Genomic DNA, 288,358 nt, shown 5'->3' with positions numbered 1-288,358 from the left:
ATAATTCAAATGAAATTTTTGTATCAACAGGAACATAGAACAATATCACTAGAAAATTCAGAACACAGTGTTTACAGTAAGAATTTAAATGAAAAAATTAATTCTAGTATCTCTGCTATGATTACAGCAAACTAGAAATTACATATACATATGAAAATATCTTCTAAAGAATGTAGAAGAATTAAAACAGCTAATTTGATATAGTTTTCAATTGTGTAACCATTTTTTTCAAAAACAATTGTTTTTTCTTTAAAAAATAAAACATAAACTTCACTGAGAGAGACTGTGATGACAGGTCAAGCAATAGAAGAGGAAATTATATAGATCCAGTATAATCTGTGTTCAAATATAGTTTCTCACTGCATATATCTAGTTGTGTCTGTCAGATACAAACTGTTATTGCTATCATTAGCCAACAAGTAAATCCCTGATAAATGAGCATGTCAGAGGGTGCCCCTTCAGTCATCTTTGGCACAGCCCTGCCATTAATCTAAGGGAAAATTTTTCTGTGATCTTGGAGCCTTACTCATATTTTGTGATCTTGAGCTACAGGCTTTGACATTGCACTGAGACCAAGGATTTGGGGGTTTCCTCGCTGACTTTGACTTCAGGCTGACACACTGTTGCAAATCATTTCACCTGCCACTATGTAAGCTCCTTTTCTGTCATAAGGACACTGGTCTATACACACAAATGTAAACACACCCAAATTATTCTCAGAAGTAAAAATATATATAGAGAGAAAGAAAATAGACAGAAAAAATTCTTTGGGAAATAGATGTCACATGAAATAATCTTCTTCTGTTACTTTTGTGCTTTTGCTCATTGGTATGAGAGATGGTGGTGTGGAGGTAGACTACTTCTAACATTCTGATTCGAGATCTGCTTGTTAAAATAATAATTAAAAAAAGAGCTTATTCATGGATTTCTTGTTTATCCTCAGAATTACCAGTTCATTATTTAAAAGAAGTACATCCTAATTTTTTTGTAGAAATTGACTGAGAAAAAATGTTGTCCGTCAGTGGACATTATATCTATACATTACTTATCTGACAAAAAAAAAGGAGGCTGGGAAGATGACGTCCCTGCAGCCCTGACCTCAGCAACTCCTCTTTCCCATGTCCCCTCTCTTCCCTAACAGTGAATCACCACCTATTTCTTTGGTAATTGTACCATGGAAGATGGCAAACTGGCCCAAGACTTTCTGGACTCACAGAACCTCAGTGCGTGTACAACACCTGGCTCTTCAAAGAGGTCGATGGAGAAGGGAAGCCCCACTACGAGGTGCAGCTGGCTTCTGTGCTCGGCACAGAGCCTTCCCTGGACTCCGAGGTGATTCCAAGCTGAAGAGCTAGGAATTCCGGGGAAGCCCTTTCCAGGTGACTTGGGGGAACTACATGCCCATCCTCCAGAAGGTGGTGGAGCAGCTGGAGAAAGCCAAGACGTATGCAGCCAACAGCCACCAGGAGCAAATGCTGGCCCAGTACATAGAGAGCTTCACCCAGGGCTCCACAGAGGCCCACAAGAAGGGGTCCCGCTTCTGGATCTAGGACAAAGGCCCCATCGTGGAGAGTTACATCGAGTTCATCCAGAGCTACCGTGACTCCTTTGGTTCCCGAGGAGTATGTGAAGGCTTCGTAGCCGTGGTGAACAAGGCCATGAGTGCCAAGTTTGAGTGGCTGGTGGTGAGCGCAGAGCAGCTGCTGAAGGAGTTGCCCTGGTCCCCAGCCTTTGAGAAAGACAAGTTCCTCACCCCTGACTTCACCTCCGTGGATGTTCTTACCTTCGCTGGCTCTGGCATCGCTGCCGGCATCAACATCTCCAACTACAATGACCTGAAGCAGACGGAAGGCTTTAAGAACGTGTCACTGGGGAACGTCCTGGCTGTGGTCTAAGCCACGCAGTGGGAGAAGCTCACCGTTCTGGAGGAGAGTGACAAGGACTTGTACATCGTCCTGATGGGGCCCTCCTTCGATGTACAGGTGGGCCTGCACGAACTGCTGGGCTATGGCAGCGGCAAGCTCATCGAGCAGGATGAAAAAGGAGCATTCAACTTTGACCAGGAGACCCATCAATCCAGAGATGAGAGAGCAGATTCAGAGCTGGTATCGGAGCATGAAGACCTGGGACAGCAAGTTCAGCACCATTGTCTCCAGCTACGAAGAGTGCCGGGCTGAGAGCGTGGGCCTCTACCTCTGTCTCCACCCGCAAGTGCTGGAGACCTTTGGCTTTGAGGGGGCTGATGCAGAGGAGGTGATCTCCGTGAACTGGCTCAACATGGTTGGGGCTGGGCTGCTCGCTCTGGAGTTCTACACACCTGAGGCCTCCAACTGGCAGCAGGCCCATATACGGGCCCGGATTGTGATCCTGAGAGTCTTACCAGAGGCTGGCGAGGGACTCGGTACCATCACTCCCACCGCAGGCTCCGATGGGCGCCCGGAAGCCCAGGTCCGTCTCGACCGCAGCAAGATCCAGTCTGTGGGCAACCCTGCCCTAGAGCGCTTCCTGCGGAGGTGCTGGTCCACAGGGGATGTGGCCGGAGGGTGGACCCTGTACGAGAGGTATGCAGCAGTCGCTGATGCGCCCCCTGAGGGCTTTCTCACCCTCAGGGACAGGGTGCTGCTGCGTAAGGAATCTTGGAAGCTCATCGTTCAGCCCAACATTCGCCTTGAAGGCTCAGACGTGCAGCTTCTGGAATACGAGGTCTCAGCTGCTGGCCTCATCAGATCCTTCTCTGAGCATTTCCCAGAGGATGGACTCGAGTTGGAGGACATCCTAACACAGCTGGCAACAGCCGATGCCCAATTCTGAAAGGGCCCCAGTGAGGCCCCATCTGGCCAGGCTTGTGGAAGAAGTGTGTGGCCTCTCCCCCAACTGCATCAAACCAAGGCTGCAAGTGGCCCTCCATTCGTGTTGTATTTAGGGGCTGGGGAGGGGGAGGGGGAGGGGCAGGAGCTTGGACCTTGGTACTACCTCAGCTGAGGGTGGTGACACTAACCCCTTCCATTTGTCAGCACCTTCCAGCGTGCCAAGTGCTTCCCCTCTGTGAACTCATTTCATATGCACTGCCATATGTGGAGTGAGCAAGACCGTGCTCACCATCCCGTCTACCAGATGAGGAAATGGCAGTTCTGAGAAATCACGGTCTAGATCCTGTAGATGACATGTGACAGCTAGGGTTCAAAACGTTCTCACCAAATCCAATGCTCTTCACGTATTAATTTTATAACCTGGCAAATAAATATTAGAGACAACCACCAAAAAAAATTAAAAATAAATTAAATAAAAAAACTAAATACCTTCCATGGTGGGAAAGCTCCAAGGAGATCCCAGTGATCTCCTTGTCCTAGTGTTCACTGCTTCTTGTAATTCCCTCCCTGTGAATGATTAAATATATGTGTCTAGGATATAGTGCCCCATTACTTAACCAAACATCAATCTAGATATGCCATAAACGTATTTTGTAGATGTGATTAATGTTTATAATAAGTTGCCTTTGAGTAAAGGAGATTACTGTGGACAGCATGGGTTGGTTTTGTTCAATCAGCTGAATGTGTTGAGAACAAAAAGCTGAGATGTCTCAGAGAAGAAAAAAATTCTACTTCAAAACTGAAGCTTCAACTTCTGCCTGAGTTTCCAGCTCACCAAACTACCTATGGGTTTCAGGTTTAGAAACCCACACCATTTTTTGAGCTAATCCTTAAGGTAAATCTCGTGTCTGTTTTATTGGTTCTATTTCTCTGGAGAGCATTGACTAATAAACTCCCCTTGGGCATGGGAGAGACTTGTATCTTAATTCTGACTGAGAGAACATGGGAAAGGTGATAACATGTCACTCCTGTGATTACACTGTATTTTATAAGATCCTGTCTTAGCAGACTAGAAACAAAGTCTTCCCTTGTGGGCTTAATGAATTTATGGTTATGTTGAAGAAGCCCACATAACAAGTAATTTCAGTGGAGTCTACTAATCATGGGCAATTCTTGGACCTGAGAGTGGTCCCCATATGGCAACCAGTAAAGACAGGGCCCTAAATTGCATCATGCTACCTTCTACTAATAACCCAAATGAGGGAGGAAGTTCATTCTTCCTCAGTTGAGCCTTCAGATGAGCATACATGTTGGCTTTCATTTTTATTGCAACCTTGTGAGACTCTGAGAAGAAGGCCAAGCTAAGCTGTGCCTCTACTCCTGACCCATGGAAATGAGGAGATAATGCTATAAGCTGCTAAGTTTGAGACAATTTGTTATGCAGCAATAAAAAAAAACATGAATCTGCCTTCCAACACATAAGGGATATTTTTATGAATAGAATCTATTAGTGTTAATCAGTTTTGATACTTTTTTAACAAAGAAAACTCTTTTTATAATATATAATAATATTAACATAGGACTTTAACTTAGTTTTCAAATGCCATAAAAATATGTGTGTATGTTGTGCTATAAAAGAGGGTGATAAGAGAGACACAGGGATAGGAAGATGTAGCAAGAAAGATGCAGATGGAGGATGCAGAAAGAGGAAAGGATAATTAGTAAATGTGAAATTAATCATGTCAGACTATAAAAATGATTTTATATACTACAACTCAGACCAAAATGGCATTTAATTGACATAGATTCTGTAAAATATTCTGTTGAGAAATTATTATACTTTAGCAAATGAGCCAAAATATGTTGTCCAGAAAAGTAAAATTTTCAAAAATTAACAACAAAAAACATTTAAATGTGCTGGGTACAGTGGCTCACGTCTGTAATCCCAGCACTTAAGGAGGCCAAGAAGGGTGGATTGCTTGAGCCCAGGAGTCTGAGACCAGTCTGGGCAACAAGGTGAAATTCCACCTCTACAAAAAAAAAAAAAAAAAAAAAAAAAAAAAAACCTCCAAAAATTATTACACTTTTGTAACCCCAGATACCAGGAAGGTTGAGGATCACCTGAGCTTGGGACATCAAGGCTGCAGTGAGCTGTGATCTTGCCACTGTTATCTAGCCTGGGTGATGGAGTAAAACTCTGCCTCAAAAAAAAAAAAAAAAAAAAGGAAGGAAAGTATACACCTTAGCTTTTTGGAAAAGACTTATGTGTACTTTAAAAAATATACATCGAATTTTGTTTTTTATTTAGAACTATATATACGTATAAGTAAGCAAAACAATCCAGTGTCAAATAGCCTTTTTAAAGAATCTTATTTTATTTTATTTTTATTTAAGACATTTTTCGTAGAGATAGGGTGATATAGTTTGGATATGTGTTCTCACTCAAATCTCATTGTAATCTCCAGTATTGGAGGTTGGGCCTGGTGGGAAATGATCAAATCATGGGTGTGGATTTCTCATGAATAGTTTACCACCATCCTTTTGGTGCTGTTCTTGCGATAGTGTTAACTTATCATGAGGTCTGACTGTTTTAAAGTCTATGGCATCTTGCTATCTCTCTTTCTCCCCATGTGACATGCCTGCTCCCACTCTGCCTTCCACCATGATTGGAAGCTTCCTGAAACTTCCCCAGAAGCAGATGCCGCTACGCTTCCTGTACAGCATGCAGAACTGTGAGCCAACTAAACCTCTTTTCTTTATAAATTATCTGATACCAGGTATTTCTTTCTAGGAGTGCAAGAATGGCCACTAGAACCTTCTCTGGAAAAATGGTGGATAGGAAATAGGACTAACTTGCTCTCCCACTGGGATGGACAGAGCAGCATATGGGGATTCACATCATGAACTTTTGCTCCAAGAACTACCACAGGATCATGCCAGAAAAGCCAAGAGAATCACAGACCTTTCAAAGGAAGCAGCTTGCCACTGCAGGCTCTGTGAGACCTCTGAAAAACTGTGAGTGTGCAAAGTGTGAGGGGGAATGTCCACCCCCCAGCACACATCCTCACTGGGGAACCTGAATATCCAGATCACAGGAGAAGTATTTGGCCTTGCCTGAAGCTGAGATAAATTTAGAGAGCCAAGTGAAATATGGGGGTAGAGGAAGCACAGGAAGAGCCCTGTGGGCACTTTCAATCCCAAGGGAAGCCATTCCTGACTTTGTCTCACAGGGTTCCTTAGAGAGGGCTTCCAGCCAGTGAAATTGAGGAAAGACCACAGGGAGAAGAAAACTTCCAGCTAAAGTTTGTAACAACTTCGACCAAACATAAAGTTTTCTAGACAGAATCCAGGGGAGGAAGTAAACAGGGAGTGCAGACACAAGCACAGAAACTGCAGCAGGCAGGGAGGCATGAAACCTGAAAGCCCTGCTTGCTTTCTCAGAGGGGAGGCTTGTATCCTGGGGCAAGTTTTCAGTCCTGCTCACTGGCTGCCTGGAAATAAACTAGGTGCTGCTGTGGGGACACGATGGCAGTGAAACTAGCCTTTTGGGCTGCATGGTAGACGGGTGAGGCCTATAATTGGTGGCTTTCCCCCATTTCCCTGGTGACCTGCATGAAGCAGCAGAAGCAGCCATGGGTCCCTGGGAACATAACTCCCTTGGCCTCAGAACCACACCCCCATCCCTCACAGCATCCACAGCAAGCCCCACCAAAGGAGAGTCTGAGCTCAAACATGCCTAACTCTGCCCCCATCTGATGGTCTTTCTCTACTCATCCTGGTAGCTGGAAATAAAGGACATAATCTCTTGGGAGCTCTATGGCACTGTCCACTGCCTGAGAAACCAGAATACTTATCCAGGTGATCTTAGGGCAAGCTTGTGTCCTCTCTACATTACCATAGCTGATGCTCTCTTGAAAGCACCACCTCCTGGCTGGAGGCCAACCAACACAAAACTAGCTCACTAAGTAAACATAAAACCAAGGACCTCCACAGAGTCCACTTCACTCCCCTGCTACCTCAACTGCAGCAGGTACTGGTATCCATGGCTGAGAGACCTGAAGAAGCATCACATCGCAGGACTCTGCAGGCACTCCCCAGTACCCACAAGAAGTCCTTTAGCCTGCCTGAGTGGCTAGACCCAGAAGAGAAATAACGATCACTGCAGTTCAGATTTTAGGAAACCCCATCCTTAGGGGAAGGGGGAGAGCATTACATCAAGGGAGCACCCCATGTGACAAAGGAATCTGAACAATAGCCCTTGAGCCCCAGATCTTCCCTCTGACATACTCTATCCAAATGAGAAGGAACCAGAAAAGCAATTATGGTAATATGACAAAGCAAGGTTCTGTAACACATAGAAAATATTACACTAGCTCACCAGCAATGGATTCAAACCAAGAAGAACTCCCTGAATTTTCAGAAAAAGAATTCAGAAAATCTATTAAACTACTCAAAAAGCACCAGAGAAAGGTGAATACCAACTTAAAGAAATAAAAAAATACAAGATATGGACAAAAAAACACTCCAGACAAATAGCATGAATATAAAACAATCACAACTTCTGGAAATGAAGGACACACATTGGAGAATTGCAAAATACACTGGAATGTCTCAGCAATAGAAACGAATAAGTAGGAGAAAGAACTTCAGAGCTTGAAGACAAAGCTTTTGGATTAACTGAATCCAACAGAGACAAAATAAAAAGAACCCGATCTGAAAAAGACAAAGACAAAGAAAAAATGAACAAAATCTCCAACAAGTTTGGGATTATGTTAAATGACCAAACCTAAGAATATTGGTGATCCTGAGGAAAAAGAGAAATCTGAAAGTTTGGAAAACATCCTTGAGGGAATAATTGAGGAAAACTTCCTTGGCTTTGCTAGAGATGTAGACATCCAAATACAAAAAGCTCAAAGAACACCCAGGAAATTCATTGCAAAATGATTATCACCTAGGCACATAATCATCAGGTTATCTAAAGGCAAGATGAAGGAAAAAAATCGTAAGAGCTGTGAGGCAAAAGCATCAAGTAACCTTTAAAAGAAAACCTATCATATTAACAGTAGATTTCTCAGAAGAAACTCTGCAAGCTAGAAGGGATTGGGGTCCTATCTTTAGCCTCCTTAAAAAAAGAATTATCAGTCAAGAGTTTTGTATCCAATCAAACTAAGCTTCATAATGAAAGAAAAATAGTCTTTTTCAAATAAACAAATGCTGAGAAAATTTGCTACTAGCAACACAGCACTACCAAAACTGCTAAAAGAAGCTCTAAATATTGAAACAGATCCTAAAAATACATCAAAATACAACCTCCTTAAGGCATAAATTTCACAGAACTTATAAAACAATAACACAATGAAAAAAACACAAGGTATTCCGGCAACAACTAGCACAATGAATAGAATAGTACTTCAATTCTCAATACTAATGCTGAATGTAAATGACCTAAATGCTCCACCTAAAAAATACAGAATGGCAGAATGAATAGTGATTCACTAGCCAAATATCTGCTGCATTTATGAGACTCATCTAACACATAAGTATTCACATAAACTTAGAGTAAAGGGGTGGAAAAAGGTATTCCATGCAAATGGACACCAAAAGAGAGCAGGAGTAGCCACTCTTACATCAAACAAAAGAGACTTTAAGGCAACAACAGTTAAAAAAAAGACAAAGACATTATATAATGAATAAAGAACTAGTCCAACAGCAAAACATCTAATCCTACACATACATGCACCTAACACTGGAGCCCCCAAATTTATAAAACAGTTACTACTAGATCTAAGAAATAAGATAGCCAGCAACAAAGTAATAGCAGGGAATTTGAATACTCCATTGACAGCACTAGACAGGTTATCAAGACAGAAAGTCAACAAAGAAACAATAGTTTTAAAGTATATACTAGAACAAATGGACTTAACAACTATTTACAGAACATTCTACCCAACAACTGCAGAATATACATTTTATTTATCAGCACATGAAACATCATCCAAGATAGACCATACGGTAGGCCACAGAACAAGTCTCAAGAAATTTAAGAAAATCAAAATTATATCAAGTACTCTCTCAGACCACAGTGGAATAAAATTGTAAATCAACTCCAAAAGGAACCATCAAACCCAGGCACATACATGGAAATTAAATAACCTGCTCTTAAATGATTGTTGGGTCAACAATGAAATCAAGGTGGAAATTTAAAAATTCTTTGAACTGGATGATAATAGTGACACAACCTATCAAATCCTCTGCGATACAGCAAAAGCAGTGCTAAGAGAAAAGTTTATAGCATTGACTGCCTACATCAAAAAGTCGGAAAAAGTGCAAATAGACAATGAAGGTCACACCTCAAGAAACCAGAGAAACAAGAAAAAATCAAACCTAAACCCAACAGAAGAAAATGAGTAACAAAGATCAGAGAAGAACTAAATGGAATTGAAGCAAACAAAAAAATACAGAAGATAAATGAAACAAAAAGCTGGTTCTTTGAAAAGATAAACAAAATTGATAGATCATTAGCAAGATTAACCAAGGAAAAAAGATCCAAGCAACCTCAATCAGAAATGAAATGGGAGTTATCACAACTGATACCACAGAAATACAGAGGACCATTCAAGGCTACTATGAACATCTTTACACGCCCAAGCTAGAAAACCTAGAGGAGATGGCTAAATTCCTGGAACTATACAACCCTCCTGGATTAAACCAGGAAGAAATAGAAACTGAACAGATTAATAACAAGCAGCAAAATTAAAATGGTAATTTAAAAATTGCCAATAAAAAAAGTCAGCACCGGACAGATTCACAGCTGAATTCTATCAGACATTCAAAGAAGAATTGGTACCAATCCTATTGACACTATTCAAAAGATAGAGAAAGAGGAAATCCTCCCTAAACCATTCTATGAAGCTAGTATCACCGTAATACCACAACCAGGAAAGGACAAAACAAAAAAGAAAAGAGAAGAAAACTACAGACCAGTATCTCTGATGAACACAGGTGCAAAAATCCTCAACAAAATACTAGTGAACCAAATTCAACAACATATAAAAAAAAATCCACCATGATCAAGTGAGTTTCATACCAGGAATGCAGGGAGGGTTTAACATATGCAAGTCAATAAATGTGATACAGCTCATAAACAGAATTAAAAACAAAAATCACATGATCATCTCAATAGATGCAGAAAAAGCATTTCACAAACTCCAGGAACCTTTGATGATTAAAACCCACAGAAAAATTGGCACAAAAGAAACATTCCTTAAGGTAATAAAAGCCATCTATGACAAACCCATAGCTAACATTATACTGAACAGGGAAAAGTTCAAAGTGTTCCCCCTGAAAAGTGGAAAGAGAAAAGGATGCCCACTTCTACTCAACATAGTACTGGAAGTCCTAGCTAGTACTATCTGACAAGGGAAAGAAATTAAGGCATCTAAATCAGTAAAGAGGAAATCAAACTGTTGCTGTTTGCTGATGATATGATTATATACCTAGAAAACACTAAAGACTACTCCAAAAAGCTCCTAGAACTGATAAATGAATTAAGCAAAGTTTCAGATAAAAAATTAATGTACACAAATCAGTAGCTTTCCTGTAAACCAACAGTGACAAAGCTGAAAGTCGAACTCAACCCCACTTTATAATAGTTGCAAAAAAATAAAATACTTAGGAATATACCTAACCAATGAGCTGAAAGACCTCTACAAGTAAAACTACAAAACACTGCTGAAAGAAATCATAGACGACACAAAAAAATGGAAACACATCTCATGCTCATGGATGCATAGGATCAATATTGTGAAAATGACCATACTGCCAAAAGTGATCTACAAATTCAATGCAATTCCCATCAAAATACCATCATCATTCTTCACAGAACTAGAAAAAACAATCCTAAAATTCGTATGGAACCAAACATATAGCCTGCATAGCCAAAGCAAGACTAAACAAAAATAACAAATCTGGAGGCATCTCATTACCTGATTTCAAAGTATTCTATAAGGTCACAGTCACCAGAACAGCATGATACTGGTATAAAAATGGGCACATAGACCAATGGAACAGAATAAAGAACCCAGAAATAAACCCAAATGCTTACAGCCAACTGATCTTTGACAAAGCAAACAAAAACATAAAGTGGGGAAAAGACACCTTCTTCAACAAATGGTGATGGAATAATTGGCAAGCCACGTGTAGGAGAATGAAACTAGATCCTCATCTCTCACCTTATACAAAAATCAACTCAAGATGAATCAGGGACTTAAATTTAAGAAATGAAACTATAAAAATTCTAGAAGATAACATTGGAAAAACCCTTCTAGACATTGTCTTAGGCAAGGATTTTATGACAAAGAACCCTAAAGCAAATGCAGTGAAAACAAAGATAAATAGGTGGGACTTAATTACACCAAAGAGTTTTCGCAGGGCAAAAGGAACAGTCAGCAGAGTAAACAGACATCCCACAGAGTGGGAGATAATCTTCACAATCTATACATCTGACAAAGACTAATATCCAGAATCTACAACAAACTTAGGCTGAGGCAAAGTCTTCATGCCCAAGAACCTAAAAGCAAATTCAACAAAACAAAGATAAATAGATAGGACTTAATTAAATTAAAAAGCTTCTGTACAACTAAAGAAATAATTAGCAAACAGACAACCCACAAAGTAGAAGAAAATCTTTATGAACTACACATCTGACAAAGGTCTAATATCCAGAATCTACAGGGAACTCAAACAAATCAGCAAGAAAAAAAAAACAATTCCATAACAAATTGGACTAAGGACATGAATAGACAATTCTCAAAAGAAGATGTACAAATTGCCAACAAACATATGAAAAAATGCTCAACATCACTAATTATCAGGGAAATGCAAATCAAAACCACAATGTGATACCACCCTACTCCCGCAAGAATGGCCACAATAAAAAAATAATAGATGTTAGCGTGGATGTGGTGAAATGGAATACTTTTACATTGCTGGTGGGAATGTAAACTAGTACAAACACTATGGAAAACAGTGTGGAAATTCCTTAAAGAATTATTAAATAAAAGTAGATATACCTTTTGATACAGCAGTCCCTCTCTTGAGTATCTACCCAGAGGAAAAGAAGTCATACAAAAAAGACACTTGTATATGCATGTTTATAGCAGCACAATTCACAATTATGAAAATATGAAATCAACCCAAATGCCCATCAATCAATGTGTGGATAGAGAAAAAAATGTGATATATATATGTATGTATGTATATATATATGTATATACATATATGTATGTATGTATATATATATGTATATACATATATGTATGTATGTATATACATATATGTATATACATACGTATATATATACACACACACACCATGGAATACTACACAGACATTAAAAAAATGAAATAATGCAACCTGCATGGAATTGGAGACCATTATTCTAAGTGAAATAACTCAGGAATGGAAAACCAAACATTGTATGTTCTCACTCATAAGTAGGAGCTAAGCTATGTGGATGCAAAGGCATTAGTATGATAATTTGGACTTTGGGGACTTGTGGGAAAAGGTAGAAGGGGGTTCAGGGATAAAAGACTACACATTGGGTACAGTACACTGCGTGGGTGAAGGGTGCACCAAATTTTCAGAAATTACCACTAAAGAACCTATCCAGGAAACCAAACACCACCTGTTTCCCAAAAACCTATTGAAGTAAAAAATGAAAATAAAAAGAGGAATGAGAAATCGAGCCAACAAAACAAAAATAGAGAGTGTGAAACTTAAAATATAAAAAAAGAATGGTCTAATACAAGGAGGTCTCACTATATTGCCCAGGCTGGTCTTGAACTCCTGGTCTTAAGCAATCTCCTCCTGCAGTGGCCTCCCAAAATGCTAGGATTACAGGTACAAGCCACTACTCCTGGTCAAGAATTCTATTTTGAATCATCATAAAACAGTAAATGCCCTTGGTAATTTCTGACATGCACTTGGATAGGAAATTAAAAAATATATAGAAAGTGACAGAATTGAAAGAAAAGACCTCCTTCTCCCAAAATCTTTCCCCAAAGTTCAGGCCAGGGCAATAAACAATCTTTTTTAAACATCTAAATAGTGATCCAGGGCCATAGGGAATAACACCACAGGAGAAAGAAAATGTATTCCAGAGTATAGCATAGAGCAAATATATGCTTATGTATATATATTGTGATGATTAATTATATGGATTTTCGGCTCTGTGGATTTTTGATGTGACAGACCCCATAATTGTGACTCAACTTCTTAAAATCTCTTTATCTCACCTTCTTTCTGTAGAGAGAGAGTGGGAGAGAGAGATTTTGTGTATACATCTCTCTCACACACACACACACACACAAACACAAACAATATTGGCTCTGTTCCTTTGGATAGTGTTGACTAATACAATGTGTATAAAATTACATCTATTTACATAAATGACATTGTAATATATAACACATTAACAGTATTGCATGTCTTCTTATTTACTAATGATAGTGTCAACATTTTTATGTTCATAATGTACAAATACCCCTTATTCTCTTGACAGACATTCAATGACTGTCATGTATACAAACCATGACTATCCAGGTGCATGAATTAAAATTATTTGTTTGCTTCTGAAGTATATGTAGACTCTATTCATCAGCTATTTCCACCACACTGCTGTTGACAAAATATCTCATAATTCAGTAGGTTACATCAGCATTATTCCCATGTTCATGGAAACTGGTGGCTGTGCCTCAGGCTTTATGTTGTCTAGACTTAAATCCAGATTGTAGGAATGGTTCAGGTCTCTCTCCATTTATGTCTGTTTCGGAACACTGGCTGAAAAGGCCAAAGTTATGTTTGAGCATGCTCTTCTCCTAGAGGATCACAAGCTTGAAGGACACAATGTTTAAGCACATTTAAGACCTCTGTTCTTCACATCTAATCTACTGATCAATACAAATCAGATGTCTAAGGGCAACATCAAGAGAACAAACATATACGCTCTTCCCATAATAGTATACACGTCGAGTGTCCCTTATCTGAAAGCTTGGAACCAAAAGTGTTTCAGATTTCAGCTTTTTTTTCCTCAGATTTTGAAATCTTTGTATATACATAGTGAAATATCTTGGAAATGGGACCCAAGTCTAAATAAAAACATATATTTATGTTTCACATACACCTTATATACATAGACTAAAGATTATTTTATACAATGTTTCAAATAATTTTGTGCAGGAAAAAAGTTTGTGTGCATTGAACCATCAGGAAGCAAAGGTGTCACTATTTTAGACAACCCTGTGGACAATCTGGTTGCTTGACATCAACGTCATTCCTGACTCTGAATTTATATCCTACCAATAAGCAATCATTTTCTTATACTTAGTTACATATAAGTACTTAACATTACAAAATATGAAATTCCATTGATACAGTGAAAAATTAATGTGTTCAGAGTAACTAAGCAGCAGAGTAGCATTATCAGAATACCTGTATCAATTGTTATTTTTAAATGTTTCTTCCAGATTCATCTGCCTCATTAACAATAGCTTTTGTCTTAGAACTCTCAGTTTGATTTTATAAACTATAATGATTTCTTTTTCTGTTATGAATACATGCTGTTCTAGTCCTTCAATATGTGCATCACATTTTCACCATGTCATCTATAGGCACTTTTTCTGCAGTGTTAACAATGTCATCTTCATCATCATTATTTTCAACATCACCTTGATTCAGAACCATTTTAACTATTTTACCATTGGCCAATGAAAGAACAACTGGAGCATCATTATCGATGTTAAAAATGTCTTCCATATCCACTTCTTTCAGCTTACAGATGGACTCTGACGGTACATATATATTTTTTCTCACGTGACATACCCAATCTTTCAAAGTCACCACTCTGTGCATCATCACTATGGAACATGCTCGCGGGCCATAGGTTGTGCCAGGCATGGGCAACTTTAGTCACTGTGTTCCAAGTGTTGACAACAGCATACATACAGCATCCTTCATGCTAAAGTACTTTTGAAAACTTTCCACACCCACATCTCTGTTCATTCCTGTTAGCAAGCTTTTCAACAAAGTTTTTTTATAGTTATTCTTCATTAATTTAAGGATACCCTGATCACATGGCTAAATTAATGAAGTAATATTTGGGAGAAAGTGTGTGGCATAAACATTATTTTGATGAGAATTTCAGCTGGAAGAAGGAAGACTTGAAAACTGAGAACAAGTATTTAAGCCTCCACATCTATGGTCACAACTGCTGGAATTAAGAAGAGTCATAGATTAATTTTGAACTAGGAAAGAAGATCATATGTTTTTTTTGAATTTTTAAATTAATTTTAGAAAAAAATAAAAGTTAATATTTCTATATGAAAGCTAGTTGAAAGTAACATTGAATTTGAAGCAAAAATAACTAATTTCAAATGTCATGTGCACCTCATACTCATATTGACCCTCACAGGTCAATTAATGTCCGTAGTCATTTTTTTAATTATTAAAAAAGAAGAATATAAAGTACTTGTAACGGTTGTTGAAAATAATGCCTGTTAGGTCATTTTAATAACTGTTGATGATATAGGGTTATGCTTTGTTATATTAACATTGGTTTTATTCACTCTGAATTGGATTTTTACTTATCTTCTAATTTCCCAGAAGTAATCAAGCTTTGTATTCTTTTTCACGTGCTTGATTTTAGCTCCATGGCTAAATCCAGGAATTGACTTCAGAAACTTATGACTATTTTTTTTTCTTGGAAAAGTGGCTAGTGCCAAGAAAAAGGGTAGTATAAACATAAAAAATTATGAATCCTTTTAAATTCCTATGCCCTGACAAAATTAAAGGGAGACCACAGTAACTTAGAGCCTGAAATCAGTACATGACACTTCTAGGGAGATTGAGTCCAGGCACTCGGGGCTCTCAGCCTTAACAAAAACCTCATGGCTAAGTGAGGCACAGAAGCAATGGAATTATTCACCTTTAGAGACCACTCAGGTTTAGACAACAGTCATAATAGTAGAGATCTGAGAGCTTCACCAAATGGTCTACTCTGCTTAAAGCCCTTGGATCTTTGCACAACCACAGGCGTGGGAGTGAATCCTAATAAAGGCTGAGATTAAAATCTTGGTCAGCTCAGTAAGATGTAAGCTCAAACTTGGATGCTGTTTGATTTTTGGAAGATAACATTTATTTTACAATGGAGTTTAGGTAAAAAATTTATACTTGTTTTATGAGGAAATATTATTGCATATTACAGGAATTTAAAGAACATTTACTTAAAACCCGCTGTGCCCAGCTTCACCAGGGTCAACAAGAGATTACCTTGGCTATCACCAAGAACATAGCCTTAACATTTGTATAGGTTCAGAAGGTTGATCTAATCATTGCTCAGAACTGGTATCAGCAATTTTTAAATTTTCAATGAAACCTATAATGTTTGACATAACCAGTGACTTATCTCTTTAGAAAAACTCTAAAGCTAAACAGAACCATAGGTAGAATTTGCTTCATAACTACAGAATGAAGCAGGAAAAGTTACAATAGGAATCTGATGTTTAATGGCATCAGTCTTGTTAGCAATAACATCCCTAATAACAGATTTGTCTTCCAGTATCTGGATTTTTTTTTTCCTATTTAAACGTATCCTTTACCCTGCGAAGCTCCTGGTGGGACCCTGGCCTTAAGCTCTTTTTTTTTTTTTTCTAACGTCCACTTTTGATCCTCATCCTCGTGTTTCTTTCTGGCCCTATTCTTTTCAAACATTCTTATTGATTCATATTAATCAATCATTTTACAACCAATACTAATTACTTTGCAGGCATTCTGTCTCTTCAAAATGATTTTGCACATCTCTGCTCCAAAATACTGGTTTCAAGGCTTAATTTTAAGGAGACTACTTTACTTCCTCTATGTCCAGGGTTTTCATGAATGCCTCACTGTAGCCACTAAGTTAACAAATACACATGTCATCTCAAAATTAGTTTATAAAATCCTTTTTATCATTTGTGTAGTCTCATTTTGCCAAATACGTAGTATATTAGTATGGTCAAGGATTATGTATCTAAAAGCCCCAAATACGGAATTAAACATCATTATACAATGTTTCTTTCTTTGAGTATTAGACAGAATAACACAATTTCTAATGAGTTTATTAGGTTTTTCAGCTTTTCATTGTCAATTTTAAATCTTCATTATGATTTAACTAATCCAATGTACAGTTTAAAGTTTGGATATGGTATGTTTAAAGTTTCAAAATGGCTAACATGGAATAATTCAATTTCAGTAATGCTTTCTGTGTTTCAACTCTCCCAGAGCAAAGTAGAAGCCAGATGTTTTTCTGGGAGGACTCAAGATTTTCCCCCTTTTGTGACCATCTACCAAGGAATGTCTAGTCCAGAAGATCTTTGCATTGCAAACATTTGCTTTGGCTTGCAAAAAGTTATAGTTTCTTTTTCACCAAGATCTGTATTCTTATGCTGTTAAGACTCAGTATGAGGTTTTATGGATATCACTTATGTCATCTCTTTCTCCAAATATTATTGTGTAAAAGATGAAAATAATTTTCAAAAAACATGATTTTAAAATTAGAGAAGTATATTATAGCTAGGATTTAAAAAAACTAAAATAATCTTAGATAATTAGGAATTGCATAGCTCAAAGAATGCAGTTTAAGATGGTGACATTTCAAAGTAAAATAAAAATTGAGTTAAAAAAATAGAATAAGTTTCAAATTTGTAAATGAACATCTTCCAAGATATAAATTTACTACAAATTGAAACTAGAACTATCATATCATGGATAAAGTTCTACATGCAGAACTCTTATCACCATATTATCTTTCTTTTCTTTTTTTCTTTGTTTTTTTGTTTTGTTTTGTTTTTTGAGACGGAGTCTTGCTCTGTCGCCAGGCTGGAGTGCAGTGGCACGATCTTGGCTCACTGCAACCCCCCACCTCCTGCGTTCAAGCGATTCTTGTGCTTCAGCCTCCCGAGTAGCTGGGATTACAGGCACGTGCCACCACACCCAGCTGATTTTTGTATTTTTAGTAGAGATGGGGTTTCACCATGTTGGCCAGGATAGTCTCAATCTCCTGACCTTGTGATCTGCCCACCTCGGCTTCCCGAAGTGCTGGGATTACAGGTGTGAGCCACTGCGTTTGGCCAGTATTATCTTTCTTACCAACAGATTTCATTTTTATATTTGAATTTCGGAGTCGAAAGGCCTGTCGTGTATGAAATCCAGTTTCTCGAGTGTTCTGAAATCTATTTGTTATAAAAGGCAATATAATACTGAGAACTGTAATATAAATGCCATAGTCTCCTTATCTTGGGTACGAGATGGTGCCCTTGAGTTCCCTATGGTACAGCTTTGTGATGATGGCAAAGTGAGGCAGACCAAGTCACCTTCCCTGAAAATTCTAAACCTAGCCACCCCAGGATCCCAGTTCTGTAGCTTTCTATAGGCAGTGTCAATGGTACCTGTGTATTCAGAGTAGAGAAGAGGTTTAGTAAGTCTAAGTTTTCAAATGTAAGGTTAGACGTAGAAGGGTTTTTTTCCAAGTGATGTGGGGAGGTGCTGCCTATCAGGTAGCAAAATTAGTCAATAAAAAGTCAAAGTCATAAGTGGGAAGTTAATGATGTGCATCAAATTAGAAAAACAAAACATAGATTTAAAAAGAATAAATGGTAATAGAGTTTGTGGATAGGATGTGAGAGAATAGCCGACTTGCAGAATGGAGTTTGTTTTGATGGTTTAGAAATTCATTGGCAAAGTTTACCTGCTGATCAACAGTTGTGAAAGGTGGACAGTACTGCTTACAAGATCTGTATAAAAAAACCCTGCTCTTTATCCTGTTTTCTCATTTTTGATATCTATCTCAAACCTAAATAGCTTTAAAAAAATGAAGACTTTAAGAAATCTATTTCCAAGATACCATTTGTGTCACATGGTGCCTGGTATGTAAGAGTTATCCATTAAATGCTTACTGAGTAAATTTTTACTAAAGTGTTAATGACTCATAACTAAATTCCTTAGAGATTTGTATAATTAAAAGAACACAGAATATGAAAGAGATCTGAAGTTTTCAAGTTCTATGAGTATGCATTGCTCTTACGGTAAAATCTCAGATATTCAAAAGCAGATAGTCAGTATATATTTTGAGCTGGAAGATCATGGATTTACCTCTTTAGCTAAGACATAAGTGGTAAGTCACTGCACTGACTTCATCAAGCCAGGATCATTTTCTGTCGGAAGATAATACATGTTGCAAATAGGAATTCTGGATCGATCAGATTGCTTGTGATCTCAGACAGGTATTATAATTTCCATCTATACAGACAGATAAATAATAAATTGATATTCAAATTTAAAGGTATATATATATATATATATTTCATGCTCCTTCCATTACACCATGTTACTCCCTTAATCTCAAGGGAAAGAAAAGGGAAAGGATATAGAATATTTTTATTGAAGTAGCAGATTCTTTTTAACATTCTGAGAGCAGTCTTTGCATTAGATGCCTTTTACATACACCAGAGAGCCCAGTAATGTGCCCTCAAAGGTATAACTCAGGGAAAGAGAGGTGCACATTTAGCTATTCATGCCAAAAAATGATAGAAGACTAGCAGGCAAAGACAGTCAAATGATAAAAATCTATGCAAGTTCAATATCTCCATGGCTCTGCAAGATGACAAGATGAAGTCACTAGGCTTTATATTATTAGTCATGAATGATCAGTGTAGTTTTAAGAATACATTTCAACAAAGCAACTTTACTTTTTTTTTTTAGACACTTTTTTGACACTACATTAACAAGTGGAAGTCTCTGGACATGTACACATATAAGTTGCATCCCTCTCTATATATATCTTTCCACATAGTACATGTAGATATACATTTGAATGACTCATGTATTCATTAATGTTGCCTGAACTAGCTTTATCACTCTTTGAACCATGAATCTTAAATGGTAAGGTGCATATGATTTAGCTAAAATGCATTTTTGAAAACAAATATTACTAAGTACATTATATTCCACTCAGAAAAATAATCTTTGTTTCCTAGACTATTCATAAAATTGATGAAAAGCCATTTCCCAAATTACAAACAAACAAACAGCTCATTGGAGATAAGACAGAAATTTCTCCAAACTAAAGAAACACCAAGAAAAATTCAACTAAAACAATATATAGGTACTGATTAATTTTAATATGTTGAAATAAAATGGAAACCTCTAGTAACATAGAAAATTGCTACTTCTCCTTCCAGTTGCCCTGTAAAAAGTCAGCACTGTACAGTCTGCATTGTACTTATTCTTTGTATGGATATTGCCATGAATTTGAAAATTTAGCACTCGGTTTAATTATATCAACTCTTGAAAGTGTTAGAGTACTCTTTAGCATTGAAGTTCTTAATTTTAAGATGTACATTTTTCAAAGTGGAAATGCCCATCTTGCATGAATCTTAGAACGACCTTGTGAAGATGGCAGATAAGAAGCAATATCAGTATTTTAAAGAGGCAAATTAAAAACTCAAGGCACAAATCTGTGAAGTGACTTGAAAAAAATGAAGTTAAGAATTTGCTTCATATGTTAGTGGATCTATTTTTTTTCCCAAACAGATTGTGCAAATTTGCTTTCCTCAAAATCTTGGGCATTTGTAGATGTCAAAATAATACCTGAGCAATAAAAATAACCTTCAAGCACAGACAGTAAAACCATACCAATCTTCAAATTAATATAAAATAGCACTAAGCTCATACAGGTGTCTTTTAGGGACCAAAACTATAGCAAATTGTCACACTTTCAAAAACAAATGCTAAAGATGTATGCTTTCTCAGTTCATTTAATGTTCTTTACAGAAAGCCTAAGTTTAGGATATTATTTGGCCCTAAACTGGTAATTATCCACAAAAATATTGATTTATTCTGAGTAATAACAAAATAAAGATCTTAGCTTTCTGCATGTATGCTTGATGCCATAACCATTGGGTTTTTGCCCACCTAATAGCCTGAACAATTATTTAAATTATTCATTTACTCTTCTTAATTTGTATCCAGCAGGTAACACTGGAGTAGTTATTTATACAGTTTTAATTAATTTGAGACTTTTACTATTTTTGTATTTCCACTTAGGATTCTGAGAGAACATTAAAAGTGTATTTCTGTACATTTCAGATCGATCCCTTGAAAACGTACATTCACCAGAGGTCCTAACTAAAATAAGTAGATAGGTGAGTTTGAAAATGAATGTTGATATCTTCAGAGATACAGAAACCTTGGTAACATACACAATAAAGGTCTTAGACAATAGGAACAAGTCAAATGGTAATAAAACCAATACATGAATGAGTAAAGATATGTGAGAAAAATTAGCCTACGTAATACACTATAAGGCTAAAAGAATTATATTATCTCGTATAAAAATTTCTCGAGTATGCACTTTAACATGAACACCTCCCCATCCGTGCACACATATCAATATCTAATGAACAGAATAATTTCTAAAAATAATAAGAAAATAGTAGGATCTAAATACATCAGAAAAATAGGAAAACAACAAAAATATCTGTTAAATTATAATGGACACAAACAGGACCTCAAGGCTTAACAATAGAAACAGTTAATATGAATTAAGGTATTTATTTAATTATTTATGTATTCATTGAGCAGTATTTACTAGCCACTATATTTCATGCACTCTTCCTACCTGGTACAGGAATATTAAAATGAATTAGTTATGGCCCTTGACTTGAGGAACCAAGATTCTAGCCAGGACCCAGTTAAAACAAAACCAAAAAGACCTAGTTACAATAAAAGGTGTTTTCCTGTTAAAAGTACATAGAACCCCTAAGGTGGGAGAAAACACGTATAAGATGGACACAGGAACATGGGAACAATTGGCATTAGTAACTTTCCCTAAGAAACACATCAGGGGCTTGCATAAGAAAAAAAAAGAGAGGGGGAGGGAGGGAGGAAGGGACGGAAAGATGAAAGAAAGAGAGAGAGAAAGAGAAAGAGAGGAAGCAAAAAAAAAGAGAAAGAGAGAAAAGAAAGAAAGGGAAGGCAAAGGAAGGGAGGGGAAGGGAGAGTAGGGGAGGGAGGGAAGGGAAGGGAAGGGAAGGCAAGGGAAAGGAAGGGAAGGGAAAAAGACCATTTTTCTGGTATTAAAAAAGAATAGGAAGGACTGGATGGACTCACTTTCGACTTTCTCTACTGTACTGTACTGTTTAATAACCCCATTTTGTGTTAACATGAGGCTGTATTAGTTTGCTCAGATTACCATAACAAAATGCCACAAATTGTACAGCTGAAAAATTAGAAGTTTATTGATTCACAATTTTGAAAGCTAGAAGTCTGAAATCACTGTGTCATCAGGATTGATTTCTTCTGAAGGCCGTGAGTAAATAATCTATTCCAGGTCTCTTTTATGGGTTTATAGATAGTCGTCTACTTTCTATGTTTGTCTAGTCGTCACATCATGTTTCTTCTATGTGCGTCTGTATCTGTCTAAGTTGCCCCTTTACATAAAGACAGTAGTTATATTGGATTAGGGACCACTCTAATGATCTCATTTTAATTTGATTACCTCTATAAAGACCCAGTCTCCAAATAATGTCACAATCTGAGGGTACTAGGAATTATACAATCATATTTTGAGGGATAGTATGCAACCCATAACAAAAAGTATAGAATAATTTAATTAGACACTGCCCTGAAACATACACATACACACACACACACACACAAAGTCTATGGATATTGTCATAAAAAACTGATACTACTCTTGAGTCAGTTGAGCCAATCATTTTCCTCACCCCCAGGCCAAAAATGTAATCTGTATTAAGATTTACAGATAGGCTAGGGAAGTATTTTCCTGGTTAACAGCCATTTAAAAATACAAAAATTATATAATAACCAAATTTACTTGATGTTATGCACCCAGTGGTTTTGTGCTCAAGATATTAGATGAAGAGTTGGAGGCCCCAGCAGTAGAAGGGCAGAAGATATTCTCAATTAAGATTAATCCTCAACCTTTTAGCTTGATAGTATTGCTACTTTCTGATTCTGATGTTATAATTTATGTTCCCAAGGCTTATTCTATCCCTTTTCATAAATTGAAGAAATATAGCCTAGGCCTTCATTGGCAGAAATATATGTGTATAAAAGTACAAAATATAGCTTGGTACCTGGGATGTTTCTTTTGTGTTTCTCTGATTATTTGATATTTGAATAGATAGCTTTAGAAGCTAAATCTGAAGCAAACTCCATTGCATATATCATTAGAGAGAACTGAAGAGCTTAGCCAGTTAACTTCCACCTCCTTTGGACTAAATAAGGAAGTCTTCCTGACACTCCAATCTATACTGAAGAGCAATTCTTTTTATGGCAAAGCTTTTGAACTTTGTTTGATGCCTGCTTGCCTTTCACATGCTTAATATGTATTCATCAGTCACATCAGCAGGATAGGGAAGCATGCCCCAAGGAATGGTTGAGAATCACTGTTTGATATAGTGATAGTAATATATCATGTGGATGCAATTATTAACTATCATCTGAATGAGACAAGCACAATGATCAGTATTTCTCTTCTGTTTATATTTCAGTGCTGAAAGTATATGATTATTTACACCCCACCTGATTCTGAAAAAATGATTTGAGGTGGCCTCTACAATAAATTCAGTCCAGCAATATAAAGGTAGTCTGAAGAAACTGGACTAAAGTAAAGGTAAAATTAGTAAAATAGTATAAATTTTATAGTGTACTTGCTATGTAAAATACATGACAATACATTACACTACATAAATATTTAATCCAAATATTCAAGGATGAATTATCATTAGAATATCAGGCAATGCATCACTACACTAAAGAAAAAATTATGGCTGGGCAGAGAGATCACGCCTGTAATCCCAGCACTTTGGGAGGCCAAGGTGAGTGATCACTTGAGGTCAGGAGTTTGAGACCAGCCAGTCCAACATGGAAAAACCCTGTCTCTACTAAAAATACAAAAATTATCGAGGAGTGGTAGCACATGCCTGTAATCCCAGCTACTTGGGAGGCTGAGGCATGAGAATTGCTTGAACCCAGGAAGTGAAGGTTGCAGTGAGCCAAGATCATGTCACTGCATTCCAGCCTGGGTGATAGAGCAAGACTCTGTGTCAAATAAATAAATAAATATTTTTTAATGTTAAAAAAGGAAAAAATATGTCAGTACAGTATGTTGATAGATGTCCTAAATGTATTTATGAAGTTCAATACCTTTTATGATCACAAAATTTCAACACTAGGCATAGAAGCAATTTCCTTAACACAATAGAGCCTTCATACTTACAGCCATCATATGTGATGGAGAAACTTTTGGACATTCCATCCCTTCCCAGTTGTTCTTTTGTCTTGTTTGTTTCCTGTATTAGTACATTCTCACACTGTTATAAAGAACTATCTGAGATTGGGTAATTTTTTTTTTTAAAAGAGGTTTAATTGACTCACAGTTATGCAGGCTGTACAGGAAGCATGGCTGGGGAGGCCTCAGGAAACATAATCATGGCAGAAGGCAAAGGGGAAGCAGGCATGTCGTACATGGCTGGAGAAGGAAGAAGCGAGAGCAGGGCGAGGTGCTGCACCCTGTTAAACAATCAGATCTCATGAGAACTCACTCTCTATCGTGAGAACAGTAGGGGAGAAATCCACCCCCATGATCCAGTCACCTCCCACCAGACCCTCCTCCAACACTGGGGATTACAATTCCACATGAGATTGGGTTGGAGACCCAAATATAAACCATATTGTTTCCCTGGGTTGTCAGGAATTCCAAATCTGGAACATTTTCTCTAGTTTGTTATTCAAGATTTGAACTCAGGACTCATTGACATCACCCAACTAATAATATTCTGTCTGTTGATAATGTCTTTCTCTTTTTGAGGCTAGCCTTTATATGCCTTATAAGAAGATTGGCAATAAAAGAAACTCCAATTTGTTAATGGATCAACTAAATATTCATGAAAATTTTAACTTTTAAAAGATTCAAACAAATCCTCATTTATAAACTGTCTTCATGGTTTGTTTCTCAGTTTGCATAAGGATTTTATGTTCCTGTTTTTACAAGAATATGAATATTTGATGTATGTGTATGCACTTATTGTGTGCACAAGAAAATATCTAGACATTTCTCAACAATAAATGTATATGATTCTAAAATTATGCTTATGAGCACTTTGTTTTACTTTTATTGTCAGAACATCACTGGAGGTGTTAAGAATATACATTTTATATTTCCAACATAAAGTATTGATCTCTGACCATGATCAGATATATATCTATAGAGTAATTTAGAGAAGAGAAAGATACAAATGGAAAAAAAACAGCAGAATTTGGGGTCCTTGAGATTACAAAATAACAGTAACAATTCTTTATGTAGTTTCCCATAACTCAGGTGTGATAAACAGACCAGTGGTTCTCAGCCAGGGCTATGCATCATAGTTACTATTAGAAGCCTTTTTTTAAATTTATTTTTGGGGTTTTCTTTTAATGATTTTTGTTTAATTTTGTTTGTTTTAGTGTTTGAATGCCTTCCTTTGATTTTTCTTTTTCTTTTTCTGTTGGGTGTTCCTACCTCACGCTGTAATAACTGAATGAGAATCTCACAATCTCAGAATTACTTTTGATCCTAAGTCATGAAAATTGTTAAGAATTTCTAGTATTCTGTTAAGATATATATAACCACAGAAATAGGTGTAAAAATATAAATTGTTAAGCAAAATAAAATCTTAGGCACAGCATGAACTATTTATTCTAAAGTATAAATATCTACATAAACAACTCTGAATTTTTAAATAAAGTTCATATCAAGATAAATATAACAGTAGGTGATTGTGATGATGGGTTGAGAATGGGCCTGGGAATTAGAGATAAAGACTGATATAAAATAAAACATAGAGAAATCTTGCATGAATTTAAATTTGTGGTAAAGACTGACTAGTTCACCAAAACCATATTCTTTTATTGGACACAAATGAAGATTATAGACTCTGTGCAAGTATGCTGGAGTCACGTGAGTGAGTTTTGGACAATGGAGAGTGGTAGAAGTGAAACACAATACTTTTGGGCCTGATGAGTACACCTTATGTGTGATCACTCTGTCATTCTTTCTTTCTTTTCTTGTCCATTCAGCCGCATCACAAGATGAAAAGATCCTGGATACCTGAGTCATCAGTCAGAGAAAAGTCACCAAGTAGAGCCTACTTGGCTTACAATGGTCTGTGACATGGGTGAAAATTAATCATTTAGGTTGTTAAGCTAATGAGATGTTTTGTTAGAGTAGCTCATGCTAATCACTCTGACTAACAGAGTGATGATGGTGTGACATGAAATAAAGAATATGATTAAATATAATTTGTTTCTATGAGAAAAATGTTTTAGAAACAGAGCAAATGAGAAAAATGCTCTGCAGATAAGTCTTGTACAAAGCCACCATGGAAACCAATGTTTGTATGTGTTATTGTAAGGGTAAAAAGCAGAGAAGAAAATTCTGTTTAAAAAGATTTTCAGGTTAAAATTCTGGCTATATTGGAGAAACTGGTACCAGGCAGTTCCTCAAGCTATAAACAAGTTGAAAACTGGACAACATAAGTGAAACAGTCATTTTCAGAAATTAGAAAAGAGGCAGCATGGGATGGTGATACCTGAATCCAGAAAACTAGAGGTTACAGCTATGGGGATCTCCATCTTTTGTCTGAAAGCACTTTCTGGATTATGGCACTGGGAAGATAAATCGAAGGAGAATAGAGTTGTCTCACTGGATTGAGAAAACCGAAATCGTGTTGGGAATTCCCTAAACCGGCTAGTATATGGACAGCAGAGTACTACAGAGAATGGAGTCAGGCAGTGAATGAGCAACAATAATCTGCATAGGGATACCTTTGAATCTTTGGCTACATATTAAACTGTGCACATATAAGATTAAAAAAAAAAAATTCTGGGGCACTCTAAACTGAGTAAATTCAGAGATCACAGCGGCATGGGAGTCATTTGAGTTCCAAACACTCAAAGTGAAAGAATCTTGTCAGATAACTGAGGTATTCAGGAGAGGCACAAAAAGGTTTTAGAAGCAGGGCTGAACTAACCTAGAGTAAAGGCTACTCTACATCTGCCCTAACAAGGCTTAAAAAGAAGTGTCAAATGGATTACAGCATTCAAGGTTAAAATGTACTTTATCCCACAAACTCTACTGATTAAATCAATCTCAGTCAAATTCCCAGAAGATATTTGCAGAAACTGAAAAGTACATTCTAAATACATGTGGAAATGCAAAGAACTTAGAATAGCAAAAATAACTTTGAAAAAAAAAGAGTGAATTTGGAGGATTTGCACCACTTAATGTCAAAATGTATTATAAAGGTCAATAATCACGGCAGTGTAGCATTGGCATAAAAGTAGACATATTAGTGAATGAAATAGACTAGGGAGTCTAGAAATAGAAACACATACATATAGCCAGCTGACTTTTGACACAATTACCAAGGCAATTCAATGATGGTAAAGAGAATCTTTTCAACAAACTGTGCTGGAAATATGGGATAGGCACATGCATACAATTTAAAATGAATATCAACCTTTACCTCAGATCATACACAAATCTTACTGAAAATGTGTCTTAGATCTAAATACAAAGGCGAAAACTATAAACTTTTAGAATAAAACAAGTGAATCTTATTTGCTTTCTGTTGGGTAAATATTTTGTAAATTGGATTTAAAAACCCACAAATACAAAAAAAATGACAACATTAGAAATCGTTATCCTGAAAAATACACTGATAAAAAAATTAAGTCTGGGCAACATATTGAGACCTCACGTCTACAAAAAATGAACAAAATTAGCCGGGTGTGGTGGTGCACACCTGTAGTTTCCTCAGGAGGCTGAGGCAGGAGGATTGCTTGAGCCTGGGAGGTCAAGGCTGCAAGGAGCTGAGATCGTGCCATGGCATTCCAGCCTGGGCAACAGAGCAAGACCTTTTCTTAAAAAAAAAAAAGAAATAAAAATTAAAAACAGTGCATAGTCTGGGAGAAAATATTTACAAAACATACAACCCAAAAAGAACATGTAACCAGAACATATAAAGAATCTTTCCAATACAATATTAAGATATGCAAACTTAAAATAGTCAAAAGATTTTAATGACACGTCAACAGAAAGATATACAGATGATAAATAGGTACATAAAAATATGTTCACCAGCATTAGTCATTAGGGAAATGCAAATTGAAATCACAATGTAATAATACTATATAATCGTTAGAATGACTAAGGTTAAAAAGACTGATAGTACCAAGTATCTGCGAGAATGTGGGTCTACAGGAACTCACAAACATTGTAGGTCAGAGTGTAAAGTGGTTCTACCACTTTGAAAACTATTATGACAGCTTAAGTTATATATAAAACTACAAATTCCAAGAAATATGACCAAACAAGTCCAAGAAATATAAAAGCTTATCTACCCAACATCTTGTACCTGAATTTTTAAGAACTTCATTTGTAATAGTCAAAAACTGGAAATAAGTCAAATGTTACATCAATTGGTTAATGGATAAACAAATGTGGCATATCCATACAATAAATAATAGTCCATTATTAACTCAGTTAAAAAAAAGTAAAGGTATAAAGGAATGACATATACAATATAGCAAATAAATTTCAAAGCATTATGTTAAGTAAAGAAATCCAAGTACAAAAGACTAGATATTATATTATTCCATTTATATGACAAACTAGGAAAGATAAAATTTGAGTGATGAAAAGAAGATTAATTGTTGCCGGGGAAAGCAGACGGGAAGAGAGTATTGACTACAAAGGAGCACAAAAGAACTTTTTCAGTGACGGGAATATGGTCTATGACATTTGTGGTGGTGGTTATGCAACTGTAGACACTTGTCAAAACTCATCAAACTATGCAATTAAAATTGGTGAATTTTATTGCATATAAATTATACTTCAATAAAGCTAGCTCCCCCAATAGAAAATACAGATGTTTTAAAATAAATAAAAGCTGAGCTAATTCTCTTCTGGAGAACTGCACTGCAAGAAATGTTGTGGAAAGTTTTTCAGGCAAAATAAAAATGATAATAAATGGACATCCGGGCTTACACAGAAGAATGAAAAGCATTTAATGTTTATTCATGGTAAATGTAAGTGGTAAGTATAAACGGTAAATATATATATAAATATAAATTATTTTATTCGCTTCTTCCAAAGATACTTATTTGTTTAAAGCAAAGGTAATAGCTATTTACTTGATGATTATAATACATGAAGAAGTAAAATATATGACAACAGTAACACAATGAATGGAATAGAAAAAAAGTATACTGTACCAAAAGTCTTATATTTTTCATTAAGTTTTATAATATTATTTAAAGGTAGACTGTGATGAGTCAAAGATAAATTTTGTAAGTCCTTACAGCTTCCACTAGTGCCAATAGTGGAGATAAAATGGAAAACTAAAAAATTTCTCAGCCCAAATGAAGCTGAGAAAGACAAAAAAAGGAGCACATAGAGATAGGGAAAATAGAAAAACCAACAACAAAATGAAATGCTTAAATCTAAACTTATTGATAAATTACATGTGAATTATCTAAATTTGTCCTTTAAAAGGCAGAGATTATCATTAAATAAAAAAAAAAAAACAACCCAACTACAACCATCCCTTGGTATATGTGGGGATTGGTTCCAGGATTTTTGCATATACCAAAATCCACCCATACTTAAGTCCTACAGTAGGCCCTGTGGAACCATGTATACAAAAAGTCTGCCCTACCTATGTATGGATTTCTTGTCCCATAAATACTGTGTTTTAGACCCGCATTTGGTTGAAAAAATATTCACTTACAAGCGGACCTCCACAGTTCAATCTCATGTTGTTTAGGGGTCAACTGTTAATGCTGTTTATAGCTATACACTCTCTAGGGAGAGGTATAGATAAGTTAAAATCTAAAGGATGGAAAAAGATACCCTGTAAACAATATTAAAAAACAACAAAAACTGAGGTGGTTATGATAATATCAAAGTACTTCAGTACAAAGAATATTATCAGAAACATTTCAAAATAAAAAAGGGAAAAATAATACTGAAATATATGCATTTTATATGAGAGGTTCAAAAGATATTCATTTAAAAAAATTGAAGGACTTGAAAAATAGATAAATTCATAATTATGAGATTTTAACACACCTCTTAATTTTTTGAAATATTAGGAATATTGAAGACTTGAGCAACACTACTAACTAAATTGGTATTTTAGAGTATTATGCCTAAGAACAACAATTTATGCATTCTATTAACTGAACATAGGAACATAGAATATTTATTAAGAAGGGCCATACTGGGAATAAATTTAAATATATTAAAATCAGAGAGGGTTACCTGACTCCAGTGAAATTAAATTTGAAAAAAAAAATGAAGATATTTGGAAAATCTCCAAATATTTGAAAATTAAACAAAATACTTCTAAATAACTTACAAAGATGTGTCAAGAAGCAATAACAAGACATATTAGAAAATATTTTGAATGGAATGAATATAAAAACCTGCCAAAACAGAACATGTGTGATGTAATTAAAGCTTGAAATTCTCACAGGACAAAATAAGAAGCATCTAATATCGATGTTCTTGGATTCCTCCTTTGCTAATGGCTGATTAGCTCTTATTGAACCAATTTTTACACAGATAATTGTAAACAACAGGAGATACTCTAAAACAAACAAACAAACAAACAAAAAACTATTTGAAGTTATCAGAGACTGACCAAAAGCAGGTAGATGTTGAAGGTGACAACACTTTCTAGAAAGGAACAGTACTGAGTAGGCACCCTGGTTTCACCACTTTTAGCCTGAAGGTAGATCCTGATGCAGCTAAAATATGGAAGTGAGGAAACTTTCTTATTGGAGTGATGAACCAGAGGGCAGAGGCAGAATATTTTACAATCAGAAGAAGGGTAGGGTTGTGAGGCTATCTCCAAAATGAGAGATAAGGTAGAAACACTATGTTATACCTAAATATCTGGCTTAAGTCTAACCAAAATACATGGATAAGACTACAAACAAAAGAATATAATAGAATCCAGAATCTCTGCAATATGTAATTCACAATATCTAGAATATAAATCCAAAGTACTCAGATTTCTAAGAAACTAGAAATTTCTAAAAATGCCACACTCAAGAGAAAAACAATCAATGGAGGCAAAACTGAAGGTGTTGAAGATGTTGGAATTACAGCACCGATTTTAAACCAGCTGTTGTAATTATCTTCAAAGACCTATGGAAATATATTGATAATGAATGAAAAGATAGTGAACTTCAGCAAAGAAATAGAAACTATAAAAGAACAAACGAGAATTAAAAACTAAAAAATACAATATCTGAAATAAAAATTAACAACATATTGGAGATGACCAAAGATACAGTGAACAAAATTAAAAATAGATCAATAGGAATAACCTACACTGAATAACAGAGATAATAAATTGGGTGTAAGAGTTAAAGAAAGAGGAAAAAAACATGAAAAGTCACTCAACAGTCAAAAACAGGTTTATTTTGGAGAATAAACCAGAGAGGGACTTCTAGCTGATTTTGGTCAGGAGCATTCTCTCTTACAGACTAAGAGTATTTAAAGGTTCAGGGCAAGAGAACTTACCACAGGCTTGGAATGTTTCTGTGTGGAGGAGAAGTTTATTGCGGGGGTTGGAATGTCTCTGGCCAGAGGGGAGGTTATCTCAGGGCTGGCATGTCTCTGGTCAGGGAGGGGTTTATCTTAGGGTTGGAATGTTTCTTGTCAGAGATGTTATTTGTGGTTTATGGTCATGCTGACATTAGCCATTAGGCTGATGCCCTTTGGGGCTATTTTTGATCAAGAGGAACTTTAAGATAGCAGTGCTTGTCCAAGATGGTGATGCTCCTACTCTGTCAATGGGGAAAATGAACAGAGACTCAAGGACTTGTGCAACAATATAAAAGTATGTAATTAAGAATAATTGAAGTCACAACAGGAAAATATAAAGGGACAAAATATATAAAGAAATTTAGCTTAAAATTTATTTAATTTGGTAAAAAACATGCATTTATAGATTTAAAAGGCTCACTGAAACTCAAGGATGACAAACACAAAGAAAACCACGTCTAATTACTAAACTGCTGAAAATCAATAATAGTCTTGAAAGCAGCCAGAGAAAAACAACACATAACCTATAGAAGACCAAAATATGGTTAGGTTCAGTGAAGGTAACTGTTATATTTCCACTATGTAACACGGAGCTTAAGCCATATTAGGTACTTAGTAAATATTTACTGAGTATATAAAAGATTTCTTGAGATGTGCAAATAAAGCAAAACTTATATGTTGAGTCAGCATAGGTAGTGTAAACAGCACTAGAGTTGGGGTAAAAGAGCTTCATTTGAAGTTCACATCTACCTTCAACTAGCTAAGTGATTCTGAGTAAATTCCTTAGTTTCTGTAAGTCTCATCTCCTCATCTTTAAAACTGAATAATTACTCCATAAAGTTATTGTGAACATTGCATAAGACAGCCCATGCAAAAATGCCTGGGTTTTAACACAAAGAAGATATATTGTACAATTTAGTTGATTCTAAATATTTCTTAGTGAGATTTTATGTTGTTAAGTATTTCTTCATGGAGGTTTACTACACTGCTTAATTTCTGTGAGAGAAGGCCATATTTGACGTGCTGTTTTGCATGCAAATGTCATGTGAACTATAAAGAGTTTCCTGTTGTAAAGACAAATAACTTATTGGCATCTGCAAAATGATGAAAATTTTGTCCATACACCTTCTCAATCCCCAGCAAGGTGATGAAAATTTTAGTTTAATGCTTCTACTTCTTAAGTTTTTACAACTGACCATCTGCTAGACTTTCTTTAAATGGACCAACTTATAAAAAATCTGTTGTATTAAGGTTTCTAATAAATGAATTGAAATTAAAAAATTTTTTTCACACATGATAATTTTATTTTGTATTTACCATTTCAACTCTTAAAACATTACTATCTAATATGTAACTTCAAATTGCTACTAGTAGGCCGGACATGGTGGCTCATGTCTGTAATCCCAGCACTTTGGGAGGCCAAGGCAGGCGGATCACTTGAGGTCAGAAGTTCAAGACCAGCCTGGCCAACATGGAGAAACCCTGTCTCTACTAAATTATCTTCAAAAAAGAAAAAAAATAAAAAAAGAAATTATTGCTAGAGTTTTTAACATTTGCACCACAATAAATTTTGGTAACTTAATAGTTTTAAAGATAGGTTACAATGTTTAGCTCTACTACCATTACATATATTAACAGAATTTACAAATACACACAAATGTGTACTTTTTTGTCTAGTCAAATTAAACTTAGTAGAGGTAGACTGATAACAATTTTTTTGGTTATATTTTGACATAAAAAATGAAAAACAAAAAAATGTTTTCTGTAACATTAAAGGCAAATATATGGAAAAATGCTGTTTTTTTTTTTCTATGGATTCACATTACCAAAACAGATTTCTTATTCGACAATGTATCCTTCCTCAAAAGTGAGGAGGTGGTCAAAATGACAAAATGTTACTAAATCATTAATGGTGCTGTTTTTTCTTTCCCAGAGATTTGAAAAAATACACTATACTTTAAGGTATGTTAGGTTGGGATTATTATCCTAACACTGTGAAGACAAATTTTCATTAAGTCACACATTTTTATGTGTGAAGTACAAACAGTGAATTATCTTTATAAAATGGAAGAAAATTGCAACTACTTTTCAAATGTAACCTTGACATTTTGAAAAGTGCAGTAATGGATCTGTCCCCATGGAGACAAATATTTTACCCCTTATTTCTGCAACCAAAATTCAGCACATTATATCCCGATCTGATCCAGTCTTTATATCTGTCTTGGGGGTTTATATGATTACAGAAATGTGTCCAAGATAATGCTAAAGATTTGCAATGAATTTTTCATTCTCCACCCTTCCTATTGATACTGTATGTTATCTCTTTTTTTTTTTTCTTTAACCTCAGGTTTTTCAAGATAAAATGTGTTTTTATTCAATAAAAAATAAGATTCAGTACAAAGGAAAAGTGTGTGAGAACTTAAAAGCGGTCGCAAGCCCTAGGACTAGGAATTGTATCCCATGGTTCTCTCCGCCAGCAGGATACATTTCTGGAGATAAAGATCACTTACAAATATTCAGAGTTTGCCTGCATTTTATTATTGAAAACCACAAAATGGAAGAAATGTTTAGATTCATAAAAATGCACATTTGTCACTATGTACCTTTTTTTTGTTATTTACATTAACTGAGATAATATATAAAAACATGCTTTACTCAGTGTCTAAAATAAATTAGTTGTTCAATAGGTGTTCATTCAGTTTTGTACGGTTTTATTTTTTCATTAGTTTATGTTTGACCTTTACATTTTGAAAATATATTAACTTAAAAATTCTAATTAATAAAGTTAAAAACCAGATCTCCTATTTATCATGCATAGTACTTTGTAAATCTCTAGAAGAAATCTCAATGAATCTAACCACTGGTATGTATATTGTTATTGGTAACTTTATACATGTGATTCATAAAAATTTTTTTAAAAATGTGTGTGTGTATGTGTGTGTGTGTGTGTGTGTGTGTGTTTTGAGGGATGGGAGAACTTAGACTTTTTTCATCACTATGACAATATACTTGACGTAAGCACTTTTTTTCCTTATGTTTCAATGTCCTCTGTCTTAGGACCTGGCTTTTTAGGCCACTATAGAACTCTCTAAGATATTACTGCAAACCCTGAGTAATTTCACCTCAACCCCTCATAAGAAGACATCTAAGCAGCAAAACCACATAGTTAACACAATTTATTTCATGTCTCATTTTTTTTACCTAACTTATTTTTCCTCATTGAAATTTGTGGTATAATAAGAAATATATTTGGTTTTTGTCTCCAGTTTCAGGCATTAAGGTTCTGAAACCCTTGGAATTTCCTGAGTCACAGGATTGTCTTTTGTTATTCATCATGAAGCCCTCTGGATCACACATGACGTTTTGCTAATGAGGTGGCTTAGGATGGGGCCCATAGAGAGCATCAGATTGGGGCTGCTCACCAGAAAGACAAGTGAAGTGATCAGAATCCTATACTTTTTATCCCTATTCACTTACTTCCCAGAAAGCTGCTGGTGGTAAAGCTGTAAAATTCTTGAACAAAGAGATTTGATGAGCTTTTGGATTGGTGAAGGTATCCACATTCTTGGAGAGTGGCGCTCCCCACCTCCACAGGGACTCATACCCCTGTGCTGGGGACCCCTCCAGACCTTACCCTATGTACCCCTTCATCGAGCTGTTCCTCTGGATTCTTTAAAATATCTGTTATAATAAGCTGACAAACATGAGTAAAGTGTTTTCCTGAGTTCTGTAAGCCATTCTAGCAGATTATTAAACCCGAAGTATGGTTGTGGGAACCCCCAATTTGTAGCCAGTTGGTCAGAAGCATAGGAGACCCTGACTTGTGACTGGCATCTAAAGTGGGTCCAGTCTTGTGGGACTGAGCCCTTTTACTTGTAAGATCTGATGGTAATTCCAGGAAGATAGTGTTAGAATTGAATTGAATTGTAGGACCACCAACTGGTGTTAGAGAATTGACTGGTGTGGGGGAAAATACATCACACATTTTGGTGATCTAAGGTGAAGCATAGAAGTGTGTGAGTATAGAAGAAAAAACAGTTTGTTTTTTCAGAAAATTATCAGCACTTGATAAAAATAATTTATGGGAAGCATTTGTTTTAGACTGAGCTCCTGAACTAGACCCTAACAGATCATACTAAACCAAAATGGAGGCACTCATGCTAAGTGACACATAATCAAATTGAAACATTAAATTACCAGGTAGATTCCCAAACTCACCAATTTTTCTTGAAAATAGAAGATTCCCAACAACCCATCAGAGTGCCCACTGTACCTGAGTCAGCATAATAAAGAAGTTCCCTCTGCTTTAATGCCTATAAGTAAGCTAAAGTAAGCTGATGCTAACCAATCAGCTTTTTTTTCTATTTTGCTTCCTTGTTACCTCTTAACAAAAAAAACCACGCTTCAGCCATTTCCCAGTGGATGCTCTCATTCTATTTAGCAAAATGGAGGCTACTTCAATTCATGAATTGTGAATAAAAGGCAACTCAATCTTTAACTAAATTTGTTGTAATTTTGTTTCTTGACACACCTAAAGTTATATAATTCATTTGCCTGTTTACTTATGTCCTTCTCCACTAGAATATAAGTTTTATGAAATCAGTAACAGTGTCTCTTTGCTGCTATATTCTCTGCACCGAAACTACACCTGACACAGGTTGAGTAGATGCTCAACAAGTACTTGTTGAATTAATGAGTAAATAAGCTAATGAATAATAAATGTCTTCCTGCACTTTATTAATCTTATAGGTGCTAAAAAAGTTTACACTATCAGGGAGGAATACACACATATACATATGCAATACTTATACATCAATGTATTCATTTCCATTTTGTATTTCATTAAAGTCCTGCTATAAAAATCTTTGCTTAGTTTCTTACACAGAAAACTCTGACATCCTGTGTAGCTTATCAAACATATAAAGCCACTAGTAGAAAAAAGGTATTTGAATGAATATTTTGTGACTCATACAAGATAAATTAACTAATACACTGAATTTTCATCAGGTTTTCTGGTACTTTTAACAGGAAAATTACTCTGCTATATTATGTGTATACATCTAGCAAAGAAATTTACACATATTCCCTTTAAAATCTGTAATAAAAGATGCTTCTATTACAAATAATTATTAACCTCGTATGAGAGATCTTACTACAGGATAAGAAAATACAAAAAGAAGGGTTCTGTGCATCGGTGACTGCTCAAAATGCTTCCAAGTGTCTAAGTAAGAAATAGCTCTTCCACTTGTCAAGAGTAAACTTAGCACCTGATGTTGACCCTTCAGATCTAGCTTAAGATGATGACAATGATGGTGATCACTATCATCATCATCACCTTTTTTTTTTTTTTTTGAGATAGAGTCTCATTCTGTCATCAGGCTGGAGTGCGGTGGTGCCATCTCGGCTCACTGCAACCTCCGCCTCCTGGGTTCAAGCGATTCTCCTGCCTCAGCCTCCTGAGTAGCTGGGACTACAGGCGCACGCCACCACACCCGGCTAATTTTTGTATTTTTAGTGGAGATGGGGTTTCACCATGTTGGCCAGGATGGTCTCGATCTCTTGACCTCGTGATCTGCCCTCCTTGCCCTCCTAAAGTGCTGGGATTACAAGCATGAGCCACCACGCCCAGCCCATCATCATCTTTTATGGACAAATAGTCATCATTATCATTACCATCATCATCATCATCATCATCATCATCATCACCCCTTTCATAGACAAATCATGTGCCAAAAATTTCTGAAGACTGAAATTGTGTGTATATGTGTGTGGAATTTCAGTTGGTAGTAAAATCCTCTCCTGACCAGATCTTTTTTGTCACTAACACCTGAAATGAAACTCATATGAAGCTATTTATATTCTTTATTCTATTTTGTATGAAAGCTAATCTAATTTGCCTCATATTTATGTGGGCTTCCCAGAAATCATGAGAGATATTATGTAATATATCATATATGATTCTGTTACCCAAATTTTTAATTCCATGGGACATATTACCCTGAGGGTATCATGTATATGACCTGTTAACACAAACACTTATTGATAATATGTTTTATCATATAATCTTTACAATGGTACTGATATAGATACTATTATTATTCCCAGTTTTTGTCCTTACATAGAGACTTTATTTGAATTTTGAATTTTGTCAATTTTTCCTTTGACATCCTTCTACGGAAAAACAAAACTTCTTTTCTTGTCCAGGGATTCAAACCTTTATTACAAGTTGCATTTATTTGTCATGTCACTTTAGTCACTTTTAATCTGGAACAATTCCTATTCCTCAGTTTTTCCTTGTCCTTGATGACATTTTTGAAGGTACTGATATGTTATTTTGTAGAATGTCGCTTGGTTAGGGTTTGCCTGTTGTTTCCTCATCATTACACTTATGGAGTTTGGCAGGAGCATCACAGAAGGGATTTTGTGTCCTCAGTGCATCACATCATGGGGTCTGTTTATCCCATTGCTGTTAATATCAATTGTACTCCCTTGAATGAAGCAGCGTATACAAAGATTTCCACTACAATAATTAGTTATGATATCTTGTGAGGGAAGATCTGTGTAAATATCCTTTTTCTCATTATATTTTCACCAATTAGTTTTAGCATCCATTGATGATTCTTCCTGAAACAATTATCATTCATATGGTTGTCAAGTGGCAGTTTTCTAATTCCATCATTTTTCCTACATTTATAAGTTGAAATTCTACCATAAAAAATTCAGTTTTATAAAAAGCATTTTCTTTTCTTGCTATGGTATCTATTAAAAGACTTTTAAACATCTCACTACTTCTGCTTTATACATATACATATTTTACACCCTCCAAACACCTGATGCATTATTTCCTTTTGCAAAACCCTTGTAGACTTTCCTTAATTGGCTGATTGCTTAGATGAGTGTTCAGTAGGCCCATCTGGAAGAGTCCTGTTCAGTCTCAGAGGGTTGTGGGAGTTCTGGAAAAAACTTTGGAACCAGAGAATTCTGTCCCCAAATCAATTCAGCCTCTTACTCTCTGAAAAACCTTAAACAAATGAGAGACCTTCTCAGGGTCTCACTCTTATTCCTGTCTCTTTGAAGACAGAAACCATGTCTTTATTGTACTGTGGGTACACAAGTTCACCCGCAGTTACAGTCTATTGAACTCAACCACAGTAGTTCTCCCTTATGATCAGGGAATACATGCTAAGACTCCCACAGATGCCTGAAGCCACTAGTAGAACCACCCTAATTGCCCTCAATCAGAATATGATTCCGTTTATGTCTTCCACCCACAAATCTAATGACTTTGTTTTTTTTATCTTAAGCAAGCACTCATTACGCACTGTAGTCGCAACTTTTGCAATTTGGGGCAGGACTGCAAAACTAGCATGAATTTCCTTTTTCTTCACAATTTCATAGATAGATTAGTTCTTCCTGCAGATTTTAGCATTTTTTTTCCTTTTTGAGAACTTTCTCCTTTTCATTTAAAGGAAGCACTTTATGGCTTTTCTTTGGCATAGCCAAACTACTCTTGTGCTTTGGGGTCCTTACTGAGTAAAATAAGAGTGACTTGAACCCAAGCACAGAGATACCATGACAGGCAATCTGATAACTGAGTTGGCTACTACGTGACTAAAGGGCAGGAGAGCATCACAGTGTGGCTATGTTGGACAAAAGGATGATTCACAGGACAAAGTGGCTGGCATGAGATTTCATCAGACTACTCTGAATGGCAAGCAATTTAAAACCTATGAATTGTTTACTTCTGGAATTTTCCATTTAGTATTTTTGGCCCATGGTTGACTATGGGTAACTAAAACCACTGAAACCAAAACCATGGACAAGGGAAACTACTGCATGTATCCTCTGCACCACTACTAGTCCATTTCCTCTTTTTGATTCATTTAAAGAATGGCTGTTTTTAAAATCTTTTTAAAGGATCTTAGAAATTTTGTTGGAGGCCACTTAGTTTTTGGTTTATACCTATCTTTCTACACTTTATGATTTCTTCTTTTTACATAGGTATGTTTCTACTTTAAATCCTACATAGTTCTACTTTGATATTTTTATGATTCTCAAGTAAGAAATGAGAAGACTGAATGGCAGAGAAGCTTAATAACCTAATCCTAAGATCACACAGCTTGTGGATGTTTAACTCAGGCAGCATGGATTCAAAGTTTGTATCTCTAACCAATACTGCCTCTCCATTCTAATGTTTCTCATATTTTTTTACTGTGAAAAAAAAAATACATTTGACCATATTCACCCTAAGATAACTGCACTTTCAACCCTTTCATTTAATTGGAAAAAAAACCCTCTATACTCTCATTTAAGATTTGGAATATATACCAACTCAGTAAAATGTAGAGGCCCTTTTTAATACTTCATTATTTTCTATTCCAACCCTTCTGCTCTATTTGCCATACTAAATATTGTTTTCTAATTAGTATTTTTTCTTTCTTGACACCTTTGAGCTGGTTTTGTCCTCTTTCTACCCCTCTGTGAATATGCCTTCTGTTTTTGTTGTTGTTGTTGTATTATACCTCATAAAATATAAGTATTTGATCAAGCTAAATGCTCGTTTTTTTAAATTTTCTCTTTACACTAAGTTTAAGTATGAGTTCCTAGCTTGGAAGAAAAGAAATCCCATCTTGAAAGGCTCTAGATGGCTGTTTACTCATCATTTAGTGAGTTCTGTGACTGGTCTATGTCTATGTCTGAGAGCCAGGGTGAATGAAACCAGAGTGATCCGTGGCATCTAGAAATAGATAGGCTCCCCTTCATAGTGAAAAGAATGCAAATTTCACCAACTCTTAACTGCCAAAGAATACAGTGTCTTCAGTCCATTGAAAGGAATCTCGCAGTACTCTAGGCAATTTGTGCATTCAGTAAATCATCAACAGGTCTGATTAAAGTCTTGGCTATTGTAAGCTTGGTTCTCTTGAAGACTAAGCTCTTGGCAGCCAAGGACTGGTAATTATTCTATCCTGAGCCTTTATTTATTAGGCTGATGCAAAAGTTATTGCAGTTTTTCTCATTAAAAGTAATGGCAAAAATTAGGCCTGGCGCAGTGGCTCACACCTGTAATCCCAGCATTTTGGGAGGCCAAGGCAGGCGGATCACGAGGTCAAGAGGTCGAGATCATCCTGGCCAACATGGTGAAGCTCTGTTTTTACTAAAAATACAAAAATTAACTGGGCGTGGTGGCCGGCGCCTGTAGTCCCAGCTACTTGGGAGGCTGAGGCAAGAGAATCGCTTGAACCGAGGAGGCAGAGGTTGCAGTGAGCCGAGATGGTGCCACTGTACTCCAGCCTAGCAACAGAGTGAGACTCCGTCTAAAAAAAAAAAAAAAAAGTAATGGCAAAAATTTATCTCGGTACATAAAAGGATTCTGGATGTGGCAAATGCTAACAAAAATTATTTCCTTCCAAATTAAATACTTTAGTCTATGCCAGAAGGTCATAGGTATATCTGAGAGGAGGATACTTTTCAAGGTACATGTCACTTCGTCCCTGTGAAGAAGAAAGCTGCAGAAAAGTCTGTTATTGAATGTTTACATTCTAATTCTAGCTCTCAACCAATCCAATGGGTAAATGGGAAACTAAGCACTTCCTTTATGCCTAGCATTGTTTATTTACATTTCTTATTTGTAAAACCAGAGACTCTGCAAGTTATAGGATCAACTATGAAGTTGTATGCATAATACATTTTATTAAAAGATATGCATATATTACATATACATAAAAACATAAGTTTTACATATGAAATATGTAGAATATATAAAAGATAAAGGATAATTTTAGAATGGCTAAAATGTATCATGAGAAAAAAATATATTTTATGTGTATAAAGATTATACAAACATACCTATGAACTGGTTTCAATAAAAGCATCCACATGTGTGTAGGAATGTATATAAGGAGAATAAATTTCTAGAAGGAAAGAAAAGTTGTTATAAATAAAAACAAAGTCCAATGAAATAATCTTTGAAGTAATAAAAATGGAAAAATAGACAACAATGTATATGGCCAGATACATAAGAGCACTACCAAAGGTAGGAAGGCTATTAGTGCATAACTATGTCATAAATAAAAATGAAGTTTTAGTACAGAAGTGCAGCTTAATTCAAATTTTGAAAGCAAAGGGCATCATTAAATTCCATTAGCACTCGGAAACAATTGTATTGCTGCATCCCTTTTAATCTGAATGTGCACTCTTCCAATTATTTATTATTTTTATTTTTAGAAAAAGGAAGGTTTTTAGAGTTTAAGTTTAATCATGGAAATTTTAGTATTAGCTTTTCCCATATAGTTAAACAAAAAGGTACATATATTAACAACCTATCAAGAACTATTTTTACTATGCCTCTTTGAACAGAACACTTCTCACATGCAAAAGTTTTAGTAGATACCATTTTGCTCTATATTTCTTTCTTTTTAAAATTTATGAGTAAGAAATACATTTATATGGTTCAAAATTCACAGTGATATGGAAAGGTAAACACAAAACGGCAAGTTCACAACTTTTCTAGAACTCAAAGTTGGAGTGCTGAAGCAATAGCACAGACATTTGGTCTAAACATCTAAGAAAAATCTAGAGCCTGCAGGGAAACACATGGCACAAGCAGGGGCTTTACTAGGGCAAAATACAGCTGGAAAACAAGAAGGGTTCAGCCAGGGCTATAGCAAATTTATGGATGGTGAATGTGTACCCTGGCAAGAGAAAGCAAAGTCCCTGGGGACCCAAACCTGGGGAGTCTGCCAACTGAGGATGATTGGAAAATTTTGGTAGACTCCTAGGAATTTTCTTTGTGTCGCAAAACTGGCAGAAAAAACAGAAGCCATTATGGGGAAGGGGCCATCTCAAATCTCATCTGAGACATTTCTTCTCTATCTTCCCTAACCAAGCTGAAATCTTAACCTATTAGAAGAATGTCAGCATACATTGGGGCTCTTAGAGCACTGGTGAAAACTCACTGCAGCCAGGGGAAGAAAACTGGAGAAACAAAATCTCAACTCTGGAAAGGGTTAACATAAATATGTACTGGACTCAGAATTGCTGTGCAACCTACATCATTGGCAAAAAGGAAAATAATGCCTAATACACAGACTTAATTAGAACAATAGCAACCCATAGCAACCCTACTCCTTCCCACCAAACACACACAACTCTCTCTTTCTTTTTTCTCTCTCTCTTTTTTCTCTCTCTCTTTCTCTCTCTCTCTCCTCTCTCTCTCTCTCTTCTCTCTCTCTCTCTTCCCAAAATAAGAAGCATCAAGTGGGGCCAGCAGGTGGATCACCTGAGGTCAGGAGTTCGAGACCAGCCTGGCCAACATGTTGAAACCCTGTCCCTCTCTACTAAAAATACAAAAAATTAGCCATGTATGGTGGTGGGCACCTGAAATCTCAGCTACTCGGGAGGCTGAGGCAGAAGAGTCGCTTGAACTTGGGAGGAAGTTGTAGTGAGCCAAGATCGTGCCATTGCACTCCAGCCTGGGCAACAAGAGCAAAACTCCATCTCAAGGAAGAAGAAGAAGGAGAAGGAGAAGAAGAAGGAGAGGGAGAGGGAGAGGGAGAGGGGGAGGAGGAGGAGGAAGAAAAGCAGAAGCAGCATCAGGTAATAAGTAATTTGCAAAATACAAATCCTCCCTGAGGCCAAGCAAAGAGGGAAGACCAAAAGACAAGGAAGGAGCAGATATGAAAATAAAAAGCCTAGTGAAGGATCTGGATTTAAAAAAAAAAAAAGCAAAGTAAATAAATAAAATGCCTTCTGAGAACCCCTACCCTAAACATAAAGTATCACTAGAATTTTGAAGCTGTAGGACACCAAAGTTAACTAAAGCAACAACAAACCCCAAACCAGGTTTAACAGATTAATTTTTCTCAATCCCCACACACTAGGGTCTTAGCAGGAAGAAAGGCATGCCCATTCCCAGGCATATAAACTATTTACTTCACTCTCTCATGTTCTATACAAGATGTTCACCTTTTAAGAATACATTAGGAAGCATTAAAAAAAGTCAAGAAAAATAAGACAGTACTAAGAAACTGAGCAATTATCAGAACTAAACTCAGTTATGACAGCGTTGAGACTATATGAGAGGGATCTGAAACTACTATAATTAATATGTTAAAGGCTCTAAAGGAAAAAATAAACAACATGCATGACAGGTAGTTACATTTAATAAAGATACAGAAATTATAGGAAAAATATAGAAACACTAAAAATACAAAACACAGTGACAGAGAGGAAGAATGACTTCAAAGGACTTAGTGGTGAGCTAGACAGAGTCAAGGAAAGACTCCATATACTTGAAAATAGGCCTACAGAAATCACTGGAAATCACACTGAAGTGAGTGGAGAAGAGTTAACCTAAATAACTCTGGAAAACTGTGTTTCGCCTGGTAATGTAAGACTTGAGAAAGACACAAAGAGCCATACAGAAACACTGTAGTCTAGCTGGTAAATTTGTTTCACATATATGTGGGACAGATATTCTCAAACTGCTTTATATGTATACTAGACTTGAACAAATATATAAATAAATTGTAGATAATGAGAGTCAGATCTCTCACTGTTGAAGAAAAAAGGGAGGCATGTTAAAACAAAACAAGGGCTAGATTTAAGAAGAGCTCACAATGACCAAAACTAAAACAATTTGAGCATCAAAATAAATAGTGTAACCCAAAGAATAAAATTAATATCTGTGAGTCTGAGGACCTCAGGTTTCAGCTTCAACATGTGACGTGGTTGAAAGTCATTACTATAGACAAAAGCTAATCAAACTGAAAACTGGGGACTTCTCTTGGTCTGTCAGAGAACTGAGGTCTCAGGGCAAACTGCGTTCCCAAAATCTGGAGTCAGGCACATTCAGAGATATGAAGCACCTGAGACCTGTTTACCTGGAGCAGAAATAGCCAGTCAATCATCACTTAGCTAGTAAGGATGAAGAATTGCTGGTGCTGCCTATGAACTGCAGAGGGAAAGAAGCTCCTAAAGGCAGCCATCAAATGCCGTCCCTACATTCTCACAAGCTTTTCCTAAAGGAACACCACCAACATTATATTGGAGGATCTGAAAAAGCTCCTGCATGGCCCTGATAGGGGGAAGGGATGAGTAGCTATCAGGAAGACTTCCAGACCCTTCTCTCTAACACAGACTAATTTCCAGGATGAAGGGCATCACTAGGGGGCAATTCTGAAACTTCAGCCCAGTTTAGTGAAAGGAAATCCACTACACCTATAGTCTGCTTCTGTCTTTCTGTCTCACCTAAGCCGAAAAAAGTCATAATCAATCAACAAGAAAGAGGGCTTCAAGGAACTATGTGGTCATTTTCCTTTATCCGCAATTTTGCTTTCTGATTTTCAGTTACCTGCGGACAACTGCACTAAACTGCAGTTCAAAAATATTAAACAAAAAATTCCAGAAATAAACAATTCGTAAGTTAAATTGCAAGTCATTCTGAGTAGCGTAATGAAATCTTTACTGTTCCACTAGTTCCTGCTCAATACATGATCATCCCTTTAACCAGCATACCCACGCTGTGTAGGTTATCGGCCCGTTAGTCACTTAGTAGTAGCCATCTCAGTTATCAGATGGACTGTCATGGTATTGCAGTGTTTATATCCAAGTAACCCTTATTTTACTTCATGATGGCCCCCTCACGCAATAATGATGCTGACGTATTGTTATAATTGTTCTAGTTTATTATTGTTATTAATATCTTACTATAATTAATATATGAATTAAATTTTATCATAGATATGTATATATAGCAAAGCACATAGTATATATAGGATTTGGTATTACCTATGGTTTCAGGAATCTAATGGGGGTCTTGGAATATACCCCTTTTGGATAAGGTGGTGAGGAGGGGGACTACCGTACTGGAAACACTAGTGCTGGAGAAGGACTAGAAAACAAGAAGGGCAAAAGCTCTATCCCTGGAGGAGAAGCAGAAACACTACATTAACCAGATTCCCAAGACATATGACCATTAAAACACTGAGATTTATTCAGAAGATTCCAGCAGACTCCCTCTCCTCCACAACCCATCATAGCTCTAACAAGCTTTCAGGAATAATAGCAGTGGATTACAACTTAAAGAGCTACAAGACACAGGCTCTCTCTAAAGAGCAGTACAAAGGGAAACAAAGCCAAGTATGGAGAAAAAAAACTAAGCTTACTACAATAATTGGAAGCCTCTGGTGTCTGTAGCTAAAATAAACATTAAATGCACTCCAACTCCTAGCTAGATTAACATAAATCCTCATACTAAAGGCCTATTTACTTCAGTAACTATTTCCCTATACAACATATCTGATTTCAACAAAATTTACAAGGTATGTCAAAAGACAAGAATAAGCGTCTGAAGAAACAAAGCGAGCATCAGAATCCAACTCAGATATTAAAAAGATATTGGAATTATCTAATAGGAAATTTAAAATAACTGTGATTACAATGGTAAAGGCTCTCCTGGAAAAAGTAGACAACATGCAAGACCAGATGAAATGTTGGTAGAGAGATGGAAACTATAGGAATCAAAAGGAAATGCTAGAAGTGAAAAAACATAGTGTCAGAAATAAAGACCACCTTTGATGAGTTAATCCATAGACTGAGGCTGAGGGGAGAATCTGTAAATTTCAGCATAGGTAAATAGAAATATTTGAAATGAAATACAAAGAAGAAAAAAAGGAGGAGGAGATAATAGAATAGAATAGAATAGAATAGAATAGAATAGAATAGAATAGAATAGAATAGAATAGAATAGAATAGAATAGAATAGACTGTAACAGAACAGACAAGAACTGTGGAGTTATATCAAAAGTTGCAACATGTATATAATTGGAATATCAAAAAGAGAAGAAGAAGAAAATGGAGCAGAAGAAACATTTGCAGAAATAATGACTGAGAAGTTCTCAAATTAAGAACAGATATCAAGCCACAGAACCAGGAAGCTTAGACAATATCAGCAGAATAAACACCAAAGACTCCACACGGAGACACACCACATTCAAACTGCAAAAAACAAAAATAAAGAAAAAAAAATTTAATGAATCTAGGATTGGAGAACACTTTCCATACTGAGGTAAAAGAATACAAATTACCAGAGACTTCTCATGAAAAATAATGCAAACAAGAAGAGAATGAAATGAAATCATTAAAATGCTCAAAGAAAAAGACTACAACCATGAGTTCTATATCCATTTAAATTATTATTTCTTCAAAAAGAAGAAATAAAAACTTTCTTAGACAAACAAAAACTAAAAATTCCCACCCAGTGGACTTGCTCTGCAAGACATGTTAAAAGAAGGTCTTTAGGCGGAAGGAAAATCATGTGTAGATCAGATGCTTGAATCTACATAAAGAATCTATGGCCATACCACCCTGAACGTGCCCAATCTCGTCTGAATCTACATAAAGAAAAAAGAAAGCATCAGAGAAGTAGTTCATGAAGGTAATGTAAATTCTTTTATTTTCCTTATTCTTAATTGATCTAAAAAAACCTACTGATTGGAGCAGTAATAGTAACACTTTAGATGTAAAATACATAGCAGCAATGCCACAAGAGAAAGAATTGGGTAGTAGGTTAAAAGACACTTGTGCTACACATAAAGCACTATATTATTATTTGAAAATGTGCTTCGGTAATTTTCTTTTTTAAATAGAGACAGAGTCTCTCTATGTTGCTCAAGCTAGCTTTGAACTCCTGGGCTCAAGCAATCCTCCTGCCTTGGCCTCCCAAAGTGTTGGGATTACAGGCAGGAGACATCAGGCCTGGCCTGCTTGGTTAATTTTTAAATGGATATTAGAAAAACCACTTTTAGTAACTTAATCAGAAGGAAGAGGAAGAAAGAGGAAGAGGAGGAAGAAGAGGAGGAGGAGCAGGAGGAAAAAAGACAGGAAGAAGAAGCAGAAGCAGGAGAAGAGGAAAAAGAAGGAGACAAGGAGGAAGAGGAAGAGCAAGAGGGAAGGAGAAGGGGAAGGAAAGAAGGAAAAAAGAAGAGGAGGTAAAGATGAAGAAGAAATGATATTACCAGAGAAGATCTAAAATAAAATCTTATAAAATAACCATTCATCCATACTGATATAAACAAGTGATTTTATAAACAAATTAAACATTGAGAAAGATTTTTCCTAACAAAATAATTTAAATTAATAAATTTAGAATGAGTGAGGGAATAGGAAAATCACCATTAGAATACAGTGGTAATAATTGCTGTAGTCAAAATCCACTGGTGAATGCCAAAATTGGTTGACAAAGTATAAGAGGAAACAGAGTTTTACACAGTTTTTTTCTCAAATTATATTCATTAAAATACTTAGTATTTACAAAGGAAAAATAGTAACTTCACAATGGACAACCTGCAGTTAGTACCTTAACTTAGTGTTTAAGATTAATATCCCTAGAAATAAGACCCATCGTCATGTGCCCCTAATATGATGCCCTAAGATGCCCTAAGAAGGGCACACCATCTTGGGATATTTTTCCCCAAAATGCATACCCTTAAGCTTGATTGTGAGAAAATATAGGACAAATCCAAACTGCAGTACATACCTGACAAGCACCTTCCAAAGTGTTGTAGTCCTTGTATCAGGGAGAAAATGAGTAACTGTCACAGACTGGAGAGACTAAGAAGTCATAACAAGTAAGTGCAAGGAAATACTTGATTGAATTCTAAAACAGAAAACAAACATTATTGGAAAAACTGGTGCAGTATCAATAAAATCTGCAGTTTAATTAATAGTATTTGCCCATATTAATTTTTTAGTTACGTAAGATGTTAAGACTAGTGGAAACTTGATGAAAGATACATAGGATTCTGTATACTACTGTTGCAAAAATAACAATAATAAAAAATTATTTTTGAAAAGTACACCCTGAAATTTTATCTTAGCTTCATTTCCATCACATCTATTCTCCCATCATTCTGCATGTTTATTAGCTTTATGTTTATCCTTTCAGTGTTTCTTTATGCAAATACAAAAATGTGAATATGTACTTTATCTCCTTCCTTACATGTCAGAAGCATACTCATTATCCTAGCCTCTCCTGCACACTGATCGGTTCACTCAAAATATACCCCAGCAAATTTTCTATTGAGGTCGCATCATTTATTCTCACAATTGCATAGAATTCTACTGTGTAGATATACCATAGTTTATTCAAACAGTCCTCTATATTTGCACTCTTAAGTGCTTCTAATCCTTAATAAAAAGAGTATTCTGTGAATAATTTTGTATACTATATATAAGTTATTGCATTCATGGGCAAGTGTTTCTGTAGGATAGATTTCCAGAATTAACACTGGTAGGTCAAAGAGAAAATATAGCTATATTTATGGTTGCTTTTTCCACCTTCTCTTTCACAGTGAAGGGATCATTTTTTGTTCCCTCCAGTAATATAATAGAGTCTCTATTTACTCATGGTCTCACTTTGGGGCTCTTAAAGCTTCCAAAGTGCTTTCATGACATGTGTTATTTTACTAATTTTCTAATAGCATCATGATGGTTATCATTATTTCCATGACTAAAGGAATTGAGTCCTGAAGAGTCTGTGTCTTCCTCAAATAAATAACTAACATCATTAAAAGATGGATCCATTTAGAGTCTGTCTCGCCCTTGTGGAACTGAGTGAACCAGGCCATTGCTTTAAATTTTAAGTAATGAAATTCAGTCTCAGTTAGCTCTAGGATGGTATACAAATATGGGCTACAAATTTGGTGAAGGAAAATGATGTAGTGTTCTGTGGCCTTCCATTCATCTTGGTAACTACAGACATCCTCGTGGTTCATGCTAGTACAGCTCTTTGAAAACAGGCTCCCAAGATGAACTCCGAGGAAAGAACTCTGTGCAGACCGAAAGCCTGAGTTCCAAACTCCCTAAGTGCACTATGTAGCTGATCTTCTCTGTGTTTGGAAATATTTTCCGTGTATTGCCCAGGACAGTGGTCTGGACTCTTTATTTGTGCAGGGCTCACAGCCCTTTGTTCCTTTCCAGTCTTAGAAAATACCATTAGCTCCCTTGCTACTTTGGTCTCCAACTTATAATTCTCTCCCTCCATTGCCCATTCCCCCGACCCGCAAAAGACTCTTATTGACACAGGTTTTAAAAAATAAAGACAGGAATACCAGGAAGGGAAGAAGTCTTTAAGAGACACTACAAAGCAATCCAGCTACCTATACAGTTACACATGAAGTGTAGAGAAAGTAGAAAAGGAAAATACAGTTAGAGGGAAAAAAACACATATAAATATTTTATTAAACTACCCTGCCATGTAGTTTTTAAAGAATCAAACTGTTTATTTCAAGTATTACACAAGACCCCTAAATAGGCATCAAACTTGGTCACTTTTGTGGTTCATAAACTATCAAGATAGAGAATATTGTATTTATCAGGACATCTCTAAAAATGGGTTCTTTCTGTGATTGGAAAGAATATTTTAATAAGCTACACTTTGGTAGGAAGGTGGAAGGCAATGATTAAGACCTCATATACCATTGTATAGTAACAAAAAACTATCCTTCAAAGTATAGATGCAGTTACCTATGGGAAATATGTTTTATTAGGGGTCAAAGTAGAGATTTTCTTTAGCCTGACTAAATATTGATCAATGACACTTCAGAATGCAAGGTAAAAATCAAACTTAAGAAATATTTATAAACTGTTTTCTAGGAACTTAAGTCAAATTTAAAGTCTCCTTTTCTCTCAGGACTTTACTAAAATTTCATTTAACATTTTAGGCATTAAGTGTTGCAATTTAATTTTTTTCCAAATACATTTTAAATCATTAAAATGAGTTAAGCTATATCTGTAAATACTTGGATGAAATTGCTGTAATTATCTAATAGCATTAAAAGTAACAATTTCAGGCTGTTTTTCCCCATTTGTATTTAAGTATTGAAAACAAGAAAATATTCATAATCAGTTTCATAAATGCTGAAATAGAGCTATTAGATTTTCTGATAGGAAATACAGATTCTCAAGGTCCTTCTTTATGTTTCCTCGTTCTCCCTGTTTTGTTTGTTTTTCTCCAGGTTGTGTTTTTTAATAGTTGGAGGAGCGGAGAGAACAGGCGTAGTGGAGAGAGTAAAGAAGTGTGTATGAAGGGGGAGACTTCATTGTACAGAATGGTCATTAACTGTGATGCAAACGCCAATGTTTCCATGGAAACCTCTGTCCACTACAGAATATACTAGAGCAATTTTTGAACCATTTGTCCATTTGATTAATTATGTCTTTGTGCTGAAGGCAGCTTGGCTTGATTGTCTCATCATGTATTAGAGAAGCTACTGCTCTAACAAATGGGCCTATTGTTTTGGGTCTATTCATCTTGGTGCATCCCTGCGAGCTGATAGACATTTCAACAAAATGACTGTCCCTTAATGAGCTGCAGCCTGTCAGAATTGTTTAGGGCTTCATGCGAAGCAGAGTCCATGGTCATGACAGCCTCAGTTATTATGACAATGAGTAGGATGTCTATAAAAGAGTCCATGTAAATACAATGACCCTCATTTTGATATCACAGTTACTTTTTAATTATCAAACCTATGTATATTATGTTCCTAAAACACTCCTTATTTTTGTTCCAACATAAACTATAGAGTTTTTTGACAAACAGAACATGCCTACCAAATCAAAAGAGTAAAACATTTTTCATAATTTGGTATGATTGTTCTTGGTTTCCAGTTATCTGAAAAATATTATTAATGCAATTATGGGGACTGGCTAATAGAAGTGAAACCAACATTTTTTAAATATCTTGATGATATTAATGGTGAGTTTTTTAACACTTTAAAGTGGATACAAGCTAATTTTACTTGAACAAACATTCCTCAAAAAGGCAAAAACAAATCAAACATAATATTGGGGACACCCATAATATTTACAAAAAAATATATTTTTAGTAAATGGGACAAATACAACATTATTCTAGCACTCTCAGCCCATATGAGGTGGTAGGATAATAACCTACTGTGGTTTGAGAGTATGCACCTGTTGATTTGTTCTGAAGACTTGGGACTGTTGTTATCCCGAAACCCAAGTATCTTTCACAGGAACTGGTATTCAACATCCATGTGTTTTCCTGTCCACAATAAATTGTAATAATTGTGCCTGAAAAGAGAGAATATATTGGCAATTTTGATTTCATGTTTCCTCAAAGCAAGAGCAAGTTCTTCTTCTGAACAGATGAATGCACTTTCTAAGAAGGATGCTGTGCCAGTCACAGCCAAAGTCAACGTGCCTGAAACATCCCTTTTGCCAAAAGTTAATTATGACACTTAAGAAGAGCTTCCTATATGTTTTTAAATTGTATATTTCAGTTTTGCTTCTCTAGCTCTTCTGTGCAGAGAGCAGACATGGAGAATCACTGTATATGGTATGTGTTTTAACTATGTCTCCACACAGATTCAATGATTAAGTTGTGTCTTTAAAAATCACAGATGGAAATCACCACTCTGCAGCTACCAACAGCCACACTTAATCAGTTAGTAACTGGGGATTAAACTTAATTCAGATTAATTTGTATTAGTACAGTGTTTGTAAATCAATTGCTTTCATATTAATTTACATGTTGTCTAGACATGACATCATGTTGATTCTTTGTGTGGTTCAACTACTAATTATAGACTTTAAGGGTAACAGATGCAAACTTTTGTTTAAAGCTCTGAAAATAAATCAAGGCTGGAGTGGTGGTCCAGTTTGTTTTAGGTTAGGAAATTTTTAAAGCTTGGTACAAAACTACATATTAGAGTTAAAGTCTAAAATAAAAATGACTTAACACGTTTAAAAGGGAAATGGCTTCTGATAAAGATAAAGGCAGATTTAGTAGCCAGTGAGAGAAATTCTAGAAAAAGAGGAAAATTGTTAAAAATCTAACCAAAGTCCCCAAAACTCAATCCATAAATAAGACACTGAAACACTATGAAAATGATTCTTACTTACAGATTTTAGTTTGCATTTTTATCTGTTCCATTCAATGTCTAAACTTTACATAATGGAGTAACTGCTCTGTGGAAAGCATTTATTTAATTCTAACAATTCATTTGTTTCTAATAACTTTTAGACTTCTCAAAGTTCAATGGTTTTCATATCCAGAATACAGTAAGAAATTGTGGTAAAAACTAAAATAAAAAAATAAAATAAATAACATTCTTTTTTTTTTTTAATTATCACTCTTCATGGTCCAAAGACAAAGTTAGTGCCTTTATGTTCAGTTGGGAAAGCAGCATCTAAATCTGTTCATTTGCTAGTTCATAAACTTTCCTTAAAAACTAGAAGCTACAAAGCAGACCCAATTCTTAAATCTTAGTTTTCCTTATTTGGCTTATATTTGAATTTTAGGATGGACAAAAATCCAGCAGAATTAGTCATTTCTTTAACTTTCAAATTTGCCTTATTTGTTTTAGGAAATGAGCCTTCTCATTATCAGAATTTATGTCACAGAAACCTGGTTACTTTAAATCAATGTCAGTTATATATTACACATTTCATAACCTTGTTGTTATTTACCAGGATATCCATTTTCTCCCTTCAAAAATAGTATTCCTTATGTGCACATGAGAAAGTCACCACAGAAAAGAAAGCAACCTGATGCTGTCAGAGTGACTCACGTATCCTCTATTCTTGGAAGGAGGAGAAAAGATGGAAGGCCAATGCAATACTTTGTTACATGGATCTTATGTTACATGTTAAGTATGAAATTGTTTCCACTTGGCTAAGTAATTCTATTGCTTTCTGATATGAAAGAACTGCTTCTACCATTAAAATGCTGAAAATTCTAATCATAAAGCTATTTCTGAATTTTAATAAGCATTAATAAGATAAGCGTTATTCTGCTTATGTATCTGCACACCACTGATGATACCAACTGTCACCTTTGCCCCTGAAAAAAATCTTAATTTGGAAGGCCTTTCATGAAGTTTCATTTTCAAAATAGCTCTTCTTAAAAATTTGGAAATCATTTCAATCTTAAAACTTAAAGTTGCAAATGTAGTGCAAGGGAATTTCCAAACCCTTCCCGAAGATTTCACTAAGATTTCTTAAATGTTAACATTTTACATTTAAAATGCTCTCTCTCTCTGTCTCTCTCTCTCTCCATGTATAAATGTGTTTGTATCATTCAAAATAGCTCTTTAATAAGGGGATTTTTTAAGACTCCAAGGGGACTTCAGTTAACAAGTAATCATTTAGCTATTACTTTGAACATTATCTAACACAAACATATGTTTTTACTTGCCTTGGATAATTGATATAACTATAATTTTGTTCTCTAGCTTGGGCTTTCACTAAGTTAACTGGCATATAAATTTCATTGAAGATTTATAATATTATTTGTAAATATATCCAAATCATACTAAAGATCTAAGTTGCTGTCAGGATGCAAATGTACAATAAAAGGAAATAGACATTTCAGAAATAGCAGAACAGTTTTGTTTAAAACCCTCTTTACATGTTAACAGCAAAAACTTGTTTTATTTACACAGTATGTCTGTGGCCCAGCATGCTTATGTGAAAGAAAGAATACCAGTCTCATTTTTCAGGTATACAACTTCAAGAGAACACCATGGCTTTAGTCAAAAGGAAAGAAGCTGCGTCATGTTGTCGGTGTTTGAAGGTATGGCATAACAGATTTCTTTGAAATGAAAGGGTAGGAAGCAGCAAAATTTAACCCTCCATTTCAACATTTCTTAAAGCTCTATTTTTATAACCTTTCATTATTCTCACCAGCATCTAGAAAGTTATGGAAAGATAATCCATAACAGATAAATTTTATAGCTGATCATAAACAGGGTTGGATTCTAAAAGTTGCTCAGATTCCAGAAGACATACAACTTTTTCTTATGCTTCTCATTAAATGACTTTTCCATTTCTAAGAATTTGGCCCCTGACATGTATCTGTGAAATTCCCTCAGATGCCATCTCCCCTGCCTCCTCCCCTCCCTCTACCAGTCACTCCTAGTTGGCTACCCTTAGGCCAGAGAACTCACCTTGAGGCTTGACTGTGGCCCTATCATAAACAGCAACAGTGGAGGGGTCTAAGTAATCTCTGATTATAACTTCAAAACATTATAATGCTATATATCCTGTCTCAAATAGAGTTAAATATGCTAAACAGATGCAGATAAACAAAACAGATGCAGATAATTGAAAACTCTGAAGTGTCACATCTTGTATTTACTCTCACACCGTGTTCTCATGAACTCTGTGGAAACAAGACCAATAAAATAACAATAAAGGGTTCAATGTGGGGCCAATGTTAGATTCCTTAAGATTTCCATGTAGACAATCGTGTCATCTGCACAGAGTCAATTGAATTTCTTTCTTTTTGGTTTTCATTCCTTTTATTTTCATTTCTTGCCTTATTGCATTTGTTAGAACTTCTAGCTCTATGTCAGATAAGAGTGATGACAGCACAAATCCTTCTTTCTACCCAATCTTAGCAGAAAGATGTTTTGTCTGTCATTATTAAGTATAATGATAGTTGAATTATTTTTTAGATCAACTGAGAAATGTTTTCCTTTATTTCTACTTTTCTGAGAGCTTTTATCATGAATGGGTATTGAATTTTGTCATTTTTTTTCCTAGATCGAATGGATGATCATGTGATTTTTCTTCTTTAGCCTATGAATATGGTGATTAGCATTGATTTTCAAATATTAAATTAAGTTTGCATCCTAGAAATAAACCACATTTGGTCATGACATAATTTTTTTTGTGTTGCTTAAGTCTATTTGTTAATATTTTCTAAAGGCTTTTGTGTCTATATTCATGAAAGCTATTGATCTTTAGTTTTGTTTTTTGTTGATATTGTTGTTCTTGGTGGTGGTAGTGCTCTCCTTGTCTAGTTTACTATCAGGTTATGACTATCTTCATAGAATCAATAGGAGAATGTTTCCTCCTCTTCTGTTTTCTAGAAGAGATTGTGTAGAATTGAATTGGCATTAACTGTTTCTTAAACGTGCGGTAAACTTTTCCAAGTTAAACCATCTGGGTCTTGAGATTTCTTTTCTGGGAGTTGCTAAGTGATACATTCAATTTTCTTAATAGCTATTAGGCTATTCAATTTATCTGATACACATATTGGGTGAGTTGTAGTAGTTTGTTATTTGAGGAACCGGTCCATTTTGCATAAGTTGTCATATTTATGTCGATAGAGTTCTTTGTAGTATGTTCTGATTATTCTGCAGGACCCATAGTAATATCTCACTTTGTTTCTGATATTATAATTTGTGTCATCTCTCTTTTCTTCTTTGTCAGTGTTGCTAAAGATTTCTCAATTTTACTGGACTTCACAAAGAACCAGCTCTTAGATTCATTGATTATTGTTTTTCTATTTTCAATTTAATTGATTTCTTCCCTTATCTTTGTTATTTCCTTCTTTGTTTTCATCATATCTATTTTGTTCTTCCTTTTCTAGATTCTTGAAGTGGCTACTTAGATTATTGTAATGAGACTTTTGTTCTTTTCTAATGTAGGTATTTAGTGTTACAAATTTCCCTCTCATTGTTGCTTTAGCTATGACCCACAAAATTTGATATATTTTTTATTCAATTTAATGTACTTTTATTTACTTAAGATTTTCTTTTTTGATATATGGATTATTTAGAAATATGTGCTTTAATTTTTAAGAGTTTGAAAATTTTTTTTTATTTTTCTGTTACTGATTATTATTTTAATTTCATTGTGGTTAGATAACACTGCATAATTTCAAATTTTAAAAATCTGTTGATTTTATGATCCAAGATATTATTTATCTTGGTATATGTTTTTTGAGTACTTAAAAACAATGTGTTTTTTGGTGCCGTTGGGTGGAATGTTGTATAAATATCAATTAGATGTTGTTAATTAATGGTGTCATTGAGTTCTTCTAAACCATCGCTGATTTTCTTGTTAGTTATAGATGAGAAAGTGGTGTTGAAGTCTGAAACTACAATGTGGATTTGTTTATTTTTTTATTTCAGTTGTCTCAATTTGCAGCTCTGTTGCTCAGTGCTGCAATCAGAACTGCTATTCCTTCTAGGTGATGTGGATTGACTTAGCATTAAATAATCTCTCTCTCTCTCTCTCTCTCTCTGTCTCTTTCTTCTCTCTCTCCCTCTCTGGTAATTTTCTTTGCCCTGTAGTCTACTTTATCTGATGGTATTATAGCCACTACTACTTTTCTTTGATAAATGTTTGCATGGCATATCATTTTCTTATCATTTTATTTTCAATTAGCCTATACATTTTCAGCCTTGCTCTCTTTCTCTTCTTTTTCTGAGACTCCAGTGATATGAAAGTTAAAGTCCCATAGGTTCCTAAGGTTGCATTCCTCCCCCTACCATTGTATCTTTTCTCTGATGTTCAGATTGAATAATTTCTATTATACTATTTTTCAGTTTACTCATCCTTTCCATTGTCCACTCTATTCTGTTGTGAATATTCTGTCCACTCTATTCTAGCAGGGAAAAGGGGGAACAGAAACATTGACCCGTTATTGACAAAAAGTGGTAGAAATCTAGCTTCTATTGACACCCAAAGGTAAGGAAAGTTCACCTTTATTGCCAGGAATATTGGAAGCTCCTGGTCCTCATGTGGTCTCCACTGACATGGTGGCAAGAGTGGCCTCATTACAACTGGGCAGTAGTAAATGTTATGACTCTCCACTAGGTTGCCTTTGACACCATTCTAGTGGGGAAAGGGGAAAGCCTCCTTGTTTCTATCTAGCAGGGATGAAATTCCCACTCCTACTTGGCCTTCTCCTACATAAACCCAGTGGAGACATTGAATTCCCTCATTACAACCTTACAAGAGTGAAGTCTAAATTCTTCACTCGGCCTTGGCTAGTGTGGTAGGGGTGGGGTGACATTTTTCTTCTATGATATTTGGCTAGACTAGAGTAGTGATTGTCTAAAAGTTTTTTGTTCTGCCTGGTTACCCCTTTCATTTTACTTTGGCTAGAGAGAGCAGGCTTTTGTCTATGTTCATTGGTATTTCTGTGTTGCCAGTTTCTTTAGCTTCAAGTCTCAGATATAGGAGACAAAATAAAAACCCAGAGTAGTTATCACTGTTACTTCTGTTTCCCAGGTCTCTGGACAGTCTGCCTTCTTCTCTATATCTTTCATAGTCTTCTGATGCTTGTTTTACATAAAATGTCCTGGTTTGTAGTTGTACGTAATAGAAAGAGTTAAGTACATCTACTCTATTTACCTAGAAATGGAAGCCTCTAGGGTCACATTTTAAAGGATAGTAGCCTAAAAACATAATTTGTTGAATTTTTAAATATTCTAAACAGATAAATTCATTAATTTAAGCTAGATTTAGAAGTCTCTTGAATCCCAGTCAACAGCCAGGTCTTAAATAGTAGACTATGTTTATTAGACATTTAATTATAGGAAATAGAATATCTAAATTCTCTGTGTTAGTCAAATAATTCCAAATCTCAGAGGCTTAGAACAGTAAACTTCTGTCTCTCTTAGTAGATGGTCTTCAAGTCAGCTACAATTCCACTTAAGGCTGTGTGTCAGACTTGGGTTTTCTGATTGAGAGTGTAGGCCCACTCCACATGTTTTCTCATTGTGGAGCAAAGGCTAAAGGGGCAGCCTCTCTCAGTATATGCCATTCTTCACAGTAATAGTCAAAATAGAAACTGGCAGATATGTGCAGTGGTTAGTAAAGCTTTTCCGCAGAACTGGTGCACTATCCCTTTTGCTCATATTTTATTGACCAGGCAAAGTCACATAGCCAAGCCCAAAGTCAGTTGGGTGTAGGGATATACTTATTTTATGGAAAGCAGACAAATTGCATAGTAAAGGGTATATAGATGTATAATCTTCCTTCAGAAGAGAGAGAATAAATGTGAAATCTTTACATAATGATTAGAATGTTACAATAATCATAAAATTCTCAAACTAGATTAATTGGGAAGAAACTGAATTTAATTTAGTAAACATTGTATTAAAATATGTTTTCTGTTAAAGATGCAAAACTCATCCAAGTAATGGCTCTATGATCCATTGTATCATTTTTCACACATGCTATGAAAGATTAGAATAACTAGTAATTAACTTAAAATGATGTGTCAAGTAGGTCACTTGAAACTTACATTAGTTATCAGCTTAATTTTTTAATATAAATATCATAAAAGTTATCTTCAGGCCAGTTCTTTTCAGCCTACTAATATTTTCCTTTGCATTCCTAAATCTCCATTAAAATGTAGGTACATCTATAGAGACAGAGATATCCCTAAAGATATCTATATATCCCATTGTTTCATGAAATTTTATATTAAGGCCAGACACAGAATAATTCATAGAATGATAGCAAGGGAAAAAAAGGATTTTTAGGCAGCTGGAGTGAGAAGAAAAATTAGAAAGAAAATGTTCTCTACTGGGAACTATTTTAAGTAAAGAATCTGGGGCAAAATTTTACATAGCTTCTTCTTTCTAAATGAGAGAATTGATTCTTATCCCCGCAAATTCATTAGTGAGCTCACGTGAGTTCCACATAAAGGATCCAGCATAAAGAAAGTCATACGGTGTAGTCAGATATAAATTAGTGTGTGTTGTTTACCTTTGTTTAGTTACACATCTTGCAATTTGCTGATAATTGCATGTGGATTATACTAGTTAGCTACCCTGCTACTCAACCAACTCAAGTAAGTAGAACAAAATATTACTGAATATTTTCTTTAAAAGCAGTGTATACAATAACTGAAAAGAAACATGGAGGTAATCAGATCTCATTGTTCTTCATAAGAGACTGACTGCCATCTCTGACATCTTGTCTGAAAACCTCCAGTGATGGAGAAATACTATTGATTACTTTTTGGCACTTTTGGCTGCAAGAAAGAACTTCCTCACATTGACTTGAGATTTGCCTTTCTCTAATTTCTACCTAATGGTAATAATAACATTTTTTTCTAACTTCCACCTAACCATAGCAACAAAGACACCCAGCAGGTAATCATAAGTTGGCATATGGTAGGCCTGCAGAAAGAATTCACTAATATAATGTATTTTTAACAAATCTAATAGAGATGATAAGATAAATGACAAATAGCTAAAATGTGAGTTGATATATTGTAACAAATATCAAAAGTGTTAAGGGGTTCCAAGTAGGAAAGATTACATACTATTGGGGGAGGAGAATACATGGGAAAGAGGAAGTAAATCTATTTAAAGGTGGATCTAACATAGGCTTTAAAGCCTAGGTAGAATTCTAGCAGGTAAATATGAGAGACAAATAAGAAGCAGCAAGGTCGTAAGTGAAAGATACTAAAATGAATGTAATTACAAGAGAGGGAGATGAGACTCAAAAGTGAGACTAAGTGCATGCATACGTCAGTTCAGGCTGCCATAATAAAATCACACAGATAGGGTGGCTTAAACAACAGAAATGTATTTGCTCACAATTCTGGAGGCTAGAAGTCTGAAAGTCCAAGCTCAAGGTGCTAGTAGTCTTGGTAATTATGAGGCCTTTCTCCTCGACTTGCAGACAGTACCTTCTTGCTCTGCCCACCCAAGACTTTCTCGATGCACAAGTGTTCAGAAAAAGCTTCTTCATGTCTCTTCCTCTTCTTTTGAGAACACCAGTTTTAAGGGATTAGGGCCCAATCCTTACAGCCTCATTTAACCTTAATTACCTCTTTTAAGGCTCTGTCTCCCAAAACAGTCACATGGTGGGTAACGGCTTCAACATGTGAATTCTCGGGGACTCTGGGAAAGGGTGGGTGTGATACAATTCAGTTCACAGTAGTCTTCAAAGTAGAAAAAGTTCAATGCAGGCGTCATAGCCTGTTAAGATTAAAATGTAATGCTTATACCAACATCTATGAAGCTTCATTTAAGACCAAGCAATAAATAAATCCCAAAGAAATATTCATTTGTGATGGAATGTAAATAAGCCACTATTATTTAAACTCAAGCACTCACCCCAATCGAAACATTTGGTATAATATGATTTTTCCCAATGTAAATATGAACTTTAGTTCTACCTGTCTGCACAAAGTCAGAGTCGCTGTAAAATACTTAAAGCTAAATAAATCACGTGAACTAGACATATGTTTTTATAATTACCATAAAAATGCTGGTATAAATTAAAAGAAGAAATCATAGAATTTCTGCTTTGTTTGCTGAATATAATTTTAGGTTGTTTCTTTTGCCGCTTTATGAATTATTAAAAGCTTTTGTCATTTCATTCATTTTGGCTAGAAAAGAATTAGATATGATTTATGGATATTTAAAGTAAGACAACATGAAGGGGAAAGCATAAAATCCAATCTCATTAATTTACAACTTAAAAATTCTGCTGCCAAAAGGGGAAAAATATTTTGGGATTTCTCTCTCATAATTTCCTATATTGCCTACATAATCTGAATTCATTGCATAATTGAGTATTCTCTGTCTTTAGTTACTAATGTCAACTCAGTGCTTATGCTTCTTAATCCGTATTTAATTCAGTATATGTTCCTATTACAACTGACAGGCTATTAAGACATTTTTTGTTAGTCTTTCCTATCAACATTTATAAAAGAAAATGGAAAGTAATTCATACTAGGTTAAAATCTTCTTAAAAATGTTTCTATAATTTGTAAGCTCATACTGAATGTTGAGGTGTAGCAAAAGACATTTTGTTACGTGCGATAATAATGCATCTGATTTCTGAGTAAAACACATTCAAATATATTTATTATATCAGCAATGATGCAGAAGATTCATTTGACTCTCAGGTTAAGGGACAATATAACGTGCACTAACCTTGATTTATTGCTCTTGGTTGGCTTCTAAAAGTCAATACTACATTGAGTTGCAAGGAAGTCTCATTTGAATGAAAACGGATAAAAAGTTTATTGTGAAAATATATAGTTGTAGTGCCTTATAATCTTCCAAATAATAAACAAGAATATTTAGTGAGAAGGCATGTATTAAAAATCTAGGAGAGAATTTTTTTTTAAAGTAAGCCATCTCTTTATGTTCTCTGTTTTTATACCTTTAATTTGTTTGCATAGGAAGAAAAGGCTGAAGATAATTCTTTATCAGGTGGAACAGAACCTCTTATATGAAAACGTAAGTATGTCTAGGCTGAACTATTTTGGAAAAGTGAGGGGAATTTGCCTAGAGACCTGGGAAATAGTCTTTTCGTTTTGTTTTGTTTTCTAGCCATGACATGAAAGGTGGAGGACTACTCATGGGGAGGAAACAGGAGGCTGAGAAAGAGAATGGGGAAATGTTGACATACCAAGGAATTGAAGAAAGGGTGGAAGGGATCAGGCACAGTTTTTTCATATAGTCTTTATATCTAGTAGCCTCATTTTATTGTAATTTTTCCACTTTTCTCTTTTTTATCCCAAACTTGCAAATGAGAACACTGAAGTTCAGAAAGGATAAGTGATTTTACTAAGGTCATGTAGCTGCAATGTGGTAGAGCTGTGTTTTTGACTACATCTTTGCAGCCAATATTTAATTGAACATGACAGTTAACACATGATATAAAATATTTATTTTCATGAAAAAGATACTTCTATCATGAAATATTTAAGTTTTGAAATATATTGCTTACTTTACACTATGATTTTACAATTTCTAATTTTAATTGAATATAAGCATAGATTCCTAGTACATCATAGCTCACAAAATTGGAATACCCACTGACCCTTACAATAATCCTGAAGAGAGGACATCTATTAACATGAGGACCAAATGTTACCTTATAGATTTTATGTAATTTGTCCATGATGATACTGCAAGTATCTGAAATAGTCAAATTTAAATACTATTTTCAGACTCAAACAACAAAAGTTTTTCTACTATACTGTTGCATATCTTCACTGAACAATCTAGTATATTTTAATATGGTCTTTTGACATTTAAATTCTGACAAAAATCTAATGCTCCCACATACGGAATTATTCTATATTTTATTGTAAGTATTATTCTATATTTTATTTTAAATCTTCCTAAATTTTGTGTTCCTAAGATAATTTGAAAATGCATGTTTGGAGTCTTTTGAGGATAACCTGGTTAGTTGTTGATAGTAGCTACAGTAGCATTGTAGCTTTTGTAGATCTTCCACACTCCCTCTTAGCATGACCATTTAATAAATAATTCAAATTTTTCCTAATGCAGCATTTTAGGGTATATTGGTGCAATAAATAGCCTAGGAAATAGTATGCATTCAAATAAAACAAATATATATAGTCATGCACCACATTTACAACAGTGACCCTATAAGAATATAACGGGGCTGAAAAATACCTATTGCCTGGTGATGTCACAGCCATTATAGCTGTCACAGTTGTCCTAATGCATTATTGTCTACACTATTCAGAACAGTAACATGCTGTACAGGTTTGTAGCCTGGGAGCAATAGGCTATGCCACATAGCTTAGGTGTGCAGTAGGCTATACCATCCAGGTTTGTATAAGTACATTCCATGATGTTCACAAAACAATAAAATCACCTAATGACACATTTCTTAGAATGTATCCCCATCGTTAAGGAATACCTGATTGTATTACCATACATTTATATTGCTTGTGAATTTCACTTATCTATGGAAGCTCATGAAAAACAGAAAAATAAAAATAATTATTTAAATTGACCTATCAAATTATAACATGTGTATGTACAATGTGTAATATTTGGTGCATCATTTTATATATATTTTGGTTCATAAATATATCATAACTATATTTGGCACATAATTTATTATTTTAAATATGTATATCTACCCAAAACAATATATACTATTTTAAATTAAGAATTCAGGATAATTTTTCTAGAGCTTTGTGATTACAGTCTGACCTCTCTATCTGGGTTCTGCGTCTGTGGATTCAACCAATTCTGGACCAAAAATGTTGAAAAAAAAAGCTTCTACATTGACATATATAGTCTTTATTTTTGTCATTCTGCCTTAAACAGTGCAGTACAACACCAATTTACATAGCATTTACATTGTACTAAGTATTATAAATAATCTAGAGATGATCTAAAGTATATGGAGGGTGTCCATAGATTACATGTAAATACTGTGCCATTTTATATCAGGGATTTGAGGATCTGCAGATTTTGAGATCCACAGGAGGTCCTGGGACTAATCTTCCATGGATACTAAGGGACAACTGTACTACAATTTTTGCCATATGTGCAGAATTCAGAAACTAATATCCTTGAAGATGTTCCCCCGTTAAGTGACATAATTAATAGTCTTCAAAATGAAAATAAACAAATAAAGGCCGAAATGGAAAGACAGAAATCAGATTTGAAAAAAACCGTAGTTTCTTTGGTAGGATAAGATCTAAGAGTTAATGGAGGGTGTCTTTCTCGAAAAGAATCCAAAAATTATACATTTTCTAATTCTCGATTTGGACAGTCTCTGTTCCCATCATTCAAAGACTACCAGGAACACATCTGTGATCAACAAAGGTAAGTTATTGCTTCTTACAGCAAAAACAAAAAACAAATCACAAAAAAACACAGCATGAGAGATCATGGGATGCATCAAAAGGGGTAGGATAAAACTGAAGAAAAGTTGCTTACAGAGTTTTGGGTGCTGGAGTCATTGGATGATTCTGGAGAAATGGGTCAGATTGTGTAAACCAGTGTATTGCTGGAACTGTCAGAGGTCCTTACCTTTAAAATTTATGAGACCATGTGGAACCACTGTTAATCAGTTTGTGTGTGGTCTTATCAAAACCACATGGATCTAAACAAACCACTGGTGCTAAAATCATGAGTTTAGAAATGTCTGTGATAAACATAATGATTTTTTTTTCTGATACCATTTATCTCTGTGATTCAGTAAGTGTGGTTTCTGTTTCAATTCTCAATTATTCTTTCACAACCTCTCTGCCAACAAATTTTCCCTTTATCAACACTAGCAAAAGTATAACTGAGGTTAAGTCATTTAAATTTCCTTGAGCCAAAGTTTCTGTTTGTAAAATTAAAATTTTTGGAATTGATGTTCAAAAAGCTCCTTATTCATCTAAGATTAAAATACTGAATCCCAGAAATTAACCTTTAATTATCCACCTTCAATCATACATGAAGGATGAATTTTGCATCAACAAAGCTTTAAACATCATTATTTCATTTCAAATTCCACATTACATAAATGGTATGAATGTGATTTTTAAGTAGAAACAGTAGAAAATGCCAAATTCTTATTTTCCTAATACTCAATACAAATAAAAAATAAATTGCAATATAAAATCGTAGGAGATTTCGAACAGAATGTATTTGAAATTAAACACACTTATTAAATTAGAAATAATGGTAATGATGGAACTGCTAACTCAAATGAGCATTCATAACCCCTGTTAGATATCAAAAGAATAGAGGCCAATACAAATGAAATAGAAAGCACATTGACACATTGTTTTACAAGTTGTCTTAGTAGGTTCTAGGCTGCCATACTAAAATAACATAGACTAGGTGACTTAAACATCAAGAGATTTATCTTCTCACAGTTCTGAAGGCCAGTAAGTTCAAGATAAAAATTCTAGTAGGGTTTGGTTTCTGGGGAGGACTCTCTTCCTTGATTGCAGATGGATCACTTTCTTACTGTGTCCTCACACTGCCTAAAGAAAGCTCTTGGATATCTTCCTCTTCTTTAAGGGTACCAGCCCTATTGGATTAGAGTCCAACCCTTATAAATGCATTTAGCCTTTATTACATCCTTAAGGACCTATTTCCAAGTATGGTCACATTAGGGGTTAGGGTTTGAGCATGTGAAGTTTGGAGAGGGGATACAATTTAGTCCACAGCACTAGTAAACCCAAAATAAATAGCCTACCTTCAACAAAACATTATATCTTCCCTTAAAACACTGAGAAAATAAATGCTTTATTCCTTTTTCTCATGAAAAAAAATAAATCTACATAAAATGGAAGGAATTCCATTGTCTTTTTACTGGCAACCTTTCCTTTTCTATTGAAAAGAGTTCCCTTATAAGAAAGAGTGAGAAATTCCTTGAACTGGACTGGTAAAATCTGCCTCTTCTCTGTGTCATTCTCACCTCTGACCTCTTCAGAGATTATCTTGGTAGGATGCCTGCTGATGTTGGCTTTGAGTGACGTGACCTTCAACGCTTCCTTAAACATGGACATGAAAAGGATCAGCTTCCAGCAGATTAAGTGAAGTCAAGAAAACTACCAAGAAAAAAAAATAATAAAGGCAGTTTAACTTTGAAAGCAATTTTACTCAATATTTCTAATTTGCCTTTAAGACTTGTAAGAGCCTAGCTTAAATAAACAGATTTCTAGATCATTTCCTATCAATTAGCTAATACTTGGCCTGAAACAGTCTCCTGGCTTTTGTCGTATTTTAAATAATGTAAAGACTATATTAGAGGTATGACCAACTTAATCTCCAAAACTTTATTTTATTTATTTTATTCAGTATTGTTACATTTATTTTCAATGAGCTTTTTTTAAAAAAGGTTATTGCCTCTACATGTAGGTACATTTAAAAAAAAATTATAATGTGGTTTCACTAATTCAATGTTTAGTTAGTTTGTACATCATGCATAGGAATTTTCTAAATACTGATTTATTGCCTTTCTTCTTCCTGATTACGGTAGCCTGTCCCGATCCCCATGCCCTCAAATATCCCAATATTAACAACTTAGCTTTGTCCATATGTATTTTTCTCCATATTTTAAATAACATTTTATAAGTTTTCTCTCTTTACATATACATATATATGTACGTGCATATATGTACACACACTATGTATGCACATATGCAATCATACATATATAGAATCGTTTTATTTTTTATTAATCTAAACAATTATGCGATAGATACCTTTATATACAGACTCTTACAAATTGGCACATTTGCTTCTATAGAATAGCTTTCTACGAAAAGGAATTGCTTTTTTAAAAAAAATTTGCTTTCTAGGAAAGATACCGCCAGATTCTCATTTTAAAGATTAATTCACTGAGCCCTCTGGAACAGAGGCTAAACAAGGTTAAATTGCTTTACAGTTCAACCAGCCATCTAAGAGAGTATCCTTTTATTTCATAACCACACTAGCATTAGGTTTTAGAACATTATATAGTTTTTCAGATTAAATCATTGTTATATACATTTCCATTTTCCTAGTAACTAGTGAATTTTCCTTTTCTAAGTGTTAGGTATTTAAATTGGCTTTTTGTACATTGAGTATGTATAGCTTTTTTCCATTTTTATACTGCATATTTTGTCATTTTCCTTGTCAGTTTATAAGAACTTTTTGTGTATTACTAAAACAAACTCATTGCCTGCTATTTTCATTGTCATTTTTTCCAGATACACCATGTGTTTATTAATTTTGCTCATTTTTTTGCTCTAAAAATGGTTTAAATTTTATTTAGCTACCTCTGAGTTTTTAAATACTGTAGGTTTCTAGTATTACACACCAGCTACCTAGATTTTTTGGCATTGTTGCAAGAAAATAATCAATTATTTAACTCAACTGGTATTAACTTTTATAAATAGTGTAAGATGGGTATCCATTTTTAATTGCTTCCACGTAGATACACTGCTTATTAAAATGTCACCCTTTTCTCATTGAATACATCTACTAAAGTTATTGGATTAACTTCATTATTTTGATGAAGTGTTCAATATAATATAGCATCCAAAAACACATTGTTGGAAAATTTTAAAACTTAAAAAAAATTATCTTTTCATTTAAAATTGCCCATCTCGTAATGTACTAATGCAAATTGTTAGCATGAAGATGGGATTCATAAGTAAAGAGATAACAATTGCCATATCTTCTTAAGTATTAAGTGTGTTGATGTGAAAATTTTAATGAAATAATTCACTCCCAGTTGTTCAATATATGGTATTTTCTTCTTCTCTGTTCCAGAGTATATTCTGTGTATTAACATTAATCTGTATAATGAGATAATGGAAATAATCGGGAATCTCTCCTATACTCTAACTGCTGCCTTCTCTTTTCTAATTTCTCTACTCCAAACAGCTGATTCTATTTCTCTGTTAATTTCTCATATCCGAAGTGAGAAAGACCCAGAAATACATAGAAAGTTTGTGATTTGTCTTGTTACTTTAATAGTTTTCAACTTTTCTTTTTTTTTTTTTTTTTTTTTTGAAACAGTGTCACTCTGTCACCTGGTCTGGAGTGTGGTGGTGTGATTATAGCTGACTATAACCTCCAACTCCAGGGCTCAAGCAATCCTGCTGCCTCAGCCTCCCAAAGTGCTGGGATTACCGGCATGAGCCACTGTGTCTGCCTCTTTTCTCTTTTTTTGTCTGTTTCTCTTTTTCACTTCCTGAGTACTCTAACTCAATTTCTTCCCTCCCCACAAGGGCAGCACTTCAGACTCTAATTAATCCCATTCTCATTTACACCTCTGAAAGCCCTCATAAACTAATAGCTTTCTACATATTTTTGTATATGAAACAAGTTGATATATAATTTTTATATCCATTTTCAATTTTCACAATAATCCTGAGTAGTAGGTATTATTATTATGATGCCAATGTTACTAAAGAGGCTATATGACTTGTCCATGATCACCAGACCAATAAAATAGCAAAGACTTTCTGATTATAAGTTACATGTGCTTTCCACTGTCACCTTTTTGGTACTTGACTATTTTGTTTGATTGACTAATTTAAGGTGACAATGATTAGTTGTCAATTAAACACACTTTTTAAAAATTTGACTCAATATTTAATAGATTTATTTTATCCCAGAAATAAAGGCGTGTGTGTGTGTTTGTGAATGTCTGTATGTGTGTGTAAACAATTATCTTACATCCGAAGAAATGCTTTTAAGATATTATCCCCAACAAAAAATCACATTTGAAAAAGAGGTAGGAGAGGTTTAAATATAGAAATATTTGAAGTGCCAAAGGAGAGTAAGTAAGATACTAGAGTTAAAACTGGAAAGAGATATTTGTGGAAGGTACTTTTTTACTAGGGTCACCTATGGCATTCAAATGTGGCTGGCACTGGGAAATTTGACATTCCAGATATCCTTCCCTTTATAATTCCAAATACTCAAATATAAGATACTATATCTCTTTTACATCGAATAAGATGAGCTTTCCTCTGGTAAAGTATCATGAAAAATATAATATATAAATATAAAATACACATTTCTTTGTGTTAAGTTTGCCACATTTAGCAAATAAAAACACAGAATACTCAAACATAAATTTTGGATAAATAACAAATTTTATCTTAGTATAGTTATGTGCCACATAACATTTGACACACACTGATACTAACAATTATTCATTGTTTATCTGAAATTCAAATTTAGCTGGATATCCTTTAGCTAACTGGTAACTCCAATTTTGATAATTAATGGTACAGCCAAATCAATACTCATATTGATGTTAAAAGCATGCAGCCACTAACAGCTACAGGACCATCACATTGCATAAACTTGTTTTTCATTTATTTGGATTTTGATTTTTGCTGTTTTTTATTGTTATATCATGGTTGTGTATATTTTGAAAGTACACGTGTTATGTTTATACATGTTTACAATGTGTAATGATCAAGTCAGGACAACTGGGATAGTTATCATCTCAAACATTTTTCTTTGTGTTGGGAACATTACAATTCTTCTTTTCCAGATATATTTTGACATATATAATAAATCATTGTTAACTATAATTTCTCCATTTTACTATCAAATACTATTAGGTTGGTACAAAAATAATTGTGGATTTTGCCATTACTTTTATGGTGAAAATTGCAATGACTTTTTCACCAATCTTAAATGAACGTATTCCTTCTAACTGTATTTTAAACATATTTTTTCAATTGTGGAAAAATACACACAACACACATTTTGCCATCTTAACCAATTTTAAGTGTACCTTTTCAGTAGTGATAAGTATATTCACATTGTTGTATATACCCATCAAATAACAACTCCCCATTTCTCCCTCCCCTCAGTCCCTGGCAACCACAATTCTACTTTCTGCCTCTATGAATATGACTACTCTAGGTACCTTATATATGTGGAATAATATAGTATTTGTCTTTTTGTGATGGGTTTACTTAGCTTAGCATAATGTCCTCCAGGTTAATCCATTTTTGTAGCATGTGGTAGAATCTCCTTCCTTTTTAAGGCTGAATAATATTCCATTGCATGTATATACCATATTTTGTTTATCCAATCGTTTGTTGATGGACACTTTGTTGATACTTATTGTGAGGTTATTATGAATAATGCTGTTGTGAACATTGGTGTACACATATTTATTACAAAGCCTGTTTTCAATCCTTTGGGGTATTGTATTAGTCTTCTAGGGCTTTTATGACAAAGACCCCAAACTGGGTGAGTTAACCAACATAAATTTATTTTCTCACAATTCTGGAGGCTAGAAGTCCAAGATTAAGGTAATGGCAGAATTGGTGTCTTCTGAGGCCTCTTTACTTGGCTTATAGATAGCTATCTTCTCCCTGTGTCTTCACATAGTCTTCCCTCTATGTAGATCTTTGTCCTAATTTCATCTTGTTAAAAGGACACCAGTCATATTGGATTAGGGCTCAACATAATGACCTCATTGTAACTTAATTACCTCTTTAAATTCCCTATCTCCAAATACAATCATATTCTGAGGTATTAGGGCTAACACTTCAACATACGAATTTTGTGGAGACACATCAGCCCATAATAGGTATATACCCAGAAGTGAAATTGCTGGATTATTTGGTAATTATATTTTTATTTTTTAGACTAACACACTGTTTTTTTAAAACAGCTGAATCACTTTTCATTACCACCAATAGTACACAAAGGTTCTAATTTCCCCACATCGTCAACATTTTTTACTTTCTTTTTTATGGTAGCCATCCTAAAGGTGTGATGCTGTTTCTGCCTGTGGTTTGGATTTTCATTCCTCTAACAATTGATGATGCTGAGTATCTCTTTACCTATCTGTTGGCCATTTGTGTAACCTTGCAGAAAAGTCTATTTAAGTGTTTTGCCCATTTTTTAAAACTGGGTTGTTTGTTGTTGTTGTTGAATTGTAGAAGTTCTCTCTAGATATTCACCCCTTATCATATATATGATATGAAATTTTTTTTTCTCATTCTGCCTTTTTACTCTGTTGATTGTGTCCTTTGATGCACAATTTTTTAAAAAAGTTATACGGTTCAATTTATCTATTTTAACTTTTGTTGCCAGTGTTTTTGGTATCATATCCAAAAATATATTGCCAAATATAAGGTTATAAAGCTTTTCACCTATGTTTTCTTCTAAGACTTTTATAGTTTTAATTCTTATATTTAGATCTTTGATCTATTTTGAGTTAATTTTCATATGTGGTATAAGATATGGATCCAACTTTATTCTTTTGCATGTGGATATTCAGTTTTCCCAGCATCATTTGTTAAAAAGACTGCCCTTTCCCCATTGAATAACCTTGGCATCCTTGTTGAAAATATTTCGACCATATATGTAAGGGTGTATTTCTGAACTCTCTATTACACTTCACTGCCTATATTTCTTCTTTATTCTAGTAACACACTGTTTTGATTACTTCAACTTTATAAGTTTTGAAATAAGGAAATGTGAGACCTCTAACTTTGTTCTCCTTTTTAAATATTTTTAAATATTGTTTTGGCTGTTCAGGGTTCCTTGAGATTTCATATACATTTTAGGATGGCTTTTTCTCTTTCTTAAAAAAAAAAAGACAGATTTGATATGGACTGCATAAATCTATTATTTAATGAATAGTTATTGTATTTTTTATTTTCTAACAATGTTTCTTGAACTTAGAGTCATTTCTAATTTTTTAAATTTGGATGACATCTTTCTGTGGGAGGTAAAATGCTAAAGACACTGCCAAGCAGCAAGAAGTAGCACTTCTGAGAAGGATGGCATAAAGAGAAAAACAAAGGCTTAGTCTATGTCACGAAAGGTATGAAAAGTTGGATAGACATGTGGATTCGTCTGCTTAAAGTGCCATAACTAAATACCACAGAGTGGGTGGCTTAAAAAAAACAGAAGTTTATTTTCTCATAGTTCTAGAGGCTGTAAGTCCAAGATTAAAGTGCCCTCAGGGTTGGTTTCTCAGGAGGTCTCTCTTCCTGGTTTGCCAGTGGTCATCTCCTCACTGTGTCCTCACAGGTCCTGTCCTGTGTGATTGAAGAGAGTTCGTTTGTTCTCCGGTGTCTTTTCCTCTTCCTAAAATAACACTAGTCTTGTGTGATTAGAGTCGTATGTGTCCTTATTACCTTATTTAAGATTAATTACCTCTTTAAAGGCTCTATTTCCAAAGACAGTTACGTTGGGATTTAGGGTTTCAACATATGAATTTTGGAGGAACACAACTGAGTTCATGGCAATGTAGTTTGGAAAACTGAGAATAAGAGAAACACATCACTATAAGATAGTCATAGTGACAGCTTCTCACTGAAGTGGCCACCTCTGCTATTCTAGACAGAACTGGCAAAGCATGTAAATAATGGATTGCCAGAGTCTGGGAAGTGTTCAAGTTTGTAAAAAACCAAGTTTTGTGAAGGAAAATACTAGCTTCACTCAATTAATGGCATTTTTAAGGTGATACACCATGTGTTCTTTGTGTTTCTAAAGCAAACAAGTAGAAGGAGAACTGTTACAGATTCAGATATTCAGTTTACATTTGGAAGAAGAGTAAATTCAAGGGCACTGAGCGTCAATACAGCAATAATTGCTCCTTCAATTTAGAATAAAATATTTTCAAAGCTTCTCAAAAACACAAATCACTACATTTTTATTGATATTGCGGTGAAAAAATCTGAGCCAGTATATAAATCACTTGGAAGATAGAGTAATAATTTATTTTTGAAATAAATATTATTGTAGCCTCCACAGTATTTCTTAACTTCCAAGAAACTAAAGCTAAGTTGAAAATAATTAGAAAATCTACTTGGTATTTTGGAGTGACACCACATGTGAGTGAAATTTCAAAATTATTAGTTAAAAGCAAAATTGGCATTTTAACCTTTATAAAATGTCAGAAGATAACATACTAGAAACACAACTGTCCTAAAATTATACCAAATAGCTATGCTATTTTAAGTAACATCATATAGATCAAAACTCTCTAGACATTTTCCACACCATTTAAACCCACCATTTTCTTCACCAAGATTGTGAATTAATTGTAGTATTTACCAATTCTTTCTTAATGTTGAGTGCACTGCATCACTATTTTTATATATTTATGCATTTACTTGTTTTGCTTATTTATTCTTTTTTATTTTTGTTTTTAATTAATGCAGCCTGAATATAAATGATTACAATTACTTGAGAATTATATGTGCTTGAGTTCAGGTGGCTCAAATACTACACAGTGACAGTATTTTTGTAAACTCACTGTTACTAAGTTTCAGCATCAATGTTTTTGAGGGAAGTTTATTTCTCTCTATTTTACTGCTACAGGTAGTGAGGCTTAATCATGAATAGCTGACTTATGAGCAGGCCATAGTATAACAAGGGTCTTAGTGTAAGAATATGGTGGATCATTAACATAATTTGAGTTAAGACCTGGAAGGAGTTCCAAATCTATCACTTCTAATGCAACTTTTGGGAAGTGATTTAAGTTAAATTGTCCTCTATTTTTCTTTTCACCATTCAAGTGGGAGTGATGGTAATACCTGTCCTACCTATTCAAAGGGATGTTTATAAGGACCAAATGGCTGTAAAGATGCCTAACAGAAAACTTAAAATTGAATTTTTAAAGCATCGTATAAAAACCTTTTATATGCTTTACAGACACATGAAATTATGATTACAATGTTTAGTTAAGATCATTTTTATCCCTAGAAAGACATTTTGATATAGATGGGGATCCAGTTGTTTCATCTAGCATACATGGCATACAGAAATGATGTCTTTTCTTGGTTTGTCAAATGTTCATTATTTGAAAATATAATATTTAGATACATATTATAACATCATACTAACCATCTGGTGTTCAACAATTCAGTCTCAAAATTAAATATGTAGTATGCACTATTTGCTGATAGGCTTAAAATAATGTGGAAATAGCCACAGTTATTCCTCCCTTCCTTTAGTCTTAAATAGAAATACTACGGCCAGATAACTGGGACTAATGATAATCTGATTTTTTAAAAATAACAAATTAATATACCAGAATATGGAAAACCTGTATTCTTCCCTCTTCTCAGTCACTAACACTTCTTGTACATCTTTGGAGTAGTCATCTAACTTTTATGATTCTTGATTATCCCAATAAAAAATGAGGACAAAGATTATAATTCATATTCCACAGAGACCTGGATTCTTGTGAGGTGCCCTTTGCAGAGTTAAGATGTTTTGTTTTATTTGTTTTTCAAGACGGTGCATAGGAGACAGTGTTAGCATGTCTCTCCTACTTGGAAGGACAAAATAGTGAGTAGAGAATCACATTGTGATTTTTTTTCAAGAACCACCACAGGAACTTACTAAGAAAACCTTAAAAATCCACAGATCCTTTGTAAGAAGCAGCAGGCCACAGCCTACTCTGTGTGGTAGGTGAAAAACTGTAATTTTCCAGAGTGTGAGGTGGGAGGGCTGGCCTCCAAACACACAACCCCACCGGGAAATATGAAAATCCAGACCACGGGAGAAGGCCTTATCCCTACCCAGAGCTGGAATGAACATAGGGAGTGCTGTGAAATGTAGAAGTAGAAGCAGCAATGGGATGTGCCTCGCAGACATTGCCAGTCTCTCTCATGAACTATGAGAAGCCCTTCCCAACTGTATCTCACAGAGGTCCTTGGGGGAAGTCAGCCAACAGACTCAGGGAGGAGTCGCAAGGTTAAAGGAGTTCCCAATTAAATGCTGTGATATAATTTCAAGTGGGAACAAATTCCCTTGGACAGAACACTGGGGTGAGTGGGAAGTGTGCCACAGACAAGAGGGTAGAAACTGGGTGCCTGGCCTTGCAGGCGGACTGGGAGGGGCATAGCCTGAAAGCCAGGCTTGCTATCTCTGTGGTGATGCTTATGGCCTGGGACAGGTCTGAGTTTTGTGCACAGGCTGCCTGAATCTAAACGCAGTGCTGTTAGTGGGAAAATGCAGGAACAAGACTGGCCTTGTCAACTGCATGGGAGTTGGGTGAGGCTTACTGCTGCCCACTCCTCCCCATTCCTTTTGGGAACTCATCTACACAACAGAGGCAGTCATACTCCCCTCTGGAACATTACTCCAGTGGCTACCTCTACTGGGTTCCCCACAGTGGCCAGGGCCGGCCCCACCCAAGGAGAGACTGAGCTCAGATCCTCCTAACCCTGCCCCTACCTGGTGGCATTTCTTCACCCACACAGGTAGCTTAACACAAAAGACATAAACTTTTGAGAACTTTATGGCCCTGCCCATTCATGTGAGGAACCAGAATACTTTCCCTGGACAACTTAGGGCAAGCTCAAATCCCACTGCTAGTATGGCAGCTGGGGCTGTCTTGCAAGTGCCACATCCTGGCTGGAGGCCAACCAACTCAGAGTATTACAATTCCTCTTGGCAGAATAATACTGTTCCCAAGAAGAAGAAAATGGCTGGTCATCTCAGCTAACACCACTGCCTGCCACACCCTAGCTAAACAGAAGTCCTGAGTCTGTCCACATGACAAGTTCACTACTAGTATAACCAACACTTGAGAAACCCAGCACACTAAGCCTATCTACAACCAAGGAATCTCACAGATTATACCTCACTCCCCTGCCACTTCCACCAGAGCAGGTGCTGGTATCCACTGCTGGGAGACTTGAAGACAGGTCACATCACTGGATTCTTTGCCGACATTCCCCAGCACCAGCCCAGACCCTCATAGCCCCATTGTGGGGCTAGACCCAGAATGAGCAATAATAACCACTGCAGTATAGGACTTCTTGGGAAGTCCCATTCCTAGGGAAGTCGGGGAGCACCACATCAAGGGTACGCTCTGCGGGGAAAAAAAAATCTGAATGGCAGGTCTTAAGTCCCAGATCTCTCTGCTGGTGGGAAGAGACACAATTGTGGTGCTGGGCACAATAGGGAAAGTCTGCACCTCTACCCCAACAGGCAGGCAGCCTCTGTGGTTGTGAAAGGCCTTGGAGAAGGGGTCCTTGTTCCCCTGATACACCACTGCAGACACAGTTGGGGTTTCTCCCAAGGGAATGCAGTGCAGAGGAACCTATAGACAGCCCTCTTGGAACAATTCAGGGTGATTGCAGCCCCACGGGAGAAGCATTCCCCCGATCTAGGCCTGCATGACAGGCAGAGTCCCAATTCCTCCCTACTTGGAACATCAACATTCCTACAGATGAAATGAATCTGTCTGATCTGAATAGCTGGAAGGGTGTGACAGGTGTGAGGCTGTGAGGTGGATAGCTTTCCTGCTGGCCTGGAAGAGGAGCTGAGGTAGCTCCCACTTTTTACCCTGATAAAACCTCAGCATATCTAATTGAGAGCTCCCCCAGCCACCTTCATCAAGGCTGGGGCCTCTGCCCATCTATTCACCTGCCTTAGCTATAAATGGTGCTTATCCAGGGATACCTCCCCTGTTGGCTTGAAACCTGAATCCTCAACTCAGTAAATAAAATGCTGAGAAAAATAAATAAAGTATACACCACAAGAGAATGAAATAAGCTCCAAGAGATCCCTGCCAATCTAACCCCACAGGAGACAGTGAACTAGCCTATCCATCAATTACATAACTACTACAGCCAGCATCTGGGAAAGCCAGCATACAAAAAATTTATATATAAGGAACTCATACAGAGTGTTCACCACTAAAGGCACCAAGAATCAAATTAGGCTAAAATAAACTATAAACATTAAATTTAAATTCTTAAGAGGAAAAAAATACAGTCCAGTCAAAAATAAATTTTAAAACAATTTGAAAAAATAGTCTACTCAAATGAGAAGGAACCAGAAAAGCAATTCTAGTACTATGACAAAACAGCCTTCTGTAACATCCACAAAAGATAGCTCTCCAGTATGGATTCAAACCAAGAAGAAGTCTCTGAAATGCCAGATAAAGAACTCAGAATGTTGATTATTAATCTACTGAAGGAGATACCAGAGGAAGGTGAAAGCCATTAAAAAAATTCAGGATATGAATAAAAATTTTCCAGAGAATAGACATCATAAAGGAAAAAAAGTATGAGAACATCTGGATATGAAAGACACACTCAGGGAAATATGAAATGCAGTGAAAAGTTTCAATAGACTAGAATAAGTAGAAGACAGAACTTCAGAGCCCAAAGACCAGACTTCTAAATTAACCTAATCAGACATAAACAAAAAAGAATTTTAAATAATGAACAAAGTCTCCAAGAAATATGGTATTATGTAAAATGGCCAAACATAAGAATAATTGGTGTTCCTAAGGGAGAAGAGAAGTCTAAAAGTAGTTTGGAAAATTTATTTGTGAGAATAATCAAGGAAAATTTCCCTGGACTTGCTAGATATCTATACATCCAAATACAAGAAACTCAAAGAAAACCTGGGAAATTAACTGCAAAAAGATCATCACGAAGACACATATTCATCAGGTTATTATCTAAAGTCAAGATGAAGGAAAGAATCTTAAGTGCTGTGAGACAGAAGCATCAGGTAACCTGTAAAGGAAATCCTATCAGATTAACAGCAGATTTCTCAGCAGAAACCTTACAAGCCAAAGGGATTGGGGTCCTATCTTTAGCATCCTTAAATAAAATAATTTTGGTCAAAAATTTTATATCCAGCAAAACTAAGCTTCACAAGTTATGGAGAGATAAAGTCTTTCAGACAAATGAATCATGAGGGAATTTGTCACTACCATACCAGCAGAACGAGAAATGCTAAAAGGAGTTCTAAATCTTGAAACAGAAGAGCTTGAAATACATCAAAACAGAACCTCCTTAAACCATAAATCTCACAGTCTTTAAAACAGTAACACAATGAAAAAAAAGTATCTAGGCAACAACTGACATGATGAATAGGACAGTACCTCACATCTCAATATTAACATTGAATGTAAATGGCCTAAATACTCCACTTAAAGATACAGAATGGAAGAATGAATAAAAAAAACCACTAACCAAATATCTGCTGTCTTCAAGAGACTCACTTAACACATAAGGACTCATGTAAACTTAGGGTAAAGTTTATGTGAAAAACGTTAACCTAAATTTATGTGAGTCCTTATGTGGAAAAGGATATTTCACACAAATGGAAACTAAAAACAAGCAGGAGTAGCTAATCTTATATCAGACAAAACAGGCTTTAAAGCAACAACAGCAAAAAAAAAAAGACAAAGACAAACATTATATAATGATAAGAGGATTCATCCTACAGGAACATAACACAATCCTAAATTTATACACACCTAACACTGGAGTACCTAGGTTTATAAAAACATTATTACTAGACCTAAGAAATGAGACAGACAGTAACACAATGATAGTGGGGAACTTCAATGCTCCACTGAAAGCACTAGAGAGGTCATCAGGATAGAAAGTCAATGAAAAAATGGATATAAACTATTCTGTAGGATAAATGGAATTAGCATATATACACAGAACATTATTCCCAACAACTGCACAATATACATTCTTCTCATCAGCACATGAAACATTCTCCAAAATAGGACATATGACAAAACAAGTCTCAATAAATTTAAAAAATAAAAATTAAATCAAGTATCTTCTGAAGCCATAGTGAAATAAAGCTAGAAATCAACTTCAAAAGGAATGCTCAAAATAATACAAATACATGGAAATTAAATAATCTGCTCTTGATTTTGGGGTTAACAATGAAATCAAGATAGAAGTTAAAAAAATTGTAATGAATGACAATAGTGACACAACTTATCAAAACCTCCGGAATACAGCAAAAGCAGTGCTAAGAGGAAAGTTCATAGCATTAGATGGCTACATCAAAAAGTCTGAAAGAGCACTAATAGACAACCTAATGTCACACCTCAATAAACTAGAGAAACAAGAACAAACTAAACTCAAACCCAGCAGAAGAATATAAATAACAAAGAACAAAACAGAACTAAATAAAATTAAAACAAAAAAATTACAAAAGATAACTGAAACTAAAAGCTGGTTCTTTGAAAAGATAAATAAAATTGATAGACCATTGCAACATTAACTGAGAAAAGAAGAGAGAAGATCCAATTAAGCACAATTAGAAATAAAACCGGAGATATTACAACTGATACCATGTAAATACAAAACATCACTCAAGGCTACTATGAACATCTTTACATGCACAAACCAGGAAATCTGGAGGGTATGGATAAATTTCTGATAGTATACAACCCTCCTAGATTAAATCAGGAAAAATAGAAACCAACAGACCAATAATAAGCAATGAAATTTGATCCATAATTTTAAAAATTGCCAACAACAAAGGAGGAAGTCCAGGACCAGACGGATTCACAGCTGAATGCTATCAGACATTCAAAGAAGAACTGGTACCAATCCGACTGAAACTATTCCAAAACATAGATTAAAAAAAAAGGAATCCTCCCTAAATCACTCTATGAAGCCAGTATCACTCTAACACCAAAACCAGGAAAGGACATAACAAAAAAGAAAAATGCAGACCAATATCTCTAATGAACATAGATGCAAAAATCCACAACAAAATACTAGCTAACGGAATCCAACAGCATGTCAAAAATATAATACATTATAATCAAGTGTGTTTCATACCAGGAATGCAGGGATGGTTTATCATACACAAGTCAATACATGTGATACATCATATAAACAGAATTTAAAACAAAAACCATATGACCATCTCAATAGGTGCAGAAAAAGCATTTGATAAAATCCAGAATCCCTTTATGATAAAAACCCTCAACAAAATAGGTATAGAAAGGTCTTACCTCAAATTAATAAAAGTGATATATGAGAAACCCACAGCCAACATCATAGTGAATGGTGGAAAGCTAAAAGCATTCCCCCTGAGAAATGGAACAAAACAAGGATGCCCACTTTTACCACTTCAATTCCACACAGTACTGGAAGTTCTGGCCAGAGCAATCAGACAAGAGAAAGAAATAAATAGCATCCAAATTGAAATAGAGGAAGTCAAACTGTCACTGTTAGCCAATGATGGGATTGTATACCAAGAAAACCCTAAGGATTCATCCAAAATGCTCCTACATCTGATATGTGAATTCTGTAAAGACTCAGGATATAAAATCAATGTACACAAATCAGTAGCACTGCTATACAACAACAATGACCAAGCTGAAAATCAAATCAAGAATTCGATGCCTTTACAACAGCTGCAAAAATAAATAAATAAAATAAATTTTTTAGGAATATACTTAACCAAGCGGTGAAAGAAATCTATAAGTAAAACTACAAAACACTTCTGGAAGAAATCATAGATGACACAAACAAATGGAAACACATCCCATGTCATGGATGGGTAGAAACAATATTGTGAAAATAACCATACTGCCAAAAGCAATCTACAGATTCAATGCAATTCCCACCAAAATACCACCATCATTCTTCATAGGACTAGAAAAAAACCATCCTAAAATTCATACAGAACCAAAAAAGAGCCCACATAACCATAGCAATACTAAGCAAAAGAAACAAATTTGGAGGCATCATGTTACCTGACTTCAAATTATACTGCAAGGCTATAGTCACCAAAACAGCATGGTATTGGTATAAAAATAGGCATGTAGACCAAAGGAACAGAATAGAGAACCCCAAAAATAAAGCCAAATACTTCAAGCCAACTGATCTTCAATGAAGCATACAAAAACATAAATTGGGGAAAGGACACCCTATTCAATAAGTGGTGCTGGGAAAACTAACAAGCCACATGTAGAAGAATGGACCTGGATCCTCATCGCTCGGCTTATAAAAAAATCAACTCAAGATGGATCAAGGACTTAAATATAAGAACTGAAACCATAAAAATTCTAGATGACAGCTTTGGAAAAAGTCTTCTAGACATAGACTTAGGCAAAAAATTCATGACTAGGATCCCAAAAGCAAATGCAACAACACCAAAAATAAATACATGGGACCTAATTAAACTACAAAGCTTCTGACCAGCAAATAATAATAATCAGCAGATTAAACAGACAATCCACAGCATGAGAGAATATATTCACAAACTATGCATCCAAGAAAGGACTGATATCCAGAATCTACAAGAAACTCAAACAAATCAGCAAGGAAAAACAAACAATCTCATCAAAAGCGGGCAAAGGGCATGAATAGACAGTTCTCAAAGGAAGATATACAAACAGCTAACAAAGATGAAGAGATGCTCAACATCACTAATTATCAGGGAAATGTAAATTAAAACCACAATGAGATACCACCTTACTGCTGCAAGAATGGCCATAATTAAAAAGTAAAAAAAAAAAAACAAAAAAACAAAATAGATGTTGGCATGAATGTGGTGAAAAGGGAACACCACTAATCTGCTGGTGGGAATGTAAATTAGTACAACCACTATGGAAAGCAGTATAGACATTCCTTAAAAAATTAAAAGTTGAACTACCATCTGATCCAGCAATCACACTACTGGGTATCTACCCAAAGGAAAAGAAGCCATTATATGAAAAAGACACATGCACACTCCTGTTTTTAACTATGCAATTTGCAATTGCAAAGATATGGAACAAATCTAAGTGCCCATCAACCAGTGAGCAGGTAAAGAAAATGAGGTATATATACACCATGGAATATTACTCAGCCATAAAAAGGAATGAAATCATGTCTTTCATGACAACTTGGTTGGAGCTGGAGCCCATTAATCTAAGTGAAGTAACTCAGGAATGGAAAACCAAATATCATTATGTTCTCACTTATAAGTGGGAGCTAAACGATGAGGATGCAAAGGCATAAGAATGATATAATGGACTTTGGGGACTCAGCAGGAAGGATGAAGGGCGTAAGGGATGAAAGACCACATATTGGGTAATATGTACATTGCTTGGGTGATGGGTGCACCAAAATCTTAGAAATCACCACTAAAGAACTTATCCATGTAACCAAAAACCACCAGTGCCCCAAAAAATATTGAAATAAAAATAAAAATTAATTATTATAAAAGGAATTAAGATGTTTAAAATTGATAAGAAACATCTCTCTCAAACTTTACATGTCAAAAGAAAACTTTCTACAAATTTAATTCCTTACTTGTTGTATTAAAAAGAGACTCCATTTTCCAAGAAGAGATATTCTGTTAAACATTCACTGACACTAGTAGTTTCTACATTCCCTGTAGTACATTAGCCATAGGAAATATGGCATTAAGAAGAAAATTAAAATAAGCAGAAAATGCATTTTAAAATGTAAATTAGTTTGATTGCACAATGTACATTCAGCATAGATCGAACCTAACCTGCAAAATATCTGACAAGTGAGTTTATAAAGCAGGGTTAACTCTGTACCAGTGACATGCAGTTTTGATAAAGTAAGCAATTAATTTTCACATACTTAGTGAATGGAAAGCGGTTCTGAAAATAATGAATACAATTATTGTAATCATCACAAAAAATTGTTTTGTTTACATGAAAATGCATTTGAAGCAAGGCTGAATTTGTTACCAGATATATTATTGTTTCTCTTGGACAGTCGTTTCAGAGGGTGATTAGCAATTTGGAATATTTTCATTTGAATTGGCCAAGTATCTAAAATTGGAAAATGAACTTATGTCGTCAAGGGATGAGAAAGCCCCATGAGAATCAGGAATCATGTATCATGTATTCTAATTCTACTTTAGCTAGTGTCTTAGCAAAGTTACAAAATCCATCATAGATTCCATTTTCTGGAAGAATTATCAAAATTATGACACAAGGGAGAATATATTTACAATATCAATATTCTGACATTAGCAATGTAAGATAAATAAGTTATGAAGAAAAGCAATAAATTGAAAGACATGATATTTTGCCAGATTTTGCCATTTCTAGCTGTGTGAATAATTTGCTGTCTAACTCTCATAAGTTCAAGGATTAGACAATCTTTTTTGAGCCCTTCAACTCCTCATTTTATGAGCCTTGATCTCATCAACTCTAAATCTAGGAAACTCGTTTTTGAATTATTGTGGAAAGCAAATGAGATAATAAATGTAACTTGCTTAGCATAGTACCTAATATATAGTAATTTCTGAAAAAAAGTTTAGAAGTTGTTAGTATTAATAGGCACTCAGTAGATGTCAATTCTCTTCACAATTCCTATTAAATAATTCCAAAAAAATTTTAGTCCTCTTTACATATTATATTAAAAAGTATATCGGTATTCCCTAAACTTATCAGTGATCAGTGCATACTTTATTTTCAGCTGTGATCCTATTATTTTAAAGAAACCCAAGAATGTCTGGAGAAGAGCAAAATTCTATTAATGAAATCAGCAATGAACCATAAACTAAAAAGGAAGGATCTATAAGATTAAATGAATAAATGTCATTACACCCCCAAAATAGTGTGTGTGTATGTGTGTGTGTATCTTACAGAATGAATTAAACTGTTTCTCAGTCTATATGATACCAGTGGGCTAGGGGATGTCCCCAAATGCCAGTGGGATCTTGACACATCTGGTGTCTAGGCTCTTGACACTGTTGCAAGAAGGAATTCAAGGATGAGTTGGAAAATAGTAAAAGTATGGAAATATATTGCAAAGTGAAAAGTACACTCAAGAAAGGGGAGCATGGGCACACTTAAGAGAAAGTCACACACACGGAGCTGTGGGACTTCTACCTTTATGGGTTTCTTTAGCCAAGGAGTGAAATATTCATGAAGATTCCTGGAAAATAGTAGCAATTGCTTAGAACTGTTGTGCTACCCATTTTACACCAAATGTGGGTGCTTGTAGAACTGTTACAGCACTGGTGGGCTGTGATTTAGTATGTTAATGAGCATATAAGAGGTCCTGGGTGAAACCTAGGTCAAATCCAGTGCCATGTTGGGTCCAATTGGTCTTAGCTAACTTAGCCCACACGTTGGTTTTTCAGGGTCTTATCAGTCCCAAGTTTATGTAGCTATTTCAGCAGTTTCCTTATTCTAGTCATGTGAAACTGCTGCCTGGAATTTTCTATTCTCCTGCAGCCACTTGTATTATTCCTTTCTCACATAAGGTGGTTATTCTTAAAAATCAAACAGTTGTTGGCTAAGTATTTTGCCCTATAGAATGTTAAGCATTTTTATACTTGAGGAAATACAGGTCTGAGAACCTGAAATTAGACAAATAAGAAAACAAGTAAGATAAGCCCTGGGATTGATTTGACTTTTCACTCAAAGGAACATTCTGAACAAAGCTAGTACGAGGGAAGTTCCCAAAGGGGAGGATGAGGATCTCACTGATTTGAGGAAATAGAGATCAGAATTTAGGGAGGCTGAAGTGACTGAAGGTTGTGGATTCTAGAAAGAAAGAAGCCATTTAGAAAATCAGCTCCAGAAATATACATTGGGTACCCTGATTCTTTGCTGAATATTGAGCAGTGTGTGTGTAAGACAAAACACCACAGGGCCTAACAAAGAGTTACTAAAAATCCAAGATGATTGATTCCAAAAGCTTACACAGGGCTAGGAGGCATTTGAGTTCCAACCAGCCAGAATGAAGAGTTCTCTTTGATGAGCTGGAGTATTCAATAGAGACCCAAGAAGTGTGCCATGACTTAATAATGCTACTAAAATATCACTAGAAGAAAGGTTATTATACAACTGTCATAAATAAGCTTAAAAGTGACAAAGAAAAAATGAAAATTCTCTGTAACTGTCTCGCTGCTTATGCTATAGTCAATAATAGAAATAAAATGGCATCCTATAAGTTATGCAGTTAATCCAAAGGAAGAAGATTTAAAAGAAAAGAAGGAAGAGATAGAACATATAGAAAATAACTAGCAAGATAGTAGACTAAACCTCAAACATTTCAATAAGTGCATTAACTCTAAACTGTAGAACACCTTATTTAAAAGATTTGAGCATATTGTCTATGAAAGCAAGCTTTAAATATAAAGGCACAGACTACATTAACAGTAAAAGTATAGAAAATATCATACCATGCAAACACTAAAGGAGCCAAATTAAATTTATATTAATAATAAACAAAGTACACCTCAGAATAACAATGATTACCAAAATGAAAGGACAACTCATAACGATAAAAAGATCAATTTATAAAAAAGACATGATAATTCTAAAGGTGTCTGTATCTGATTAAAGAATTTTACCTACAAAAAGAGAAAGAGAAATAGATAAATCCACAATTATACTTGGAGAATTCAACACTTATCTTGCAGTAATTGATGGAACAAATAGAAAGAAATCTAGAAGTAAACAGACATAAAAGCCCATTCAACCCACCTGACCTATTTGGCATCATTGAACACAATGCCCCAAAACAGCAGAATACACATTCTTTTCAAATGCATAGGAAATATTCACTGAGATAAACCATAAGTAAGGCCATAAAACAAGTCCCAATAAATTTAAAACAATGACTAATACAGAGTATTTTTTACCAAAATACAATTAAACAGTAATTAGTAGTATAAAGAATGTGGATAAAGTATTTGAAATGTAAACAGCACAATTCTAAATAAGCCACAAGTCAAAAAAAGTAATCATAAGAAAAATTAGAAAAATATTTTTAATGAATAAAAAAGAAAATACAGTGCCAAAATTCGTAATTCAGGAGGGATGATATCATAAGAATGCTGGAGCAGGATGCTCCAGTAATTATTTCCTCCTTGGAAACAACAATTAAATGGCAAAAACTGACAAAATCAACTATTTTGAAACTTTAAAATCTAGTCAGAAACTTATATCAACCAAATGAGTACTTACTGAAGAAAAAGGCTGCGAATTTTTGGTAAGAAAACATTGTGGCATTTTTGCTTAGCTGCTTACCAACCCCCAGTCTCCAGTGCTGTGGTGGCCATTGGAAAGGTGATCATCATTCAGGGTGTGCCTTACTGGTGCTGGGGGTAGGCGGTGGGGGGTAGAATATAAACTTTGCTCCCAATAAATTGTGGTTGTGTGTTTTGGCCTTTTGAATTATTCACTAATGGACAAGTACAAAAGTTGACCTTGCTTTCACTCCTATCAGGAGCAACTTTCTCAGTGACATCTGTTAAAAGCATTTAAAGAAGTATACTATCTATATCCATGCAGGAAAAGAAAAGGTGGGCAAGACAAGCAGCATACAGACCCAAAGCCTGGAAAGGTAGAGGGTGAGGAGGAATACTTTTTGGAGGAAACAGAGCATGGAAGATTCACTACATATACTGTGGAATCTAGAATGCAATGTGCCCCAACAGTAGATTTGAGCAGAAAAATAAAGAATCAGGAAACTTAAAAATACAACAATTGAAATTACCCAGTCTGAAAAACAGATAGAAAAAATAATAAAGGAATGTGAACAGAACCTAAATGACTTCTGTGACTCCATCAAGTGAACCAACATACACACTGTGGGAGTCTTAGAAGGAGAAGAAAGAGGTAAACAGAATAATGGCTTCAGAATAATGGCTGAAAATTTCCCAAATTTGATGAAACTCATGAATCCACAAGTCTGAGACATTCAGTTGTCTCCAAGTAATACAAATGAAAAGAGATCCACACTCAAAAACACATGGGATATTCCCCAGGATAGATTATACATCAGGTCATGTTACCAGTCTCAATAAATCTTAAAAGGTTGAAATCATAAAACATAGTTTTCAAATTTATTCAACCACAATACAAAGAAGCTAGAAATTAATAAAAGAAGAAAAAGTGGAAAGTTCATGAATATGTGAAAATTAAACAACACACTCTTAACAAACCTGTAAGTCAAAAAATATATAAAATACTTTGAGATCAATAAAAAAGAAAACACATCATTATACCAACACTTATAGGATGTAACAAAAGTATTCTTCAAAGAAAAATGTACAGCTATAAATACCTATATTGGAAAAAATAAAGATTTAAAATAAACAAACTAAATCTATGCTTTCAGAAATAGAAAAGAATAAACTAAACCTAAAGCTAGTAGAAACAAGTAAATAATAAAAATTAGTAGATACTAATGAAATGGATCAAATAAAATTAATAGATAATTAACAAAATTTATTATTTAAAGGATCAACAAAATTCACAAACTTTTATCTAGGCTGACCAAAAAAGGATCCAAAGGCTGAAATTATCAAAGTCAGAAATGAAAGTGGTGACACTACTACAGATCTTACCGGAATAAAAGTAGTGTAAAGTAATACTATCGATAATTGTACACCAACAAATTAGATGACTTAGATGATATGAACAAATCTCCATAAATGCATAAACTACCTAAACTGACTGAAGAAAAAAGTAGATTCTCTAACAATATCTGTAGCAACTAAAAAGATTAATCAACAATCAAAAACCTCCCAACAGAAAAAATACCTGGAGCAGATAGCTTCAATGGTAAATTCTGCAAACTTTTAAAGAACATGTATTATTCTCAAACTCTTACAAAACATAGAAGGGAAGGCAAAACTTTCTAACTCCTTCTATAAGGTAACCACTATTTTGATACCAAAGCCAGACAAAGACACACAAGAAAAACAAAAACTATATACCAACAATTCTTATTAATACAAATATAAAAACCTTCAACAAAATGCTAGTTAACCAAATCCAAGAGCATACCATTACCAAATGATAACAAAATCAATATGACATAGTTTATTAATAGAGTTTTAAAAATATGATCATATCAATAGAAGCATAAAAAATGACAAAATTGGACACTTAAAAAAACAAACACTCAGAAAAACAAGAAGTAGAAGGGAACTTTTCAACATGTTAAAATGTATTTATGAAATGCCCATAGTAATATTACATTTAATGGTGAAAGACCAAAAGTTTTACACCTAAGATCAGGAACAAGTCAAATATATCTGCTTTCACCACTTCTATGCAATCTTATATAACAAATTCTAGCTAGAAAAATTAGGTATAAAAACAAAAAGCATTCAAATTGGAAAGTAAGAAGTAAAAATACATCAATTTACAATATGATTATATATATACCCAAAGAACACACACACACAACACACATACACACACACACTTACTACAACATATCAATGAATTCAGCAAATTTGCAGAGTGCAAGACCAATAAAAAAATTAGTTTTTTCCTACACAGCAGTAATAAAAAATCTGAATCAAAAATTACAAAAAACAGTTATATTCACAATAACACCCCAAAGAGTAAAATGCATAGGCATACATTTAAACAAGGATGTGCAAGATTTGTATTTTGATTACTGAAAAACAAAATAAAAAAAAATTGCTGAAAGAAGTTGAAGAAGACTAAATAAATAGAAAGACATCATATGTTCATGGCTTGGAAGACTTGTTATCATCAAGATTTTAAGGTTACCCAAAGAAACAGAGCAAGATAGTGGAATAGAAGCCTACACTGTTTGTCTCTCCTCAATTGAACACCAAATATTAACAATTATCCTTACACAGGAAAGCACCATCACAAGAACCAAAAATTGGGAGGGAAGAGTGAAGAGTAAGACTTTTTCTTGCATCTTGGATACCAGCTCAGTCCCAGTAGGATAGGGCAGCAGGCAGAGCTGGGAGGGCCCCTTTCCAGGTCCTAGCTTCTGGAAAACATTTCTAGATACATCTTGGGCCAAAAGGGAACCCACTGCCTTAAAGCGAAGTAACCAGTCCTGGCAAGATTCATCACCTGTGAGTCCTTGGGCCATGAATGCCCAGCAGTGGTCCCCAGAGAGTATGCCACATGCCTTGGGCTCGGAGAAATGCTGGCTTCAGGTGTGACCCAGCACCTTCACAGCTGTGGTGGCTATGATGAAATACTTCTTCTGTTTGAGAAAAGCAGAGGGAAAAGTAAAGGGGATTTTGTCTTGCACCTTAAGTATCAACTTGGCCACAGTGGGGTAGAGCAATAAGCAGGCTCTTGGGATCCCCAAGTCCAAGACTAGACTCTTGGGCAGCATTCCTGGACCTGCCCTGGGACAGAAGGGAGCCCACTGTTCTGAAGGTTGAGTCCCAGGCCTGGCAACATTCACCAGTGGAAGAGCCCTTAGGTTTTAAGTGAACATTGGCAGTGGCCTGACAGAACCCCTCTGGGGACTGATGGTGGTGGTGGCCACATAGAAAGTCTCCTCTACCTGTAGAAATTGGGGGGAAGAGTGGGAAGAACTTTGTATTGTAGTTTGAGTACCAGCTTAGCCTCAGTATAAGAGAATATCAGGTAAATTACCAAGGATTTTGATCACAATACCTCACTTCCAAACAGAATTTCTGGACATGACTGGGACCTGGGAAAACTCGTTACCCTGAAGGGAATGGCATGGGGCGACACCCAGTGATATGCTGGCTTCAGGTCTGACCCAGTGCAGTCCCAGTGATGGTGGCCCCAGGATGCTTACATCACCACATCCCCAGTTCCAGATGGCTCAGCACAGAAAGAGAGAGGCCCTTATGTTCAGGAAAAAGTAAGAGAAAAGACCAAGAGCATCTCTCTGGTAATCCAGAGAATTCTTCTTAAACTTATCCAAGACCACTAAAGTAGTCCCTCTATGAGTCTGCAAAAACCACAGCCTCATTGAGCTTAGGGCCCAAGTCCCTTTGAATACCTGGAAAACCTTTCCAGGAAGGATAGGCACAAACAAGTTCAAACTGTAAAGACCACAATAAATACCCCACTCTTCCATGCCAAGACATTGATGAATATCTGTAAGTATCAACACCATCCAGGAAAACATGACCTCACCAAATGAATTAAATAAGTCACCAGTGACCAATTCTGGAGAAACAGAGATATATAATCTGTCAGATAGAGAATTCAAAATAGCCGTGTTGGTGAAATTCAAAGATATTTAAGATAATACAGAGAAGGAATTTAGAACTCTATCAGGTAAATTTAACAGAGATGAAAATAATTAAAAAGAATCAAGCAGAAATTCTGGAGTTGAAAAATGCAGTTGACATGCTGAAGAATGCATCACTCTCTTAATAGCAGAATTGATCAAGCAGAAGAAAGAATTAGTGAACTTGAAGAATTAGTGAGTTTGAAGAATTAGTGAGCTTGAAAGTAAACAGAGGAGACAGGAAAAAAAGAATAAAAATAGTAAAGCATGCTTACAAGATCTAGCATATAGCCTCAAAAGGTCAAATCTAAGAGATATTGACCTTAAAGAGGAGGTAGAGAAGGAGACAGAGGTGGAAAGTTTAATAAAGAAAAAAATAACATCAGAGAACTTCTCAAACCTAAAGAAAGATATTAACATTCAAGTACAGGAAGGTTATAGGACACCAAGTAAATTTAACCAGAAGAAAACTACCTCAAAGCATTTAATAATCAAACTCCCAAAGGTCAAGGATAAAGAAAGGATCCTAAAAACAGCAAGAGAAAATAAACAAATAACATACAATGAAGCACCAATATGTCTGGCAGCAGACTTTTCAGTGAAAACCTTACAGGCCAGGAGAGAGTGGCATGACCTATTTAAAGTGCTAAAGGGAAAAAATATCTTTCTCCTTACAATAGTATATCTGGCAAAAATATACTTCAAGCATGAAAGAAAAATAAAGACCTTCCCAGACAAACAAAAACTTGAAGAATTTCATCAACACAAGGCTTGTCCTACAAGAAATGATAAAGAGAGTTCTTCAGTCTGGAAGAAAAGGATGTCAATGATCAATAAAAAATCATCTGAAGGTACAAACCTCACTGGTAATAGTAAGCACACAGAAAAACACAGAATAGTATAACATTGTAATTGTGGTCTGTAAACTACTCTTAGGATATGTAGAAAGACTAAACTATGAACCTATCAAAAATAATAACGACCACCACTTTTCAGGGTTTTGACAGTACAATTAGACATGATGAGAAATTTAAAATGGTTAAACAAGCAGGCGGACAAAGTTAAACTGTAGAGTTATTGTTAGTTGTATTTTTGCATGTTTGTTGTGTTTGTCTATGAAATCAGTGTTAAGTTGTCATCTGTTTAAAATAATGGGGTAAAAGATATTATTTGAAAACACCATGCTAACCTCAAATCAAAAAACAAAGGATACACAAAAAATGAGAAGCAAGAAGTTAAAGCATACTATCAGAGAAAATCACCTTCACTAAAAGAAATACAGGAAGGGAAAAAAGAGGGATGAGAAGACCACAAAACAACCAGGAAACAACTATCAAAATTACAGGAGTAAGTCCCTACTTATCAATAATAACATTTAGGCTGGGCGCGGTGGCTCACGCCTGTAATCCCAGCACTTTGGGAGGCCGAGGCGGGCGGATCACGAGGTCAAGAGATCGAGACCATCCCGGCTAAAACGGTGAAACCCCGTCTCTACTAAAAATACAAAAAAATTAGCCGGGCGTAGTGGCGGGCGCCTGTAGTCCCAGCTACTTGGGAGGCTGAGGCAGGAGAATGGCGTGAACCCGGGAGGCGGAGCTTGCAGTGAGCCGAGATCCCGCCACTGCACTCCAGCCTGGGCGACAGAGCGAGACTCCGTCTCAAAAAAAAAAAAAAAAAAAAAAAAAAAATAATAATAATAATAATAATAACATTTAATGTAAATCGACTAAACGCTCTGATCAGAAGACACAGAGTGGCTGAATGGATGGAAAAAACAAGACCCAATGGTCTGTAGCCTACAGGAAATATACTTCATCTATAAAGATACACATAGACAGAAAATAAAGAGATGAGAAAAGATATGCCATACCAATGGAAACCAAAAAAGAGTAGGAGTAGCTGTATTTATATCAGAAAAAATAGATTTCAAGACAAAAACTGTTAGAAGAGACAAAGAAGTTCGTTCTATAATAATAAAGGTTATCAATTCAGCAAGAGGCTATAACAATTATATATGTATATATGCCCAATGCTGGAGCACCCAGATATATAAAACAAACATTATTAGAGCTAAAGAGAGAGATAGACCTCAATGCAATAATAGCAATAACAGCTAGAGACTTCATTACCCCACTTTCAGCATTGGACAGATCTCCCAGACAGAAAATCAACAAGGAAACACTGGGCCTAATCTGTAGTATGGAACAAATGGGCCTAATAGATATTTACAGAATATTTCATCCAACAGCTGCAGAATATACATTCTTCTCCTTAGTACATGGATCCTTCTCAAAGATAGACCATATGTTAAGTCACAAAACAAGTGTTAAAATATTCAAAAATACTGAAATAACATCAAGCATCTTCACTTACCATAATGGAATAAAACTAGAAATCAATAATATGAGAAATTTGGGAAAGTATACAAACACATGGAAGTTAAACAATATGCTTCTGGATGACTACTGGGTCAATGAAAAAATCAGATAAATTGAAACATTTATTCATTAATAAATGTCATTAATAAATGACAATGAAAATACAACATACCAAAACCTATGGGGTATAATGAAAGCTATACCAAGAGAGAAACTTATAGCTAGAAGTGCCCACATCAAAAACGAAGAAAAACTTCAAATAATAACCTAATGATGCATCCTAAAGAACCAGAAAAGTAAGAGAAAAAACAAACCCAAAGTTAGTAGAAAAAATAATAATAAATATGAGAGCATAAATAAATGACTTTGAAATGAAGAGAACAATAAAAAGGTCAATGAAACAAAAAGCTGATTTTTTGAAAAGATCAAATTGACAAACCTTCAGCCAGAATAATGAAGGAAAAAAGAGAGAAGACTCAAATAAAATCAAAGATGAAACAGAAGATATTACAACTGACACTGCAGAAATGTAAAGGATCATTAGTGGCTGTGATGAGCAACTATATGCCAATAAATTGGAAAATCTAGAAGAAATAGATAAATTGCTAGACACATGCTACCTACCAATATTGAACCATGAAGAAATCCAAAACTTAAACAGGCCAATAACAAGCAACGAGATCAAAGCTTTAATAAAAAGTCTCCTAGTAAAGAAAAGCTCAGGATTCAATGCCTTCACTGCTGAATCCTATCAAATATTTAAAGAACTAACACCAATCCTACTCAAACTGTTCTAAAAAAGATGAGGAGGAAATAATCTCAAACTGGTTTTATGATGCCAGTATTACCCTGAAACCAAAACCAAAGACAAATCATAAAAATAAAACTATAGGTCAATATCTCTAATGAACATTGATGCAAAAATCTTCAACAAAATACTAGCAAACTGAATAAATACATTGGAAAGATCATTCCTCATGATCAAGTGGAATTTATCCAGGGGATGCAAGGATGGTTCACCATACATAAATCAATCAATTTGCTACATCATATCAACAGAATGAAGGACAAAAACCATATAATCATTTCAGTTGATGCTGAAAAAACATTTGTTAAAATTCAACATCCTTTCATGATTAAAACCCTCAAAAAAATGGGGTACAGAACAAACATACCTCAACATATAACAGCCATATATAAAACGCCCACAGCTAGTATCATACTGAATGGGAAAAAAACAAAATACCATTCTCTAAGATCTGGAACACGACAACGAAGCCCACTTTCAGCACTGTTATTCAACATAGTACTGGAAGTCCTAGCTAGAGCAATCAGACAAGAGAAAGAAAGAAAGGATATCCAAACTGGAAAGGAAGAAGTCAAATTTATCCTTGTTTGTAAATGATAGGATCTTATATTTAGAAAAACCTAAAGAATCCACCAAAAAAGCTATTAGGACTAAAAAAAGTTCAATAAAGTTGCAGGATGCAAAATCAATATACAAAAATTAGTAGCATTTCTATATGCCAAAAGTGAACAATCTGAAAATGAAATGTAAAAACTTTCATAAAAATTTATCATAGCCACAAATGAAATTTAAAACACAAAAATAAACCAAAAAAGTGAAAGATCTTTACAATAAAAACTATAAAATGCTGATGAAAGAAATGGAAGAGGAATAAAAGAGGGAAAGATATCCCACACTCATGGATTGGAAGAATCAATATTGTTGAAATGCCCATACTACCCAGAGTACATTCAATGCAATCTCTATCAAAATACCAATGATATTTTTCACAGAAAAAGAAAAAATAATTGTAAAATTTACATAGAACCACAAAAGACCCAGAATAGCCATAGCTATCTTAAGCAAACAGAACAAAACTGGAGGAATCACATTACCTGACTTCAAATTATACTACAGAGCTATAGCAACCAAAAGAGCATGGTACAGGTATAAAAACAGATACATAAGCTAGTGAAACATAATAGAGAACTGAGAATTAACTCCACACATGTACAGTGAAGTCATTTTTGACAAAGGTGCCAAGAACACACATTGGAGAAAAGACAGTCTCTTCAATAAATGGTGATGAGAAAACTGAATATCCATATGCAGAAATACCACTATCTCTTGTCACATGCAAAAATCAAATCAAAGTGGATTAAAGACTTAAATCTAAGACCTCAAACTATGAAACAACTACAAGAAAACATTAGGGAAACTCTCCAGGACATTGATCTGGGGAAATATTTCTTGAGTAATACACAGTAAGCACAGGCAAGCAAAGCAAACATGGACAAGTGGGATAACATCAAGTAAAAAACATCTGCACAGCAAATAAAACAATCAGCAAAGTGAAGAGACAACCCATAGAATAAGAAAAAAATATTTGCAAACTACCCATCTGACAATGGATTAATAACTATAATATATAAGGAGCTCAAACAACTCTAGAGGAAAAAAATCTAATAATTCAATTTAAAAATAGGGAGAAGATTTGAATAGACATTTCTCAAAACAAGACATACAAATGGCAAACAGGAATATGAAAAGGTGCTCAACATCATTGATCATCAGAGAAATGCAAATCAAAACTACAATGAGATATCACCTCACCCCAGTTAAAATGTTTATTATAAAAAAGATAAAAATAACAAATGCTGATGAGGATGCGGAGAAAAGGGAGCCCTTGTACACTGTTGGTGGGAATGTAAATTAGTAGGACCACTATAGAGAAAAGTTTGGAGGTTCCTCAAAAAGCTAAAATTAGAGCTATCACAGGATCCAGCAATCCCACTGCTGGGTATATACCCAAAAGAAAGAAAGTCAGTATATCAAAGAGACATTGGCATTGCCATGTTTGCTGCAGCACCATTCCCAATAGCCAAGGTTTAGAAGGAACCTAAGTGTCCATCAGCAGATGAATGGATAAAGAAAATGTGGTACATATAAACAGTGTTGTACTCTTCAGCCATAAAGAAAAAAAAATGAGATTCTGTCATTTGCAACAACCTGGATGGAACTGGAAGTCCTTATGTTAAGTGAAATAAGCCAGGCACAAAAAGATGAACTTCACATATTCTCACTTATTCATGGGGTCCAAAAATCAAAAAAATTGAACTCATGAAGATAGAGAGATAGAGAGTAGAAAGATGGTTACCAGAGGCTGGGAAGGTTAGTGGAAACATGGGATGGCAGTAGGGGTGGTTAATGGGAAAAAGACAAAAACAAAACATGGAAAGAATGAATAAGAACCAGTATTTGATAGCCTAACAGGGTGACTATAGTCAATAATAATTTAATAGCATATTTAAAGATAACTAAAAATATATAACTGAATTGTTTGTAACACAAAGGATAAATGCCTGAGGAAATGTATACCCAATTTTCCATGATATGCATATCTATACCAAAATATTTCAGGTACTCCATGAATGTATACACCACTGTGTACCCACAAAGGTTAAAAAAATAATTTAATAGACTATTACTCAAAGCAATTCAACACAATATTTATCAAAATTGAAACAATCGTTTTTTTTATAGAAATAGAAAAGCCTATCCTTGATTTCACACGGAATTTTAAAGGGCCACATATAGTCAAAGCAAACTTGAAGAAAAGTTTAGAGTACTCACTTTCCTATTTCAAGGTTTTACCAAGCTACAGTGTGATATCAAAATAGTATAGTACTAGAATAAGTATAGTTACATAAAGGAATGGAATATAATCAAAACTACAGAAATGAATCTAGATATCTATGACCAATTGATTATCATTAAGGACACTGGGTTAGTCTATTTGGTCTTGCTACAAAGAAATACCTGAGACTGGATAACTATAATCCCCATGTGTTGAGGGAGGGTCTGGGTGGGAGGCAATTGGATCATGGGGAAGGATTCCCCCTGGCTCTTCGGATAGTGAGGGAGTTCTTCAGAGAGCTCATTGTTTAAAAGTGACAATTTTCCCCATCTTCTCTGTTTCTTCTCCTGCCATAAGATATGTCTTGCTTCCCCTTTGCCTTCCACCATGATTGTAAGTTTCCTGAGGCCTCCTCAGCCATGTGGAACTATGAGTCAATTAAACTTTTTTCCTTTATAAATTACCCAGTCTCAAGTAGTATCTTTATAGCAGTGTGAAAATGGACTAATACAGAGAATTAGTACCAGCAGAGTGGGGTACAGCTATAAAATAACCTGAAAATGTGAAAGCAACTTTGGAACTGGGTAACAGGCAGTGGTTGTAACAGTTTTGAGGGCTCAGAAGAAGACAGGAAGATGTGGGAAAGTTTGGAAATTCCTAGAGACTTGTTGAATGGTTTTGACCAAAACGCTAATAGTGATGTGGACAATGAAGTACAGGCTGAGGTGGTCTCAGATGGAGATGAGGAACTTATTGGGAACTGGAGTAAAGGTCACTCTTAACTGTGCTTTAGCAAAGAGACTTGTGGCATTTTGCCCCTGCCCTAGAGATCTGTGGAACTTTGAACTCGAGAGAGATGAACTTGAGAAATGGTGGAGGAAATGTCTTAAGCAGCAAAAAATTCAAGATGTCACCTGGCTTATTCTGAAAGCATTCAGTTATATGTGTTCACAAAGAAATGTTTTGAAATTGGAATTTATGTTTAAAAGAGAAGCAGGGCATGAAGGCTTAGAAATTTTGTAGCCTGACCATGCAGTAGAAAAGAGAAACCCATTTTCTGGGGAGGAATTCAAGCTGGCTGCAGAAATCTGCAGAAGTAATAAGTAGCCTAATTTTAATGGCCAGGACAATGGGAAAATGTCTTCAGGGCATGTCAGAGATCTTGATGGCAGCCCCTCCCATCACAGGCTCGGGGGCCCAGAAGGGAAAAATGATTCTGTGGGCTGGGCCCAGGGCCCGGCTGCTCTGTGCAGCCTTAGGACTTGGTTCCCTGCATTTCAGGTGTTCCAGCTCCAGCAGTGGCTAAAAGGGGCCAAGGTGCAGCTAGGGGCCATTGCTTCAGAGGGTGAAATCCCCAAGTCTTGGCAGCTTCCACATGGTGTTGGTCCTGGATGTGTGCAGAAGACAATAGTTGAGCTTTGAGAACCTCTGCCTAGATTTCACAGGATGTATGGGTGGAAGCCCTCATGGAGAACATCTGCCAGGGCAGTGCAGAACGGAAATGTGGGGTTGGAGCCTCCACACAGAGTCCCCACTGGGGCACTGCCTAATGGAGCTATGAGATGAGGGCCACCATCCTCCAGACCCCACAAAGATAGGTCTACCAATAGCTTGCACCATGTGACTAGAAAAGCCACAGGCACTTAATGCCAGCCTGTGAAAGAAGCCATAGGGGCTGTACCCCACAGAGCCACCAAAGTGGAGCTGCCCAAAGCTGTGGGAACCCATTCCTTGCATGAACGTGCCCTGGATGTGAGACATGGAGTGGAGATTTTGAAGCTTTAAGATTCAATCACTGCCTGGCCAGGTTTCAGACTTGCGTTAGGCCTATGGCCCCTTTGTTTTGGCCAATTTCTCCAATTTGGAATTGGAACAGTTACTCAATGCCTGTAACCCCATTGTATCTAGGAAGTAACTAACTTGCTTTTGATTTTACAGGCTCATAGGCAGAAGGGACTTCCCTTGTCTTAGATGAGTCTTTGGACTTGGACTTTTGAGTTAATGCTGAAATGCATTAAGACTGGGGGACTGTTGGGAAGGCATGATTGGTTTTGAAATGTGAAAAGGACATGAGCTCTGGGAGAGGCCAGAGACAGAATGATATGGTTTGGCTCTGTGTCTTCACCCAAATCTCATCTGGAATTGTAATCCCCAAATATCGAGGTAGGGACCTAGTGGGAGGTAATCAGATCATGGGGATGGTTTCCCTAATGCTGTTCTCATGATAGTGAAGGAGTTCTCATAGGATCTGATGGTTTTAAAGTGGCAGTTTCCTCTCGGTTCTCTATCTATCTCCTGCCTCCATGAGAAAATGTGCCTTGTTTTCCTTCACCTTCTGCCATGATTGTAAGTTCCCTGAGACCTCCTGAGCCATGTAGAACTGTGAGTCAATTAAACCTCTTTCCTTTATAAATTACCCAATCTCAGGTAGTATCTTTACAGCAATGTGCAAATAGACTAATATAGTAACATGAAGAAAGGAGTCTTATTTGCTCATGGTTCTGCAGGCTGTCCAACCATGGCACAAACATCTGCTTGGCTTCCAGTGAGGTCTCAAGAAGATTTTACTCATGGCAGAAGGCACAGGGGGAGCAGGCATGCTCTGCAGAGAGACGGGAACAAGAAAGAGAGAGGAGGAGGTATCAGGATCTTTTAAAAAATAAACTCTCATGTGAACTATGGAGAGAGAAGTCACTCATTACCATGGGAAGGACACTAAGCCATTCATGAGGGATCCACTCCCAACACCCAACCTCCCACCAGGCTATACCTCCAACAGTGGGGATCAAGTTTCAATATAAGATTTGAAGGCCAGACACAGTGGCTTATGTCTGTAATCCCAGCACTTTGGGAGGCAGAGGCGGGCGGATCACAAGGTCAGGAGTTTGAGAGCAGCCTGGCCAACATAGTGAAACCCTGTCTCTACTAAAAATACAAAAAAATTAGCCACGTGTGGTGGTGGGTGCCTGTAATCCCAGCTACTCAGGAGGCTGAGGCAGGAGAATTGTTTGAATCTGGGAGGCAGAGGTGGCAGTGAGCCGAGATTGTGCTACTGCACTCCAGCCTGGGCGACAGTGTGAGACTCTGTCTCAAAAAAAAAAAAAAAAAGATTTGAAGGGGACAAATATCCAAACCATATCAGGTGCCAAAATCATTTAATGGAGAAAAATCATTTCTCCATAAAACTGGTACTGTCACAACTGAATATCCACATACAAAAGAATGAAGTTGGATCCGTACCTCATACCATATACAGAAATGAACTCAAAATGGATCAAAGGCCTAAATCAAAGAGTTAAAACTATAAAATTTAGAAGAAAATATAGCGATAAAATTTTATGGCCTTGGCATTGGCAGTGGATTATTTGAAATGTCATAAAAAATACATGCAACAAAATAAATAGTTAAATTGAACTTCATCAAAATTTAAAACTTTTGTGCAGAAAAGAACACTATCAAGAAAGTGAAAAAGACAAACTACAGAATGGGAGAAAATATTTGCAAGCCATATATTTGATAAGAGTTTAGTATCTAGAATGTATGAAGAATTCTTACAACTCGACAACTAAAAGACAAACTTCCCACTTAAAAAATAGTCAAAGACTTCAATAGACATATCTCCAAGGGAGATGCAAAGGGTCATAGCTAATACAAAGATGCTCAGCATCTTCATCAGGAAAATGCAAACATAAATCATAAGAAGATACCACTTTATATCCACTAGGATGGCTATAATTAAAAAACAATAAAAGAAAGTTTCGGCAAGAATGTGGAACAATGAGAAACATCCTATGTTGTTGGAAATTATGCAAAATGATGCAGCTGCTATGGAAAACAGTTTGGCATTTCCTCAAATTGTTAAACAAATGATCTTCTCCCACTGGAAGATGGCAGAATAAAAACCTCTAATGATCATCTCCCCACAGAAACATCAATTTGAAACAACCACTGAAGAAAATACCTTCACGAGAACTAAATAAACAGGACCTTGTTTTAGCATAATGGTAAAAGACACATCAAAGAGGACAGAAAAAACAGTCTTGCATTGACTGCATCACCCCTCCTCAAACTCTAGGCAGCACACTGTAATAACAGACTTCTTTCCCTTGGGGAAAGGGGAGGAAAGTGAATGAGAGACTTTGCCTTGGAACCCAGAAAACCCTCCCTCATCTCCCCCAGGCCCATTCAGGTCAGGAACTTCAGAGTCTGCCAGAGTCACCATGAACTCGGCCTTAGGATGTCCTCTTGTGCTGGAATGGCTGCAGTTACTACAGGCGCCCAACAGTCAGTCTCCTTTGAATTCCTGGAAGGCCCTCTGAATAAAGACTGTTACAAAGATTGGAATAAATATATAATTTTTTATTGTCCAACCATCAACATATGTCCACAAACATCAAGAAAATTCAGGGAAATATGAACTCATCAAATCTGCGTAAGTACTGCATAAGGCAGTACTTAGAATGAAATTTACAGTTTTAAATGGTTGTATTAGAAAAGATTAAATATTTAAGATAATTTGTCTAAGTACCAACCTTGAGAAACTAGATAAAGAAGAGAAAATTCAACTAAAAATAATTAGAATGTAGAAAACAAGAAACAGCAGAAATTAATGCAATAAAATGGATATTTACAAATACATAACAAAATTAATGAAAATTAAACAATAAAATTTAGAGCTTGCTTCTTTAATTCAATAAAATTGATAAACCTCAAACTAGAGTAATCAAAAAAAAAAGAGGGAGAGAAGACAGAAATTACCAACATTAGTGAATAAAGCATATACCACATGACAGATCCTACAGATGAAGGAATCACAAACTATGGCCCGTGGGCAAAATCTTGTCCTATCTACCACTTCACAGATACAGTTTCATTAAGACTTCTTCCATGCTACAGTAGCAGATTTAAGAAGCTGTAAGAGACCATATGTCCTCCAATGTCTAAGGTATATACTAATTGGCTTTTAATAGAAAAAGTTTGCTGAGCCCTGTTACATATAGTAAAATAGTAAGAATTTATATAAATAAATGGCTTCCGGTGAGGCCTCAAGAAGCTTTCACTCGTGGCAAAAGGCACAGGGGGAGCAGGGACAAAGAGACGGGGACATTATATTTGTATATTGCCAGTAAACACAGCAATTTAGAGGAAATGAGAAAATTCATTGAAAGACAAAAATTACAAAAACTGATTTATGAAGAAGTAGAATGTGCATATTTCTACTTCAGTTAAACATATTCCTAATGAAACACTTTCCCACAAAGAAAAATGACTTCACAATAAATTCTATAAATTCAAAAAAGATAATAACTCTCTTACAAAAATACTTTTAAAAATTAGAGGAGGGAAGCACATATACCAACTGTTTTATGAAACCAACATTACCCTGATACTAAAACCAGGCAAAAATTCCAAAAATTCCAAAAACACCTAAACAGCAAAAAATTAACAAAGCTAAATTATAAGCTACAGACTATGCTTCCTGAACACAGAAAAGAATCTTACCAAAATATTAGCAAATTGAATCCATCAATACTATCAGTGTATGCAAAGAGTAGCATGCCATGAACAAATGAAGTTTATTCTAAGAATACAAATTTGGTTTAATATTCAAAATTAATCAGCATAATTAATCATAGTAAATGAAATAAGGAGAGACACGTATTTTTTCAATAGATGCAGAAAAAGCATTTGAAAAATTCAGCACTCTTGACAGAAAAATCTGAACAGACTATGAAAAAAGGGAATAGTCTCAAGCTAATAAAGGACATCTATGAAATATGTTCTACAGTTAATATCATACTTAATGGTAAAATACGAATATCCTACCTGAAAAGTCAAGGAAACATTAAAGATGTTCCCTTTCACTACTTCCTTTAAATATTTTATGCAACTTCCTAGCTACTACACTAAAGCAAGAAAAATAAATAGAAAGCAGATAGAAACAAATGAAATATACTTATTCATAGATGACTTGATTCTATATGTAAAAAGTACAAAAAAGTATAAACCAAAAGTTACTAGACTTAGTACCTGAGTTTAGCAAAGCAAAGTTACAGGATAATAAATCAGTATACAAAAATCAAATGTTATTTCTATACACTAGTATCAAACAATTAAAAATGGACATGGACCTTTAATACTATTTACAATAGCATTTAAAAAATAAGCAATACTGAGGAATAGATTTAATAAAACATTTGAAAGACCTATACACTGCAAGCTATAAAACAATCCTGGTAGAAACTTCAAGACCTGAGTACATGGTGAAATATATGCTCTCCATGAATTGGAGGACTATTGTCGGTCAGATGTCAATTCTATTCACATTTATCTATGGATTCAATAGAAGTTCATTCAATTCCATGAATTCAACAAAAGTCCACATTCATCTATGGATTCAATAAAATTCCAATGGAAACTCTAAAAAGCATTTTTTATAAAGTAATGAGTTAATTCTAAAGTTCATACAGAAATTCAAATAATTTTGAAAAAGAACATAGTTCAGGAATGTACTACCAGACTTTAAAATTTACTATCAAGATAAGAGTATACTAAAATGTATAATATTTATGTAAGTTTAAGCAAACAGATTAATGGCAGACAATCAAGGGTCTGCCAGTATAGATCCATGAATATTTTGTCAATTGACTTCTGCTAAAGGAGTAAAGTCAACTCAATGGGGAAATGACTGTCTTTTCAACAAATTGATCTGGAACATTTGGATATCTATAAGATGAAAAATGAACTTCAAACCTTAACTTACCTCTCTCTCTTCTTGTCTCTCTGTCTATCTCTCTCAAAGGGGGAAATCTGTCTGACCTTGAGTTAGCTAAAATTTATTGGAAGCACATAAAATGCATGTAAAATAAAGAAAAATAGTAATATTTAGACTAATTTATGAATTGATAAAATAAAATGAAAAACTGCTCTTCAAAATTTATCATTGGCGATATGAAAAGGCAAGTCTCAAATTGGAATAAAATTTTATATAGATAGATACAGATAGATATAGATAGATATAGATATAGATATCTCCCAAGGATCCTTTCCCAGAATAAAGAACTCTAAAATCTCAAAAATAAGACACACAATCCAATTTTAAAATGAATAAAATATTTGAACAGACTCTTCATGAAAAATAAATATTCAAATGGCCAATAAGCACATAAAAAGACATTCAACATCATTAGCCATCAAGGAAATACAAAGTTAAACTACAATGAGATGCAGTATATGTCCCCTTTCGTTTTTAATTTTGGCCATTAGAATTTTACAGACCGGCAATAGCAAGTATTGGCATGGATGTGAAGTAACTGGAATTATCATACATTGCTGGTGGGAATGTAAAATGGCACAGCCACTATGGAAAACATTTTGGCAGTTTCTCCTAAAGTTAAATCTACTTTTATCATATGACCTAACAATTGTAATCCTGGATCTTTACCCAAGAAAATGAGGACATCTGTTTACACAAAAACTTACACACAAATGTTCATAGCAGGTTTGTTCGTTATAGCCCAAAATTGAAAGTAACACAATTATCCATCAATAGTATATCCATACATTGGACTACTATCAACAAAAAGAGCAAACTACTGTTATATACAACAACATGGATGAATCTCAAAAACATTATGTTGAGCAAAAGAAGCTGACAGAGAAGAGTACAAACTGTATGAATTCATTTATATGAAACTCTAGACAAAGCCAAATCTAATTAACAAGAACAGAAGGTAGGTCTTGGGTTATCTAGGGCTGGTGGTGGGGTGGAAATTGCTTGCAAAGGGGAATGAAGAAAGTTTTTGGAGTGATGAAGATGTCCAAGATCATGTTTGTGGTGGCAGTTTAATAGCTGTATACATTTATCAAAACTCAAGTAAGTACTATCTTCCCGAACCACTTTGTGGGGGAGCAGGGGGGACAGATTTTGCCTACATTAGTCATCAGTAACAACTATATATTGTATGCTTTCTCTGTGTAGTTGAGGTTTTTAACTTATGCCTCTGGATGAGTGCTAAAGAATCTATGAGCCCTCTGAAATTACACGCTAAATTTTGTGTGTATCCATATATAGATACTTATTTTTGCCAGACCTCCAGACCCCCCAAAACGTTAAAAAATAAATTCTTTGTATTTAAAAAATCCCGGCTACTTTATATTTTATGTTTAACCACATATTATTAGGAAGTCTCTCACCCTATTAAAAGCCTCACAGAGTAGTAGTAAATAACCTATTTTTCCTTCTTACTTAACCTAAAAAATGTCTACCATCAACACTCTTGATATATTTTTGTGCATAAATAAGAATACTAAACAAGATAAAGTCATAACTTTTTTGCTTCAGAATAGTTGTGTAATATTTTGCCACATATTTTTCCTCTCAATACCTCATTTTTTTTTCATTTGTATATTTCCAAATCATCTTCAAATACTGGCGAATCTATTTTTTTCTTTTTGTTTTATAACACAACATAAAATAAAACATTAACATAAACACATATACACATTGGCTTCTATACTGATTAACATTTAGCAACTGTTATTCTTTCATCTTGTAAGAAACCATCTTTGATCTCCACAGTCACAAAATGTTTTCATTTTGTGTTTTCATCTGCTGTTACCTTATCACTAATAACTGTGTAGTGGGTGCTGCCAACATATATACCTGTAAAGTGATTAGACACTTTTCCAAGTAGGAGTTACAGCAAAATTTATATTTCAAATAATAAAAAAGAAAAAAGTTTTGAGTTTCTATTTTGATTTTCTTTTTCTTCTGTTTCCCCGATGGATTACTTAGTGCTTTATTATCACAAAAACAATACAAAACAAAACATTTGGAGCATATGCTTATGTGTTAAGAAAAGTAAGACAGGATTCAACATTTTAACTTTTTAAGAAAAATCATGAAATTCACTTGCATTTATTGATCTCGGATGCAACAATGTGAGATGGTCTGATTACATATGAGGAGAACCATTTTCATTTTGTGTGAGGAAAAGTGGACACATACTTTTACTATCCAGAGATATTTTAGTTTTGTTTATAAGAAAATGTGATATTTGTATTTTGTTCTAAGTTCTATAAAACATTACACAGGGTTTTTTTGAAGAAAAAAATATAGATTAAGACAGGACTGATATAAAAAGTAATAGTCTGGCAAAGATGGTCTCTGTTGGAGGGTCAGGTGTTCATCAACTCTGTGGCATTTAATGAAGAAATTGCAGCACCTCTTGAAAGAAAAAGATGACTAAGAAACTTAAAAAAATAAACTGAAAGGATGAGTGAGGAATTAAGGAATTAGTAATAACTTATTTTCTTTTAATTTCTTGGGAGATTTCAATCCAAGTCATATGTTTTTCAAATGCATACATTGAGTCACATTGGCTGTAGCATAACAAAATTGAAGGTCAAATTCTGGAAATTCTAGTGACTGCTCGGTAACAGAAGAGGGGTATCCCCCAGTGCAAAAAACAAGAGGATTTAGCTCTCAGCACAATCTGTATGAAATACCACTCAACATTCTCATTTTATTTGATCTGATTCCATACTTACAGCAAAACATTTTATTAGCATCTCAAAAATGCTGTTGTTGGGATGGTGTTACTATGGATGAATTACAGCTACCAGGGTAAATATACCTCTTATATTAGTGCGTTAGTTGAGTAGTTTATAATCTTGGGGCTCTTGTGAATTGACCTGCCTGAGTCTGCCTCTTCTAGGCTTTGAGACATTCATCAGTCTGAGGCACCTGGTCATATACAACTACACAGTGTTTGGGCTACATTTTGTTTCCCATTATCTAGTTTTGTGCTCTTTACTCAATCCTCTAGATAATTAACAGTATATGAGCTAAGAAAATACTTGGCTGAGGTTTGGAACTTACATATACAGTCATGCATCACTTAACAATGGGATTATGTTCTGAGAAATGCATCATTAAGCAATTCTGTCATTGTGCCAATATCATAGAGTGTATTTACAAAACCTAGATGGTCTAGCCTACTACAAACGTAGGCTATATGGTATAGTCTATTGCTCCTAGGCTATAAACCTATACAGCATGTTACTGTTTTGAATACTGCAGGCAATTGTAACACAACGGTAAATATTTGTGTATCTAAACATATCTAAACATAGAAAATGATAGTAAAAAAATACTGTATAAAAGATAAAAATGGTACACCTATATAAGGCACTGAAAATGAAGTGAAGCTTGAAGGAATGGAAGTTGCTCTAGGTTAATCAGTGAGTAGTGAATGAACATGAAGGTCTAGGCCATTACTGTGCACTACTGTAGACTTTATAAGCACTGTACACTTAGGCTACACTAAATTTATAAATTTTCCTTTCTTCAATAATAAATTAATCTTAGCTTACTATAATTTTTTATGCTATAAACTTTCAAAATTTTTAACTCTTTGACTCTTTTATAGTTACTCTGCTTAAAACACACATTGTATAACTGTACAAAAATATTTTTTCTTTATATCCTTATTTTATAAGCTTTTTTTCTAATTTTAAAATTTAATTTTTTAAAACTTTTTAAACTGTTTTTGTTAAAAACTAAGACACAAACACACACATTACCTTGGCCTACGCAGGGTCAGGATCATCAATATCACTGTCTTTCACCTCCATATCTTGACCCACTGGAAGGTCTTCAGGGGCAATAACACGCATGGAACCGTCATCTCCTATGATAACAATGCCTTCTTCTGGAATATGTCCTGAAGGACCTGCTAGAGGCTGTTTTACAATTAACTTTTTTTTATATATAAGTAGAAAGAGTACACTCTAAAATAATGATGAAAGGTATAGTACAGTGAATACATAAACCGGTAACAAAATTGTTTATTGTCATTATAAAATATTATGTGTTGTACATAATTGTGTGTGCATAATTGTATGTACATAATTGTATGTGCTACACTTTTATACAACTGGCAGTGCAGATGCTTGTTTACATCAGCATCACCACAAACACATGAGGAATACATTGTACTACAATGTTCAGATGGCCATGACGGCCATGACAGTTATGACAGCCATGATGTCATTAGACAACAGGAATTTTTCAGCTGCGTTATAATCTTATGTGACCACTGCCACATGCTGTCCACTGACTGAAATATTATGTAGTACATGATTGCATATGACAATGTTCTCTAACTATGGTTTAGCTCATTCTACTTATATAATATTTTATAAATATGTGTAAGTGTATTTCCAAAAAACTGGAAATTGTATGAGCCATTCTTGTTATATTTAAAAAATAATATTTATGTCTTTAGGATTTACATTATTTACCCAGCCATACAGAAAAATATATAATTTAGAGACATTTAATTAGCATTTATTTCTTTGGTGAACTAACTATGAGAATCAGGACCCAATTTTTAAGATACAATTAACCTATTACAGAAATGTTTCCTGGAATAAGACTCTTACTGCAGTGCTTCAATGGACCATAGGTTTTTTTTTTTTTTTTTTTTATGGCTGAGTTATAGACTCTTGAAAAAGGAATTTATAGTGGAAATGCTGACACAACATGAGTTCCTGTATGGTGGTGTGAACTTGCAGCTATAATAATTAAGCAATTAGGCATGACAGAAAGTGTGAGTTGCCTGAGATAATCACACCCCTGGGGCATTGCAAGTCATGATCCAAAGATAAGTGTTTTTAACCTCCCAAGGGTGTGATTACCAGATGATAACCACAACCCCCGGAGAAGACTTTGATGACTCATAATATGTCTTTACTATAAGGAAAAAAGTGATTATGCTGCTGTATGCAGATGAAGCTGGCTGTGGAGACTGGTATATGTATGCCACAAATTAATTAAGAATTGTAAGATGTATACCACTTTAATGGTATTGGGCACTGATCCCAGAGATCAATTTGTTTTCTAATCATTGTTGAAATATAAAGATGGGAGAAGGAATCTCCTCTTCTCATCTTCAGAAAGAAATGAATGATTGTTTAAAGAAATCATAAAGGTTATATTGCCAAGCCATTTTATTGACTAGATTTTATCAAGTAATTCTATGACAGTCTCTCATTATCTGAACTACTCATGTTCGAATAATTTTATCACTTAAGAATAATTACATCTTTATCTAAGAGCATTTAGTACTATAGTCGCATTCACTCATTCATCCATTTTACTCCATTACCTAAAAGCACACATGAAACAATTATGCTGGAGGTATAAAGAAGCTTAAGTCCCATATTCTGGTTATGGAACACAGGCACATAAATAATTATAATGCGGTGAGACAAGTGCCAGCATGGTGGTGACTAAAGTGTGGTGTAGAAAGCAAGGAAGAAAATAAGTAATTCCAGCTGGGGAAGAATAAGAAAGCTTCATAGAGGAGAAAATATTTGATCTGGATAATAATTATAGTAGCTCCTACTTGCTGAGCATTTATTTTCGTTTAGACATTGTGCTGAGCATTTTACTTTCATAATCTTATTTTAATCTTCATAAGATCTATGTTGAGGTGGGTGGTATTTTTCTTGTGTCACAGATGCAAAAGTAAGATGGAGTGATTATGTGCCAAGCTCAAGGTGAGATAACTAGTTGGAGACATGTTAGAACTAGAAAAATAGAGTTGCTTTCAGAACAAGTACTTTTAACCACTAGGTACTATTTTGAAATATAAGTGAGTTGCATCCTTGTTTATCTTAGTGTCTTATGTGAAGTGAAGTATTAAAGGAAGATAAATTTGGCAATATAAAATGGAGAGACTCAAAAGGCACAGCAGATTCCTTGACCATCCATTGCAACTGGAGTCTATGATGCATGGGTTGCTACAGAGATAGAAGGGAGCCTGGAATAGTCAAGTCTGAATTACTTTTGGTCAAGTCACAGAGATTCAGTACTTTGCTTAACAGTTTGCAAGTTTGTTTTAAATGAATCTGCCTCTCTGATTTCAAGGTTAGTCACATGGGTCAGCAAGCAGTAAAGATTTCTTCTTTCACTTTTATTTACAAGGATCAGAAACACTTCCTAAGAACCTACATGATAATGGCAGCCATTGTAAAAGTTATGTATATAAAAGATATGTAAAAATAATTGCTAATTATAATTTTGGAAATCCCAAGTTCAATATTTTCAAAGACAAAGACAGTGGAAAAACAAAACTAATTTTGATTTGAAAACTAAACGTAAGTTGCATTGCACATTAGGGAAGTAATGCTCTAGAACCTAATTTTAATGAAAATCCTGTGAAAATCAGGGTTGTAGCTATGCTGAGAACTTTGGGACATGCCTAGAAAAAAATATTCATCTCAATAAGCAAGGCCTAATACTTTCAAAGTGCTGGAGTCTCTGAGAGACATAACAGTGTAACACGTGGCATCTGCTTCAGATGAGTTTGTGATCTGTTTGGGAGACAAAACATAAACAGTGTTTTCACAATCACTAAGAGAAATGACAGAGTTATATATTATTAACAATTTCCTGAAGTTTAGATGGCAAACTACTGGTCTACTGGTCTTTGGAATAGTAAAAATTTAACAGTAAATACAGTAGAAAGCATTTATTTGATGTCTAAAACAGGATTTTACTTATCATAACGTGGATAGTACAGACCTCTGAGTCAGTGAAGCTTGATTTTTAATTCTGTTTCAGATTACCTATATGACCTTCTACCTATTAGTTGGTTCTTGTGTTTTATTGTTCATCTTATATAAAATATAGTCAATAGTTCTCAATTCACAAAGTGGCTAAGAACATTTGAAATGGTATATGTAGAGTTTAGCTTAGTGGCCAGGATATGGGAAGCATTTATTAAATGATAGCAATTATAATGATGATCACAATAGCAATCATGTGATGGTAACTGTGCTAGACACTAATGTAAAGATGAGTGAGAAATAATCCCTCTGAATTTGGCAATGACTTCCCTACTGTTGACAGTTCCTGGGTGTTTCACCATCCTTTGTTGTTCTATACCCATTTCTGTAAACAGTCTCTTCACTAATTTTTTAATTAAATACTTCAGAGTATGATATAATTTGGCTGTGTCCCCACCCAAATCTCACCTTGAGTTGTAAAAATCCCCACATGTCCATCTCCACATGAGGTCATGTGGAGATAATTGAATCATGAGGGCAGTTTCCCCTATACTTTTCTTTGTTAGTGAATAAGTCTCATAAGACCTGATGGTTTTATAAATGGGAGTTCCCTTGCACAAGCTCTCTTTTGACTGCTGCCATGTAAGACGTGACTTTGCTCCTCCTTTGCCTTGTGCCATGATTGTGAGGCTTCCCCAGCCATGTGGAACTGTGAGTCAATTAAACCTCTTTCCTTTAGAAATTACCAAGTCTCAGATGTAGCTTTATTAGCAACATGAGAACGGACTAATACAAGGTATAATAGCTCTTTCCAACGGGGACCCTGATGTTATATTTTTTAAAATTATTCAATATATGTGCTCCTTTAAGACTTTAATAGATTTTAATATAAAGACTGTTCTAAATTGCTTACAGTTCGTAAAATTGCTACTTTAGGATGATGTGTGATGCTTATCCTGGGGAGTTTATTACCTGGCACACAAATTTGGATCTCAACAGGTTCTCTGTTCCCTGGTTATCAGGCTCCACAGGTGGTCCAAAGTGAGCTGAATGGATATGGTTCTCCTGTGGGAGTTGCAAATAATGATTTTCACCGTGGTGAGCACAACCTGCAGGATCTGTTTTGCTTCTCTTTCATTCTTCACTATCTTCTCCATTTTTAGAAATAAATATAGAATTAAAATTTTGAATGAGATACCTTTAGTTTAGACCTTAAGAACCCTAACACTGGCTGTGTGACAGATTTTTAAAAACATAGGTTCTTGCTTCCTGAAATGAATTTTATATGATTGTTTTTCTGGTTTTTATATGCTTTCTACACGTGGTCCTACAGTGCTCTCCTACTTAAACTTTGCTAAAAAGAAGATATGACAAGACCAAATGATAGGACCAAAATCTGAGATCACATTAAGAATGAGACTTTAAAAACACCAGAAAGTTTATTTATTTGGGCTTTTGGAATTCTCGCAGTCATTAGGAATCACTTCAACAGGGGAATTTTTGGAAAGAAAGTAATGTAAAGAATATCCAAGCCATGAGCAGGTTACTTAGCCACTCGGAAAGATGGCTTATTCACTGGTAAAATGAAAATACTACCCAACTTACAGGGTTGTCAGGAAATGGAAAGAAAGCAAGGAAAGAACATATCAACATGCTCATCACTTAACAGTTGTTCAACTAAATTGTTGAACAACTAATTTTTGGTGTGGGGTCGGTTTAGATGTATTTTAATTAAACTGTTGCTGTCTCAATAATTGAGTTGATGAGATAAGAAAGGATAGCTCTAATTCACAATTGATAGTATAAATTGAGCCCTTGGAATATATTGCTCACAATTTTAATAACTTTACTCTTATTAATTCATATACTGATAACAAATTTTCTAGGTAAGTTATATTATTCCCATTTTATATATAAGAAAAGTGAGACACAAAGAAGTTAAATGACTTGCCTGTGTTCATATGACTAGTAAGAATAGAGATGGGATTTGAATTCAGGCTGTCTGAGTCCAGAGAGAGTTCTTAGTCTGAGGCTTTCTTCTTCCCAAGACCCAGGAAGTTTGTCTGGAAAGCAGGAGCTGATATGCTGTCTGAGAACAGTGGAGATTCAAGTTAAAAATTACTAAATTTAAAAACACAGCTACTTAAAATCTTTTCTAGAATAGGCAGGGGAAAACAATAATTATTACTTGATAACTATACATGGGTAAATGGACATAATTATGTCATACTTCTTAACTGCATATTTATCCAAAGCTTGCAATAAAATATTTTTATTTCAGAAGTGGCCTTAAAAAGATCATGAGAAATAGTGTATATTCAAAAAAATCCAAATTACTTCAAGTTGTTTAATTAAAGATGAGACTTTCCTTATCTATTTTAGGTCAAGGAAGTGTGGGATTGGAAGCTGAAAAAAACCCAAATGACTATATGGAAGGTTATTGAATCTGACTTTTCATATCTTTTCAATCTGTTGTCATTTTTTATTTGTCCAGAATCAGATAAAATTCAATCATAATGTTATACAATTTCCCAAGCTCATAAATAAATTAATAATTTTAAAAGGAGAATTAAGGAGGTCTGAAAAAAAATATGGGATTAAATGTTTTGCAGTTATTTTATCTCTTTCAATTGCTATTAGGAAAACATGTCTTGATTTTTTTGTCAGTGGATAAAAGTAGAGAATGCCTAAGCATTTAATATAAGTTGAAGAAATAAAAGAACAATTGTCTTATAAAAGGAAAAATGTTAAGATATTTAAACAGTGTAACTGGATTGAAAATAAATTAGTGATTTGTAGAGGTTGGGGGAAAAAAGAATGGAAAGTGATTGTCAATGGGAATAGGGTTTTTTTGAAGTTATAAAAATATTCTGGAATTAGACAGTTATGATGGTTGCAGAACATTGTGAATATACTATACTAAAAAACAATGAATTGTACATTTTAAAAATAATAAAAATTATGCAAAGGTATGTGAATTGCATCTCAATTTAAAAATCTTATGGAAAAATATCCAATGATTGCAGAATCTTTGCATATAAAGGGAAAGACTGCAGTACAGGTCACAGGAACAGAAGTTGAAATCATTAAAGGAAATGTACCAAATAAATGAATAAATAAGTAAAGGTCACAAAGCCCAATAAGTTGGAAGAACATAATTAATCTCCAGCTACTCATGATTCAAAGGCAATGTACTCAAAGTGACCACATTTTCCAACATAATAATTCAAAGCCTGCAAGTAGGCTACCAAAGTACAGTGATCGCCTGGTACTTTATGTATAACATGATATGGGAATTACAATTTTAAGATCTCGTTGTTGAAACTGGAATATCCAGATTTCAAGTACTTAGGGATACAGCAGGATGTAATGTTTAGATCATAACTATTCTGGAATATGCAAAATTACAGATTCATGCTTCTCAATAGAATTCTTCATTGGCTGAAAGAAATTCTAACTAAGTGAAGCAAAAAAAAGAGAGAGAATAAAATATTAGAGCACACAATATTAAAGAGAAAACTGGAAAATTAGGCATAAATAAAGCATATCCAAGAAACCTTTTGGAGGATATGGACTGGGAACTCATGGAAGGCTTTCTTCAAAGTCCACCATGGAATTACCTCAGATTCAACCACTTCCCTTCCTTATGTAAGCCTGCTTAAGATTTATGTTCCTGAAAGAAAGAACATTTGACCATCATTTATTCTTGTAGAAGGCAGAAAAGTATATGGCTTGATAGTTTTAACTTGATTGCATTCAGTGGAGGAGTCGTTTCCCAAGGAACTCCTGCCAAATCATGGGGAACAGGAAGGAAAGCATTCAAAACAACATATGTCAACAAAAGCCACCATTTTTAAGGACTTTAGTTTCCTCATTTGTTAAATCACATAATAATGTTACTCACCTCACAGGCTCAATACTTACTCCAATATCAGGTACATCATAAGAAATATATATTTATTAGTTATTATTAATATATATGAATAACATATAATATACAATATTAATATGTTTATTACAAAATATTTAAACATTAAGAAGATTGTGGAATAGCTATTTCTTATAAATAGATGACAATAAGTCAAAGCAATATGATTATATTCACTTAAAAATTCAATAATTTTTGCTGCTCTGCCTATGGAGTAGCCATTCTTTTATTCCTTTACTTTCTTAATAAACTTGCATTCACTTAAAAATAATAAATAATTTTGCTCTATTTCCAATTGTGCTCCTCAGTTTATGCAAATTAGTTAGCTTTTCTCATAGTTCTACAAAAAAATTTAAATTATTATTCTTTTTTGGAGAAGGGCCTTAAATAAATTCAAAATATTCACCTTATTTATATGTATTTTTAGCACTGATGTTGATTTAGGCAGAAGGTAAACCCCATAGCGTCAGCATTTACACAATCATTTCTATACCAAAGAATGCCACACGTAAATGTATCATACATTATAAGATTTAGCTGGTTCTTACAATATTAGCTTAGCAACAATAGGAATCCATAATTTCACTATAGTCATTAATCATTCCTGCTCTTTTAACAATAAACTCAACAGAATGGGTTGTCATATAGGGGTCAATTTTCAAATAAACATGATCAAATAACCTCCACAAAAAAAATAAGAAAAACACAGTAGACAACCTGTATTCTTCAGTAAGTTTTCTTTGCTGACTTATCTTTGGTGAGCAAATTCAGTGGAATCCTTACTTCTGCTCTTGAAAAAGTAACCTCCTTCAGTAACCTCCAAATTCTTAGCTGCAGCTGAAGGTTTTATTTCCTGGCAGAGACAAAATCAATGATGTATCACTAGATTTAGAGCTCTAACAAAAATATGTCCATGTTTCCACTTTCTGACTCCTCCCCACCACATCCACAGACAGGGACAACACCTCCAGCTATCCTCTCTCTCCAATTCAGAAAGCGAACTGGGGGAGTGGCAATGGGTGATTTTCATTCAACTACCTGCATCAATTAGGAACTTACACTAAGAATTGGGCCTTAAATAATTGTAAGAGGAGCTGAGAGAAATAAATGTCCAAAAAGGTCAAAGAAAAGTTTCTTAACCAGGCCCAGCACTGGAGAACAAATGGAACAAAATAAACCCACAGGGAGAAATGAATTTTCCCAAATATTGTATAGGAAAATAAAGTTTCAATTGTTGAAAAGAAATAAGTTATCCAAAAGTAATGTTTTATTTTAAAATAGCAGCTAGTAGCTCAAAAAAAAAACCTAATGATAATTGAAAATTATTGTTTGAAAGAAAACAGAAGGTAGTGATTAAAATTCAAATCTCAATATTCCTTCTTACTTTGACCACTGAAGAGTAAATCTGGGGACTCTAATTTTTTTCCAAGTTTCCCTAGCTTATAGGTACCTATGGAGTGACATAATGGCAATAGGAATTTGGCTCTTCATACTATCTTCCCAAATTGTTTCTGCAGCTCACCATGAAGTTTGAAGTTTTCTGTGGGCTCTCATGTGTATGCACAAAGTCAGCTTCCACCAGGCATTGCTGCTATTTTGCCAGTGCCCTAAAGATAACTTTAGGATATCTGATTACCATTGTTCATCTTCCTCTAGGCATCTGAGGGGACCATCACATTCAATAGCCTCCCCTAGTTGCAGTGTAGATTATCTGAAAGAAGCCACAGAACGTGTGCAGGATGTTTAATAGCCTAATGTGCAGCAAGAAAAATGCAAACCTCTTCATGTTCATTTCTTTTGTATTCTGTGGCAGTGGCTCCCAAGCAGAGATGATTGTATCCTCAAAGTTCCTCGTGAAAACGGTTTTTTTGTTTTATTTTTGTTGTTGTTGTTGTTTTTGTTTGTTTTTTTTGCTCCTATTGGTAGCTCTCTCTATATATTGTTCAGATACCAGAATAAAGAGATGCATTTGGACACAAACCCATATTGTCCTCTTCATTCTTTTCTCTTCTTTCTCCTGGGATCTTTGCTGTCAACAATGTTTAATTCTCCAAAGCAGAATAATTTAATAGAAATATAATGAGTTAGATATACATTTAAAATTTTAATTTTTCCTTGAGAATATGAAGAGAAACACATGAAATTATAATACATTTTATTTAACCCATTGTATCCAAATAATTATTTTAAGATGAAATCAATATAGAAATTATTAATAAGATATTTTACATTTCTTTGGTATTAAGTCTTCGAAATCCAGTGTCTATTTTACACTGACATCAAATTGCCATTCAGACTGGTCACATTTCAAGTGCTTAACGGTCAAGTACAGCTACTGGTACTATACTGGACAATGCAGCTCTAAAGAGCCAAAAACCCCATTTGACCTAAGTAGTTGCTGAAACAATCTTCCATCAAGACTATAACTTACATAAATTGAAAATAGCTGAACAATTTCTTGGAAAATAACAGTAAATTACTACCACTTAATGTAACTTTCATTCTTCAGATAAATGGATATTTCACTTTTTTACCTTTGTATAATTACCTTTGATATCTATAATTAACATAAACATATTAAAGACAAGGCTTCCAGAACCATCAAACAGAGAAAGCTTTAGCTACAAGAAGTAGCTTGATCGTTCTGAAATTTCCTTTAAAGGGTAGAATCCTTTAACAGATTTTATACCCCAAATTTCTCATCAAGTGTTTCAAAAATGATAATATTTACCAATGCCAAAATGTGATTTCATGGTAAGTGGTTCCACTAACGCATCTCAAAATGTGGATACCTAAGCTTTATTTTTAGTCATTTATATCTTCCTCTTTAAGGGGCTAAATCATGTGTCTAAATTCCTAATCATGTGACTAGCTGAAAACTAACTTTCTTTTGGGGAGAATTTGAAGATGAGAAAGATATGATAAAATGAAATAAGGTTATGAGGGCTCACTTATATATGATTAAAAATCACACTTTTGGGGCTGCTTTACCTGGAGTCAATAGGTCATGCTGAAAGTTAGTGATTTGTTGGCTCCAAAAGTAATGACTGTCTTCTTTTGTACATTTTGCAAATGGTAGAATGAAGAGAAGGTGTCAATTAAAAAACAGAACTCCAGACTCTACTTTAAATGATTATTAAAGTGACACGTATCAGGGTTTTATTTCCTCTCATACTTTTTTAAGAAACATGAAATTTCTTCCTTTAGCAATTTAGCACTTGTTTGGAAAATTATTTAGAACCATTTGTGGTAAGCTGCAGAGGTGCCTTCCCTGGCCATACGATCTAAACCTTTAAATACAATCTTGAGAAACAAATATCCAGAAAAATCTAATTCATTTGCTCCTCATATGTAAGTTTTACTTGCATCATGCAAAAATAGATGACTTATACTGTCATCTCTTTTTGCACTAAGGAGCCAGGTATTTGCATCTTTGTGGGGTGATTTAATGGTCACTAAGCAGCAGGAAAGAGTGCTCACCTCAGCAGAAGATGGCATTGCTAAAACTAGGTAACATTGTCAGAGCACAGCTGGGTGGTCAGGACATTGGACAGTAATTACTAGCCAGTGAAAAAGAATGAGCTCTAAATGAGGAGACGAAAAGAACAAGACCTTGGGGATTGGGTTTTTAGTTATAATTAACATAAATCGAGAGATAGATTTGGTTTGGCCAAAATACAAGAGGAGATCTATTTCTAAGCTTCTGCTGTGTGAACCTTAAAATGTCTGCAAAAGCCCTTGGATGCACTTCCTCCCATTTCTTTCACAGCTGTGGTGTGCTATTATCGCTATTGTTAATAATAACTACAGTAATATTTTCCATAATACCTTTCTCCTGAAGTCTATAGGGTATCAGGCAAAAGCTTCCAAATTCTGTGAATAACGTTTGTCTAATAAGCGTTGCAAAATGTCAAGTTAGTGAAAAAAAAATAGATGTTAGGAAACAAGGGAGGAAAAGATGATTTAGAACAAAATAGAATGGAAAAAATCAAAGGAAGAAATTATCTGTTAACAGCTAGTGAACACAGCAGACAAATCCATGCTCCTTGGCCAAACTTTTCTAGAAAAATCTTGACACAATATGGAGTATTCATATTTGAAAGCCATCACCCAGGACCTTTTAAAATTACAAGTAAAAGATGTAACTGACTTTATTTTTTCTTATTTCAAGTTCTGAACTTAGGCCAAGTGTCGAAGGCATCAAAACCATAAGGTAAACTAGGAGACAACTGAGTACTACAAATTTCACATGAAGAGGAAACAGATACCTGAAAGAAGGTAGAACAGAAAGAAAGAAGAGTTATTTGAAGTTGTTCCCATTTGTGTCAGGAATGCCCTGGCCATCTGAGACTGACTACTGAGGTGCTACCTGCCTTTGTCTTTGTATTAATATTTAGCTGTATGAGTCTGTGCTGGATAGTAATAGATGGCATTTATTGAATGGCTGCTCATTAGCAGGCAATGTTATAAGCATTTTACATGGGTCATTAATTCAATATCACAATCTTATGAGATCAGTAGCATTATTACCACCACAATTTTCAGATGAGAAAACCTAGGCACAGAGAAGTTAAATGACTTACCCAACACCACACGGTTAGCAAGTGGTACAGTTGGAATTTGAGTATAAGCAGCCTGCCTCCAAAGCCCACCCTTTTTACACACACTATATTGATGAAAGTTGTAAATGCACTTGCCAACTGAGGAAGAAATAGATGGCTTACAGGAGCTTAGTAGAAATGCTATGTTAGAGGAAGCAAAACAAAATATCTCTACTAGTCTCTATTTCAAAGAGGTAAAATCCTATATACTTATTGGAACCAGGTGACATCCCATTTCTATTCCTGTGTATGCTCCTTTTTACCAGTGCCTACTTATTCCTTCCCATTTACCTTAGGTCCTGCTTCACATCACTTTATGTCTATGTTTGTGCAAACTCTAGGTATCCCTCTGAACTCTACTGAGTTACATTAAGTTCTTATAGCAATTGAACATATCATACTTTAAAGAAATTAAAGCAATGGTTTCCATGACTAACTAAAAGTTAAGAATGCAAAAGTCTTACAGAAATATCTATATTGGGAAGATTTCATGCTCTGATATCAAAGGAGAAAGAGAACTCAGATAAGGCTTGCCCAAGTATTGGGCAGTTTAACCCAGTCTGCATAGCCTCCGTCCATTTATTTTCACAACTCTAAATCATCTTATTGTTGGGCTGAAATAATTACCAACTAAGTGACAGTAGAATCTAATAGAAGTTTGAAACTCTCACAATCAATACTGGTTGGCATAAAGTCCCACTGGGGAACAATGAAAAATGTACTTGCTAAATTTCTAACAATAGGTCAGGTTACTGCTATGGCATTTCTAACTAATGCAGGTGCTTCTGAATTGTACATTGAAATATATGCTGTCCTTTCTGTAGGGCAGTTGTTTTTGTTTCTCTGTTTTCTCAACATAATTTGGAAAGGAGAATAGGAATTAAAATTTACAGCTTACAGACCTTGTTTTGATTTCCTTCTTTTAGGTAAGCTTCTTTATTAACAATACTGAAAATGAATGTGTTTCCTTCTTATTGAACTGTAGTCTTCTGTCTAGTCCAGCTATACAGAAATATAATACAAGAAATCAAGGAAAGAAAGACTTGGGGTAATTAAATATATTTCTAAATTTAGTCAAAGCTACCTAGAAGTTATGGTTAAACATTAGCGTTAAGAATGTAAGAATGTTTGTTAGGATGTCTGTACCATGTATTGTATTAAATACAAAGATTTCAGAGTTAACTCTTGTCTTTTTGAGTAACATTCACAAGTCAAAAGAAAATGGATCAGTGAGGCAATAAATGGCTTAAGGACATTTGGGCAATGGCTTTAGGCCATGTGGAGTCACTGACAGGTTTTAAACAGGGGAGTTAATTTTGAAAAATTAACTTTTGTGGAAGATGGACTGGAAAAAATGCAGGAACAAGTTAATAAGCAATTGTATTATAATATTTTAGTTATTCTCAGTAAAGGGTGATTTTGCCCCTCAGGGGTCAATTATCAACATCTAGAGATATTTTTATTTTCACAACTGAAAAAGATGGGAGTGCTACTGACATCTATTGAGTAGAGGTCCGTAATACTATAAACATACTACAATGCACAGGACAGCCTGACACCACAGGGAATTATCCAGCCCAAAACGTCAATATTGTCGAGGTCAAGAAATCCTATATTAATGTTCACACACACACAAATAAGGGACTGACCCAAAGACATAAAAAGTAGAAACAGAAACATTTTGGGATATGTAATTTATCAAAACTTAGTGACTAATTAAATGTGGTCAGTAACAGACATTAAAGGGTCTTATCGTGTCTATTAAATAGGGTTTTGTATGATCGTACTTACGTGCAAAAGAACAAGGAAGGGAGTACAGACAGCAGAGACAGTTTCAATAGAAAGTGAGAGGGTGGGAACAGGACGTTGAGCTTGAGGTGTCTGTGAGACATCTGCTTCCCATTAAATTATACAAGTCTGAAATAGAAGTCTATTTTGAAGATACAGATTAGGAAGATATCAACAGATGGCGGTTGGAACTGTAAGAATAGATAAGATGCCAATGAGAAAGGGTGTGGGAGTGGAAAGATAAATAATATTGGGGGAGGGTGAATGGACAGGAGTGGTTAGAGACACAGAGACACATTTGAAAATGTGGAAAGAGAACTTGTTCAGTTAGTACAAGTGTGTTAGCCGAGCTGTGAATAACCTCAGCTTTGAGAATTCATTGCTCTCTTAAGTCTTTGTACTCTTAGAAATTATTGATTACACAGGAATCCACTTTATGCAAAAAAGGGAAGCAGAGAGGTGTTGAATTGCTGTTAGATGAACATTATAAGATAAATAAATATTCAAGAGAAATGAAAGTGTACATCCTTTAATAAATGGAAATACTTGCCATAAAACTTTAGCAACAACTGCCAGTTAGTGGCAAAGTGGTTTGATTAATTGTAACTTGTAAAACTATGATAAAATTTCAAGAGTGAATGTTAGGTGTTAATAACAAAAGAAAAGCTAGCCCTTGTTTTTAGGAATGCTAATTTGCTCTCTCGAAAGGAAATCTCCATAAATTATTGCATAAAAGATATAAAGTCTGATAGAGTATTTCAATACTATTCTGTAACTCTGACCCAAAATTATTTCCCAGTTACTTTAACAAAATAGGAAGTAATTAAGGCTATGACAACATATTTTGAATGAGTATATTTTGAAATAATATATTTCATAGTAAAAGATTGATCTCAACCATTAAGAAATAAATACAAGTTGTATTTTTCTTCTATCATAGATATTACTCTCTACTTCTTGGTAAAATTTATCTTACCTAAATTTATTATCTAATTAGTCTTACAGTGATACTTAACCACAAATAGGTTAAGCATTGTTATATATAACTTAGAAAAAAAAATTAGCCTCAAAATTTGTTATTTTGGACATCACATTCTATCACATATTTTGCATGCCTGCTCTTGCTTCCAAATGCTCAAATGTGAGTTTAAACAAGTCAGATGTTTAGTGGTAGAAGCAGAAAATAATCAATGTCAAAGTATATTTATAAATATATCAAGTAAGAAATGAGTATGGCCTGTGAGTATTGTTTCAAAGTTTTAAATAATCATGAGTATTTTGACCCAGCTCGGTTTTTATGAAAACCATGCCTTGATCTTTATGAAATGGATGGGGTTGGAGAAGCTCTGTAAGGATAACAATTTAATAGACAAAAGGTGCCCTCGAAGGTCAGAAGAGTCTTGCTCTATTATTACTTCACATTGTCCTCAAATTGTGTTTTCCAAATACTCTAAGATTATTGTGTTAGGAATATGTTAAGGCACAGATACTAACTGGTTCCTTGGGCTTAGATTTTCATTACTAGTTCTTGCCACTTACTGGAGAAACTAGAAATAGCCACTTTTCATGTTTCTGTTTCACTTACCTCCAGTGGCTAGGTAGCTCACATCACCTACCTTATTGGTAAGCTTGGAGGATTAATGGGAATAATTGTAAATCAATTTTAGAAATTTGACAGGCATGCTATACACTATCATTATTAAAGAAAAGCCATTCTTGTGAATTACTACAGAGATAAGAAAAATCTGTATGGTCAGTGTACTCAAGTTTACATAATAAATCATGTGATGTAAAGAGAAAGTTGTAATTTCAAGAGGAGCAGTGTTAACATACAGTCTACTGTTTAAACATACTTAACAGGATACATTATTATTGCTATTGGATGATATCCCTCAACATTCTACAAAATCAGAATCTACTACTTCTATATTCTTTTCCCAAAATAGAATTAGGTTTTTTTCACTTTAAAGGAAAAAGTAACCCACAAAAGCAGCTTTTTGTAAATCAAGGTTTTAATAAAATTGAGGTGTATCATTTAACAGAGAATATATTATGTAAGCTAAGCAATCTATTCATTGAACAGCACTGAAAATAGTAATGAAATAGTATCTTATATCAAATAGAAAACTAGTTAGCTTTAAAGCTAAATGAAGACAAGCTCCACTGGAAAGGTAAAAAGAGTATTTCCTAATAGAAAGAAAAATAATACAATATCTCAAAATAAAGTTAAAAATACCATTCCTTAGAATACACCATAATTCAAAAAAATCTGGATTTTTCCTCCTTGGTTGAATAGGTTAGTTACTGAAATCTGCATTCGTTATTTCCAACGTCACATTGCTTTTAGGAACTGAAACTCTGTAACCTTGATGCTTAATAATTGGCTGGAACTTTATTATGTCCATGTCTCACATACTGAGTCTAGGTGTACACACTTATTTCCAAATATGTATTCCACACTGTTTTTCTCCCCCAGAAAAGGTAGGAATGAAGAAGCCAACAATTAAAAAAAAATCTGTGTGCATGATTTTTTTTCAAAATTTCTTCAGTAAGCCCACGCTAAGCATATTGAAATAAAGCAAGAAAGTCAATGTTAAAAACAAACAAACAAACAAACAAAACAAACAACAATGCAAAAAAACACAGAACAAAACAAGAACCAGTTTGAATACTGTGGTGCCACTGCAGTCCACCTCCAAACTCACTAGTTTAATTTCTGTCAAACTGTCTACCTCTTTTCCTTTAGATGGCTGTTAAATATTAATATCTTATTTGGAAACAACCACAGCAGAAATTTAAAGAAATCAATACTCTAACAAACTGAAGAATCAGTTTGTGTCCTGTGACATTAAAATGATAGATAACTGGGATGTTGAGCAAAAAAAAAAAGCAATTTTCCATCACAAGTGTAGATCAGTTGCCTGTTCTTCTTTTCTTCCTTTCTTATTTCCTTTATTCCTGTTTTTCACCCTCCCTCCCTTATTTTCTTGGAATTAAGAACTATCAAAACAATCATAAAGCCTGAAAAGTATAGTAGCAGTGAACATAAATTCTGGAGTCAGGGCTCAATGAATTCAATTTCTGGCTCTACCAGTTAGAGATGTGGAATCTTAAGTAAGTTACTTAGATTTTCTAGCTAAATTTCCTTCTTTGTTAAAGTAAAATATCAGTACACATCCCATAGTAATGTTTAAAGGTAAAATTAGTTAATATTCATAAAACCATTACATCACTAACTTTCACGTGAGCTTTTGCTTTTATAATTCTCTGTTTTAAAAAACAAAATTTGGCCAAAGAGTGTAGCCCAGCAATATACAAAAGCCATAAAGTAGGAAATAAAGAGGAAACTAGGAAGGAAGAACAGCACTTCAGGAAATACGATGAGTGACCTTAATAACATCACGAAAGGCAGCTTCCAAGGAAATTCCTGAAATTATTTTAAAATGAAGATAATAAATCTACTTCTATCTGCTTTCTCTTTCAGAATATTTTACCAAGGGTTTTAATAAGAGAAATGCTCAGTATTTCTCCTCCACAACAACTTCTAGGAGCATTTAATATCCTCTGGTGTGGCATTCTCTATTAGTTCACTTCCTTGAGCCACTTACCTGGAAATATAAAACAGGAGTGATATTATTTTTTCACTGGGCAGTTAAGAAGTCAACAAATTTTGGTATGGTGAAGAAATACATATAAAATAAAAATCAATCTATTTATCTTTCAATACCCAAACTAGCCTTCTTTGGATGACATTCTTTAGAAGATTATCTCTTATCAATCACTTTCTGCAGTGTTATAAATTTTGTAGATCATATTTAGAAAGATTTAGCAATGAAGTCACCTTCATAAGGGAATTTTTCTAATGTATGAGTAACTTGCACAGAAGTGAACTACAAGGTCAACGGCAAAGACAGGTAATGCTATTTGTACAAAGGGAAACTACACTTAAGATAGCTACTAGCATTCATTGAAGAAGTGACATTCTGTAGACAGAACAGTGAAACAAACATGTGCTCACTGGGGTCCAGTCCATACATTTTGAAAAGCCACTTTATAACATGTGAAAAGCAGATGAAAAACTGTCTTAAAACTGAATCCAGTAAGTTCTACTTAAGAAATACAAAAAGGGCATAACCTAAATTGCAAATAATGATTCAATAAGCATTTACAATAACACATTTTTTAATAATTACTAATGAAGGGAGAATGGCAGGTAAATTACGGATGGTCATCATATTTTCCTAAAATGTGCATGTTCCAAATAAATTGTATGTAATATGATTTATATATTATATAATTTGCCTATAATTCTTTTAAAAAGAAAAAATGAATTAATATGATTAAAGTAGATTCTCACAGGGATAAACATTGTGAAGCATTTTTAGAAATAAACAATAAAGACAAATAAAAATTGGCCCCAAACTAGTTGATTCTGACACAGTATCCAAAACAATGAAGTGCTTGAAAGCATTCTAACATTTTTTCACAACAGTGATGATTTCTGTGAATCAGGGAATCGTTTTAGAACAATCCAACCACTTGCATGGCATATGTGACATTTTTAGTATATTTTTCATGTTTATTTCCACCTTCAGCCTTCTTTGCTTTATTTGATTCTAAATTCATAATTACAAATAACTATTCAGCTTCTTGCTTTCAGTGGAATATATAAAATATATTTTCTAAAAATTCAGTTTTTTAATGCTATTTAACATACCAAGTTTTGTATACATCAGAATAATTTTAACTGGATTTTTTGTTAATGTAGAATACAATTTTCTAAGAAATTTTGGTTTTTAATCTGCTTTGATTCTTTAAAAATCCTTTTTTGGCTTCAATGTCTATATTTTAGTATAGACTTTTTGTGTAATAAGGCACCAATTAGACATTTTATTGTCTGTTTTTAATTAATTATTTTGTGTGGTGACTAGGAATATTTATGTTTGACCAAGCTGTATTTTGAAAAGATGTTATAAACCAATTTATCAAGAAACATTTTTAAAATTTATTTTTAATTTCTTTCTGTATTATCTATATTTTATCATAAGGACCCATTAGTATATTAGCCTAACAAAACTCTGTTTTAGAATAAAATGAAGTGAATGAATAGAAAACTCATGTCAATAGTTAACAATAGACAATAAGAGTCTTTGAAAAAGTCTCCCTGTTGAAGCTACATTTTTATAATGTGTTACTCTCAAATTGAGAAAAGAAGATGTAAAGTTAATGATAGAAGATAAGTTACAGAAAAAGGAGTGGGATTTTTTTTCTTTAATCTGATTTTTTTTAGAGCGGAAGGAATTTCCACTTTCAGCCTAAGGAAACTAGAGGAACTGGATATACACTTCCACCCAAAACTATTACAAAAAAAAAAAGAGAGAGAGAGAGAGAAAAACAAAAAATATAAAACAACAGTGTTTAAGACAATGCCTATCAGGCAACAAAGTATGGCAATCTCAGAGATGAGAAATAAAGGAGGTGAGCCTGCAGTTGCCCCAGCATACCACCTTAACTCTTTGCCATAGGGTTTACAGCCTTTGGCAAAGGAAGGAAATTCCCAAAAGGAGCCTAGCCTTCTCTATGAGTTGAGAAGATGACGTTGGGAGTTCAGAAAGGCAGAGACAGCTAAACTTTGCAGAGCATATACCTGACAGGAGACAGTTGTGCAGAGGGAGTGTCTCAGAGATCTGCAAAGGGTTCCTCTAGAGTCTTCAGCTGAATGCACAAATGTGAGGGAACTATCCAAGCCTGGGGATAGAACCACCCGAAGGGTTAAAGAGATCAAGCCCTGAAACTCACACTTGAAATAGTTCCCATTCTCATCAACCACACCAGATAACCTGATAACTCAAAAGGCATCGGAGAGCGTTCCCAAAAGACATTTACCTCATTAATGGGGCAAAATTAGCTCCCGATTGAACAGGTCCATTTCCACCTAACAGTTGAAAAGTAAACTGTTTCTAAGCTATTCAGGAACAGAGTTAAATGATATTTAACTAATACCAAGGCACCAATAATACATAATGAGGAAAGGAAAGTCTCTTCAATAAATGGTTTTGAGGAAACTGGATATCCACAGGCAAAAGAAAAGAATTGGAACTTTGTCCTGTACCATATAAAAGAAACGTAAGGTCTGAAACTACAAAACTCTTAGACGACAACATAGGGAAAAAGCCCTTTGCCTTTGGCCTTGGCAATGATGTTTTGGATATGACAAAAAAGAAGCACAGGCGACAGAAGCCAAAACAAACAAGTGGGACTACATCAAACTAAAACAGTTTCCACATAGCAAAGGAAACTATCAACAAAATAAAAAGGCATCAATTAAATCGGAGAAAATATTTTCAAATCATATGTCCTAGTAGGATTTAATATCCAAAATACAGGAAGAACTCATACAACTCAATAACAACAACAACAAAAAAAACCAAAACCCAAAATTCAATTACAATGTGGGCAAATAACTTCAGTAGATATATTTCCAAAGACCTACAAATGGAAAAAATGTATGTGAAAAGTTTCTCAATATCACTAATCATGAGAGGAATGCAAATCAAAATCACAGTGAGATATCACCCCACACCTATTAGGCTGGCTATTATGAAAAAGGCAAGTTTTGATTAGGTTGTGGAACAAAGGGAACTTTTCTATTCTGTGGGTAGGAAGGTAAATTGGTACAACCATTTTGGAAAACAGTGTGGCGCTTCCTCAAAAAAATAAAAATAGTGCTACAACATGGTCTAGAAACCTCACTTCTGGGTATGTATCCACAGGAAATGAAATCAGGATCTCAAAGAGATGTATGCATCCTGGTGTTTATTGCAGCATTATTCATAATAGCCAAAATATAGAAACAACCTAATTTTCCATCCAGAGATAAAGATTGATGGTACAGTGGATAAAGAAATTGTGGTACATATTCATAATGGAATATTATTCAATAATAAAAAAGAAGGATATCCTAACCATTTGCAACACACGTCTGAACCTGGAAGACATTATAGGAAGTGAAAGAACCCAGACATAGAAAGATAAATCCTGTATGATATTACTTATATGTGACTCTGAAAATGTTGAACTCATAGAAGCAGACAGTAGAAGGGTGGTTTTCAGTGGATGGGAGGAAAAGGATATGGGGAGATGTTGGTCAAAAAGTACAAACTTTCAGGTATAAGATGAACAAGTTCTGGGGAATTTAAAGTAAGGCATAAGTGGTGGTTAATGTATTAATTAATTTGATTGTAGTAATCCTTACACATATATATGTATACCTTATCATCACATTGTACACCTTGAATATATTTAATCCTTGTCAACTAAATATTTTAAAATAAAAAAATACAAAAGCATCCAACAACCAATAGGGTAAAATTCACAATGTCTGTCATCCAATCAAGATATGATAAGAAACAAAATAATACGACCTATAACGAGGAGAAAAAAATACTCAATTGAAACTAACCAAGAAATGATACATGATAGAATTAGTATATCAGAACATTAAAAAGGTAATTATAACTGCATTCCATATATTCAAGGAAAGATTGGAAAGTTAAGTAGATACATGGAAAATACTTAAAAGACTCAAATCAAACATCAATATATGAAAATTACAATGTTTGAAATGACAAGTACACTGGATGAGATGAACAGAAGATTAAGCATTACAGAAGAAAAAGTAGTGGACTTACATAGCATTAGAAACTACCAAAATCAAAAGCAGAAAGAAAAAATGATGAAAGTAATGGATAACGTCATCAGTGAGCTGAGGGACCATTTCAAACATTCAGTTGAAGTCTCCAAGGTGGGATGGTGAGAGGATGTAAAGAATATTGGAAATAATTTGAATTTTGTTTAAAAAATGAGATACTGCATTTGTAAGCTCTAGAATTTTCATTTTGCTTTCTATATCTTTTACTTATCTATACATTATTTTTTATATTTTTAAATTATTGAGCATATTTATAATAACTAGGGTAAAATTGTCTGCTAATATTATTACTGTTGTTGATAAGTCTCTTTTTATTGTTGAATTTTTCTCCCGGTAAATAGGGCACATTCTTCTTGCCTCTTTGGATCTTAATTAATAATTTATTGGATGCCAGATATTGTAAAATTACATATTTGCATGTTGCCTTCTTTTAAATAATATTGCAATTTATTTTGCAGTCGGTTAAGTAATTTGTGGATCAGTCTCATATTTTTGAGGCCATTTATTTATTTATTTTTGCTTTGTGGTGGTTGTTCTAGAGATGTCTTTCGTCTAGTGTTACTTTGTTCCAATACTAAAGTATTATCCTTCAGGAATCTCTGTTGAATGCCCTGAGGCATGCTTACAAAGTGTCTCCAATCTGGCTTGTTGTAACTTGTATATCTCCCAGTCCTATGTAATCTCTGATAAGTGTTCAGCTTATATATGTTTGGTAATTCCTTACCAGCCTGATAAAATTTTGTGCTAGCCTGTGCAGATTAATATTCAGCAGTAGACCCAAGGTGACTCCTATACAGATCCATGAAGCTCCTTTTCTGTATTTCTCTCTCTTCTTGTCATATTCTGTCCTACAAATACCAGCTACCTTAGCCTCTCCAAGCTCTTGACTGCTGTCATCCCATTTTAGCAAGACTGATGTGCTCTGCTTGGGAGCCCCCTTTCCGGGTCATGGTCCAGACTATGTCTCCAGGGAGAAATCTGGGAATATCATATTGCCCATCATGTTCCTTTTTTTTTTTAAATCATGGATAACAGCCCTAAACTGTTTCCAATGTTTGAGAATGGTTCTTTCTTCTATTTTACAGTTTTCTAGTGGTTTGTGGTAGGAGGGCATGTTCAGGACTCCCATGTCCAAAAATAGAATTCTGAATTTCGTTTTAAGAACTTGCTTTTGAATAGAAAAAAAAGTAAAACTGCAATTTTCTGATAAATAGTGGCAGCTATAAAAATATCTGTTAATAGCTTATGAATAATCTTATGAATAATCTTATGAAAAATAAAATATGCAATGACATGTTCAAGCTTACCTATGTCACTATAAATTTCCACATAATGAAATGCTCTGCTGACAGGGAGAAATGGTAGTACTATTTTGCTTTTACTCTAAAGAACCCTTCGTGATATCCTGATATTTCTAGCTCTCTTTCCCTCTCTTTTGGTACTTTTAAGAATATATACAATATAATATTCTCTTATTTCATACATAGATAAGAAAGGGGCATGGAGAAAGAGCCAATAAGGTAAAAAATAAATAAATAAATAAAAGTCTTTGACAACCTGTTAACAACTATATTTGAGGAAAACAAGTGGGTCACAGCACCAGGACCATGGACAGCAATTCAAGTCTTTGTAATTCACTAGCACAGAGTATTTGTAGTCACACAAAATAAATATTAAGGCTCTGCCCCTAGACATCTGCCCTATTACTCACCTACCAATGATATGTAAAAGAGGATTATGATAACTATAGTTGATTGTAGTTTTACACACACACACACACACACACACACACACACAAAGGCAGATGCCTGAATCCTGGACTCTGAACTTAAAGTAGAGAAGAACTCACAGAAATTTTTACTTGGCATAAAAAATATGCATTTAGGCAGCCTAAGTTTTCTTTGCCTACCACTGGAGTTTAAGTGGCATGAGTTTTAAAAGTCTGATAACTAAAAAAGGGAAATTTTAGTTTTCTTTCTCACTTGCATTTTCATTTAGGACATTGGTTTTGAACCCTGGTTACACATGCAATCACCTGTGAATTTAGAATCACCTGAGAATCGTTTTAAATAAACTTATGCCCTAACTTCTCCCTCTTAAAGATCCTGATTTAATTGAACTACATATATATATATATATATGTCTCAAGGTTATTCTAAAAGCCATATAGGCAAGAGGCACTCAAATTGTGTTCCACAGATGAACAACACTGGCATCAACTGGGAGCTTTTCTGAAGTGCAGACTCCCAGTCCCTGCCCTAGACCTACAGAATGAGAATCTACATTTTAACACCATTCCCAGATGACTCATATGCACAATTAAGTATTAGGACATTCTTTAGTTGACAAAGATATATTTCCCACCTTCAAGGAATTCTGAAAGTAAACAGTAGAGCATTTAGACCTGTGACAACTCCAAATTGGCCCTGGCATCAGAATCACATGCTCTTTGTTATAAATACAGACTCCCAGAATCCATTCCAACTGTGGCCAGTCAACTCCTCCAAGCATGAAGCGTGGGCATTTGTATGTTTATGACATCTTCCAGGTGGACATATAGTAGACAATTAGAGAAGTTTAAGAAATAAAGTGAAATACAGACTACATTTTTCAACATTTGCCTCTACCAAAGTCCTAACCAAGCAAAAGAATAAGTGATGTCATGAAGTCAATAAATAATGGTAGCTATATCATTCCCTTATGCAGAACTAAATGGGATTTATGATTTTTAAAATGATGTAAATTTTATAGCCTTTTGTTAAAATAATCTTTATGCTTTGGATATTTTCGCTGTAAATGCAATAAAGAAAAATATATGTGCCTGAGCATTTAAAGGTTCCGTCAGTTTAGAATTTTAGGCCATTTCTGTGCAGTGCAGGCGTGGGGTGTGGAGAGTCTAATAGAGGCTGTTGAGGAAAATGGCAGTTTGACAAGAAACTGTAGAAGAAAATTGACAGATGTAGCAAGCGTGAGGATGGTGTAGTGCTGAGTAGGCTGTTTTGTAACAGAACAAAGAAAACATCTCAAAACTAGTTAAGTTAGTTATAAGGCTTAACTAGGCCAAAAACTTATGAGTATTTATGAATACTTTTAACACTGTAGAGAGTGTCAAAAATTTATCACATGAGTAAATTTTAGGTGTCTGAGTCATGGAGTCTGAGAACATTCCTGGCTAAGTAAATAGAGGTAGATGAAAATACACCAAAATGGATGACTTTTCTCTATACAAATATAACTTTATATAAAAGTTTTTAATGTTTCTTATTAAGCTATAAATTTTTACATGGCCAGAAATTATAAAAATCCTATTTAGTTATGTCTCCATATTCACTGTATACAGACACAAAACATCAGATTTGGAATTAAGGACTCATAAGATTCAATTCCAGCAAAGTCACTTAATATGTCACATTTTCAGCTTGCTTACCAATTCTGAGGTCCAGTCTTCATCTCTAAAACTGAAATAACACTACTTCTCTAGTTAGGACAACCATATGTCTGATATCTTCTCTCACTTGTGGGCGACGATCTGCGGTTTATGGTTAAAACTTTAGCTAGAATCTCAAAACAAATGTAAAGGCCTCACAGCTTACTGGAGTTACACATCACAGATAAATGTTATTGCTTTGATCCCTAAAACAATAAAAAATTTAGATCCTACAGTCTGGTATGACAACACTCAAGTGAGGTCGCAAAACATTAATTCCATGACACGTGGCATACTGGGAAAGACATACAATTTTGGGTACATTACAGAAGTACACAAAAAGAGCTAGGTTGTTCAATTTTAAGCTGCTAAGGCTTTATAGGTATTTTTTCATTTGTAGCATATTTTACGTTTGATATTATTAATTGATTCAATCATTAGTTCAACAAATGCTTTTTGAGCCCATACTATATAGTGTCAGACACTATACAGCATGTGAAAGATTCAATAGTCAGAAAGACATTTAGGCGAGGAGGACAAACATCAAATGAACAAATAATCTAACACAATAGGATGTTATAGAGTAATAACAATGTGATCTGTCATATGCTGCTACAGATTGTGGTACGTGTTGTGAAAAAAATAAATAGGTGACTAGCTTGAATAACTAGTAGTGTCACTTAAGGTAGGGCTGTTCCAGAAGAGATTTCTGAGCCAGTAGCATTTGAATTCCCCTAATGTGAAGGGTGTAATATGTCAGTCATGAAAATAGGTGCTGAGAAAGTATTAGCTGGGACTAGCAAACGCAAAACTCTAAAAGATGGATAAATCTTGGAGTGTATTTGACAAATGGAAAGAAGTCTAGAGAAGTTGGAATATAATTAGACAGACAGAAAATGGTGTGAGTTGAGGTTGGAGAATTCAGAGAAACCCAATATGCAGGGCCATGTAAGCTATGGAAAGTTGTTCAAATTTTTATTTAAAACAATGGGAAGCCATAGAAAGGTTTCAAGTGGGAAGAGAGCAATATTTATAAAGCAAAAGACTAGAAACATCCCAAAGATCCATAAATAGGTGACTGGTTTAATTAATTATGACATATACATAAAATAGAGTGTTATGTAGCTATAAAAAGGAATGAGAAACAGTTCTGTAACTGCTATTGAGTGATACATAGTATATATCATTAAGTAAAAAAGGAAGGTGGCAAAAAGTGTATACTGTATGCTATCTTTAAAAAGGGCATAAATCACAAAAGCACACCCCTGCATACGAATATTCTTATATTGAAAATAGAGAATAAACCAAAAACTAATTTGAAGATTAGGTTACCTAGAGGGGAAGAGAAGACTAGAATGAAGGGGATTGGCTTAGAAGGGAGACTTCTCTGACTGCCCCTGATTTTATAGTTTTGATTTTGGAATCATGTAAATGCTCTTATAATCATACAAAAAAACTATATGAAATATAAGCAGAAATAAATCTTTATGAAATAAAAGCCAAAGAAAACAAATGAAATAAACTACATATCAGGGGGCTAAACCGCACAAACAGGCATTATATCAAATGATTTTAAAATATAGTAATTTTTACATATCCAATGGGATACAAGGTAAGGACAAAAAACGCTGTAAAGATCTCAAACTGTTTTTTCTAATAGTGTTGTTATTCTGTAGCTAGTGTATATGTATGTGTGTCTGTAATTGGCAAGCAAACCATTTGTACACACACACATTGGATGAGTAAAAAGTACTTATATACTGTTATTAGGATCCAAGGTTTTCACCCTAGAATATACAGAAATGTAGTATTTATGAAGTCAAATTAATATTGGAATCAAATCTCAATATCAACTCATGGTATATTTTTATCTTCACTTTTTTTCCAAACTCTTCCAGTGAAAAAGTCTGGAAACACTGACCAATACAATATAGTAGACATGAGCATCTCTAGCCTTAAATTAAGGTCTTTAAAAATCACATTCTTCTTAAAGAAGCCAGAGTTTTTGGAAAACTGGCTGCTTCCAGGTGTTGGACAAGAAATACATAAGAAGAGCACAGATCTTAACAGAGAGAGTTGGAAGGCTTTGAGTTACATCAACAAAGCCATGTTGAAGTAGCTCAGTGGCTAAAAAAAAAAAGGAGAAAGAAAGAAAAAATATTTTGAACAGCTATAATAATAGTTGCAATGAATAAGTGTTTAAAATACTTTACATATCTTAAAATCTAGGATTTCATAGATTTAAATCTATGAAATAATAAGAAAAAATACAATCTCCATGAAAGATGTTAAAAAACCAATTCGTTCTTCTAAAATCTGTAAATAAGGAGAAAAATTTCTCATTTATCCTGTATTCCCTGTACAAACTCATCTCAGTATTAACAACTAGATGATGAAAGTGTTTTCCTTTAGACATTTTCAAGAAAATAGGTGAAGAAAGAATGTAGAGTTAGAATATAAGCATTTGCAACCTTCAACAACAACAACAAAAAACAGATTCAGGCTACAAATATGAACAGTACCTACAATTCCTAATTGAGTTATGGACGGAAACATTATTATGAATGCATCAGGCTGATAACAATACCTTAACCTACTAATTGGTTTTAATGTCTCAAAAAGAATGATGCAATCAAAAATTACGTGCCTTTTGATGTGTTACGCTAGGAAATACAAACATCACCTATGAACTATTATTGCCACAGTATAAGTGTGAATGTTATCTAGTCCCTAATGTAACCACTAGGTTTCAGAAAATCACTAGGTCAGAGGAAAATGTTAAAAGGCACCATGTTGGAAGGCATGCAATTAGGAAAATTCAGAAAGAGGTCTGCAGATTGGACAGAAGTAAACTGAATGACAGATTGCAGATTGAATGGCAGATCTCTTCAACAGATAAGTTGGAAGATAAAAGAAGAGAGAGGAAAGGGGAATATATAAATTAAAAAGAGATTTAAGAAATAAGCAGCCAAATACCTGTATGAAACTTGCTTGAAACTATAAAATAATATTTTAAGGTTTTCACGGAAATTGGAACATAATAGTTATTTATAGTTATAAACTTGTTAAGGATTTTTTATCTTTCATCAATATATACTGAAGTATTCACCGATAAAGTAATATGATATCTGGAATTCATCTGAGAGTATTTAAGAGTGTGTCTGGGGAGAAAGGCACATGAAGATAGAGTAAATGATAATTATTCAATCCAAATGATGGGTACATAGGGATTCATTGTACTAGTCTCTCTTTAAACTTTTGAATGTTTAAACATGTTTACAATTACATTGTGAAAGACAAAAAGATATAAGGAACCTGGGAAGACCTTGCTTACCTTTGGAAAATTTTGAAGAGAGGCACAGGTGAAAGCAGGAAGACTGGTTAGGTTACTGCAGTGATGCAGGAGAGAGAGAACGGAGGTTTAGACTACTGGGTGTCTGGCGGTGAAGAGTTAAACTGAAGGGATTCGATCTATTTAGACATGGTAGAATCAACTGTACCTCTAATTGATTGGATTGGGGTTGAAGAAAAAAGAGTCACCCAGAATACCTCCCAGAATTTCTGATATCTAGGTAGATAGTGATGTCTTCTACTGAGATTGAGAAGACTGGGAAGTGAGGGATAGTCACATGAAAATTTGGGGTTAGAGGTAATCAGGAGTTCTGTTTGATCTTCCTTTTTATTTCCCCTGTTATTTTCAGTTTGAGACATTTATTACACATCCAGATGAAGATAGAACACAAGGGAGAGATCAGTCCAAGATATACACATTAAGGAACCCCATCAACCTATAGATAGTGTTTAAAGGTATAGAACTAGATAAGGACATCTAACAGAGAAGATAGAGACAAAGACACCGCAGGCAGAGCCCTGGAGGAACAGCAACTTTAGATGTCACCTGGAGCAGAAGGAATAAAAAATCCCAGTCACCTGGGGTATGAAATGAAAGGCAGAGATGCAGCCCAGTTTTCTTGTTTTTAATTGTGTTGTATTTTACAACTCATTTACTGAAGGTATTCTAATAACTAACTAAATGAGCCCTGCCCTTTCACAACCCACCTGCAAAGGCAGTCCACCACAAAAGGTATCTACTTAATGATGCAAACAGAAAACTCCAGATTACAAATGAAAACAAACTAAATCAAAACAAAGGAGCTTCCTGGAAAATGACCAAGCAATACTCATGCTTTGATAACTTGATAGAAAGGCTGAAGATGACAGAACTAGTTCCCATTGGGGTATGTATTTATTTATATCCAGCTTACTTAAAGCCTAAGCCAACAAATCTAAACACATTGAGCATTGAATTTCCCTTATATTTCCCTGAATTCAGTGAGAACTGATTAACCCATTTAGAAAGAGCTAAACCTATCTTTACATGTAGCTAATTATGTTCTAATGCATACATTCAGTAATGCCATGAGGCTGTCCATCTGCAAACTGCCAGAAATAAGCTGCCCAAATTCAGAGAACAATTTATTTTAAGGCTAAAAAATGACACTGATTTAAAGCTTGCATTTGCTGATTTGATAAACTGTAAGTTGAAACAATTACATTAATGTAGCACATCTTAATGCCTAAGATTTTTCTAAAAAGAAAACAAAAAGAAATAGAAAAAGTAATTGCCTTTAACTTTATGTGTTAACAGAATAACGATGATTTAAAAGTCAGTTGTGTTTCTTTTTTCTTTTTTTTAACTACCTGAAAGTGCTGCCCTAGAATAAAGTGGGTGGAAAAGGATGTGTTAACCGTTAATCTCACCTAAGTGAATGACAGTTTCCATAACACTGTTTAAGGGTAAGAGGTTTCGAGGATTGGGAACCAAAAGCCATTTTTTAAGTGGTCTTCTTCAGGTATCCTTTTACCAAAAGCTGGTAAAAATAGCAAATGAATAGGGTGATAGTTCAAAAGTTAGGATAGTCAATTGGTACAAATCATCCTAGCAGGAGGAAAGACTGCACTGAATTTAGGAGAGAATCATCAACACAGAGTCTAGAAAACAAAAAGAGGCAAAAGACCATGAAGCAAGGCAGAGGAGAACTAACTTTGAGAATTCTGAGCCTTTTCCACAGGAATTCTTTGTCAGGAGGCCTACCTTGGTCCCTCAAGGGGCTGTGGAGAATCAGGCACTAATGGTAAATCCGTTGCCTCACAGCCAGGTTGGATCAATACAGTTTCCTAAAGCTCTTCCTTTTTATTCCCCCTGTTATCTCCTTCAGTACCAACCCTTTAGTATTTCCCTAATGTTTCCAAAGTGAAACAATATATAGATGGTTTCATTTTATCTCAATCTATACCACAATTTCGATCTTGACTTCATCAGAGCATTCTTCTATTTGATACCACCACAATCAGCAGAAATGAGAGACACACTGTCTGTCCATAATTCATACAATAGCAAATCCTTGCTTAAAGTATTGGTCTTTGAAAACATGCTTGATTTTTTAAAAATAAATTTTAAATGAAAGTTGTTTGACAATAGGTTAAATCTAATCTGAATCTGTTGGGTTCTATATTTTTAAAGAATTCTGATTATTTTCTTTCTTTCTTTTCACAGAACTGCTGAGTGAGAATGAATCTGGGCCAGTCCTAAAATACAGGAGAGGGCAACCCTCAAAATTTCAAAAGCAGCACGTTTGTGCCGTTTCAGTTGGAGCAATGTTTCTAATAGGACGAATACAAAGCAGAAAGGCTATTTTTAACAAATAAATAAAAATAAGACAAGTTTCTGGCTTCAATTTAAGACAACAAAAATTTATCAACATATAAAAAAATTCATCAACATATAAAACAATTCCACCCTAAAATTCCCAAAAGAGAACACAATAATCAACAATAATTGTTCTTTGAAAAAAACCCTCATGAGTTATAATAGTTCACAGTAAAAAATAAACGACAGGTCCAAGATACAAAATTACTTCACTTTGAATTTTCTGGCTCTAGTCAAGTTATTCTTGATATTTAATTCTATCTTAATTACTGTAGCCTAGAATATTTTTAGATGCTGAAATAAATAATAATCCAAGTCCATGAGTGATATCTGGCAAGAAGATATATCAGATATTCATAAATCAGAGCCACTGTAGAGTTTCAAAAAAAAATAGGAAGGGAAAATTTTTGCTATTTTTAAGTATATTAATATTGTTAGGAGCTTCTTTGATGATTGCCAAAGGGGTGCTGTATTTCCAGAACTTTCAGCCTTGAATGGAAGACCATTGGGTTACCTGGACTGATAGACTAAAGCTAAAACAATTCTTTTTAAAAAGCCATCACGAACCTCATATGGAAGCTAAAAGCCCCTCAGAGAGCAGCTCCACAAACAGCCTGGTATTGTCAAATTGCAGGTAACCTGGCAAGGTTTTTAGTCCTCTAATGCGCTCTTTCCATACAAGGAACTGTGAAAGCAGAAGTTCTTGGATGCATTAGAGGAGACCTTTCTCCTCTCACTGAGTAACAATTTATTTTGCTTCATACAGTGGTCCAAGCATTGCCACTTTACTCCCATTGCAGCTTTTTCTATGCAGCACTATTGCTTTTCAGATGAATCAATCTAAACAGTCCGAATCTGTACATTTCCAAGCAACAACTCTGGGAGGATTTTCCCTCTGACCTTTCCTTTCTCTGACACAATCTCCATTACAGTTTCAATGTATATATATTTGAGATGGAGTCTCACTCTGTCATCTAGGCTGGAGTGCAGTGGCACAATCTCAGCTCATTGCAACCTCCACCTCCCACGTTCAAGTGATTCTCTTGCCTCAGCCTCCCGAAAAGCTGGAATTATAGGCACCTACCACCACGGTCCAGCTAATTTTTGTATTTTTAGTAAAGACGGGGTTTCACCATGTAGGCCAGGCTGGTCTCGAACTCCTGATCTCAAGTGATCCGCCCGCTTCAGCATCTCAAAATGCTGGGATTACAGGCGTGAGCCACTGCCGCCAGCCTTGAATAGACTTAATATAGACTTTAACATTTTTAAATTAATATATTTTAAAATTGTAGTTAATAGATACATGATATTGGAATAAGTTCACTCCTCATAAATTTTTCCACCTACCTACCTACTATAATGATAATAAAATTTGTCTTCTACTAAACACAAAGCATGGTCCAGGAACTGAATGGTGCTTTGTTTGCTACTTATTTCTCACAATCGTATTTTAGGTAATTATTACTAGAATCATTGTTTGAGTAAATATAAGGAAGCTAAAAGATGTTTATTTTTTTTTCTTTTTTTTAGAAGTTTATATTTTATTTTTTTTAATTATTATACTTTAAGTTCTAGGGTACATGTGCACAACGTGCAGGTTTGTTACATATGTATACATGTGCCATGTTGGTGTGCTGCACCCATTAACTCCTCATTTACATTAGGTAGATCTCCTAATGCTTTCCCTCCCCCCTCCCCCCGTTCCCCACCCCACAACAGGCCCCGATGTGTGATGTTCCCCTTCCTGTGTCCAAGTGTTCTCATTGTTCTATTCCTACCTATGAGTGAGAACATGCGGTGTTTGGTTTTTTGTCCTTGTGATAGTTTGCTGAGAATGATGGTTTGCAGCTTCATTCATGTCCCTACAAAGGACATGAATTCATCATTTTCTATGGCTGCATAGTATTCCATGGTGTATATGTGCCACGTTTTCTTAATCCAGTCTATCATTGATGGACATTTGGGTTGGTTCCAAGTCTTTGCTATTGTGAATAGTGCTGCAATAAACATACGTGTGCATGTGTCTTTATAGCAGCATGATTTATAATCCTTTGGGTATGTACCCAGTAATGGGATGGCTGGGTAAAATGGTATTTCTAGTTCTAGATCCCTGAGGAATCGCCACACTGTCTTCCACAACGGTTGTTTATTTTCTTATCTTGAGTTACACAGTCAATAACTGAAGTCTGATTATAGTTCAAGTCTTTCTAAATGCCAAAGCTAATCAATCGTTTTTACCCTACACTATCAGCCACTGTTTTTAGCTTAAACCAAAACTCTATCCACTATGATCTGTTAAGCAACATCACCTACTATAACGTTTACTCTAACATCACTGATCTACACACTACAAATTGCTGTCATCTTTATGGAATCAGTTTGGAAATCTTTCTCAGAAATATTATTTGTAATTTTTGAATCAGATTCCTATGACTTTACCACATATTCATACCAAACATTTAAAGATGGGGACTTTATACTCAGAGATGCATATTGTTCCATCATGTACTATAGCATGTAGAAAGGAAAAAAAGCCAGAAGCAACTCATATGTCCAACATGTACCAAAGTGCAAAATACAATTTGGTGTTGAAATATATATTGAAAAATAAGCAGCTCTTAAAATTATGCATTTGTAAAACATTTAATGATATTGGAAAAAGGTCATGATGATGCAGTCAATGTTAAGTGAAAAAGTATAAAAATGTATCTGTGATATGAGACATAATTACACACACTGTGTATATAAAATAGAAGAAAAAAGAGGGCTGCTAGGAAAATCGCCAAATTATAAGCTTACAAGGCTGTTTCTGTTTTCTTCTTAATATAATGTGCATTTGATATTTAAAATAAAACCATGTTATTATTTTAAAGATTTTTTGAAAAACAATATCTAATTATATCAAAGCCTTTATCATTCTTGTTTTGCTTCATGCACTTTATGCTTGAGACTAAGCATACAACTATGCCATGATCTCTAACAGACAAAATGAGCCTCAAACCAAGTTTAATGTGTAAAATCTTTATCTTATGTTGCTTAACCGTTGATACCTTTGGTTCTTGCAGACTAGAAATTTCTGCTGCTACATTTCTTTCATAAATATTTCTAAGACACTTAATTCTAAGCATATACTGGAATAACATCTCTAAGTGCCTAAGGCAGCTTCCATTTTTTAAAACCAAACTACATTAGTTCACTTTGTTAAACTTGAGTTTATTTTCAGACTTTTGCTATATTGCAATAAACTCACATTTCTGTCTTTATGCACATATGCAGATAAATTTTAAAAATGTAAATATCTTGACCTGCCATTGTTGTGCCAAAAGCTATGGGTCACTTTAATTTTCAAAGCCACAGCTTAGGTGTCATCTAAAAATATCGCACCAGTTTATTCTCTCATCAGTAATGCATGAAGGTTTCCTCACACCTTGTTAGTATTTGGTATCAACTTTGTTGATGTTTCTCAATATAATGGAATAAAAAACTCTATCTCTATTTTATTTTTTTATTTTTTATTTGGCTATAAATTCTGGGATACAGGTGCAGAACGTGCAGGATTGTTACATAGGTATACATGTGCTAGGAGGTTTGCTGCACCCATCAACCCATCATCTAGGTTTTAAGCCCTGAATGCATTAGGTATTTGTCCTAATGCTCTCCCTCCACTTGCCCTCCACCCCCCAACAGGCCCTGGTATGTGATGTTCCCTTCCCTGTGTCTATGTGTTCTCATTGTTCAGCTCCCATTTCTGAGTGAGAACATGCGGTGTTTGTTCTCAGCAAACAAAATTGTTCTCAGCAAACATCATTCTCAGCAAACTAACACAGGAACTGAGAATGATGGTTTACTGAGACTGATGGTTTCCAGCTTCATCCATGTCCCCACAAAGAACATGAGCTCATTCTTTTTTATGGCCACATAGTATTCCATGGTGTATATGTGCCACATTTTCTTTATCCAGTAAATCACCGATGGGCATTTGGATTGGTTCCAAGTCCCTGTCATTGAAAATAGTGCTGCAATAAACATACACATGCATGTGTCTTTATAGTAGAATGATTTATAATCCTTTGGGTATATGCCCAGTAATTGGATTGCTGGGTCAAATGGTATTTGTGGTTCTAGATCCTTGCGGTATCGCCACACTGTCTCCCACAATGGTTGAACTAATTTACACTCCCATCAACAGTGTAAAAGCATTCCTATTTCTCCACAAACTCTCCAGCATCTGTTGTTTCCTGACTTTTTAATGATTGTCATTCTAACTGGCATGAGATGGTATCTCATTTGTATTTATTTATTAATGGATATGGTTTATTATTGTTTTACTGGTTTTTATATGAATAGTGCCTTTATCCTTTTGCTCTTTTCCTACTAGATTGTTGGTCTAGAAATAATTATAATAATTTGTGAAGTAGCTGAAGACAATGGTGGATGTGGAGTGTGAAGTAAGTAACCTTCTATGTCTTCTCCACAAATGATAGGAAATAACTTCAGTTATGGAGTTTCTTGGCAGACCCACAACCTTGGCATCCCTAGGCCTCAAGCAATGCCCAGACCAAGAAATAACTGTGAGTCCCTCGCAGTCCCACTGTCCTGTCCTGCTGGGAACTGAGGCAGATGGAAAATCTGCAGGGTAGACCGGGGAGGATGGCTGGCCAGGGGTCCTGGGGAAGAGATGGAGCGACCGCCAGAAAGGTTAATCCACCCTGAATCTGAACCACTTAAGAAGTAACCAGGCAAATGGAGCAGCCGACTGAAAAGGATTTAAAAGTCTGAGCCACTTGAAGGGCCAAGTTCAGCACTGGAAAAGATAGACTTTGTTTAAAGGCAGAAGCATGATCTTAAAGGGACAGTCGTTTATACAAACATGCAGCTTCTGGCAGAGAAAAAGGGGGAAAAGGAAGGAAGATGGCTCCATGAGCAACCGGGTGGTAAAAAGAATAAAAGACGATGGGGTTTTCTAGATATACAATCATGTCATCTGCAAACAGGGACAGTTTGACTTCCTGTTTTCCTAACTGAATACCCTGAAGCTGGAAACCATCATTCTCAGCAAACTATCGCAAGGACAAAAAACCAAACTCCGCATGTTCTCACTCATAGGTGGGAATTGAACAACGAGAACACTTGGACACAGGAAGGGGAACATCACACATCGGGGCCTGTTGTGGGGTGGGGGGAGGGGGGAGGGATACCATTAGGAGATCTACCTAATGTAAATGACGAGTTAATGGGTGCAGCGCACCAACATGGCACATGTATACATATGTAACAAACCTGCATGTTGTGCACATGTACCCTAGAACTTGAAGTATAATAAAAAATAAATAAATAAATAAATAAATAAATAAATAAATAAATAAATAAATAAAATTAAAAAAAGAATAAAAGAAAAGAGAGAATGTTTTAAGGTCCTGACACGCCAAAGAAAATTTTATAAATGGCCATGTGCCTCTCCCAAATCAAGCAAACCTGCTAAAAGTACTGGATTTTATTAGGCTGACAGAAAAGCATGTCATTAAACTAGGAATCTTGGAAAACACCACACTACCATAATGATGAACAAGCAGAAATTAAATCTACACAGAACAATGGCAGAAAAAGAGTAAATGAACTTTCACACAAATTGACTGAGGAATACCCTGCTCCCACAAAATAAACAGCTATGAAGCACAAGAAATCTATAAATCTACACCCCTAATAGAATTAGATATTCTCAAACATCTGAGACTATAACAAGAACACTTTAAATCAGAAGCTCGAAAACCAATAACTGAAATGGACAAAAAACAGGAAGAAATGAAAATAGTTTATTGAAATCAGAAAATAAATGGAAGAAAAGAAAATCATTTCAAAAATGAAGAGTAAGTTATAAGGGGGAATAAACTCAAGTAAAAATTTAGTAAGTAGCATCTAAGGCAGGTAAAAACCAAGAGAATGAAAACAACATTAACAAAAAATAAAATAGGTCAGCGAGAAAGTACTGGAGATGGAAGACAGGCTGTACGATAGTTAGCAAAGTGTTTCTCACAAGAAAACGGCCCAACAACTTTGAAATTATTTTACGTGTTTACTAGGTTTGAGAAAATCAGTAACTCAATTGTAGATAATGGGAGAAGGGATTGTCGCAGTTGGAGAAAAACTATATAAATCAGAGAAAGTTAGCAGGCTAAAATGAATTCCGTGGTATCAGTTTGGACTCAGAAGTATCAGTATAAACTCACAGTTTTTCATGTGTTGTGTGTGTGTATGTGTACAGATAAATAGGAAATAATTAATTAATAGGCCTGGTGCTGTGGCTCGTGCTAGTAATCCCAGCACTTTGGAAGGCCCAGGTGGGTGGATCACTTGACCTCAGTAGTTCAAGACCAGCCTGGGCAACATGACGAAACCCCATCTCTACAAAAAATACAAAAATTAGCCGGGCGTGGTGGCTCACGCCTGAAGTCTCAGCTACTTGAGGGGGCTGAGGCAAGAGGATTGCTTGAGCCTAGGAGGAGGAGGTTGTGGTGAGCCTAGATAGCACCACTGCACTCCAGCCTGGGCGACACAGTGATACCCTGTCTCAAAATAATAATAATAATAATAAATTTAGACTTTGTGAGTTATGTATTATTTCTGATGTATATATGTGTATATACACATACGTATATACATATTGATATGTATATTTAATATATTATGTATAAGAAATTTTTTCAACCCTTTGAAAAGGTTAAAAAAAATTCTCAGCCTGGCACGGTGGCTCACTCCTGTAATACCACCACTTTGGGAGGCCGAGGTGGGCAGATTACTGAGGTCAGGAGTTCAAGACCAGCCTGGCCAACATGGTGAAACCCCGTCTCTACTAAAAATACAAAAATTAGCCAAGTGTGGTGGCACACGCCTGTAATCCCAGCTACTTGGGAGGCTGAGGCAGGAGAATTGCTTGAGCCTGGGAGACAGAGGTTGCAGTGAGCCAAGATTGTGCCACTGCACTCCAGCCTGGGCGACAGAGCGAGACTCTGTCTCAAAAAAAAAAAAAAGTCTCAGCTCACTGACCACACACAATAGAAAACATTCTTAGCTTACTAATCAACACAATAGACTTTGGGCAGACCCCTGCTCTAGGCCCAGAAGTAACACTTCACTTCTCTCAATTAGTGAGAACTTGTCTCATTACTTCTACTAAATGCAGGAAGACTGGGACAGTGGCTGACTTGTGTGCTCACTGACAGAACAGAGTTGGCCCATATCTCATCAGTCCTGCTATCCACCCATTTCTCTGTTCTGGAAGAGATTTTTCTTCAGCTTTAATTCTTTTTGGCCTTGTTTTAGGATAGAATCCCTGGTTAGTGGCATGGTATCTGAGGACTCTGACGTCCATGATACATTTTTTCTATCGTTAGTGAGTAAGAAAAATGATTTACTGGCAACCTAGAAGGAATTACTACAATCCAAAAAGTTAACTAAAACTCATGTTTAATTTCTTGGTTATTTGAGTGATTGAAAAAAATGAGTAAACAAATGAATAATTTAAATAATTCACAGTTCTTAACTCATGTCTAAGAGGGCAATAGCAATATATTCTCCTAGAAGGGAGGGACACAAGTCTAAGTGCTAGGGAATTAAGCTGATTAGGTGACTTTGAACTTTTATTCTGTTTTTGCATCTAAGAACTTGAAGGAAATAATCTAACTGTGTATTATTATGTCAAACAAATCCTTACCTACTTCTGAGTTCAGCAAATGTCAAAGTTAAGTAAAAAATAGAAAAATTCTAAACAACCATTTCAATATATATGAAGGAATAGATTTGTGTAATAAAAAATTAGTTAAGCAGCACATTTTAATAAATAAATATATAATTATTTTAAATTAATCAGTAAAAAAGTAAATGCCTAATTATTTCTCTATTGTTCACATTTTAGTAGTTTCGAAGATGAGAGCAATTTTATAGAACAGTATTGAAAGAGTTGCCAGAGAAGAAAATATTTGGGGAAACTGACAATCACTATGTGCTTGTTCTTTTTTTTTTTTTTTTAGTGTCATTTTTCTCCCAGGGGAAAAAAATTTTTCTATTTCTTTTTCTGGGCCATTACAAGGTACTTTGTACTCAGCCTGCAATCCCCAATTAATGCCAACAATATGATCTCCAAGGGAGATGACTTTAATTCCACCTCTATTTCTAATTTCCTCACCAGCCAATTCTTCATAGATAGAAAGTCTGAGCTTTAATAATACAGGGCAATAGAGACAGGAACATTACACAGACTTCAGCTGAGAACTTAGAAGGGGAGAAAAAAAAAACTTTAAAAAACCTGTGTAGTTTCTTAGGCATGGATCTTTCCCTCTCTTTGACTGCTCTCAAACTTTGAGACTGTAAGCTTAAATCAACTTTACTTTCTGAGAAGGTCTTAGATCCCTAAATCCATATTTCTCCATACAGCTTGTCTTCTGTCATTCTTCAATCCTTTTTGTTTTCAATTTGACTGTATCCTCTGAGAACCTTAAGAATTAAAAACAATATATTTGAAATGAAACATTTATTGGTGTCAAAAGTTACAATAAAAGATGCTGTTTGAGGGCATGAATTGAGTCTTGCATGTATTTATAGTGCTTACATTTTCTAGTGCAATAGTTTGCACACAATATTAAGATGTAATAAAATGAAGATAATTTCTTTCCTTGTACAAGATGATTTAAATGGAATCAGTGCACATAGTCATTGTGCTATAATAAATTTCCTTCCCATTCAAACATTCTTATCTTTGCTGTTACCATTCACTTCACTGGGAATATAGCACAGGTTCACTTACCCATTCAGTCAAATGAAAACCATACTTCTCTTCTGAGTAAAGTATTTAAATGTATAAATTAAAATTTCTAAGAGTTTTCTATTTCTCTGAATTCACATTGTCTCAAATTATATATTATTTTGTGAACTTTTATATTGTATGTTGGATTGTTGTGGCCCTGTCTTCTTCCAATTGAAATTAAACTACTAAGAGAGTAAGCATTATTCACAATGTACCTTCCCCAGAGTACCCAGCAGGAAACTTTGCACATCATAAATATTCAATGAGTGTGTTAAATAAATTCATTCTTTAAAAAACATGACAAACATTTCTCCTTTATTTCTCAAACTAGAGATTCAAATATTTGGATGACTAGGAATGTTCAAAGGAATCATAAAAAATAGTAAACAGTCTTCTTTTTTGTTTGTTTGTTTGCTTTTTGCTTGCATATGGCCACATTGGGTATGACCACTGTGATTAAAAATTAAAGAACTAAAGACTAGATAATATATTGTTTTTTATTCTAATATCTGAGGCCTTGATAGAATACTTTTTATGAAAATAGTCTGCTATCGACAGACTATTTGTGTCCCCCAAAATTCGTATGTGGAAGTCTAAATACCCAATGTGATGGTATTTGGAGGTGGGGCTTTTGGGAAGTAACTAGGTCATAAGGGCAGAGGTCTCATAAATGGAATCAGTGCTCTTATAAGAAGAGACACAAGATTAATGGATTAATCTCATAAATTGATTATATTATCCAATATAAAAACATACAGTGGCTGACTGCTTAAAAAAACAAGACCCAACTAAGTCCTGCTTTAAAAAGACTCACTTCAGCTTTAAGGACACATAGTGAAGACTGACTGTGAAGGGATGGAAAAAGATATGCCATGAAATTGGTAATCAAAAGAGATCAGAAGTGGCTAAATATATTAAACAAAATACATTTTAAGTCAAAACTTGTAAACATAGACAATGAATCTCATGATATAACAGGGTCAATTCATCAAGGGAATATAACAATTGAAAATATATATGAACCTAACATCAAAGCATTTAAATATATAAAGCATATATGAACAGATCTGAAGGGAGAAACACACAATAATAATAGGAAACTTCAATAACCCACTTCAATACTATTATTGTAGCAATACAATAATAGTAGAGGACTTAATACCCCCAATTTCAGCAATGGATAGATCATCCAGGCAGAAAATCAAGAAGAAAATATAGGTCTTAAAATACACTTTATGTCAAATGAACTTAACAGACATACACAGAACATTCCATCCAAAAGCAGCAAAATGTACATTATTTACAAGTGCACATGGCATATTCTTCAGATTAGATAATATGTTAGGCCACAAAATAGCCTTAACAAACTTAAGAAAATTAAAATGGTATCAGGTATATTTTTCAACCACAATGGTATGAAACCAGAAATAAGTGAATTTTGGAAAAATTACGTGGAAATTAAATAACACACTCCTGGGACAACCAATGGGTCAAAGAAGAAATTGAAAGGGAAACAAAACTATCTTGAAACAAATGAAAATGTAAATACACATACCAAAATTTCGAGATGCAGCAAAGGCAGTTCTAGGAGGGAAGTTTATAGTAATAAATACATACTTCTTTAAAAAAATTAAAAAGATCTCAAATAAACAACCTCACTTTACATATTGAAGAATTTGGAAAAAAAAAAGAGGGAGAGAGAAAGCCAAGCCTAAAGTTAGTAGAAGAAAAGAAAATAACAAAGATCAGAGCAGAAATAAATGACATACACACTGGAAACACAATTAGAAGATCAATGAAACTAAGAGTTCATTTTGAAAAGATAAACAAAGTTAACAAACCTTTGATTAGACAAAGAAGAAAAGAATAAAATTCAAGTAAATAAAATTATAAATGAAACAGAAGACCTGACAACGGATATCAGATAAATATAAAGGATCATAAGAGACAACTATGAACAACTATATTCTAACAAATTGAATAGCCTAGAAGAAATGTATTCTTAAAAACAAAACAACAACAAAAAAACACCTTCCAAAACTGAGTCGTGAAGAAATGGATAATCTGAACAGATTAATAAAGAGTAAGGAGATTGAATCACTAATAAAAAGTCTCTCATTAAAGAAAAGCTGAGGGATGGGTGCACTGCTGAATTCTACCAAACATTTAAATAACAAACATCAATTCTTAAACTCTTCCAAAAAGTAGAAAAACATGGAGCAATTTCAAACTGATTTTGCAAGGTCAACATTACCCTGATGCCGATACCAAACAAGACACTACAAGAAAAGAAAATTACAGCTCATCTATGATAAACATAGATGCAAATATCCTCGACACAACACTCGCAAATCAAATTCAACAGCAATTAAAAAATTGTACACCATGCTCAAATGAGATTTATGATTCAACATGTGCAAATAAATAAATGTGATAAATCACATTAACAGAATGAAGGACAAAAAGTGTATGATCATCTCATTAGATGTAGAAAATCATTTGATGAAATTCAACATCCTTTCATAATTAAAACTCTCAACAAATTAAGTATAGAAGGGTACCTCAGCACAATAAAGGCCATATATGACAAGCCCACAGCTAACATCATATACAACAATGAAAACCTGAAATATTGCCTCTAAGATTAGAAACAAAACAAAGATGCCCACTCTCACCACTTCTATTCAACATAGTACTAGAAGTTATAGGCAGAAAAATCAGGTAAGAAAAAGAAACAAAAGGCATACAAATTGAGAAAGAAGTAAAACTGTCTCTTTTGCAGATGACACAATCTAGAAAACCATTAAGAACTTCACCAAAAATCTTTTCAGACTAATAGTTGAATTAAGCAAAGTTCAGGATACAAGATCAACATATCAGGGGCATTTCCATACGCTAACAACCAATTATACAAAAAATAAATTAGGAAAATGATTTCATTTACAAATAACATCAAAATGAATAAAATCCTTAGTAATCAATTTAACCAAGGAGGTGAAAGATGTGTACATGGAAAACTATAAAACACTGATGAAAAAAATTGAAGGAGACACTAATAAATGGAAAGACATCCTCTGTTCATGGACTGGTAAAATTAACATTGTTAAAATGTCCACACTACCTAAACCTATCTACAGATTCAATGCAAGCCCTATCAAAATGTCAAAAATATTTTTCACAGAAATAGAAAAACAATCCTAAAATTTATATGGCACCATAGAAGACTCCAAAAAGCTAAAATAATTTTGAGCAAGAAGAACAAAACTGGAGGCATCATACTTCCTGATATCAAATTATATCAGAAGACTATAATAATTAAAACAGTATGCTACTAGCATAAAAACAGACATGAAGACCAAGGAAACGGAATAGAAATTACTGAAATAAACTCACACATATACAATTGACACTTTTTTGACAAAACTGTCAAGAACACACAATTAGGAAAAAAATCCTCTCTTCAATAAATTGTGTTAGGAAAACTGGATATCCAAATGCAAAAAAGAAAACAGAGAAATTCTATCTTTATCTTAAACCATATAGAAAAATCAACTCGAAGTGGATTAAAGACTTACACGTAGACCTGAAACCAATAAAACTCCCAAAAGAAAACATAGGAGAAAAACTCCTTGCTATTGGTCTATGGTTTTTGGATACCACACCAAAGCACAGGCAACAAAATCATAAATAAACAGATAGGATTATATCAAGCTGAACGGTTTCAGCATAGCAAGGTAAACAATATCTTGAAACCATATATCCAATAAGGGGTTAATATCCGAAATACCTAAGAAACTCAATATCAAATAAAGAAACACACATACAAATAACCCAATTAAAAAATAAGAAAAGAACCTAAAGAAACATTTTTCCCAAGGAGACTTACAAATAGCCAACTAGTATATGAAAAAATGCTCAACATTACTAATCGTCAGGGAAATACAAATCAAAACAATGGGCTATCACCCTACAACAGTTAGATGACGTTAACAAAAAGTCTAATAATAGAAAGTGTTGGCAAAGATGTGGAAAAAAGGGAATCTTTGAAAACTGTTAGTGGGAATGTCAGTTGGTTACAACTATTATGGAAAACAATATGGAGCTTCCTCAAAAAATTAAAAATAGAACTACCATATGACCCAGAAATCCCACTTCTGGGTGTATATCCAAAGAAATCACTATCTCTAGGAGATATCTGCACTCCCATGTTCACTGCAGCATTATTCACAATAGACAAATTGTAGAAACAATCTAAGGGTCCTTCAATGGATCAATGGATAAAGAAAATGTCATATATACACAGTGGAATATTGTTCAGCCTTAGAAGAAAAACCTGCCATTTGCAACAACATGGGTGAACCTCAGTGACATTGTGTTATGTATAATAAGCCAGACACACAAAAGCAAATATTGCATGATCTCACTTATGCTTGGAATCTAAAGAAATTGAACTCATAGAAGCAGAGAGTAGAAGGGTGGTTACCAGGTGTTAAAGTGTGGGGGAAATAGGAAGATGCTGGCAAAAGAGTACAGATTTTCAGTTATAAGATGAATTAAAAGTAAATAAAGTTGATACATGAGAGAGGTGATGGCTCTCTACTCTCTGCCATAAGAGGATATAATAAGCAGATGGCTGACTTCAATCCAGGGGGTATGCCCTTCCCTGACATCAGATCTGTAGGCACCTTGATCTTGGACTTCCCAGCCTCCAGAGCTGTGAGAAAAAATGTTCATGATTTAAACCAGTCTGTCTAAGGTTATTTGTTATAGCAACCTGAGCTAACTAAAAAAAAATACTCTACCCCCTGTGACTGGTAACTTTTCACCCCATATTTTCCACAAACATTTATAGAATTTTAAAAAAATAGATAAATGTCATTTTAAAAATATCTTCTAGTCACTCTTCACCTCAGGGAGCTTGATCATTAACTGTAATGCCAGTTCTGCTTTCATGTGTACAGACGCCTGGCTGATTAGATGGCTGAGAAAGCACATTGAGTTCCTTGTCCTCAGAAGGTACACTTGTCAAAACCCCTATGTAAACAGAACACGAAGTCACTAAAAGATGAGGATGTCATCATAGGAGAATACAGTAAAACTTTCTCTTTTCAGTTCAATAGTCCATTGTCAAATAGCCTCAAAAGGTTTCACAACTCACTGCTTGGGAGGCACTGGGAACTCAAAGACACCAAAAATGTGACAAAGTATAAAAAGAAAAAAAATAATAACATCTGAAATAAAAACAGAACTGAATTAGTTCTGAACTGAAATGTCCTGGATGGGTCAGTGAGTTTCAAACTTTCTCTGCATTTATTTGCTGAAGAATGTAGAGAAATGTTTATTTAGGTCCTTTGCTTAGTTTTTAACCAAATTGTTGACACCAGATATTTTTGTTTTTTGTTTTTGCTTTAGATTTTCAGGCACGAGAAATACAAGCAAAACACCTTTGCTAATTATTATCACTGAAATTAAAGCATATTACGCTTCTTGATTTTAAACGGACTAGAATTGAATTCTAAGAACACCTTGGTTCCTTAAAATATAGCATTTATAGTTTTTGTTTAAAACATGTATTTAAAAGATTTGTGGCAAAACAAAGGAGTTGCAAAAAGGTTAATTAGGACTAAGACTTAATAAGTATTACCATTATATTTACATTCTGTGACAAATTAGTTTGAAAACTTTCTGCAGATATTGTAATTATACTTTTTGTGAATTAATTTATATCTATATAATGCATAGTACTTGTTGATACATATTTGTATTTTCAGATTTTTTTCAAAAAATTCTTAGTTTCTGAAATGCCTAAAGAATAGAGTGTTACAGGTCTTAAGCAGACAATTCTACCCATAGACAAATGTAAAAATACTGAAGGAAGATGCAGAAAATAGTTTCTAAATGGTCAGGGTTTGACTGCATATATTTTCAAGTGAGTAGTTATTCTTATGAATCTTGTAATTCCTATATCTATATAGAATAAAGACCTTCATCGTATTATCAGAGGTACAAACTCCTTCCACCTTTTTAAACTCCTGTAGCATATGAAGTTTTCTGTTCAAGGCTTCTATTTAAAGTCTTTTCTTTATTATGTTCCTACAGGGATTTCAAGGGCTGCTTCTAGATCTCTTGCTTTCTACTTCAGTTTCAAAAAACCCTACTGGGGTTTCTATTTTTGTATTACTTCACCAGATGTCCAAACCATTTAAGACATGGCCTCTAAATCCTTGACAGCTATTTGAGGGTGTCAGTATGCTCTCAATTCATTTCATTTTTGCCTGATCTTGTCTTGCATTTTCCTATGCAAAGAATAAAACAAACATCTAAGAAGTGCCAACTGGGTGCAAGTCACTATGCTAAGCATCAGGGGGACAATATAATACTTGTTTTCTCCTCTTAAAGAACTCAGACAAATAAAGGAGAATAGAATTTGTCAACATTTCTTATAGAGTCTAAGAAACTGACCGCTACAATTTAGATTAACTCTCTTGTATCCTTTTTGAATTTCTGCTCCTCCACTTAGTACTAATTATTTAATTCTATAATTATAAATTCACTATTTTTATGTTAGGATGAATAAGTCTGTGTGACTCCTTTTAACCTACTTCCCTCTTACCAGGCTTACTGGCATATTTGGTGCCCTGTCTTCTACCCAGCATTCTAACTAAGCAAAGCCATCAATCCCATCTACTCTAATACTTAGCAAAGAGGCTGGTGAGCTCTTCCCACCAAATTTAATGTCATTTTCCTAACAAATTTAATGTCATCAGTAACTCTTCTAATCTTGGTCTACATGAGGTAATTTGTTCAAACTGATGAGAATAGAACTGTAAAAACATTTTTATTGTGAAAATAGTTTTTGGTCACAAGGATTCAAAACAAATGATTTTGTTTTTGCCTTGAGATTTAGGCTAAATCTCATGAAAAAGCAATGCAGTTGTTTTGAATTGGATTTTCCCAGTCAACCTAACTATATTCAAGAAGTAAGTTTATCCATATGGAACTTTGGTGCATCATTTGAGTATGCAATTAAAATAGCTGACAACACTAAAATAGTTATAAACAAAGGGTATTCATGAGAAAGAGAATGTTTTATAAATAGGAATAATTAATACCACTACTGTTAATAATAACTACAACTGTTATTGAGTCTTTATTAAGTGTCATAATCTAAGGTGGGTGCTTTGTCTACCTAAAACCTTTTAGCTCTGTTTGACAGAAGACCTCAAATAAGAGAGCTTTAAACAGAGTCTGAAATGTAAAGGTCTGAGAGAGCAGACTAGAATCAGTGCCAGCCAGCTTGATAAGTGTGTGGCCTGGGCAGTCACACAAGGTCCTGCTTAGTTTCATACTATTCAGGAGCCATAATAAAATTCTTATTTTATGTACCAAACATAAATTCAAGGATTCAAGGAATTTATGTTTGGTACGTGAAGTCCAAGGGGAAAACGGCAGACGTGGATAAGCCGAGGAGATCCATGCACTGCCTGCCATTCCTTGTCTCATTTGTATATAATCTTTATGATATCTAATAAGGACAGAATCCAAGCAAATCCACTGTATGTTTACGTTCAGTGAAACTCAAAGCAAGTACAACATAAGAGTGTTATCTCTAAGACTTGGTGGAGGTACTCACGCATCAGAGGTCATGCTTTCTGCTCAAAGCAGAACTTGCTTCAAATGTGAAAAAAAAAAAGGCAATGACTTTCTAAAATATGCGAACTACCAAGGAACCCTACTGAATTCTTTCTTACACAGGTCACTTACCTGTATTAGCTATCACTTACACTGATAAGGATGGTATAGAAGAAAAGGAAAGATATGGCAAGCAAGAGTTCCTCTTCCTTTGAGTCCCTTCTTACTCATCAATAAGCCAATGTGGATAGTGTTGGCACAGTGTGAACTTACCCGGAAGTGAAATAAAAATAATTGTGTTAGTTTTATTTGGCATTTTCACTCTTTTGGCATGAGGATGCATAAGATATTAAATAAAAATTGTGTCATTTCGGTAATTATGCATATAAGTTAAATTCTCTTATATTTTCATTTAAAACCGGCATTCCAAACAATACAAAAGTAGACACTAAAATTTATGCAAATAATTTACTAGGTTTTTTTTTTTTTTTTACTTACAATCACATTAAATAGTAAGTAAAAACAGCATAACAAGTCTAGAGAGAGAGGAAGGAAGAAAGGAAAAAGTTTCGTATTTATGTACTTCTAATGACATTTTCCCTTGCTTTTTTTTTTTTTTTTTTTTTGAGATGGAGTCTCTCTCTGTCGCCCAGGCTGGAGTGCAGTGGCGCAATCTCTCCTCACTGCAAGCTCCGTCTCCCGGGTTCACCCCATTCTCTTGCCTCAGCCTCCCGAGTAGCTGGGACTACAGGGGCCCGCCACCACGCCCGGCTAATTTTTTTTGTGTTTTAAGTAGAGACGGGGTTTCCCTGTGTTCGCCAGGATGGTCTTTATCTCCTGACCTCGTGATGCGCCGGCCTCGGCCTTCCAAAGTGCTGGGATTACAGGCATGAGCCACCGAGCCTGGCCCTTTCCCTTTCTTTTTAACAAGACGATCCCACGTTTTCATTTTGCACAGGGCCCCACAAGTTGCAAAGCCAGCCTTGCCAGTACTGATATGGTGCCCCACAGTGTCGGGAACCCAACTTTCTTCTATCCTTTTGCTGCATTATCTGTGGCCTTACCGTAATGGTGCGGTATCAACTTCACATGAAACACAATGCCAAAACAGATGAAGGTAAAGAACACACAATGCTTTCTCTTTTGGTGAGTTTAAGATGAATGTGACAAGATTCTTCTGCCTTCTATGGTAAATCAGAATTTAGTTATATAAATACAACCAATGCAAGCGAAGCTGGGATACAACATCTTTAACGACCAGCTAAATTTTATAGGTTCCCTTATCAAAGAAAAAAGTGGATACTGGGACATAACTTGCTACATCTACCATGCAAATTAAAAATAAAAGACTGGGAGGAATCAATGAGTGGCAAGGTGGCACAAAACTGGACATACTGGGAAAGATTTCTCCCTGAGGAAAGATGTATATCAAAAAGAGAGAAAGAGAAACAAGTGGAGAGGATATCTGCATTAGTGAGGAGATATGTTAGGTAAAAAATAGAAGAAAAAGTGAGGTCAATTACATGAAGAATATTTTAAAGAATGAGCCTAGGCTGGATTCACAAAGATCAAAAAAGCTGGCTTGTATCACTGGCTATGTGACTTGGGGCAAATTACTTTATTTAAATTATAAATTCCTACTTCACAGCATTTTTTTCAAAGAATTACAAGTAATATGTTTAAACTGCCTAACATAGTGTCTGACATATAATAGATACTAGTTCAATCATCATTTTAATTTTCATTTTAAAGATGAAAAACACCATTACTTTTATTAATTCTATTGTGTTTTGTATCTATGGCAGACATTTTATTTCTTCAAGATAGTATTTTAAAGTGAAACATAAATATAAACATCAAGGCATCATTATTAGTTATTAATACATTAGTTTTAATAAATATTGTAATATATGAAAACTATATCAATATTCATGTAAAACATGTAAATGTTAAAACAAAGCATTTTATTTTTATTTTAGCTAAACTTAAACTATATCAAGGAAAAGATAACAATCTTGAAGTTTTTTCATATTTAAATGCTCATATCTAGCAACTTGGAATAATCTATTATGTACTATGTTAAAAAAAAAAACCTATAACTCCATTGCTAGCCTGCAGTAGACACCCATCTTAAACTCATTTTATCTTTGTTCTCTGTGTTCAATTTAGTGTCTATAATTGGTAGGTCATACTGCACAAAACCATATAAATATATTTAATAATAGACTGAACTTGAAGTACCTTCTATTTAATTAACTTGAATAAAGTGTATCAGCAGTTTGGAGAACTGAATAATTAAATAGGTCTGTATTATTATCCCCATTTTATAGATGGAATCATAGGTACAGAGATATTAAATAATTTGCTGAAGAACATAGATTCAGTCAATAGCAGGGGTAAATTGGAAGTAATACTCAAAATTTGCATTAGGAGAAAAAGTTCAGCAGAAATTTCTGCTACATCTGTACTCTACATAGAACACTAAAGTGAAATTATTGTAGTTCTCATTATTAATATTCATTATCAAAAATATGCTAGGTACTATAATATACACAGAATGAGATAAAATCCCCTAATCCCAGCTCAACTATATATCTAATCCTCCCAACTTATTACTAGTACATCCAAATGGGTGTTTTATCACCTTAATTATTTTCAAAGAATGGTGCCAATAGCAAAGAATCTTGTGAATCTAATTGCTGAAGATAATACATCTCATGTTCACCCAAGTAATACTAACCTTTTCTATTATAAAACTGAAGGCAGTGTTTGAAAATGCATGCTATGCCTAAAAAAAGAACCAAGGGCACCCTCCATAAATTGGACAGCCCTATTAGTGAACTTACTAATTTGGGTTGTGTTCATATACCAATAGTAAATTTTAGTCATAATTTTATAGAGATATTCTTATTCTAGTAACATATAAATGAGACACTGTGCTAGCTACATTTCATTCTCTGTAAATAATCATCCCAAATACCTGTGAAGTATATATTATGCCTAGTGTACATGTAGGAAGAGAAGGCTCTAAAAAGTGATGGATTGTGCCTAAGGACACATAGTAAGATGACAAATGTATAGCTGGTCTTTAAGTAACTCTAGTTCTTTCCATTCCAACACAATTACTCTCTATTGTTGTATAACTTTTGGCTAGTCTTAAAACATACCACTAGGTTCAAACCTTAAAACATACCACTAGGTATGTTTTAAGACTAGCCAAGGCCGGGCGCGGTGGCTCACGCCTGTAATCCCAGCACTTTGGGAGGCCGAGGCGGGTGGATCATGAGGTCAGGAGATCGAGACCATCCTGGCTAACAAGGTGAAACCCCGTCTCTACTAAAAATACAAAAAATTAGCCGGGCGCGGTGGCGGGCGCCTGTAGTCCCAGCTACTCGGGAGGCTGAGGCAGGAGAATGGCGTGAACCCGGGAAGCGGAGCTTGCAGTGAGCCGAGATTGCGCCACTGCAGTCCGCAGTCCGGCCTGGGCGACAGAGCGAGACTCCGACTCAAAAAAAAAAAAAAAAAAAAAAAAAAAAAAAAGACTAGCCAAAAGTTATACAACAATAGAGAGTAATTGTGTTGGAATGGAAAGAACTAGGAGCAAACTATCGCAAGGACAGAAAAACAAACACCGTATGTTCTCACTCATGGGTGGGAGTTGAACAATGAGAACACGTGGACGCAGGGTGGGGAACATCACACACCAGGGCCTGTCGTGGGGTGGGGGGAGCAGGGAGGGCTAGCATTGGGAGAAATACCTAATGTAAATGACGAGTTAATGGGTGCAGCACACCAACATGGTACATGTATACATATGTAACAAACCTGCACGTTGTGCACATGTACCCTACAACTTAAAGTATAATAATAAAAATAAACAAAACATGAGAAATTGTAAAAAAAAAAATACCTAAAATACAAATATGTTTGTATACTGTCCCATTTTTATTTTGATTAATGTTTATTAAAATTACCGATATATTTGAATTTATTTTAACAATATTATTTTGTATTTTTAACTGAAAAACTTCCTCTTTTTCTTGACTCTTGTGGAATGATTTCTTTTCTTCCTTTTTTTTGCTACTGATTTGGAAATCTTACATTCTTTTTCTGTTTTTCGTGGTTATCCCTAAAATGTTTAGATACACATATTTGGGTTAAGTTAAAAGCTAATCAATTTATCTCAGTATTCTACTATGTGAACATACCAACGTTTACTTCATAGTCCTCTATTAACTTTAGATTATTTCAGTATTCAGTAAGTTTTCAGTATTAAAAGAATTCTGTAACGAGTATCTCTCTCTCTGAATATTTATCTGCATATTTGCATACCTGTGTGACTATTTCTATAGTACAGACCCTTAACAATGTAATGATTATGTCAGAAGTTATATACATTTAAAATTTTGATAGATACTTCTAAATACTATCCAAAAAAGGTATATACAATTGTACTGACACTATGAGTGTGTGGGCATACCCATTACCCTTTACCATCACCACTTCTTGTCCTCGTGTTTCTCCTTCTCCATTTTTTCTCCTTAATTTTTAATCTAATGGGTAAATAGAAAGTATCTCTTTGTTGGATACCTTGCTTGGAACTTTTTTATTATGGTAAAATATATACAATACTTCTTTTGACCACTCCTAAGTGTGCTTTAACCATTTGTTAGCGGCATTAGATATAGCCACAGTGTTGTGTTACCGTCACTACCATTTGTATCTAAAACTTATCTCCAACAGTAACTCCCTACCCATTAAGCAATAACCTCACTCCTCCCCACTCCCCCTAGTAACTTCTCTTGTACTTTCTGTCTCTATGATTTTGCCTAGTCTATGTACCTTATTTGAGTAGAATTATACAATATTTTTCCTTTAGTGTCTGGCTTATTTGCGTAAGCATATGTTTTCTAGGGCCATCCCTCTTACTGTATATTTTAAAATTTCATTCCTTTTTTTAAGGCTCAGTCATATTCTACTTTAGGTATATACCTTTCATCTGTTAATTGATACTTGATTGCTTCCATGTTTTAGCTACTGTTAGTAAGACTTCTGTGAGCATGAATGTAAAAATATCTGTTTGAATCTCTACTTTCATTTTGGGGGGTATATATCCGGATGTATAATTGCTTATCTTATGGTAATTCTATTATTATTTTTTTCCAAGAACTGTATTACTGCTTCTATAGTGGCTGTACCATTTTATGCTCCTACCAGCAAGACACAATTCTAATTTCACCACATCCTCTCAAAAAGTTATTTCCCTTTCGTTTTCTTAATAATAGCTATCTTACTTGATGAAAAAAAGTAAATGTAATTTTCACTTTTCTTTCCTTTTTTTTTTCTTTTTTTATGGAAATGGAGTCTCACTCTGTCGCCTGGGCTGGAGTGCAGCAGTGCAATCTCGGCTCACTGAAACCTCCGCCTCCTGGGTTCAAGAGATTCTCCTGCCTCAGCCTCCCAAGTAGCTACGATTACAGGCATGTGCCACAAAGTCTGGCTAATTTTTTGTATTTTTAGTAGAGATGGGGTTTCATCATGTTAGCCAGGCTGGTCTTGAACTCCTGACCCCAGGTGATCCACCCGTTTCCACTTTTCTGATGATTAGTGATGTTGAGCATCTTTCCATGTACTTACTAGCCATTTATATATTTTCTTTAGAGAAATGGTGTGAAGTGGTATACACTGTCCATTTTCAGAAGGGGCCTTTCAACTTAAGTCAGTATCTTCATAAAAATACGTTTTGGCTGGGCACAGTGGCTCACGCCTGTAATACCAGCACTTTGGGAGGCCGAGGTGGGCGGATCACGAGGTCAGGAGATCGAGACCATCCTGGCTAACATGGTGAAACCCCGTCTCTACTAAAAATACAAAAAATTAGCCGGGCCTGGTGGCGGGTGCCAGTAGTCCCAGCTACTCGGGAGGCTGAGGCAGGAGAATAGCGTGAACCCGGGAGGCGGCGCTTGCAGTGAGCCGAGATCGTGCCACTGCACTCCAGCCTGGGCGACAGAGCGAGACTCCGTCTCAAGAAAAATAAAAAATAAAACACCTTTTTAAGCAAATATAAAATATTCTTACAATTGAGAAAGTTTTCACAAAGAATAATATTAAATATTATTAAATATAATAATATTAAATCTGAGATAACAATTACTATTTTTCTTCATCCGATATTTTACCATACTGGATATAAACTTATACACATATACACAGACACAGATACACAGACACACACACACACACACACACACACATATATGCATTTGTATGTATAATGCTGGGCTCAAAAAACACCCCAAAATATGACATTTTGGCATACCGAACGAAAGAAGCAGCTTCAAGGTCTCCCTCTGACCCTCTCCCACCTCCCTGTTTCTGAGACATTCTTTCTTTCCTGAAGCTCTGGGAGTGACTCTTTCTGAAATTTCCTTATTTAACTAAGACAATCCTTCCTTCCTTCCCTCCCTCCCTCCTTCCTTCCTTCCTCTTTCCTTCCTTCCTTTCTCTTTCCTTCCTTCTTTTTCCTTCCTTCCTTCCTTCCTTTCTTCCTTCCTTCCTTTCTCTTTCTCTCTCTTTCTTCCTTTTTCTTTCCTTCTCTCTTTCTTTCTCTTTCTTCTTTTTTTTCTTTCTTTCTTCTTCTTCTTTTTTTTTGACAGGCAGGGTCTTGTGCTGTTGCCCAGACTGGAGTGCAGTGTTGTAATCATAGCTCAATGCAGCCCCAAATTCCTGGGTTCAAGCAATCATACCACCTCAGTCTTCCAAGAAGCTGGGACTACAGGGGCACCCCACTACACCATGCTATTTTTTTATCTTTAATTTTTGTAGTGAAGGGGTGTAGCTATGTTACCTAAGCTGGTTTCAAACTCCTGGACTTAAGCAGTCCTGTGGCTTTCCAAACTGCTGGGATTACAGTCATGAGCCACCATGCATGGCAGAAAATTTCTTTTCAGAACGAATGCAAATGTCTTAACCCCTCATCCCTGGAATCTCATCAAATAAACAGGAAAGATTAGCTGCTCAAGAAGAGACTGGAGGACTTCACCAAGCCCCAACAAATTTTTATCTATTCTTTTGAGAACAGCTCCAGGAGGTTACCTGGGGCATTTTATCTGGATGATAAAATAATCTTTGTTCACAGTAAACTTCCACCCCTCACCTTACCACCATCTCCCCAGAGCTCAGAGAAATTTCATCCCAGACCATCGTTCCCTGGGATCATCCATTTCCACTAAAAATAATTTACTTCCACATCCCTACTTCCTTCCCCCATTAAGAGGGTTTTTAAACCTCAACCATCTGGTCTTTCTTTGACTATTTGTATTTTTTGAATGGATCCCAGGCTCACGCACATTAATAAATTTGTTGGCTTTTCCCTTGTTAACCTGTCTTCTGTTATAGTAGTATTGCCTGGGACCCTTAAGATGGGGAAGAAAAAAATCACCACCTTTCCACTTCTGCAATATATATAAACCATTAAAACGTTTATTTAAAAGTGATAAAAGATCTGCAGGGCAGGGTGGCTCATGCCTGTAATACCAGCACTTTGGGAGAATGAGGCGGGTGGATTACCTGAGGTCAGAAGTTAGAAACCAGCCTGGCCAACATGGAGAAACCCCATCTCTACTAAAAATACAAAATTAGCCAGGCGTGGTGGTGCATGCCGGTAATCCCAGCTACTCAGGAAGCTGAGGCAGGAGAATTGCTTGAACCTGGGAGGCAGAGTTTGCAGTGAGCCAAGATCGTGCCATTGAACTCCAGCCTGGGCAACAAGAGCTAAACTCTGTTTCAAAAAAGTATATATATATATATATATATATATAATTTAAAAAATTAAAAGTGATAAAAGATCTTTGTCAAAAGTAAAGTATTTTGCTCTCTGAGAGGCACTGTTAAAGAAACTCAAAATGATACCAATTGGGAGAAAATATTTGTAAAACATATACCTGATAACTTGTATCCAGAATATATAAAAGGTTCTCAGAAATGTATAATTAAAAAGTAATAAACCCAAATATTAACAAATAAGTGAAAGATTGAAACAGACACTTAACTCAAGAAGAGATATTTATGGCAAATAAGAACAAGAAAAGGTGTTCATTATCACTAAACATTAAGGAAATGAAAACTAAAAGCACAGTGGAATTGCACTTTACACCACTGAAATGGCTAAAGTTAAAAAGACAGATAAAATCAAGTATTGATGAGGATGTGGAGCAACTCAAACTCTCATACATTTCAGACAGGAATGCAAAATTGTATATTTATGTTAAAAACTATTCCATTTCCTTATACAGTTAAACATTCAATCAAGTGACCAATAGCTTAGCAATTTCATTCCTAGATATTTACCGAAGAGAAATGAACATATTTCCACAAAAAGACCTATGTGCAGTGTTTTGCAGTTGTTTTATTCTTAATAGCCAAAAACCAGAAGCAACCCAAATGCTCATTATCTGATGAATTAATTAACAAATTATCATGTAATCATACAATGGCATATAGTCTTCAATCATACTATTGAAATACAGTATAAACATGGATGATGCTCAAAATAATAATAAGGGAAAGAATGTAGACAGATGAACACATAGTTCATGATTCCATTTATATAATCAAAATAAGGCAAAACAATAGTAACAGAATGCAAATCAGTGATTGTTAGAGTTAGGGGCTGCAAGAGAAGATTAACTGTAAAAGGACAGGAAGGAACTTTCAGGGTGATGGAAATGTTATGCATACTTTTTTGTGACACAAGAATACATATATTTTTTAAAATTTGGAGTATACATTTTAAAAGAGTGAATTTTATTGTTTGCAAAATATATTTCAATACAGCTGATAAAAACAATACCAGTACATCTTTGTATTTTTCTCCTGAAAAGTAACTATATATTGTGTAGACATTGGAATAGTAAGAAATTTAATTACTTTTATTATTTACCAAAATTCTACTCATTCACCATGTCAAATGTTGTAATCTCAAACTTTGCAGAAAATTCTACTAATGGAAGAACAATTCCATTGTACTATTTAATAGTGGTCTCAAGAAAGTAAATCATGAGAAGTAACTGTCATCCTCACAAAGTATGCCATCCCAAACTCTGCAGAGCTTGTTCGGTGCTGCCTAGAAGACATCCTTAGATGTCTGATAAAGGAGCTAGTCATCCTTAAATTTTTTCAATCATGCTTACAAAGTCATGGCCCAGAGAGTTGCCTTTTCTTTAATTTTTTTTGGCCAACATTTTTTTTGTAATTTAGTCAATATTTTAAAAACAAGAAGCTTTACACAAAATTTTATCTTTTCTTGAAAGAAACTGGTGGTAAGAATATTTTATTTAAATAATGCCATATGAGACCACACATATTATTGTATGACTTCTTTTACTTTTCTAAATTGATTATTGATATTTTTATTCAATTAAATTTGCTCTTTTCTTATTGATGGCTAAGAGTTCTTATTGTAAGAAATATTAGCCTTCTAGTATTTTGATTCATGAATATTTTTCCAATTTGGGCTTTAAATTTTGTCTTCTTTCATTGTTTAATTAAGGTTTTAATTTATTATATGGTTTGGCTCTGTGTCCCCATACAAATCTTATCTTGTAGCTTCCATAATTCCCACCTGTTCTGGGAGAGAATTGGTGGGAGATAATTGAATCATGGGAGCAGGTCTTTCCTGTGCTGTTCTTGTGATAGTGAATAAGTCTCAAGAGAACTGGTAATTTTATGAGAAGGAGTTTTCATGCACAAGCTCTCTCTTTGCCTGCCGCCATCCATGTAAGATGTGACTTGCTCCTCCTTGCCTTCTACCAGGATTGTGAAACCTCCCCCAGCCACGTGGAACTTTAAGTCCATTAAACTTCTTTTTCTTCCCGGTCTTGGGTATGTCTTTACCAGCAGTGTGAAAACAGACTAATGCAGTAAATTGGTACCAGTAGAGTGGGACACTGCTGAAAAGATACCCAAAAATGTGGAAGCAACTTTGGAATTGGGTAACAGGAAAGGCTGGAATAGTTTGGAGGGCTCAGAAGAAGATAGGAAAATGTGGGAAAGTTTGGAACTTCCTAGAGAATTGTTGAATGGCTTTGCCCAAAATGCTGATAATTATATGGACATAAAGTCCAGGCTGAGGTGGTCTCAGATGGAAATGAGGAACTTGTTGGGAACTGGAGCAAAGGTAACTCTTGTTATATTTTAGCAAAGAGACTGATGGCATTTTCCCCCTGCCCTAGAGATTTGTAGAACTTTGAACTTGAGAGAGATGATTTAGTGTAACTGGAAGAAGAAATTTCTAAGTAACAAAGCATTCAAGAGGTGACTTGGGTGTTGTTAAAGGCATTCAGTTTTATAAGGGAAGCAGTGCACAAAAGTTCAGAAAATTTACAGCCTCACAATGCAATAGAAAAGAAAATCCCATTCTCTGAGGAGAAATTCAAGCTGGCTGCACAAATGTGCAAAGTAACAAGGAGCAGAATGTTAATCCCCAAGACAATGAGGAAAATGTCTCCAGGGCATGTCAGTGGTCTTCTCAGTAGACCCTCCCATCACAGTCCCAAAGGCCTAGGAGAAAAAAAGTGGCTTTGTGGGCCAGGCTCAGGGTCCCCATGCTGTGTGCAGCCTAGGGACTTGATGCCCTGCATCCCAGCTACTCCAGCCATGCCTGAAAGGGGCCAATGTAGAGCTCAGGCCATGGCTTTAGAGGGTACAAGCACCAAGCCTGGGCAGCTTCCACGTAGTGTTGAGCCTGTGAGTGCACAGAAGTCGAGAACTGGGGGTTGAGAACCTCTGCCTAGATTTCAGAGGATGTATGAAATGCCCAGATGCCCAGGCCAAAGTTTGCTGCAGGGGCAGGGCCCTCATGAAGGACCTCTGCTAGGGCAATGTGGAAGGAAAATGTGGGGTGGAGCCCCCACACAGAGCCCCTACTGGGACACTGCCTAGTGGGGTTGTGAGAAGAGGGCCACTGTCCTGCAGACCCCAGAGTGGTAGATCCACTAACAGCTTACACTGTACACCTGGAAAAGCCACAGACGCTCAATACCAGCTCATGCAGGCAGCTGAGAGGGAGGCTGTACCCTCCAAAGCCACAGGAGCAGAGCTGCCCAAGACCATGGGAACCCACCTCCTGCATCAGCATGACCTGGATGTGAGACATGAAGTCAAAGGAGATCATTTTGGAGCTTTAAAATTTGACTGCCCTGCTGGATATAGGACTTGCATGGGGCCTGGAGTTCCTTTGTTTTGGCCAATGTCTCCCATTTGGAACAGCTGTACTTACCCATTGCCTGTGCCCTCATTGTATCTAGGAAGCAACTAACTTGCTTTTGATTTTACAGGCTCACAGGCAGAAGGGACTTGCCTTGTCTCAGATGAGATGTTGGACTGTGGACTTTTGAGTTAATGTTGAAATTAGTGTTGAGTTAGTGTTGAATGTCACACTTTGGAGGATTGTTGGGAAGGCATGATTGGTTTTGAAACGTGAGGACATGAGATTTTGGAGGGGCCTGGGGCAGAATGATATGGTTTGGCTCTGTGTCCCCACCCAAATCTCATCTTGTAGCTCCCATAATTCCACCATGTTATGGGAGGTACCCAGTGGAAGATAACTGAATCATGGGGGCAGGTCTTTCCTGTGCTGTTCTCATGATAGTGAGTATGTCTCACAAGACCTGATGGTTTATAAGAAGGAGTTTTCCTGCCCAAGCTCTCTCTTTGCCTGCTGCCATCCATATAAGACATGACTTGCTCCTCCTTGCCTTCCACCGTGAATGTGAGGTCTCCCCAGCCATGTGGAACTGTTAAGTCCATTAAGCCTCTTTTTCCTTCTGGTTTCAGGTATGTCTTTATCAGCAGTGTTAAAACGAACTGATATAATTTATATGTTATCAAATACTTTTAAAGTTTAGACTGTGAATTATATACCATTGTTGTCTCATCCTGGACTCAGGACTAAACACAGCCATTTACGCTCTCTTCTTGTGTTTTTCTGATTTTATTTTTGGAGTTAACCTTCATTTAATATTGAAATTTTGGAGGTAAAGAAGAAGGTAAAGAGCTGAATTTCCCCCAGCCCCCTATTAGTCAGTTTTGGTTTTCTCTTTTCTTTTCCCTCTAGTGGTTATGGGGCCATTTGTCTCAATAATATTTATTGAATAATTCATTTTCCCCTTGATTTGAATTATCACCTCTATTATATAATAAATTCACAAATATGCTTGGTTTTATTTACTCTCTTCTTACTATCATCTACTGACTATATAATAGTACCATATTATTTTAATTCTTATATCTTTAAATTATGTTAAATATCTAGTAGGGGAAATACATGATTCTGTCTCAAGATTTTCCGTGTGTTCTTTTACTGTAAATATTGTGTCATTTTTTTCAAGTGTCCCAGTAAAAACAAACAAACAACAATAACAACAGCAATAAAACTAGTTGTATCTTAATTGGGATCACAGTAAATGCATCAAACAGATTAGGACATGTTAATATATTTAACCTCTGCAATCCTATTGATACTTAAAGCATCTTATTTCTAAGGGAATCTAGTGTTTTGAGAAGACTGCAGCTTAAATCAGGCCTTGTTATTAGAAGACAACTAAGGTCTACCACAAATATAGTTCTAGGTCCTTTTTATTATTATTGTTATTATTATTATTATTATACTTAAAGTTCTGGGATACAGGTGCAGAACGTGCAGGGTTGTTACAAAGGCATACACATGCCATGGTAGTTTGCTGCACCCATCAACTTGTCATCTACATTAGGTATTTCTCCTAATGCTATCCCTCCCCTAGCCCCCTACCTTCCTACAGGCCCCGCTGTGTGACGTTCCCCTCCCTGTGTCCATGTGTTCTAATTGTTCAACTCCCACTTACAAGTGAGAACATGTAGTGTTTGGTTTTCTGTTCCTGTGTTAGTGTGCTGAGAATGATGGTTTCCAGCTTCATCCATGTCCCTAAAAAGGACATGAACTCATCCTTTTTTATGGCTGCATAGTATTCCATGGTGTATATGTGCCACATTTTTTTTATCCAGTCTATCATTGATGGGCATTTGGATTGGTTCCAAGTCTTTGCTATTGTGAATAGTGCTGCAATAAACATACGTGTGAATGTGTCTTTATAGTAGAATGATTTATAATCCTTTGATTTGCATATATTGAACCAGACTTGCATCCCAGGGATGAAGCTGACTTGATTGTGGTGGATGAGCTTTTTGATGTGCTGTTGGATTCAGTTTGCCATTATTTTACTGAGGATTTTCGCATCAATGTTCATCCGGGATATTGGCCTGAAATTTTCTTTTTTTGTTGTTTCTCTGCCAGGTTTTGGTATCAGGAAGATGTTGGCCTCATAAAATGAGTTAGGGAGGATTCCCTCTTTTTCTATTGTTTGGAATAGTTTCAGAAGGAATGGTATCAGCTCCTCTTTGTACCTCTGGTAGAATTTGGCTATGAATCCATCTTGTCCTGGACTTTTTTTGGTTGGTAGGCTATTAATTACTGACTCAATCTCAGAAGTTGTTATTGGTCTGCTCAGGGATTCGACTTCTTCCTGGTTTAGTCTTGGGAGGGTGTATGTGTCCAGGAATTTATCCATTCCTCCTGAATACAGTACACTGATGGGTGTTGACTCTATCCAATTTACAAGTCTGTGTCTTTTAATCGGGGCATTTAGCCCATTTACATTTAAGGTTAATATTGCTATGTGTGGATTTGATCCTGTCATTACGATACTAGCTGATAATTTTGCTTGTTAGTTGATGCAGTTTCTTCATAGTGTCAATGGTCTTTACAATTTGGTTTGTTTTTGCAGTGGCTGGTACCATTTTTTCCTTTCCATATTTAGTGCTTCCTTCAGGAGCTCTTATAAGTTAGGCCTGGTGGTGACAAAATCTCCCAGCATTTGCTTGTCTGTAAAGGATTTTATTTCTCCTTCGCTTATGAAACTTAGTTTGGCTGGATATGAAATTCTGGGTTGAAAATTCTTTTCTTTAAGAATGTCGAGTATTGGCCCTCATTCTCTTCTTGCTTATAGGGTTTCTGCTGAGATATCTGCTGTTAGTCTGATGGGCTTCCCTTTGTGGATAACCTGACCTTTCTCTCTGGCTGCCCTTAACATTTTTTCCTTCATTTCAACATTGATGAATATGATGATTATGTGTCTTGGGATTGCTCTTCTCGAGAAGTGTCTTTGTGGTGTTCTCTGTATTTCCTGAATTTGAATGTTGGCCTGCCTTGCTAGGTTGGGGAAGTTCTCCTGGATGATATCCTAAAGAGTGTTTTCCAACTTGGTTCCATTCTCCCTATCACTTTCAGGTACAGCAATCAAATGTAGGTTTGGTCTTTGTTAATAGTATGTTTGCTTATAAAATTTATCATTTTTCAATATGAAAGACTTTATCTTTTTTCAATAGGATCAACTGAGTTTATATCTGTGAGTCCAGTAAATTTACCCTAAAGTTGTGGTTCCCTTCAGAGAGTACCTCTGTCTCAGAATTTAGCAAGGGCTGCCTTTTCAGACATCCTATTGCTTGGTTTTCTTTCTCTGTAATCCTCCTACTCTCTTTTGGGATGGACTGTAGATTCTGGTTTGAGTGATGATAGTTTTGACTCCTAGTAGAGGCAGATGAACACTGGAATCACATGTCATTCCAGTGAAAAAGTCATGTAGGAATTATCCATGTTTTGAATAAATGTCCTATAACTAGACATACATGGTACCTTCTTCTTAAAACAATGCTTTAAAAAAACACCATAAAGACACTTACAGATATATAACAAATATTAGAAATTTTTATTATGATATATTGTATAAAGTTAGAAAAATAGCAGCTTTTTTGTTATAAAATGTAATCTCATTAGCAAAACTATAACTTTATGTTCCATCCTATTTTCAATATAGAGTCAAATATTTAATTGCTACTATGATTATTCATTTTTGCTCAATATCACTCTATGTATTCTAGTCAAATTTCCTGATTTAAAATAATTACTGAAAGAGATCTCCTAAAGAGATGTGTCTCATTGTGAAAAAGTTTGATTCTATTTTTAGCACTTTAAAATATTCAGTTTGACACTGACTCATAGTTTTACTTGACCATGAAATATTTTCATTGCACATTATACTATAAAGAATGTCCCTTTATATCTATCAAGATATGTTCTGTGAAAGAAAATATACATTATATGCCTTAAACACATCACTATAACTTTATAAGATTAAAATGAACATTTGTACATGAAAGTTCACTTCCCAAACCTGGTGACACTGAGGTGGTATTAAAAGCAATCATAAATGCCTGATTTAGAAAGGAAATAAACATTATTTTCTTGAGGAAGTGATGACTCAAGGGACTGATACTCAACTCTAGGTCTCAGGTTGAATCCAATAGAGGTAGAAATTGATTGGAAGTTGCTGTTATTTGACATGTATATAGTGATCTATGTATATTAAATTGCTGGTTATAATCCTAATAAAGAAGAGTCAACATCCTAAAAGTTGCCACTGCAATAAGAATTAATTGGTACCCTTCTTAGCAGCACTGGCAGCTATTATGCTAAAATGGCAACCTTTCAGTCTCTCAAACTAACTAGTTAGAGAAAAATGGGGAAGGTGGCAAGTGCCATTTTCTATTCTTCAAGCAATAGAAAGCCTAAAACTGAAGGAAACCATCTCCATTAATTCATCAAATCTTGGGCCAAATGCCATAGCTATGAGAAAAATAAGTAATAGAAACATGAAGCTCTGTTCATTTTAGAAAAGTTGCAGGCTCCGTTTGTTGATGGCTTATATTTTTGTAGGGGAGATAAAACAAGCACACAGACAACTATAGAATAAGGAAGAAAGATATACGTGCCTTTGGAGAGAATAAATAATTTCCTCTTCCCAGCACTCAGAGATGTGACATGGCGGGGATCTGGGTAGATGGAGAAGTAAAGAGGCAACACAAAAATGAACCAAGAAAATCCATTTTTATTCAGTCTTCTACTAAGCCATCAATTTATTCAACTCATTAATCTTATTCTTCGGATTGTTAAATTTGTCATCAAAAATGAATCTGACATACTATTTTGAATGTACACCTCATATTAATTATAGATTTCATAACAATAAAAGTTTAAATATTACTGAGTCACACTTTCATTCTACGTGGCCTTTGAAAACAGAAAGAAACCAGTTCAGATGAAAGCCAGATCCTAGCAAATATAAAATAATAATCTTTTAAGACACTATGCCTAAAACACACGTTCACCAAAATACACACAATTCTAAAAAATATAACTAAAAATTATTTTCATTCAGCACCACTTAATTTTATCAATGGAATTTTTATAAATACTAGTGTGTAGTAAAAATATCCAAATGATTGTTCATTTACTTAATGTACTGTTCAAAACATTTTCATTAACTGGGTGACTTTCTTTTGATAAGTAAAACCAATTTTGCACCATAGTGAATCATAAAATATATTTCAGTTTAGAATAAGTACTGAATCTTAGTAATCAAAAGACTATATACTATAAGGTGAATAGTTTTTTATAGTCAAAATGTATAGACATAATACAGTTAATGAAGAATTAATATAAGACCTAAATAGAGCTAGCAACATACCTTAGAGCAAATCTGAACTTTCTTTATTAGGGAATTAATTTGTCCACTGGATAAGAAAAAGTTGAAATCTACTTCCATTTGTACAACGAAATTAATATGTAACCAGAGTAAGAGAGCTAACTTCTCAGAGACAGGTTGTCATCTATAAAATTGAATGGAAGAGAATTATAACAGAAGAGCAGTTTTCAGAATTTGTTTAAAAAGTAGAACTCACTTTTTCTCACAAAAATTCTTACTTGAATCCCATAAATATAATTCAGATAAACAAGTAGTGTCTGTAGTTTAAAGGAGGAAGAATCCTTGCTGATGCTGTACTAACTAAGGTACACTAGCAGATAAAATCACTACTATTGATGATGCAAAGAAATTTCAAAAAGAAAAAATAGTATTTAGCGAATATTAACAGAGACAGGAATTTTAAGAGAAAATGGATAATTTGTGGCAAGCTGAGCAGAATAGTGTTATTTGCTTTGTAGGATTTTTAGGAGAGTCAATAAAATAATGTATGCAAAACACATGGCATGAAGTTCAGCAAACTTGTGGATGGTGAATAAACAATTGCTCCTTCTCTCCCTTCTTCCACATGTTTAAATTCCATCATTCTTCTGTAGCATTGTAACTTAAGCAAGATTTTCTGCTTGCAAATGCTAACTGCTTTCAGTGAAAAAACTAAACCTTACATTCTCAAAGAAAGCAGTATTGCTTCTAAAAGGTCAAATGTTGGTTATTGATAGATGAAAACAATGCTGCTTTTTATGCCTAAAACACAGGTATACATAAACATAAATACAATATTTGTGTGATATTATTTCATTAATTGACAACTAGGAAAAAAAATCCAAAAAGATTCCTTAGAAAAGTGACCAAGGAGAAAAGGATAAAAGCACTGGATTAAATAAACAATTAAAGTTGCATTCGTAGAAACACAAAACTGATCTTAAATCAGATGAATGTTAATTCATACTTTTAACCTTATCTACTAAATGCATACTATGTTTAGAACAATGTATTAGACATTGTAAGGAATAAAAAGATATGTAGCATAGTCCATGAACTCAAGACACTCAAAATTCATCACTAAATGTTAATAGCATCAAATAGTACAAAGGTTCAGGAGTTCAGAGAAAGAAGTTATTTTCTTGCTAGAGTGATCAGAAAGCTTTCAGAGGAGGTGTTTCAAAAGAGGTGTTTCAAAAGAGGAGGACTTTTGAAAAAGTATACCTTAAATGGTGAGATATAGGGCTGGAACATTTCAGAGCATAGGCCTAAACATGGGAACAATGAGGAAAAATAATAGTGCAAGATTACTGGGAATGATCTAGAATAAGGCCAAATTAGAGAGCTGGGATTTTATATGATAGAGAATGGGAAACCAGGATGAGCTTGAAAAGAACACGCCTGGAGCTGGCAGGCCATTAAGAGGGTACTCCTACCATGACTATGTAAGAATGAAACAAAAACTTGGGCCCAAAGATGATAGCAATGGAAATGCTGAAGATTCCAGAGACCTTAGTATCCTATTAGATGTAGGGATGAGGAGAAGGACAGTGAATGGTAGAAGTGAACAAACCTTAAGGCCTCAACTCTGCATAACTGAGATAATATAAAGGTTGGTGCAAATGTAATTGCAGTTTTCTCAATTAAAAGTAATTGTAAACATTACAATTACGTTTGCACCAACCTATATCATTTCCTTTATGATTCGCCATGGTTTCTCATTGTATCCTTGTCCCTAACAACCAGCTTCATTTACAAGATGAGAAAAAAGAATCTTTCTTTGCTAGCTCAGGCTGGACAAACTCTACAAATCATACCAGTAGTCATTAACAATGACTATTTTTACATACATGAATCCATGTTTGAGACCTGAAGAAAAATATCAGTATATCCCAAAGGAATATAATATTTTCCTTTTCTATTATTTTTGAATAGGTTGCCATAGAAATTTATCTTGTGGGGATAAACTCCAAAGACAGTGTTCACAGTTTTTTTAAGTCACCTGATGGATTAAAAAAATTTCTAATAATCTAATTTAAATAATTAAATACATGATCAAACTTCATACTATGTACCCATATTATAAATGCCCCCATGTATAATGGGACACATGCAATAATGAATCCCCCTTGGGTAGTATTTAGAAAATGCATACTATATTAGTCTGTTATGCTGCTGATAAAGATAAATCCAAGACTGGGTAATTTATAAAGAAAGAGAGGTTTACTGGACTCAAAGTTCCACGTGGCTGGGGAGGCCTCACAATCATGGCGGAAGGTGAAAGGTACATCTTACATGGCAGCAGGCCAGAGAGAATGAGAGCAAAAGGGGAAGCCCCTTATAAAAACTATCAGATCTCATGACACTTATTCACTACCATGAGAACAGTATGGGGGAACCTCCCCCATGATTCAATTATCTCCACTGGGTCCCTCCCACAACACATGGGAATTATGGGAGTACAATTCAAGATGAGATTTGGGTGGGGACACAGCCAAACCATATCACATACCTTATCTCAAATTACAGTAGCCACTCCTCATCCACAGTTTTTCTTTCTGTAGTTTCAGTTACTTGCGGTAAATAGGTCTGAAAATGCCCGTAGGTCAATACAGTACAAGAAGATATTTTGAAAGAGATTACATTCACATAACTTTTATTACAGTATATTACAACTGTCCTATTTTATTCATTATTATTGTTCATCTTTAACTGTGTCAAATTTCTAAATTAGACCTTAATCATAGGTATGTTTGTATAGGAAAAAGCATAATGTCTGTATGTGTGTGTGTGTGTGTGCGTGTATACATGGTTTAGTATTATACATGGTTTCAGGCATCTACTAATGGTCTTGGAACATTTCCCCGCAGATAAGGGGGGAATATAGTATTCAGGTCATTTTAAATTGAAGAACTAGTGAATGATGACAACAATGTAATCTACTAAATTACTTTATGTAGGTCCCTTGAGCTATATGCAATAGTAAAATAGATATCTTACTTGTTTCCAGATACAATAATTAGTTGAAGGAGATAAATGCACTGGACAATAAGTATGGACTATAAAATGGAACGCATAAAAAGATAGAAAATATTTTCTGGGCCCCAAATTGCTTGAACCCATCTAAAAGATAGCTCTTCTACAGTATAGATAGTGAAATAAGGCTCATAGGAGTAGATGACTGAGTTTATTGCCTCTCAAAATATAAAATGAAGCAGCAACCTGAAATGAAAAAGTGGCAGCAGATGGTTTCCGATACAGAAAAAAAAAAATCTCAAACTACTGGGAAATAAATCTCTTAAAGATGACAAAGAAAAGGACAGGAATAAGTCTCATTTGCTTTTTCATCTCATAATATTATTCTGTTCATTTTCTCTACTAATCTAAAATATGATGATATTTGAATAAAGCAACATACAGTATATTAAATGTATTCTTCCAACATTTTTTCAATTTGCATTACTGGAAAGGTAGCAAGCATCACTGGAAAAAAATATAGAGAAAAATTACTTCTGTACCAGCTATCACTACCTAATAGTGGATACATCTTCTGTCTAGATATACAATTTATTGGATGTACAGAAAAATGAAATAGGTTTACTCACAGGTGTAATCATGAATATTGACACTGATCTATGGTGTGCACCTGGCACGATTCTTACAGGCTTCTCCTTCTAGAATGACAAATCATAAGCTTGTCCTGTAATTTATAACAGGCCAATTACTTCTAGCCCAACCAGTACCATTAGCTCAGTGTGTGACACACTGCACACATTGTACATTGACAATTGGCTCTAGATGGTCCCCTTCTGAGCACAAGGGGACTGTGAAACAGGCCAAGCAAATAAAGTTGATTTGAGACTTTATCAACCTTTAACCCACGGCTTGTACTCAATTCTCAATTCCTTTTTCATTAAATATTTAACTTTTTTACAAGAAATTCCCAGCCTGCATTCTTGGCTAAAGCCAAAGCTATCCTACTCTCATTATTCTGTTCACTGTGATGAACAAAATAGAGACAACCAGTGTGAGTTTATCTCCCTCTCCAACCCTAGTCTTTGCTGGTGGAAGAGTTGCAACTACCTGCTTTACTTGAAAGGAATGAAGGTGTTTTTCCTTCAGGAATTTGCTTCACAACAATTCAACTTCTAATTGCTCTCTCCATGGTTCTCTGACCTTTCCACTTATGTCCAACAAGCGAGTAGCAACTACCTTACGACCTTGTATTTATTTTTTTCTTTTTGCATGGATGTTTGTAAGAAGACACTTAAGGATCATTTAATTTCTGACTCTATTTGTTAGTACTTCTTAATTTACTTGAAACTACGAGCTTGGAAAAAGTATTCAATCATTTCTAACTCTCAATTTCTTAATCAATGAACTGATAAACTGGAAAGTGATTAAAAAGTTACTCAGCTTTAAATGTAAGCATAAATGAGAACTTTAAGAACAATAGAGGGAACATTGGAAAACAGTGGGGAAAAAAAGAATTATTAAGCAAATAAGAATGACACAATTGGCATTTGATAAGAAAAAAATGCCATACAACAGTAATAATTAGGATAATAAAAATCAGGCAGATACTTTTAGAGCTGAATAAGCATTCAATAAACATTTGAAGCTTAGTGTTATGATTTCCACATATATAAAATTAATAGTAACTTGGCATTAACAATTATCCAAAGAATGATTATGAAGGAAAACGAAGACAGCAGAGAGTGGGATAGAATTAAGATTACTTATATTTCTTTATATTTCTTCTTACTAACTTTGGCATAATTAATTTCATTTTCATTGAAGCAAAATAGCATCTGAGCAAAACAAAGTATCTCTCTCTTTTTCTTTCTTTCTTTTTTTGAGATGGTGTTTCGCTCTTGTTGCCCAGGTTGGAGTGCAATTGCACAATCTCAGCTCACTGCAACCTCCACCTCCTGGGTTCAAGCGATTCTCCTGCCTCAGCCTCCCGAGTAGTTGGGATTACAGGCATGCGCCACTATGCCTGGCTAATCTTATATTTTTTTTTTTAGTAGAGATGGGGTTTCTCCATGTTGGTCAGGCTGGTCTCAAACTACCAACCTCAGGTGATCCACCTGCCTCGGCCTTCCAAAATGCTGGAATTACAGGTGTGAACCACCATGCCCAGCCAAAACAAAGTAACTTATTATGAAAGATTTGTACTTCTGGAATTTTCATATATATTCTGAATTTATTTGACTACATTTTTTGGAGAGAAGCATCGAGATGTATAGTCCACAAATACCTCAAAAAAGAAAAGAAAAAAAAATTTTCATATTGCAAAAAATATGAAATAGATCAATATACTTAAACATTGATATTTCCCACTTTTTGTCAGGAAGATTTCAGCTCAAAAACTGTAAACATGAACACCTTATTGCAAAAATGAAATATATGTCATATTTTAAAAATCCATGGATCAAAGTGTAGTGCTTTTAAACATAAGATTAAAACCTCAATAAGTGTTCAAATATCCTCCAAGAATAATTTAATAACACAATAACAGCCTGAATTAAATCATATTCTTCCAAATCTATTTTGAATGAAATATGACCAGGCCTGAAAAGCTGGCAACCCTGAACTATTGATGGGCAATATAGCAGACACCTGACATTTCATTTCCACCATGGAGCTAATGACCGTCTCCATTCCATATTATATCCATCTTTCATAAGGCCAAAACCAAATCCATTGCTGCAAATTAATGCTGTCATTATGAATTTACATGTCAAGAATTATTCAAGCATGACTTAATCCCAAAGACCATACTAAATTTGTTGAACACTGCTTACCCATTTTAAGTTTGTTCTAAGTCAAGTAACTATTTGCTAGAGAAAAAAAATATACATCAGATTGTAAAATAATTTCAAGATATAAAGCCTACTGGTACACCTTAAAGATACTGCATATGCATACCATTAGAAAATTTATAGTATATGTGAGCTATTTCTGAAGAATTCCAAACTCTATCTCTAATAACATGTGTTTGACATACAGTATAAGCGTTTTAAGTCAATAGTCTTCCTTACTGATTTTGTTGAAGTTTCAGACAAGCATATTTTATCATGGTTCACAAATTCATAGGAGGGAAAGATGCTCTAGGAATCATCTACATCAATAAGAATAGTGTAGGTAATGCTGTGGCAACAAAGTACAGAAGCACTTCATTGCTTAACACAGTGAAAATTTATCATTCAAGCAAAGTCTAGATGACCCTCCAGGGCAGCTGTCCTCCATGAGATGATTTAGCATTTCAGATGCCTTCAGTTTCATGGCACCTCTACCTCAATATGCGCTTCCACAATCCCTGTGGAGGGGGAAAATACCATGGGCTAAAGCAGCTAATACTGATCAATTCAGCTTTTGTGTCATTACTCAAATAAATCAGTACCACTCCTAACTTAAAGGAGACATCACTGCATTGCAGAATGGGGCAAAAGCAGAAACATTCGTAAGAACTAAGAATTTTTACTACATTATCAAATTCAATACTTTCATTTTCTGACTCACCAAAATGAGACTCAGACCAAGGTAATAATATTAACAAACAACAGAGATGAAATCATAACATTGTTCACTAATAGATTATCAAATGAGAGTATCATGAAAATTATTGCTCTTAACCTGGATTGATAATAACTGAGAACATTGTTACACTTTCTTTGACTGAGGTACTAAAGCAGGAATTCAAAGTGAATGTTTCAGAAGTGAGTATCATCCAAGATTATGATATCTTCCAAGTAATCCCAGTAGAGCAACCACAAGCACAGGTAATGGTAATTACACTGGAGTATATTAGTAAATCCCTAACAGGTTATATCAAGACTGTGCTTCTGTTTCTGTTATAAAATAACTTCACTCTATCCTAGGGCCAGACATGGTCCTAAATGATTAATTGAGTTGCTTCCACCCAAACATTCTTAATACTTACTATACAGTCTCTTGAGAATAGTAAATAAAACTACAGTTTACAGGCATAATCCAGGCTTTTAGATGTTTAGAAGATTCTAGACATGTTGTTTAACCTGTAAGCAAAATGCGGTGATTATGATGGTGTTATATTTTCTTTGCATAACCATCACAAAACTAGTTAGACTTAAAATTAACCTGCATAAAATAGGATAACTAACCTAAACTGAAAATATTTGACAGAAAACCAAATATTGTTAATATGGTTTGGCTGCGTCCCCACCCAAATCTCATTAATGAATGCCAATGTGTTATAGGAGGGACCCAGTGGGAGGTAATTGAATCATGAGAGCAGGTCTTTCCCATACTGTTCTCATGAATATAGTGAAGAAGTCTCATGAGATTTGATGGTTTTATAAGGGGGAATGTCCCTGCACAATCTCTCCTTTGGCCTGCTGCCATCCATGTAACATGTGACTTGTTCCTCCTTGCCTTCCACCATGATTGTGAGGTCTCCCTAGCCATGTGGAACTGTAAGTCCATTAAACCTCTTTCTTTTGTAAATTTCCAAGTCTCAGGTATTTCTTTATCAGCAGCATGAAAACAGAATAATACAGTAAATTGGTACCAGTATAGTGGGGTGCTGCTGAAAAGAGACCCAAAAATGTGGAAGTGACTTTGGAACTGGGTAACAGGCAGAAGTTGGAACAGATTGGAGAGCTCAGAAGACAGAAAAATGTGGGAAAGTTTGGAACTCCCTAGAGATTTGCTGAATGGCTTTGCCCAAAATGCTGATAATGATACGGGCAATGAAATCCAGGCTGAGGTGGTCTCAAATGGAAATAAGGAACTTGTTGGGAACTGGAGCAAAGGTGACTCCTGTTACGTTTTATCAAAGAGACTGGTGGCATTTTGCTTTGCCCCAGAGATTTGTGGAACTTTGAACTTGAGAGACATGATTTAGGGTGTCTTATGGAAGAAATTTCTAAGCAGCAAAGTATTCAAGAGGTGACTTGGATGCTGTTAAATGCATTCAGTTTTAGAAGGGAAACAGTGCATAAATGTTTGAAAATTTTGCAGCCTGTCAATGCGATAGAAAATAAAATCCCATTATCTGAGGAGAAATTCAAACCAGCTGCATAAATTTGCATAAGTAAAAAGGAGCCAAATGTTAATCTCCAAGACAATGGGGAAAATGTCTCCAAGGCATGTCAGAGAACTTTGTGGCAGCCCCTCCCATCACAGGCCTGGAGGTTTAGGAGGAAAAACTGGTTTTGTGAGCTGGGTCCAGTGTCTCTCTGCTGTGCGCAGTCTAGGGACTTGGTGCCCTGCATCCCAGCCACTCCAGCCATGACTAAAAGGGGCAAAGGTACAGCTCAGGTTGTTGTTTCAGAGGGTGGGGGCCCCAAGTCTTGGCAGCTTCCACATGGTGTTAAGCTTGCAGGTGCACAGAAGTAAAAAACTGAGGTTTGGGAACCTCTGCCCAGATTCCAGAGGATGTATGGAAATAACATAGAGCTTAGGACCTGGCTTCAGAGGGTACAGCACCAAGCCTTGGCAGCTTCCATGTGGTGTTGAGCCTGTGAGTGCACAGAAGTCAAGAACTGGGGTTTGGGAACTTCTGCCTAGATTTCAGAGGATGTAAGGAAATGCCTGGATGCCCAGGCAGAAGTTTGCTGCAGGGGTACAGTCCTCATGGAGAATTTCTGCTAGGGCAGTGTTAGGCCTCTGAGCCCAAGCCTGCACATATACATCCAGATGGCCTGAAGTAACTGAAGAATCACAAAAGAAGTGAAAATGGCTGGTTCCTGCCTTAACTGATGACATTACCTTGTGAAATTCCTTCTCCTGGCTCAGAAGCTCTCCCACTGAGCACCTTGTGACCACTGCCCCTGCCCACCAGAGACCATCCCCCTTTGACTGGAATTTTCCTTTACCTACCCAAATCCTATAAAATGGCCCCACCCCATCTCCCTTCACTGACTCTCTTTTTGGACTCAGCCCACCTGCACCCAGGTGATTAGAAAGCTTAATTGCTCACACAAAGCCTGTTTGGTGGTCTCTTCATATGGACGCATGTAACAGGCAGTGCAGAAGGGAAATGTGGGGTTGGAGCCTCGATCCAGAGTCCCTACTGGAGCACTGCCTAGTGGAGCTGTGAGAAGAGAACCACTGTCCTCCAGAACCCAGAATGGTAGATCCACCAACAGTCTGCACCATGAGCCTGGAAAAGCTCCAGACACTCAACACTAGTCCATGAACGCAGCCAGGAGGGGGGCTATACCCAGCAAAGTTACAGGGGTAGAGCTGCCCAAGGCCATGGGAGCCCACCTCTTGCATCAGCATTACCTGGATATGAGACATGGAGTCAAATGAGATCATTTTGGAGCTTTAAGATTTGCCTGCTCTGCTGGATTTCAGACTTGCATGAGTCCTGGAGTTCCTTTGTTTTGGCCAATGTCTCCCACTTGGAATGGCTGCATTTACCTAATGCCTGTATCTCCATTGTATCTAGGAAGTAACTAACTTGCTTTTGATTTTACAGGCTTATAGGTGGAAGGGACTTGCCCTGTCTCAGATGAGATGTTGGACTGTGGGCTTTTGATTTAATGCTGAAATGAGTTAAGACTTTGGGGGACTGTTGGGAAGGTGTGATTGGTTTTGAAATGTGAGCACATGAGATTTGAAAGGGGCTGGGGTGGAATAATGTGGTTTGGCTGTGTCCCCACCCGAATCTCATCCTGAATTCCCACATGTTGTGACAGTGACCTGGTGGGAGGTAATTGAATCATGGGAGCAGGTCTTTCCCATGCTGTTCTTATGATAGTGAAAAAGTCTCACAAGATCTGATGGTTTTCAAAAGGGGAGTTTCCCTGCACAAGCTCTCTTCTCTTGTCTGCCACCATATGAGATGTGCCTTTCACCTTCTGCCATGATTGTGAGGCCTCCCCAGCCATGTGGAACTGTAAGTCTATTAAACCTCTTGTAAATTGCTCAGTCTTGGGTATGTCTTCATCAGCAGCATGAAAATGAACTAATACACATAACTAAACCTAAACTGAATATATTTCACAGAAAACCAAATATTGTCATCTGTGGTCAGAACTAAAATTTGCCACTTGAATTCTCCTCTCTTGAAACATGCACAATTAGATAAAGAGCTGAGGTCCCATTTAAAAAATAAACTGCATTATTTGGATAAATCTGCTATCACAATTATCTCAAGTTGTAGAAACAAATGGAGGCATGCCAATGTTACTCATCCACTTACTTGTTTCATCAATTTTACCAATGTCCATTAATGTTTACTCTGAAAGTCCAAAGGTATCAAAAAAATTACAGAGTGAATTCTAGAAAGACATATATTTCTTGGGAATAAGGTCTCTCATTCTCCAAAGTCAGTTTTGAAATCCCAAATTCCTTATAGTATAGTAATAACAGCAAGTCTATAATGATGCAAAAATTCACTGAGACTTTTGGAAAACTGGTGTGTTCAACAGATATGCTTATAACGTTGTTGTCAGTGAAATACCATTCTCCTATTACATTCCCTGGCCCTGATATTTCATATGAGTCTGAAAGATCTAAGGTCATGTACTAGACATTATGGAAGATGTAAAACTAAATAAGCTATAACATCAAACCTTAATTCAAATCTAGAGATTTTATAACTCATCAATAAAATAAGAAAAAAGCTAAGTGTCTGCTTAATTCTTACCCTACTATTTACTGTTTATTGTTTTATTTTAACTAGAATCACTTTTGTCCACTTCTCACTCCTCAAAAGATGTTGAGGATGGTCATTACCAAAAGTTCACAAATATTATGCCAAAACGGCATACAGGTCTTTGTGTGGCAAAAGTTGCAATTCTACTGAAGAATATTCCCTTTTCTTATTCTTGGGCAATCAAAAGGGCACAACGTAGCAGAGACAGAAAAAAAAAAATGAATGCTAATGCCAAGATCTGACTTCGTGGTGAAAGAGATAGCCACGTAAATTACGAATGCAATTTGGAAAATATTCCTCTTCCTCCTGGTGGGTTTAGAATGTTTCTGAGAATTACTATTTGTTGTTGGGACATGTCTTTGTGTGTAGGATCCAGCAGCTACCTTGTACATATGTGATAATTAGACAAACATGTTTACAACTCATGCTGTGGTGAAAACTCTAAGTGGACTTGTGTTGGAATGCTCACTTCTACCCTGGGCTATTTAATCAAATGTGCTTCTCTCCCCAGGCTGTCCCTAGAATGTCAAAGGGCTATTGACTGAATACTCTAACTTGGAGAAACCTACAATGTACTGACAGTGGGTGTGGGAAAAGAGAAGGGTTGCTTACTAAAGGCACAACAATCTTTGAGGACGAAGGGTGAGGTCTCCCATAAAAAAGAAAATAACAACAGTAAAGCTCAGGGAAGGCATAAAGAAAGGAAAGTGTTTCATTGTTCTTGCTGCCCTTGTTTCTATTGTCTTTGTTTTTTGTGAAATGCATACCTGAAAGCATTAAGGTTATGAAGTGAGGTATACCTGTGAGTGGACACTTCTATGGGGTTATGAAGGTGCCTTTTCTGTAGGTTGTTGAGAAAGTCCTATTTAGGATCTACTTTGCAGTTTCCTTCCCATATTTGTTGGCTTTATTTATACTCAATGCTCTTCAGTTGTATTTTTATACAGAGAAAAATCAATACACAAGTGTAAAAGAAAAATTGCACTGGACCAGTTAAACAGGCAAGGAAGACTTCAATCAAGACTACTGTAAGAAGAAAGAGGTTGAACTCAACTCCGTTGAAATAAAAGGCAGAAGAGTTTTTCAGCTAAGGTGAGCTAGTGGAAAAGTACTGGAGAATCTTAGGATGAGGTTGGTTAATGTGATAAGGCCATCATCAGCACTTACCAAAGAAAGTAGTCTCCTACCTTCCCACTGAAATGGGATGTGATCTTTTAGATCTTTTCTTATTATTACATTTCAAAGAGACGGCTCTCAAGTCCTTGAGAAGTTCTGGGTTGTAGAAGACTTACATCTCAAAGGGTCAGAGAAATAATTTATAACTGCAAGTTTTCTAAAGTAAATGCTCCAAGAAAAGGGAATTCAGAAGACAATAGAGTCAGGAATAAAGCTTTTTAAAGTTTAGTCAAGATGAGGGAAATCTTAAGGCCATCTTGATCAGAAGTTCAGGGAGAGGAGGTGTGGCCCATCTTCATATACCTCTCCGTTGTCAAAGGTGATTGAATGCAGGTTCCAGGCAGTTCCAGGCAGTAACTGGCAGCAAAGTGAGCTTGTCACAGTAAGACCAGGGGCAGTGAAAAGGCACCAGGAGATTATGGAGAAGCCTTAATATCTTACCCTAGAAGAAGTACAAATAAATTCTCTCCTTTCCAAATATTTTCTAGAAGGAAACTAGCTCTTGGGAAGGGTTTGAATGACAGCTGTAAAACTTTCTTCATATACACACCATAACTTGTGATTTTTTGCTTTTATTTGCTTGTTAATCTCTCATAAGACTATCAACGACATAAAGTAATAAGAAACCAATAATTTTTATTTAAAATCATATAATCAACACCTAAAACAGGGTCTGCATTAAAACAAGAAGTGGGTGAGAGGCAGGGAGGAAGTCAGGACTCACCATCCAAATTTTCAGCTCTTTCTACCATCTTGAATTTAGAACCTATAAATAACTCACAAGACATCTCCACTTGATTATTTTTGTTTAAGCGGTCACTTGCTGAACTAATTCTTTTCCATTTTCCCTCTTTTTAGTTAACTATAGAAAGACTGTGGAGAAAGAATAGAGGAATCAGCTTTATATGTGAAACATTAGTGGTGTGCTAGTGCCCTGTCCTGCCAGCCTGCAAGAAGGGATTGTGTGCATCTCTTCCCAACTCTTCCCTCATGACATCATATTGACAGCTTCTAGTTGGTCATGTTGGTTCCTCCCACCCCCAAAGAAACTAATAAGCACTATAAATCAGGATTTTCTTTCTCTGAAGAAATAGTTGTTAAACATTTACCAGAATACCTCTGTAACCCCTGGCCTACAGCTAAGATATTAAATGGACAATTATTACATAAAACAGATCTGAAACAGGAGGAATAGAGTGAGGGAAAAACTAACAATTACTGAGAACTTATATATTTTCTAATTTAAACCTCTAATAACCCAGAGAAATATGTATGATTATCACTATACCTCAACCAGGACTGGGAAACTGGGAGACTCAAAAGAGATAATGTTTTCAGACTATAAAATAATACATTATGGAATTAAGATTTAAAACCAAGTCTTTCTCTCCCCATGTCTTTGTTCTTTCCATGTATTACATTTCCAAAAGCCGAATTCTTTAGTACTTGAAACTACTTAAGGAAAACTACTTAAGGGATACAAGTCTCTAAATTTACTTTGGAAAAATATCAGATTCAGAAATGTTTAAAATGTTTTTAATATTGATTAATAAAGTGATCATTTACAGATGCCAAATGCATGCTTTCTTTGTTATTCATATTATAATTTAAAAGAAAAAAAAAGAAAGCTCTGAATATAATATTCAATTGTAGGTTCCCTATATCTGCTTTCCTTTTCTTTTTTTAAATTCATATTAGCACCACGAACATCCAGAAAATGAACTGATTTGAGATTCTGACATATATAAGTGATGTTGAAACATGGCTCAAAAATTTCACAATTCAGAGAAATGTAGCCCTTGGCAGAAATAAATATTTAAGAAAGAATACAGAAGTTAGAAGAATACAGTCAAACCACAGAATCTTAATACAATAACAAAAACTAGAGAGACCAAAATGAAGCCATTGGTTACGGCAATGTAACTTTCATATCTCTACCTTAAATCCATCATAAAATACCTGTTGAAAACTAAGATAGGGTCAGAAAGAAATACTTCCTTTCTTTTAAAGTGTAAAATATTAATAACTTGGCAGCTACATATGAAGGAAGATGTCCACACAGTGTTTAGCATATTTCATGGAGTTCACTTGACCCACCAAGTTGGAACTTCAGAGTGTTATTAGCAGAATAACAACAAAATTCAATATTTTCAAACACTGTGATGGGTTCCAGTAGAGAGTAGAAATAGGAAACTATTATTTAAAATCTTTTATTTTCTTCAAAATGTAACAGTATTAGATGGAATGGAAAAAAAAGTCCTAAGTTATAAAATTCTTTTATAAAAGAACAATTCTAACTTTCCCTATCTGCCGGTGAAATGATCTCAAAGAAGACTGACCTATAACATAAATGAATGGAGTTACTAAAATGATATTGAAAAAGTATAGTCCTCAGTGATAGGAAAGTATAGTCTATCATTCATAAGCTGAAAGAATAATACCCTTAGCAACGTCAGAGCAAGCCAGGCAACAGGTAAAGGTCTGTTTAATGGGAAATCCCAACTGTGTAATATAAACTATTGGTCAGATGGCAAACTGATCTGGAAAAAAGTTATTTTCATGCTACTCTTCAGATTAATTAAATGCTGAAGAATATTAAAGCAGATAAGCTTGCTGGCATCTGTAAGTGGCAAAAGAATAAAAATCCTGGGCCAATATCCCAGTTTTAGGCATTGCTGCACTTAACATCCATTCTTCAACTCCTCAATAGCTTTGCTGTACAAAAGGGTGTAATAATTCTGTGTTGTCAAAGAATGATTCTTCTCATCTGAACAAATTTGCTGATATCTCAGAGTACATTTATAAATATCTTATTCTTTCTGATTCTTAAAACATTTAATATTCAAACAAGCTCAATTTAGCCAGGAAAAACTTGTACAGGCCAAATATTTTTTTAAAACCACTCAGCATATGGAAAATGAATTTGAGAGAGAGGGTGACAGTTGCTGTGTTTGTAAATTTATCAGCAGCATACAACACAATAAACTATCTAAACCTATGTGCCAAGTTCTCTGATGTGATAAATGACAATCATTTAGTAGAGTCCACCTGAAGATTTTTTTTAAACCAAGAATAAGGCAATAACTTGCATCATCAGTGAAGAAAAAAATGTATGGCAATGTACAGTCTTTCTTTTCTCATTTTTCTTTCATTTATTTATTCATTTATTCCTTTTTTTGTTTTATCTCTCCTTTCATCTCTTATTTTTCTTTATACTTTAAGTCTGAAATAATAGCACATTAAAAGCAGAATGTAGAGGCTTATTTACATAGATCTGCATTTTGGGGAAAAGTTTTGCTACAAAATCAACAAATCATGCAAATCATACATACATATTTTCCCTATATTATTTGCTAGAATCAGGATCTAGGTTATAATTAAAGAAAAAAAAAAGGGGGGGGCGGGCAGGAGGCTCACGCCTGTAATCCCAGCACTTTGGGAGGTCAAGGCGGGCGAATAACGAGGTCAGGAGATCGAGACCATCCTGGCTAACACGGTGAAACCCCGTCTCTACTAAAAATACAAATAATTAGCCAGACGTGGTGGTGGGCGCCTGTAGTCTCAGCTACTCGGGAGGCTGAGGCAGGAGAATGGCCTGAACCCAGGAGGCAGAGCTTGCAGTGAGCCGAGATCGCACCACTGCACTCCAGCCTGGGTGACAGAGCAAGAAAAAAAAAAGACCTCTCAAAAAAAAAAAAAGACCTCAGTAGAGATCATTGAATTGAGTCACTGACAAATCAGCTGGAAACTTAACCTCTCTTAGGACCAAATGTTAATCCTATAATGCCCTCTTGCCTCTGGTTATAACACACTGTTTGGTGAGTTGTTTTAATCCAATGTCAAATCAGTTTAATAAGATGGAATTCTCAAGACAGAGATAATCTAGCATTTACAGGGACCCATGACATTTTTGTTTTTTGCACATGTCCATGGTAGTAGAGGATGGCTTGCAGTGTGTGAGCATAAATTGCAGACACCAAGAGAATATCCTATGTTTTAAAGTGTCTGAAATGGTCTGTTCTTTCTTTACTCCTCAAGGGACAATCTTAAATGCCACCCTTATGCCATATTAGTACAATCACTGCAAAGACTTTTTTTTAGTAGAAGAAATTTACAGACATCAAACTGATAAAGATTTGCTGCAATTCAATTCAATTATTGGCCCAAAAAATAGTCTTAAAACAGTATGCTATTGAATTATTAGAGCAATAATTAAATAACCCCAGATTTTCAATTTTAACACAAATTTTGAAATGCAATTGATGAATTTTTCTTTATGTCACACAATTAACTGTTTCATTAGTTTTGTAACTTTTATGGGGGAGAAAGGCAGAAAATGAGGGGGAAGAAGAATTAAAGCATCATTTGAACATACAAATGGACTTCATGGAATATTCTGAGAGTCCAGAAAGCAAGAACCATGGATTCAAAAAGCCCTCTGCCACAGGAAGGAAAATAGCACTTATCTCGAAGAAGTGAAGTATTTGCAATGCAGAAGCTGAAACAAGATTTCTCCTTTGTCCAACTGCTGGGGTCTCTGGGTCACAGATGGTTGGTGCCAACCAAATATCTATGCGCTATTCTGTATTTCTCACTGCCCCTTCCCCTCTACTATTTAATTTAAAACTATCTAACTACTGCAAGACAACAATGTGTCTTCCAGGCTGGAGCAATTAGAAACTAGTGTGCTTTGTCTACCTACCTCTTTTTTCTCAATAGTAACCTTAGAGTGTTTCATTTTTCCACAAGATAAAGAAGGGCTGCTGAACCATATCAGACTCTAAGCAGGCAGAAAGATACATGTGTATTGGGTTAAGGCACTGAGATTTGTTTTTTGTTTTTTGTTTTTTCTTGCCCCATCTTAGGCTAGCCTAGCCTGATAAATACAGCCTGAATATTTTGAAACAGCTGACACTAATCAGCCAACAAATTTTGATATTTAAAAACTATGGCTTTATTTTCTATAACTTGATTTTTAATAGATTAATGTTATGTTCAAGTTTCTTCCCATCATACTAGACATGTGAGAAACTTTGTCTTTCTTGACTTTGATTACCACTCCATCTACTAGTATTAGGTTGGCACAAAAGTAATCGCGGTTTTTGCCATTGCTTTTAGTTACTTCTACATTACTTTTAATGGCAAAAACTGCAATTGCTTTTGCACCAGCCTAATACTTCTGTCTACCCCTATTCAAGGTCTCTATCAAAGTTACTTGGGGTTATAGAGGGTAAAGGACACTTAGGCTTCGAGTCTTTTATCACCCTATCACAATATCCAACCTCAAAGCCATCATATTCTTTTAGGTCCAGATATCCCATCACTGTTAATTTATTTGTTTGGCCACATTTGGCTCTTCCTCACAGGTAGCTTCTGGACCTCCTGCCACAGCTGTCAGTCATTTGCATACGCCTCTTCTCCCTGCCTCTCCTCCCTCTATTTCTGACTAGGAAAAATCCTTGTCCTTTTATGACTTTGATGGAATCACATTGTCTATTTCCCAAATCCTCTCCTTATTCCACATAAGACTTAAGATTTTGTAAACAAAGATCAAGCCACCTGCTTGAATTTGGGGAATGGCAAAAGGTAGAAATAGCAGCTATGGTCGGCGGAGAGAGGAAGGTGACATGGATTAGGATTTCTGAAAATGTTCTATTGCTGCACAATTTATGATTTCTTTCTTTTTCCTTGTTTTTTAGCGGATATTTATATGTTCAATGCATATATGGCATGGCTTCAGGCATGACATGTCTTTTGAGTATTATTTCTCACCCATGCCTTTCACCAGCTTATAATCTAGCCAAAATAATTATCTCATTGTTTCATAGAAATGCCTTCCAAAAATCACCTCCACATTGACTCGTGTTTCCCCACTTACATCTTGAATGTAGCTATATTCTAAGGCCCAACTAAAGGCCGTTATCTCCTAAAGACTTTTCTGTTGGTAAAAGCAACCCATTTTTGAACAGAGCACTTTGTGTTTTAAGTGTGTGCCAAGTGAGTGACCCCAAGCACTTACTAATCAACCAGTCAGTCCCAAAAGGTGGGTAATGAATATCTGCCCCCATGGCACTCAATAAACAGGGCTTTAGTGTTTGGACAGTTCCTACACTATATGAGCATTCAGTAAATAGCAGTCATTAATATGATGATGTTAATAATACCAACTAATATGCTTTACGGTATTTATCTCTCAAATTTTATTGTAGTTAGATTTCATCTTCTGAGCTTCCTCTTGTAGAATTTATACTGTTTTGTTTCGTTTCGTTTTGTTTTTTTGAGATGGAGTTTTGCTCTTATCGCCCAGGCTGGAGTGCGGTGGTGCAGTCTTGGTTCACTGCAACCTCCACCTCCCAAGTGCAAGTGATTCTCCTGCCTCAGCCTCCCAAGTAGCTGGGACTACAGGTGCCTGCCACCACGCCTGGCTAATTTTTGTAGTTTTAGTAGAGATGGGGTTTCACCATGTTGGCCAGGCTGGTCTCGAACTCCTGACCTCAGGGATCCACCCACCTCAGCCTCCCAAAGTGCTGGGATTACAGGTGTGAGCCATCACACCCAGCCAGAATTTATACTCTTTAGGTTTAGATAGACAGATTCTGCCATGACTGTTAACATAGCAATCCATAAATGATGTTTTATTGAATAAATGAATCAATGAGTGAATGAATCAAGAGGATAATTCAATGATGGGGTTAAGCTATGTACTACATTGTGATTTGAAGTAATAGAAATTAGGTCTCTGTCCAGTCCATTGCTCCTGTGAGGTAGCCCCTTCTTTAAAGCATGACTGGCCACCAAAATATTGCATCTTCAATCACTGCATAATTTCATTTGCAACAGAATCTACATTTTTTTTTTGTGAGACCGCCCATCTGACCCTGAGGTATTCAATCTCCATATGCTCTGTGGTATAGGACTGGTCACTGTGAAAGATCTAAGGCTCACAGATGCCCTTCACCTCATTCTGTGAATCCCCTAATATGACCCCAGCAGTCATTTCTTCTCTTACTCCCAAGAACCTTGGCTATCTATAAAGCTCTCAAACTAGCCCCCTACAAGTACGCATATATTTGCAAACTGTCTTCTAAATAGTTTCCTCCTCTTCTGGTTCTATTAGAAACATGACCGTCCACTGAGAAAAATAGCTTTAAAAACTCTTTCAGAGTATTAATTTTTCCTTACTTATACCCCATATAAAACAGGGAGATAATAGAAATATCATTTTATTGCAGTGACCATTTAACACTGGGATGCTTAAAATAAAAGGGGGTACTAAGTATTGTACCAGGCAGAAGGCATTAAACTGACTTTCTCTAGGCATTCATCCACCATTGCAACTTCTAAACTATTTCTCTCCTTCAGCCTTCAACGATTTCAGTTTCTTTGGTGTATGCATCATATTTATGTGTATGTGCGGGCATATTTATATGTATATCATATTTTTACCATCCTTTACCTCTCCTATTTTTTCCTCCTTGAAACTCCCAGTCATTCCCCCACAACGTAATTCATCAAATATTCCATTACTCCTGTCATAATTGCCACACCCTGAATTTCAAGTTATTTGATATTCTTATCTCTATTGATCCTTTTCCTCCATTCCACCTTAACTATCCACTCACATGATCAAAAATTAGACCTAGAATTCATCAATACCACACATTAGCTATAAACATGGACTTTAAACAACCTATTACTTTTTATTCTTTCAGATCACTTACTCTAATATTGCTACTTTAAAAACTATCTTTGTGAGAATTAAAATCCACTGATCACTTCTTCAATATCCATTACCCTGTTCACGTTTGTACTTCCCTTCTTATCTGCACCAGCTCCATGGTTTAGCATTATATCCATTTCCTTGCAAACACACACAACCTCCTTGCCTTTCTTTTTCTTACTGTACATATTTGAAAAATTCCCAACTCAAATTAAATTATGTAAATCTTACTCTGCATCTGTACTCAAGATACTAAATATAACCCTAGAAAACTGAACAATTCTGCTGACTGGTCACCTTAAAATTTATAGCTGAAAATCTCAAATGGACAACCCAATATTTTACAGTCCTACAATAAATCTTTGGTAATTCACACTCTTTATTATGATTATTTCATACTCTCTCCTCTCCTCAAATCTCTCATAATTCTATAACTGACCTTCAGGCAATAACTAAATCTCATAAGGCAAATCTACCCAATATCTCCTTTTTTTCTTTACCAATTACCCTAACCTACCTAACCACATATTTTTCCTTAAGTTAAAATGGAAAAATCCTGCTGACATCTTTAATGCACTATTTTTATTATTATACTTTCTTTTTCTAAATATTGTTAGGTTTTTACCTTATATTCCTAGACACCTCCCAATTTCAGTTGCTAGATTCTTGACTTTTGCACCAGGTATTTATTTGTTTGTTTATTTGTTTGCTTATTTTATTTGTTTATAGACAGGGTCTCATTCTGTCACCCAGGCTGGAGTGCAGTGGCATCCTTATGACTCACTGTAGCCTCAACCTCCTGGGCTCAAGTGATCCTCCCACATCAGCCTCACTAGTAGCTGAGACTACAGGTGCACACCACCACACCTGGCTGTGCACCAGATTTTAAAATATTGAAACACCCATGAGATCTCTTTTTCTGCCTTCTTCTCCACCTACAACTTTCTCCTAAGTTGTCTAATTCAGTCTCATGGTTTCAAATACTACACTTTGAGGACTTTGAAAATTTTATCTCTAATATCTCTCTTTGCTCCAGATTCATACCCATCTCCATATATCACCATATTCATTTTGCATTAATATCATTGAAAACACACTAAGCCAAACAGTATTTACTCTTCTCACCCACCTTGTGTACATTTATATACCACTGCTCTCAAGTCTTCTTCACTGCCATTGAGTCACCTCCCAACCAGTTACTCAACCAGTTATTCAAACTTAGAATCATCCTTGATTATTTTCTTCACACTCTACTTTTCTCCCACCCACCAATAATTCTGTCTCTTTTGTCTTTAAAACATAACGCTTCTCTGACTATATCTCATTATTTCAACCATAAACTCTTGCCCAAAATATAAAAACAAGTTTTCACCTGGTCATTCTCATTATGTTCAACACTCTGTCCATTCCAATGACATCCAGAGTTATTTTTTCCAAGTGCAATTTGGATCTTTTCATTCACCAGGACAAAGACAAGTCTATCCTTCCTATTGCAATTAAATTAAAATTCAAACTCCTCTCACACCTACCTTGCTTACTCTATTTCCCTACACATACCATCTGAGTTACCATGTCCTATCCAAAATGGCAATATTTCTTTCAACTTAGAAGCCAAACTCTTTCCCATATGTCATTATTTTCTCTTCATGTACAATTCTCTATAATTTCCTTTCATAGCTACGTATTTTTCATCATTCAGGTCTCAATTCAAATGTTACCACTTAGAGAGAGAGGCCCTCCCTGACCATCAACTTCTCCCTGTTCACTATCACATTTTCATATTTTGTTTTCTTCATTTAACTTATTAATGTGTTGCTTATCACATGCTTATTTGTTTACCTGTTTATTGCCTTGTTTTTTGTTGTTGTTGTTTTTGTTTTTCGAGACAGAGTCTTGCTCTGTCGCCCAGGCTGGAGTGCAGTGGTACGATCTCAGCTCACTGCAACCTCTGCCTCCTGGGTTCAAGCGATTCTCCTGCCTCAACTTCCCCAGTAGCTGGGACTACAGGCGTTCGCCACCACGCCCAGCTAATTTTTGTATTTTTAGTAGAGACGGGGTTTCACCATATTGGCCAGGATGGTCTTGAACTCCTGACCTCAGGTGATACACCCATCTCGGCCTTGCGAAGTGCTGGGATTACAGGCATGAGCCACCGCACCCAGCCCATTTTTGTATCTTCTATACCTAAAAGAATGTGTGTGATATAGGCAGTACTTTAGAAACTGTTTTTGATATCAACATTTTGTTAACTTTCTGTGAATAATGGTTTCAATTGAAATGTAAGAAAGCTATACTCAAAATAACAACTCTAACAAGAGTGACAACAACAACAACAAAATCCCCTCAATATTCAGACAAGAGAACATGTGGGGAAAGGTTTGAGCTTTTAAGTTAGAATTTTCCTCAATTGAAAACAAATGTAAAAGTAGAAAATGAAAAAACAAATAATATCTAGAAGGCTTATGTATTTTATAGGCATAGGGATCCATGGACAAAGAATTCAGTGTCTCTAATCTTCATCTCTTACCTTCCAGGCATTTAACAAACAGTGTTGTTGTATATATTTTTTGTCAGGTACTGTTCTAGTTGATGAAGTTAAACCGTAGATATAACAGACACAAACCCCTGTCTTTGTGGAACTTCCACTCTTCTTTTTTATTTTTATTTATTTATTTTTTTCAAGATGGGGAGTCTCACTCTGTTGCCCAGGCAGGTTGAAGTGCAGTGTCGCGGTCTCGGCTGCACTCCGTCTCCCAGGATCAAGCAATTCTCCTACCTCAACCTCCTGAGTATTTGGGACTGCAGGCACACACCCCCAGGCCCAGCTAATTTTTTTGTATTTTTTTGTTTGTTTGTTTTTGAGATGGAGTCTCGTTCTGTCACCCAGGCTGGAGTGCAATGGCGTGATCTTGGCTCACTGCAACCTTCACCTCTCGGGTTCAAGTGATGCTCCTGCCTCAGCCTCCTGAGTAGCTGGGACTATATGCGCTCACTACCAGGCCCAGCTAATTCTTGTATTTTTAGTACAGATGGGATTTCACCATGTTGGCCAGGATGGTCTCAATCCCCTGACCTCGTGATCCACCCGCCTAGGCCTCCCAAAGTTCACACTACTTTTGAATATTGTCTGTGGCTGACCAGAATTTAACTTCCTTGACATGAGAAACCTCATCTATTGTGTACACAGCTACATCTCCAGCAACTGGCACAAAATAAGTGCTCAATAAAATTTACTAAAGGTTAAATACACGTTGTTCCAACATGACAATAAAAGAAAGCATATAGACTGCCTAACACAGGGCTTGGTATATATTGTAAATTGACTACACATTGTGATTAAGCTGAATAATAGTGAAACACTCTGTACCGTGTCTTACCTCCTCATCAACTGAATGCAAAATACAACTGAATTTTTTGAGATACGCTATTTCTTTTGCCCTAAAATTATGTCAGTGTCATTAAAATACATTTCTACAACATAAATATGTGAAAATGCTGTTAAAAGATTTTCACAGCTTGCTCTCTAGCAGTATTACTACTGCCTACTTCTACCCACACCTGCCCAAATATCACAGCAGGCCACTTTTAATTAATGCCCAGGGTTAAATGTCAGGTGCAACATCTCACTAATCTGTTATTTAGAGCAGTTGAGACCATGGAACAAATGAACCTCTGCCTTTAGCAGCTCATAAGAAATGCATCCTATACCTCCCCAGAATGGGATGGCTTGGTTCTTTGCCCCCATAAACTGAACCTACTGAGTGACAAATCAGAACTGATGACTTCAAAGTTGGCTAAGTCACTGGCTTTATAGCAGCAAGCACCACAGTGCACATAAAAGAAAGAACTGTTCCCAGACATTACCTACAGTAAAATCCTCTCTGAGTTCTTTTCCGGAAAGAAAGAAAGAAGCAACAAAAAGGATTAACCTAGTTGCATAAAGAGCAGTAAAGGACTCTGGCAATGCAGTTCGCGCTCGTAGGTTCGCATCACCAGTGAACAGAAGGCTTGCTTTACCGCTCCCTCAGGAGCACGTCTCTCATTGAGTCCACATGCTGTGAGTCCAAGGCACTGTTTCTCTCGCTATATTTGGCTGACTGGTTATTTTACTTTCTTTTTGCTCTACTCATCTTATTTTGTATCCCCCTGTGAGGTGAAAACAATCCAGATAGAACTAGACTATCATACAGGACTCGTTACTTAATTTTCTGTTTCTGAATAATTCATAAAGAAAATCTTATCAACTTGCCTTTCCTGTGAGGTTGCCACACATCCAGTTTCCCTCCACACAGTGTCTTCCTTCTAAAAACAAGATAGCTCTGGGTTCTGATACTCCTCTTGAGGGAGGGATGAATGCCAGGCTTGAGGGCTTATTAACAGAAGACTCTACTTTATCCAGGCTGTTCTGCTCAGAGGCTTGCAAACATCCCACACTTACTTCTCCCTCTACTCTACTGCATACCATAACCGGGCTACCCTCCCCTGTCCCATCTGTCAAGTCCTACCAACTCCTTGAGCCTGCCTAGGCACTGTGGCCCACCAGATGCTCTCATTCTTATAGCTCTTACTGTGATTTGTCTAGCTCACTTATTTGTCTTAGTTTCATATTACCACACTGTATTTCTTACCTGCTTATTAGTTTTAAACTCTGCCTTAAGTATCCAAATAGGTATGTCCTCCATCATTATAATAACCTAGTGTATTAGTTAGGGTTCTCTAGAGAAATAGAACCAATGGGATCGATCTCTCTCTCTATCATCTCTCTCTCTCTCTATCTGTTCTTATCTATCTATCTATCTATCTATCTATCTATCTATCTGTCTATCTACCTATCTAGAGGAACAGAGAGAAACACTGAGAGAAAGAGTAACTTTTAAAAATTGGCTCACATGACTTTGAAGACTTGGTAAATTCAAAACTTACAAAGTAGACTGGCAGGCTACAGACCACGGGAAACTCACTGTTTGAGTTCAGAGGCAGTCTCCTGGCATAAGTCTTTCTTGATGAGTGGAGGATGGTCTTTGTTCTATTAAGTCCTTCACCTGATGGAAGGAGGTGCAGCCACATTATGGAAGGTAATCTGCTTTACTCAAAGCCCATCAACTTAAATGTTAATCCCATCCAAGAAAACACCTTCATAGAAACATCTACAAGCATGTTTGACCAAACATCTGGGCACCATACAAAGCCAACTGGACCCATTAAATTAACCATCATTCATAGCAAATCTATTGTGTATAATAAGTTCTCAATGTATTGAATATATATACATATGAAGAAATGACCATTTGGGATTAATAAGCCAAATTCCTACAGGGTTGGTTACCAACCCATTTTTCTAGTCTCATAATCCACCATACTCTTCCTCACTTTCTCCTCCCCAATCACTGTGTATGCCTTGCTTCTTCCTGTGATGAGACTTTTGCATGGACTGTACCCATTGTACAGCTGCTCTTTCCTTCACTTTTTACCTAACTTATATTCACTCTTCATTTATTCATTGATTTTGCAAGGAAACATTATCAGACTCTCCAGACGAATTTAGTTTCCTGAATCATATGTTCTCATAGTTACAGACTACAATATACCTCTCTTTCATGACTTTTAAGAAAGTAGTTTCATATTATTTGTTACACATTACTTGATTAATATCTGTCTTTTACACTTGACATTAAATTTTATGAAAACAGAGAGTATGTCCATTTTTGCCCACGTTTTGTCCAGATTCTAACAGTTTCTGGTGCATAGGAAGTAATCAATACATTTTTGTTAACTTCTGGCTAAATGAATTATTAGCCAGTGAGATTAATTTTGCTTCTCTTATAGAATGCTTCTAAAAAGGCAATTAGAAGCTACACAGTGTTAAAACAACCAGAACAAAACATGAGCAAAGTCAAGCTATAATTAATTCTCTATGCAAAAGGTTAAACAATCAGTATGTTATCTGCCTGAACTGCCTGGCTACATTGCTACAAGTACAGTTTCAGAATCCTAACACCTTCCAATATCAGATATAGACAACGCTTCAGTATCACCTTCCATTAATTAACAAACATGGAGATTATGCTATTTTGAGAGAGAGGGAGATTTCTTAAATTCAATGTTATTGACCACAAACCTAGAGTCTTCCAGAGATCTGTTGCTCACTGATATATAACTGATTAGTAATGTATGAGTAAATATTTTAGACTGAAAATAAGTATCTCTTTTAAGGTTAGAAAATCTGATTATAATCCTACTCAATTTTAAAATTCTCTTTGAGTACTTGAAATTGTAGAAATTAGCCCTAGAAACGTTTGAGTTACATAAAAATTTTACATCAGTTTCAACCTGTCAGTATCTTTTTTTAATTTTTTTTTTTTGCCCCTTATCAGGATTGTTGACTTTCTCTAAATTTTGCCTCCTTAAGAGTTGAGAATGCTTAGATTTGCCCACTCCAAACATACTAGTTGTTATAATTTCACATAAAAGGTAAAGTAGAATAATTAAAATATTTCAGTGTTTCACTCTAATATTTGTATAATCCCTCCTGTCTCAATGTTTTGTTCTTTTACCCAGGTTTTACTTCAGGTATCTGTTTTACTGCTATAGTTAATCTGATCACTTATTTTTGTATGTCTTTATTTCTTCATTTGTAAAGTGAAAATGATAAAAATGTCATAACCCACAAGACTATTTTGAAAATCAAGTAAAACACTGTACCTATACATCTCTTAACTGAAAAGTACATGGTAAATCACAGTGTGATTATTATATATTAAAATATTTAAATAATCCATTTGATATATGATTGTCCAACCTAATAACTATCAATAAGCCTAAATATAAACAAAATTTAAAATTGTTATGCCTAAAGTATCAGGCTAATTATCATCACATAACCCTTCTCCTTTAAATTCTTCTTCATCTTAAATATGGACTGTTTTACCTCAATGAATATTTCTTAAAAACAAATTAATGTATAGCTGATCAATAATAGAAAATTAAGTCAGAATAACAACAGGTTGACCTAATCCATATGCAACATTCCCAAGCATGTTAATATTTTGCCCCAATTAATAACTTCAGCTGAAAACAAACTATACTAACACACCAAAAAATAGGGAGCCAGGCTGAAGGAACACAGTACAAAGTAGACACCCTGCCATCAGTCAGTTTAGCCAAATAAACAGACAGTGAAGACTTTAAGTGGGTTTTCACCATTGCATAGATATTGCTAAGCAGAAAATTTCTTCATGCACTTCTGAAATCTAATGCCCTTGTGTCTCATCTAAGAGTTAGTCAATTTTTTAACTTATATTTTATTCTATTTAAACAACCCATTCAACAAACCCTACTAGTCATTCTGCAAACTTAGTGCTAATAGCCATGCAGTTGAGTACCAAAAGCCTAGTCTTTAGAAGTAGGTAGACTTGAGTGCAAACTTTGGTTCCACCCACTCACCAGCTGACCAATCTTGGGTGAATCTCTAACTTTTAGATGCCGCCGCCATTTGTTCACCTATGAAATTGAGTTAATAACATTATCTTCCCTTGGTTCACTGTGAGAATTAAATGACATGAGTTTTGTAAAACACGATGGAACCTAAGTACTGCAGTTTAAATTATTGTTGAGACAGAGTCAATATTAACAGCGTGTGTAGTTACTTTGCTGTTAGTAAGTTGATACCCAGTTTCTAGTCTGACTTTTTCTATGTAACATAAAGTATTGGTACATTTTAGGTCATGAAAATAAATGTCCCACCTCTGTGTGAACAAAATTCAATGGATTGATTTTCATTCTATTTTGCCCAGTGTTAAATAAAATTTTGACCTCAATTATTTGCATATCATCTGCATATTCTAATCGAAAGTATTGCATGATCTGGATTGCCATCCTAGATAATTATCTCAGCTCTTTGCTTCACATTTGTGTTTAGCCTTAACATCTCAACCTTCCTTGCCACATTTATGTCGTTAATTGTGATTATGTTCAACTATGTATTACTGATATTAAAAGCACCAAACAGCAGATATCATTATCTTCAAGGAGATCCCAAAGCTTCTCCCAACCTGATGCTTAAATCTAAACCACTCAGCATGTTTGGCAAAATACTCACAACACAGCTATCTGTTTTTGGAATAAGTGCCCCTCTCCATTCTACTTAATTGAAAACAACTCTAAATTGCCCTCCTGAGCATAAAGAACCAGGGATTAAGACATAGTAGCGGAAAAGTATCAGGGTTTTAAAGACTTATATAAACAACACAGTTGTTTGAGCGGGTGACAAATAAATTCAAGCTCCCCAGGACACACTTGTTTAGGATTTTCCCAATTAGGCATTTTATTTGATCTTCGGGTCTGGGTGAGCCACAATTCTCTAGAATTGAAGAGGAGATTAATGGACCAGAGACAATGGCTAATTCATCTCCAGGGCTTTGTTCATTGCTTGTCTTTGCTAATTTAATACTGTTATTTCCAAACTTAAATAAATCAAAATGAGAATTGGGCTAGGGCAGTGCATCTCAACAAGCTATGCAATCACAGGATTATCCTCCAACACCCTTACTTTTACACTAGGTATCTTGACTTGAAAATAATGCTCCCCTTTTGGAGGTGTAAACAGTGGAGAAATAACATTTTGCATATTATCTCGATTAAGTCTGCTCATTGGTGGCAGGGAGTGTGGAGAATAACTTAGCATATTTACAAAGAGACTGAAGACAGAAATTTTAAAAGGATTTCAGTTTAGGGACCTGAGTGCTCATAATAGCTTAGAGGAGAATGAATACAATATGTGGCACAGATAAAAGAAAAAGCAGGTTTTTCTTAATCATAGCTCTACAATCTAAAATGAAGCACAGCAGGCTGGGAAATCCTACAGAGGTGGGCTTTTTTGTTTGTTTGTTTTGTTTTATAAGATATGTCATATCTATGGACTGACAAACATTGTTTTCTATCCTTTCATGCCCTCATATTTAAATTTGAGAAATTCACTTTATAAAGTGCATTTTTAGTAAAAGCGAAATGATGCTTTTTCTATCTTATTAAAAAAGAAATGAAAATAACGTCTTTAACCCAACCCAGATAGAAAGACTTAGCTCATTCTTTGAGCATCAACAAAATTCAGCAATACAAAGAAAATACATGCTTAAAGGGGAACAAACGGGCCCATATAAAAGCTTAAACTCCTAGTCCTTCACCTTTTTCAACTAGTGGTTAAATAATTCTGGGCTAAGATCTTGCAAGCTGAACAGCTAAACTCAGGGTATCACAGTTTTAGATCCATTTGCATTAGTATATATACATATATACACACATGTGTATACACACACACACACACACATATATATATATACACATATATTTCAAGCTCACAAACTCCTTAAAAATAGTTTATCTCTAAAGCATCCTCTTCAGGACAATATGGAAATATATATATATAGTGACGTCCTTTAATTCTAGCTCATAAGCACTGTTTCTTGTCATGCACAAATAAAGAATCGAACCTAAGTTGTTATTTTTTTTAACATCTAGCAAATGCCTCTATTTTTTTGTTCACAGAGTCTAACGGTTATGCAATAACTGAAAATAATTTAAAAGCAGTCTATCTCTGATGAAAAAAAGCATAATGGTAATAATTAATGTTTATTCTCTGTAAAAGATCTAACAGATTATCTCGTCTGGAGGCACTTTAAAAAAGTTTTCGTTTCTCCCAACGTATAGAGAAGGGAGAAACAATCCCCCACAGCCACACAGCGAGTCTATAGCAAGTCCAGTTTTCTTTTTATCTTTTTATTACTTTGTGCAAAGATTCTCATATAATCTCAGTTGTATAACTTGTATCCTTCTTTTCCTTTTTCTTTTTCTTTTATCTAACCACAGGGAGAGCAGCCTGGGAATTGAATCTTCCTTTGCCATGCTCCACCTGGAGTGCTAAGTCTATACGAAGTAGGTAACATCTTGAAGACACTTAATGAACTGTGGTTTGATGATTCCTCTTTCATTCTTGTTTCCCTTTTATAATCTTAACTTTCAGTTAAGTTCCTGTTCTTAAAATTTCCATTCTCAGAGAACATTCACACTTCATGAAAATAGCCATGCTTTCTAAGGGCTAATTGAAGCTCTACAGCTTGTATTACATCTTTTTAGCAAAATGATAAAATTATTTTATTTTAGAAAGAAGCAATGGAGAATTTCAGATAGTGATTTTCCTGTAAAAAAATAAAATACATATACTCATTAGAAATACATTCCTTCGTATGTGTGCAAATATTTATTACACACCTGATAAAGTAAGAATTGTTGTTGTGGTAGATAAAACACTGCCAAAGATATGGATGCACACCTACATTCCTAGTTAGGCAGGAGGCTAAGCCTGGAAGACTGATTGAACTCAGAAGTTGGAGGCTGCAGTGTGCTATAATCACACCTGTGAATAGCCACTGCATTCCAGCCTGAGCAACGTAGTGAGATTCCATCTCTATTAAAAAAATTTTTAAAAAGGAAAAAAAAAGCCTGTAGGAATTTACAAAAATAACGAACCGATGATATAGTTTTTACAAAAATAAGTAAAATAGCAGAAATACCCATGCATTTTGAAAGGTACAGAAAAATACTATGAGATTTCAGAATAAAAACTTCTAACATATTTGCAGCACAAAATATAAGACAATATTCTTAAACACTTTACTAGCAATAATTCCTTGAATTCTCATAACTACCATATTAGTAAGTATGATTTTTATCCACTTTTTAGTGATGAGGAAACTGAGACTCAGAAATAAGTGGTGGATCATGGATTTTAACTGAGGCATAGCAAAACTATTTAAGGAATGGACACGATATATTGTCTTCCTTACAATAATGAAATATAATACCTGTGCAAGTTATAAATAAAACCAAAAAAAAGCTGTGAGTACTCAATGAACAATTTTGTACACATTATATGTTCAGATAAACTATAAAATCACACCAAAAAATCTCATTTTTCATGTTGGAGTACTTGAGAAAGAAAACACAATTGCTATCATTATCATGTATTCATTAACAATTCTTTTCTAATCTAATGAATGCTATACCACATTTGAATACACATGAAACACTAAAAATTTCCAAAATTAGCAGGGAAATTGAAAGGGAAAAAAATCTGTTAGCCATTTGTAGGAAATTTTTAAAATGCCAAGTACCTAATGGGCTGCAGCACCAAAAGTTGTGCATATCTGGAGAAAAATCAGTGTCCAAATGATTTTTGTAAATAAATAAACAGAAAAGGTTAAAAATTGCATTCAAAGTAGAAGCATCTGAAGAACATAAAACTACTAAGATATTTCAAACCCTTTCTGCCACATGCTTTCTGTAGAAAAGAAATCATTCTTTAGCAACTAAACATGGCTCACAGATGAAAAGAGTTGAAAAGTACATTTATTATGATTAAACCTAATAGTATACATAAGTTCCACAAACAAAAGTACTAGTCCTCACATTTGTCCATTTGTGTCTTCTTTGTTTATTTGAATATCCTTTCCAAGATATCTCAATAAAATTCAAAATGAAAATGTTGACTATTAATTATATTACCAGCAGTACATTAAACCATTTAGTAAGTTACATCTTTTAAAGTACAAGTAAAGAAATCTTGGCTCAGAAAAGTTGTGTCTTTTCTTTCTAAGACCATGGTTAAGAAATGGTCTAGGAACTGACTAATATTTATATAAATTTAAAAACCAGTTGCCTAGAGTAAGGACTCCAATATTATGTCATTCTTCATAGAATCAGTAGGAACTATTGCTCTAACTTCCGATTTTGGATCTCTGATGTTTTTGAAACTTAAATAGTCAAGAGAAATTATAATTTGTAAAATAGAATTTTGGATAAAATGCATTTTTCATTCAACAAAAATGTAGAATTTGTACTAGGCACTGAGAAAAATATGAATTCAGGAAACAGCATATTCAAAGTGGGCAAATTAGAAGAAATTGGCTAAAGAACAAAGGATGATGTAGTGCCCCGTGCCTAGTAACTACGGGGGGCTTCACTTCACCCTAGGACTAAGTAACAAGAAGAAGGAGCAGTTACTGGAGCCCAGAGAGCACTGAATGGAACGGGCTATCGCTCAGGAGCCAGGGAATCAATTCCAGCTTAACTCTATCCCCACCTATGATCCCCTACTGGTACCTTTCATCAGTTTAACCCAAGCAGGCACCCCTGGGAAAACACAACAGAAAAAAGTAGAGATTGGACTTGGGTGACATAGAGACAAATATCCAACACAAACATACTACAGCAATTTTCTTCAAATAGCTTAATGAATAATAACAAGACAGACATATGAACCAATTAGGATAGCAAAGTCTTATTGGTTCTATAACAATATTGAACAAAATACTTAAGGCTTTATGAAGCCCTCAGTCTTCACATTGCTGTCTTTCTATCAACCAATGCAACAGATACCCACAAACTAAAGATAATTAAATTACAGGAAGGACCCAATAAAGAGGAAGGAAGGAAAAGCAATAGAAGAAAAGAAGGCTAAGAACACAGGAAAATACAATGTAAAAAAGGGGAATAAAAACAAGGTAATAAAGGCCTTCTTTCCCCCCAAAATTCAGAACAAATTATATTCTGTTTTTGTCACCTTGGCCTGGGGCTGAATATCCATACTTACTCTCAAAGAAATTATCATTGTATGGAGAATAGGGAATCCTTGCACACTATAAGTAGAAATGTAAATTAATTATGGTAAATATGTGGGAAGCTTCCTCAAAAAATTAAAAATAAAACTACCATTTCATCTTATAATCCCAGTACTAGGTGTACATCCAAAAGAAATGAAATCAGTATGTTGAAGAGAAATCTGCACTCCCACGTTCGTAACAGCACAATTCACAATAGCCAAGATTTGGAATCAAACTAAGTGTTCATCAATGGATGAATGGATAAAGAAAATACGGTGTATATACACAATAGATTACTATTTGGCCATAAAAAAAATGAAGGAAATCCTGTCATTTGCAACAGAATGAACCTTGAGGGCCTTATGTTAAAGAAAATAAGCCAGGTACAGAAAGACAAATACCACATTATCTCACTCATATGTGGAATCTAAAAAAGTTGACCTTGTAGAAGTAGAGTTGAATGGTGGCTACCAGGAGCTGAGATGATTTCGGTGGGTGGGGGGCCTGGGGAGATGTTGATCAAAGGATATACTTCAGATATGCAAGAGGAATAAGTTCAAGAGTTCTACCATACAACATGATAATTACAGTTAATCATATATTGTACTCTTGAAAAATGCTAAGAGAGTGGATGTAGTGTTCTCACCACAAAATGATAACTATGTGAACTAATGCATAGGTTTAGTCATTCCACAATGTATAAAATATACTCCAAACATCATATTGTACACAGTAAATACATAAATTTCATATGTCAATGTAAAACAAATTATATATATGTGTGTGTGTGTGTGTGTGTGTGTATATATATATATACATACATAAAATCATCATTTATTGACAGATTCATTAACATTCGAAATGTTGGAAAGGACCTCAAGGAAAAAGCTGTGGCTCAATCTACTCGGCTCAAGCATTCCCCTTGCCTCTGCCTCCCATGCAGAGCTGGGACCACAGATGCATACCACCAAACCCAGCTATTTTTTTGATTTTTGTAGAGATGGGTTCTCATTTTGTTGCCCAGACTGGTCTCACACTCCTGGGTTCAAGCAAACCTCCTGCTACAATCTCCCAAACTGCTGGGTTTAGGCATGAGCCACTGTGACTGGCCCGTTCTCCCTCTCCTTTCTTCTTTCCTTTCATCCCTCTTTTCTTCTCATGTAGATTTTGAATATGTGTGTTCTTTATAAGTCAATGGGAAAAAATGGCAAGCAAAGTAGACATGCTCCTTGACATCATAAAATTATATTCTACTGGGCAGAACTGAAACAAGTAAACATAAATATAAAACACAATGTGGAAAATTCTATAGTGAAAAAGTAGACAGCAACTTGAAAGAGTGTAACAGGGAATAACCAACATAGTCAAGATGTAAGGTGATGGGCATGAATCTGGGAAAGCTTCCTTAAGACAGCCATGTTTGAGAGAGAAGTGAAGCAATGAGGAAGAAGAAATGCAACTCGAATCTGCACTGTATCCTAAAGAATTTTAAAATCTGAATATTTATGTTGAAATAATTGGAGATTATTGATATCAGAAAGACATTTGATATAACTATATATAAATAAATAGTGATCTGTAAAAGTAGGAATGTATTTACCTCTACAAATAACTTTTATATGGGAAAAAAGAAAAGAGTTATCAGCTTTTAGGAATAAAGAAGCCAGAATAAAAGGGTAACATGCACAGTGAGACAAACTTTGAGGATATTTGTAATATATTCTAGAGATCTCTATCCCACCATACTAAAGCAAGTGGAAGATTTTTATTTCAGTCAAAAATTGAAGCAATTAGTAAAAGTGTGAAATCCATAATCATTTGTTGAGCTGCTTTTAAAAGTGTTTATCATCACATTTAGTAAATTTCACTATCGTAATTGACCATATTCTTCTCTCACACATGGCAGGAAGAAGCACACATGCTCCTTATTGATGCCACTAGAAGGCACATGCACTAAACCCCAGGAGCAAAATTTAACTTTAATGCATATATAGGAAAATCACTTTACTCATAACTATGCACAAGTATAATTACTGAACAAGGATGAAATGTCATGCAATTAAGTGGAATACCCAGGGATCACACAGGGCATAGTTACAGAATAGAAGAGACCGAAGGATACAGAGACATCTACTGTTTAGGGGATCTCAAAATCATCCAAGGACAGTGTTCTTTTCCCATCTCTGTAGACTTCTCAGAGGAGTCAAGAAAGGTGTCCTCATGGATTTAGATGAAGAACTACCCCCTTTCCACACAGTCCTCTATCCTATCTATCCTGGTTACATCCAAATTCCCTCTAGTAGTATAAGCTACTTAATCTATTCCTTAATATACTACATTTATCCTTGCAAGAATAAGAAAAAAAATCACCATAACAAAAATATGTGCTGCATTTGTTATGGGATTTCCAGCTTCTGATGTCTGTGTCTTAGCCACCACAGTAACAGGAGGCAGGGTCTCAAGTCACCAAGACCTTAGAAATTGACACACTTACTTTACGTGTCACTTTACATAGTGTATTATAAGAGTAGTAATCATATGCCCCAGTTTTCCCAGAACAGTCTCAATTTGTGCCTATTGTCTCCATGTAATTATTAATGGTATCCAATTTTATTTTGAAAGGTGTACTGATTTAGATGATAAGTTGAATGGTCACTCTATCAAAAATGATGGTGTAAGGATAGCATGCCAGGAGAGTTTGCCCTTAGAGGAAATCAGTGTTTTCAAGGGAATAACATTAATTTCTAATCAATGTGTGTATAGTTTCTCTGAAACTGCTTTTCAACAACTATGAATTTTACAATGGAAAGACATTGAATTAAAATGAGATGATCTCATAAATAATATATAATAAACAAAATTCCACACTTACTTTGGGAAAGTATATTGGTTCATTTTCACACTGCTGTAAAGAAATAGATGAGACTAGTAATTTATAAAGAAAACAGGTTTAATTGACTCACAGTTCCACATGGCTGGGGAAGCCTCAGGAAAATTACAATCATGGCAGAAGGCAAAGGAGAAGCAAGCATCTTCTTCACAAGGCAGCAGGAGAGAGAAGAGAGTGTAAAGAAGGAACTGTCAAACATTTATAAAACCATCAGATCTCATGGGAACTCACTCACTATAATGAGAACAGCATGGGGAAACCATCCCCATGATACAATCAACCTCCCATACGGTCCCTCCCTCAACACGTGGGGATTATGGGGATGACAATTCAAGCTGAGATTCTGGTGGGCACACAGAGCAAAACCATATCAGACAGTAGTAAAGTGTTCCCTAGCCACTAGAGAGATGGTGCCATTCTTACTCTTGCAATTTCTTCGTCAAGATTTTAACCTGTATCAGGTCAATCTGGATCATTGTGCAAGTACATTATTACAGGCTGACTTTTCTATGCATTGGCTTATTTTCTCTCCAGGGTCAAAGACACTCTGATAGTATGCTAACACATGAGAAGGAAGGTGAATGACCTCCTTATCTTAGGGTAGGTTGTTAGTAAACCATGCTCTTGTTTTCTTCAAAAAAGTGACACCTGAATGGACTTGCTGGAACACCTGGGTATGTGAAGCAAATAAACATAGAAGAGAAAAATATTATAGCCCACCTCACTAACTGCCTTTTTTATACAGATTGCACTTAATTTTTGTCTCAGTACCCTTTAAAATGTTTTAAATTCTGCATTAAAGTATATATGAAGATATCCTGTTACTCACATAACATTTCCCTTGACAAGGAAGACCATACTAGTGTAATTCTTTGCATAAAATAGAAATGAAGCACAAGCTAGACAAAAAATTACTAAATATACTTTCAAACCCATTCATTCTCTGTTGTGAAACCATATCTGCTATCCTCTACTAAAAACTGGTAAGGAGGTTTGAGAGAACCAAAATCTTATAATAAAAAGATATCTTTGAAATGCTTTTTACCTACAGCTTGAGAAATAGTAGTTGAGTCCAATACTGTATTACATCAATTCAAAATGGAGATATGAGAGAAAAAAAAAGAACGTGTGATTTATTTAAGTAATATAGTATTAAAACCTAAGTTTGAGTTCCCCCAGAGGAATCAACAGATCAAACGGAAATGGAAAGAGTGAACTAAGGTTCTGCTAAAACATAATCCAAGAAAAGAATAAGACAAAAGCATAGCTAAAAACTCTCCTCAAGGGGGGTAACATTTATTTCTAAATACGCCATGCTCTTTGGATTTGGTTCCAATACCTATTTATGTAGATAGAAAAAGAGAACCAACCAAATGTCCCCCTTCGCTACTTCAAGGAATAACTGCTGGAAAGAAGCAATTACAGTCAAATTGCTTACACCTTAAACCCCAGGTGCTCTAGATGGATGGACAGTCCCCTACAGTGTGAAGCTGTAGCTCAGAGACTCAGGGGAGTGGCAAAAGGCAAAGCCTTGTGAGTCGTGTTTTGTAGTAGAGAAAGCAGAAAGATCTTCAAAGTTAGAAGACAAAATGCCTAGGGGAATGGATAAGAGCCTTGTTTCAACAACAAAAGCATACTTTTTAAAAAAACAACATGCATTTGTCAGGGTAAAATGAAAATACATAAGAAAGAAAAGATATGGGAGGGGAGGGATATTATATAAATGAACAGGGTGACTCATTGCATGTACAGGTTTCCCAGTTGGACTGAGGGTTACATATTCAGGAAATGTTTCTTGCGTAACTGGAATGCACAAGGTTCTATGAGGAGCCAGTGATGACTCATATATAGAAGGAGAGATGGTGTCTTCTCCAGTAAGTTTTTAGAAGAGAAAGGGCTAGCTAGCCTGTTAATAAACAACATGGGAACATATATACATTGGTTGAATGACTAGTTTAAGAAGAGAAATTGTCTTCAGCAGATATGCAGTGGTTTTGAGAACTCTGCCATCACACTTCCTGAGTTTGGGTTCCTGGTTCTACCACTTAGTAGTTGTATGATCATAGGCAGGTGTTTAAAACCATGAAATGAAAATTATAATGTTATGTATGATCTTCACATGATTATGGTGAGGATGAAATTAGAGAGTGCATATAAAGTATCTAGTAACATGCTTAGCACAAATATTCAAATAGAAGTAGTTGTATTACTTGTCCTGACTCTATTCTTTTGTCCTGTCTTTGCTCTGCATCCCCTCAACAGTGCTGATTTTATCATCCGGAGATGTGAAGCTAATAATAGCAAGCCATCTTATAGCACTCTGGTAATAACACCTTTCCGTGTTTGTAAAAGTGTGTTGAGTGTCTAGGAAGGTAATAAGGGATGTACTACAAATTCTCTTTATGTTGCACATGTTCTGATAAATTATGTTATCAGTAAGTGAGACATAGATTTGCACATTAGATAAATTTTGGTGTAACAAATATGTCCCAATATTAGTTCTTATTAGATAGACGTTTTTCTCCACCAAGATCAACCCCATCCTTGGATTTTACAATAGGTTTTAGTTGTTTGAAAGGTTTATATGCAAATTTCTACTAAGGAAATCCCAAACCAGCTATGAGCTGGTATACCTTGCCCTTAATAATTGATTTCCAGATAGACAGCACTGCCCAGGGAGTCATGCAACACACACTTCTGTTGAGCCATTCTCCTTTATCTCGATTACCCTTGATGTGTTATCAGGAAACCCGTAGTGCTCTCACTCTTCAGGGAATCATTTTTTCCTTTGGGTGGAGATACTAGGGTTTTACAGATAACTCAGTTGGGGGTTTTCATGGCCATACCTCTCACAATTACAAACTGAGAAGCAAAACCTCTCTTGCAGCTAATATAATTCAGCATCATAAATTTTAGCAAGCTCCTATTTAACATGAGTATATGCAACAATATAGTGTTTTAAATAAAGCACTATATTTTTTCGTTTTGTTTGTCAACACTCTGTTTGATGCTCTGGATGATTTACTCAAGAACAAACACTATCAGATACCTGAGGTTTCTCTGTACTACCTCGGGGGGCTTCAAACCCTGCCACCTCAGATCTCAGTACTTCAAAGAGTTTCCCCCAAGCTGTGTTTACAGCATAAGCTAAAAAACAAGGTCCTGCTTGCTTTCACACACCTTTTCGCCACGTTAAAAATCCTAGCTGCACCAATATAACAACTCTTTCTACATCAGTTGGTAGTGGGTTTGGGATTTGCTGCCATGCATTTTAACTTTTTAAAATCACAAACTACAAGAAGCCAAGTGAAAAATAATCTAAGTGGACTTTTGCCAGAACTTATATCCAATACTTTTCTCTTGATAGGATATAGCTCCACCTTATGGCAGGAAGTTATTTAAAGTGGAGACTAGAATATGTAAGGCATAATGGTGGCATGCACTTTTTTTCCTCTAGAATCATGCTTTTCCTTTCACTTCAATTGCAACTGCAGTTCTATGTGCCAAAGAGGCAGGAAGTCAGTTCTTCCATTTTTCTTCCTTATGAGTCTGTAAAAGTCTTGCATTAAACCTAGTTAATGACTGCTTGGAGCACAAGGGTTGTTAAGGAGACAAACGAAAGATAGGTTTATAAAGCTTGCAAAAGGAAAACGCAGTTATGTTCTTTGATATTCTGATTAATAGCATTGTATTAAGTTCGTCTGTGATACTTTATTACCTAGTCTCTCTGTTCATCTATTTTCTGTGTTTTAACCATCCTTCCTCTTTGTTCGGTGACAGTTTTTACATGCTAGCTCCTGGAAACTAAGATTTACCTACTGCTGGCCTAAACAATGAGTCAACTTTTCTTTTAGACTCTTGAAAATTCTACCATAAATATTTGCTCTTCTCATATTCAATCGCTTTACAGCTGTATCCTAGAGAAGGTGACAGTTGGCGAATATTGTTTTTCTTCAAGCTTTGTTATTGAATATACTGAATATATTAGAAGCGTGTTTAACTCTCATAGGGAACTTCTGAAATTTCTTCACAGTGCTTTATATATAAAATTTAGGAAAAAAGAAAGGAATTAACTTTTGTTGTCATCCTTTCCATGTGCCAGTAACTCTGCTAGGCAATGGAACATATTTTATCAGACTTGAACACATAGCTATCTTCTAAAATATTCACATTTCCAATTTACCAATAACATGCATGTGGTTTTCCCAAAGTCAGGCAGCTGATAAACATTTCATCTTGCTACAACACTGCACAATGTTTTTTTGGTTTTGTTTTTAAATCACACCAATTGACTGAGCGTTTGAGAAATTAGTTGTGTGGCAGGTAAACATTTAGCGTCTTTCAAATCCCACTCTCAACAGATACTTACTTTATTTGCATGTTTTCTCAGAACAGTAAGAAATTAAAAGGAACCTTATCAGAACTGAATATATCTTACTCTGGCCAAATAGTAAAGGTTTACAGAGCATCTTCTGTATGGTAGATACTATGTTATATATTTGGGGAATATAAAGAGAAAAAAGATATCACTCCTCTCCTTGGTGATACCAAAGAAATAATTCATTCAACAAACACTGTGAAACAACTTTCATGTGTCTCACAATGGAGAAAAGGCAAGGCTACATCTGCAGAGGAAGGAAGATTTGTAAACAACTTCTAGTAAAATCACCAATAATTAGCACAACCACAAGACAAAGGATTCAATACTTTGTAACCAAGAGGAAGGGAAATAGGAGCTTTGGAAATGGTTCATTGGGAAAGTTTCACTGGATCTAGATCTTTAAGGTGAATCTCTCAGATAGTTTATTTCAAATTATCTAGTATGAAGTAAGGCAGCTTTATTTCAAAGATAAATTTAAATTGAATTATATATATGGAATTTTGTTATTTTCTGTGGTCACTATGCCAAAATATCTAGATTAGAATAGCACACATTTTTGTCTTATAAATTGTAAAATGTCCAATAGCTTCTCTACACTTTCTGCAAAGCCCCCGAGTGCTTACTATCATCTTCTGGTCAGGTTTGAATCTAAGCTCCTTCCTCTGCTTATGTAGATCATTTGGGACTCTTTCTATCCTTTGCTTGCAGCTCCTTCAAGATATGGAATTCAGTCTTTTTCTTTATTTCTATTGTATAAATTACTTCCATGAGGAATTTGTGAGGATATCATGCACTTTGGGGGCGGAAGATAGGTTTGGGAAAATTAGAATTAGATATTAAGATAATGATGATGATGGCGATAAATAGATGAAGATGATGATAGAAGTGCCTTAGCCTGTTTTATGTTATGATAACATAATACTGAAACTGGGTAATTTATAAAGAAAATAATTTTATTTGGCTAATGATGCTGTCCAAGATCAGGCAGCCCATCTGGTGAGGGTCGTGTGTTGCTTCAACTGATTGCTCAGAGTGGAAGGACAAATGGGCACCTGCAAAGAGACATACAAGAGAGGCTGGGCTCACTTTATAACAACCTGCTGTCACACGAACTATTCCATTCCTGCAAGAGTGAAAACTCATTCCCGTAAAGGGCACTAATCTCTTCATGAGGGATTCACCATATTACCCAAATGCCTCCCATTAGGCCTCACTACCCAACACTGCCATATTGGGTGTATTAGTCCATTTCCATACTGCTATAAAGAACTGCCCAAGACTGGGTAATTTGTAAAGAAAAGAGATGTAATTGACTCACAGTTCTACATGGCTCAGGAGGCCTCAGGAAACTTAAAATCACTGCAGAAGTCGAAGTGGAAGCAAGACACCTTCTTCACAAGGTGGCAGGAAGGGGAAATGCCCAGGAAAGGGGAGAAGAGCCCCTTATAAAACCATCAGACCTCGTGAGAACTCACTCACTATCATAAGAACAGCATGGGAAAACTGCTCCCATGGTTCAATTCCCTCCACCTGGCTTCTCCCTTAACATGTGGGGATTATGGGGATTACAATTCAAAATGAGATTTTAGGCCAGGCACGGCAATCCCAGCACTTTGGGAGGCCAAGGCAGGTGGATCGCTTGAAGTTAGGAGGTCTAGACCAGCCTGGCCAACATGGTAAAACCTTGTGTCTACTAAAAATACAAAAATTAAATACAAAAATTAGCCAGGCACAATGGCGGGCACCTGTTGTCCCAGCTACTCGGAATGCCAAGGCAGGAGAATCTCTTGAACCTGAGACAGAGATTTTGGGTGGGAACACAGCCAAACCATGTCTTTGGGAATCAAATTTCAATATGAGTTTTGGAAGGAACACATTCAAACCATAGCATTCTGCCTCTGGCCCCCTGAAATCCATGCTGTTCTCACATACAAAATACAATTATCCAATCTCAATTGTCCCAAAAGTCCTAACTTTCTCTACCACCAACTTAAAAGTCAAAAGTCTCATTTGAGACTTAAGGTAAGTTCCTTCAAGCTGTAAGAATGCAAAACCAGAAATCAAGTTATCTACTTCCAAGTTACAATGGATAGACATTGGGCAAACATTCCCATTCCAAAAGGGAAAATGGGCAAAAAAAAAAAAAGGAGTGCCCAGCACAAAGCAAGTTCAGAACCTAGCAGGTCAGACATTAAATCTTAAAGCTCCAAAATGTTCCATATGCCACCTCCTGGATACACTGGGTTGGAAGTTGGCCCACCAAGGCCTCAGGTAGCTTCACCTCTATGGCTTTGCTGAGTGCAGCTCGCGTGGCTGTTCGCTGGTTAGAGTCCAGTGCCTGTAGCTTTCTCAGGTAGGCATTGCATGTTTCTCGTGCTGTAACCATTCTGGGGTCCAGAGGGTGGGAACCCCACTCCCACAGCTCCATTAGGCACTCCAGTGACTATTCTCTGTGGCAGCTCCGCCTCTGAGGCAGGTTTCTGCCTGGGCTCCCAGGCAGTTTTGTACATCCTTTGATAAAGGTTGCCATGCCTCCATGACTCTTGCATTATATAGGCCTGATGAATCAGCACCATGTGGATGTGGACACTCCACAGGCCTACCACCTGCATCCTCTGAAGGAGCAACTCAAGCCACACCTGCGGCTCCTTGAGCTATGGCTGAAGTGACCAGAGTACCAAAATGCAGGAGTCACGTTCCCAAGGCAACTCTAAACAGTGAGCTGGTGGAGATTACCGCAAGCCTGTCTCTGGAAACCATTCTACCCTCTGAGGCCTGTGGGCCTTTTTCACTACGTCCTGATGCACACAGCACTGACTCTCTTTTGTTCATGCTCTCTTTTGTTCTCTTTATCAAGGGGTCCTTGGGCAGCGACACCCTTAGCACTCTCTCCCAAATACAGCTTTTTGCTGTTTACGTAGTCAGGCTGCAATTTTTCCAAAATTTTCCACTCTGCTTCCCTTTAATTATAAATTCTGTCTTTAAATTATTCTTTTGCTCTCAAATCTCAGCACAAGTGGCCAAAAGTAACTATGCAACTCCTTCTATATTTTGCTGAGAAATTTATTCTGCCAAAAATCCTAGTTCATCACTCTTAAGTCCTGCCTTCCATAAAGCCCTAGAGCACGGACACAATGCAACCAAGTTTTTTGTACATGTATAACAAGTGTACTTTTGCACAACAACTTCCCAATAAGCTACTCCTCATTTTTTATCTGAGTCCTCATCAGCATGGCCTTTAGTCACCAAATTTCTATGTGCATTTGGTCATGACTATGTAATCAATCTCTAAAAAGTTCCAAACTTTCCCTAGTCTTCTCATCTCCTGCGCCCTCACCATAATGCTCTTCACAAGGTGGCAGGAAGGGGAAATGCCCAGGAAAGGGGGGAAGAGCCCCTTATAAAACCTTTGATGCTCTGTGCACAGCAGTACAGGCCTTTTCTGACCTGTTCCTCCAAGTTCTTCAAGCCACTACCCATTACCCAGTTCCAAAGCCACTTTCACATTTCCAGCTATCTGTATAGCAACACCTCATACCTCAGTACCAGTTTTCCATCTTAGTTTGTTTAGTGTTGTGATAACGGAACACCTAAGTCTGAGTAATTTATTTAAAAAAAAATGTATTCGATTTCTGATTCTGGGAGCTGGAAAGCCAAAGATCGGGCAGCGCATCTGGTGAGGGTCTTGTCCTTCAATTCATGGTGGAAAGCAGAAGGGCAAGTGGGCACATGCAAAGAGACACATACAAGAGGTTGGACTTGCTTGTAACAACCCACTCTACTGGAAACCAATCCATTCCTGCATGAGTGAGAGCTTACTCACTCCCACGAAAGAGCATTAATTAATTCATAAGGGATTTTCCCCCATGACCCAAACACCTCCCACTAGGTTCTATCTCCAACACTGCCATACTGGGATTCAAATTTCAACCTGAATTTCAGAGGAGACACACTCAAACCACAGCAGATGATAGATAGATAGATAGATAGATAGATAGATAGATAGATAGATAGATAGATAGGATGGATAGACAGACAGACAGACAGACAGACAGACAGACAGACAGACAGATAGATAGATAGACAAAAATGCAAAAATTCTTTAAAGTGAATAGTAGGTATTTTGTAATCAAAACTTTTCTGGGCCATTTTCAAAACACATCCTCTTGCTTCCTGCCAAATCACTCAGAGCTTCTTCCCACTACTTTCCTCATCACCCACAGGAACTCCAAATTCTTCTTTGCCTTTTTGCAGAAAAAATATGGCAATTACTCCAAACTCAGCAGAGTCTATCTTTACAAATTGTTCCTTATCATAGATTCTCAAAAGAATAAAAGAGCCTTTATTTTACAATGAACCACTAGCTTTATAAGGCAGCCATGGTTTTAGATAGCAATATTTATTTTTGTCAATTATATATAAAGTGTTCACCACAGTGTGTAACATTCACTAATTTCTTAGTAAGTGGTAGACATAAATTGATAATAATTTAGCAAGATAATCAAATTATGTAAGAATTATTATGATGATAATAGTAACATATACCTAATCAAATGGACATAAAATTTATATTGTACATTATGTCATAGGCTTATTATTTTAATTTTATTCACCACACAACTAATTCATTTAGCTTAAATAGTGTTTTTAATGACTTAGGATATTAATATAGCACTTTAGTTATGCAGTTAAACATCTTCATTCCAAAAGTGATACATAAACTGAGAGTGATTACTTGCTAGACACAGTACAATAATAGCCCTTCAAAATTATCGATAGGATAAACATTTTCATGTTGATAAATAAATGCAATTACTGAAATAATTATCTACCTATCTACTAACTATCCATCTATATAATGTAGAGGAGAACTAAAAAGGTATATAAAGTTTATATTTTACTTAAAAAACAAAGTAAACATTAGGAAGACACATTGTTTCTCATCTCTACTGTTTTTTATTTAAACCCTTGATAACATCTTTATTTTCTTCCTGTCTTATCTTTTAACATTTATATTGTACAAACTTAATTCATGGTTTGGCATCCAAGTTCAAGGTCAGGTCTACTTTTGATGTATTATTTATCATTCCACATATGTTGTTTATTCCATTTTCTTAACGACTATAACCCTATTTTATGATGAAATTTGGTACTCAATCAAAAAAATTGTTCTATATACTTTAATTGTTTTGTTATAACTAGTAAGTAAACTCTGAGTATTTTACTTTTTTGGTATCTACCTCTACAGTACATGTGTTGTTTAGCCTTGTGACTGATAGCTAAACAGTACTAAATGCATAATTGTGTATGTATTTTATATACAAAATTAAAAAAATAATAACAGCTTTTAAAAATATCAATTTAGAGAACAGAAGAGAGCTTTTTTTCCCAATATATCCCACAATATTTGGAGAAGGCATCTGCTAAAGCACAGGATTGGCCTGCAATAAATTCTTAATGCCTGTTTATTGATTTTGATTGATATTTAGAGTCTGTCACAGCAGCCAGACATCTCCATGATGTTCTGCCTATATAACCTCAGAGGGTCACTTTGCTGAATGCCTGAAGAAGTTATTCCCAGGACACAGCACTCCAGATAAAATCTTTAGTATGTTAGCATCACTTTTAAAATTTCAAATCATGAAAGTAAAATAAGTTTAAAAAAACATAAACAAATAAGCTTAATAATTCACCTCCACAACACGCTACTTTTTAATTTGGGAAAACATTTATTTTGCACGGTGTTTCAGTTAAATGAGTGGATGAGAGAGAGAAAAATTGGATGCATTTTAGCTTGTAGCTTACATTTAAGAAAATCCTTAGACAATAATCTATTTAGGTAATAGATTAGTCAATAATCTAGTAGGTATTGCATACTATATGTAATGTGGTAAATACTTGACTATTCACATTAATGGAAATGATTAAAGGCAGACCATTAGAATCAGTTTACTTTGGTTTGGAGTGTATGTTGATTCATGTGTTCAAGTTTCTCAACCTCAGCACTATTGACATTTGGACTAGATATTCTTCCTTGTGGGAGGCTGTCTGTTACATGGTAGGATGTTTAGCAGCATCCCTGGTGTCTACCCACTAAATGCCAGTAGCATATACCTTAGATGTGACAACGAAAAAGGCTTCCAAACGTTGCCCAGTATTTCCTAGAAGGGATTTGGGGAACAGATCACCTCTGGCTGAGAACCACTGATATATATGAATATAACTTTGTTTTGTTTTATAATTTAAATATTTACATTTCCCTTCAAAGGATAAAGTCATTCTGAAGACCTGACTGACACAAGTTGACTATTTTTCATACCTTACTAATGTAACCCAAATAAAACTGGATTGTTTAGATGGTTACAAATTAAACAAACAAATTCCATTTCCCACAAACCTTGTAAAGAATCGTAAACATTTACTGAAGGGGTTTAAAGGACACTAATTAAAGTTTCCTGAAAGGCTTTTAGGATGAATAATGATGTTAATAAGGTAGATTTTGAGATATTTGTCTCTTGATTGGCTGAGTTCTATTTAGAAATTCTGAAGAACCATGTTGTTCTCTCTACATACTGAAAGTTAGCCTCTCCCGGCTTCAAGATCCTAACACAGTTGCATAATGCGAGTATAACTCCAAAATGGTTATAGGTTCTAGCTACGGGAAAGACTAAAATTATTAGCCATTGCAAGCTTAATAAAGTAAATGTACTTGAAATTTGTTCTTACGAGAAGACACCGTTCTGCATCAAGTCATTTACTCTACATATCTCCCAGTTACAATTCCATCTAAATGCATTCAACATGCTGTTTTCTACAACTTAAAAATGGTAACCCACCAATATTTTTAAAATAAAGGCCCAATTGTTAATTTAATATGCCTTCTGAGCTTTAATATCTTTCTAATTGAACAATTTAAGGTTTGGGCTCTCATTGTAATTCTTTATATGAAGTGCAAGGAGATTTTAGACCTCACTCTTGAAGTATTGATTATTATTGAACTCTTTTTAATCTCATTGAAAAAACTGCTCTTTTCAGGACTCTTCAGAGCTTTGATTAACTTTACATCTGCCTTTGATTCTATGGATATGTTTTTTAAGCTCTGTGAGTTTAAGATAAGTCTCCAATTATTAATATGCTTGCAAAATCTACATCCACGGTATCATTGCCAGAATCAAGCAAGACAGCAATTTAAATGCATAAGAATAAAATGAGTTTTGGACCTTCTTTTTATTTTTATCTAGATATTTTTATATTCTTTTTAAAGAAATTGGATCCTTGCCTACTTGCAACAGTAAAGAGGAAAATAATTACCCTTCTCTATAAGGGTCATCTGGATCAAGATAGACCTTAGAAGAATTATAAAGTCAATAGTTCCTATGAAGAAGAGGCCATTAACATTAATTGTGATGGCATAGGTACCTATTATTTTAGTAGGGCTAAATAATTCTCTAATATATAAGTGGCTAATATTAACTAATTCCATGCATCAGGGCACTTTGTTCTGTTTTTGTCAATAATATTTTGAATTTTGTCAATAACATAAACATATCAAGAGGTCACTGTCTTTTAAATTACACAACCTATAAGACTATTATACAGTTTTTATTAATGATTCTGGTGGAAAACTGGCATCATTTGTTCTGATATTTCTTTATAATATAATAAGTCATGCCATTTGCTTATTTTGTTTCCAAAACAGTAGTGTTAATTTTAATCAATAGTATTGAATATTATTAGTATTAGCAATTACAGCAATTAGTATTTACTGAGCCATTGCTATTTGCCAGACACATTTCTGTGTTCAGCTTGTTTAGATTCAAAGCAATCTTTTCAGATGAGTATTATCTGGGTATTATCAACCCCAGAGATGAACAAAGACAACAGAAGGTTTAAGTACAAAACTGCCCAAGATCATACATACAGCTGATAAGTGGCAGAACTATGATTGCAAACTCAGACAGCTGACTACCAAATCACTGCACTTACTCATCACCACATTATGCTGTCTGAGCTTGAGGCTCTCACCAACAAATATAAAATTCAATCATATAATAGCTAATATTTATAAAAAACTGAGTTTAGGGAAGTAAATGTAAATGCTACCTATCCACTCTCTTCTGCCTAAACTAAGTTGTTTCTTTGAGTCAAATCAGAACAGCAAAAGGCCTCATTTTATTGGTTTGTTTGTTTGTTTGTTTTTTGAGACAGTGTCTCACTCTGTTGCCCAGGCTAGAGTGCAGTGGCTCTATTTCAGCTCACTGCAACCTCCGCCTCCTGGGTTCAAGCAATTCTCCTACCTCAGTCTCCCATGTAGCTGGGATTATAGGTGTGTGCCACCACGCTCAGCTAGTTTTTGTGTTTTTAGTAGAGACGGGGTTTCTTCATGTTGGCCAGGCTGATCTTGAACTCCTGATCTCCGGTGATCTGCCCGCCTTGGCCTCCGAAAGTGCTGAGATTACAGGCGTGAGCCACCATACCCAGCCCGTTTTATTATATTTTTAAGAGGGACTATCTCAAGAACATCAGATTTGATTCATCATAATTCTTGTTCATCACCGACTATCATCATTAGGCATGGCTCATTTATTCTGAGTTACTAAGTTGATTACTGTTTATAATGTGGTGAGGACCCAAAAATCAACTACTCACTAGGCCCTTGATAAAAACACATATGTAATTTTTAAAAGCTAAAATGTAATAAGACCTAACTTTTATTAATGTTTTTTCCACTTTCATTGTTAAAGATTTTTTAAAATTCAGGTATACATTATTTACAGTAAAATGCATAACTTGAGTTTAATAAGTTTGGAAATATGCACATAGCTGTGAAATCCATGTGATCAAAGCACAGGGTATTTGAACAAGTCTCTGTCTCTTACCCAGTCAATTCTATTCTCCACCACAGAAACTACTTACATGATTTCTATCACAATTGCTTAACTTTGATTATATCTAAAACTTCACAAACACCTACTCTTTATATATAGCTTATACATATAAATATTACATGTATAATGCTAAATATATGTAGCAATAAATATTATTGTATGAGGTTTTTGTGGACAAAATCATGAATAGTTAACTACCTATGTAATTGTTCATGGTTAACCCGTTATGAAAGAGCCACAGGTTTGGTTACACCACATACTCCACAATGTTTCTGTATTAGTCCATTTTCACACTGCTATAAAGAGCTACCTGAAACTGGATAATTTATGAAGAAAATAAGTTTAATTGGCTCACAGTTCTGCAGGCTTAACAGGAAGCATGACTGGGACGCCTCAGGAAACTTACAATCACGGTAGAAGGTGAGGAGAAGCAAGTACGTCTCACCGCGGCGGAGCAGGAAAGAGAGAGAGAGAGAGAAGCGGGAAGTGCCACACCTTTAACCTTTAACCTTTAAACCATCAGATCTCGTGAGAACTTACTCACTATCACGAGAATACCAGGGGGGAATCCTCCCCCATGATTCAATCACCTCCCACTAAGCCCCTCCTCCAATTCAACACGAGATTTGGGCAAGGACGCAAATCCAAACCGTATCAGTCTGGTATTGCCAATCTTTTAAATTGTAACCAGCCTGTTAGATGTAGAGTGGTATCTAACTGTGGTTTAAATTTGCATTTCTCTGATCATTAATAATGTCAACCATTTTTATGAGCTTACTGACCATATGTACCTCTATTTTCTGAAGTATGGATTCAAGTATTTTCCATTCTTTTAATTAAATTTTTGTCTTGAGATAATTGTAGATGTAATTGGAAGAAAGAATACAGAAATCCGGCCGGGTGCAGTGGCTCACGCCTGTAATCCCAGCACTTTGGGAGGCCGAGGCGGGCGTATCATGAGGTCAGGAGATCCAGACCATCCTAGCTAACACGGTGAAACCCCGTCTCTACCAAAAAATACAAAAAAAAAAATTAGCCGGGTGTGGCGGCGGGGCGCCTGTAGTCCCAGCTACTCGGAAGACTGAGGCAGGAGAATGGCGTGAACCCGGCAGGCGGAGCTTGCAGTGAGCAGAGTTTGCGCCACTGCACTCCAGCTTGGGCGACAGAGCGAGACTCCGTCTCAAAAAAAAAAAAAAAAAAAAAAAAAGAATACAGAAATCCCATGTATCCGCTACCCAGTTTCCCCCAGTGGAAAACTATGGCACGTCTTGCAAAACTGTGGCACAATATCACAATCAAGATATTGATGTGGATACAGTCAAGATACCAAGAATTTCCATCACTACAAAGGTTTGTGACATTTCCCATTATGGCCACATCCACTTCTTTTTCTCCCCAACGTCCTCCTTAAACCCTGTAGGCCACTAATCGCCTCTTCATTACTGTACTTCTGTTATTTCAAGAATGTTGTACAAATAGGATCACACAACATGCAACCTTTTGTTTTTGACTTCTTCAATTAGCATAATTTTCTGGAGATTCGTCCATATGGTTGTATGGACGGAATGTATCAATAGTACATTCCTTTATATTGCTGAGTAGTATTTCATGGTATGAAGGCACTATAGTTAATTTAATCATTCATCTATTATGGACATTTGAGTTGTTCCTACTATATGAGCTACCACAAATAACGCTGTTATAAATACTCACACAAAGTTTTTGGTGTGAGTATGTGTTCATTTTTCTGGGATAAATGCCCAGGAGTGGTATTGCTGGGTTACATGGTACTTTCATGTTTAGATTTTTTTTTTAAAAACTGCCAAACAGTTTTTTTGAGTGAGAATACCATTTACATTTCTACCACCAATATAGAAGTGATCCAGTTCCTTTGCCTTCTCTCCAGCATTTGTTGTCACTGTTCATAATTTTAGCCATGTTGATAGGTATTTAGTGATATCTCATTATGGTTTTAATTGACATTTCCTTAATAACTAGTGATGTTGACCATCTTTTCACATATTTGTTTGCCATCTGTATGCACTCCTATTTGAAATGTCCCTTTATATCTGTTACCCACATTCTAATTGGATTCTTTGCTTTTTAATTGTGAGTTTTGAGTGTTCTTTGTGTATTCTAGACACTAGTCCTTTGCAAATATTTTCTCCCATTCTATAGCTTGTCTTTCTATTATATTAACTGGGTCTTTTACAGATCAAAATCATTCAAATTTGATATAGTTAAACTTAGCAAGTTTTTAAGTGAATCCTACTTTTAGTGTCAAATCTATAAATTATTTGGCCCCAAATTGTAAAAATTTTCCTCTGTTGTTTTTTCCCCTTAAGAGTTCTATGGTTTAAATTTTACATTTTAGTAGTGGCCTATTTAGCTAATTTTTGCATAAGATATAATAGTTAGGTCCAGGTTTATAATTTTATTTTTGCCTGTAGATATTCAATTGCTCCAGTACTAGCTGTTGAAAAGGCTATATTTCCTGTACTGAACTGCTTTTGCAACTTAGTCAAAAATCATACAGATGTTGTATATATATGTGTGGGTCTATTTTGGATTCTTTACTGTGTTCTATTGAACTATGTGTGTATCCCTCCAGCAATACCACAAAATTTTGATTACTGTAGATACATAATTTTGATATATTTTTTCAATTTATTCTTCTTTTTCAAAATTGTTTTTAGCTATTCTAGTTTCATATAAATTTTAAGATAGTTCTGTCTATATTTACAAAATTATCTCCCTGAAATTTTGATAAGTATTTTAAACCTGTACATCAAATTAGGAAATATTGACAGCTTTATTACATTAAGTCTTCCAATCCGTGAACATGATTTATCTATTCATTTACTTATCTCTTTGATTTCTTCCATCATCACTGTGTTATTTTCAGCAGACTAGCACTATAGATGTTTGGTTAGATTTACTCCTAAGTATTTTTTTCAGTAATTATAAATGGAATTGTAGTATTAATGTTGGTGCCTACGTGGTTATGGCCAGTATATATACATATAATTGATTAATGTATGTTTATCTCGTGTCCTGCAAACTCGATGAATTCATGTATTAGATCTGAAAGATCTTTTATAGACTTCCTTGGAATTTTCTATGTAGACAAATATGTCATCTGCAAATAGAGACAGTTGTACTTACTTCTTTTCTGTATTTACTTCTCTTGCCTGTTTAAAACTTTCACCTTGATGTTAAATAAGAGTGGTGAGAGCAGACATGCTTGTCTTGCTCTGGTCATAGGAGAAATGCATTTGATTTTTCACTATCAAGTATAATATTAGCTGTGGGTTTTCTGTATATGTTCTTTATCAAGTTGAGGAATTTTAACTCTATTCCAATTTTTCTGTGCATTTTTATAACATGGGTATTGAATTTTGTCAAGTGCTATTAGTACATTGATTGATGTGATAATAAGATTGTTCTTGAGCCTCTTATTGAATCAGCTTTATATTCCTTTAACAACCCCACTTGGTCATATTATATAATCTTTTTATATGTTGTTGAAATCTATTTACTAATATTTTGTTAGGAATTTTATGTTTATATTCAGGAAGGATATCTGCCTGTAATTTTATTTCATACTGTATTTGCTTAGTTTTAGAATCAGACTAATAATGGCTGTATTAGTCCATTCTCATGCTACTAACAAAGACATACCCGAGATTGGATAATTTATAAAGGAAAGAGGTTTAATGAACTAGCAGTTCCATGTGGCGGGGGAGGCCTCACAATCATGGCAGAAAATGAAGGAAGAGTAAAGAGCTTTGTCTTACATGGTGGGAGGCAAGAGACATTTGCAGGGGTACTCCCCTTTATAAAACCATCAGATCTTGTGAGACTTTTTCACTATCACAAGAACAGGAAAACCTGCCCCCACAATTCAATTACCTCCCTCCAGGTCCCTCCCATGACACATGAGGATTATTATAATTCAAGGTGAGATTTGGGTGTGGACACAGAGGCAAACCATATCATTCTGCTCCCAGCCGCTCCCAAATCTCATGTCCTCACATTTCAAAACCAATCATGCCTTCCAACAGTCCCCCAAAGTCTCAACTCGTTCCAGCATTAACCCAAAAGTCCAAGTCTCATCTGAGACAAGGCAAGTCCCTTCCACCTATGAGACTGTAAAATCAAAAGCAAGTTAATTACTTCCTAGATAGAATGGAGGTTAAGGCATTGGGTAAATACACCCATTCCAAATGGGAGAAATTGGCCAAAACAAAGGGGCTACAGGCCCCGTGCAAGTCCATAATCCAGGAGGGCAGTCAAACCTTAAAGCTCCAAAATGATCTTCTTTGACTCCATGTCTCACATCCAGGTCACACTGATGCAAGAGGTGGGTTCCCATGGTCTTGGGCAGCTATGCCTCTGTGGCTTTGCAGGGTGCAGCCCCCTTCCTGAATGCTTTCACAGGCTGGCATTGAGTGTCTGTGGCTTTTCTAGGCACACAGTGCAAGCTGTCTGTGGCTTTACCATTCTGGGATCTGGAGGATGGTGGTCCTCTTCTCACAGCTCCACTAGGCAGTGCCCCAGTGGGGACTCTGTGTAGAGGCTGGCACCCAACAGTTCCCTTCTGTACTTCCCAAACAGAGGTTCTCCATGAGGGCTCTGCCCTTGCAGCACCCCTCTGCCTGGACATGCAGGCATTTCAATACATCCTTTGAAATCCAGGCAGAGGTTCTCAAACTTCAATTGTTGACTTCTCTGATTTGCAGGCCCAACACCATGTGTAAGTCACCAAAGCATGGAGCTTGCAACTTCTGAAGCAATGGCCTGAGCTCTATGTTGGCCCCTTTTAGCCACAGATGGGGTGCAGGTCAACAAGTCTCAAGACTGCACAAAGCAGCAAGGCTCTGTGCCCAACCCAAAAAACCATTGTTTCCTCCTAGGCTTCCAGACCTGTGATAGGAGGGGCTGCCATGAACACCTCTGATATGCCCTGGAGACATTTTCCCCATTGTCTTGGCAATTGGCATTTAGCTCCTCAATACTTATGCAAATTTCTGCAGCTGGCTTGAATTTCTCCTCAGAAAATGGGGTTTTCCTTTCTTTCTCGTCTTCAGCCTGCAAATTTTCTGAATGTTTATGCTCTGCTTTCCTTTTAAACATAAGTTCCAATTCCAAACCATATCTTTGGGAATACATAAAACTGAATGCTTTTAACAGTACACAAGTCACATCTTGAGTGTTTCATTGCTTAGAAATTTCTTCCACCAGATGCTCTAAATTATCTCTCTCAAGTTCAAAGTTCCACAAATCTCTAGGGCAGGGGCAAAGTGATACCAGTCTCTTTGCTAAAGCATAACAAGAGTTACCTTTGCTCCAGTTCTCAACAAGTTCCTCATCTCCATCTGAGACCACCTCAGCTTGGAATTTACTGTTCACGTCACTCAACATTTTGGTCAAAGCCATTCAACAAGTCTCCAGAAAGTTCCAAACTTTCCTTCATCTTCCTGTCTTCTGAGCACTCCACGTCTCTAGGAAGTTCCAAATCTACTCACAGTTTTCTATCTTCTTCTGAGCCCTCTAAACTGTTCCAACTTCTGCCTGTTACCCAGTTCCACATTTTCAGGTATCTTTATAGCAACTCCCCACTACCCAGTACCAATTTACTGTATTAGTCCATCCTCATGCTATTAATAAAGGCATACCTGAGACTGGGTGCTTTATAAAGGAAAGAGGTATAATAAACTCACAATTCCACATGGCTCAGGAGGCCTCACAATCATGGCAAAAGATGAAGGAAGAGCAAAAAGATGTCTTACATGGCAGCTGACCTGAGACATGTGCACGGGGATTCTCCTTTATAAAACCATCAGATTTCATGAAACTTATACTGTATCACAAGAACAGCATGGGAAAAACCCACATCCATAACTTAATTACCTCCCACTGGGTCCACACCATGACACATGGGCATTATTGCAATACAAAGTGAGATTTGGGGCCAGGCGTGGTGGCTCATGCCTGTTGTCCCAGCATTTTGGGAGGCCAGGGTGGGCGGATCACGAGGTCAAGAAATCGAGACCATCCTGGCCCACATGGTGAAACCCCATCTTTACTAAAAATACAAAAATTAGCCAGTCGTGGTGGTGGGCACCTGTAGTCCCAGCTACTTGGGAGGTTGAGGCAGGAGAATCGCTTGAACTGGGGAGGTGGAGGTTGCAGTGAGACGAGATTGCACCACTGCACACCAGCCTGGCGACATTGTGAGACTCCAGCTCAAAAAAAAAAAAAAAGTGAGATTTGTGTGTGAACACAGAGCCAAACCACATCAATAGCTTCATAAAATAGATAAGTAAGTGTTCACTCTTCTTTTTTTCTGAAAGATATTGTGTATAATTGATGTTGTTTTAAAAAAATTTGACAGAATTCTCCAATGTAACCCTGTGGGTTTGGAGGTTTCTTTTTGAAAATTATTAATGACAAATTTTGACAATTTTACTGATCTTTTCAAAGAACTAATTCTGTGTTTCATTGATTTTTTCTATTCTGTTTTCCATTTTATTGATTTCTGTTGTTTATTGTTGTCTTCATTCTGCTTACTTTGGGATAATTTTTTTTTCCCTTCCAGGTTCTTGAGGTAGGAGCTTAGGTTATTGGTTTCAAACTTTTCCTCTTTTCCCATGTATGCATTTAGGGCTATAATTTCGCCTTTTAGCACAGTTTTAGCTGTATCTCACAAATTTTGTTATATTGTATTTTCATTTTCATTCAATTCAATGAATTTTTAAAATTCTCTTGACTTTTGTTTGACCCCATGCATTATTTATAAATGTGTTCCCAAGTGTTTGGAAACTTTTCTGTAATTTTCCTGTTTTTGATTTGTATTTTAATTCCATTGTATCAGAGAATATATTCTGTATAAATTCAATTGTTCTAAAGTTGTTGGGGTTGGTTTTATGACCCAGAGTATGGTTTATGTTGGTATAGTTATGATTTGAAAATAATGTGTAGTTGGCTGGGTGCGGTGGCTCATGCTTGTAATCCCAGCACTTCGGGAGGCCAAGGCGGTTGGATCACCTGAGGTCAGGAGTTCAAGACCAGCCTGGCCAAAATGGTGAAACCTTGTCTCTACTAAAAATACAAAAATTAGCCAGGGGTGGTGGCAGGTGCCTGTAATCCCAGCTACTCGGGAGACTAAGGTAGGAGAATCGCTTGAACCCGGGAAGTGGAGGTTGCGATGAGCTGAGATCATACCACTGCACTCTAGTCAGGGCAACAGAGTGACAGTCCATCTCAAAAAAAAAAAAAAGAAAAGAAAAGAAAATACAGTGTTCCATAAATGTCAATTAGATTTTATTGGTGGAGCCCTTCTATATCTTTGTTGAAATTCTCTTTACTTATTCCATGAATTGCTGAGAGAGTAGTGTTCATGTCTGTAACTATATCTATGTATGTGTCTATTTATCCTTTCAGTTTGATCAATTTTTGCTTCACCTATTTTGCTGATCTGTCTTTGGTGTACATACATTTAGAATTTCTGTCTTTTTGATGGATTTAAACTTTTCTTGTTATTAATCTCCTTCTCTATCTTTAATAATTTTATTTTCTCCGAAGTCTACTTCATATAATATCAATATAGTCACTCTCTCTTTCCTTTTATTAAAATTTTTGTAAGATATATTTTCAATCCTTTTACTTTCAACAGCTTATATTGTTGTATTTCAAGTTAATTTCTTATGGGCAACATTTAGTTAGGTTGTATTTGTAAATACCCTCTGTTAATCTCTGTCTTTTGATTGCTATGTTTATACCATTTAAATTTAATATAATTACTGATACCTTAGAGTTAAATCAGCTATTTTATTTTTGTTTTCTGTTTGTTCTCTCTGCTTTTCATTTATGTCTTCTTTTTCCTCCCTTTCTGTGGAAACCCACAACACATATAAAACATATAAATCATCATATAAAACATTTTTTACAATTTCCCTTTTCTTTATCTATAGTGTTTTGACTGTGTCTCTTTGTATAGCTGTCTTAGTGGTTGCACTAGTTATTATGTTGTTACATATCTGTAACTTACCACAGTCTACTCGTGTTCTCATTTTACCAGTCCTAGTGAAGTATAGAAAGATTACTTCCCTTTACATCTCTTTATTCTCCCCCATTTATAATTGTCTTAGATATTTCTTCTACAAATATTTAGAACAACATTGGTGTTTTAATTTTTGCTTCAACCATCAAGCATAATTTAGAACACTCAAGAGAAGAGCCTATTGTATTTACCCATATTTTTTGTTTACTGTATTGGTCTTTCTTCCTGATGTCACAAGCTTTATTCTTTTGTTATTTCCTATACTTTTAGAAATTTTATTTAGCCATTCCTGTAGGGTAAATCTCCTGGCAACATATTTTCTTATGTTTCCTTCATCTAGGAATGTGTTGATTTCTCCTTCATTTCTGAAGGATATTTTCTCAAGATATAGAATCTCAATTTTTATTTTTTATGTTGGGATGCCTGTGTTTATATTATTGAGTTTTAAGAGTTCTTTTTATATGCTGGTTACACATCCTCTGTCAGGTATAAGTATATCAAATATTTTCTCATAATCTATGACTTGCTTTTTAAAACAGTCTTACTGGTGATTTTTTGAAGAACAAAGTATTTTGCTTTTGATAAAGTGCTTTTTTTTTATTATTTGGGCTTTCTGTTCAAGGCTAATATATTATTACCACTCTAAGCCCATGAAGATTTTTTTCTCGAATATTTTAAACTTTCCTTTAGGTTTAGATATCATATACCTCATGTATATGAGATGTTTTTTTTAGTGTATGAGTCAAATTGAGGTTGAGGTTCTATATTTTCTTTATTCCTATCTACTTGATTCATCACCATTTGCTAAAGTTGTTTCCCTTTTTCTGTTGAATTGTTTTAGAGCCCATGACAAAAAATAATTTGACTTTGTATGTGTGAGTCTATATCAGGATCCACAATTGTTTTCAATTGATCTATTCATCTATCATATTGCTAGTGTCATACTCTTGATTTCCATAGCTGTATAGTATGTATGGCAGTCAGGTAGGGTAAGTCCTCCAACTGTTCTAAGACATTTTCATTTTGATATATATTTGAACACAGCAAATTGCCTTTTTTTAAAGCCAAATATAATTTTGGTTAGGATTGTGTTGAATATAAAGATAGATTTGTGGCGAATTTACATTTTAATAACTTTAACAATACTGAGCCTTATAATCCATAAATATAGCATCTCTTTTATTTTCTTTCCAATTGCTTATTGTTGTTGGTTAGAAATACAATTTATCTTTGTATATTTTCTTTGCATCCTGTGACATTGCAAAGTTCACTTTTTTATTCTTTATGACTTTTTTTTTACAAAAAACAATAGAAAACAATTTTAATTATGCACATATACATGGAGTCCCACAAAGACATGAGCTCCCTCCTTATAACTTTCTAGGCATATGTTATATTATCTTCAAATAGAGATTTTATTATTTATTCTTTTCTAAATGTATGCCTTTTTTTTTTTTTTTTTACTTACTACATTAAGAGCTCCAGTACAATGTTGACTAGAAGTGGTAGAAATGCACATCTTTATCTTTTCCTTATTTTGGGATATAATGCTCATTCCTTCTTCATGAGTAAAATATATTTAATGTTGATTTCTCACAGACTTTATTTGCCTAGAAGAAAAAAGTTCTCTTTTGTCCCCAGTTTGTGGAGCGTTTTTATTATGAACAGGTGCTGAATTTTTAAGTGCTTTTCCAGAATCTACTTAATTAAATATAATTTTTCTTCTTTAATGTGTTAATGTGTGAGTTCCACTGTGATTTCCATATAATAAACCAACTTGCCATTCCTGGGATTGCCACTGCCACATGGTCAGGATTATTTAACATCTCTAGATATTGCCAAATCCAATTTGACAATGTTTGGTTATGGGCTTTTGTGTCTATGCTCACAATGAATATTAGTCTTTAATTTTCTTTGCATATAATATCCTTTCCTAGATTTGGTGTCAGAGTTATATTGGCCTCATGAAATGACTTGGAAAGTATCTTCATTCCACTATTCCATGAAAGAGTTTGTGTGATATTGGCAATTTTAGTTTATTAAATGTTTGATAAAATTTCTGATGAGCTACTTTGGATATGAATATTTTTATGGGAATTTATTTAATTACAAATTCTATTTAATCAATAGATGTAAGGCTACTTAAAATTTCTATGTTTGTGGTGAAAGAACATACTGTTTATGATGGTCCCCCATTTATTTCATTAAAAGGTAATTTATGTTCCTTGAAATTTACAATTTTAAGTGTAAAATTTTGGAATTTGACAAACTTCTGTAGTCATATAAACACCATCAAAATCAAGATACAGAGCAAGGGTCATCAAACTATGACTGTGGGCCAAATATTGTCTAAGGGCTGTTTTTGTATGGTCACTCAGCTAAGAATTTTTTTATTTTAATAAAGGGTTGTGAAATAAAAACAAATAAACAAAAGCAAGCAAGAGTATGTAATACAAACTTATATGGCCCTAAAAATATTTATTATCATGTCCGTTACAAGGAAATGTCAGCTGCCACTATAAATTTTTAGCCTTGTGATTGCTTTGAAGCTCAAGAAATGAATTTTTAAATGCTACATATATGCTATAGTTTAAGAGTCAAAATTCATTTGTTCTACATCGTTCTTGTGAGGAGTAAAAAGAATAACTGCCTCCTGGGCTTATAAAGTGTTTCCCAGGAAAGCAGGAAGTTAGGATGGAGAGTTTTTGGTTTTTCAGTCAACTAAGATGGGATTAAATCATTTACTGAGTATGTTTCTTTAGACAAATTGTTTTACCTCTCTGTGCCTTATCTTCTTTGTCAGTATAATAGAAACAAAAATTCCAAACTAAATAGGTTGTTTTGAGATTTAGATGAGATAATATATACAAAGATGTACCTCAATGAAACCTATTTGTCAGATGTTTGCAATTCCCTCTCTACTTCATCACAACTACTAAACAAGGAGTTTACACACACACAGACACACACACACACACACACACATCGTTTTGTAAAAAGGGAGCTGGTGGTTTGAGTTTTTTGTTAGTTTGCTTGTTGAGATGTTTGTTTGCTTTGTTGCCCAGGCCTAGTGCAGTGGTGCCATCTCATTGCAACCTCCTCCTCCTGGGCTCGAGTAATCCTCCCACCTCAGCCTCTAGAGTAGCTGGATCTACAGGCACATGCCACCACACCCGGCAAATTTTTTGTGTCTTCTCTAGAGATGGGGTTTCACCATGTTGCCCAGGCTGGTCTCAAACTCCTGGGCTCAAGGGATCTGCCCACCTCGGCCTCCCAAAGTGCTGGGATTACAGGTGTGAGCCTGCCACCACACCGAGCCTGCTGGTTTTAATGCACAGCTCTACCCTGTGAAACTGGAAATGTATGGCTTTGTGCCAAATTTTCTAATTTGCACAAAAAATATATGTTTAGCTTTTCAGAAACTCTGTCAGGATTCATTAGCTTTCTGCAGAAAAATAGACCTTTGGAGACTAAAAGAAAAGAAAAATAAAGTTTTATGAGACAATCTATTAGTCAAGGTATTGGAGAAAACAGAGAAGATTTTGGAATTATCTTTAGCTGTCATTTACATTTTCCTGAGCCTTAAATCTGAGTTTCTCTAATAATCATAAGCCCGATATATTTTGTTTTAAAAATAAAACAAGAAAAAACTCAAATTATACCAAATCTGTGCTCACAGCCAGGATATATCCTTTTGGACTATAGTCTGTTTTAACTCACTGATGCAGAATGTTTTGGCACAGGAAATATTTAATCTAAAAAGTAGGGCCTTTCACAAGAACGCCTCTTGTAAACAGGGAGACCAACTGGGCATTAATGTGAATATTGTTGTTGGCAAGATCTTTTGACCTGATGGATAGAGGTGACATATACATTCTGTGTCTTTCAGCAGGAACACCCCTTGGAGCAATAACACCCAAATACCTGAAATGTGAAGATGACAAGCATGAGTATCCTCTCCTTTTGTGCCTGAATTTCCTGCTTTAATCAGAAAAAAATACTTTTAAAAAGTGCAGGCAATGGTGAGGTTAATTTCTTGTTTAAAATATTTTAATTATCACACTGCAATGATGGAAATAAATCTGTTCACTCTAGCAAGTATATAACATTATCACAAAAAGCCAAAGGAAAAGGAAATGCGTAAGAGAGAAAGGGGATGAGAGAGAAGCAGGACACAAAAATTACAGTGCAGGGAACAAGAGCAAAACGAAAAAATACCACACTAGCAGTTAAACTGACCCCAGAGGTAGATATTCACATTCACTCTGAGTTAACTGTTTTCTGTCTTCAGAGTTCACAGTGCAAGATCATGCTAAAAGACTAACCAAGAAGGAGTGGAGGGAAGATTTGAAGTCCAGGTGACTTGAGACCAAGTTCTGATTGGAGAACTTAGGTGTCCGTAGCCAAGTTATTTAAACTTTTCTGCTCCTCAGTTCCAACTTTCTCAAAATGAGTAGATAACGATTACTGTATCTCACCTGAATATTATGAAAAGTCTGTACGATAAAATATGATGATGGTTATACAATGATAATGTAAACTTCTTAATAATACAAATGTTAGTAACTGTTATTTACATGTATTCAATAGTCAACTTTGGAGTAATCACCCTATTGATTCAGCACACACTGAATTCCACAACAAAGCAAATTATTTACACTCTGCATGCCCTAATTTTTAAATAAAATATTGTGGGTTTTTGTATTATTACAACTTTTCACAATAAAATTTCTGCTTCACATAATTTATTGATCAAAGTTCTAACTCACCTGCAATTCAGCATATTCTTCTATCCCTTGCTAACTCCTAGAGTTTGACATATTTTACAGGATTAATTCTTCTCATAGGAATACTACAAAAGAGCTACCTAATAAGATGTTTTAAAAATTCTAATTTGAAGCTAAATAGATAAAGTTTTAAGAATATCAGCTTTGTGAATTTTCTTATGGGTTTAAAAGTATAATTTCATGCCAAAGTTTGGTCAATGGAACAATTTTTCTTTCTCTCACACAATTTTTCCTCCTCTCCCCCAATCCACCAAAGACCTGAATTTCAAGTATTTTTTTCCCATTGACTTGCTGGCAGAAATGAACACAGAAATCAGTAAATTATTAAGTGAAGTTGCAGAAAACATCTTGCTCTTTTGGTATAGCATATCAAAGAAAAAAATCTGGGATCCTGAATTTCATGCAGCAGAAGGCAACGTTGTCTTTGTAAACTATAGTTGTGTGTAGGTGTATTTGATAGAGTTGTTTGGTTATAATTTCATAAAATAGAGAACAGCACTTGGACTATACCTCTAAGGTTAATCTCAAAACCTCACCAGTTCTTTCAGGGTTCTCAAGCAAGAAAAACATCCCTTTGCCCATGTTGCTTCCACACCATGCAGCTAATCTTTGATGACACAGAGTAACATTTTACCAATCTCAATAACACCTGGTAAGTGACTCCTGTTGATAGTAACACTGTGTTTTAATGAACAAATAAATGCATATCTACCCTTCTTGGCAAGAATCTCCAGCTATTGAGGCAAAGCACCAGCTCTCCCTATGTTACTTGGGCTAATTGACTCTTTGGATGAAGTTAAATCACACTTATCCCCAGTGGGATGTATGTTTGCCAGTAATCAATAGCTCAACAAGATCCACAAGGCAGGTAATTAAGTGGAAAGTAATTAATACCCATCAAAGGTTTTATTAACTGTTTGCCATTCCTTCACTCAAAAGTCCTACTGTACTGTAAATAAAGAAGAAAGAGCCAAAAGGAGAAGGCATGTGGGAACTAGCTTTGTTTTGTAGGAAGCCGAATAATTACAACTCTTTTTCCCTTGGGTTAATCCCATTTTGAGGATTAGAACTACTCTTCAAGTTATCATTTTATTGGTTCATTCTCTTTATTCCATTTTTGCAAGCACTCAAGTAAAAACAGAATCTCAAATAAGTGCACTATTATAGAAAAACTGTCTTATTCTGATATTATGAGAAATGAGGACAAAATAAGATGCCGCAAGTATTAAGGACTTGTGTGTTGAAGGAATGAAGGTTAAGATTTGGAAAAAGGAATTCCACTTAAAAGAAAAGAGAAAGTGATTGTCTTGGTGAATGGAATGCTCTAGATGTCTTTATTTTTTGTGTGACTATCTTAGATTCTTCAGTGCATATTCATTATTAGAAAATATTTTATTTTAATTTTTATTGAAAATTAATTTTGCTTCAGAAATCTCACTTATGTCAAGAAGGATTTCACATTGTAAGCTATCCTCTTTTTACATCTGCCTCTTGTTCCAACATCATTTGGAGTACACATTCAGAGGACAAGAGCCTTGTTCTAGTGCTTTTTCTTCTTGTTCATCTTTTTAACTGGGAAATGAATAGAGTCTGTTCCCAAAGCTGCCCTAACTATAGGTAGAGCTCTTGAGTAAGGTGGGAAAATGTCATCAGAAGGACAATAAGAGGACACAAAACACAATTAAACCACAGGGGAGGCAGTACTTCATTTACTTGGAAATTGCTCACTTATTGTTCTGGTAAGATTTGTAATCTTAAGGCATGGATTATTATATTTTTAAGCTCATTCAGTTTTAGTTTAAAAAATGCAATGGTATATGTTAATGATAGGGATGTGGAGAAGTGATTGTTCCTAATTAGATCTTTGTTACCAAACCTCTCTAATATCACAGGAGCATTCCTTTCTTGAACTTATTGAGCCCCCAGACAATTTTTCTTGGAAGTAATAAAGTCACGTGTTAAGGATTACAAAGGCTACTGAACATGTGAATACTTGGCAAAGTATTACCCATGTATTTTACTCAATTAAAGCAATTCTATGCTTATAGAATTTTTGTAATATCAAACTAAAAAATTATTTTAAATATGACACTGTTCTAATTGTGAATCTGAGAACACAATGGAAATGGACACAATTTTTCTTGACGGAAAAATAAGAATGTCTGTCTGTGTAAAGTTGCCGTAGAAAGACAGCTAAACCTGCAGATGCTTTGAATACTATCTAGTTGTTCTATGCGTTCATTTTATGCTCAGAAAAATATGTGCTATTAAACTTAATGTTATTTCTATTACTATTATCCAAATGTTCTTATATACATGAATAAATTGATTGATCTATGTCTAAATTATATGTAAATGAGTAATATGATCATGTTACTTGTTGTTTTATAAGGCAGAGATTTTTCCTTTTTTGCTTGATCTCTGCTCTTGAACCCCCATAGTACTCACCTATTATCTTAGTGTATATACACGTATATATACAATTACACATGAATACACGTTATACATACAAATTCATATAGACATATGTACAATGCAGAACTCAGAGTTCTGTGATCTCACAAAGCAATGGTGTGTGAAACACCCCAGAACCCTTTTGTAACCTCAAAGAGCCATCTTACCTGCCCCCTCCCATATTATGAAAAAAGACCCACTTTTTTTTCTAAGTCCTTTTTTTCTAAGACCCACTTTTTTTTTTCTAAGACCCACTTTTTTTTTCTAAGTCCTTCCTCAGGACTTAGAAATCTCTCTTTCACCTTTTATGACTTTATTGTTTTTCTTTTTATAAAACTAGTACTCCCTTTTTTTCTGTTCTTTTTTTGTTATTTTTTCAAGATGTCCTTCATTAATGAACATTCTCCCTATTGCAATAGCCTGAATAATAAAATCAAAATTGTGCAATGCATTTTGCTGTTCACAATATACATTCCACACATACACATACATCCACACACATAGAAACACATTTTTTATTTTATAAAAAATGAAGTCATATTACACATCTCTATCGCAACAGTACTTCATGCAAATTCTCTCAATAAAGCTTATTTGTAATAGCTGTAAAATTCTATGGTTTGAGTATACCATAATGTATCTTCCTATTGATGGGCACTCATTTTGCTTTCAAGTTTTGCTACCATAAACAATGTATAAATATATAACCTTTTATGTCTAAAAGAGGATATTAGATTACTTAAAAACTGTAACACTTCACATTTCCAATATTTAAGAGGACCCCTTTTTTATCATCCCCCCAAAAAAGGTGTTAATTTTACCAGTCTGATGAGTATCTACATTAACATTTACTATTCCACTGTCTTTTTAAAGAGAACGTGATTATTTCAAGGGACTCTTGCTCAGGAAGATAAAAGTTACAAATGACTTTACTTTTTATTCTGAGAACTTTCTAATTCATCAGCTTTTCAGTAGAAATCATCACATGCCAGTTTACACCCCAAGGCTCTTTGAAGATCTTGCCTCAAAACACCTTGCTTTAGCCAATACTCCAAAACCTTTATTTCATTATTTTTCTCCAGCCCTAATGAAGTCCCTGCATTGACAGACCTGTCTGAAGCCAGACTTCAAAACCTCAGCAATATCCTGACTGAGGTCTCCTCTCTCTGAGACATTAGTAGGCTCTGTGAAGCGAGTGCTGCCCTCTTACCGCATGGCTCTGTCCTGTTTACTGGTTGTGCAAGTATAATTTGGGAAGCCAGAATTCACAGGAGAAACTTCAAACCTTCTACCTATGGGAAATTAAGGTAAACTATTTTGCACATGAAGGGACAGATGAATTCTGTCTAAAGGACAAAATTTAAATGACTTTGCCCTACATCAGTTAAATAATGCATGGTATAAGTGAGTAAAGGAAAACGTTTTAAAATTTCAGCTTTTGTCACTAATATGTTTCAATCTTTCCATATACAGAGATAAGCATTGTATTAGAGTAGAGTATATGGTCCATTCTCTAGCTATAAGTTTATTAACTCTGATATTGTAAGCAAAAGAGCTGAAATGTTTTTAATTGGACACACATCTTATAGCTTCGCAGGTGCCGTCTGTACTCTACAGCAGGGGAAAATAAGTTTAGGGGATTTCCTTATCATTGGAATACAAAAAGAAATATCACAGGAAAAATGGAAGAGATTCTACAGGTTTCTTTTTATGTATTTTCTCTTTTACTTTTCACCCAAAACACCCAAGAAGGAGCTGTGATTACAATCACTGCATGAATGGAAAAAACTGAAGCTCTGGGAATCTAAGTAACTGGCTGCCGCTCCCACAGCGAAGGAGTAACAGAACTAGAATTAGGAGCTAGACCTAACTGCTTCTCTAGAGTTTGTCATTGTCCACTAAACTCTGTGCACTCCAGCCGAGAAATCTGATACCTTTGTTAGGACCATAAAACTCTGTCAAACAGACACTTTAAGGGAGAAAATATTAGTGTTATTGATGGTTAAAAAGCCTCTGCTTTAATTCCAGAACCAGAATTTCTGTAAGAAGTCGGAGATAAAATACAGGCATGTGAGGCCTGGAGGATTTCACTCAGAGGAAAATTGCTCCCTTTTTTACCTTCTGCATTTCCATAGAGGAAGGCTGTGAACTGGTCAGTTGTAGACTGGCCAAGAACCTCAAGTTGTGCTGGATCTGCATGTAAATTTGCTTTTAGCAGCATGAAACTCAAGCAATTTGACAAATGAATAGGAAACCCAACCACAGGGAAAAGGAAGTTCAGCCGAACGGTTGAAAGAACCGTTCTTAAAGGCTTCAAGAAACTTTAAGAGTGTGAGCCCAGTCTATGGAATTTTTAAACATCTTTAAGACAATTAGATACTAACTGAACGTGCCAATTTCTGTTAATATTACAGGAAACATATTGGTAGGATGCTAGGTCACTACTGAAAACGTAACGTTATCCTAAAAATAATTTAGATTCTGGATCAACTGATTCATGTGCCATAACCATGACAACATTGTTCCAGCTGCTGTTTTTTCGCACGCATAGTACTCTGCCTCCATAATTTATTCTTTTCATAAATCTTCCAGGGGTGGCATTAGTAACCCCACATTTCAGATAAGAAAACCGAGGGTTGGAAAGATGAAGAAATTTCCCCAAGCTCACAGAGCTGGTAAGTGACAGAACCTAGATTGAAATTGAGGCCTCTAACCATTAAGCTAAAGTCTAAAAAGAAATAAATTTTATTGTATGAATTTCGACAGTTTTAAGTATTGCAAGTAAATCCGATGACCAATATCCCAACATCAGAATTCTGATAGGTAGGAGATAAAAAGATACCTACTACCCTGGACTAATTGCAAGCAATTATAAGTACAAAGGGCATATTCCACTAAGCTACCGGTGTTACACTCTACATGATGTTAAAACAGGAACGTGATTCCTAACACACCCCAGCGTGGGTGCCACTCTATAATTACACTGTTAGCAGCTCTGTAATGAGTACTTTCTTTTTACTCCTCCAATCAATACAAATGCCTATCAACGTAAAATAGCCACGCAGCTTTCTACAGTCTAAAGAGTAAAAAGCAATCCAGGATGACAGAGTATCTATAATATATTTAAGCATATTGCTTCTTTTTAAAAATGCATTACTGGTATTATTTCGCATGTATTGAGGATGGTAAGCATGTGGGAATAATTAGAACAATGACCACCTCAGATGGAAAACATAGATGCCTGGCTGTACTGATAATAAAAGGTGCTGTCGGAGGCAAATCACACCCCATTACGACACAAATAGGAAACATTATTAATGCTTAATTCTGACTGTGTCAAGAATCACTCTGCTTTCGTTCATTGCTGATAACATCATTGCCTTGACCTTATTGCAAAATTAATGGTAGGCATTATATTATGTTATATTCATCATAGCATATTGAAAATTTGTGTGTGTGTATTTGTAGCCTTTGCAATTTTTCTCTTTGTACTAACATATCGCTTAGTTGTAACTTTGTTCAATGCTCTTTTAAAAATGCAAAGCCTCAGAGCAAAACCAGAGAAAAACTCTTTTCGCAACATTCAAAACTATTTAAGACCAGCTTAATTTAAATTGCCATGACCTGTAATGACTCTTGTGAGCTGGGTCCTCATTTGGTTTCTTGTTTTTTAACTGTATATACTTTGTGATACATAGCTAAAGACAATACTATAGGAAGTAAGGATTTTTTGTAACTCATTTAACCTCTTTTTACTAAAAATTGATGGTAATTTTTAAGTAGTGTAACTAGAAACCTTTATCTGAATCTTCCCTGGCAACTGTTTTGGGTCCTTCTCTTCTGGCCTTACACCATCTCTCTATGCCTGGATATATGGCTCCTGCTGCAAGACCCTTATTCAGTCTTAGTTCATGCTTGACAAGTTCCTGGAAGGACAGTCTTTTGATGTTGAGTCTTCTTTTGTTAATGTTAGGAATGCCTATGTAATGATGACCTGTATTCATTGTAGTGACTTGTGGTTTTTGGTTTTTTTTTTTTTTTGGTTGGTTGGTTGGTTTCTCCTTTGGCATATGAAAGGGGTCATATTATCTTTGGATGCAACAAAACTCTTCCTGTTTGAACAAAACAAAATAAAAATTGATCTTCTATTATAGCTGTGCCTTCTGGGTTACACCATGAATGTTCTTCATTCAATAGACACTTGGTGTATTGCTTAATGTGTTATGGGTAATTATGTGTGAACATGTAAATGATACATTTAATTCAGTTCAGCAAATAAACATTGAGTATTTAGTACAAGCCATGCCTATGTAAGCTGCCAATAATCCACAACATCAACACAACCCATAAACGGATCCACCAAGGACTCATATCCATGATGACTCATACTATAGAAGAATCCTGGAAAAGGTAATGATGCAATGTAAGAGCGCACAAGGATCCTCCCACCCATCTTCTGAGAGAAGAGAGATCAGCACTTTGCTCTTCTGACAATAATTTTACCTCTCCAAGCATTACATTTTCACACTCAGGATAGAGAATAAACAAAATCTAATCAACCTTCTTATCTCTACTGAGCTATCTTCCCTATTGAGTAACATGATACTTCATGGCTCTCTACCAAAAGGTACTATATAAATATTTTCAGCTAATGCTAAAAAGAAGAGTTATGAGTGGCTGGTAAAGAGCCTCAGGGCTGAGCCTTCTCTGAGGACAGAGTGAAGTGAAGAAACAGTGCCTTCCATTTTGCCTCAGTATTTGTTCAACTGCCTAAACTCTCAGCAATGATAGAATAAAAAATATATGAGTATAGATGGGAAGGAAAAAAGACTATATCAAGGACTACCTACATCTTTTAGGCCAGTGACATACACTATAAGCTATAATCTTGCCAGTTCCTTCTTTCCGTCATCAACTCACCAAAATTTAGTATCCACTCCAAAAACTCATGAAAATAATAGGAATTCATTATGATTTTCCATCTCAATGACAGATCAATTCCTAAATTCATAGAGACAATAAAATTGTTACACTTTACTATAACTTGCATTTTGCAACTTGACTATAGTTTTCTTTTCTGGCCCTATAGTATACATTGTTTCTTCAAAATTGGTCAAATTTTTTATGTGCAGGATTATGCACATGTAGGCTAACTTGCTACTTTTTTAAAAAGTTTTGCTTTAAACCTGAAATGCCTTCCTCCACATCTCTCCAAATCAGGAATCACAGATACTTGATATATATGCTGATTATCTGCCTTCCCCAACTATGTTAGACATTACTAATTAATTATTGCATGCATTTTTATTGAGTCTCAGAATTCTCAACACATCTCCACTCCAGCACCACAATCAATCAGCGTTGGCCTAGGAAATTAAAGCATCTTTGCTATCCCTGACCTAGATCATCACAGAAACTATATTTTGAGGTTCATTCATTACATTCTTGTCTGAGTTATATATCCATTTGCTTGTTACGTCTGTGTGAAATAGTGCTTTTCTGACTTGGTTTGACATTTTGGTGTGTTACTTTTAAATATTTTATTCAGTCTTTAACCAAATTATTAATCAAATGTATCTCAGTATTAATAACTGTCCATTGATTTGTCCTCACTGATTTCAGAATATGTCTAATATTCCTCTGCCATTGGGATATGAAGAATTAGTCATTTCCACTTTCATTGTGAAAAAGGGTATGGGCCCTGAAGTCAGGCAGCCTGTATTATCCAGCCTTGCTTTAGTTTCCTTATCTGAAAATGTGGATAACTTGAGCATCAATCTCTTAGAGCTGCTGTAAGGATCCAATGAGTTAATGCATTCCAACCACTTAGAACAGTGCCTACCATATTGTATGTGTCCAATATATGTTAGCAACTAGTCGTACTTGTAATACTGGTCGTTATTGTTGACTGAGGCTGGGTAGGTTGACTCTATTTTATCTGCACATTCTCAGTGTGTAAGATATGGTCTCTTATATAATTAACTTTACACTTGTTACTCAAGCTTCACAATTATATAAGTGGGGACACATTAACAACAATGGCGTAAATTATACTGGCTCTTTTGCTCATTAGCTTCCTGAGGGCCATATCTCTCTGATAGTGCTCTCAAGTGGTCCAAAGTGTCTTCAAGGAGTGTCTTTCCAGACTTCCTTGTTATGCTGTCATGTCCACCTCTTTTTCTGTCTCCCATCAAGTATCACAGTCTTGGTCTTTGCTCTGCTCAGTCCTGTGGTCAAGTTCTATCCCTATCCAACAGAACTTTCTGTATTTATGAAAATTCTTTATATCTATACTGTCCAGTATGGTAACCATTAGCTCCAAGGACTTGTTGAGCACACATATGGCTAGTGTGAATAAGGGGCCGAGTTTTAAATTTTATTTGAATTATTTTAAATTTAAATAGCCAAAAGTTGCTAAGGGTCACTTAATTGGACAGGAATAGAACTTTCAAGCATCAGTTATGCCATGCTCTGCATGGATAAGAAGAAGACATCCATCTTCCTATTTTGTGATCACATAGTCCTTTGGATCCTTATACAGTCCTTTGTTCACCTTGTGCCTCACGATGGGCTCTTTGAGAAGATCTCCTTCAGTTTCTGCTTGTAGCTTCTTCTTCTCTAGGTCACAGATATGACCACATTGGAAGACACAGAGAACACACTTTAATTATGTTTCTGGGTGCATCCCTCTATCTCCCCCACTCCAACCTGGTGTTCTCTTACTATTTTCTTCTTTTCCACATCCAGTCTAACAAAAGAGTCTCCTTCAAATTAGTTCAAGCACACTGACTCCTCCAGGAGCACATAACAATTTGATAGCTATTACATACATAAAATAACTCATATATCTCACATATGACATAAAAACATTCATATTTACTGTGGTTAAATCTATTAGCATCAAGGAGTAGGCTAACAGAAATTTTCCTGTTTCTTCTCCCCTCTTGGTTAACCTCACCTCCTTGTCTACCAACACCCAGGACATTGTTCTAACATGAAAGGACTCAGTCCATAAGGCACATCTTTGTCTTTGCACTTCTGATTATACCCAGTGTCTGAAATACTTGAAAATGCACATTTATAACCCTGTGATAACTTAGCTACATACTTCCTCAAACTTCATTGCCTTTACACATCTGGGTGTGGACATAATCTGCCTCCTATTTTGCAAACGGCTTTTTCAAAAGTTTCAAAAGTTTACACTAACTTATACTCACACCAGCATTTATAAGCCTGTGCTTGTTTTCTTATAGTCTCACAAAAAGTCCACATTTATAAAATAATTTTTCTCTTTCCCAATATGCTAGAAGAAAAGTAATCTCTCATATATTAAAAGGCATCTGATCCACCTTCAAGATTTTAATTTCAGAAACCCTCTTTCCTGAGAAACTGTTATATTTCTGCTTTCCTCACTTTATTTTATGACATGCTATTTTGGATTATACTTACTTATATTTATTACTTACCTTCTTTAACATATTGTAAGCATCTTGAGAAGAAAAATGTGTCATTTATTTTCTGTTCACCTACATGCCTTATGCATAGAAAGTGGTATTTTGACATATCTGAAATAAATCACCACGTTGGATAATTATATAAACATATAGCTTTCTGTATTCTTTGAATGCCATTCTGGGACTGATTTATTTGCATGATCGGTCCCTAACAAAACATCTTGCTCCTAGTTATTGTAAAATAAAGCTATGTTATTTGATCACACACCTGAGCTTTACCAGTGGTGATATTTGTGAAAAAGTTTATTCTCTCAGAGCTTCATTTCATATTTTTATGAGGAGAGAATCTTTCCAGCCTTGTTGTAAAGTGATAATAATGAAAAGCATCTAGTAAAGAGATACAACTACTATTCTATTTATTTGTCTCTGGTATGTAACGTCCCTTTTCTGAAAGCATTTGAGTAATTAAATACATTTAATGTAAGAGAGATTACTTTTCTCCTAGCATAATGGGAAAAAGTAAAAATTATTTTATAAATGTGTACTTTTTGTGAGACTATAAGAAAACAGGCACAGGCTTATAAGTGCTGGTGTGAGTATAAGTTAGTGTAAACTTTTGAACCTTTTGAAAAAGCCATTTGGCAATGAGAGAAAGGAAAAGAACAAAGAAAAAGAAGAAAGAAGGGAGAAGGTGGAAAAGGGAAATCAGAGAAAAGAAGAAAGAAAGAGAGGGCAAAAAAAGATTGGGAGAATAGAGGAAAATGGAAAAGAAAAGAAAAAGTGTTGGACTTAGTAAAGAAAATAGAAAGAGAAAAAAAGAGAAAAGTGCAAAACAGACTCAATGCCTTAGACAGGCATAATGCCTGTGGATGGAGAAATGAGTGAGACCTGAGATCCTGAGCACCACACCTGGACTCAGCAGTTTCCTCCCCATCCCCCAGGCCCCCATGTGCTTCTGGTCCATTCTTTCCCCCAGTCAATCTCCAGCCCTGATCCCCAGGAGAGGAGAATGTGCAGCTGCTCTTCAACAGAGCCTCTGTTCTGGGTTTTGTTTTCCCTGACCAAATTTCATAGTTTTTATATTCTTTTGATGGTTATTTGTGAAATGTAGGATCAATAGAAATTTGAGAGCCAACTTAATGAACACCAGAAAACAAAACAGAAATAATGTCTACTATTTTCTCATTTGAAGCTGCCAAAACATTGAAAAATGGCATATATCAAACACATGGCAGTGCAGGGGAGAAGCAATAGTATGGGAGCTTTGAAGCCTATATCTCCATATAATATGGGAATACAGTCATCCTCAGTATCAATGGGGGGTTGATTTCAGGACCCTTGAAGATACCAAAATCCATGGATGCTCAAGTCCCTGATAGAAAATGGTGTAGTACTTGCATATAACCTATTAACATCCTCCCAAACACTGCAAATTGTCTCTAGATTACCTATAATACCTAACTCAATTTAAATTATATGTATGGGAACAGTTGCTGTAGTGTGTTGTTTAGAGAATAATGACAAGAAAAATAATCTGTACATGTTCAGTACAGAAGTAACCATCTTCTTTTTTTTCTAAATATTTTCTTTTTTTTTTCCTTTGGAGACGGAGTCTCACTCTGTCACCCAGGCTGGAGTGTAGTGGCACGGTCTCGGCTCACTGCAACCTCGGCCTCCTGAGTTCAAGCAATTCTCCTGCCTCAGCCTCCCAAGCTCCCAAGTAGCTGGAACTACAGGCACATGTCACCACACCCTGCTAATTTCCTGTATTTGTAGTAGAGATGGAATTTCAGCATGTTGGCCAGGCTGGTCTCAAACTCCTGACCTCAGGTGATCCGCCCACCTTGACCTCCCAAAGTGCTGGGATTACGGGCGTGAGCCACCGCACCCTGCATTTTCTAAATATTTTCTAACCATAGTTGGTTGAGTACACCAATGTGGAACCCACAGTTATGGAGGGCTGATTATAAATGCTTTTAAAAAATGAATTAATTATTTTGTTAAATTGTTAAATTTTACTGTACTACATTAAAGCAAACAGATATAAATGAATTTATATATGTACACATATATACAATGTATGTGTCTATATTTATGCAGTGATCAAAAAATTTAAAATATAATTTAGAAACATTTGGTAAATAAATAATGTTAATTAAGCAGTGGAATGTATATCAAAAATAATGTAACTTTTTATTAATTGTTTAGCATTATTATCAAAATTTCTAAGTTCTTAGCATTGTGCTATGCAAAACAACTAAGATGATTGCACATCATCTGAAATTCAAAAGTATGTTTTAAAAAATTAAGTGCATATGAGAAGACATGGGAATAAAGAAATGAAAAATGAAAGAAATAGGGCAAAATTCTGGGAACAATGCTTACAAAATCCACAAGTTAAGTTTATTTTAATATTTTTAAGCATGCAAATACAAGGAGAACTCATAGAACTCCCCCTCCAGTCTAAGTAATATTGGTCAAAAACGCTAACTTTTTGAAGCATTCTAGAGGCAGTCAAGTAAGCATGCTTATATCAATGTTTAGAAAATATGAGCTAAGACCCTTATTGAGTCAAATCAATTTAATATATTGAAGCATTTTTAATAGAATGAAGGAGACGATAACAAAAAAATAGAAAAAAAATATAAAATAGGAAAGCAAAGATAACGTCAGTGTATTATTCAAGGCAGGGTACTATTTCAAGACTGTCTCTGAAATATACATGTAGGGAGACAGATACAATATGTATTTTTATTGTGATTAGCTGCCAAATGTTTTGATAGCCTCTGTCTTTTACAATATGAGTGAAAAACAACTTGCATAACACCAAAAAGGGGATGTTCTGCTGTGAAAGTGTTGCAAATGGTGACCTTTCTGCTAGTACAAATGACAAAGCACTTCACAAATAATACCCTACACTCAGAATAATCAATATGAAGTGATGATGTAGGGGGAAAAGGAGGACAGGCAAGAGCAGTGAGGAGTGGTTGGCAGTGATAAAGAGCCACTTCAATCTAACAAAGAAAAAAATTCGGCTATTAGATTAGCTGCTGTCCACAACTAGTGGTTTCTTCTCCACTTCCACATCCCATAAACTCGTTTTTCAAATGTTTGAGTTCTTGGACAATACTGATTTTGACATTTCCCATAATATAGAATGGCTCAAAAATCATTACAATCAACAATCATTACAATCAACTGTGTGAAATGGCTGGAAGATGCTTAAATGCCTTTAGTGCCAGCTTCTCACTCACTGAAGCAGACCTCAGACCATCTCTAGCTGCTGATTAAGCCATTACTTGATGCATTGTAGCTGGGACTCTGATTTACTAGGAAAAGGAGTAAAACGAAAAAAGGTAAAAGTTGTACGTTTTAATATGAACTAAATGTTTCCCTCCATTTTTCTATATTCTGTAACTCTACACCAACAATATTTTGCTTCTGATTATGCTGACAGGGTATTTTATGAATTAAACATTCAGGTACATTTTTGTATGCATTGTGATTGGCTTCTCAATCTTAAGGGATAACTAGATCTGAGAAAATTTCTCACACATGTGTATGACTTACACATTTATTATGGAAATAAGTTATATGTTAATTTCAAAGGAGGTCCAGAGAGTCGGCGCCATTTAATGGAAGTAGACCTAAGATGTGACTCAGTAGTATCTGGGATTCTCAGCCAGCCACTAAATAACTGTGTAAAATGAACACATTCCTTCACCCCTCTGGGTTTAGTTTTCTCATCTGTAAAGTGACTAAATGTTAATGAGGTGAATATATCAGAGATGGCTTTGATTCTAAAACTTCTATTTCTAAAACTGTGCAATAAATATAAAAATGCTTACCAAATAATCTATGTGTTTCTCTAAATTTCCTGGCCTCCTTCAGATTCAGGTTAAGACTACCTGACCAGTTCTTTCCAAAGGGCTGTGAGCAGTAAAGAGGTATGTCATCTTTAGGCTGAGATACCCAAAATCAGGTTTGATTTAGGATTGCCAGATTTAGCAAATAAAAATACTAGACAACAGCTATATTTGAATTTTAGATAAACAACAAATATTCTTAGTATAAGCAAGCATGTGCCATGCAATATTTGGGACATAATTATAGTAAAAATTATTCCTGGTTAATCTGAAATTCAAATTTGACTGGGCCTCCTGTTTTTTCTGGTAATCTTACTTTGAATTTTCTAAATTTCTCATCCCTTGCTGCAACTACTCTAGAAGATACTTGTTGAGCTGAAAGCATCACTACTTGTAAGAAGATGGGATTCCTTGAAAAGCTAGGAAGAAGATAACAGCCTTGGAGAATCCCCCCAACCATCATGAGAATTTTCGAGGGGGAAAAAAAAGACTTTGTTGGGTTAAGCACTTGCAATTATAAGGTGTATGTGTTGCTGCAATATAGCCTGACATTACCCTGACCAATAGCCTGCCAATGTTTTATAGTATGTTAGTGAAATGCCATTTGACATAATAAATAGAAATTGTATGAGTTCAAAGACATTTTTAATGATCTATCTAAATAATAGTATTCATATTCCTCATCGGGCATAAACTTGTCTGATGAGAACATGAAATCAGACAGACTAAGAATACTTTGAGAAATTTCTTTTTTTATATTCCTCAAATTGAATGAATTGGTGTTAGTGAGATAAGGAGCAGTACACCAGATCCAAAGTAGCCTGATGCCAACACTAAAGGAGGTTGTTTCCCCCCGGATAATTTCTGTTCCAACAAAGGGACCTGCCACTCAAAATAATTCAAGCTGTCCCTCTACATTTCCCTGGGAGTGGGACAGCCATAGAATGTACCAGTTTATTAAGTGAGAGATTCATATTTTAACCTACCTTTCAGAGATTCATATTTTAATCTACCCTGTTCATCTAGAACAGAGTTGGAAAACTTAAATACCTTCAAGAGAGAATAGAGGTAATATAAATGAGTAAAACATTTCAGGAGTTTGAGGCAGCAGGAAAAGTGAGAGGGGTATTCTCAGAACAAAAAGCAGCCATGTGATATAATTCCAACCAACTGACCAGTGGGAATGTAAGCCCAGTGTTGCCAGAGAGCCCCATTATTCAACGGAAGCCAGAAATCCAAAGGTCATGTATGAAATCAGCTAACTTCATATGTTGAGAATCGCTTGCTTCTTTGTTTTAGCACTAGCCACAATTCTACCAACTGGAAAAAATATGCCAGTAGGCTGCCAGTTAGTTGCAATTTCTTATTAGTTTTTAGCTGTTAAAAACTAGAATAATTCCGGGAAAACCATGATTCAAGAGAGAAAGCAAATAAAAATCAAATGTTTTCAAGACACTACTAGGGAAGAGAATCTCTAAAGAAATACCTTTAAGGAAAATTCATAGTAGTAGAAAACTATATTACATTTATTCCATAACTGAAGATACTCAATATATTATTTGAGCAGAGTCTACTTACAGAATTCTACTTGAAGAATGACTGAGGACATTCATGAGAAAAAAAAAACTGATCTTAATGGAAGAAAAAAATCAATCAAGCCTGACCCATAACAGTTCTATATAAAACCAACCAGAATCTGCCATCTTTACCTCCAGTTTCTCTTTGACTCCACTCCAGCCACAATGACCTACTTGCTGTTTCTTAAACATAGGAAGCCTACTTCCTTTCTATTTGTCATTGCCTCTGTTGGGATTGCCATCCCCAGGTATCACAGGTGTGAGCCTCTTCACTTCACTTCATGCCTTTATCCAAAAGCCACCTTGTCAGTAGGACCAGCTGTGGCTACAGTATCTAAACTTTCAACTGGACCCTCTCCTTTCACAGACCCCAATCCTATTACCTGATCCTTTAGCACTCAATTTTAGAGTCGTGTAACATTCTTTTTAGAGTCATAATGATAAAATTTTCTTATCTTTTCTCTCTTTTATCTTCTCTTTTTTCCCTATTAACAAGGGATACTATTTTCTGGCTGATATCTCCAACTTATTTTCCAGCCTTGCTATGGATTTCTTTTTATTTTTTTTAAAGTTCCAACTGCACATTTATTGATTCTAAATGTTCCTTCTCTAAAAATAGCATTCTATGTTATTTCAAGAATACACTATCTTATTCTCTGAGAATATTAATTGTAATGTTTTTAATGTTTCAATATTTTATTTTCTTGCTTGCATTTGTGTTTTTTCTGGAAATTCATTTTATCTGTTTGCTTGTTTGACTGTCTGTTTGGTCTCAGTCTTTTATGTTAGAGGTCTCCTACAAATACCTGCCTATACTTAACTGCCTGCTTATGTATAAACTTGAGGCTCTGGAAAGCATAATTAAATTCTCTGTTTTCTCAGACTTGATTTGTCACCTTGTGAACTTCATTGTATGGGATCTGACTGAGCAATTTCATTCTAAGCACCCATTTGGTGGGATGGTCAGCTTCCTGCAGAGAAATCTTCCAATTTTCTGTGTGGGAGGTACAAGCCTAGCTGCAAGGTCCTGAGTCAAGCATAGGAGGCAGGTGGCAAGGATCTTGACATAGTGTAGGTGGTTTCTTCCTTATCGTGGCTTCATTTCCACTTGTTCAGGCTTCTGCTGTTGTTGGCATCAGATGGAAGGCAAGGCAATTGCCCAACTGCAGAAAAAGTGGGCAAAGAGTTGTGGTCTACTTGCTTCTGACTCAGACTGTTATCTGATCATTGCATTGTACAAAAGGACTCAAAAAGATTATGGAAAATCGGATTTAAAGATAAAAATAAAAATAGATACTTTACATCTCAACATAAGCTCTATCAAACTCAAGACACTTTTGTTAAGTAATGATACCAGCCATTTAGTTTGTCTCTAAAGAACTGAATGTCCTGGGAATTTAATTATGTCAACACAGTCTTTTTTTACATTATTTACTGCAGAAAAATGGGCACATTTTTAAGACTTTTTAGGATTAAAAAAAAAACAAAAAGAAGTCAGAAGGAGCTATGTCAGGATTGTAAGGTGGATGGCTAATGATTTCCCTTCAAAACGCTCACAAAATTTCCCTCATTTGATGAAAAGAATGAGCTGGAGCATTGCTGTAGTGGAGAAGAACTCTGTGGTTAAGGTTTCTCGGGCATTTTTCTGCTAAAGTTTTGGCTAACCTTTCCAAAACACTCTCATAACAAGCAGATGTTACCATTCTTTGGCCCTTCAGAAAGTCAAAAGGCAAAATGCCTTGAACATCCCAAAAAACGGTTGCCATGACCTTTGCTCTTGACAGGTCTGCTTTTGCTTTGACTAGGCCACTTCCACCTCTTGGTAGCTATTGCTTTGACTGTGCCTTGTCTTCAGGATTATACTGGTTAAGCCATGTTTCATCTCCTGTTATGTTTCTTCAAAGAAATACTTCAGGATCTTTATTTTACTTATTTAAAATATCCATTGAAAGCTCTGCTTTTGTCTGTAGCTGATGTGGGCACAACAGTTTTGGCACCCATTGAGGAGAAAGTTTGCTCAACTTTAATTAATTTTTTAGTCAGAATTGTGTAAGCTGAACCGTTTAAGATGTATATGGTATTGGCTATTGTTTCTGCTGTTACTCACTGGTCCTCTTCAATTAGGGCATCGAAAAAGATGAATTTTTTCCTCACAAATTAATGTAGATGGTCTGCTGCTGCAGGCTTCATCTTCAACACTGTCTCAGCCCATCTTAAAGTGAGTTCTCCATTTGTAAACTGCCCATTTCTTTGGGACGTTGTCCTCATAAACTTTTCATAAAGCATTAATGAAGTCACCATTCTTCCACACAACCTTCACCATGAATTTCATGTTTGTTCTTGCTTCAGTATTAGCAGAATTCATGTTGTTCTGATAGCAGCCTTTTTCAAATTGATGCCTTATAGTGCTTAGTGCCTCAAACTAGATTATGTTCGGACATGGTATAACAGCATGAGCTTAGTTTGGTGCAAAAAATTTTTGAAACTCATGCATAGTTTTTTTCATAATACACATTTTCCATGGACTTTTGAAGACCACTTGGGGACACAACCAAACCATATAAGCTTGTTTCATCAGGTTTGTTGAAAATCAAACAGCTGTAGGTGTGCAGAATTATTTCTGGGTTTCCTATTGTATTCTATTGTCTGGGTGTCTGTTTTTGTATCAGTAGCATGCTGTTTTTGTTACTGTAACCACATAGTGGTTTGAAGTCAGGTAGCACAATGCCTCCAGCTTTGTTCTTTTTGCTTAGGTTTTCCTTGGCTGTTTGGGCTCTTTTTTGGTACCACATGAATATTAAAATAGTTTTTTCCAGTTCTTTAAAGAATTGCAATGGTAGTTTAATAGGAATAGCACTGAATCTTGTATTAGTCCATCTTTACAGTGCTGATAAAGACATACCCAAGACTGGGTAATTTGTAAAGAAAAAGAGGTTTAACGGACTCACAGTTCCATGTGGCTGGAAGGCCTCACAATCATGGTGGAAGATGAAAGGCGCTTCTTACATGGCGGTGGCAAGAGAGAATGAGAACCAAGCAAAAGAGGTTTCCCCTTATAAAACCATCATATCTCCTGAAACTTATTAACTACCATGAGAACAGTATGGGGGAAACTTCCCCCATGATTCAATTATCTCCCACTGGATCCCTCCCACAACATGTAGGAATTATGGGAGCTACAATTCAAGGTGAGATTTGGGTGGGGCCGCAACCAAACCCTATCAAATCTATAAATTGCTTTTGGCTGTGTAGCCATTTTAATAATATTGAATTTTCCTATCCATGAGCATGGAATATTTTTCCATTTATTTGTGTTATCTCTGATTTCTTTGAGAAGTGTTTCATAGTTCTGCTTTCAGAGATCTTTTACTTCACTGGTAGCTGTGTGCATAGGTGTTTTATTTTATTAGTGGCAATTGTGAAAGGGTTTGCATTTCTGATTTGATTCTTGTCTCGACTGTTGGTGGCGTATAGGAATATTAGTGATTTTTACACATGGACTTTCTGAAGTTATCAGTTTAAGGAGCTTTGGGGCAGAGACTATGGGGATTTCTAGATATAGAATCATGTTCTCTGCAAACAGGAATAATCTGACTTCCTCTCTTCCTAGTTAGATGCTGTTTATTTCTTTCTCTTGCCTGATTGAGCTGGCCAGGACTTTCAATCCTATGTTGAATAGGAGTGGTAAGAGAAGGCATTCTTGTCTTGTGCCACTTTTGAAGGGGAATGCTTCCAGTTTTTACCCATTCAGTGTGATGTTGCCTGTGGGTTTGTCATAGATGACTCTTATTATTTTGAGGTATTGTTCCTTCAACACCTAGTTTATTGAGAGTTTTTAACTTGAAGGGGCGTTTAATTTTATCAAAGCTTTTTCTGCATCTATTAAGGTAATCATGGTTTTTGTCTTTAGTTCTGCTTATGTGATTTATCACATTTATTGATTTGTGTATGTTGAACCAATCTTGCATTCCAGGAATAAAGCCTACTCGATTGTGGCAGATACACTTTTTGATGTGCTGCTGGATTTGGTTTGCCAGTATTTTGTTGAAGATTTTTGTATTGATGTTTATCAAGGATATTGGCCTGAAGTTTTCTCTTTTTGTTGGGTCTCTGCCAGGTTTTGGTGTTAGGATGATGCTGGCCTCATAGAATGAGTTAGGGAGGAGTCTCTCCTCCTCAATTTTTTCGAATAGTTTCAGCAAGACTGGTGCGAGCTCTTCTTTGTATATCTGGTAGAATTCAGCTGTGAATCTGTCTGGTCTTGGATTTTTTTTGTTGGTAGGCTATTTATTATTGATTCAAATTTCAGAACTCATTATTGATCTGTTTAGAGATTCAATTTCTTCCTAATTCAGTCTTGGGAAGGTGTGTGTGTCCAGTAATTTATCCATTTCTTCTATGTTTTTTAGTTTATGTGATAGAAGTGATCATAATATTCTCTGATGGTTGTTTGTATTTCTGTAGGGTAGGTGTTAATATCCCACTTGTCATTTCTGATTGTTTATTTGAATCCTCTCTCTTTTCTCCTTTATTAATCTAGCTAGAAGTCTATCTATTTTATTAATTTTTTCAAAAAAAAAAAAGCTCCTGGATTAGTTGAGCTTTTGAATGGTTTTTTTGTGTCTCAATCTCCTTCAGTTCAACTCTGATTTTAGTTATTTCTTGTCTTCTGCTAGCTTTGGGATTGGTTTGTTCTTGGTTCTCTAGTTCTTTCATTTGTGATGTTAGGGTTTTTTTTTATTTTATATTTATTTATTTATTTATTTAATTTATTTATTTATTTATTTTGAGATGGAGTCTCGCTCTGTCACCCAGGCTGGAGTGCAGTGGCTCGATCTCCACTCACTGCAAGCTCCGCCTCCTGGGTTCACGCCATTCTCCTGCCTCAGCCTCCTGAGTAGCTGGGACTACAGGTGCCCGCCACCATGCCTGGCTAATTTTTTGTATTTTTAGTAGAGACGAGGTTTCACCGTGTTAGCCAGGATGGTCTTGATCTCCTGACCTTGTGATCCGCTCGCCTTGGCTTCCCAAAGTGCTGGGATTACAGGCATCAGCCACCGCACCCGGCTGATGTTAGGTTTTTAAATTAAGATCTTTCTAACTTTTTGATGTGGGCATTTAGTGCTATAAATTTCCCTCCTAACACTGCCTTAGCTGTGTCTCAGAGATTCTAGTGTGTTGTATCTTTGTTCTCATTAGTTTGATTTCTGCCTTAATTTCATTATTTACCCAAAAGTCATTAAGGAATAGGTTATTCAATTTCTATATAATTGTATGGTTTTAAGTGTATTTCTTGGTCTTGATTTCTTTTTTTTTTTTTTTTTTTTTTTTTTTTGAGACAGAGTCTTCTTGCTCTCTTGCCCAGGCTGGAGGGCAGTGGCATGATCTCGGCTCACTGCAAGCTCCGCCTCCCAGGTTCACGCCATTCTCCTGCCTCAGCTTCCCAAGTAGCTGGGACTACAGGCGCCCGCCACCACGCCTGGCTAATTTTTTGTATTTTTAGTAGAGATAGGGTTTCACCATGTTAAGCAGGATGGTCTCAATCTCCTGACCTCATGACCCACCCACCTCAGCCTCCCAAAGTGCTTGGATTACAGGTGTGAGCCACCGCGCCCATCATCTTGATTTCTAATTTGGTTGCACTGTGGTCTAAGAGACTGTTTTTTTATGATTGTAGTTCTATTTTATTTGCTGAAAAGTGTTTACTTTTGGTTATGTGATTGATTTCAGAGTATATACCATGTGGCAATGAGAATTTATATTCTGTTCTCTTTGAGTGGAGAGTTCTCTAGATGTCTGTCAAGTCCATTTGACCCTGTGTTGAGTTTAGGTCCTGAATATCTTTGTTAAGTTTCTGACTTGATTATCAGTCTAATATTGTCAGTGAGGTGATAAAGTCTCCCACTATTATTGTGTAGGAGTCTGAATCTCTTTGAAGGTCTCTAAGAACTTTCCTTATGAAACTGGGTGCTCCTGTATTGGGTGCATGTATGTTTAGGATAGTTAGGTATTCTTGTGGAATTAAACCCTTTTCAATTACGTAATGTCCATTCTTTGTCTTTTTTTATCTTTGTTTATTTAAAGTGTGTTTTGTCTGAAACTAGGATTGCAATCCCTCTTTTTTCTGTTTTCAATTTGCTTGGTAGATTTTTCCCCATTCCTTTATTTTAAGCCAATATGTGCCATTGCATTTGAGATGGGTCTCTGGAATACAGCCTTTCAATAGATCTTGGTTCTTTATGCAGCTTGCCACTCTCTGCTTTTCAATTGGGACATTGAGCCCATTTACATTCAAGGTTAGTATTGATATGTGTGGATTTGATCTTATCAGCATGATGTTAGCTGGCTCTTTTTCAGACTTATTTATGTGTTTGCTTTATAGTGTCACTGGTCTGTGTACTTCAGTGTGTTTTTGTACTGGTTGTTAATAGTCTTTCTGTTCCATATTTAGTGTTTCCTTCAGGAGCTCTTGTAAGGCTAGTCAGGTAGTCATAAATTCCTTTAGCATTTGCTTCTCTGAAAAAGATCTTATTTCTCCTTTGCTTATGAAGCTTAGTTTGGCCGGATATGAAATTATTGGTTGGAATTTCTTTTCTTTAGGAATGTTGAATATTGGCCTCCAATTTCTTCTGGCTTGTAGGGTTTCTGCTAAGAGGTCTGCTATTAGTCTGATGGGCTTCCCTTTGTAGGTGACCTGACCTTTCTCTCTAGCTGCATTTAACATTTTTTATTTCATTTCAACATTGGAGAATCTGATAATTATGTGTCTTGAGGATGATCTTCTTTTGCAATATTATACTGGGGTTTTCCGCCTTTCCTGAATTTGAATGTTGGCCTGTCTTGCTAGGTTGTGAAAGTTCTCATGGACAATATCTTGAAGTACATTTTCCAAGTTGGTTCCATTCTCCCCATCTCTTTCAGGGACACCAGTGAGTCATAGATTTGGTCTCTTTACATAATTCCATATTTCTTGAAGTTTTTGTTCATTCTTTTTTCATTCTGTTTTTCTGTATTCTTGTCTGCCTGTCTTATTTCAGAAAGCCAGTCTTCAAGCTCTGAGAGTCTATTCTTCACTTGGTATATTTTTCTTTTAATACTTGCAATTTGCATTGTAAAATTCTTATAGTGTGTTTTTCAGCTCTATCAGGTTGGTTTATGGTATTTTTTCTATACTGAGTATTTTTTTCTGTCAGCTCCTGCATTGTTTTATCATGATTTGTAGCTTCCTTGTATAGGGTTTTAATGTTCTCCTATAGCTCAAGGATCTTTGTTACTATCCATATTCTGAATTCTATTTCTGTAATTTCAGCCATCTCAACCCAGTCAGAACCCTTGCTATAGAGGTGATGCAGTCATTTGGAAGAAAGAAGGCACTCTGGCTTTTTAAGTTCTCAGGGTTCTTGCACTGATTCTTTCTCATCGTTTTGGGCTTATCTTCCTTCAATTTTTTAGGTTGCTGGTGTTTGGATTTTTTTTTCTCTTATCCTATTTGATAACCTTGAGTGTTTGATTCTGGTATAAGGTGGATTCAGCTGACTGGCTTCATTTCTAGAAGATTTTAGGGAGCCAACACTCAGCTCCTAACTCCTGGACTGTGTGCTTTAAATATGGGAGACTTGTACTGGGCTGCAACTTTGTTCTCTGTCTCCTGGAGGTCAGGAATCTACTGCACTGGGGATGCTGAGGTTCTCACAGACTGCTTCTCATCACACTCCCATAGGTGGTGTCAGCCAAAAGGTTCTGTGATGTGGTAAGTGGGATCCGTCCTCATTTGTGCATGCCAGCAGCAGTGATAGCGGCAGCTGCAGTAGACTGCTAGCAGGTGCTGGAGTACCTACCTTCCTGCAGGTGTTCACCACAGTAATAGAGTCAATGCAGCTGAAAGGGAGTGGGGTTGGGGGCTGATGGTGACTGTGTGGGTGGTCAGGCTGGAGGTGGTGTTGGCTTAGGGCAAGAAACTGGGAGGTGCAGGTGTGGGTGCCTTCTCCGTGCCCCGCAAGCAGGAGTGATCCAGGGTGTGGTTTCAACCAAGCAAAAATATTTCCATATTTCAGCTGCAGAGCCAGCATCGATATGGGACAGTGTTAGCCATTTGGGAGAAGTTGGTTTTGGTGAGTAAAGACAGAATTTGTCCTTTTTTGATTTTTCCTGCAGGACTCACCCGCCAGAAGGGACTCTTAGAGAGAAAGTAGGAATGGGGGTGATAGGATATTCAGATAAGCAAAGGGAGAATCCAGGGATGAGCCTCCTTGGGAGTTTAAAAAAAACTTCAGACACTGCATGAGATTCACTGTGATTAGAAATATTATTAACTGAACAGGTATTTGAAAGATCTGCATTCTGGAACAGATTTTATTTTAACTTATTTTTCAACTGAGGTTGTAGTTTGGAGTGGGGAACTTTGTGGGATGAAGAGGCTAGCTATCATCTTGTTGGCAGCTTTAAGCCCACACATTTCTCACATAGTGAGTATGTTGAGACTGTGAAGCAGATCACATTAAGTTGCACAGAGTTAAATGCTGTTTTATTTTAATAGCAATATATTTCATTTCATGTCTGTAACTTGTATATAAAAATTTGTGAATTTCAAAGATAGTATTTCTTAAAATGTTTAAGAAAAAAGTAATTAATCTAAAGAAAATACACTGTAACCAATAGTATTTGTAGTATACAATTATAGTAAAAAATAAAAATTTTTTTTGAGACAAAGTCTTGCTGTGTCACCCAGGCTGGAGTGCAGTGGCACAATCTAGGCTCACTGCAACCTCTGTCTGCTGGGTTCAAGGGATTCTCTTGCCTCAGCCTCCTGAGTAGCCTGGATTACAGGTGTGCACCACCACACCTGGCTATTTTTTTTTTTTTTTGTATTCTTAGTAGAGACGGGGTTTTACCATGTTGGTCAGGCTGGTCTCAAACTCCTGACCTTATGATCTGCCTGCCTTGGCCTCCCAAAGTGCTGGGATTACAGGCATGAGCCACCGCGCCTGGCCAAACATCTTAAAAATAATTCATAAATGGGCAAAGTATGGAAAACATTTGACTTTTTAATTAACTTGCTAATGGTCTCCATGCATATGTTTGGATTTCACACATGCTTTAATTGCTACTTGTTTTTGAGAGCATTTTGAGAGGGCACAATTTTTGAAATCAAAGAATCCATTCAAAATGCCAACATCAGCTTCTCTTTTGTTTTAAGGGGATATTTTTTTCCCTTCTTAGAATAAGCAATGCTCTGTACAGTCCATTAGAAGGAGGGATCTTAGCAAAAATGGTTTTCTCTAAGCATTGTTGAAACAGATTGGTTATAACACCCATGTCTAATAATACCAAGGAAAACAAAACAAAAAAAAAGACAAGTATTTAACTTGGCAGTACTTCCCCCAGGGAGACCACTTAATTTTTGGCAACCAAAAAATAAAACTTCATCAGATGTACATATAATTGAATGCCAAATTGTGGCATTCGATTTCCAGACATTATTTTCCTTCCTTCCAAGGAGGCATGCAAGCCTGTAGATACAGCATCACAGAAGATACTTTTAAAAACACTCTTCCTTATCAATAATGCCTATGGATTGAAGAAATTCTTGATTCTTAAACGGTAATGGATAATAATGTTAAGACAGATGTTCTCCAAACTGTGTCAAGTAGAGATTAAGTCTTTGACTCTGAGGTGATTTTAGGTAAAACAATGTAAATTTGTAGGAACACAAATCTTATACTAATTAATTGGTTGGGCTAAGGAAATTATTACCAACACTAAATATGTTCCTTATTGTTGTTGTTACATTGAAAATGTCTAACTTTGAAAATGAAATTCTGTAAACACAGCTATAGTACAGATCGTTGGTTTTGGAGTCATACTTTGGATCAACTCTAGCCTCCAGCCAGTTAGCTGTTTCATCCTAAAAATAATACTTCTTTAAGCTTCAGGTTACTTATCTGTAAAATGAAATAATAAGATAACCCAACTAAAAAGGTGTATGTAAATATTATATAATATATAATATATTATATATGATTATATATAATATAATATATTATGTGCTTAGAAAAGCAACTGGCACATTTAAGATTGAAGGCATTATTATTGCATTGATCTTATGCATACATGTTTCAAGGTCAATTTGGTCCTGTAGTTAAAATCTAGAAATGTCAGATTTCCCCACATAACAATGTTTTTTAATGTTGTTCATTAAATTTCTACATTTTCCTCTACTTTGCTCTATTTCATTTCCTATTATCTTCTCTTAAGACCCTGTAGTTGCTTGCATTGTTGCCTTGCATAATGGAGGATGTTGGTGGCCTAGGTTTTTGCTGTATTTCATTTTCAAAGATGTGTTCTCAGACCCTTAGATGTTGAATTGCATCTCTTTTTTTGTATTGTCAACTTTTTAAAAAGCTTGATTCATTTAGATGTTCACGGGTATGTTGTCAGAATGAAGCTCTCACAATCCACTTGGGAGAAGAAATAAAATCTTCTAGCCTCTGCTGATACATAATCAATAGGGATCTGGCTGCTTGAGATTTAACTTACCTTATAGCTACCTCTGCAGCATAAATGGAGATTAGAACCTTCAGGAATTCTGGAAGTATTTATAAACTTTGATGGGGGATTTTGCTTTCAAAATTAATGGACCAACCTTGAATGCTTTTATCATTTTGCTTCTGCTGAAGATAAATTATCAATCTAAATCCTCTCAAGGCATTCAGTGTTATCACCTTGATTTATTCTTAAGTTTGTAGGTTCAAATTCTTATCTCATCTCTGTTTCTCAGCTGTACTTCAGAGAGGATACACAAGTATGGAAAAGGAACTTTCCTAATTTGTAGTTATTATTGCAAACTTCTCACTATGTTATTTTGACTTTTTAATATAACAAAAGAACTAACTCAAAGAACAATACTGTATTAGTGTCCTAGGGCTGACATAATGAAGTACCACAAACTGACTGGCTTAAGCAACAGCAATGTATTGTTTTGCAGTGCTAGAGGCAAATGTCTGAGTAATGTGTTCAAAAGGCCATGTTCTCTTTAAGAAGTGCTAGGGAAGTTCCAGTAGTCTTCTAACTTCTGCAAGTTTCTTGGCTTGTGGCAGTATGACTAATCCCCACTGGGCTTTCTCCCTATCTGAGTGTCTCTCTTTGTGTACAAATTCTCTCTTTCGCAAGGACACCAGTCATATTGGATTAGAGGCCCACCCTAGTCTACTGTGATTTTGTATTAGTCTGTTTTCATGCTACTGAAAAAGACATAATGAAGACTGAGCCATTTACAAAAGAAAGAGGCTTATTGGACTTACAGTTCCTCATGGGTTGGGAGGCCCCACCATCCTGGCAGAAGGTGAAAGGAACATTTCACATAGTGGCAGACAAGGGAAGAGAGCTTGTGCAGGGAAACTCCCCTTTTTAAAATCATCAGATCTTGTGAGACTTATTAACCATCACAAGAACAGCATGAGAATGACTCACCCCCATGATTCAATCACCTCCCACCAGGTCCCTCCTGCAACACATGGGCATTCAAGATGAGATTTGGGTGGGACATACCCAATCCACATCATTCTGCCTCTGGCCCCTCCCTAATCTCATGTCCTCACATTTCAAAATGAATCATGCCTTCCCAACAGTCCCCCAAAGTTTTAACCCATTTCAGCATTAACTCAAAAGTCCACAGTCCAACATTTCATCTGAGACAAGTCCCTTCTGCCTATGAGCCTGTAACATAAAAAGCAAGTTAGTTACTTTCTAGATACAATGGGGGTACAGGCATTGGGTAAATACAGACATTCCAATGGGAGAAATTGGCCAAAACAAAGGGGATACAAGCCCCATGCAAGTCCAAAATCCAGCAGAGTAGTCAAATCTTAAAGATCCAAAATGATTTTCTTTGACTCCATGTATCAAACTCGTGTCATGCTGATGCAAGAGGTAGGTTCCCATGGTCTTGGGCAGCTCCACCCCTGTGGCATTGCAGGATACAGCCTTCTTCCTGACTGCTTTCACTGGCTGGTGTTGAGTGTCTGCAGCTTTTCCAGTCACACGGTGCAAGCCGTTGGTGGATCTACCATTCTGGGGTCTGGAGGATTGTGGCTGTCTACTCTCAGCTCCACTAAGCAGTGTCCCAGTAGGGACTCTGTGGGGGCTCCAACCCCACATGTCCCTTCCACACTGCCCAAGAAGAGGTTCTCCATGAGAGCCCTGCCCCTGCAACAAACTTCTGCCTGAACATCCAGGCATTTCCATACATCTTCTGAAATCTTTGCAGAGGCTCCCAAACCTCAATTCTTGACTTCTGTGCACCTGCAGGCTCCACACCATGTGGCAGCTGCCAAGGCTTGGGGCTTCTACCCTCTGAAGCAACAGCCCAAGCTGTCCCTTGGCCTCTTCTAGTCATCACTGGAGAGGCTGGGAGGCAGGGCACCAAGTCCCTAGACTGCACACAGCAGAGGGACCCTGGGCCTGGCCCATGAAACCATTTTCTCATCCTAAACCTCCAGGCCTGTGATGAAAGGGACTGCTGCAAAGGTCTCTGATATGCCCTGGAGACATTTTCCCCATTGTCCTGGGAATTAACATTCAGCCCCTTGTTACTTACACAAATTTCTGCAGCTAGCTTGAATTTCTCCTCAGAAAATGGGTTTTATTTTCTATGGCATTGTCATGCTGCAAATTTCCCAAACCTTTATGCTCTATTTCCCTTAAACTGAATGCCTTTAACAGCCCCCAATTCACCTCTTGAATGCTTTGCTGCTTAGAAATTTCTTCTGCCAGATATTGTAAATCATCTCTCTCAAGTTCAGAGTTTCACAAATCTCTAGGGCAGGGGCAAAATGCTGCTAGTGTCTTTGCTAAAACATAACAGGAGTCAACTTTGCACCAGTTCCCAACAAGTTTTTCATCTCCATCTGAGACCACCCCAGCCTGGATTTCATTGTCCATATCATTATCAGCATTTTTATCTAAGCCATTCAACGAGTCTCTAGGGAGTTCCAAACTTTCTCACATTTTCCTGTCTTCTTTTGAGCCCTCCAAACTGTTCCAGCCTCTGCTTCTTACCCAGTTCTAAAGTCACTTCCACATTTGCAGGTATCTTTTCAGCAGTGTCCCACTCTAGTGGTACCAGTTTACTCTATTAGTCTGTTTTCACACTGCTGATAAACACGTACCTGAGACTGGGCCATTTACAAAAGAAAGAGGTTTATTGGACTTACAATTCCATGTGGCCGGGGAGGCCTCACAATCATGGTGGAAGGTGAATGGCATGTTTCACATGGCAGCAGACAAGAGAAGAAAGCTTGTGCAGGGAAACTCCCCTTTTTAAAACCATCAGATCGGCCAAGCATTGTGGCTCATGCCTGTAATCCTAGCACTTTGGAGGCTGAAGCAGGCAGATCACGAGGTCAGGACATTGAGACCATCCTGGCCAACACAGCAAAACCCTGTCTCTACTAAAAATACAAAAAATTAGCCGGGCATGGTGGTGGGCACCTGTAGTCCCAGCTACTCAGGAGGCTGAGGCAGGAAAATGGTGTGAACCCAGGAGACGGAGCTTGCAGTGAGCCGAGATCACGCCACTGCACTCCAGCCTGGGTGACAGAGCGAGACTCCGTCAAAAAAAAAAAAAAAAAATCAGATCTCATGAGACTTTTTAACCATCACAAGAACAGCACAGGAAAGTCCTGCCCCCATGATTCAATCACCTCCCACCATATCCCTCCCACAACACATGGAAATTCAAGATGAGATTCAGGCAGCGACACAGCCACACCACATCAGACTTCATCTTAATTTAACTAATTATACCTACAATGGGACTTTTTCCAAATAAGGTCACATTCTGAGGTACTGGGGATTAGGATTTCAACATAGAAATTCTGAGGGAGACACAGTGAAGGAATAAAACATTTGGATATATAATTTTATTTACGAATCATTTACTTTATTCTAAGACCTAGTCTCTGAAAAGAAATCCTATTTTTCAGATTCATCCCTGGTAGATGAAATTGTAAGGTAGGACTCCCAAGCTTTTCAAAGGGTGCACTAGAAACACTGAGAGGAACACAGAAACTGTTATGTTAACTACGATTTGACTGTACAAGTAGAAATAACATATTTTCCGTAATGTAGCTGAGGTTTACAGTGATGTATAAGCAATTCCTAAACACACACCAGCAAAGCATTCAGGTTCTTACATACGACACTGGTTCATTAAAAAGTAACAGAGCTGAGTCCATATACGAAGCCTAGACAGACCTTATTATGAAAACCTAAATTGTAGTATAAAACTGCAAATATGTTAACACCAATTTAGATAAATTAATTGTCAATTGTTCAATACTCCAATCCACATTTCATAAAAGATGGAGCTTGATATAGATTTTCCTCCCTTCATCCAGTCACTCTAAATTATTTCAGCTTTAAAGAGGCGAGTCCTTGCCTTTCACATTGGGATATAGAATTTGGTGAAGTGCAGCCTGGGCAACATGGTGAAATTCTGTCTCGGCAAAAAGTACAAAAATTAACTGGGTGTGATGATGCACACCTGTAGTTCCAGCTACACAGGAGGCTGAGGTGCGAGGATCGATTGAACCTGAGAATTTAAGGCTGCAGTGAACCATGATTGTGCCACTGCATTCAGCCTGGGTGACAGCGTAAGACCCTGTCTCAGAAAAAAAGAAAAAAAAAATTTGATGAAGCACATTAGTTGTGGACTTTGGGTATGCATTTTACCAACAAAGCTCTATTTGGGAAAGAGTTAGTTAAATAAACGTAGTTTACTGAGCCACATGTTGATATGGACTGTGGCTTGCTGAAAATCACATTTATGCCTAATAGAGTGCTTAGCACATAGTGGCTCCTCCAAGAAAGAGTTCGTTGAGTGAATAGCAACAATTTACCAAGAAATCAACACTTTTTTTCCATTTGCCTATATTCACTAGGAACAAAATTTGAGCTGGAGACTAAAAAAGAGAGAATAGGGGTAAGAGCGAAAAGGCTGAAGACAGAAGGATGGAAAGAAATGACCAAAAAAGGAGGGAAGAAAAGAGAGGAGGACATTATAATTGATTAAGAAGAGACTGCAATTCCTCCATTCTCTTCATTACACTATGCAGCTCCTTGAGAGGTCATTCTTAAAGTACACTTAGACCCTCAAACAGAACTTAGAATTTAAAATGGCTTGCAAAACTTCAACATATTCATTTAATGTGAAATAAATGATTTGTTAAAAGGTGGGAAATTCCAAGAGGTTGAGTCATGACAAGAAGTTTTAAATCTTATTGGTTTATTTTGATTGCATTTGCAAGTATCTGATGAAAATGTGCAAATCAGCTCATCTCTGTGTTTCAGGCTTCCTGTTGATTGTGTGACAGAGTTGCCAGGCACATAACACATTTGTTTAACAGCACTGCATGATGAACTCACAGTGTTTTACCTCCAGGACTGAAAGTCCTTAATTTGTTCTTTGAGGAACAGTCTGTTTTCATCAAGAGACACGCTTTCGTTGATCAAGCAATTCTACAGAGAGTGACATTAAAGAAAAAGAATCTGGGGATAAGGGTTAGCAGGGAAGTATCTGCCCAGTACCCATGAAAACATAGCAGTTCTCATTTTCCAATTAAACACATTTATTAATTTTTAAATGAAGTTTTCAGAATATGCCTACATCCAGCACAATAGCAATCTCTAGGGCAAGGAAAAAAATGAAACAAAAGCGATGAAAAAAAAATGATGTGAATTTGTAGCAAGTGCTGTGTTTAAGGGAAGTAATTTAAGTGTCAAGGAATATATAACACATTTAAAATATGCTTTTGGTAAAATATTACTGTCTGTTTAGGAATTATCTATTATAATTTTTCTGAATCCAATTTAAATATATAATGGGGTGAAATATACGTACAATATACTTCTAATTGCTTTTCTAATTAGTATGAGAATCCCTCTTAGGAAATACTTTTATGTACCATTCAATGCTTATTTATTCTTTATCCACTACATGTCAGCCACTACTTTCAGACACCGGAGACACAGGGCTGAAATGATCAATCCTCTCTCCCCACGTGGAGCCTGCATTCTAGTCTGAGCTCATCTTGACAAACCACCTGAAGTGAAAGTGAGGTTCTGAAGGTTTAGGTGAGGAAATAACAAAAGAGATTCATGACAAGCTTAGCATAAGAAAGGGACAGGAATTTAGAGCAGGGATGCGCATAAAAACAAATAGAAGTTAAGAGTTTCAGAGGAAAGAGAAGACCAAGTAATAAGGTGAAAAGTTTAAGCCTGGGATAGAGAAAATGACTTAAAAAAAAAAAAAACCTGAAAAGCTAGATCTTCTAATACCCAATTTCAAAATATCTGTTGAGCAGCAATATGTGTAAAGACCTTCACCATTACATGAGAATAACCACAACAATCTACTGTATGACAGGAGCAATCACCAGACATTCTACAGAAGCTGGAAACTACAGCAGAGATATCTAGGTAAACATTTAGCCACAGGAAAACTCAGAAACTCCGATACAGAATTTGAAATGAAAATCTGTGCTGATTTTAACAGGCACAATGGAGATCTGTGCTAAGATACATTATAGACTCTGTCTCTCTTTTTCTCTCTCTCTCTCTCTCCTCTCTGCCTTTCCTCTCTCTCCTCTCTCTTTTTTCCTGTATGTCCATACACATGTGTATTTGTATACAAAATAATTAAATTAAAATGAGCATTTAAATTTGAATTCCAAATTCAGAAGCCAAGCATTTCTATTCAGTTTTTTAAGTTGTAAAATTGGTTATGCCTGGCTCTACCTGATCTTGCAGAACTTCAGTGTTCCCATCTTGTGCAATAGGGAGTTTCTCTTTCTACTCTAGATAGAGTGCAGCTCTAAAAACCAAATTAAACAATACATATTAAAGCAATTTGTAGATTACCACCTGCTACACAAGTAATGATGGCAATAACTTTGTTTTTGTACAGCTATGAACTCTTTATAAAGCTCTTTCTCATATATCATCTTCTTTTCTGTTCAAAACCACTCTGCCAGTTAGACCTTATTGATCCCATTGAAAGAAAGGCAATAAAACAAAGCTCTGAGAGGCTGAGTATCCCAAAGTCACACAACAAGTAAATGGCCCAGAGACCACTTCCTGCTTTAAGAGCATCACTTTTCCATAATACACATTTTCTTTTGGCCTTTCAACCAGAATTCAGATAATCTTCAGTAGCCTCAGCTTCCCGGAACCCATCTTTCCTTCTGGTCAGAGTGTGTGAGCTCTATGAAATGACACAGTGTCGGAGATCTTGAACTATGCAATATTTCTATTTAGTGAAAAACAAATATCCAGGGGTACGGAGAAGGTACACTAAAAAGAGGAAGGAAAGGAGAAAATGTTGAAGTTCAAAACAGAGCTCCTACCATGCTGGGTAATTGCTTTGCATAGTTTTTTTAGGCAGAAATTATAGATCCATAATATGCTAATGAACATTCACACTCACAGTGTGCACTGTAATGACTCCAGTGGAAAAGCTCATAGCTTCCATTCAGTCCTGAATAGGCTGCCAAATGTGATCATACCTAGTTTCAGGCAATCATAGATTAAACAATACTTTATTGTCATTAGCATACTTTAACACACACACACCACTATCATAAAATAATATTTTAAATTGTAATAAAAATATAATCAAAAAGGAAAAAGGAATATTTACAGCAAATTGTGAAATTTACCAAAAAAGATTATTAAAGGTTAACAAATTAAAATAAGTTAGGAATCTGATGGAAACCTCATTCTCATCCAAGTTCACTGTCAATCACAATTCTTAGAAATGCCAGTGCCTGAGAGATATAACATCAATTTAAAAAATTTTAGTGATATTAAGGAAAATACAGTCCTCTTAACACTTTCCCTAGACCAGTACAGCTTATCTGCTTCACAAAATGGATGGGTTTGAGTGTGAGTGTCTTTGTCTTTTATGTAAGTGTTACTAAACTACCCAGTCTGGCCCCTGCCACGGACTTCCCCACAGAATATGGCTGCCAACGTTTCAGATTTCACTCAGCACATCAGACTTAATTTACTAATTGTCTTCCCACATCATTTTGCCAACTGATAGAAAACCCAGAGTCAGTAAGTAGCCAATCATTTCCACCAGTCATCTCTCTCTCTCTCTGCAAGTGTAATATAGCATAGCCATGCCTTTGTGCAATGTGATCACCATTTCATTTAACTACTTTACTTAGAAATAAAATGGTTTTGGCTAATTGTCATAACTTGAACCTATACTGTTAGTACCTTTTCTTAATGTGATATCCATTTTACTCCCTTATCCTTCCTCTGAGCAACTCCCATTATGCAAGTCTGAGTCAATACATTCTCAGTCCCAGAAACACACTTACTTATTTCTCCAAGTCCAGGTAGTTTCATATTTATGCGTACATGGAGGAACAAATGAATTTTCAGATGTGTCTTAGTTTGGGTTCCTCCAGAAGACAACTCTAAGATAAGAATTTGAGTACAAATAGTTTTTTTAGGATGTTATCCCAGGAAACATGGGTGAAGAGGGATAAGTAAAAGTTGTGTTAATTCTCCTGTACTTCTAGACTGCTGTGCAAGGGGCACACCTGTCTCCAGCTGTCAGAAGAGCCATTGGGCAAAGAGGTGCAGAGTCTGGCAGTGAGAAATCAGAACTCCATGTGTGACCTGGTAAAGCCCTAGGGAATGTGGTAGGGAACCAGCAGGTTCTGCTACAGGATGAATGTGATGCACACGGAAAAATAATAGAACCTGCATCACCAGAGTGCTGTTAGGATAAAGTGGATACACGCATAAAAGCCACATTTGCTCTGTATGTAATATCTTTTATTGTGTTGTGCCTGTATTATGATTATGATATATATTTTATTAGCTTGTTATATATTCATTTTTTGGCTTAGTAATCATTCATCTCTGTGCATTTTAATGTATTCTTTACCTATTCCACAAGTTGTTTTTGTTGTTGCTGTTGTTGTTTTTTGTTTTTTTTTTTTTTTTGAGATGGATGGAGTCTCACTCCATTGCCCAGGCTAGAGCACAGTGGCATGATCTCAGCTCATTGCAACCTCTGTCTCCAGGGTTCAAGCAATTCTGTGTCTCAGCCTCCCAAGGAGCAGGGATTACAGGCACCCACCACCACAACTGGCTAATTTTTGCATTTTTAGTAGAGACGGGGTTTTGCCATGTTGGCCAGGCTTGTCTCAAACTCCTGACCTCAGGTGATCTGCCCTGCTTGGCCTCCCAAAGTGCTGGAATTACAGGCGTGGAGCTACCGCGCCTGGCCCAAAGTTTTCTAAATGACTTACAATAACACATAAAGTGTATAAAATTTAAAAGGTGGCAAATAAAGCCAGACACAACTCAATCATAGATCAAAGTAATGAATGAGACTAAAAACAAGCCGGGTGCAGTGGCTCACGCCTGGAATCCCAGCACTTTGGGAGGCCAAAGTGGGTGGATCATGAGGTCAGGAGTTTGAGACCAGCCTGGCCAACACGGTGAAACTCCGTCTCTACTAAAAATACAAAAACTAGCTGGGCATGGTAGTGCATGCCTGTAATCCAAGCTACTCAGGAGACTGAGGCAGGAGAATCACTTGAACCCAGGAGGCGTAGATTGCAGTGAGCCGAGATCATGCCACTGCACTCCAGCCTGGGTGACAGAGCAAGACTCTGTCTCAAAAACAACAACAACAAAAACACATATCACAATGACCTACACATTTGTCATTGCTGGCTAGATAGTTGTCTATAAGCTATTTAATAGACAATGTACAAACAGCAAGGTTTTTAACCCAGAGCTACTTTCTTGTTCAATATGAGCAAAGATACCGAGGAAAGAATTGGAAACCTCTTCTAAAATCAAGGGGCCAAAGAGCATATGAGGATAATTTTGGTCACATTTTTCATAAAAATTATATACTGTTACCAGAAATATAAAGCACATCAACATATGATATGTATTCATCATATACAGAAATTCAGGGTGTGCATAGTCATGTGAGATTTCTCCTGCTTCTGAAATTCAAATAACTTTAAACTGCAGAAGGAAAGTCTGCTCTTATAGACTTATGCAATGCGTAGACATTACTCATGGAGAAGGTTCTCTACAAGGACAAACACATAAAAAAGAGGCATATGGATTAGATTAGAACTTTCTTGGTTCATAGCACACTTAATGTTTAATAATATTTCTATGATACCTACACCAAATTAATAGCTTACAGTTTCATTTATTAAGTGGTTAAATGAAACACTGAAAAAGTATTTATTTTCTAACAATTTAGTAACCATTTAAAAATATAATAGTACACACAAATATGAATAAAACATATTTTCTTTCTTTCACATGATGTCCTTTCCGTGGGAGATTGTAAGTCAATCTTACTTCCAGCTTCCATGCTGGCATTCCTTTGAGAACTATCCTTGGCTTCAAGGGCCCATGTTTCTCACCTGCAAGCAGGTGAGAAATGCCAGGGAATTCACATCCCCCGGGAGTACTTCCAATTAATAAGAGTTATGTACACCATGGCCAGAATGTTGTGTTCCCCTAGGATTCATATGTTGAAATCCTAACCCCCAAGGTGATAATATTAGGAGGAGGGGCCTTTGGGAAGTGATTACCTAATGAGGACTTTGTCATTATGGAAATTAATGGGATTAATGCCATATTAAAAAAAAATCCCAAGATTTTTTTAACCTTGCCCCTTCTGCCATGTTATGTTACAGTGAAAAGAGGTCCGTCGATGAACCAGAAAGGAGACCTTCACTTACTCACCAAATATACTGGCACCTTGATCTTGGACTTTTCAGCCTCCAAAACTATGAGAAATAATTTTCTGTGGTTGATAGGCCACTCACTTCATGGCATTTTCTTATAGCAGCTTGAACAGACTAAAACAATATATTAGGTTAGTGCAAATGTTATTGCAGCTTTGGACTGTGAATTTTAAATTATTATAACTAGGCTCAAACACATCTTTATTAATCATATAGGAACCATTACAATCAACACATTTTTGCCAAGGAGAAATAACTTTGTTTATTCCTGTAGTGTAAAAATCCGTGCTTCGGGATTTGATGAGCTCTGGAAAGCATTTTCTGCATCCTGCTGGTTGTGGAAGTATTTTCCCTTCAAAAAGATGTTGAGATGCTTAAAGAAGTGGTAGTCGGTTGGCAAGAGGTCAGGTGAATATGGCAGATAAGGCAAAACCTGATAGCCCAATTCGTTCTACTTTTGAAGTGTTGGTTGTGCGATGTGTGGCCTGGTGTTGTCATGGAGAAGACTCGGGCCCTTTCTGTTGACCAACGCCGGCTGCAGGCGTTGCAGGTTTTGTGCAGCTCATCGATTTGCTGAGCATACTTCTCAGATTTAATGGTTTTGCCGGGATTCAGAAAGTTGTAGTGGATCAGACTAGCAGCAGACCACCAAACAATGACCATGACCTTTTTTTTTTTTTTTTTTTAATTGGTGCAAGTTTGGCTTTGGGAAGTGTTTTGGAGCTTCTTCTCAGTCCAACCACTGAGCAGGTTGTTGCCAATTGTCACATACAATCCACTTTTCCTTGCATGTGGCAATTTGATCTAGAAATGGTTCATTGTTGTGTAGAACAAAGGAAGACGACGCTTCAAAATGATTTTTTTTAATCTTCGCTCAGCTTATGAGGCACCCACTTATTGAGGTTTTACACCTTTCTAATTTGCATCAAATGCCAAATGACCAATGTTGAGTTCTTCAGCAACTTCTCAAGTAGTTGTAAGAGGATCAGCTTCAATGATTGCTCTCAACTGATCATTATCAACTTCCAATGGTGGCCACTATGCTCCTCTGCAAGTTTCTCCTGTCCTCTGCAAATCTTGAGCCACCACTGTGCGTATGTTTGTTAGCAGTTCCTGGGCCAAATGCACTGTTGATGTTGACTGTTTCCGCTGCTTTATGCCCCATTTTGAACTTAAATAAGAAAATTGCTTGAATTTGCTTTTTGTCTAACATTATTTCCATAGTCTAAAATAAATATAAAGTAAACAGCAAGTAATAAGTCATTAGCAAGATAACATAAAGCGAGAAATGTGCATTAAAATGATGTATAACAGAAGCACATTTATTTAAGAATGTATTCCTGTATCAAACAGCAATTCCAACAATGCAAATACTCCAGCTCCCTTGCCTATGTGGGGACATAACTCTGAGGTGTTTGTTCTAGTTTGTCTTCCAGAGGTCTCCATTGGGATTAATCTCCAGTTACCTACAGTGAACACTTGCTTGAGAGTGTACCATTTTATTGACTGTGTTGCCTTTTCTGTATAACTTTCCTCCTTCCCTTGTAGTGTTTCTGGGAGTCACCTCCTAATCAATACATGAATGTACTTGAACCCCTGTTTCAGGGTTTTCACCTGGAAGAAATCAAACTAAGACAAATGAATTAATGATTCATCAACCATACACCATGTTCTAGCAATATTTTCTTTTTCACTTTTTTCCCTTGCTTTTTATCCTTGATGCTAATCACAGTGCCGTTTATATGATAGGCATGTAGCTAATCATTGTGTTCTTTTAGTGCCCAATCACAATACAATTCATTCAGGTGACATGCCCCAAGCCCCCATGTTGTATATACTGAGTTTGGTGCTGAGCCCACAGTATCTATACTGTGTTTGGTGCTGAGCTCAGTTTCGTGCTGAGCCCAAAATATACTGTGTTTGGAGCTGAGAATCCCAATATAAATAAATATAAAGAAGGTATACACTCCCTGTTTTTAAAAACTCATAGTCTTCAGAAGAGAAAGACTTATGAACTGGTGACTGATGATATACAGTAAATGCTTAAAAACTCTCAATAAGTAGTTTCTGATTACTCAAATAAATTAGCAACCTCCCTGTCCCCATAACCATTTTCACTTTTTTCCTATGCCCTTCTCTCTCTTTATACAGCATTGTTAGAATACAGCATGAGCAGTGGGTACGGGTCAGAAGTTATATGTTAGGGCAGTTCTCCCTTGTCATCTCTGCAGTGAGAGTAGGGGCTATTTGGTCCATTTGTTTAGCATAAAGTATTTGAGACCAAGATTAAAAGTCTCACTTTGGGAAGACACATGGAAAAGACAACATGAAAGAATTAGCTCATATCCATTATCACTGCTAAGAAAACAGCTTAAAATTGGTGTTCCACGTGTGGTGGGATGATAGCATCAAACTTATTAGTAAGGGAGATTGATTTATGAAAGAAATGACATGAAAATCTTCCCTTTTTTTCTAACTCATCTTCACTCATTAATAATAAAGGTGTCTAGGGAAAGTCCTCTTCAGCAATCAGGAATCAGTAAAGTGCTATCTATGTCCGTATGTATTAAAGTGAGTCGCTTGCCAGATTAGCCCTGGTTCTTCATATGTGATTCAGTTAAATAACTAGACAGATAGACACCACAGATGTGGAGATATATATAGAAGGATATAATGAACTCATAACTATTTGCCTACCATCAACAACAAAAATAAAATAAGAATTACTTTAAAACAACTAGGAATTATTTCCAATTTAGCTATATTTTACCAAAGGTCTATGGTAGGTCTTGTGAAGGGAACAGAGGGAAAATAATTATACTGTTGCACATAGTGTTGTAAGACCATTAATAATGTGGCCGTGATTACAGCTAATGATTATAATTTAAAGACATCTCATGCTAGGAACCAGGTAGAAGGGGGCAAAGTGGCTGCCACTGTTAGCTTGAAAGAAATGTCATATTTTCCCTGAACAGCTTAATATTCTGTTGGTCAGATATAAACCACAGTTTGTGCCCTGGGGAGTAAGAGCTGGAGGAGAGAAAATTTAAAACTCTACTAGGAGTTTCTTGAATGGATAAGGACATACTGTGCTTATATGGTTATGGTTACCACATTGCCATGGAAGCCCTCTCTAAATAAGTGACATGGACAACAAGAAAATCATCATTGTTCCCCCATTTTATTCAACTTCAGACAGCAAGAAAAATAAGTTATCTACGCCTGTGCACATATTTACTCACACACAAATATACATACACACATACACACACAGACATAAGCAAGAAGATTTTAAACTCCTGTACAAAGCCATATGTGGTACCTACGTCCCTGACAGTTTTCAAAGCCAGCCACTGATAAAAGACAGGGAATTTATGAATGAAGTTGAATTACAATATATTCTACTTCTACGCATCATTGCCAAAGACAAAAGGATGAGAATCAATTCAGAAAATAATGTTTTAATTTTTTCTTTCATTATTTGTAACAACCTTTTAAAAAGTAGCAATAAAATAACCTTCCCATTCACCCATTTGTTAGGCTCAATATACCAAACTCACAAACACTACACATTTTCTATGTTGTAGTATCTTCTGGCAGTATCTTTAAAAGGAAAGAAGCTTAGAGTTTTATGTGTTTGTATAATTTTGGGGATTTCAATTGTGTTGAGGCAGGGGAAAATAAGTAAGAGCTTTAGCAAATTCCCCTATTTTGAACTAAAAGGGAAGTAGTCTAAATTAATATGTTGAAGTCAAAGCTATCTTTTTCTCTCCTTAGTATGTTCAGTACCTCACACTAGGCTAATAAAATGTTGCTAGAAGCAGTCATTAGAGAAACTACTTTACTAAATAAGAATGTAAATAAGAATGAGTCACAATTTGTAGTGTATCGATTGTTTTAAGGGAATATTTCAAAGTACAATTTACATAAACCAATTGAAGACAATCCCAACAAACTTGTTTATATGGTAAAATCCAGCCATAGGCTTCTGTAACTAGAGAGCTAAGAGTCTAAAAGTTTATAGACACTTACATAGCAAACCTAATACAAATGTTTCATTGCAATAAACACTACACATTCAATTCTGATAATATTTCTATTTTACCTGTATTAACCAGATAAAAGAAGCATTGGTAATTTTCTACACACAGATACTGCTACCCTATGTTAATATTTAGCACAGAAGAAATAAATACCTCTTGTGTAATTTTGTTCCTGCTATCTAGGCCTATAAGAATATCATAAAGAGTGAAAAGTAGAACTTCCTCTGAAAAAAAAAGATCAACATGGTGATCACAGATAAATGGTCCTTCTGGAAATAAAACAAAACAAAATAACAACTAAAATCATCTCTTTGCCTTCTAAGGAATAAATCTAAATATATTTTTGTTTTAAGATATAAAAATCATGACCTCAGAGACAACAACAACAACAAAATCTGTTGCAGTTGTAGTTATGATCAAGTGTCTATGAATCGATTCATGGTAGGATAGAGATGCGAGGGAGTTAAGACAGCACCTCTCATAACACCATTCTACTAATCAAACTAAGAGACCAGACGGCTGGCAAATGCCAAGAATAAGGGCCTGATGTCTGCCCTTTCTAGGACATTTGTGTTAAAAAGCAAGATAATTTTTAAAATTTAGAACACAACAGTGCCAAGTCAAAGAAAGCAGAGCATTTAAGGTGTGCAATGAAAAATTTCCCTTGACAGGCATGGATAGTAAATACTGATACCAGACTGATTCAGGATAACTTACAACTAATTCTACAAAAGTAATTTTCAAACTCATACAAAAAAATGTGAATTATTTTTGTTATATATTTTTAAAAACACAAATTCCCTCTACTTTGGTGTCTCTTCCATTTTAGTTTGAATTTCAGAGGATGTTACACAGCATCCAGGCCAACACCAAAGAAACAAGAGGTGAAATGATTTGCTTAGTCTTACGAATATTTGGGAGCCAAACTTCAACTGGAATGGGCTATCCTGATTTCATCTCTAAAATAACTTAGTCTAGTGACTTTTTGTTTTTGTTTTTGTTTGGTGCAGAGATAGAACAATAGCTAACAGACAAATAGCTCACATTTCCATTTTTTTTCTCATCAGTGTCACAGAATCATCAACAATTAAATGTCCTAGTATAAATCATATTAAAATAAACAGCAAGCCAACAAAATGGGTCTTTTACTAAATTGCAGAGAGTCTGAAGAGTGTATTTTGAGCATTTAAGTGTAGTCATTGGCATTCTGTACTAGAATGGGAAAGGAGAGTCAGGCTACATAAATGTCAACTCTGGTAAAATTGCCAGTGACATGGGCACTTCAGTTGTTGAGAAATGTACTGAGTCTAGCAGTTCTTTTTAAACCAATATTTAACAAAGCTTTCTGAAAATATTACATATGGCATGTATCAGCCTATGACATGTGGCCAATAACAACAGATATAAATTTAACTTGGGAAATTAGGTATGAAGGGCGTACTACCCATTAATAATTTGTATTATTCAACTCTAGCAACAATACATAAGTAATTAGGCATGACATAGTCAGTAGACAGTTTTGACCACCACTGCTGTCACAGTCAGTGGTGCAATGCAAGAATTTACAGGGAGGAAGGTGAAAGTGTACCTTTTGAGATGTTGTTGAAGTGCTGGACAGAGATCTTCCAAGGGCCTTGATATTGAATGGAAGCTCTCGTGCATACAGGTCGTTACATAAGAATGAAGATGGCGGTAGCAAGGAAGATATAGAACTGTATTATTGCTGAGAGAGATATTTTCATTAGAGAAAAAGGTCAACAGTGGTTGGGTAACATTACTGAGGAAATATAATGTTGTCATCTACTAGAACTGGTTATTATCAGTGGACAACAGCCCAGCAGTTGATAATATTGAGGGAGTGCATAGAAGTAATGATGATAGTCCTCTCATCAAGAAACTTATGTTCAACATGAAACATCCACAAACAAGAGTCAATAATAAATACTAGTATACATGGATATAGTTACAAAAATTGTGCTGAAGATAATTATCATTCTTGTTTAGAAAAGAAGTTTAACATTAATAAGAGAATAATTAGAATAAGAGTTGGCCAAATAGATTTCAAAATGATATTCAAACAAGAGAAGTATATCTAAATTGTTAGGTACAAGTATGTATAGGCAGGAATGATCACAGTTCACAGTCTTTTAGAGGGATTTTGAATAGATTGGCCTAAGCATTACATTCTAGACTGTGAACTTCTTGATTGCCATGTTGAAATTGACGTTATTCTCTGGCACGTTATGCTGCCCAGTAGAACTTTCTGTGATACGGGAAAGGCTTTATATCTGAACTGTTCAACATTGTAGACACACACAGCTATGGAACGCTTGAATGAGTAGTACAAGTGAGAAAGTGAATTTTAATTTCATTTAATTTTAATTAATTAAAATTTAAATTTAAGTAGCCACGTGACGCTAGTAGTATCAGTATTAAATAGCAGAGCTCTAGAGACTAGGAAGTCACTATAGGTTTTCAGCAGAGAATAACAAGAGAAAGACAGTATTTTAGGCAGATTAATTTGGCAGATGTGTTTAGGCAAGTCTGGGGGATGAGGGAATGAGAAGTACTCCTGAGATTGTATTGAATTTATGAATGATCTGAAAGAATTGACATTTTTAAAATAAGTCTTTCAGTGATGAACATGATGTATTGCTCCATTTACTGAAGTTTTAAAATATCTCTCAGCAAGGTTTTATAAACTTGTAGCAACATAGTTCATAATAATAAAAATACTAAAGCAACCTACATGTTTATCAGAAATATAATGTGTATAAAAATTATATTTTAGAAAAGGTGAAAGAGCCATAGCTGTATGCAACATGATTAATCATATTGGATAAATGAAGTAAGACACAAAATGATACATATAGTATTACTCCATTCAAAAAAGATACAATAACAGGTGAAACAAAAATGTATTGCTTATATACATAGTAAAACCATACAGAAAAACAAAGAATGGCTTACTATAAAAGTCAAGATGATAGATTCCTTTGCATGGAAGGGATGGGGTTATAACAGGATTATTATTAACCTGATTACTTCTTCATCTGGGTGGTGTTACTGCAGGCATTCACTTTATAACTATGAATTAATCTGTAAATATATGTTATGTACTTCCTAGTTATGTGTGTCACAGTGACCCAAAAAAAAAGAAGTTGAAATAAATGTAAGAAAAAAGTAAAACAAAATTAAAATAATAATAAGGCAGAGATGATAGGTTGCAATCCCTTGTAGCTCTTCCCATTCAAGAGGAAGAATACTCTATTACCCTACCCATTGATTCCAGGCTGGTTTTGTGATTTACTTTGGCCAATGGGACATTAGCAAATGTGACATAAGCAAAGACTTGAAAAAGGTTTTCACATTGGGGTTTGCCTTTTCTTGTTGATTTTGAAACCCAGCTGCCACTTGACAAGGCTTGTCTACTAGGTGTTTGTAGACACATGGCTTGATATTTCTTATCATCTCAGCCAACCATTAGACATGTAAGTGAAGCCGTCTGGGACCACAGCCCCAATTGTCCTACTAGCTGATTGCAGCTGCATGAGGGAATCAAGGTCAGACAAGGGGAGGAACTGCTGACTGAATATTGCCAAATTTCCAAACCACAGAATTGTGAACTAAAAATGAACCTTTTAAGCCACTAAGTTTTGGGTGGCATGCTTTCTGTTATGAATGCAGCAGAATATTTAGATATTCCCAGGTATCAAAAAGAGCACAGTAGTTCAATTGGTCAGTGATTCTGAATCTAAGCATTTTCACAGTAAAGGGGAAAGAGAAAACACACTAAAATGCATAGTTTTCATTTTCTGATCAACATACACCAACAAAAGGCAAGGTACATTTTTTAGGCTGTACAAAGTTATCAGTTTTCTTTAATATTATGCACAATGATGTCAAAGGCTATAGATATCTTGCTTATATATTAAAATCACGGGGTTATGAAAATTTGCTACACGTTGGTTATAATTTGTGCTTCTTGACAATCTTTCATTATCCTATTTCACACATGCATAATTTCGTATGGATGATGAGTCTGCTTTTATTGGTTGGTATCAAAATTTCCAGTATTGAGAAGATTCTGAAAGTAGATGAGCTTGCTAAAGCAAAAGTAATAATAGTTGCAGAACATCTGACTCTGATTAGTAAAGGAAATCTCCCACCTCTCCCCAAAATACCCCACAAAAAATAATAAGACTCAAAATAGATACATGTATTAAAAACAAAAGGAGTGCTAACTTGAGTCAGAGTTCAAAGTTCCAGGTATTTTATCAATTTGCAAAGAATATCATCCCATGTGAAATTAACATTGGCATACACAACTTGATGTCTTAGGAAATAGTATAGCAATTAAAAGAAAGATTAAGATTTTTCAGGGTTATAGACTTTGAATACAAGAAACTCTAGGGGCAGATAGAGGATTTAGAAGAGAAATCTTGCCTGCACGTTCTGTAGCTTTCCTATATTTGCTATTTATTAACTTCCTGAATCCTTTTAAGTGCTTTTCAGTGAAAGACTCAAAAAAGATTGTTCTATAGGATTGTTTTGGGGGTATCCAGAATGAGGGGATAGGAAAGCTGCAGCATCTTGGGAGAGAAAAAGATAGGATCCTGAGGAAATGGGGAGAGTGTGATCTGTGGCAACTGTGGAAAGAAAATAGAAACATTCTGAATATGAGAGGCCTGGGCAAAGGTAACCTTGGGGAGCTTTTCTAGACCTGAAAAGGGAATGTAGGGCTGAGAAGTTGTGTGCAACTCCCTGACATGTTAGAAAACTTCAATGAGAGCCCATAAAATAATTAACCATAAATGCTGAGAAATATGTACACCAGAGTACCTGTATCTTTGCTTTATTCTAGATTCTGAATCAGTCCATAGTCAACAAAAATATCTTTCTCTTTAGTTAGTAAAACTGAGCACACACCCCAGATATTTAGCTACCTTCTGTTTATTTACCTATGAATATGTCACAGGCATCTTTGCATAGTTAAAAAAATCTTACCCTTACCTATTTAAATAATATTTTTATAAGAATCCATATTGTCCCCAATTAATTTCTCTATCACCATTAATAAATTAAAATTATATTTATAAAGACTCCGTGGCGTAAAACTTAGGTACCAGAGAATGGTGTAGGTAGGCCTTCTTTGAAATCTCTTTTTTTCCCCTGCCCCCACTAATGGATTTAAGATGATTAAATTGCAAAAGGCATGACAGAAAGGTGATGTTTTGACAAAATGAGCTGGGTTGTTTGGAAGCAGCCCTGAAGCAGTAGCTTGGAATTGGGGGCCTTATGGATTTCTCCATAATGCAGATAGAACTTCATGATATATTTAAATCCTTTTCCGCAAACATTTCCCTGATTTGTTGCCAAGCCGTCACTGAATTTAGTAATCCAGACAGATTACCATAGGGGTCCTATTTTTAGGGTCCTTCTGTTGCTGTGGCAGTTGCAGCTGATCGGATTATGGTTCTATCCTAGCCATGTGAAATGCTTTGATGCTTCGAGAGAAACCTGCACTCAACTCCCGTAATTACAATGTCAGACTCATAGCTGGAAATTTCACTCTGAATTTATTTTGTAGCTCCATTGTGGCCAATCCATTATTAACTCATGAGATGGCGTGTTGTCTTAGTTTTGCTCTGTGTCTTTCAAACTAGCTCACTATTATGTGTATGTGTGTGTTGGAAGGGAGGGTGGGTGATAGTAAATGCACGCAGTGGGTCACAGAGGACATATATAATCTCTCTGATTCTGAGTGCAAAAAAAAAAAAAAAAAAAAAAAATACACAACCCAGACATTACTCTCTCCTATAAATGGCAATATCTCCATCTAGTGGTGAAAATTACCTTAATTGTCTTTACTGTCAGTTGAGAAAAAGCCACAAATTTGTCTCAGAACGTAATTTGTATTTTACCTTCACAATATAAATGTTTTCCCAAGAAGAATAGATGTTCGTCATATCACATTGGACCCATCCCATGGCCTTTGCAAGGGAAAAAGTAATTCTGTTTACCTCAAAAGAAGTTTGTCTTCCACTGTCACCTGATACCTGGGTACACAGAATTTGTCCATAATTTTTTTCATGGTTTTTTCTTTTGCAAGGTATTGGGAGGGAAGTAGTGACAAAGTGTAATGAAATAACAAGCTGAATGAATTTTATATGGACTTATATTCGATCTAAGAAGTAAATTACTCAGCCAATTTCTCATCTCTCATAAAACTATTTTTTCATCAATGGTATAGCAATTACGCCACAGTAAACTAGTATACATTTTTCACGTATATACAAAGAAATAATATTTTTCTTTGAAAAAATAAAGGCTAAAGCAGAATGTTAAGGTTTTCCCTATTTTATAACTTATTGCAACCTCAATCATAAAAAGCTCTTGCAACATGAAACCAGTTATTTAAGGCTGTCTTTTACGAATGCTCTTGATTGCATTTTCGTTATTGTTAATGCAAGTGGGAAATTGTTTTAACTAATATTCCTACTCATCTCCAATTATACAGCTTGTACTCACACATTTATTTAGGTAAATATAAATATGGAGTCACAAGGTAGAAAAACCAGGAGAGTGAAGGCGGCCTCTGGGCACACAGCAGAGCCCGTTAGATGGCAGCACGCGCACGGTCTCAGCTTGTTTCAAATCCTGCTGCTTGTACTCGGAGCCCCTGAACCCCAGGTTGGTTTGTGTGCCATGGCAGTTTGGTATCTCCAGAGGGACTGAGTCCAGTAACTCGATGCAACAGAGTCCGATCTTTCAATCCAGAATGCCAACTGATTAATGTAAAATTGAACGTATTTTTTTTCTGATATGTTAATATTGGAATGTTACCCAAAGAATCTGATGTCAGGGTATCTAAGAATTTGAACGAGTTTGTGGCCTGGACAAGTGTTTTATCCAGCTTATGTCAAAATCCGGTGACTTTTTTCTGTCCAATACTTTCTTCCCTCCCTCTTTCCCCATCTCCTTCCTTCTCTTCCTCCTCCTCTTTCCTCTTTCCTTTTTCCTTCCATTTTTCTTTTTTCCTGCCTTTTTCTTTTCCTCCTCCTCTTTCCTCTTTCCTTTTTCCTTCCATTTTTCTTTTTTCCTTCCTTTTTCTTTTCCTTCTTTCTTTCCTTCCTTTCTTTTTTTCCTTCTTTCTTTCTATACTCCTTCTTTCCTTTATTCTTTCCATCCTCCCTCTCAGTGCCCTTCCCTGGCTTCTTTCTCTTAATAATAACACTAATAAGATTAATAGCAACAAATAAAAGGGAAAAATATGTTTGTATGTGCCAGTCTCTGTTGTAAGAACTTTACTGAGATTATCTAATTTAATCCTTCTAACCTTAACTATTCTAACCTATGCATACAGTAGGAGTAAACTGAGGGATACTTTCATTAAGTAAATTGTTCAATTTATTAATTCAGAATATATTTTTTGGACACTATGTAATCAGGATGCAACAGTGATCAAATCAGATAGATGTTCTCAAAGAGTCTGCATTCTGGACAGAAAATGAACAGTTTAACAAAAAATATTATGGCTTGTGATAAGTGCTATGAAGCAAATGAAAGGAGTGCCATGATGAGACAAAGATTAGAGCTCTCTTTTTTAATAAGGTAGTACATATGAATTGTACATTTCATATACATATGTACAAATCTAGGTTATAAAGTAACTGTATTCTCAAGATCTGGAGTCTTGCTTATGTGGACAGGTTTTGAGCCTGGCATTTTTAGACTTTTTGGACATTATACTTTTTCTTACACATTGTAGCCTTTATGTTTACATTTTCCTCATCTTTCTTTACTTTATGAAAAGATTAGGCTGCAGTTACCTTAAATAAAATATGGCAATCGTACTTTCTTGAACTACACCCCTATTGAACAATATGGTTCTTCAGTGACATATTCACAGATGATCTCTCACTCACTTGTATAGATGACTAATCTCATCCATTATGTATTAATTTGTACCTTAATTTTAAGTTATGAGGACTTTCCTATATTTCTCCATACCTGACATTTATGTGTCTATGCACACACATTATATTTTAAGAAGAAAAAATTGAGTTTATAAAATGGATTTATAGCCACCTGAGAAAATATACAATGTCAAATATAACCATTTTGCTAATTTTATGTAGTTTAAAATATTTGTTATATTATTTCATTTCAAAAAATTAACGCTTTGGTGCCCCAAATTCACTATCCTCAATTGACATGATACAGAAGAAATAAGCAGTAAACATTATAAATGTGAGGGTATTGAAAATAGTGATGAAAGAAGGAAAGTGTAGAATCCAGGTTGAAAATAGCAATATTTAAACTTCATGAAAGAATATCATTTTTTATTGAAGCATGGTTAAAACTTTAAAGATATTCTTCAAAAGAGATTCACAGTTTTAAAATAGTCAATGCTTTCATTTATTTTCTGCACCACTAAAGCTTAAGAATGCCTGTCATATTAAAATTTCTTGGTAAAGGGACCAAACACAGTGGCTCATACCTGTAATTTCAGCACTTTGAGAGGCTGAGGTAGGCAGATCACTTGAGCCCAGGAGTTTGAGACCAGCCTGGGTAACATAGCAAAATCTTGTCTCTACAAGAAAATTTAAAAATTAGCTGAGCATCGTGGCTCATGTCTGAAGTCCCAGCTACTTAGGAGGCTGAAGTGGGAGGATCACTTGACCTGGAATTTCAAGGCTGCAGTAAGCCAGAATTGCACCAGTGCACTCCAGCCTGGGTGACAGAGCAAGACCCTGCCAAAAAAAAAAAAGAAGAAGGAGAAAAAGAGAGAAAGAAAGAGAGAAAGGAAAGGAAAGGAAAAGAAAGGAAAGGAAAAAAATTTCTTAATAAATAAAAAATAATATTTCACATATCCTCACACCATTAAAGGATTATTACGGACAGTCAAATTACATAAAATAGAGTGCTTGATGTGTATTACAGACAAAGCATAAGGTAGCATTATCTAAAGAATCAATGGATTTTCTGACCCCACAGTGTCTAGTGAGTAATAGCTATTAAATAAATGTTTCTTGAATGTGTTAATAAATACATGGAAATTAAAATTTCTCATGTAGACACAGTTATAATAGTCTCAGAAAAAGAAATATCCATATCCAGTGTATTCATTCAGCAATATTTATAAATACAGGTATAAATTATATAGATAATGAATATGTAATATTAAAAGCATAATAAATGTGAATATAAAAATAAACATAAAATATACAAAATATATGTGTGCATAAATATATATTAAATATACATATATGTATATTGTATATATTGAATACACAATATATAAACAGCTGTGTATATATACACCTCTATACATATATTCTATATATATACATATATTAAATATATGTATATTCAACATATATATTATACATAAATATGTACTGCTCTTTCTAACTTCTAGGAGCTACATAGAATCTCAAGTTTTAGTTTTAAGAAATAGGGCTTTCATTTTAATGGAGAAGACATATTAATAACTTATTACAAATTAAACAGTTTAATTTTAATTATCATAAGCTCCAAGAAGAATTTCAAGAAACTAGAAGAATATAGTAACAAAGGTGATTCACTGTTGGGAATCATTGGTCTAAAGTAATAAAAAGCTAATGAGTTATCAAAGACATAAAATGTTTTTAACAGCCTCCAAGAATCAATTTAAGCCCCAGTCCTAGCTCTAGAGGCTCAGATTTTCAGGACATGTTTATTCCTGTTTTATATTCATATAAAAGCAAAAAGTAAAGTTCAAATTGATAAAATAATCTAATAATGCTATGGCAATCAAAAATACTGCACTCTCTCCTCTTGTCTGAATAGTATTAGAATTATATATTTTAGATTCTACTGTAAAGTAAGCAAGCAAATTAGATAGCAGTATTGTGTCAATGTAAATTTCCTGATTTTGATAATTTTACTATGATTTTGTAAGAAAACATGGTGTTTTCAGAAAACACACGTTTAACTATTCAGTGGCACAGAGCCATCATGCCTAAAAGTTACTTTTCAATAGGTCAAAAATGTGTGTGTGCGTGTATGTTGTGTGTGTGTATGTGTGTGTGTGTGTGGAAAAAGGACAGAAAAGGAGTAAAATATTAAAATTTGAGGATCTGTGTAAAAAGTATATCAGAATTCTTTGTTCTATTTTTACAACATTTCTGTAAGTCTGAAATTCTTCAAAATAAAAAAAAAAATACAAACAGTGTTTGAAAAATCATACTGAGCATGGTTCCTGGCACATAAATTCTTCATGAGTGTCAAGCTTAGATTCATAGTTTTCACTGAAATTATGAATTCACCACTTACGTTTTAGTTCTTACATTGCTATAAAGAAATACCTGCAACTAGGTAATTTTTAAAGAAAAGAGGTTTAATTGGTTTACGCAGTTCCACAGGCTGTACAGGAAGCATGGCACTGGCATCTGCTTAGTGTCTGGAGAGGATTCGGGAAACTTACAATGATGACAGAAGGCGAAGGAGAAACAGGCACGTCTTACGTGGCAGGAGCAAGAGGGAGTGAAGGAGGAGGTGCCACACACTTCTAAATGACCAGATCTCACGAGAACGCACACACTGTCATGAGGATGGTACCAACAGGATGGTGCTAAACCATTCATGAGAAATCATCCCCATGATCCAATCACCTCCCACCAGGCCCTGCCTCCAACACTGGGGATTACAATTTGACAAGCGATTTGGTGGGGATACAGATCCAAACAATATCAACTTGATATGACAAAACAAAGTAAATAAATCTCTGCCATTCAACTTTTAATTCACAAGGTAAATTTTTAATTCACAAAGTAAAAAGAAAAATATCTGTGTGTTATATTTAGGTTAGAAAAGACACTTCACAATGATGCTTATAAACCTTCAGTTTTTTAGTTTTTTAAAAAACTGACCTGAATACAGAGTTTTCCTTCCCTTCTTCTTACATACCCAAGAAGAATAAATTATTCACAATGATAAAGGCAAGAAAATGTACCATCAACCAGCCACTTAAATGTTGAATTTCTATAATATGGAAAGCTGATAAAGTCCTGCTGATGGATAAATTAGAATTTAGAAAACAACACGAAACATGTGCTTGAGAAGGCAGAAAAAAAAGGTGAGAGCAGGGGTTACTGTCAGAGTAATAAGTAAAAGGCTGAACACAGAATGCATTAGCCTCCATGTTTGCAGCTGGCGGAGATATATACACCCAAAAAATGGGATGGAAGGAGAAGGTGGACTTATAGATGTCTATTCAGCCATAGAAGGGAAGGCTAAGAGATTGCAAAGCTGCTGTCCAGGGGCCTTGATGTTATTAAGCCTATTGGTCAACCCTGCAACCATGCACTTCTAGATCTCTTGCTATGAATAGCAAATAAATTCTTACCCACATAAGCCATAATGATAATCAAGTTTTCTTTTATCTGGAACCAAAAATATTCCAGAACTGACCCAACATTTAGATGTGTAAATGCAATTATCAGAAAAACTCAAAATAACTATGTAATTAACAAATAGTAGTAGGAGTAAGTAGGGCCAGAAAGATTTTGTAAGAAAGATACTATCTTCATCTTTTGCAATAGGGCTGTTAATATATATTTTTAAAAGTTAATGAATTAAGAAAGAAATTTACATGTTTGTAGTAAGAATTACTGAATTGAGCTACCTATAAAAGTAAAAATACGGATTTTTCAAATGGATTTACCTGGGACCATGGTACTTTCTCAGGTAATGGAAAAATGAATTTAAAAAAATGACATATGCATTTCAAATAAAATAATACAAATGATATATGTTGAGACTATGAGATGAGGGAAGATATAGAATATGGTATCTGATATCATTTTCTTAATTTAGTAACATGTTTATATTTATTTGTACATATATTTCCTTATGGCATTTATAAAGAAATACATAAAATTATTGAAAATATTTTCTAGTATGTGTTTTGCAATTTTTTCTCAAGAATAGACAAAAGAAAATCAAAAAGCTTTTTTCTTCACACAGCTGACAAAGAATAAAATGTTCACAATGGAAAGAAAATATATGGTCTTTGGGAGCAGATTTTTTAAATCCCTGGAAAGCAGTAACTAAATAATTGTCTGATTTCATATGCTATTAATAGGTGATTTTTCCCATCTGCCTTACATTTCCATTTGCAGTTATCTCTTTTCATGTCTTCTCATGGTGTCAGGTTCACACCCTCAATTTGATGTTAGTGATTTTAAACAATTGAAAATCACTCTTGAGGGTGTGACCTGGCTTTGGACAATCTGCAATAAATCCAAGAGTCACAGCACCAGGAGACAAGCAGCGAAGAGTATTGTATTTAAAAGCAAGAATCTTTAAAAAAAGAACCAAATGGAAATTTCAAAGATGTCAAATATTGCAATGAAAAATTCACTGGATCTCTTAATAAAAGGAAATATTAGTGGTCTTGAAATACAATAGTCAAATATATCCATATCAAAGCATGGAGTGAAAACTGAAGGAAAAACAAAGAGCTTCCATGAAAGAAAGCAAAACTTTTACCACTCAAACAAAAACATATTATGAAGCTGAAATAATGCAGTTTTCAATGGAAACACATTAATGTTTCAAGTAGTGAAATTGTTTACATAAAAATTATATTGAAGAAAATGTAAGAATATGAAAGACATTTAACATATATTAATCAGCATAAGAATATATAAATAAATAGAAAGGAAAAGGGTGGGGCATGGTGGCTCACGTTTGTAATCCCAGCACTTTGAGAGGCTGAGGCAGGTGGATAACCTGAGGTCAGAAGTTTGAGACTAGCCTGGCCAACATGGTGAAATCCTGTCCCTACTAAAAATACAAAAATTAGCTGGGTGTGGTGGCAGGTACCTGTAATCCCAGCTACTCCAGAGGCTGAGGTAGGAGAATCGCTTGAACCCGGGAGAAGGAGGTTGTAGTGAGCTGAGATCACGCCACTGCACTCAAGCCTGGGTGACAAGAGTGAAACTCCAACTCCAAAAAAAAAAAAAAAAAGGAAAAAATACTTAATAGATGAAAATACAAATCAAATAAACCTTTCACAGGAAAGAACAGCCATTTCACAGCAAAGAAAACTTATAGGGTTAGTCAAACTATGAAGATACAATCAATTTTACTAGCAATTAAGGCAAGTCTAATTGAAACCACAAAGAGATAATATTTTATACAAATACACTGGCAAAAATGACGGAGTCTGGCAATACCATGTGCTAAATCGGGTATAAAATAAACAACCTGTTATACAGTAAACAGTCATTGGATGTGTTAATTAGCACATTTATTTTTGAAATAAATTTCCCATTGCTAAGGCATGATCCACCCACTTGATAACCCAGAAATTCTACATCTAAGTATGTAGCCAGAAGACTCTTATGTACATCAAGAGTTAAGTACAAGACATAATAAAACTCTTCAGAATGGGAGGGGGGAAAATCCTACAAACACTCCAACTGCTCATAAATAGAAAAAAATCAGTAATTGTATATTTCCATACATAATGGATTATTACACAAAAAGTGAATAAATGAGCTATGTCACACAAAATTACATGGATATTTTTAGTAATGTAGGGGATGAAGAAAACAGTCCCAGAAGATTGTGCGATATTTTTTAAATGGTCTAAAATTCAAAGCTGATAAAAACTATGGTCAAATTATAAAATGATACTGTTAAATTAAAAATATGGATAGAATTTGCTTTTTGGACAGAGAAAAGGGTGAAAAATTAGGAATAATTGGGCCATGGATGTATCATTATTGCATCATGTATATTATCATAAATGACAATGAACCAAAGACTATAATTAGTCTAATTCTTTGGAAGCAAGTTAACATAAATGAAGTTGCTACAGATGCAAGGACTAAAATTAGGAGGTAAGAAAATAAATGAAAACACACATTTAATAACTTAGCCAACCAATGTAGTCACTTTGGTGGAATTTAAGGGATGATTAGATGATAATGATATTATTGATGCTACTGATGTGTATGGTACTAAAAGTGATATTGCTACTAATGTTTCTAAAATGATAAAAATCTGTTTTTTAAATTGATGTCACACTTACCCAGGGTTTAGACTCTAAACGTTTCAAATTTAGGATGAGTCAGTTATTGCATGCCCCATATCTCCCTATCTTATATTTGACAAAATAGTAAATATATTTTTTCAAATTTCCCCCTTATACATATCATATCTATATCTATAGATGCCATAAAAAATAAACACAAAACATAATGAAAGAACAAATCTCTGGATAACCTGTAAGCTTTGCCACTAACCTCTTTATAGCCACAATCACACTGCTCTGTAGGTTCCAAAATTCCATTGCCACAAGTTGAAGATTTTCGGTAAGTCATTTTTGAAACTGTTTTATCCTGAAAACATTTAAGTTCAGGCTGCAGAACTATCCGTTTAAATCCATCCATGCTGCAACTGCTAAAAAACTTCATACCATGGGATCATCTAAAATTAAATTGTACTTCTTAGATAAATAGACTAAAAGAATCAAAGTAATACTCCTCAACAAAATGCTATGAATTCTGAACTACTTCACTTAGAGAAGAGCCAAAAGGAGAAGAGAATGCTTTTATTTTTAATACAGGTGATAAGCAAAAAATAAATTATTTGCTATTGTAATTTGATATGATAGACACTGAGAGAGTAAAGAAAGTTAAAATGGTAACGCACTCAATAATATTTGGTACACAATAAGCTCCATTTGAGTATATCCTATTATTATCAACATTAAGAAATAAAATTTGGTTGATTGTGTTAATGAAAAATCATAATTACTTGTTCTTTGTTAAAATTAATCAAAAAAGTTATCCCAATACTGAGGTATATAAATTGTACAAATTCTAGATTCCTTTTATTTTGTTTTATTTTTTGTATTTCTATACATTTAAGTATACTACTTAATGTGTAATTTTGGGTAATTTTGTAATAATCTCAAACTTAAAGAAATAATGCAAATATGGCCCAAAAAAATAAATTTTGTTTTCTGAAACAGTTAAGAGGCCGGCAATGTGTTCTGTGAACACTACATACATCTATGTAGTTCTTACATAGAAATGGGTTATTCTACATCAGCACCCTAGACCCTTCAAAATCATAAAATAATGATGTATTATTAATATCTAATGCTCGGACTCCATTCAGATTTTCCCAAACATCACAATCCTAGCATTTTATAGCAAAATAATCCAGTTCAGAATCAAGCATTGCAAAATTCTCATGTCTCCTTAGTTCTCATGAGAAATATAGCTGAAAAAAAAAAAAGAGAAATATAGCTGTTTATTGAAGTGCAGTATGATTCATGAATTAAACAGCACTCAGAACCAGGAGAGCTTCATCTTAACAATACTGTGTGGGAGATTTTAAGCCATAATTGGCCATCTAAGCCACACCTTCATTCCTGGCCCAAAGAAAACATAAAATAATAAATGACCCATCGTTTTAAGCCTCTAAGTATTTGCCATGCAGCAAATACTTACAGATAACACATAGGACTTAATGTGTGTTGCTCTGTTTTTCTCAAGATATTTGGCATACTTTTTATCATTTTCATTTAGATCTGCAATCAGTTTGTAGTTTATGTGTGTGTGTGTGTATACACACAATATACACATAAAGATATAAAATTAAACATTCACAATTTATTTGAAGACTGTCCTTTCTTTATTACACTGAATCATAACCTTGATCATCAATCAAGTGAACATTTGTGCATGTTTCTGCTTTTGCTCCTCTTGTACCAATAGTACACTATCTTAATAAATACACATTTCTTTTTTTTGTTGTACTTTAAGTTCTAGGGTACATGTGCACAACGTGCAGGTTTGTTACATATGTGTGCATGTGCCATGTTGGTGTGCTGCATCCATTAACTCGTCATTTACATTGGGTATATCTCCTAATGCTATCCCTCCCCTCTCCGCCAACCCCACAACAGGCCCTGGTGTGTGATGTTCACCATTATTCTAAGCAAACTATCGCAAGGACAGAAAACCAAACACCGCATGTTCTCACTCATAGGTGGGAATTGAACAATGAGAACACTTGGACATAGGATAAATACACATTTCGTATTAACTTCTGAGATATTGTATTGTATATTCCTCACACTGTTTTTCTGGTTCATAGTTGTCTTGGGTATTTTGGGCCCTTTGAATTTTATTGTAAATTTCTGACTTTTTTTCAATTGGTACCAAAAATAAAGTAGACTCATCTCCTGAAAAAAAAAAAAAAAAAAAAAAAAAAAAAAAGCAAGAATCATTCATCCAGGGACTGTGACTTGCCAGATTTTTCTCTTAAAATTACTGAGTTCTAAATGAAGTTATTCATTCTTATTGATAGTTTCTATAGTTAAAAGCCAGCAAAATGATCCTGCCAGTAAACATCACTGTTTCCTTTTGTTTGTTTCCATCCCCAGTGATCAGCACTGGCAGCAATCAGTGCCCTCACTACATTTTCATTTATTACCAGTGCAGATGATGATTCTGTTAAAAGGTTGTGAAGTCTTAGCCATAAAAACTTTGACTTGAACAATTTCCTAAGCATTTCCCCTATGCTCTCTTATAGTCGTTTTATAGTTTTAGACCTTATGCTTAAACTTTGTTTCATTTTGAGTTGATTTTTATATAAGGTGAGAGATAAGAGTCTAGTTTTATCCCTCTGCATATAGAAATCCAGTTTTTCCAACGTGAAGAACTGAAGAAAGTATCTTTTCCCCAGTATATGTTCTTGGCACCTTTGTAAAGAATGAGTTTGCTGTAAATACATGAATTTATTTATGGGTTCTCTATTCTGTTTATTGTTCTATGTGTGTGATTTTAGACCAATATCATGCTGTTTTGGTTACTATAGCTTTGTAGTATATTTAGAATTCAGGTAGTGTGATGCCTCCAGCTTTGTTCTTTTTGCTCAGGATTGCTGGGTCTATTCAGGGTATTTTGTAATTCTATACAAATTGTAGGAATATTTTTTCATTTCTGTGAAGAATGACATTGGCATTATGGTAGGAACTGCATTGAATCTGTAGATTGCTTTATATAATATGGCTATTTTAACAACATTAGTTCTTCTGATCTATAAGTGTGGCATGTTTTTCCATTTATTTGTGTCCTCTTCAATTTCTTTCATTAAATAATTGAATGGAAATTTTACAGTTTTTCTTTTAGAAATCTTTCATCTTATTGTTTAAATTTATTCCTAGGTATTTCTGGTAGCTATTGTAAAAGGCATTGCTTCATTGATTTCTTTTTCAGCAGTTTGTGATTAGTGTGTAGAAAAACTACTGATTTTTGTATTTTGATTTTGTATCTTGCAGCTTTACTTGTTTATCAGTTCTAAGGGTTTCCTGGTGGAGTCTTTAGTTTTTTCTATATATAAGATAATCCTGCAGAGAGGGAAAATTTGACTTCCTCTTTTCCAGTTTGGATGCGTTTTTATTTATTTTTCTTGCCTAATTCCTCTCACTAGGACTTTCATGTTGTGTTTAGTAGAGTGGCGAGAGTGGCATCCTTATCTTGTTCCAGTTGTCAGAGGTAAGGTTTTCGGCTTTTCTCCATTCAGCATGATGTTAGCTATGGGTTTGCTATATATAGCCTTTATTATGTTGAGGTATATTCCTACTATGCCTAACTTGCTGATAGTTTTTATCATAAATGCATGTTAAATTTTATCAAATGCTTTTTCTGCATCTATCTAGATAATCATATGGTTTTCAGGCTTCATTCTGTTAATGCAATGTGTCACATTTATTGATTTGCATGTGTTGAACCATCCTTGCATCCCTGGGTTAACTCCCACTTGATTATGATGTACTATCTTTTAGA

At 35.5% G+C, this 288,358-nt stretch overlaps 5 long non-coding RNA genes and 1 pseudogene across 12 annotated transcripts, besides 4 other annotated features; 3 read left to right on the top strand and 3 right to left on the bottom strand.

Annotated features, from left to right (window-relative positions):
* DPP3P2 (DPP3 pseudogene 2) lies at positions 1,140-3,043 on the top strand (annotated as a pseudogene).
* A 9,609-nt stretch (positions 3,044-12,652) lies between these two features.
* LOC105376084 (uncharacterized) lies at positions 12,653-65,591 on the bottom strand. Of its 4 annotated transcripts, XR_007061581.1 has the most exons (7): positions 65,503-65,591; positions 51,479-51,618; positions 48,062-48,181; positions 41,371-41,435; positions 24,306-24,440; positions 18,996-19,142; positions 12,653-15,078 (listed from the first exon to the last, which is right to left on the bottom strand). It is a non-coding gene; the product is annotated as an uncharacterized LOC105376084 (long non-coding RNA). The 4 variants fall into 4 exon arrangements; XR_929941.2 differs by lacking the exons at positions 12,653-15,078; positions 18,996-19,142; positions 24,306-24,440 and adding an exon at positions 34,547-38,148; XR_929939.1 differs by lacking the exons at positions 12,653-15,078; positions 18,996-19,142; positions 24,306-24,440 and adding an exon at positions 37,166-38,148 and having other exon boundaries at positions 51,499-51,618.
* Positions 34,713-35,007: a silencer, noted in NCBI's record as "tiled region #8720; K562 Repressive non-DNase unmatched - State 24:Quies". NCBI's record gives its function as "represses a minimal TATA promoter and a strong SV40 promoter by Sharpr-MPRA in K562 cells {active_cell/tissue: K562}" and the evidence as "EXISTENCE:reporter gene assay evidence [ECO:0000049][PMID:27701403]".
* LOC105376083 (uncharacterized) lies at positions 46,305-65,585 on the top strand. The gene is made up of 7 exons (XR_001746729.1): positions 46,305-46,960; positions 50,541-50,600; positions 53,048-53,194; positions 53,991-54,121; positions 61,496-61,553; positions 63,859-63,911; positions 65,533-65,585. It is a non-coding gene; the product is annotated as an uncharacterized LOC105376083 (long non-coding RNA).
* Positions 65,592-107,300: 41,709 nt separating the features above from the next.
* LOC124902182 (uncharacterized) lies at positions 107,301-109,945 on the bottom strand. Its single transcript, XR_007061580.1, has 2 exons — positions 109,854-109,945; positions 107,301-108,686 (listed from the first exon to the last, which is right to left on the bottom strand). It is a non-coding gene; the product is annotated as an uncharacterized LOC124902182 (long non-coding RNA).
* An 892-nt stretch (positions 109,946-110,837) lies between these two features.
* Positions 110,838-217,929, bottom strand: LOC101927281 (uncharacterized). 3 transcript variants are annotated; one of them, XR_007061579.1, is made up of 6 exons: positions 119,202-119,304; positions 118,313-118,412; positions 114,332-114,520; positions 113,527-113,662; positions 112,439-112,554; positions 110,838-110,970 (listed from the first exon to the last, which is right to left on the bottom strand). It is a non-coding gene; the product is annotated as an uncharacterized LOC101927281 (long non-coding RNA). The 3 variants fall into 3 exon arrangements; XR_001746723.2 differs by lacking the exon at positions 119,202-119,304 and adding an exon at positions 217,863-217,929 and having other exon boundaries at positions 112,439-113,662; XR_001746724.2 differs by having other exon boundaries at positions 110,838-113,662.
* A 155-nt stretch (positions 217,930-218,084) lies between these two features.
* On the top strand, positions 218,085-236,821 carry LOC105376082 (uncharacterized). Of its 3 annotated transcripts, none has more exons than XR_929931.2 (5): positions 218,085-218,118; positions 229,411-229,543; positions 230,848-230,960; positions 233,845-234,069; positions 234,791-236,821. It is a non-coding gene; the product is annotated as an uncharacterized LOC105376082 (long non-coding RNA). The 3 variants fall into 3 exon arrangements; XR_929930.2 differs by lacking the exon at positions 218,085-218,118 and adding an exon at positions 218,675-218,806 and having other exon boundaries at positions 235,355-236,821; XR_929929.2 differs by lacking the exon at positions 218,085-218,118 and adding an exon at positions 218,675-218,806.
* Positions 256,815-257,084: an enhancer, noted in NCBI's record as "active region_28466". NCBI's record gives its function as "activates an Ori minimal core promoter by ATAC-STARR-seq in GM12878 lymphoblastoid cells {active_cell/tissue: GM12878}" and the evidence as "EXISTENCE:reporter gene assay evidence [ECO:0000049][PMID:35858748]".
* Positions 257,155-257,294: an enhancer, noted in NCBI's record as "active region_28465". NCBI's record gives its function as "activates an Ori minimal core promoter by ATAC-STARR-seq in GM12878 lymphoblastoid cells {active_cell/tissue: GM12878}" and the evidence as "EXISTENCE:reporter gene assay evidence [ECO:0000049][PMID:35858748]".
* Positions 261,531-262,204: an enhancer, noted in NCBI's record as "OCT4-NANOG hESC enhancer chr9:75829932-75830605 (GRCh37/hg19 assembly coordinates)". NCBI's record gives its function as "activates a minimal SCP1, AML or CMV promoter by ChIP-STARR-seq in naive H9 embryonic stem cells {active_cell/tissue: H9 hESC(naive)}" and the evidence as "EXISTENCE:reporter gene assay evidence [ECO:0000049][PMID:30033119]".

This window comes from Homo sapiens, chromosome 9 (assembly GCF_000001405.40).
Source record: "Homo sapiens chromosome 9, GRCh38.p14 Primary Assembly".
NCBI classification, from domain to species: Eukaryota; Metazoa; Chordata; class Mammalia; order Primates; family Hominidae; genus Homo; species Homo sapiens.
The sequence above is the reverse complement of the archived record's forward strand: the minus strand, read 5'-3'. Positions and strand labels throughout refer to the sequence as shown.